The following is a 250,625-nucleotide window of genomic DNA, read 5'->3' as shown; positions in this document are numbered from 1 at the left end:
ACTGTAACCACAAAGTGTGATTATCTCATATGGTAAACCTCATAAGATTAGAAGCAACAGAGCTTATCAGTCAAGAGTTGGGTGGGTTAGAGTCAGGAAATCTGGGTTTGAACCCTTGAACTTCATGTACTAGTCGTGTGTCCTTGGGCAAATTAATCTCTGTCTTTGTGCTTTCATTCCTTTGTCTATAAAAAGAAAATAAAAAAAATTACTTACCTTCAGAGGTTGGGGATGAAATCATATAATACATATAAAGTGCTTGGCTCTTGGGAAGAGTTTACTCAAAGAGTTCAATAAAAGTTCATTATGCTCAGCTTTAGATATAGAAACATAATTTGGGGAAGGGAGTGGGAAACCTATAGAACCTACAAAGACAACCAGGTATCTTTTACTTTGTAATCGTGGCAAATTAAAAAAATTACGAAGAAATTTTAGAAGTCAATGTTAAGGCTTTGAGAGAATAGTATTAAAAATATATTTCTTCATTTAGTAAAAACAAGTGAAATACCTGTAATATCCTCTGAATGTATGGATTCTGCTTATTTTAAGCTTTTCTGAAGTAGTTAGGTAATATTTCATTGTTGGGGTTATTTTATGATTTTCAGTAAACACATCTGTAAAGTGTAGAACACTTTATGAGCAAGGAATGACCTAATATACTCCCAAACTCCAAGATGTTATGTAACGATTTATGAAATTAATATTGCATGCATATTAGGCCTTATTGATTTATATCCTCAGTATCTTCCTGAAGAACGCTGTGAATTACCAAACTCATTTATTGCAGTGGTTGTCACGTTCATTTTAGCCACTGTTGGCCCAGAAGACTCCTATTACTTGTGGGTTTTCCTCCATTCATCCCCTCTCTTCAATTAAAAAGTCATTTTTTGGGGGGTTACACTTGGCCACAGTTACACCCCTTAATGGAGTACTTTCCTCTGTAGCTGATAGTTTGTGAACATATTTGGGACATATTTCATATATGCTGGTGGTAAAAAGGGAGAATAAAAGGAATGGAGAAAGGCATTAACTGAAATCAAGCTGTAAAGAAATAGGACCCCAAGATATCAGCAATTAAATTCCCTGACACTGTGGGACAGCTTGATGTTTCTGGACTCATGAATATATTTCTAAGTGGTGATCCAGTTGCAATCAATGTATTATTATAGAATTGCAGTTCCCATGTCCTCTGACAAAGGACCTCCAAAAAGAATATTTCCTACCATTCTCCTTTCTATAGATTCATAGTTTCACTAGATTTTCTGTCTATGTCATGGTGAAGTGGTGGAGGAAGAGGGCAGGAGGGGAGGTTTCCTTGAAGAGGAATCAGCAGAGTCTAGTGAAACTAGAGCATTAAGAGCAAAAGCAAAACAAAAAAAAACAGGATCAAAATACAACTCTACTCTTGTCAGTCCAGTGGAAGAATTTTGCCATTGTATATTGGGCCAGACCATGGGAAGCCACACTTGACTAAGGAGTGGGGGTAGCATGTCACTCAGAGGTCACAGAATTGGAGCTAAGAGCAGTAACCGGATGAGACCATTCATTGTCTTCCTCAGGGAAGGGGTATATTTTGGTTGAATAGAAGAGTTGTGTTATGTTTTACATTCTCCTCCAGAAAGGATCCTTTAGACTCATTTATTTGTAGACACAATTGAATGCTACCTCATTATGCTACTGCTTCTTGAGATACAGTGTTTGCATTTTAACAGAGTTGTTTTTATGGCAAAGGGTAAAGATTTAAAAGTGTAATTTCAGGCTTTAGGGACCTGGGAGTTTGGAGAGGGGCTGTATTAATTAGAGTGAAGACTAAATCACTGCAATAGAAAGATCTATAAATGCAAAGACTAAAATAGGTAGTCATTTATTTCCCTTTAATGTAAAAGTCCAGCATGGGTAGGACCTGCTCTGAGAAGCCATCCAGATATCCAGGCTGTTAGGGGCTTTTCCATATTCCAAGGGGCATATTATATTATTATTTTCTCCAAGTTTGAAGCTGAGTTTCACATCCACATTCAACCATCAGGAAGGAATAAGGCAGATTTCCTCCTTAAGCAAGTGATTAGGCTAAAGTCTTACACTTTGCTTCTGCTCACCTTCCATTGGTGAGAACTTTGGCCACCTAGAGTCCAAAGGGGATGGTCTCTGGTTGATTAGCCATGTGCCTATGCTGGGTAATTAGCTGACTCAGCTATGGAGGGCTCTCCTTTGCCTTGAATTATTTCCTGAGACCTGCCTTATATATTCCACCACCACTTGACTCCATATTCAGAAGTTATATTTTTTATTCTTTGAAAAAAATGAAGATATCTCAGTTGCTATGATAGTCATAGACATAATAGCTGAAAACTTCCCTAACCTGGGAAAAGAAATAGACATCCAAGTCCAGGAGGTGCAGAGAGTCCCATACAGGATTAACCCAAAGAGGAATACCACACAACACATTGTAATTAAAATGACAATAATTAGAGAAGGAGAAAGAGCAGAGAGAACCAGGAGATGATGGAAGAGGTTACTGTAGTAGGTTGAAAGTGAGGAAGAAATCCTTGGTCACCAACCTAAAGGACTTTGAAGAACATGTAAATATCACAGAATATCTGACCTTTTACAAAACCCTCAACATTTGTATAAGGTCCACTATACTTGTCGCTATGTCTGTTTCTTTGGGAGGGTGGGGGGTGGAGAAGGGTGAAGAGTTATGAATTGGTTTAGTTTGCTTTGTTTTGTAGAATTCTAGGTAGGTATATTAGTTTCCTATTGCTGCTTTAACAAATTACCACAAATTAATGCCTTGAAACAATACCAATTTAATATCTTATAGTTTTGGGGCTCAGATGTCCAAACTGGCTTTCACTGGGCTGAAACCAAGGTGTTGGTAGGACTATGCTCATTCTGGGAGCACTAGGGGAGAATCCATTTCCTTGCTTTTTTCAGCTTCTAGGGTTGCATTTCTTGAATTCCTTGGCTCATGTTCCTCATCTCCCTCTTCAAAGCCAGCATCATTGTATCTTCAAAAATCTTTCCTCTCTAAATTCCACCTTCCTCTTATAAAGACCCTTCTGATTACATGGGGCCAGCCCAGATAATCCAGTTTCCTCTCCCTGTCTCAAGATTCTTTATTTAATCATATCTGTAAATTTCCTTTTCCATGTAAGGTAACATACTCATAGATTCTGGGGATTAGGAATTGGATATCTTTGGGGATACCTGAAAGATATTGTGGATATCTTTCAGACTACCACAGTAGGCATCCTGCTGTGGTAGGCTGAATAATAGTTCTAGCTTAGAAGGTGGAAAAGAAAATTTGCCCTGATTTTGAAAAGTTAGGTCTGGGACATCTGAGTGATAAGAAATAATATGGGTTAAGGAGTAAATTAAAATCATCCATTTTAAAATTATTTCTAATATTGAATATTAAGTAACACTCATAAATATCTGAAAAATTTTATTGAAGCATGAGAGCAATATGTCCTGTTAGCATTTTATTCATTTGGCAAGTATTCACTGAGCATATATTAGGTGCCAGGACTGTGAGTGCCAGAGTACTTAACCAAGTATAAGATACAAAGTTTGGTTTCAGGACACTTCAATTTTGTGGGACAGAGAGAGAAGGACATTAGTACTGGGTTGGCCAAAAAGTTCATTTGGTTAGCGAACATGTTGCTCAATAAAGATGTTTGTGAAAATCAAAAATGTTCCTTTTATTTGTACTTAAAACCAAATGAGTTTTTTGACCAACCCAATAATTTTACTACAGTGCGATAAATGCAATGATAGGTAAAACATAGGGACAACAGCCAACTACTTGATCAAAGAGGACTGGAGGGGACGGAGTCAAGATGGCAGAGTAGGAGGTTGCAGAGTTCACATCTCCTCACAATTAGGGCACCTACTAGGCGCTGGTGGGGGACCTTGGACACCTAAGGGGATGGGAGGAATCCCTGCATGACCAGGTAGGACATTGGAGGAAAGGGGGGGTGAAAAAAGTGGAGGTGGGACAGGACCGGCACCCCTGAGGGGAGTCTGGGGGAAAGGGAGAGGTTCCCATGTTCAGAAGGGTCCACTCACGGTGAGGGGATCAGCAGGGACAGAGAGGGATCTTCAGGGGATTGGGGGATTGGAGGGAAACGCGGCCAACAACTTCCCTGCCTGCTTGAGCCCCAGCAAGCCTGCTGGGGTCTCAGGCCTGAGCCCCCCCACTGCCAGGGCCTCTTCCGGCTGTGTGGGTCCCCAGCTCTGAACCCAGCCTCAGCCAAGGCCTCCTCTGGCTGTGCGGGTTCTGGCATCCTGAGTGCTGCCCCTGACAGGGCCTCCTGTGGCCACGTGTGTCCAGGTGGGCTGAGCACCGCCCCCCTCCAAGGCCTTCTCCAGCTGTGCCAACCCCACACGCAGGCATGCCTGTGGAGGCCTGTGCCCCAGCTGGACTGTGCAGGCACATGTGCTCTGGACCAGCTCTAGGAACAGATGCTGGAGAGAGGATACATGCAGAGGTGGGGCTGAAACAGTGGGTCCAGAGACCTACCTGGAGGTCTTGGAGGCCTACTGGGGAGGTGGGGGTAAGCTGTAGCTCATCGTGGAGGCAACAACACTGATAGAGGAGGCACCAGGGAATTATTTATTTATTTATTCTTTTAATTTGTTTTTTATCTTTTATTTTTATTCTTAATTTTAAAAAATTAAAAAAAATTTATTTCCTTTATATATATTTTTTCTGTTGTGGTTCTGTTTTGTTGTTCCATTTTTATTGTTATTTTTTCTAATATATTTTTTATTTTCCTAATTTAATTTTATTTTTTATCCTTTGTTATCATTCCTCTCCTTTTTGTTTGTTGCCTTTTTTTTTTTTTCCACACTGTGCAGCTTGCGGGGTGTTGGTTCCAAGGCCAGGGGTTGGGCCTGAGCTCCTGTGGTGAGCGTGCTGAGTCCAAACCACTGGACTAACAGGGAACTTCAAGTCCCAGGGAATATTAATTGGTGTGAGGTCACCCAGAGGTCCTCATCTCAGCACCAAGACCCAGCTCCACCCAACTGCCTGCAAACATCAGTGCTGGATGCCTCAGGCCAAACAACCAGCAAGACAGGAACACAGCCCCACTCATCAAAAAAAAAAACAAAACTGAAATGAGATGACAAAAAAATATGTTACAGATGAAGGAGCAAGGTACCTACAAGACCAAATAAATGAAGAGGCAATAGGCAACCTACCTGAAAAAGAATTCAGAATAATGATAGTAAAGATGATCCAAGATCTTGGAAATAGAATGGAGGCATGAGAAAATACAAGAGATGTTTAAAAAAGATCTAGAAGAACTAAAGGACAAACAAACAGAGATGAACAACACCATAACTGAAATGAAAAATACACTAGAAGGAATCAATAACAGAATAACTGCGACAGAAGAGCAAGTAAGTGAGCTGGATGATAGAATGGTGGAAATAACTGCTGAGGAGCAGAATAAAGAAAAAAGAATGAAAAGAAATTAGGAGGAGAGTTTCAGAGACATTTGGGACAACATTAAACACACCAACATTTGAATTATAAGGGTCCCAGAAGAAGAAGAGAAAGAAAAAATGGTCTGAGAAAATATTTGAAGAGATTATAGTTGAAAACTTCCCTAACATGGGAAAGAAATAGCCACCCAAGTATAGGAAGCACAGAGAGTCCCATACAGGATAAACCCAAAGAGAAACATGCTGAGACACATATTAATCAAACTAACAAAAATTAAATTCAAAGAAAAAATATTAAAAGTAGCAAGGGAAAAGCAAAAAATAACATACAAGGGAATCCCCATAAGGTTATCAGCTGATTTTTCAGCAGAAACTCTGCAGGCGAGAAGGGAGTGGCAAGATATAGTTAAAGTAATGAAAGGGAGGGACTTCCCTGGTGGTCCAGTGGTTAAAACTTCACCTTCGAATGCAAGGGATGTGGGTTCCATCCCTAGTTGGGGAGCTAAGATCCTGCATGCCTCGTGGCCAAAAGCCAAAACATAAACAGCAGAAGCAATATTGTAACAAATTCAATAAAGACTTTAAAAATGGTCCACATAAAAAAAAAACCCCTAAAATTAAAAAAAAAAAACATAAAAAAGTAAAGTAATGAAAGGGAAAAACCTACAACCAAGATTACTCTACCGAGCAAAGATCTCATTCAAATTCAACACAGAAATCAAAAGTTTTACAGACAAGCAAAAGCTAAGAGAATTCAGCACCACCAAACCAGCTTTACAACAAATGCTAAAGGAACTTTTCTAGGTGGGAAACACAAGAGAAGAAAAAGACCTACAAAAACAACCCAAAATAATAAAGAAAATGGTAATAGGAACATACATATTGATAATTACCTTAAATGTAAATGGATTAAATGCTCTAACCAAAAGACACAGACTGGCTGAATGGATACAAAAAACAAGACCCGTATATATGCTGTCTACAAGAGACCCACTTCAGACCTAGAGACACATACAGACTGAAAGTGAGAGGATGGAAGAAGATATTCCATGCAAATGGAAATCAAAAGAAAGCTGGAGTAGCAATACTCATATCAGATAAAATAGACTTTAAAATAAAGACTATTACAAGAGACAAGGAAGGACACTACATAATGGTCAAGGGATCAATCCAAGAAAACATAACAATTATAAATATTTATGCACCCAACATAGGAGCACCTCAATACATAAGGCAAATGCTAACAGCCATGAAAGGGGAAATTGACAGTAAAACAATAATAGTGGGGAACTATAACACTCCACTTACACCACTGGACAGATCATCCAGGCAGAAAATTAATAAGGAAACACAAGCTTTAATGACACAATAGACCAGATAGACTTAATTGATATTTATAGGACATTCCGTCCAAAAGCAGCAGAATACACTTTCTTTTCAAGCGCTCATGAACATTCTCCAGGATAGATCACATCTTGGGTCACAAATCAAGCCTCAGTAAATTTAAGACAATTCAAATTGCATCAAGTATGTTTTCCGACCACAGTGCTATGAGATTAGAAATCAATTACAGGAAAAAAAAAACCGTAAAAAACACAAACACATGGAGGCTAAATGATACGCTACTAAATAACCAAGAACACTGAAGAAATCAAAGAGGAAATAAAAACATACATAGAAACAAATGACAATGAAACGTGATGACCCAAAACCTATGGGATGCAGCAAAAGCAGTACTAAGATGGAAGTTTATAGCAATTCAATCCTACCTCAAGAAATAAGAAAATCTCAAATAACCTAACCTTACACCTAGAGCAACTAGAGAAAGAAGAACAAACAAAACCCAAAGTTAGTAGAAGGAAAGAAATCATAAACTTCAGAGCAGAAATAAATGAAATAGAAATGAAGAAAACAATAGCAAAAATCAATGAAACTAAAAGCTGGTTCTTTGAGAAGAAAAATAAAATTGATAAACCTTTGCCAGACTCATCAAGAAAAAAAGGGAGAGGATTCAAATCATAAAATAAGAAATGAAAAAGGAGAAATTACAACTGACACCACAGAAATACAGAAGATCATAAGAGACTACTATAAGCAACTACATGCCAATAAAATGGACATCCTGGAAGAAATGGACAAATTCTTAGAAAGGTACAACCGTCCAAGATTGAGCCAGGAAGAAATAGAAAATATGAACAGACCAATCACAGGTAATGAAACTGAAACTGCAATTAAAAATCTTCCAACAAATAAAAAGTCCAGGACCAGATGGCTTCACAGGCAAATTCTACCAAACATTTAGAGAAGAGCTAACATCCATCCTTCTCAAACTCTTCCAAAAAATTGCAGAGGAAGGAACACTCCCAAGCTCATTCTCTGAGGGCACCATTACCCTGATACTAAAAAGCAGACAAAGATATCACCGAAAAGGAAAATTACAGACCAATATCACTGATGAACATAGACGCAAAAATTCTCAGCAAAATACTAGCAAAAAGAATCCAGGACTTCCCTGGTGGCACAGTGGTTAAGAATTTGCCTGCCAATGAAGGGGACATGGGTTTGATCCCTGGTCCAGGAAGAGCCCACATGCAGCGGAGCAACTAAGCCGCTGCACCGCAACTACTGAGCCTGTGCTCTAGAGCCCACGAACCACAACTACTGAGCTCATGTGCCACAACTACTGAAGCCCATGTGCCTAGAGCCCATGCTCCACAACAAGAAAAGCCACCACAATGAGAAGCCCGCGCACCACAACAAAGAAAAGTAGCCCCCACTCACCTCAACTAGAGAAACCCCGTGCACAGCAATGAAGACCCAATGCAGCCAAAAATAAATAAATAAATAAATAAAAATAAATAAATAAATAAATAAATTTATTTAAAATAAGAATCAAACAACACACAAAAAGGATCATACACCATGATCAAGTGGGTTTTATCATACACCATGATCAAGTGGGTTTTATGATCAAGGATCATACACCACGATCAAGTGGGTTTATCAAGGATTCTTCAATATATGTAAATCAATCAATGTGACATACCATATTAACAAATTAAAGAATAAAAACCATATGATCATCTCAATAGATGCAGAAAAATCTTTTGACAAAATTCAGCACCCATTTATGATAAAACTCTTCAGAAAGTGAACATAGAAGGAACGTACCTCAACATAATTAAGGCCATATATGACAAACCCACAGCAAACATAATTCTCAATGGTGAAAAACTGAAAACATTTCATCTAAGATCAGGAACAAGACAAGGATGTCCACTCTCACCACTATTATTCAACATAGTTTTGGAATTCCTAGCCATGGTAATCAGAGAAGAAAAAGAGATAAAAGGAATCTACACTGGAAAAGAAGTAAAACTGTCACTGTTTGCAGATGACATGATACTATATATAGAATCCTAAAGATGCCACCATCAATGATGCTAATCAATGAACTTGGTAAAGTTGCAGGACACAAAATTAATGCACAGAAATCTCTTGCATTCCTATACACTAACAATGAAAGATCAGAAAGGGAAATTAAATCCCATTTACCACAGCAAGAAAAAGAGTAAAATACCTAGGAATAAACCTACCTAAGGAGGTAAAATATCTGTACTCAGAAAACTATAAGACACTGATGAAAGAAATCAAAGATGACACAAACAGATAGAGATTTTTCTTGGATTGGAAGAATCAGTATTGTGAAAATGACTACACTATCCAAAGCAATTTACAGATTCAATGCAATCCCTTTCAAATTACCAGTTGTATTTTTCACAGCATTAGAGTAAAAAAATTTACAATTTCTTTGGAAACACAAAAGACCCTTATAGCCAAAGCAATCATGAGAAAGCAAAACGGAGCTGGAGGAATCAGGCTCCCTGATTTCAGACTATACTAAAAAGCTGCAGTAATCAAGACAGTATGGTACTGGCACAAAAACAGAAACATAGATCAATGGTACAGGATAGAAACTCCAGAGATAAAACCACGCACCTATGGTTACCTAACCTATGACAAAGGAGACAAGAATATACAATGGAGAAAAGACAGTCTCTTCAATAAGTGGTGCTGGGAAAACTGGACAGCTACATGTAAAAGAATGAAATTAGAACACTCGCTAACACCATATACAAAAACAAACTCAAAATGGATTAAAGACCTAAATGTAAGACCAGATACTATAAAACTCTTAGAGGAAAACATAGGCAGAAAACTTTTTAACATAAATCACAGCAAGATCTTTTTTTGACCCACCTCCTAGAGTAATGAGAATAAAAACAAAGATAACCAAATGGGACCTTATTCAATGTAAAAGCTTTTGCAAGCAAAGAGAACCACAAATGAGACAAAAAGACAACACTCATAATAGGAGAAAATATTTGCAAAAGAATCAACTGACAAGGGATTAATCTCCAAAATCTAAAAACAGCTCATGCAGCTCAATATCAAAAAAACAAACAACCCAATCAAAAAATGGGCAGAAGACCTAAATAGACGTTTCTCCAAAGAAGACATACAGATGGTTAAATAGCACATGAAAAGATTCTCAACATCACTAATTTTAGAGAAATGCAGATCAAAACTACAGTGAGGTATCACCTCACACCTGTCAGAATGGCCATCATCAAGATATCTACAAACAATAAATGTTGAAGAGGGTGTGGAGAAAAGGGAACCCTCTTGTACTGTTGGCGGGAATGTAAATTGACATAGCCACTATGGAGAACAGTATGGAGGTTCCTTAAAAAACTAAAACTAGAACTACTGTATGACCCAGCAATCCCACTACTGGGCCTTACCTTGAGAAAACCATAATTCAAAAAGACACATGTACCCCAATGTTCACTGCAGCACTATTTACGATAGCCAGAACATGGAAGCAACCTAAATGTCCATTGACAGATGAAAGGATAAAGAAGATGTGGTACATATTTAAAATGGAATATTACTCAGCCATAAAAAGGAACGAAATTGGGTCATTTGTTGAGACGTGTATGCACCTAGAGACTGTTATACAGAGTGAAGTAAGTCAGAAAGAGAAAAACAAATACCATATGCTAACACATATATATGGAATCTAAAAAAAAAAAAATGGTTCTGAAGAACCTAGGGGCAGGACAGTAATAAAGTCTCAGATGTAGAGACTGGACTTGAGGACACAGGGAGGGGGAAGGGTAAGCTGGGACGAAGTGAGAGAATGGCATTGACATATACACTACCAAATGTAAAATAGATAGCTAGTGGGAAGCAGCCCCGTAACACAGGGAGATCAGCTCGGTGCTTTGTGAACACCTAGAGTGGTGGGATAGGGAGGGTTGGGAGGGAGGCTCAAGAGGGAGTGGGTATGGAGATATATGTATACATATAGCTGATTCACTTCGTTATACAGTAGAAACTAACACAACATTGTAAAGCAGTTATACTCCAATAAATGTTTTTAAAAAAGGAGAAAAACAAATATTGTCTATTAATGCATATATGTGGAATCTAGAAAAATGGTACAGGTGAACCTATTTGCAAGGCAGCAATAGAGACACAGATGTAGAGAACAAACACGTGGACACAGTGTGGGGGAAGGAGGGGAGGGATGAATTGGGAGATTGGGATTGACATATATACACTATCGTGTAAAACAGTGAGCTAGTGGGAACCTGCTCTATAGAGCAGGGAGCTCAGCTCGGTGCTCTGTGATGACCTAGATGGGTGGGATGGGGGATGGTGGGAGGGAGGTCCAAGAGCGAGGGGATATACATATACATAAAGGTGATTCACTTCGTTGTACAGCAGAAACTAACACAGCATTGTTAAGCAACTCTACCCCAATTAAAAAAAAAAAAAAGAGGACTGGAAATGTATCTCAGATATATCAGTAAGGGTTCAATTAGAGAGGTACAACCAGAGGTTTGACTGTAAGCAATTGTGGGAGCGGGTTAAGAAGCCTCTGCAAAGTTGTCATCTTCACATCTTGTGCTGGAGCTTGAAGTCTGCAGAGCAGGCAATTGGGAAAGGAGTGTGGGTGTGAAGTGGAGAGCAGGGACAAGGTAGAACCCACAAGCGTGTGACTGTATCAGTCTCTTATTGCCTCCAACACTGATGATGTTGATGATGCAGATGTCCTACAGGAGAAGCTGGTGTCCTTTGTCAACATTACTAAACCCACCTGGCCCAGAAGTCAGAGAAGCTGAAGAAGGACCCAAGGGAAGGTAGAATGGCTGCTGCCCCAACTCCCAGCAAGGCGAGCTGGCAGAGAAATGAAAACATGTGTGAACTGCAATTTGACACGTTCCAAAGCCACAACATCTGAGTCAACAGAGGAAATGGGGCTTTCATCTACCAGCAAGGACTTCCCTGTCGCTGAAGTGGTTTATGCTAGGGTGGGATGCAGGGGTGGGAGGAAGGTATGGTGAGATGAGTGAAAGATGAGCCTGGAGCCTTAAGTCAAGCAAGATCACTGCAGTTCACCACTTATATATCAACTTTCTTATAAACCAGGACAAAGTGTTAAACTGGATCCTGACGGCCATGGGAACCACTAACTATATTGACTCTCCAATTTTCATTTCAAAAAGTTTAAAACCATTGGCACAGCACAATCTTCCCCTCAGGTCTCAGCTCTCCCTATTCTTTCCTTAACCACCTGTACCCACAACAAACTCTCCAGCTTCCCCCAACACTCTTCTTGCCTCAGTGTCTCTACCTGGAATAGTTTGCCTGCTCTAAATCCTCTTCCCCTGCAAACTCCATTTCTTCCTTTGTAAATACTGCCCTAGGCAGCATTCATCAGAGCAGGGTGTAAATAACCACACTGTGTGTCACTGGACTGTGGCCTTCCTGAGGATGGGAACCTTGTTTACATCATCCAAATAGCCTCACTATCTAGCATAGTGTCTGGCACTTAGAAGATGTTCAGTAGGTATGCATTGATTACATCAAGCTCCAAGAGCTTCTCATCAAACACTTTGCTTATATGTTTTTTCAATTTTGTTAGTTGCTTTGATGAAGTAAGTCTTCTAATCACTGTCAGACAGAGAGAGGCAACACATTTCTATATTTGAGTAGAGAATCAAGAAGAGACAGTAAAGTCTTCTAGTGTCCTTCTGAAAAGCATCTACAAACGGACTCAAGTTACCAAGAGGGAAAGGAAAATCATTCCTCTTCTGAGGTGTGCTCCAAGGCACTTGTGAACCTCGCATTCTTTACCGATCCATCTTCATTCTTTACCAATACGTCTTCATAATTATTGTCTATAATGGCTTCCTTATCATTCTTGGTTTCTTTAATCCCCATAGGACTGCCTGTCAGGTCCTTGGGAAGGTTATAATTATAAAGAGGCTTCAATTTTTTGATGTAGATTAAGTTAAACAGTCTTCGGAAGCTTTGTTTAATATTTGAGGAGGTCAATCTATGAGCTATTTCCATAAAAATTTTGTTTGTTATTTCTGCAAACTCCCTGATCACAGGATCTTCATCCCGAAGCACTCGGTCAATAGCTGTAACAGCAGAAAGGCCATTAATTCAAGGCATCACTCTCATAGTCTGAGAAGCTCTAATCCTAAATAGCCTCACCACCTTTCACAAAAGCCCCCCTCCCCCAATTTTTGTTACTTTGACAAATAGCATCCAGGAAGTTTTTTATCCTCTATCCTCACCAGACCTCATTAAAAGAAAAAAGGAAATACTCACTAAGTGTTTACTGAGTGCCTATTATGTTCTGAGCATTCTGGTGGACAGCATAAACATATATTCATGAAGAGGTTCAATATTGCTCATAATAATGAAAAAAGTGGAATCAGTCTAAATGTTCATCAATATGAAAGTGCTTAAAAATTAGAGATATCATAAAGTGAAATAGCACATACATATTAATATGATGATGTAGACCCATATTTCTTGGCATGAAAAGATGTTTCTGACACATGAGTAAGTGAAAAAGTTATAAAACAGTTATGATAGTTTTAAAAATAAATATGTGATAGTTTATATTCTTTAAAAATGTCTGCAATAAGATATATACCAAAATGCTAATATCATTATATTCATATGCTGAGCTTGTGGGAAGTTATTATTTTCTTTCTTAATAAAAAGAAATAGAGAAGGAAAAAAGGACAGATTTAGAAAAGAGAGAAAAAGGAGAAGGAACAGAAGGAGGAGGAAGAGCGAAAGAAGAAAAATATTCTGAGTGACATGGAGGGAGTGCTTAGTATTTAGCCGGCAGTCAATAAATATGAATGAATAAAAAAGGAAGGAAGATAATGATGTGTCAATGTAGATTCATCAACTGTGACAAAGGTACCACTCTGCTGGGGGATGTTGGTAATTGGGGGAGGCTCTGCATGTGTGGGGTCAGGAGGTATACAGGAAACCTCTGTGTCTTCCACTCAATATTTCTATTAATCTAAAATTGCTCTAAAATATAAAGTCTATTACCAAAAAAAGGAAGGAAGGCAGCCACCTTATTTTCTGCCTCCCCTGTTTGTAATTGTGATCCTGAAGGGGAAATAGGCAGAGGCTAAGAGAGAGATGCTGAAGATCCAAACATTTTGAAAGAATAAACATTACCCTTATTTAATTTCTTCTGGTGCAAGTGTACATTGCTCTCCACTAAAATGTAAGTCCTCTGAGGGAAGGGACTTTGCTTTGTCTGCTGCTGTATATCCTGCAGATAGAATAGTGCTGTCATGTAGTAGATGCTGGGAAAATATTTGTTGAATGGATTAATGAGTGAATGAATTCTTAACTCTCTGTAGTTCCTAAGGACTCTAGGATAATAGTTAGGTCTCAAATAATGAGAGGGACAGATGGAGAGATTGAAACAGAGAGAGAAAGTATAAAAAATAAAGAAGATGTCCCTTAACCCAGTCCTTCCACTGATTTCCCCTTAACCGCCTAGCTACCTCTACCACCCTCTTCCCATCCCTTGCATCACTATAGAGCTCAGATATAAATTGAATCACAAATAGTGAAGTTATTTAGGCCTATACATAAAGATTTCATTATAACTTCAAACTTACCCTCAAGCATGACTTCAATTTCATCTCTGAGCAGTAAATGGCCACCCAATTTTGCCAAGTACCCTATGCACAAAGTAAAGTTAAAGTTACCCGAAAATACATTATGAAAATACATTATCTGATATTATCTGGCTACCTTCATTGCTTTCTTCAAAGCAAAGCATCTCTAGATTATCCTTGAATCATCTTTTAGTGCTTTCAAAGAATTATTAATAAAATTCTTTATTGAGATATACATGTGTATATAAATGTGCAGAAATCATAATTGTACAGCTCAATAAATGACCACAGAGTGAATACATCTCGCTACCACCTAGGTCATTAAATAGAATATTCCTATTATCCTAGGAGCCTCCCTCATGCCCTTCGCAGCCTCCTCCTTCACCTTTCAGAATACATTCTTTTGCTCAAGGTTATATTGTGTGATTCATCCATGTTTTTAAACATAGCAATAGTTCATTCATTTCCATTGCTACATGACAAAGGTTGGCAAAGTTCTCTTGAAACACAGCCATGCTTATTGACTCATTTGCTTATGGATTATCTACAGCTGCTTTCACCCTCCAACAGCAGGGTTGCATAGTTGCGACAGAGACCATATGGTACTCAAAGACTGAAATGTTTACTATCTGGTTCTTTACAGAAAGAGTTTGCCGAATGCTTTTATATGATATTCCATCTTATTAATGCAGCACTTTTTAGCCATCCTGCTTATGATGGACAATGTGTTGTTTCCAATTTTGGGCTATTATGAATAATGATGTTATTGTGGGCATTCTTGTACATGAATTTTTGCGTAGATTTGTGTGCATTGCTGTTTGGTATATAGCTAGGAGTGGACTTATTGGCTAATGGATATGCTTATGTTCACCTTTAATCATTACTGCAGAACAGTTTCCAAGGTGGTTGTACCAATTTTCATTCTTACATTTCCATTGCTGTACATCCTCTCTAACACTTGAAATTGTTAGTCTTTTACCTTTCACTCAGTCTCATGGGTTTGGTGGTATTAGTTTTGTATATTTATTGGCCACTTGGATATTTCTTTACTGAAATGTTTGTTCAAGTAAGTCACTTGTTTTTATATCGAGGTGTTTTTTTAATTATTTATTCTTAGGCATTTAAAATTCTGGATACTAATCTCTTAGAATATTACACCCATTACAAATATCTTCTACCCCAGGGCTAAACTTTTCCATTTGTATTGTTTTTGTTTTTTTTTTTGATGAACAGAAGTCCCTAATTTTAATGTAGTCCAATTTATGGTTAGTGAATTTTGGAGTCCTGATAGAGACTCTTTGCTGTCTGAAGGTCATAAAGATATTCTCCCATATTTACTTCTGGAAACTTTATTGTTTTACCTTTTCACATTTTTGGATTGCAAGCCCAACTGTAATTATATGGCATAAAATAGGGGTTGAGATTACTTACCTATGAAATTAATCGAGCACCGTTAAGAGAAAAAAAAAAGTCCTTTCCCTAATGCTTTGCAGGGTCATTTAAATCGTAAATTGTGCAGGGGTCAGTGTCTTGACTCCATTCTATCATTGTGCCACTTCCATACTACCTTAATGTAAAATGGGTCTTAGATATCCAGTAGTATAAGTTCTTCAACTTTGTGATTCTTCTTCAGATTATCTTGGCTATTCTCAAATCTTTAAATTTTCATGTAAAAATTAGAATCAACTTCTCAAATTTCACACACACACACACACACACACACACACACACACACACACACCCAAAACCTCTGGTGAAATTTTGTTTGGGGTTGTATTGAATATACTGAACAGTCTGGGGAGAGTTGACATTGTTACAATACTTAATTCTTTAATCCATAAACATGATCTATCACTCTATTTAAGTCTTCTTAAAAACTTCTCAACATTTTCTAGTTTGTTTGTGTATCAGTCTTGTACATCTTTCCTTAGTTTTATTTTGAGGTATTTGATGAATTTTGGTACAAGGCATTAGGCATCAAAAAATTAATTTTCTAGTTGTTTATTGATAGTGTGTAGAAACCCAATTGATCTTTGTATATTGATATTGTATATAGAAAACTTGCTAAATTTATTTAATTCCAATAGTTTTTCTGAATTCTTTCCAGTGTTCTAAATACTCAATTATTTATCTGCAAATTTTGGAAGTTCTATTTTCTTTTTTCCAGACTTATACATTTTATTTCTTGTTATTACCTTATTTTAGTTTTGGAAAATTTTTGGTCATTATCTCTTCAAATACTTATTTTGTCTCATTCTTTCCCCACTATCCTTATGGAATGCGTATGTTAGACCTTTTAACCATATCTCATATTATTATGCTCTTTTCATATTTTCCATTTTTAACTCTTTGAGTTTTGATCTTGAGGCTGAATATTTTATTCTGACATTTCTAATTCTCTTTATCTGTTTTCAGTTCTTTCTAGTCTGCTGCTAATTTTACCCATTGAGTTCTGCATTCCGTCTCATTATTTAATCTTTTGAACATACTAACCATATTTATTTTAAAGTTCCTATCTGATAAATTTCAATAATTGCATATACTAGATTCTGTTTCTATTTTTTTCTCCTTGTAATTAAAAAAATCTAAATGTCTGGTTATTTTTTATTAAATCTCAGGTATTGTGTATACAATTTTGTGTAGATACTTTTAGGCTCTGGGCAATTTATCTTCTCCCAGAGAGGATTTATTTTTGCTTTTTTGGCAGGCAGTTAGGCTAGAGATATATCCCCTTAATCCAACCAGCGAGTTAGATATTCAAAGGTTCAATAATTTTAAGGGCTGGCCTATTTTTAGTTTACTCTTACTCTTAGGGTAGAGACATCAGGGATCCCAGCTGAAAACTTGGGAGTATTTACCAGGGTTCCTCCTCATTGTCAGTCCACTCCAAGTTTTATTCCTCCAGCTCAGTGAGACAGCTAAAATTTCTGCAGAGTTTATCAGCCTCCCAAATACCCTTTTTGCATTTAGAATTGATCTATAAATTTATAAAAGAAAATCTATAAAGGAAAATAATCCCCAAATATCAGGCCTACTTCTTTTGGTTTTTCTACTTTCTCTTCACTGCCTTTATAAAAGCTCTTACATGTTTTCAGATAGATTTAAGAAATATTTTTATTGCTGTTCTTATTATCCTCATTTTCCATGTGATAAAATAAAAGTTCATAGAGATTAAGTAACTTGGTGAAGGTCACACAGCTAGTGGGTGTTCATTCTGAGATTTCAATGGAAATGTATCTACTCTCACCAGTATTTCACACTGCCTCTGCTTCAGTCAAAATAGTGACCACAGAAATCACAATAATACATTATTTTCATAATACAATTTACAGATAGTAAAGCTCAAGATATTCTTATTGACAGGTGGAACATGGGCTTAAAAATTTAAGAATAATGTTTAAAAACAAAGCCCTGTGTTGTGGAGGTATCCTTAATTGGCATACTTTTGCTTAAGTTTGTAAATCAATGCAATTCCTTTCCGAATTAGATGGTGGGTACAAATAATGAATGAAAATTTCTTACGCTAGAGAGTACTAATTTCCGCTATTGTCAAATTACTTCTTTATCTTTAGTTCTCTTACTAAAACTACCAATTTTTAGCTGGACATATGGCCGTCCAGCAGATGACTAGACTTTTAAGACTTCTTTGCAGCTAGGTATGGCAACATCTGTGTTCTGAGCTAATGATCATTTAGCAGAAGTTACTGCTGCTCTTTAAAGAGATGCCTGTGACCTCTTGATATTTTCCCCTTTCCAATTGACTGGTATGTAGAAGTGGTTGCAGGCGATGGAGGAAACATCTTGGACCTGATGTAGGAAACTGTGATGAGAATACTAGAGCAACAAAAGAGCTGACACTAGTCTACGTATACTTGGATTGTTAAATGAGAGGGAAATAAGCTACTATTTTGTTTAAGCCGTAATTATATTTGGGTCTTTCTTATACTGTAGGAACTTCAGAAATACAACATTACCACCAAAGGAGCAAAATAGGTGGCAAAATTAGGCAAAAACAACTGAAAATTAAATGACTCTACTGAAATGGTGTTTTTGAAAGTTACAAATGAAATTTCAAATAGAATTGGATGTTTTGAAAGTTTTGAAACACGGCAGACTAACCACAATGCCAACAAGGTGCACGTGGGTGTGATTTTAGCTAAATGGAAGAATGCAGTTAGTAGTGGTGGGGAGCGTGGGAACAGGAACTGCAAGCTCCATCCACAAGCAGTCAGCTCTGCTCAGTTGCTACTAGGCAGAAACGCAGGTTCAGTGTAGCCTTATCTCCTCCCCCTATCAAATAATTGGAAGTACAGATACTTATGCAAAAACTCTTAAATTTTAAATTTGGCAATTGCGACACACTGCTAGCTGTCAATCTAATATCATTGTCCCCTTCTTGCCCAATAAAAAAAGTGCCAAACATCTCTTGCAAATGATGGTGGCATTGTGACAGTTCTGGTCATTGGGAGGTGTAAGATGAATCACCAGTTGGGATTTTGAAGAAAGCTTTGTAAAATTAGGTTGACCCAGCGACACCTTTTGCCCTTTACGTTTTTTTTTTTTCTCCTTGGGATAACACTGCGAAAACGCTGAAGGTAATCAGAAAACACAAATAAGGATACAAGCCACATGCTAAGGATGATGGTATTATAAAGTCAATAATGCAATGAATATCTACAGGCACACATCACTTCTCATATGTGACTATATCAGAGGATAAATTCTCTTGAGAGGAGATTATTAAGTCAAAAGAATATGCATTTCACATTTGGATGGAAATTACCAAACTGTTCTGAGATTGTAGTAATTTACACTCTGACCAGTAATGTAAGTGATTGCCTACTTCCTGCAACCTGGACAAAACTATGTAGTATAATCATTTTTGTTCTTTGTCAGTTTGATGGATGGAAGCACTTTATCAATTCAATTTGCATCACTTTTTGGATGAGGCTGTGAAAATTTTATGTATATGAGCCAAATAATTTTCTTCATGTACTTTGTCCATTTTCCTAGTGGGTTGTTTGGCTTTTCTTACAGATTTGTAAGGATTCTTTAGACAGTAAGAACTCAGGCACCCTTTATATGTGATAAGTGCCATAAATATTTTATTACAGTTTGGCTTTTGACTTTGTTTACGATGGTTTTACCTTGCAGAAATATTTATTTTTATATAGTTTGTCAATCTTTTATGATTTTTACTTTTACTTAGAATGATCTTACCTACCCCATGATTATAAAGCAAATTCTTCTACACTATTTTATCTAATCTTATTTATTATTATGGTTTTATTTTTAGCATTTGAGCCTTTGACCATCTGGAATTTATTTAGTGTAAAGAGTGGGATAGGAATAAAATAATTTTAAAAATTCCAGATGGCTCACCATGTGTCCCCAAACCATTTAAGGAATATTCCATATTTTCATCACTATTAGCTAAAGCCAGTGATTCACTGTAAAATATTGCATGTTTTGGCAGTTATTTCTAGATGGTATTTTGTTCCATTTGTCTATCTATTCATTCCATGTGATTTTAATTACTGTAGCTATATTAATATCTGATAAGGCTAGTCCTCTCTCATTCTTTTTTGGTTAGAACTTCCTGGATATTCTTGCATGGTAACTTTTCTATATTAATTTTAAAATTAGGATGTCAATTTTAAAAAAAAAGCCCTATTGATATTTTAATGGACATCTTATTCCATGTATAGATTAATTTAGGAAAGAAATGGCACATTTACAATTTTGATTCTTTCCTAAAATATGGTTTATACCTTTCAATTTATTTAAGTTTTTTTTATGTCTTTCAGTAATGTTTGCAAGTTTTCTTCATAGAAATATTGCATACATTTTTTTTAACATCTTTATTGGAGTATAATTGCTTTACAATGGTGTGTTAGTTTCTGCTTTATAACAAAGTGAATCAGTTATACATATACATATGGTCCCATATCTCTTCCCTCTTGCATCTCCCTCCCTCCCACCCTCCCTATCCCACCCCTCTAGGTGGTCACAAAGCACAGAGCTGATCTCCCTGTGCTATGCAGTTGCTTCCCACTAGCTATCTATTTTACGTTTGGTAGCGTATATATGTCCATGCCACTCTCTCACTTTGTCACATCTTATCCTTCCCCCTCCCCATATCCTCAAGTCCATTCTCTAGTAGGTCTGTGTCTTTATTCCCATCTTGCCACTAGGTTCTTCATGACCTTTTTTTTTTTCCCTTAGATTCCATATTTATGTGTTAGCATACTGTATTTGTTTTTCTCTTTCTGACTTACTTCATTCTGTATGACAGACTCTAACTCCATCCACCTCACTACAAATAACTCCATTTCGTTTCTTTTTATGGCTGAGTAATATTCCATTGTATATATGTGCCACATCTTCTTTATCCATTCATCTGTTGATTGACACTTAGGTTGCTTCCATGTCCTGGCTATTGTACATAGAGCCGCAATGAACATTTTGGTACATGACTCTTTTTGAATTATGGTTTTCTCAGGGTATATGCGCAGTAGTGGGATTGCTGGGTCGTATGGTAGTTCTATTTTTAGTTTTTTAAGGAACCTCCATACTGTTCTCCATAGTGGCTGTATCAATTTACATTCCCACCAGCAGTGCAAGAGTGTTCCCTTTTCTCCACACCCTCTCCAGCATTTATTGTTTCTAGATTTTTTGATGATGGCCATTCTGACCGGTGTGAGATGATATCTCATTGCATACATTTTAAAGTTTCTTTTTAGATCTTTCTTCCTTCCTTCCATCTATTCAATACATGACTTCATACACCTAGAATTGATTTTTGTGTAGGGTGTCAGGTAGGAATTTGTGTGTGTGTGTGTGTGTGTGTGTGTGTATTCCCATTGTCCTAGCACCTTTTATTAGACAGCCCATCATTTCTGATCTGATATATACTGCCAGTTCTGATCTTTATATTAGGTGTTTGTATATGTGTGGATCTGTTTCTAGGCTTTCTATTACAGTTTCACAGGTCTTGTCTTTCCTTGAGTGAGTAACGGATTGTCTAAAATGTGTTAGTTATATCTTCTTATGTTGGCCTTTTGCTCTTCCACATACATTTAGAATCAACTTTTCAAAATCTATGAAATTATCTGTTGGTATTTTTTATTAGAACTGCATTGAACTTATTGATCAGTATTTCTCAGTAGGGGCTCTGGGGATTCTAGATGGGATAATTTGTGACTAACACTGTTATAATTATTACTGAATATTAAGATACTCCTGTAATATTAAATGCATTAATGGACATTAAATGCTATACCAACCTGGAAGCAAGCTGGCAAGGGAGCTTGGGAGATGTAGACCATAGAGGTCAGTTTTTTTTTTTTTTTTTTTAAACAGGCAGTAAGTCTTTTTTTTTTTTTAATTTATTTATTTATGGCTGTGTTGGATCTTTGTTTCTGTGTGAGGGCTTTCTCTAGTTGTGGCAAGTGGGTGCCACTCTTCATCGTGGTGCATGGGCCTCTCACTATCGCGGCCTCTCTTGTTGCGGAGCACAGGCTCCAGACGCGCAGGCTCAGTAGTTGGGGCTCACGGGCCCAGTTGCTCCACGGCATGTGGGATCTTCCCAGACCAGGGCTCGAACCCGTGTCCCCTGCATTGGCAGGCAGATTCTCAACCACTGCACCACCAGGGAAGCCCTAGAGGTCAGTTTTTGAGGCATAGAGAAATGTAAAACATAGTGAAGAATGGATTGGGAGCTGGAAGTCCTACAGTTAAGTAGATACTGTATGTCCTTATGTGATAGTTTATCCATTCCTTCTTTAGTTGGCTGAATTCCATCCATCAATGATTTCTTCAAGAAGGATTCATGGTAATGAACTTATGCTGAGTTTTTGTGTTTTAGAAATGTTTTCTTATTATTTTTATAGTTGGATATAATTTTGATGAGTATAAAATTCTTCAGTCATAATTTTTTTCTACTTAGGATTTGTAGGCTCTATTCTACTATATTTTAGAGTTGAATACTGAAATGAAGAAATCTAATGCCAGATTTATTTATTTTGTAATGTATAGGTGACTTTTTCTTGCTTAACTGTTCAAAGAATTGAAATGTCTTAATGTTTCATTCTGTATAAAATATTTCTTGAAAAATTTTTACCATCAGTATATTTAATCAAATTTTGTTTAGTTCTTAAATTCTATCTTTGAATGCTTTTTTTTTATGTCTAATTGTTCATTTTTCTTCAGGGATATTATCTATGCATATTTACATTTCTTTCATCTATATCTTCTATATCTATCATTGCTCCCTAATTTTTCAAACTGTTTCTTGTTGGTTTATATTTTATTTTGCTAACATTTCTCAACTCTTTACTCCTTGTTCCTTACTGGATTATCAATAATATATATTTCCTCTTCCATTGGCTGCAATGTAGTTTTTTGCAATGGTTATATATTTTTTCTTATACTTTCCATCATGCTTTGAAAGCTTCTTTTTCTTTTTTTTCTTTTTGAAATTCTCTATTTTGCCATTTATTTTCTTGAACATATTAATCAGTTTTTAAAACATATATCTCACATCTATGTCAGATAACTTTAGTATCTGTATCTCCTGATGTTCTCTTTCCATTGTATATTTTTTAAAAAAAATTTTATTGGAGTATAGTTGATTTACAATGTTGTGTTAGTTTCAGGTATACAGCAAATCTCCTCCTAGAGTAATGAAAATAAAACAAAAATAAGCAAATGGGGTCTAATTAAACTTAAAAGCTTTTGCAGAACAAAGGAAACCATAAACAAAACAAAAAGACAACCCTCAGAATGTGAGAAAATATTTGCAAAGGAAAAAACCAACAAGGGATTAATCTCCAAAAAATACAAACAGCTCATGAAGCTCAATATAAAAAAAACAAACAACCCAATCAAAAAATGGGCAGAAGATCTAAATAGACATTTCACCAAAGAAGACATACAGATGACCAAAAAGCACAAAGCACATGAAAAGATGCTCAACATCACTAATTATTAGAGAAATGCAAAGCTTACTCTTCATGTGCTCCCATTATCCCATTATATATTCCCTGTGTGCTTATATCTTTAGATCTTTACTTTAAAAAGTTTTGGATTCATGAATATATTTACCATGATTTTCAAGTACTCTGTAGAAACATTTGCTAAAATTTGATTTTCTTCTTTCTTTCCTCTCTTGTCCTCCTGGAAATACCTCTTCAGAAAGATAATGCCTTTTTCCTTTTTTAATTACTTACTTTTGCATCTTGCAATATTATATACAGAGGAGTGTTTGTGGAAAGTTCCAGTGTAGAATTCAGAGTAGCATGAATTCTTTATAGTTTGAAATAAAGTTCTTATAATATAGGGTTCTCTGTGTGTGTGTGTGTGTGTGTGTGTGTGTGTGTTCCTCTACTCCACTCTGATCAACACAGATCATGAACTGTAGTGCTGATCATAATATAATTTGTCTTCTACCCTGACTAATGACAGACTTTTCTGTACAAGTATAATGTGACTAAGTATTTCCTCATTCCTTGGGGCCCCAGCTACTCGAGGATGCCAAATGGGGTCAAGGGAAGATCCCACTACCAAGTTGGGAATTCACTTCCTATCATTCCAAATAAAGGATTATTAGTTTTGATCTTCATGGCGAGAATCTAGGGGGGAAAAAACTGATTGGTCAGGTTTGTCCAAGGTCAAAAATTTTTGTTGTCTTCTTTTAGAATCTTCCTGCACTCCCACAACTTTACATTTTCTTCTTCAAACTTTATTGGATTTGGTAGCTCTTCCTCATCTGTTGTAGTCTGTGGTTATAGATGTTCATGTTTTGTTGAAGATGACACTTAAAAAATACATTATTCTTATTCTTTGGGGGGTGATTTTTAAGCAGTGAAGGAAAACTGTAGTGGTTTGCCACCATCTTAAATTTTGAAATTCATCCTGTTGAATGTACTTCGTATGATAATTTAATCACACAGCTATACCCACTGTGTATTATAAAATAGAACTCTACACTCATCATACATTTTAACTTCTGTTCATCATAGATATCACCATGAAAGGTACTGTCCATCATAAAGAAAGAAAATTTATAATTTTTTCAAGGAAAATTTCTAGCTGCTTACCCCATTCTTTACCTTTTAAGACAAATTAGGAAATTAGAATTGAATTTTACTTACCTATTAAAATAACTGATCCTCTTCTCAGATATGTTCTGGAACTCCTCAGGAATCCTAAGGTATCAGATATCAAATCTGTAATATATTTCTGATGAGAAATAAGCTGAGAATAAAAAAGGAAAAAAAACATTCTCTCACTTCTTGAAAAAGCACATTTGCTCTCTCCAGAGAGGCTTTCAGGGAAAAGAACTTGGTTGCTTATACCAAATCAGGGTCAGTTTAAAACTTGGGGGTTTCTGTGTATGAACGTTATTCTTTTGCTTGCAGGTATTATTCAGCTTATTACATGATATCCAAACTTTGGGTTTCCAACTTTTGCTTAACATCCTTCCATCCCCATTTGTCTATCGTTGCAGTTTATGCTGGTTTTCAGAGAACCAGCTCATTCGGCCATGGAAAAGAAATTCCAGCTTTTCTTTTGGTGATCTGAAATGTTGTTCCTACCTTTACACTGCTCAAAGTATGTAGGTTGGAGGAAGAAACGATAGATGAAAAATGTTGAGGAAAAGAGAGTGGAAAATTTTAATTTTCTCTTGTCTCAAGTTCTAGCTATAATTGTTCATTTATCTTTTCTTTATATTCCTTGCTCATCATGCTTTTCATCACTTTGGCTATCCTTTAAAGTTCCTTCTATAACTCTTGTGGTAGTAAACCCTGAGGGGTCACTTACAAGATTGTTACAGATGTTGAGCACTACCAGCTCAAAACTGTAATGTTCATCCTTGAGCAAATATGATGTTGACCATTTTAATTCTGAGGCACAGATTTCTAATGTATGTTTACATGCCTGTGAAGTAGAAAAAGGTCAGTAAAAATCTATTCTTCTGATGTTACATAAAGCACTGCGATTCTCAGCAAAACTAAGAAAAACAAAATCACAAGACTTACTTTAACTACTCTTGCCTCTGTATCTTCCAGAAACAGAATCAGAGGTACCAAGCCTCCAAAAACCACATCATTCAGCATCCATGTGTACTGACTCATGTCCCTGAGTAACTCACCAAAGTGTCGAATGGCCATACTCCGAATGCCTCCATTAATCTGAAATATGCACACAGAAAAGACCTCATTTGAGGATATTTATATATATGCACACACACTGTATACTATATATACTATGTATACATATATACACTATTTAGTATGTATATATTTATATGTATATATACTATATATGATGTGTGTATATATGTATATATATATAATTATTATAATTTTTTTAAGAAAAGATTCACTTTGGGTCTAAGAAGTCAGCTTGCCTTTTGATTTTAAAATAAGACTTGCTTACCAAAATTCAGATTACATTAACGAAAATCCCCTGTGAAAAGTGAGTTTCTTAAATTTAGGAAGATAGTATTTAAAAAATCCTAAAAATATAACATGTAAAAATCTGTATAACTTGGAGATGATTTCTATAATAATACTTAGGGTAATGTGACCATGATGTCTTCAAATGCTGGAGGCCTTTGCAGAATTGCCAGTGAATACCAATGCAAGTTCTTTGCATAATGGCATAGTACTAGGTTTCCAAGGGCTTACTTATGCCAAATAGGAAGGTGATTGGATTATAAAGATTCTAGAAGAGAAAAATTGCAAGTCAGAGGAAGAGGTTAATTTTTAAAAATATAATATCACCTTCAGTTTTTTAAAAAAGTTTATGATTCCATTTTGAAAATAATTCTTTACATGGACATGCCAGCTACTTATTAGCTGTGTAACTTGACCAAATATTCATTTCAGTTTTCCTCAGTTTCCTTATACATAAACTGGATAATAGCAATAGAGTTTGTTAGAGGATTATATGAAATTGCCCATGTAAATCCCTTAAAATAGTGCCTGGTATATAGTAAATACTCAATACATTTTAGCCACTATTATTATTACTATTATTATCATTATGTCCTTATGAAAATCTTTTCTGACACTGTTTCCTCTTTCTATAATTTAATAATATTGGGCCTTTCTTCAATGAAATCAGCAGAACTAAGAAGTTACAAATTTTGGCAAGATAATTTACTATGAAATAATTCTCTGGTTCACAAACACTCATCAAAGGAATCTCTAAAAACAAATAGATTTCCCATAGCATACCAAAATGTTCTTGTTTATTAAAATACTATATTACTGTCATCCAACTTTTCTGGAACACGTTTACCATAAAAAATGAGAATATTCAAAATGCACAACTTTCTGATGAAATACTTTCTAATTAAAGTTTTCTATGAAAATATCATATTCATTTGGGACATTACACATGTCAACTCTAATACCCATAATATGCCTGCTATTCACTCTATTTTACAGATGATGCACTAAGAGACTGAACCACCTGCTCAAGATTTCACAGCTAGTCAGTGGCAACACAGGGATTTGAACCTAGGAAGTCCAGATTCAGGGTTAACAAACACAGCCACTAAACTATAATTCCTCTTTCATCTAAGAACAGAGGCTACATTTTGATTCTCTTTTCCTATGGGCAGACTTTTCCAGGTTCTCATAATGTAGTTTAAAAACAAACAAACAAACATAGAGCTTACTTGATTAATATTATTATCTCTGGGGAAAAAAAAAAGGTAGCTCTGCACAAAATGACTGCCTTTTGTTGACTTATTCTGGGATGTAATAGCATTGCCTTACCTGGGGCTTCAGTTTAATGATAAAACCTAATGATCTCACATATCTAACTGCGTAACTCACATGATCCATCAGAGGACAGTAGCTGCAAGCAATTCTGGTACACAGGGAGGAGTAGGTCACCTTGTCCAGTTTGCCTAAAAGTCTTCGAAGGGTCATCAAGGCCCGAATTACAACAGTCTTGTCTTGGGAAAGGAAGGCATCCAAGATGGATATTAATAAGCTGCAGACATTTTCTATCTACATATAAAAGGAAGAAAACGGTGGGATTTAAGAACTAGAAGGAAACTTGAGGTAGCATTTGGCACACACACCTCTGAGTTTGGGCAGCATGCAGTGATGTGCTGGAGCTAGCTTACAAGAGTCAATTGCCAAATTGTCAAAAATTTTGCAAGCTGATCGTTAAAACAAGTCACTATTAAAAATTAAATTTTATAAATTTAGAAATAAATAAAAACAATGGTAATAAATACTCAAGACTCATCACTTCCTGTTCTTTTGCTACATTTTGCTTTTTTATGCCTTTGAGGTTATTTACATGTATTGTATCTGTATGGTGGGGATATTAAATAATGATGCACTACTGCACATCTTCTCCCAAATCCATGTCTACAGATGTCCCTTTGATAGACTGAAATCATCCATAGTGGGAGTATTTACACCAGAGAAATTGGTCTTATTTTCACAGAGCTGCTTGTTTAAACATTTACCAACACACCATTGGCAGTATAACCTCTAAACTAGGTGACAATGACCTGTTTGGACATGAGAGCCACTGAGCTGCTGAGCTAGGTCATGGGCATCAGTTGCAGATCAGAGACAAGCAGAATATCAGGCAATCAAAACATGAAAAGGAGACACCAGAGGAGTGAAAGACAGGCTGGAAAGAAAGGAAATAAAAGAAATAAATACTGTTTGCCAAAATAACAGGCAGAGGACACTTATGTCTGGCTGGAGTCTTTACCAATAGATAGTACATGAAACCTCAATCCAGATCCCTCTCCACTGTTTCTCTCCCACTTTCCTAAACAACTTTGTCACATTGTTAATCGCATTGGTAAGAGGACTAGACAAGGCAATAAATAACTTTCTGTTCGCAATACATACTATTGACTTGTATGATTTATCTAAAGCAAATAAACTATGGCTCATTTCATTCTAAATGCAAAATGAGTGCCCACTGACAGGCTTTAAGCTTTCAGAGACTATGCTTAATGGATATACTAGGATTTATTATTAAATTTATTATTAAATCAGTAATAATTTATGGAATATCTACAGTCTCAGCACTGTGCAAGCTACTTTGAAATTTACAAAAGAATTACAACACATAGGCGTATGCGTTGACACACTCTTCCTGGAAGGCAAGAAGTATTCACATGACTTAGTGGGAAATGATATAGGACAGTAGTTCTCAAGTTTAACCTGCATTAGAATTACCTGGAGGACTTTTGAAAACATAGATTGGTGGGCACGACCCCCAGGATTTCTGATTCCATAGACCTGTGATAGGGCCTGACAGTGTGCATTTTTAACAAATTTCCAAGAGACTCTGATGCTGTTGGTTCAAGAGTCATAGGTAGAGAGCCATAAATATAAAATATTATATAAGCAAGTGCTTATAGTTGGTGTGGCCCTGAAAGGGATGAGGCTGCTAGAGACCAGAATATCCAGTGAAATTTGACTTGAGCTGATCATTGGAAAATAAGAAAAATGTGAATGGGTGAAGGAGGAAAGTGGTATAAAGGAAGAAAAAGCTTGAGCGAGTGCTCTGAGACAGGAATTAATGTGTATGCATGTGTGTATGTTGGAGGGGAAAATAACGTATGTGTGGTTTAGGGTGTAACAAGAGTGTTCATGTAGGGCAATGCTGATAAATTCTGAGTGTAATGAGTGATTTTCTGGGAAAAATATAAATAAGGTGATAAAGCCAATAAATTGACTTCACACATCCTTTCCATTCAACCCAGTTTCCTCATTGATAAAACACTCAGCTTTGATATTGTGTTAGTGATGTGTAAACTACAAAATAATCAATGTTTTGTCAGTAAGGATACTGAGTTGTACCAAATCTCAGATTATGACGTCGATGGTGCTGGCAGACACAAGTCACACACACACACACACCTCATTGATAACTGGTGCCGTGCTGGCAATTTTCTGAAGGCTCAGTTTGCTCACTGCAGGATCAGCGTCATTGACCCAGTTTCTGAAGAGAACCAAAAATTCTTCTGGGAATGGGTCCTTGAAGAAATTATTGAGAAGCTAAAAGAAAACAATTAAGTTCATAGGCAGAGTAATGGCCAGGCATTGTTTTTGCTTCAGTCATAAAAATCGAGACATTTTCAGTAAAACAAACACAAATCACACTAAAACTCTAAATACTTACACATATTTTTACATATATTTCTGTGTCCATAGAGGGAAGGAGGAGTAGCAGATGGAATAGGAAATACATGCTTTGTTTTATATATATGATGAAAGAAATTTTCACACGTGGAATAACAGAGTTTACGTTAACTTTTTATACTTTTATGTTGCCTCGTCTTTCTCTTACCTGGAAAACCTTGGTGCCTAATAGCATTAATACGTTTACTTATCCGTTTTCTACCATATAATGCATACAATAGTCTTAAAATTATGATATCAACACATATAACATCAATAAACCTCCTGAGGAAAAATAAATATTTCTTTACAGATTTTTTTTGTCCTTGCAATTTATCTCACTAAGGATATACAAAACACAGTGTTCATATGTTACTTGATCTTTCACAAATCTGTGGGGTGTGTATGTGTGTGTGTGTGTGTGTGTGTGTGTGTGTGTGTGTGTGAAAGAGAGAGAGAAAAAGAGAGAGAGAGAGAAGCATACAATTCACTGAGAAAGAGACCAAGATCATAATAGTTAAATAGGTAAAGGAAAGATCAGGTTGTTCATAATATGGAACTTTAATTTATAAATAATAATATTTTTAAAATGTTCAAACTCTCTAAAATTTTAAACAATAAGTACAAATCAAATCACCCCACAGGACATCACATCTGCTTCTCACATTGGAAAGCTTGTTTATGGTGGCGAGATTGCCATGGGGTAAGCATACCCATGAGCTGTGTGGGGAGCTCTGATTGGCACTGCTTTCCAGATAGTGGTTTGACATTAAAAATCCTTAGCCTTGAGAATGTTTATTCCCTTTGGTTATTATTTCAGATTCTCGGAATCTATTACAAGAACATAATCTAAAATACCAAAAGAAAGAAGATTTAGGCACAAAGATGTAAACTTGATTGCAATTTCTATCAGTAGAACTTGATTGCTATTTATATCAGTAGAAAACTAGAAATAACAAATATATATAAATAAATGGCATAGGCATTGATATTACTATCTTAGGTATCACTGGCTGATAAGACCAAAATAAGATAAAATACATAGATTGTGTGTTCAGAACAACAAAAGGCCAAGGGACCTCACAGTTGAACTGGAAAGTTGATGATTGCCCAGAAATTCTAAACAGAGAAAGTGGTGGGAGAGTGTGGTCATTGCTGAATTCCTGGAAGGACAAGCATGCCAATCTCCAGTAGCAGGAATCATTACATTCATGATGAGAGAGGCAACTAGGTTTCCATCAGGTATATTAATGATGCTTCCATACATCTTTCGTAGTTTGTAAATTTCTTTTAAATGTAGCATTTTATGGGAGGGATTTTGTATCTCATGTTTAGACCTATTTGGTGTTTGTACATACTTAAAGGGTAGTACAATAAAAATAATGAGTCACATAATAAAATAATGAGAGGTTCAAATGGATTAAGCAAGTTTGAAAAATACTGGTGATTTGCTACTGCAATGTTAAGTTAAACTAATTCATGTATCCTTGTGAAAGCTTTAGAAGTATATAGTATAGTGTATAGGTATGCCTTTTATAGTTTATTAACTATTTTGACATGAAGTTTGAAATCATGTCAAACTTTTGGAAATATTTGGCATCGTACCTTAGATCAATACTTCCTTATTATATATTACTTTTATGGAAAATTAGATTTGACTCAGATAATTTCAATTTACAGAACTTTTTACATGCCTTTTGTAAGCAAAAGTACTGCCTCAATTTGCTTGACTCTAGTATGGCATTCCAATATTTGATGTAATATTCATATAAAAAGGAATATAGTTCTATATCTTCATGTTACCCAGTTATTTAGCCCATTCCTTTTTTCCCCTAGACAGTCTGAAGTATCGTTTGGACACTAGATGTTACCTACCACCTTTAGTAAACTTAATTATCCCTATATACTTTAAGAAGCTTGTAGAGAAATATGAACTAGGACTACAAAAATAATTAGTCTGTGCAAATCCACACCCCCTAGGAAACTACAACGGCCAACTCCTGAAACAGTCTAAAGGGACAACCCTCTCATAACTCAAATCTATCTTCGCCTTACACCCCTCAGCTTCAGATATCTGTTATTGTCTTAACTTTTGGTAAGAATCAATATTCGGAGAGGGAGACAAAATGTTAGAGAGTGGATTTAAGTTTGGATAAGGAAAGGGAATGAGGACTTGATTGTTCACAGTCTTGTAATAAAACTCACTTCAGTGAGGAATATTATTGTGATGACGTTGTCTTCTGACCTTCTAGGACCTTCCACTGAGAGCTTGTAGAGATAATGCAAGGTGTCTGGAAACTGTGGAAAGTTATAGTCACTGAGAGTTCTGTAAAGAAGAATAAAGCACAGAATTAGCAAAGAAGATGAAAACACTTTCTGCATCAGCAAATGCTAATGGTAGAAAAGAGGGAAACATTATCCTCATATTTTGTATCACCAGATAAAAAGAAAGATATTCTTGAATATTCCTTAATCCAAGGTAAACCGCAGGCTCATTATGAATTCTACGCAGACTCTGCGGAATTATATATGCCAGGATCACTGATAACATCTCTTTCCTTAACATCACTCCTCTTTCTTATCTCTCCTATCCTGTGCCACAGTACAGACTGCTCTATATTACCGCAAGTTCCCATCCATGCCTGACCAAACGGAGAAAACATAAATAGTGCAAAATAAAGAGAGAGATTTGGAAGTTGGAGTGGATATTTACTGTGTTCCCACAGTGGCTTAGTTGAAGAAAGATGAAACAGGTGGGAAAGAGACGGAGAACACTTCTCAATGCCCCTGTTCTTACTTGGCAACAAGGTAGACTCCATGATGGTGAAACAGTGCTTGGGAAAACTGGCTCCAGCAATTCTTTCTCTTTAGAGCAATATCCACTTGTTGCAGTCCAGAACAATTCAGCAGAACTCTCAGTGCATCTCGAGCATAGCTAAGGTCCCAAAGAAGAGGAGAGTCATCACCTGCAAGTGGCCTTCACATAACTAGATACAAGTGACTATTTGCCTTTTCATTCTATGTTGGGCAGGATGCCAGTTTTGGGAAAGGGGGGTGTTTCAAAGGAAAAGACCATTAAATGCTCTTCGTCTCCCCTGATTAACAGGACATGGGATGTGGGGTTAAACTGAAATTGTAGCATGTAAAATCTAGGATTAATCATAGAGCAGCTTATTTGTTTATTAGTTTATTAAAAGCTTATTAGCAAAAGATGTTAAGTGATGTGAAGACATGCTAAAGGTACCTGTTGATTGTCTTCTTTGGATGCTGTAAATAAATAGAATACATTCTTATCTACTTGGGATGATTTGGTGTATGTCTTCTTGAAAGACAGAGAGTGGATTAAATGTCTTAATGGGACTGAATGTGTGTTAAGAGTCCTGCCTGGCTTAGAAGTCCACACCAGATAAGGGCAAATAGCAGAAAGTTGGGTCCTGATTTCCCTGGAGAGCAGGAAAGCTTACGGTAATCTCTTGGGCAAGAGAGAAGAGCCGAACCTTACCTTATGTGGACAGAATGACTGCATGCTGTCATAAGCCCACACATAACATCAACAACCACAAAGTAACTTTACAGTTCACAAAGCACATTTGTGCACATTATTTTTGCCTTACACATAATTTACCCTGAGAGATCACTATCGGAGTAAACGGCAGAGCTAGTACATGTCCGGTTTTGGACCTGTTTCTCCTCCCTACTCTCTCTCTGCATGGTGGCTTCCCTTTGTGGCAGGAATAACACTCTGTGGGAGTGTTTTTTTATACACTGCATACACATTCAGGGAAGGTCCCAGCTTACTTCTAGGTACTTAGGATAGTTACTTTTCCAAAGGCATCCTACCCTGCAGAGGAGAGAAAACGGTAATAAGTGAATATACTGCACAAGGGATTATATAGTTCCACATGAACCCAAGGGAGTAGAAATATTTGACAGCTGGAAGCTCATTTCTTATACCACTAGTATCTCACAAAGGCCTGTCCTCTGTCATCAGTCTCAGGTTGCTGGTGTAAAAGAGTTGAAGCATGAGGGCCATCAAGAGCTGGGGGAAAAACTGGGCCACCGCTTTCTTGTAAGAACCAATAGGCAGCAATGTGCACAGGGCCTGGGATGCCTATAAGGGAAGGAAAAAGGAGTCAAGAATGTAACCATCTCCCTTTAAACCCAGTCAGCAGTGGTGAGGTGGGTGGAAAGGCAGGGACTCTGCAAATCCTCCCCCAAATTCCTTGAAGGAAGCCTGAAGCATGCATGTGTATTCATTCATTCAATAACAGTTACTCAGTCCATTTTGAAGCAGGAAATGTGCCAAGCATTCTCTGGCTATGGGCTCCCAAATCACTATCAACAGTGCCTGGTTGCCAAACCAGCAGGAAGCAAGCTGATTCCCAAGGAAGGCATACCTCCCAAGGATCCATGCCTATGTGGTCATGAAGAATAGTCTTACCAATAACCCAGGTCCTCCCAGTGCATCAACAATCCAGGGCAGTGAAATGTTTAAGGAGGGGCATGCCAGGTCACTAACAAATTGTTTGGTCTACTCACCACTACAATACCCACTATATCAGAGAAACACATCTCACTACTTCACATTTGTGCAGAATTATCCATTTTTTCTCCTATTATATCTCTGTAAGACTTGAATTTACTCCCAGGAGTGGTGATTTGGGTGCTTGGGAGATATATAATGATGGACACAAATGAGATTAGGCCTTCACATGCCTTTCAAGAGTCTGTGTGTTCTGGCTGGGGGCTACCTCTCTGATACCATCTCCTACACCTTCACCCTTGCTCAGTACTCTCCAGATGTTTTGGCCTCCTTGCTTCACTGATATGCCAGGTAAGCTCCCGTCACCACATGGCTTTTGCCCTTCTCTCTGTCTAAAACTCTCATGCCCAGATATCTGCAAGGGTCACTCCCTTACCTCATTCAGGTCTCTGATTCGATGTCACTACAGCAGAGAGACCTGACCGGACCAATTTACCTAAACCTTCCCTGCCACTTTCTTTTCCCCACCCCAGTTTATATCTCTTCTAAGCTTTATATCATCTGACACGTAACACATTTTTTTGGTTCATTGTCTGGATCTCTTACAAGAATGCAAGCTTCATGATCGAGGTGTGGCAGGTAGTAGGCGCTCAATAAATACGTGTTGAGTGAATGAATGAATGAATGAATGAGAGCCAGATCGTGTCAAGGAAGTATGACTGAGACTGTGAGCAGATAGGGATTTTCACGGCTAAGAAAACACCACCAGGAAAAAGAAACACGCATTGTATTATTTACCGCCACGGGCATCATATTAGTAGTGTCAAGAGAGAAATGTCTTCTTTCCGTTATTCTTTCTTCCATTGCCCCAGGCTTTCCTTTCAGTATCAGCAAGATTGTCTTCAGCACATGTAGAGCCACACTTGACTCAGAACCAGCCGCCTGCCACATCAGCATCAAAGTGCTGCAAACACAGCCCCCATCCCCGATAGTGAAAATCATACGTTTTTCATTTCCTACTCAACACTGTGACACAAATCAGGAAAAGAGTCTTGGTTTTACATCTTTACAGTGCAAAGAAACTGCAGACAAGTCCAAAACTAACTGATATTCCCATTTCCAAATGATCCCATTAAGTTTCTTGTCCTTGAAGACAGAGGAAGAATTTCAATATGGTCTTGTGGAAAATACAGACTGTAAGTCTGCAAGTTCATTTCCTACTGCTATGTAAATATCTGTCCAGCTCAATGTCAGGAACTGATCAGCTTTCTGTACTCCATACTCTTCCCTCCCACCTTGTGTCCTTGTTTGTCTAGGGATAATAGAGTATTTAAAAACTGGTACGGAAATACAAATTAATATATAAATAAATATATCAATTTTAAAAACTAGGGAAAAAGCTAACTAAATTAAAAAAAAACTACATAACTTAAAAATTAGAAAATTAAATTTAAAAACTTAGCCATTTTCCCAAATGTCACACATATAGTCAGTGACACAGATGTAGCTAGAACCCTGGCTTCTCAATCTCCAATTCCCGAGCTCCTTTCTCTACATACCTGTCATACTTCAAGATTATTCTTACTATTGCTCATCTTAAAAACTGCTATAATGTCAAGCCATGCTGGGTTCTGAACTCTGTCGTTCTTTCTCTTTGCATTTAGGTTCCTAATATGGGGGCCTGGTCCCTCAGAACATGGACACACCTATCTCTCAATTGCCTTTATCTGCAGGGCTTATTCATAGTACCATGCTTAGAACCACATGGATATCAAATCTCTCAAGCCCTGTCTCATTCTCTTCCCTTTTGATCACACCTTCTTTCTGTTTCTCTGTTTAAACTTACCTACAAATCCCAGTTTTTCTACCTCAGTCCTCACCTACTATTGCACAAGACCTGCTAGTGACTATTTTAATTAAGTTCACCTAATTCTAATTATGTTTGCTTTCTGTACCTCCTCAGTACACACTGTTTGTAATGGATTCATTGGCAGCTTTTATCTTATATCCATGTGGGTATATTCACTCTCCTCAACAAAATGCTTGAAGGCTGGTAATACTTTACACACAGTGGGTACTCAGTTCCTGAATGAGAAAACACTGAGTCTTATGAATATTTTTAGTTTCCAGGACTTTTCTAAATAGTAAAATACTTTGTGAGTTTAAGCTTCCTAAAAAATACAATCTTTAAGTTGGAAATAGAAAGTCGGTCATATAATTGGTTTAGCATTTTGTTGATTTCATTGTCCTCTTACAGACATTAACTAATTTAATCCATATAACAGCTTTATAGATGAAAAGAACTTTCCTCATTTCACAGATGAGGAAATTGAGGATCAAGGAGTTTATGAAACTTACATGATGTCACACAGGATATAAGGGTGAAGGCTGGGATGCAATTCATTTTCATTTGTTTCCAAACCTGAATCCTTTCCATAATGTAATTTCCTGCCTTTTATACTGTTAATAGTAGAGAAGAAATCCCTTCCCTTCCAATGTACAAACTATAGAAATGGAGTGATGTGATTTAATAAGCTCCTCTAACGTGGCTGTTAGATTCATAGTGTCACGTAGACTCACCTTAGCATACTTTCTTCTTAAATATTTCTCATGACCCTGGATCATGAATTTCAGATAAACAGTTAAGGGACAGGGACAGGTAAAATTCCCAATTATACCTGGGAATTTTAAATGTTTTATTATTTTATTGGTGGTTGGAAATATCTTATGTCTGTCCTTCATAAATGAGAACAAAACACTATGAATTTTACCACATGTGGGGAAAAAACCATTATCACTTTGAGAAGAGGTTTTTCAATGTGGGATATGCAGCAGAACACAATTTAAATCCTCAGATAAATAATAGCAACAATTATCATTTCTTGATGGTCTACTGTGTGCCACATATTTTATGAAGATATGAATACTATAGGTGATCTTATTTAAGCCTTACAATCATCCTATGTGGTACAAAAATAGATATTCTCTTTCAGAAAAAAAGCAACCAGATCTGACTTGTTCAGGTCTCTCTGACTCTGGAGACTGAACAAACCCTGTGGAAGGGGTGAGAGGGGGCTTACTTGTCTGCTGGGACTGGGTAGTCCATAAGTTGAAAGATGACCTTCTTTGGTGAAGTACGTGTCAACAAGGTAATGACCCGCAACATAGCTTGCTTCAAAATGGGAGAAGCATTTCCACACAGTTGCTTATAAATAACATCCACAATTTTAGACACCTGGAAAAGCAATTTCACAGGTCAACAAGAGTCTCTCGTTGCACAGCCACCTCTAACCGAGGCATTTCTTAGACAAAAGAATTCAGTCCTTCTCAGAATGACCAAGGCAGCAATTAACACACAAATAAGCACTAGAGGAAAGCATATTTATGTGCATTACTACACAATGAAAATGTTTATTTGGATGAGAAATAAACATATGCATTTATTTTTTTCTTCCGATTTTATTGAGATATAATTGTCATAAAGCACTGTATAAGTTTAAAGTGTATAGCATAACGATTTGACTTACATACATCGTGAAATTATTACCACAATAAGTTTAGTGAACATCTATCACCTCATATAGATACAAAAGAAAAGAAAAAGAGAAAATATTTCCTTATGAAGAGAACTCTTAGGATTTACTCTTTCAATAACTTTCATATATAACATAAAGCAGTGTTAATTACATTTATCATGCTGTGCATTATATCCCTAGTACTTATTTATCTTCTAACTGGAAATTACCCCTCCCACCAGCCTCTGGTAACCACAAATCTGATCTCCTTTTCGATGAGTTTGTTTATTTATTTTTGAAGTATAATTAACCTATAACACTATGTTAATTCCTGGTGCACAACATAGTGATTCTGTATTTCTATATGTTACAAAATGTTCACCACGATAAGTGTTGTTACCATCATTAATCTTGATTATATATGTTTCCCACACTGTACATTTCATCCCCATTACTCACCAGAGTCTATGTCTCCAGGTGAGTCCAAGTTGCCTCCTGCCCCTCTAGGAGGCTCTCCAAGACTAGTAAGTGGGTCTGACCCAGACTCCTTTCAAATTACTGCTTCTGCCCTGGGTCTTGTGGAGCATGTGAGGTTTACTATGTCCCCTTTAAGAGCGAACTCTTTGTTTCTTACAGCCCTCTGGCTCTCCTGAAAGCAAACCCCAAAGGCCTTCAAAGCCAGATGTTCTGGGGGCTTATCTTTCTGGTGCAGGATCCCCAGGCTGGGTAGCCCAATGTGGGGTTTAGACCCCTCGCTCCTTGGGCAGAACCTCTGAAATTGTGATTATCCTCCTGTTTGTGGGTCACCTCCTTGGGGGTGTGGATATTGACTATACAGTGTCTCTGCTCTTCCTACTCATCTCACTGTGCTTCCTTCTTTACAGCTTTAGTTGTAGATTTTTTCTGCTAGTTTTCTGGTCTTTCTCATCAATAGTTGCTCTGTAAATAGTTGTAATTTTACAACTCCTACCTGTTGGAGTAGGTGAGCTCAGGGCCCTCCTATTCTGCCATCTTGGCTGCCTCCCAATCTATGCATTTATGGATAGTGGGAGAATACCCATTTTTTTTTAAAAGGTTTATTTTGGATGGGTAGACTTTATTATATAAAACATATAAGCTCAATTCAGAAAGCATATGTACAATATAATTTGAGTCCTTTAAAAAAAAGTCAAAATAATGGAACAGAATCACAACAGAACAATATACTTCTGAAAACATTTTGACAATTAAAGGAGATATGAATCTATATTTCGAAGGAATGAACTATGTGTTGAGGGACTGGACTAGAATGGTAAACACTAAATCATAATCTTTCAAATTTTCTTTATAGGCTCCAAGTTTTATTTTTCCCCTTTTCATTCACTTTTTCCTTGTTTTCTGGCTTTATTCTTTTTTTAAAAAAATTATTATTGAAATATAGTTGATTTACAATGTTGTGTTAGTTTCAGGTATACAGCACAGTAATTCAGTAATTCTTTTTCCGGTTCCTTTTTCTTATAGGTTATTACAAAATATTGAGTATAGTTCCCTGTGCTATACAGTAGATCCCTGTTGATTATCTATTTTATATACAGTAGTGTGTATATATTTATCCCAACCTCCTAATTTATCCTTCCCCCCAACTTCCCCTTTGGTAACCATAAGTTTTGCTTTCTATATCTATGAGTCACTTTCAACTTTGTAAATAAGTTCATTTGTATCTTTTTTTTTTTTTTAGATTCCACATATAAGCTATATCATATGATGTTTGTCTTACTTGTCTGGCTTACTTCACTTAGTATGATAATCTCTAGGTCCATCCATGTTGCTGCAAATGGCATCATTTCATTCTTTTTTATGGCTGAGTAATATTCCTTTGTATATATATACCACACCTCTTTATCCATTCATCTGTCGATGGAAATTTAGGTTGCTTCCATGTCTTAGCTATTGTAAATAGTGCTGCAATGAATATTGGGGTGAATGTTACTTTTTGAATTATAGTTTTATCTAGATATATGCCCAGAAGTGGGATTTCTGGATCATCTGGTAACTCTATTTTTAGTTTTTTATGGAAACTCCATACCATTTTCCACAGTGGCTGCACCAATTTAAATTCCCACTGACAGTGTAGGAGGGTTCCTTTTTCTCCATACCCTCTCCATCATTTATTATTTGTAGACTTTTTTTTGAAATAAAGTTATTTATTTATGTATTTATTTTTGGCTGTGTTGGGTCTTTGTTGCTGCGTGCAAGCTCTCTCTACTTGCAGTGAGCCGGGGCTACTCTTTGTTGCAGTGTGTGGGCTTCTCATTGTGGTGGCTTCTCTTGTTGTGGAACATGGACTCTAGGCTTGTGGGCTTCAGTAGTTGCTGCTCGTGGGCTCAGTAGTTGTGGCTCGCGGGCTCAATAGTTGTGGCTCGTGGGCTCTAGAGCACAGGCTCAGTAGTTGTGGTGCATGGGCTTAGTTGCTCCATGGCATGTGGGATCTTCCTGGACCAGGGCTTGAACCCATGTCCCCTGCATTGGCAAGAGGATTCTTAACCACTGAATGACCAGGGAAGTCCCTATTTGTAGACTTTTTGATGATGGCCATTCTGATTGGTGTGAGGTGATACTTTATTGTAGTTTTCATTTGCATTTCTCTAATAATTAGTGATATTAAGCATCTTTTCATCTGCCTGTTGGCCATCTGTATATCTTCTTTGGAGAAATGCCTATTTAGATCTTCTGCCCATTTTTTGATTCGGTTATTTGTTTTTTTTTGATATTGAGCTGCATGAGCTGTTTGTATATTTTGGAAATGAATCTCTTTTTGGTTGCATCATTTGCAAATATTTTCTCCCATGCTGTAGGCTGTATTTTGTTCTGCTTATGGTTTCCTTTGGTGTTCAAAAGCTTTTATGTTTAATTAGGTCTCATTTGTTTATTTTTGTTTTTATTTCCATTACTCTAGGAGACTGATCTGAAAAGATATTGCTGAGATTTATGTCAAAGAGTGTTCTGCCTATGTTTTACTCTAGGAGTTTTATAGTATCTGGTCTTACTTTTCGGTCTTTAATCCATTTCCAGTTTGTTTTTTTATATGGTGTTAGAGAATGTTCTATTTCACTCTTTTACATGTAGCTGTCCAGTTTTCTCAGCACCACTTGTTAAAGAGATAGTCTTTTCTCCATTGTATATTCTTGTCTCCTTTGTCATAGATTAATTGACCATAGGTGGGTTTATTTCTGGGCTTTCTATCCTGTTACATTGATCTATATGTCTGTTTTTGTGCCAGGACCATACTGTTTTGACTACTGTAGCTTTGTAGTATAAAATGAGTTCTGAAGTGTTCCTTCCTCTGCAATTTTTTTGGAACAGTTTCAGCAGTATGGATGTTTTCTCTATATGTTCGGTAGAATTTACCTGTGAAGCCATCTGGTCTGGGACTTTTGTTTGTTAGGAGTTTTTTTGTTTTAATTTTTGAATTTTAATTAATTTATTTTTTTATACAGCAGGTTCATATTAGTCATCAATTTTATGCACATCAGTGTATACATGTCAATCCCAATCGCTCAATTCATCACACCACCACCCCGACCCCCTGCCGCTTTCCCCCCTTGGTGTCCATACGTTTGTTCTCTACATCTGTGTCTCAATTTCTGCCCTGCAAACTTGTTCATCTGTACCATTTTTCTAGGTTCCACATATATGCTTTAATATATGATATTTGTTTTTCTCTTTCTGACTTCCTTCACTCTGTATGACAATCTCTAGATGCATCCACGTCTCTACAAATGACCCAATTTCGTTCCTTTTTATGGCTGAGCAATATTCCATTGTATATATGTACCACATCTTCTTTATCCATTTGTCTGTCGATGGGCATTTAGGTTGCTTCCATGACCTGGCTATTGTAAATAGTGTTGCAATGAACATTGGGGTGCATGTGTCTTTTTGAATTATGGTTTTCTCTGGGTATAAGCCCAGTAGTGGGACTGCAGGATCATATGGTAATTCTATTGTTAGTTTTTTAAGGAGCCTCCATACTGTTCTCCACAGTGGCTGTATCAATTTACATTCCCACCAACAGTGTAAGAGGGTTCCCTTTTCTTCACACCCTCTCCAGCATTTGTTGTTTGTAGATTTTCTGATGATGCCGATTCCAACTGGTGTGAGGTGATACCTCATTGTAGTTTTGATTTGCATTTCTCTAATAATTAGTGATGTTGAGCAGCTTTTCATGTGCTTCTTGGCCATCTGTATGTCTTCTTTGGAGAAATGTCTATTGAGGTCTCCTGGCCATTTTTAGATTGGGTGGGTGATTTTTTTTTTAATATTGAGCTCCATGAGCTGTTTATATATTCTGGAGATTAATCCTTTGTCCATTGATTCGTTTGCAAATATTTTCTCCCATTGTGAAGGTTGTCTTTTCATCTTGTTTATGGTTTCCTTTGCTGTGCAAAAGCTTTGAAGTTTCATTAGCTCCCATTTGTTTATTTTTGTTTTTATTTCCATTACACTAGCAGGTGGATCAAAAACGATCTTGCTGTGATTTATGTCACAGAGTGTTCTTCCTATGTTTTCCTCTAAGAGTTTTATAGTGTCCGGTCTTACATTTAGGTCTCGAATCCATTTTGAGTTTGTTTTTGTGTATGGTGTTAGGGAGTGTTCTAATTTCATTCTTTTACATATAGCTGTCCAGTTTTCCCAGCACCACTTACTGAACAGACTGGCTTTTCTCCATTGTATATCCTTCCCTACTTTGTCATAGATTAGTTGATCATAGGTGTGTGGGTTTATCTCTGGGCTTTCTACCTTGTTCCATTGATCTATGTTTCTGTTTTTGTGCCAGTACCATATTGTCTTGTTTACTGTAGCTTTGTAGTATAGTCTGAAGTCAGGGAGTCTGATTCTCCAGCTCCATTTTTTTCCCTCAAGACTGCTTTGGCTATTCGGGGTCTTTTGTGTCTCCATACAAATTTTAAGATTTTTTGTTCTAGTTCCGTAAAAAATGCCATTGGTAATTTGATAGGGATTGCATTGAATCTGTAGATTGCTTTGAGTAGTATAGTCATTTTCAGAATATTGATTCTTCCAATCCAAGAATGTGGTATATCTCTCCATCTGTTGGTATCATCTTTAATTTCTTTCATCGGTGTCTTATAGTTTTCTGCATACAGGTCTTTTGTCTCCCTAGGTAGGTTTATTCCTAGGTATTTTATTCTTTTTGTTGCAATGGTAAATGGGCGTGTTTCCTTAATTTCTCTTTCAGATTTTTCATCATTAGTGTATGGGAATGCAAGAGATTTCTGTGCATTAATTTTTTATCTTGCAACTTTGCCAAATTCATTGATTAGCTCTAATAGTTTTCTGGTGGCAGTTTTAGGATTCTGTATGTATAGTATCATGTCATCTGCAAACAGTGACACTTTTACTTCTTCTTTTCCAATTTGTATTCCTTTTATTTCTTTTTCTTCTCTGATTGCCATGGCTGGGACTTCCAAAACTATGTTGAATAATAGTGGTGACAGTGGACATCTGTGTCTTGTTACTGATCTTAGAGGAAATGCTTTCAGTTTTTCACCATTGAGAATTATGTTTGCTGTGGGTTTGTCATATGTGGTCTTTATTATGTTGAGGTAGCTTCCCTCTATGCCCACTTTCTGGAGAGTTTTTATCATAAATGGGTATTGAATTTTGTCAAAAGCTTTTTCTGCATCTATTGAGATGATCATATGGTTTTTATTCTTCAATTTGTTAATATGGTGTATCATATTGATTGATTTGTGTATATTGAAGAATCCTTGCATCCCTGGGATAAATCCCAGTTGATCATGTTGTATGATCCTTTTAATGTGTTGTTGGATTCTGTTTCCTAGTAGTTTGTTGAGGATTTTTGCATCTATATTCATCAGTGATATTGGTCTGTAATTTTCTTTTTTTGTAGTATTTTTGTCTGGTTTTGATATCAGGGTGATGTTAGTCTCATAGAATGAGTTTGGGTGTGTTCTTTCCTCCGCAGTTTTTTGGAAGAGTTTGAGAAGGATGGGTGTTAGGTCTTCTCTAAATGTATGATAGAATTCACCTGTGAAGCCATCTGGTCCTGGACTTTTATTTGTTGGAAGATTTTTAATCATGGTTTCAATTTCATGACTTGTGATTGGTCTGTTCATATTTTCTATTTCTTCCTGGTTCAGTCTTTGCAGATTGTACCTTTCTAAGAGTTTGTCCCATTCTTCTAGATTGTCCATTTTATTGGCATACAGTTGCTTTTAGTAATGTCTTATGGTCCTTTGTATTTCTGTGATGTCTGTTTGTACCTTCTCGTTCATTTCTAATTTTATTGATTTAGACCCTCTACCGTTTCTTCTTGATGAGTCTGGCTAAAGGTTTATCATTTTTAAAAATGTTTTCAAAGAATGAGCTTTTATTTTCATTAATCTTTTCTGCTGCTTCCTTTGTCTGTATTTCATTTATTTTTGCTCTGAACTTTATAATTTCTTTCCATCTACTAATTTTAGGTTTGGTTTGTTTTTATTTCTCTAGTTGCTTTAGGTGTAAGGTTAGGTTGTTCATTTGAGATTTTTCTTGTTTTCTGAAGTAAGCTTGTATTGCTATAAACTTCCCTGTTAGAACTCCTTTTGCTGCATCCCATAGATTTTGGATCGTTGTTTTTATTTTTATCTGTCTCTAGGTATTTTTTGATTTCCTCTTTGATTCTTCAGTGATCCATTGGTTGTTTAGTAGCATAGTTTTTAGCCTCCACGTGTTTGTGTTTTTTACAGTATTTTCTTATAGTTGATTTCTAATCTCATAGAATTGTGGGTGGAAAAAATGCTTGATATGATTTCAGTTTTCTTAAATTTACTGAGGCTTGCTTTGTGACCCAGCATGTGATCTATCCTGGAGAATATTCCATGTAAACTTGAAAAGAATGTGTATCCTACTTCTTTCAGATGGAATGCTCTTTAAATGTCAATTAAGTCCATCTGGTCTAATGAGTCATTTAACACTATTATTGTGTTACTGTTAATTTCTCCTTTTATGTCTGATAATGTTTGCCTTGTATATTGAGGTGCTCCTATGTTGGGGGCATAAAAATTTACAATTGTTATTTCTTCTTCTTGGATTGATCCCTTGATCATTCTGTAGTGTCCTTCCTTGTCTCTGGTAACAGTCTTTATATTAAAGTCTATTTTGTCTGATATGAGTATTGCTACTCCAGCTCTCTTTTGATTTCCATTTGCATGGAATATCTTTTTCCATCCCCTCACTTTCAGTCTTTATGTGTCTCTAGATCTGAAGTGAGTATCTTGTAGGCAATGTATATATGAGTCTTATTTTGTATCCATTCAGCCAATCTGCATCATTTGGTTTGAGCATTTAACCCATCTACATTTAAGGTAATTATTGATATGTATGTTCTTATCGCCATTTTGTTAATTGTTTTGGATTTGTTTTCTGTAGGTCTTTTTTCTTTCCCTTTCCTCTTTTGTTCTCTTCTCTTGTGATTTGATGACTATCCTTAGTGTTGTGTTTGGATTCCTTTTTCTTTTTTGTGTGTATATCCATTATAGATTTTTGGTTTGCAGTTACCATAGGGTTTTGGTATAGTAGTCTCTCTCTATATATATATACACACACATGATTGTTTTACGTTCCTGATATCTTAATTTCAAATGCATTTTAAATATCTTGCATTTGTACTCTCCTCCTCTCATAATTACTGATTTTGAGATCATATTTGTGTGTGGATAATTTCCTACATTTACGGTAAGTTTTCCTTTACTGGTGAGCTACCACTATCATAATTTTCTTGTTTCTAGTTGTGGCCTTTTCTTTTCCATGTAGAGCTATTCCTTTAGCATTTATTGTAAAGCTTGTTTGGTGGTGCCGAATTCTTTTAGCTTTTGCTTGTCTGTAAAGCTTTTGATTTCTCTATTGAATCTGAACGAGAGCCTTGCTGGGTAGGGTATTCTTGGCTGTAGGTTTTTCCATTTCATCACTTTAAATATATCATGCCACCCGCTTCTGACCTGCAGAGTTTCTGATGACAAATCAGCTGATTCCCTTGTATGTTATTTTTTGCTTTTCTCTTGTTGCTTTTAATGTTTTCTCTGTCTTTAATTTTTGTCCATTTGATTACTATGTGTCTAGGTGTGTTCTTTCTTGAGTTAATCATTTATGGGATTCTCTGTGCTTCCTGAAATTGGGTGATTGTTTCCTTTCCCATGTAAGGGAGGTTTTCAGCTATTATCTCTTCAAATATTTTCTCAGGCCATTTCTCTCCCTCTTCTATTTCTGGGACCTCTATAATGTGAATGTTGGTGCCTATGACCTTGTCCCAGAGGTCTCTTAAACTGTCTCCATTTACTTTCATTCTATTTTCTTTATTCTGTTCTGCAGCAGTGATTTCCACCACTCTGTCTTCCAGCTCACTGATTCATTCTTCTGCCTCATTTATTCTGCTATTAATTCCTTCTAGTGTATTTTTCATTTCAGTTATTGTATTCTTATTTTCTAACTCTCTGATGAAAACTTCTTGTAATTTCTTGCTCTGTGCATCCATTCTTTTCCCGAGTTCTTGGATCATCTTTATATTCATTACTCTGAACTCTTTCTTGGGTAGATTGCCTATCTCCACTTCACTTAGTTGTTCTTCTGTGGTTTTATCTTGTTCATTTTGTCTGGAATATATTCCTTTGCCATCTCTTTTTTAAAAAAAATTCTATTTGTATTTTATTTATGTAGTAGGTTAGTTATGTTTCTCAACCTTGAAGAAGTGGCCCTCAGTAGGGGATGTCCTTTGTGTCACAGCAATACACTTTCCTCTTATCACCGAATGGCCAGAGACTAGCTAGTCCCAGGGTAGGTTCTGACCTGTGTTTGCACACTCAGTTCTGCAGCCTGTGGGATCATAATTTTCTTCCTTCTGGTGCCTGCCCCCTGGTGGGTGAGGCTGGTTTAGAGGCTTGTGCAGGTTTCCTGGTGAGAGGGGCCAGTGCCTGCCTTCTGGTTGGTGGACCTGGGTCTTGGTCCTCTTGTGGGCAGGGCCATGTCAAGGGATGTGTCTATTCGTGGCTATGGGCTCAGGAAGTCTTTGGACAGCATGTTTGCTGATGGGTGTGGCTGTATTCCCACCTTGTTTGTTGTCTGGCCTGAGGAATCCCAGCACTGGAGCCTACAGGCTGTTGGGTGAGGCCAGGTCTCAGTGCCAAGGACCCAAGCAAGATATATTCCTCCAGCCAGAGTTCACATAGATGAACACTCCCTGATATGTCCACCACTAGCTTTTATGACCCCAGAGAGAGCCACAGCTGCTCCCTGCCTTCCCAGGAGACCCTCCAAGACCAGCAGGTAAGTCTGGCCCAGGCTTCTATGAAATCATTGCTTTTGCCCTGGGTCCCAGTGTGCATAAGAACTTGTGTGTGCCCTCCAAGACTGGAGTCTCTGTTTCCCCCAGTCCTGTGGAGCTCCTGCAATCAAGCTCCACTGACCTTCAAAGCCAAATACTCAGGGGGCTCCACCTCCTGATTCTGGGGAGCCTGCCATGGTGCTCAGAGCTCTCACTCCTGTGGGAGAACCTCTGTGACATGATTATTCTCCAGTTTGTGGGTCACCCACCTGGGTGGTATGGGATTTGGTTATATCACTAGTGTGCCCCTTATACCATCTCATTGTGGTTTCTTCTTTGTGTCTTTGGATGTAGAATATCTTGTTTTAAATAGATCTTTGTTGGAGTATAATTGCTTCACAATACTGTGCTAGTTTCTGTTGCACAAAAAAGTGAATCAGCCACATGCATATCCATGTTCCCATATCCCCTCCCTCTTGAGCCTCCCTCCCTTCCTCCCTATCCCACCCCTCTAGGTCATCACAAAGCACCAAGCCGATTTCCCTGTGCTATGTGGCTGCTTCCCACCAGCCAACTATTTTACATTTGGTAGTGTATGTATGTCCATGCCACTCTCTCACTTCGCCCCGGCTTCGCCCTCCCACCCCATGTCCTCAAGTCCATTTTCTATGTCTACCTCTTTATTCCTTCCTTGCAATATCTTTTTTGGTAGGCTCCCGTCTTTTTTGTCAATTGTTGTTCAGCAGTTGTGATTTTGGTGTACTTGTGAGAGGAGGTGAACTCGGGTCTTTCTACTCCACCATCTTGTCTCCAATCCCTCTTCATTTTTGAATAAAGAGAGTTTTAACTAGACCTGGAATTTTTCTCAAACCAATGGTTGTATATTCAACATCAAATTTAATCTACCCAGATCACCTCATTTCTTATTTTGAAAGTACTTCTCAGAGACCATAAGCTGAAAAGTTGTTTGATGTAAATTTACATTCCATTGCAATTGCCTCGTATACAACTGAATTATCTGTGCCCAACCCTCTACTCTAAACAAACAAAATGAAGTGTTTATTGTAAAACATTCATCCCACCACATATGCTACAAGGTAAACATGAAATGGGAGACATAAACCAGTGATCTTCTCCAGAGTTCTCTTAACTATTGGGTTTAGAGCTTTTTCTTCTCATCCTCCTCCTACTACTTTAAATGCAGCATGCCCCTAAAACAAGCCAGCTATGTTACTGTATGCTCAATTGTAGAAATGATGATTTCCTTCAATCCTCAAGGAAAGACGTGCTGTGTTAGATTTATTTAGAAGTAGTAAGCCCACAAACTATACTTGCAATTTAGGAGATTTTCAGGATACTTTTAATGCAATTTTTCATTATAACTGACTTTAGAATCCAACCCTGTTTAAGCCAAGAATCCAGTGTATTCAGTAGTTCAATTGTTTGTGGGAGCTGGGGTGGGGAAATAAGTTGCTGAACCCCATTTTTGTTCAGTTTATTTCTCCATGTTTAATGATTTCATTGTAGCACAGGCTAGTTTTACACATCTAGTTTTCTAATTGGCTTCTCGTCTTCTCCAGGACCTGATATGGTTTTACCTAGCTTCCTTTTCTCACTGCATGAGAGGAGAACTTTTATTTTGTTAAAGAAATGACTGTTGCCCTCCAGCTTTCCCCTTGGTCTGCGTGCCTTTTGGAATGCTCCTGTCTGTAGAAGCATGAGAGTTTGTAAGAAGCATTATTTCCCCTTTCCTGCTCTCTGAGTTTGAGTGCAAGCACTCAGTTTATCTACAATCACATAACACTGCTATGTCAGGAGAGGGAACTGGGAGTTCAGCCCTTATGTCTCCATCAGGGCTGGTTTCATGGGCATGTGACCTATGCTTTTGCACAAGGTCCCACATTCAGAAGGTCCTTCACTTTGTTTAAACCTCTGCTGTTGTCATATTGAAATTTTTAATAAGTTTTCCTTGAGTTTGTGTTTTGTAGGTGAAGTCCCATGGGACAATGGAGCCTGTGTGTGTGTGTGTGTGGCAGTATGAGAGTCAGCTATGGTTCCTGCAGCCTCATTCAGAGGCAGCATTCACAATTCCCTAAGAACACAGAATTCCAGTGAACCCATGATGTGCAGGGGTTCAGTGGGAAATCAAAGCAGGTATAAGATAAACATTTATTGATGCCTCAACCACTTAGGCTGAAAATGATGACATAGAAGGAAAGAGAAAGATGTGGCAATCCATAAATTCTTTTCCATTCAATCTTTCCTTATTCATGAACAAAATGAAGATAGAGAGTGTTAATAGAATGTGTGAATGACAAGGAATGAAATAAAGACAATTAAGGTAGTTTTGTGTAGTGTTTACCACTCTTCTGGTAAGAATAAAATACATATGCATGCACGAAATATGAAATATGAATTGTAGTATTTTGTTAAGTTGTGTGCTCTTATATTTGCAGCTATGATTGGCATTGCACAATAGAAAGATGGATGGCAAAATGCATGGTAATGTTATAAAATTTTAGGGTTTTTTTTTTTTAACTTAGAAAATAACAACTCCATGACAAATTGAGAGAGAGAGATAGGGAAAATCTTCATATGTTTCTACATCTAATGGTAGTTATTTTCTATGTTTTGAATAAGAAGCCCCACATTTCAGTTTGCACTGGGCCCCACAAATTATGTGGCCAGCCCTACAGCAAGCTGAGGGTTCTTAAAACTTTCCTTAATGGTTACACAGGGGATTTCAATTACAGTTGTACTATTTTATTGTTGTTAATGCATTTTTTAAAAATTTGAAGCAAGTATAGAAAAATGTTACAATTTGGTATGATTGGTGAGTGAATGTTCATTACATTATTTTGAAACTTTTCTGTATGCTTGAAATATTTCACACAAAAGCCTCATTTTATGAAGTGACATAATGAATAATGGCAAGAAATATATGTGAAAAGAAGTAGGCATATAACAAAGGCAGTAAGAGCCCATTAGAGAATGCATTCTGCACTCCCCTGCTCATTGTCAAGTATCTTACCATGGTGACCTTATGGGCATAATATTCCAGAGTCAGTTTCAGTATGGTTGCTGCCTTGGATGCAGTTGTTTGATCAGGTGCAGAGAGTCTCATCAGGAGACTCCACACAAAGTCAGTCAGCAAGCGTGGCAATAAGGTTTGTCCTACACTCTGAAACCAAAAAGGAGAGTCATGATCTCAGGCCTTACTTATATCAAGAGAAGCAAGACAGCTGAACCCAGACATCCTGAGGGAAGCTTCAGGGCCAGGCAGGGCCGTATGATTTTTGTAGGCCCTAGGCACCTTTGCTGCTGTGGGCCTTTTCCTCCATTAAAAAATATTAAAAATTATATTTTACAATTGTGTTGCTATTAAGATGACTGTAATTCAAGTTGAATTATATATATTTTTTCATCTGATTTTTAAAGCAATTAAAACATTTTCATCTGAATAAGTCAGCTCTGGGGGCAAGCCAGGGAGAAGTGGAAAATCATGGCATTGCAATTCAGAGGAACTATAAAATATTGATTTTATCCCATTTCAGCTATTCAAATACTAGAAATTATTGTGAACTTCAGCTTTGGAAATGAATTTGCTCAGATCAGAAACAAGCATGATTTGTAGAAGATGAAGGAAAGGATGGGGTAAGAAAGGCAGGGTCATTCAAAGGTGTGGGCTTTTTCTCAGAGAAGTATCAAGAAGTGGGAAGAGAAAAAAAGGCCCATATGTCCACGATTGAGGTACAACAACTACAATTCAAACAATCTCTTTTTAAAGTTAGAGGAATATCCATGGGCTATAAAATGTGAAAAAAAATCACAATATTATGGATCTCTCAATTATGAATGAACCACATTTCCTCCTTTTGTACGTGTGTATGTGTGTGTATATATATATATATATATATATATATATATTCAAAATTTCCTTTATGTGTGTGTGTGTGTGCCATTCTCTAAAATACAGAAAGTACTCAATATTGCCAATAAAAGCTTTTCTCCATCCCCATTAAAGGAATAGAACATAGCTCTTTCTGGTCAATAGGGAAGGACTGAGTTCTGAGTGAAAACTGATGACCACCAGGCTCCCTCCTACTGGACAGAGGGGTGAGGGATAGTATTTTTGGAAAGCTATGAAAGATGGATAAAGGAGGGTCACTAAGGCTTGGTGAGGTGAACTGAATATTATAAATAGTTTGCTCTACTTTGAGAAAGCCAGATTTAATTATATAAGATGTTGAATTTAAAAAAATCATTTGAAGAGGAAATATTCTCTTTTGCATATTTGTTTATTCAACAAAATAGTTTGGTGTCTATTAAAAAGTTGTAGAAGGAGCAATTCCTAGTGAAACTTAGAGATAGTGTTAGAAGTTTCCAGTATGTCAAGGTTGAACAAAGAAGAACAAACCTGACTCCATATTGGATCTATTCCTTTAGCTCTAGCCTTTGTGCTCCATTGCCTGTGCTTAGTCATGCTAGCTTTGCACCTTTGTCTCAAACAGTAAGAGAATGTGGCCTATAGCCCAGAATATACATACTAACCCTTTCTCAATATTCTGTCTCTCAGGCTTGACCTTTAAACGTATAACACGTTTCCATTCATATAGAGATAAAAAGGTGCAGAATAGAAAATAATAGTTGTCTTGTTGGAGGTTTACAGGAACATTGTGACCAGACCTACCTGGACAGCTGCAAGAACAAAGGATTTCAGCACCAATTAGTTTGCAACAACCAGTCACACCTCCCCTCCCCTTTTAATGTAAAAGAAGCCTGAATTCTAACTCGGGTAAGATGGTTCTTTGGGACACTAGTCCACCATCTTCTTGGTCTGCTGGCTTTTTGAATAAAGTCACTATTCCTTGCCCCAACACCTTGTCTTTTGACTTGTTGGTCTATTGTGCAGCGAGCAGTATGAGTTTGGACTCAGTAACAAAGGTGTAGATATGACAGTAGAGTACATCAAATGATAAGGGCTCCCTTTATAAAATATGATCTAGCTCTATTGGCTAAAAACCTTGATGCTTATCCTCCTATTTGCATCCTTTGGACTTTGTCTTTGGATATGGTCCTCTTGGTTTCCTTACTACAACCTTAGATTCTCTCACTCACTTGTCCCAATCTACCTCTGAAAGTACCTACCTCAGGATTTTCCAGCTACTGCTCTTGCACACAATGCTAGTACTAGACCTGCTTTGATCTCACAATTGAGAACTGAATAACAGGTCATGAACACAGGACCCAGGGCACCCTCCCCCAAACCCAAGGATTTCTAAATCTGATGGACATTAAACTCAGATAAGAGAGGACGCTAAACTGGAAGTGGAGATAGTAAGACCCAAGAACCACTTGGAAGAGACCCTGAGGAAGCTGCCAGTTTTAGGCTAACTAGCCTAATTGTGGGGCTCAGGATTTCAATTCTAGGGCTCTGGAGTGAAGCATGGAAGGATGTAAAAGGATTTTCTAGTAAACCTCTACAGATGCCTGGTTTCTTCACTTAAATAGACAACTTCGTAGTCAACCAGGTTTGTGACTTTTGAGGGGAGGTGAATTATGAATAATGCTTGATTTTGGAAAGATGCATCATCATGAAGATGCATATTTAGGACATCTATGTGGTAGTTTTGATTGTATTATTTGAGGTATATTGCTTTCATATCTCCTCAGCCTCCCACAATTCTATCTACCTCAGTCGTGGGAGGGCAAGGCACTGCTTTATGCATGTACCTTTAGGAGGAACCATAAGACCCTCCCAACTCAAGAGATAAGCTAGCCTGAAGAGCCTCCCCAGCAGACTTTGCTGAACTGTTGACTCAATGTATGTAGCTAGACAGCCATCTGTTGGACAGCACAACTTAGGCACCAGTGACCTCTCAAGCATATGAATAAGCCCATATACTTTGAAGAAGGTGAGGGAATGTATACAGTTATAGAGCCTCATGATTTTCCCCAAGGGTTGGGTCAATGTAAAAATTATTTACTTGGTACTGAGGTTTATCACTTGAACTTTTAAAAAAATTTAAATTTAAGAGGTTTCTAAAATGTAAATCACATTATTTTGATGTTTGCTGAATAAATTATAATAGCATTGAAAAGGCTGTTAATTGTTGACTTCATTAATTTTGCTAGAAAATCAGAAGTTTCCTATCTTTAGTAACTTATTAGCCAAACAATAAGAAGCATAACAACTAGGAAACACCTATCTCATTTGCATTCTGTAAGGATTAGGTAAAATAATATAAATTGCTATATTCTGGAATAATAGGCATAATTCTTATTAATAGAGATGAAAATCAGGAAGCCAAATGCTCTACTCTATCATTTACTCTTTGCTTTACTGAATTTAAATAAAACAGAAAAAAATCTATTAAAAATATAAATTTTGTTGAAATAAGTTGCCACTAAAAGTAATAATACACATGAAACAAAAGCCATAGGATAAAGTGGTGGCTAAGTTACCTGAGCAATTTTACTTTTGTCTCTTTGCAAGATCTTGGGTAGAAATTCTATATCAGAGGGAGAAGGCAGGAGGCAATGACTTCCAGGCTTATCATACTTTGTACTTTTATTTTTTGCAATATCCGCTGTATTAAGGAAAAGAGTTTAGGGTTTTTATTTGATCACTGGTTCCTCTATAACATTGCTATTTCTAATTTCCTCTTCCTGCCCAATTCTGGAAGTCTAAAGTTTCTGAATGTTTAACTCTCTGCTAACAGTTTAGTCACATAAAATATTATGACTACATTGACCCAGAGTTTAAAACGTGTTTAAGAGAGGCCTGTGAAATATGAATAAAGGACATAGATAATTTTAATAAGTTGACCAAATATCAAGTACATTTAGGCCATCAAATGCATTGTTCAGTGCAATGGAAGAGCTACTGCTAAGTTGACATGTCTATTGGTAAAAGAGCAGACTTGGAGGCATTTTGCAAAGAGCTGGGGGAGTGGTACAGCAAGAAAGAGAAAAGCCCTCAACATAAGCTTCAGGTGCAGATGTCTTTTGTTCTAGAGAAGGTAGGTTTTAAATGACTTTGCTTGTTTGCTAACAGCTTTATAGAGATATAACCAATATGCAACATATTTAAAGTGTCTAATTTGGTAAGTTATTATATATGTATGTGCCTGTAAACATCACTGTAATAAAAAAAGATTTATTCCCTCCAAAAGTTTCCTCATGTCCTTTTGTAATTGATCAAACCTGCTCCCAGATCCTACTCCCTGATTCAAAGGCAGGCACTGATCTGCATTCTGTCAAGTTTGTATTTTCCAGTTTTATATATGTGGAACCATTTAGTATATACTCTTTTGTTGTTTGGAATCTTTCATTCAGCAAAATTATTTGCAATCCATCCATGTTTTTTCTTGTATCAATAGTCTTAGTGATGGATACTATTCCATTGTACATATATACCATCATCTGCTTATTCATTCACCTTTTGGTGGACATTTGGGTTGTTTCCAGTTTTTGGCTATTACAAATAAAGGTGCTATTACAAATAAAGGTGCTATCAACATTCACGTACAAGTCTTTGAATGGATATTTGCTTTCATTTCTCTTAGGTAAACACTAAGCTGTGGAATGACTGGATCGTATGGTAGATGTGTGTTTGACTTTTTAGGATACTGCCAAATTATTTTCCAAAGCTGTTGCATCACTTCACATTCCCTCTAGCAATGTATGAGAGTTCCAGTTGCTTCACACCTTTAATAACGCATTGTATGGTCAGTCTTTTCAATTTTAGACATTTTAACTGGAGTGCAGTGGTGTCTCATTGCAGTTTTAATTTACCTTTCTTTTATGACTGTATATTGATCATCCTTTGATGTGCATCCTTGCCATCTGTGCTTCTTTAGTGAAATGACTGTTCAAATCTACTATTATTATTTTAATTTGGTTGCTTGCTTTTTCTTTTTCTTTTTTTTTTTACTGAGTTTTGAGTGTTCCTTTAAAATTCTGAATATAATTCTTCTATCAGATATGTAATTTGCAAATATTTTCTCACCGTCTGTGGCTTATCTCTTAAGTGTCTTTCAAAGAGCAGAGGTACTTAATTTATCTTTTTTTTTTTTCATTTATGGGTCACGCTTTTGGGGTTATGTTTAAGAAATCTTTGCCTAATCCAAGGTACAAAGATTCTTTCTAGTTTCATAGTTTTAGGTTTTACATGTAGTCCTATGATCCATTTTGAATTAGCTTTTATGCATTTATGAGATATATATCAAAGTTCTTTTTTTGCATATAAATCACCAATTTTTCCAACAATGTCTATTGAAGTTTATCCCTTCTCCACTGAATTGCCTTTGAACCTTTGTCAAAAATCATTTGACCATACATGTGTGAATCTATTTCTGGACTCTTTATTCTATTCTATCCAAAGCAATGTTGAACAGAAGTAATGACAGTGCACATCCTTGTCTTTTTCCTGGTCTTTTGGGGAAATCATTCAGTATTTCACCATTAAGTATGATGTTAGGTGTAGATTTTTCATAGATGTATTTTAGCAGGTAGAGGAAGTTTCCTTTTATTCCTAATTTTCTGAGAGTTTTTATTAGGAATGGATGTTGAATTTTGTCAAGTACTTTTTCTGTATCTATTGAAATAATCATATGGTTATTTTTTTCATCTGTTGATGTGGTATGTTACATTGGTTGATTTTCAAAAAGTTAAATTGACATTGCACTTCTGGATAAATTCCACATGGCCATGGTATATTATTCTTTTTATTTAGTGTACTATTTGACTTGCTAAGCTTGATTAATTTTTTTCATCAGTGTTCTTGAGGGACATTGGTCTGTAGTTTTTTGTTTTTATTTTTCTTGTAATGTCTTTGTGTGATTTTGGTGTCAGAATAATGCCAGCCTCATAGAATGAGTTGGCAAGTATTCCCTCATCCTCCCATTTCTGGAAGAATTTGTATAATTTCTTTCTTAAATGTTTGATAGATCGTTTCAGTCTGGAGTTTTCCCTGTGGATCTGGACTTTTCTTTGCAGAAGATTTTAAACTACAAACTCAACTTCTTTGCTAGATATAGAATATTCAGATTATCGATTTCTTCTTGAGTGAACTTTGGTAATTTGTGTCTTTCAATAAATTTTGTCTGTTTAAGTTGTCAAATTTATTGGCCTAAAGTTTTTCATAATGTCACTTTTTATTCTGTTAATACCCATAGAATCTTTAGTGACATTATTTCTCTCATTCCTTATATTGGTAATTTGTGTCTCTTATTTCTCCCCTGATCTTCTCAGAGAATTTGCTTTTGGCTTCATTGCTTTCCCTTAATGTTTTTCTGCTTTCTAGTTTTATTGGTTTTTATTCTGGTCTTTATTATTTCCTCTCATCTTCTTACTTCTGCTTTTATTTGCTCTTCTTTCTCTACTTTCTTAAGGCAGAAGCTAAGGTCATTGATTTAAGAACTTTTCTCTATTCTAATGTAGGCATATGGTGCTAAGAATTTCCCCTCTGGGATCTTGTTTAGCTGTATTCCATAAATTTTGAAATTTTATATTTTCATTTTCATTTAGTTCAAAATGCTTTAAATTTCCCTTCTTATTTCTTTTTTTTGACACATTTATTATTTAGAAACAGGTTATCTAGTTTCCAAATATTTTGAATTTTCAGATATCTTTCTTTCTTTTAAAATTTAAAAATTTATCTCCAGAGTTTCCATTTCTTAAAAAGTTGATAAAAGTTTAACTTGAATAAATCTTTCCCCCACTTCTATTTATTTATTTATTTTTAACTTGTTTAAAATCTAAAAAAATTTTATTTTACACTGGCGTATAGTTGATTAACAATGTTTTGTTAGTTTCATGTGTACAGCAAAGTGATTCAATTATACATATACATGTATCTATTCTTTTTCAAGTTCTTTTCCCATTTAGTTTATTACAGAATATTGAGCAGAGTTCCCTGTGCTATGCAGTAGGTCCTTGTTGACTATTTTAAATATAGCAATGTGTATATGTCAATCCCAAACTCCCAATCTATCCTTCCTCCCCACCCTTCCCCACTGGTAACCATAAGTTCATTCTCTAAGTCTGTGAATCTGTTTCTGTTTTGTAAATAAGTTCATTTGTGTATCATTTTTTTCTTAGATTCTGCATACAAGTGATATCATATGATATTTGTCTTTCTCTGTCTTACTTCACTTAGTATGACAATTTCTATGTCCATCCATGTTGCTGCAAATGGCATTATTTCATTCTTTTTAATGGATGAGTAATATTCCATTGTATATATGTACCACATCTTCTTTATCCATTCATCTGTTGATGGACATTTAGGTTGCTTCCATGTCTTGGCTATTATAAACAGCACTGCAATGAACATTGGGTTGCATGTATCCTTTCAAATCCTGGTTTTCTCCAGATACGTGCCCAGGAGTGGGATTGCTCTATCATATGGTAGCTCTGTTTTTAGTTTTTTAAGGAACCTCCATATTGTTCTCCACAGTGGCTGTACCAATCTACATTCCCAGCAACAGTGTAGGAGGGTTCCCTATTCTTCACACTCTCTCCAGTGTTTATTGTTTGTAGATTTTTTGATGATGGCCATTCTGACTGGTGTGAGGTGACATCTCATTGTAGTTTTGATTTCCATTTCTCTAATAATTAGCAATGTTGAGTATCTTTTCATATGCCTGTTGGCCATCTGTATGGTCTTTTGCCTATTTTTTGATTGGGTTGTTTGTTTTCTTTGATATTGAGCTGCATGAGCTGTTTATAAATTTTGAGATTAATCCCTTGTCATTCGTATTGTTTGCAAATATTTTATCCCATTCTGTAGGTTGTCTTTTTGTTTTGTTTATGGCTTCCTTTGCTGTACAAAAGCTTTTAAGTTTAATTAGGTCCCATTTGTTTATTTTTGTTTTTATTTCTATTACTCTAGGAGGCAGATTGTAAAAGATATTGCTGCGATTTATGTCAACGGGTGTTCTGCCTATGTTTTCCTCTAAGAGTTTTATAGTACCTGGTCTTACATTTAGGTCTTTAATCCATTTTGAGTTTATTTTTCTGTATGGTGTTAATTCTGTGTTTGATTTCTAATTTAACTCTGTTTTGGTCATATTTTGTATGACTTAACTACCTGTTGATTTCTTGAGGATTGTCTTATGGTCTATAATATGGTTTATTTTGGTAAATTTTCTGTTTTTTTCTTGAACAGAATGTTTAGTTTTCCATTTTTGGTAGAGTGTTCTATAAATGTCAATTAGGTCTAGCTGGTTCAGGTCTGTATCCTTATTGATTTTTTGTGTAATAGGTTATTGAAAAAGTGGTATTGAATTCTCTGATTGTAATTGTAGATTTATTTCTCATAGTAGTCCTATCAGCTTTTGTTTAATGTATTTTGATTATTTTAATATGTTTCATTTTCAAGTACATAAGTGTTTTGGATTATGTCTTCTTAATTAATTGACCCCTTTATCATTATGAAATTACCCTGTTTTTCCCTGGAAACATTCTTTGCTCTGAAATGTGTGTATTTTTTGATATTGATATAGTCATTTCAGTTTTCTTTTGACTAGTGTTAGCATGTTATATCATTTTCCAACTTTTAACTTGTATTCTATTTGTGTCTTTACATCTAGGGTAGATTTCTCATAGGCAACACATAGTTGAGTCTTGCTCTTTGTCCAGTGTGATAATCTTTGCCTTTTCATTGGAGATATTTAGAGCATTTATATTTATTATGAGTGGATTTAAGTCTTCATTTTACTTTTTGTTTTCCATATTTCCATCTGTTTTTCTTTCTATTTTTCTTCTTTTTTGGTCTTTTTTTGATTAAGTATTTTTTATGATTCTATTGTATCTCCATTTTGGCTTATTATATGTAACTCTTTGTTATATTAGCTAAGTAGTTCCTTTAGGATTTATATTATACATCTTTAACTTATCACAGTTTACTATGAAGTGATATTTTATGAATTTATGGATAAGAACCTCATATTTCACCCTCTTTCAAGCCTCTGTGATATTGTTGTCACATATTTAGCTTTTACATTGTTTTTGTTTGTTTGTTTGTTTGCATGCTTTAAATAGTTGATTCTCATTTAAAGAGATTTAAAATGTAGGGAAGAAAATTTTAATATTTACCTTCATAGTTGCAATCCAGTGCTCCTTATTCCTTTATGTAGACCTAGATTTTCATCTGACATCATTTTTTTCTTGAATAATTTCATTAAATATTTTTCATACTTCAGATATGCTAGTGATAAATTCTACCAGCTCTTGTGTATCTAAAAAGTCTTTATTTCACTTTTGCTTTTGAAAGAGCACCACTTTTGCTGGTTAAAGAATTCTAGATTGACAGCTTTTTCTTTCAGTACATTATGAGATTACTTCATTGCCTATGGCTTGCATTGTCTCATGAGAAATTTGCTATAATCCTTACCTTACCTTTACTCTGAATGAAATGTTGCCCCCTCCCAGCCCCAGCTCCTTTTAAGATTACACTGTTGAACATGAAAAGATTCTCAGCATCACTAATTATTAGAGAAATGCAAGTCAAAACAACAATAAGATATCACCTCATACCTGTCAGAATGGCTATCATGAAAATGTCTACAAATAACAAATGTTGGAGAGAGTATGGAGAAAAGGAAACCTTTGTACAGGGTTGGTGGGAGTGTAAATTGGTGCATCCACTATGGAAAACACTATGGAGGTTCCTCAAAAAACTAAAAATAGAACTACCATATGATCCAGCAATTCCACTCCTGAGTATATATCCAGTAAAGTAAAATGAAGAAAAAATGAAAACACTAATTTGAAAAAGTACATGCATTCCTATGTTTATAGCAGCACTATTTACAATAGCCAAGATATGGAAGCAACCCAAGTGCCCATAAACAGATGAATGTATAAAGAAGATGTGATATATCGTCTATCTATCTATCATCTATCTATCTATATAGATATATAAAACTCGTCCATAAAAAAGAATGAAATTCTGCCGTTTGCAGCAACATGGATGGACCTAGAGAATATTATGCTTAATGAAATAGGTCAGACAGACAGAGAAAGACAAAAACCATATGATATCACTTATATGTGGAATCTAAAAAATAAAAAATGCAAATGAATGTATATGCAAAATGGAAACAAACTCACAGATATAGAAAACAAACTAGTGGTTGCCAAAGTGGAGAAGGAAGAGGGGATGGACAAATTAGGCATATGCGATTAAGAGATACAAACTACTATGTATAAAAGAGATAAGCAACAAGGAAATATTAATAGCACAAGGAATTATAGCCATTATCTTATAATAACTTTTAATGGAGTAAAATCTGTATAAATACTGAATCATTATACTGTACACCTATTATAAATGTATATTGTGTATATTGTAAATCAACTATACCTCAATAAAAAAGATTATACCGTTAATCCCTGCCAGAGTGTTTTTCAGCTCAGATATTGTAGTTTTCATCTCCTGAGATTCAATTTGGGTCTTTTAGAGACTTTTCTTTGTCTCTCATTAGCATATTCATCTTTTTCTCTAACTCCTTAAATAAATGGAATATGTTATAATAATTGTTTTAATGACTCTCCTAATTCTATCATCTGTGTTATTTCTGGGTCAGTTTTTATTCATTTTACTTTTTATTGTGGGTTGTATTTTGTTTCTTTGCATACCTGGTAATTTTTTGTTGCATGTCAGACATTGTTAATTTTAACTTGTCCAAACTGTTCATTTTAACTTGTTAAGTGATGGAATTTTTGTATTCCTAGAAGTAAGCTTGAGTTTTTTCTGATAAACAAAGTATTTGGAGATCAGTTGATAACTTTAGGTCTTGTTTTTAACTTTTGTTAAGTGGCACTAAAATAATTCAGGGATAATTTTTTCCTCTTGATGAGACAAAATCTCTTTGTACTCTGCTTCATTACTTATGAATTATGAAGTTTTAAATTCTAGCTTATAGGCATGGGCACCATTTCCAGTCTTTCGGGATTCGGTGGATCCTTTAACCATTTTGGGTGTTACCCCCACCATCCCACCCACAAGCCTCAGGTAGTTTCCTCACATGTGTGCTCTGATCCTTACATAGCCAGATAGTTAAAGGGCTCTCTGCACATCTCTGGAGCTCTCTTTGTGCACTCCTTTCTGGCGCTTTGCTCTGTGAACTCTAGATATCTTGATCTATCTGGATTCCCAATTCTGTCTCTTCAACTTGGTGAGACTCTTGGGTTACTCCTTTCTGGGCTGCAGCCTAGAAACTTACTCTAAGTTGTAAACTCAGTCAATTGTAGACTCTGCTTTATTTGTTCATTTGTTCCCATCTCATTAGGAATCATTGTCCTTTGTTATCTGATGTCCAATGGCTTGAGAACAATTAGTATATATAATCTTTAAATAGTTCTTTATTATGGGACAGTAAATCTATTCTCTGTTAAAGTATTTGGAAATAGTTTGATACCATAAGGTCTTGCTCTTATGCTTTGTTAGGCAGACCAGAGCAGCATTTATTTAGGTCTTGGGCTAATTTTTCCCCACCATTGAAGCAAGAATCTGAGTATTCTATTTGATACTCCATTACAGAGAAAAAGTATGCCTCTTTTTAAAAAGTCCCATTGGTAATTTTTCTTCCTCTCTTTCTTCCCTGCCTCCATCCAGCATTCCTGTCCCCACCATTAACACCCAACACTAATCCAAGTATAGTATGTTATAGACATTGAAGGACCAACTATAACATTTTAAAAATAATTCTAAAAAAGATTTTAAAATACATTTTAAAAAGTGAAGCTATAGATCTTGGGGCAGGATTTTGAAATCTACAGACATAGAGCCCCCTTGGGACCCACAAGTATAATAATTAGGAACAGATTATTAGTAACCCTTAGAAAAGATGAATCTTTCTTACCATTCTGACACTTTGCAATGCAGAGGAGGTGATACATTCCCAAGGATGCTTGTTGTGTGATTGCGGGATCAGCATGGGAACACAAAAGAGACAGTTCTGCTGCCAGGACACCCAAACATGGAACATCAACACTTGTCTAGTGAAAAAACAAAGTAGAAAAATGTATTTGCTATGCATGGTCAACATTAAATGTTTGTGTCTGATATATATATCAGACTACGGTTAGAGTTGAGCTTCAGAGTTCACAAAATCTGTATTAAAATCCTCACTCTGTTACTGAGCCTCAATTTTCTCATCTATGAAATGCATATAACAAATGTTACCTTGTAACAGTTATTGTGGGAACTAAGGGGGTAACATTTATGACAAAAAAGAACGTTCCTAGCAAAGTGCTTGGCAATAATAGAGACTCAACTAATGTTAGTTTCTAGTCTATATTTTAGGTAGCTATTTGTAGTATCAAATTCTTAGGATACTGGAGTGGGGGAGTCAATATCCAAAAGCTTTCATGCTTCCTTCTTCATGTATGAAACACTTTAGATGACTCTGTAAGTCACTGGAGAACACTTCAGATGACTCTGTAAGTCACTGAAGAAAACTTTTCTTCCTAGAATTGCTCTGATTCTTCCCAGGGAAATTAATTTTTTAAAAAACTCAAAACATTTGCTTCTGCTATCAAACCTACTGCCAAAACATTTATATATTCCCCCCCTACACGCACACAACTTCCTTGACACATAGGTTTCTCAAATATTTAGGTTTTTACCTTGACTGATTTGTTTAGCCAGATCAAATGCAAACAGAGAGAGTAGACACATAAAAGAAGAAAGGAGAGATGGAAGAGATATTTTGCTTTTGTGAAGGTATGAGAATTATTACCAATTTTCTTTAAACAAAAAGGACTCTCTCTTCCCACATGTAGGTTTGCTAAACTAGTAGGCCTGCAGAATCTTCTTATCTCTAAGACAAATTATTACTTTTCCTGGATAGATGCTTTGGTGGTCAAAGTTAGAGTTCAAGTCAACCTTCCAGGGAGATCCCAAGACCTGTTTCTCCTTCTTTGTGTTACTCTTATATACCCTTATCCTTGCCTCTCTTTTTGCTTGACCCACTCATGTCTGTCTGTCTGTCTGCCTGTCTCAGTCTTACACACACAAACACACACACACACACACACACACACAGAATCATTCCTGAAGAAGAATGTGAGGTGACCTAGGTCATGGGCCAAGGATATGACCGAATTAGGATGTGGGAGTGATGGTCTTAGTAGAAGAAAGGAAGATAATCTGCTTCTGTGGATGTCTTCCTTGGATTCTTTCTGCCTATAATTCTTTGTAAGGGTACCTGCGGCTCCCCCTATTTTAGGAGTCCTATGACTTAGAAGAATCTAGACGCAGACAGTAGGGGTTGCTATTTATTCTAGACCATAGGAAGAAGTGTTTTATTTTCCCCTGCCTATTCTCTGCTTTTAGTTTGCATTCCAAATTTCTTTTTCTATCAAATGGCAAGATTTTAAGAACCACCTTTGCATTATGGGTTTAAAAAAAAGGGGAAGGTGTTCTGTTTCTCTGTTGGGCACGATGGAGGAGTATGAGTATGTGTCTGGTATTTTTGCCACAAGCTTCTCTGCCATAGACATCTTTGCCACGAGCATTTTTGCTGCAAACCCTTTTAATACATGACTAATTTTCTGTAAGGCAATTTTGCTGTGAAAGATAAAATAACTAGTAGACTGTTTGGTTTGACACTTTGGTTTCAACTGGTTGAAATGAGTTAGACTTTCTTTCAGTAAGCCATTTTATTGATGGCTTTATTGAGCTGAGAGGTGACAATGATTTGCCCCAAGAGTTGGTTTCTTATTTTGAAGCACACTACATTGGAGGAGAAGGAAGCTAAGGGTCTCAGAGATGCAGAGTTGAACCTACATTTCCCATAGAACTTTGGAACATCTATGAACAGACATGTGGCAAGATGCCAAGAACAAAAAACAGTGCAGAGGTTTTTATAACGCAATACAAAGCTCAGTTACAAATACGCATCCTGGTATTTGGAATGAAGGATGAAATGAAGGAAGAAATTTTAGCAAAAAAAGAAAAACTATCATGCTGAATGAGGAGATGAATCAAAAAGCAAAAAACATATTATGAATGAAAGACTTCAAAGACAAGTGCTTAAGTACAACCCACAAAATAAAATCAGTTATTTGGCAGAATTGCCACGAATTTACACACAATTTAAGTGTATTTAAATTGTATGTAAATATTTAAATTGTATTTCTCAAGAAAGCCTTTTTAATTTTGTTATTAATTTTTCATGTTTCATTATGACCTTTATAATGTCCCCCTTTTATTTTTCGTTATTTTATCTTTTATGAAAAAATTGCCTTACGGCCAATTAGTTATGCTACAAAGATGTCTATGGCAAAGACCCTTATAACGAAAGTACCTAGAACCAGGGGAGTACTTCTCACAGCTTAGCTCACTGAACCTGGGGACCGTTTACAGAGGATTGGCCTTAAAGTTTTATTGTGTTATAGTTTTTGCCTTGAGCGTTCTCTCTGATTATCCCTTCTTATGAACTTGTGGATGTGTAACTCTTAGCAGGTGTCTTTGTAGAGGAAGCTGCTAATAATGCCAGATAGGGTCTGTCTAGATGTGTGTCTCTAACAGAGTAGGTGTGGCCATGTCTGGATTGCATAGCATGTTTGAGGAAGAGGGGAGACCTGACCTAGGACAGGCCAAGAGAGGAATAAAGCTGTGTGAACCATGGGGCACACTGATTATGCCCTGCACAGTCCCTTCAGAAGTGTGCCAACCACAGTCACACCCCCTCAAACACAAGACTTTGGGAACATTTAATACAGTATAGTCCTGCTTTTTTAGAAAATCTATCTAAAGTGCTGAAAGAAGGAGAGCTAAGACCTGGATAAAAGTAGCTTCTCTGTATTTGCTCCTAAGTCTAAGTGCTCCTGCTTAGTTTTCTGGCCCTTTCTTACTGGATTCCTTCTTCTGTGTACATCTGGCCTCTCCAGTTCCTTATCTTAACAATTATGACAGTTTTAGGTACTAAATTCCAGAGGCAACCACTTCTAAGTTTTTTAGCTGCTTCTTTTGGAAGTCAACTGTACATCTCTAAACAATGGACTTCTACTTCAGTTCTAATATCACTTTGGGACATTGCCTATCTATTCCTGCTGTGATGAATCAGTGCATAGGCCATACTCATTTTTAGTTCTATTTCCTTTTGGCATAAAAATATGTCCTCTCTACTCCTTTTGAGACTAAATTCTCATCTGTACTCAGAATTATCTATTTTTGATAATCATTTTTGTTCTCTTTATTTACCTGGGACTATCTCTTATATTTGGAGGGTTTTCTCAAATGTCTGGCAAATTCTTGGTTGTCTAGTCATATTTAAGAATGTGATGCCACTGGTGGGATTTTGTATGTGAGCAAGGCTTATCAACTGGTGGGCTTGGCTTTAGAGTAGTTGGGTGGGAAGGCTGGGGTCATGCTGAAGTGTATCTAAACAACAGAATCAAGATGATTGTCTCAGGGAATTTACAATTGTTTTGAGAAAAATGTCCTTAAATTTTACCTACCAATGGACTCATGTCCCTGTGGAATATAGAGTGTGTGTGTAAATGAGGACGGGAGGCACTATAGATCCTTCTGTATGAACTTCCTATGAGTCTTTTCAGTGCATGTGTATGTCTTCAGCTTTCCTTTGCCGCCCACTCTTCATCATTACTTGGGCTTCCATAGCTCCAGACTCTTCAGGGTTCCATAGGGAAACTCCATCCCTTTTCAGCTGTCCTCCACTCTAATGTTCACATGCCCCTGCCTTTCAGATTCCCCTGCCAGACTTTATCAGTTACCATCTTCTGTCTATTCTGTCATGCAGAAGTTTGCTGACATCACTAGCCCACTGAGAACCCGTTACTAATTCTCTTTGTTGCAATGGCAACATTTAACAAATTTTATTACTATCATTTTGTGGAGGAGGAGGAGATAGACATGTGGACAATCTGTTAGCTTTGACTGAAAATCTTCCACCTGTCTTTTAAATGCTGATGTGCCAAAGGAACAAACCTAGGAAAAATCTGTTAATGAGATAATATGACATGTTTAGCTCACACTTCTTCACCCGTTTGGAAATTAACAGTTTAATTGAAAGGACAAATGTTCTTTGAGTGTAGCAGTTTCTTCACCCTGATGGGCACACAGGTCATGTAAGAGGAATACCATTTTAAATTCTGGTAGAATACAAATGAAAGTATTGTTCAATAGGATAAGGGCCTCTGAGAGTCTGGAAGACGTAGGCTAGGGTAATTTATGAAGAAAATAGTTTTTATCCAGTGAATGGCCAGAACCTGAGAACAGAATAGGTAGCTACGTTTAGTTAGAGAATGGCAGAACAAATCTTCATTTATTATTTACAGTGTGTCAGATATAGAGATACACAGACCTTGCCTGTGGGTAGTTTAGCTTTTAATTTATTAATAATATTTTTGATTGTTTTATGTATTTGTTCCCCCATCTCCATTAATTTCACTGACTTAATTAACTTCAGAAGATAATTGTCTTATCTTTAGAAGATAATTATCTTAATTATCTTACTTTAAAGAGAAAGTTAACTTAGTAAAGGTTTATGCTTCCATGACTGTGATAAGCTGGTTGAGGCTAGCTTAGTTCCCACCTTCTGGAAAATGCTGGTGTGCTTCCACCTGGTGGCATTGAGCAAACATTGCAGAACAGAGGAATACGTTACCACTTGGCTTCTCAAAGGTCTCAGTTATAGCTTAGGAACCCTCAACAATTTATGAGAGCCTTCTGCTGCACATATGAATTTACACATTTATTGTTTCACAGTTGGAGGGTGGGCGATGTGCTGGGGAGAATGAACTTTACAACTGTAATTGAAAGAGAGTAAAGGTGATAGCAGAAGATGAAACCCCCAAGTGTCATACCTGCTACCTGAATGGAACTCACTAGAAGATATATATATATTTATACACACATATAGTATATATCTAGTATATAAATATACACTAGATATATAAATAGAAAGTATATATGTGTACTGAAGTGCAATGAGAAGCATGTGAGTAGTCTCCATCAAATACTTGCTGAATATATAAAGCATGTTAGGAACTATACAGAAAACAGACTGGAGTGTTGAACTACACTTAATCTCAAGCCTCACTTGCAAAATTTTGTGTCCATTTGAATGGACATTCCAAACCGTCTCAGAAATAGAGGGAGACTGACTTCCCAGGCCAAAGAATCACAATATTTAAAACAAGCCACTCGGTCTCTCTTTTGGACACTGAGATGGGGAATTAGCACGATGCAAAGAACATCATGGACTGTATTTTCCCATGTAAGTAAATTGTATTATGTTCCAAAGCTTATTTTATTTATTTATTTTTTGGCTTTTTCTCACTTTCTTTTTTAAAATTTTTATTGGAGTATAGTTGCTTTACAATGTTGTGTTAGTTTATACTGTACAGCAAAGTGAATCAGCTATATGTATACATTTATCCCCTCTTTTTTGGATTTCCTTCTCATTTAGGTCACCACAGAGCATTGAGTAGAGTTCCCAGTGCTATGTGGTAGGTTCTCATTAGTTATGTATTTTATACATAGTATCAATAGTGTATATATGTCAATCCCAATCTCCCAATTCATCCCACCCCCCTTTCCCCTTTGGAATCCATACATTTGTTCTCTACATCTGTGTCTCTATTTCTGCTTTGTAAATAAGATTTTTTTTTCAGATTCCACATATATGCGTTAATATATGATATTTGTTTTTCTCTTTCTGACTTACTTCACTCTGTATGACAGTCTCTAGGTCCATCCATGTCTCTACAAATGACACAAATTCAATCCTTTTTATGGCTGAGTAACATTCCATTGTATATATGTACCACATCTTTATCCATTCCTCCGTTGATGGACATTTAGGTTGCTTCCATGACCTGGCTATTGTAAATAGAGCTGCAATGAACACTGGGGTGCATGTGTCTTTTTGAATTATGGTTTTCTCTGGGTAAATGCCCAGTATTGGGATTGCTGGATCATACGGTAGTTCTATTTTTAGTTTTTTAAGGAATCTCCACACTGTTCTCCATAGTGGCTGTATCAATTTACATTCCCACCAGAAATGCATGAGGGTTCTCTTTTCTCCACACTCTCTCCAGCATTTATTGTTTCTAGATTTTTTTGATCATGGCCATTGTAACCTGTGTGAGGTGATACCTCACTGTAGTTTTGATCTGCATTTTTCTAATGATTAGTGATGTTGAGCATTTTCTCATGTGTTTGTTGCCCATCTGTATGTCTTCTTTGGAGAAATGTCTATTTAGATCTTCCGCCCATTTTTTGATTGGGTTTTTGTTTTTTTTTTAATATTGAGCTGCATGAGCTGTTTGTATATTTTGGAGATTAATCCTTTGTCAGTTGCTTCGTTGGCAAATATTTTCTCCCATTCTGTGGGTTGTTTTCTAATCTTGTTTATGTCTTCCTTTGCTGTGCAAAAGCTTTTAGGTTTAATTAGGTCCCATTTGTTTATTTTGGTTTTTATTCTCATTACTCTAGGAGGTGGGTCAAAAAAGATCTTGCTGCGATTTATGTCATAGAGTGTTCTGCCTATGTTTTCCTCTAAGAGTTTTATAGTGTCTGGCCTTACATTTAGGTCTTTAATCAATTTTGAGTTTATTTTTGTGTGTGGTGTTAGGGAGTGTTCTAATTTCATTCTTTTACATGTGGCTGTCCAGTATTCCCAGAACCACTTATTGAAGAGACTGTCTTTTCTCCATTGTATACTCTGGCCTCCTTTGTCATAGATTAGGTGACCATAAGTGCATGGGTTTATCTCCCAAAGTTTATTTTAAATAAAATAATAAAAATTCAGCTATGTTATAAGGCTGATCTAGGCTTTCCGTCTCAATATGTCTAGAGACTGTACAAGTATTAGAAATGGATACATGAAGATAGTGTCACAAATGCATGTTTCTGACCCCCTTCATACTGAACTCCTGAACTGATTTAAGCAATCAAATATGCAATTAGTAGAGTATGTTTAAAAATCACAGTGAAGGGTGAGTTATGGAACAGAGACTGAAAACACAGTATCCATAAGAGAGAAAAATGTTCAGAGATAGTCTGAGGCTTCTTAGAAGGCAGGCAATAGTGTTATTCAAAATATAGAAAACCTCAGTAAATATTGGCAATTATGAGATACCTATTTGTTCTCCATCTGAAAGGCAACAGTTAAAAAGCCTGATAATATCCAGGTGTTTGTGAAGGTTGAGGAAATGGGCAGTCTAATATTCACAGGAAAGCAGAATGAAGGACAATTGTGCATTACTAATCTTTAACCTCTTCATACTTTTTGGCCTATTATTTTTCTTAGCATTTCTAAGTACATACTCACATACATGCAAAAGGATGACCATTTTTGTATTGTTTGAAGTAGAAAAACCCACAATATACCTCAATGTTCATCAACTGAAGAATAGTTAAGTAGATCATAATACATCAACACTATAAGATATAAACTGTAGTTAAAATAATGAAGCAAATCTATGAAAGTATCTGTTGGGCATACTGTTCAGTGAAAAAATCAAATTGCAGAACCATATGTAAATATGATGTAACTTTAGTAAAGAAAAACTAAGTAACAAAGCTATGTATATCCGTGTGCATGTGTATTTTTATGTGTATGTAGCTGTTTGGCAGGACACACATCACACAGACATGGCTAGGGATGAGATTGGGGTGGAGAGGATAGTAAAGAAGGACTTCTGCTATGTCTTTAGCATGTTTTACAATGAAAATACTCAAGAATTACTTGTTATACATTTAAAATAAATGGTGGTTTAAAAATATTCTAGGAAAAAGAAATAAGAAGGAAAGTAAGGATGGAAGAATTTATAAGTTTACAAATAACATTGATTGTGGTCCAAAGAGGAGAATCCAGAGAGTCAGCAAAAGCCTGGTTTTGACACACTCATACTGTTTGTGGAAAGCATGAGGCATCTTAATCAACTGAGAAACTCTGCTCTAATTGACATAAAGTCATGTAGGATATTAACTCCTTTCCCAGTATCCCAACCTACTCGTATGATAATACGAAGCAGGCATCTAACACTCTCTAGAACCAAGACTTGGAAAGCAGCACTGCGGAAATGCAGTCTTCAGAAGCACGTGGCATGATTACTCTGTGACTTACATATCCCTTGACTTTCCTGGATGCAAAGCTTAGCACTCTGCTGATGATCACCATGGCTCTCTCCTGCATATACAAATTATCTTCACTCATCCACACAGCCATTTCCTGTTGAAAACACAAGAACTATCCTAGAACCATGGTGTTTCCATTTCCACAGGTCCCTTTCTTCTGATCACCACCTTCACCAAGTCAAGTTTCCCCATGTCCTCCCAATGGTTTCACACATATCCTCTATTTATTTTAAAAATATGACAATAAGCTGGTGTACTACTGTCTAGTATAATACTTCATCTGCCATATAGCTATACCTGGGTTTTATTTTATTTAATTCTATCCAACAAGTATTTACTAATATCCACTATAACAGTCACTTTGCCAGGCATCACGAAAGGTTTAACATGAGGCTATGAGGCTGATTATCATCAGCTGCTTCTCCTTCTCTTTTTCTTTCACAATACATATTCTCTCTCTTTTTAAAACCATAGGATCTGATTTGCAGTTTTAAAAAAGAATCAAATGTTATTTGATCCTGAAATGTCATTTTATCCCAGAATTGCCTCTGTAAATTTACCATCCAGATATTTTCTGACTCATGGTTTAGAGTATATTCCTGGAGCCAGCTCGATGAGAAAGTTCTTGCTAATTTTGATTCATTGCTAAATATGGTCTGTCTTGCTGTAGCTTCTACCTATTTGTTCTAAATCCTCAGATACTTAAGGAAGGAAGAAGACTACATATGCCTTACATGTTACACCATTAGTAGACTTCTTAAGACAGATTGTTGGAGTCCTTAGTATTTATGCCAATGGTTGGCCAAATCTCATCCCCTTCTCTTGCTCCCACTGTGTAAAACTGTTCTGAAGTTTGTTTCCTAGGGCAGAAGAGTCTCTAAATCTCAGGGGGCTCAGCCTATTCCTTTTCCAGGAGTGAGGGTCAACTCTTTTTGAGGATCAGGGGAGTTTCTAGATGTGGTAGGTATAAGAACAATGTGGTTAAGTAACAGGCTCCCAAGTTAGAGTAGGTCCTCTACTCATTAGATGCACACATATTATTTCTCCTCTCTCTGCTTCCATTTCCTTATCTGCAAATGAGAGAAATAATTTTAACTTTCTCATAGGGTTATTTTAAGGATTAAATTAAAAAACCCATGTATTAAGTATTCAGCTTAGTGCCTGACATAGAGTAAATCCTCAATAAGCAGCCTAGGGTGGTAGAAAGAGCACACATGGGGAGAGGGTTGTAATAATGGGGTAATAACCACTTTACAGGATTGTGAGGTTAAAATGTTTTAAATGCATGGAAAATATTTCACTTAAATTAGGCAGAAGTTACCTCAGTATATTTTATTATCCCCCCCATTTCTCCTAATCTTCATATATACTAGTTCTGCTTCTTTCCTTGAATGTATTTTATGATTTGCAAATCCCATGATTCTCATGGTACAGGAAGTAAATCTAGTTTCTCAGTATTTTCAGACAGCTGCCTCCTGATGCTATCATGTTAAAAATGCAAAATTAAAGGTCATAAAATGTCCAGATCAGTCTCTGTCTCTGCCTGGCACATTAAAAACACAGTCAAATCTTGGATGTGAAAAGTAGGGTTATGGATGGTTATTAGAACTTCCTTTGATACTAGGGTGTCCGTGAAGATAGGATGCTCATGGGATTCCCTAGCCCAGGGTTGTTAGGGAAGAACATGCATATAGATATTATCAAAATATGGCTCATTGTTAGGTGGACCTGAAGGTGGTTTAGGCCAATCATCTTATGCTCTGCTACCCCATATTGTGTTTACTCTTACATTGCTACATAACCCTTGGCTTCTTAAGTGTCTGTTGCCATTCTCCCAAAATTGGATTCTTAAAATTGTGTCTCTGTAATTCAAATAAAAGGAAGTGATTTTATTTGGGAGATAATGACACATTCTGAAAGGTAAAGAAAATTTTTCAGCTGCCAAATACTTGAAGGAGATTAAGTATGGCAAATGGTAAATAATAAGTAAAATATAGTATACCCTTTAGATTTATGACAAGAAAACGAGACTACTTATTTTCCCTTTACCTTTAAGATTTGCAGTTTATAGAGGTCTTTAGACACTAAGATCAGAAGAGTGTCCTCAAATATGTTGAAAATAGTTCGGTATAAATTCTGAAAAACAAGAAATTTGCACAACCAGCCAGCCAGCCTTAGATAAAATTTTACCAATGCCTATAGTTTTGCCTCCTGGGGTCCTGAGTTCTCCCCATAAACTGAAGGTAAGAAAGGAGAGAGGTAGCTCTGGAGATGAGACCTCATTCAATACAATATGCCATGAATTGCTTTAATACCTTCCAGGGCAAGTGAACTGTGTAGCTATGCTGAGAAATAAAAACCACAGATGTTGCTGATCTTACTACAGGATTCTTCCTACCTCCACTTTTCTTAGCTCCTATTTCCTTCTTTGCAGCACTTGCCAGTAAACTTGCTGTTTTTGTCAAACAAATTAACCAAAATCTCTTCACCCGTTTGTTCCTATAGATCCTATACAATCCTTTAAATCCCACGGGTTATAGAATTCACAAGGAGTCCAGGGATAGAGAATAGTGCTAGAATATGCTGTTTATCTATTATATCTAAAAAGAATGAAGGAGAAAACAAAGATTACAACTTTTGGACAGACTTTCTGTGGGATTGCTGTGGTGCATGACGATGTCTCATTATGACTAAAGGAAGCAAGTCTTACCTCCAGATCCTCTTGGTCATCCTCATTCTTCCCAATTTCTTTCACTTTGTCAAGACTTGGTATAGCAAATGCCATTTTAAAGGACAATTCTACTATCTTCAGTTGAGTTTCATATTGCAATAAGGGATCCACGAAGCTGACAAGAAAAAGGTATAATTATTAAATTGAGGAAAGAACAGATACTACCTAACTTTAGTGGTTTTTTCTTAGTTTAAGAGACAGTGTACTAGAAAATGAGGCCCAACTTTCAGCTTTATATAACATGGGTTTTAAATATTAGTGTAAAAATAACAATGGTGCTTTAAATATAAAGGAATCATATTTTTTGGTAAAAATCATTTATACTCTATTATTTAGAGTTCATAATATCTTTCTGCATAGACATAATAATGTAAAGTGTGGTTACCTACCCAGCCAAGCCCATAAAGCCATGCTGAGATTTAGGTAGTTGGAATATACTACTGCCACATTTTCTATAGTCCATGATACTATGTTTCTTACATTTAATGTTTCTGATATTGGGATACATCTTTCAATTTATGGCAAAAGAAACCTTCCCATCAGCAGCTAAAAAGATAAGTTGTGACACAGCTATTGTTCCTTCAATAAGTGTGACCTGGATAACAATGCCTCCTGATTTTTTTGTGTTAAAAATATTTTTTTTTAAAAAGATGGTAATACAGTTGGTAAGGTTGGAAATCTTGTGCTGAACTCAGAATGTTTTTCCTCTACTGGAGATGAAGACCTAAATATCTGATATCCATCGTTTGAAATGACATTTCTTGGATTATATTAGATAATTTTCAAATCTTGGGAAGATTGATTTGACTTATTTATGGGCTCCAATGTATTTTCAGACTCTGAACAGCTACCTATCAAAAGCTTCCAGTAGTATTTTCAGTTGTAGGTTTCTAGAGATATATGATTTTGTTTAGAAAAATGCAAAATTAATATTTTGATAAAATAGAAAATAGTGTCTTTTAATGTACTTTGAAATCATATTGCCAGTCCTAAAAATGCTAAAATAGTCCATGTCATGAACAAGGATTAGGAAAGTAGTGTGATACACTGATGCCATTCATAACTGCTGATGGACTAAAGAATCATCACATTTTAAGTGTGAAGAAGGCTGAGAGTCAGATATTGGTGATACTAAAGAAGAAAGTCCAATGTAAATATATAGGTCAACATCGGCAATTATCAGCAAGTATACATTGTTTTTTGGGCTACATGTAATTGGTTTTCAAAAGAACAAGTATTAAATTACTAATGTGTTTTACAAAAAATGACATCTTAGAAATAAGAATGGCAGTGTAAAGCCTTTCTTATATTCCAAGATATATAACCAGGTGGAATAGAGAGAAACTTGAGAAGAAAGAATAAGCATCCCTCACAAATTACTGTATGCTTTTGTTAAATTTTTGAATGAAATGTTTTTTCAGATATTAGAGTGAAGTAGAAGTAGAGGTAAGCCAAATGTACTAAAATATTTCTTGAAAATGTTTTATTTCTTCCTATTATGAAGCAATAAGTATTATATAAGATCAGTAAGCAAAATTTTTACAAGTCTAATTTCAAGAATCACAATTGAATAAAGGAAAGTAGATGCCTCCTAATGAAAGCATGGGAAAATTATATTAAACATGATCAGAAATAAATCAGAGGGCTATATTAATATGATACAAGTCTAATTCAAATGAAAGAGTATTAAGAGAGATATATGCAATTATTATAAAATAATAAAAGACATAGTTATTAATACAAAAGCTCTCAAACCACATAGAAACAAAATTGAAAAATTATTAAACAGAATTATTAAAATATATAATAATCTTATGAAAAATTATTAAATTATTAAAGATATAAGGAGAAATAGACACACAGATATAGGAGATGATTAAGCATTCAATTATTAGTATATGGTAGATAAAAGTAAAAATTCTGCAAAAGGAGAGACCTTTAATATAATTAATAAGGAGGTATAAATTGTATTAATTGAGATAACAAGGATTATCTTTTCAGATAATCATGGAATGCTGAAAATATTTACCATATACTTAGCCATAGAAAGTTTCAAAATATAAAAGGATATATATTTCATTCTCTAATCACAATGAGAAGTCTATTTTAAAAAATAGAAAATTCAAAGTACTTAAATACTGTCAAGATTTTTTTCTTATTTAAAATGAGAGAAAAATAATAAACTAAACATATAATTTAAGATTTTAAAAGGAGTAAAATTACAACCAAAGACATGAAGGACATAAGCAAAATAATTGCATTATGAAAGGAAAAGGAGAAATAATAAGTATAATGGCAAGTTAAAGAAAAGATTTAAAAGATAAGAAGAAATCATAAGAGACTACTACAAGCAACTATATGCCAATAAAATGGGCAACCTAGAAGAAATGGACAAATTCTTAGAAAGGTACAACCTTCCAAGACTGAACCAGGAAGAAATAGAAAATATGAATAGACCAAGCACAAGTCCAGGACCAGATGGGTTCACAGGCAAATTCTATCAAATATTTAGAGAAGAGTTAACACCTATCCTTCTGAAACTCTTCCAAAAAATTACAGAGGAATGAACACTCCCAAGCTCATTCTATGACACCATCATCACCCTGACACCAAAACCAGATAAAGATATCACAAAAATGAAAATGACAGGCCAATATCACTGATGAACCTAGATAGATGCAAAAATCCTCAACAAAATACTAGCATACCGAATCCAACAACACATTAAAAGGATCACACACCATGATCAAGTAAGTGGGATTTATCCCAGGGATGCAAGGATTCTTCAATATCTGCAAATCAATCAGTGTGAGACATGACATCAATAAATTGAAGAATAAAAATGATATAATATCTCAATAGATACAGAAAAAGTTTTTGACAAAATTCAACACCCATTTATGATAAAAATTCTCCAGAAAGTGAGCATAGAAGGAACCTACCTCAACATAATAAAGGCCATATATGACAAACACACAGCAAACATCATTCTCAATGGTGAAACACTGAAAGCATTTCTTCTAAGATCAGGAACAAGACAAGGATGTCCACTGTCACCACTATTATTCAACATAGTTTTGGAAGTCCTAGCCATGGCAATCAGAGAAGAAAAAGAAATAAAAGGAATCCAAATTGGAAAGGAAGAAGTAAAACTGTCACTGTTTGCAGATGACATGATACTATACATAGAAAACCCTAAAGATGTTACCAGAAAACTATTAGAGCTCATCAATGAATCTGGTAAAGTTGCAGGATAAAAAAATTAATGCACAGAAATCTCTTGCATTCCTATGCACTAACAATGAAAGATCAGAAAGAGAAATCAAGGAAATAATCCCATTTACCATCACATCAAAAAGAATAAAATACCTAGGAATAAACCTACCTAAGGAGGTAAAAGACCTGTACTCAGAAAACTATAAGATACTGATGAAAGAAATGAAAGATGACACAAACAGATGGAGAGATATAACATGTTCTCAGATTGGAAGAATCAATATTGTGAAAATTGCTATACTACCCAAAGCAATCTACAGATTCAATGCAATCCTTATCAAATTACCAATGGCATTTTTCACAGAATTAGAACAAAACGTTTTACAATTTGTATGGAAACATAAAGACCACAAAAGCCAAAGCAATCCTGAGAAAGAAGAACGGAGCTGGAGGAATCAGGCTCCATGACTTCAGACTATACTACAAAGCTACAGTCATCAAAGCAGTATGATACTGGCACAAAACAGAAATATAGATCAATGGAACAGGATAGAAAGTCCAGAGATAAAACCATGCACCCATGGTCACCTAATCTATGACAAAGGGAGCAAGAATATACAATGGAGAAAAGACAGTCTCTTCAGCAAGTCGTCCTGGGAAAACTGGACAGCTCCATGTAAAAGAATGAAATTAGAGCACTTCCTAACACCACACACAAAAATAAACTCAAAATGGATTAAAGACCTACATGTAAGGCTGGATACTATAAAACTCTTAGAGGAAAACATAGAAAACTCTTTGACATAAATCATAGCAAGATCTTTTTCAATATATCTCCTAGAGTAATGAAAATAAAAACAAACCTAATTAAACTTAGCTTTTCTGCAGCAAAGGAAACCATAAATAAAATGAAAAGACAACTCTCATAAAGGGAGAAAATATTTGCGAATGAAGCAACTGACATGGGATTAATCTCCAAAATATGCAAACATCTCATGCAGCTCAATATCAGAAAAACAAACAACACAATCAAAAAAATAGACAGAAGATCTAAATAGACATCTCTCCAAAGAAGACATACAGATGGCTAAAAAGCACATGAAAAGCTGCTCAACATCACTAATTATTAGAGAAATGCAAATCAAAACTCCAATAAAGTATCACCTCACACCAATCAGAATGGCCATCATCAAAAAATCTAGAAACAATATATGCTGGAGAGGGTGTGGAGAAAAGGGAACCCTCCTACACTGTTGGTAGGAATGTAAACTGTTACAGCAACTATGGAAAACAGTATGGACGTTCCTTAAAAAACTAAAAATAGAGCTACCATATGATCCAGCAATCCCACTCCTGGGCATATATCTGGAGAAAAACATGGTTCAAAAGGATATATGCACCCCAATGTTCATTGCAGTACTATTTACAATAGCCAGGACATGGAAGCAACCTAAATGTCCATTAACAGATAAATGGATAAAGAAGGTGTGGTATGTATATATGGTGGAATATTACTCAGCCATAAAAAAGAATGAAATAATGCCATTTGCAGTGACATCAATGGACCTAGAGATTGTCATACTGAGTGAAGTAAGTCAGACAAAGAGAGACAAATATCATGTGATATTGTTTATATGTGGAATCTAAAAACAGTGTACAAATGAACTTATCTACAAAGCAGAAATAGAGTTACAGATGTAGAGAACAAACTTATGGTTACCGGGGGGGAGGGGGGAAGGGATAAATTGGAAGATTGGGATTGACAGATACACACTACTATATATAAAATAGATAACTAATAAGGACCTACTGTATAGCACAGGGAACTCTACTCAATAATCTCTAATGGCCTATATGGGAAAAGACTCTAAAAAAGAGTAGATATATGTATAACTGATTCACTTTGCTGTACACCTGAAACTAACACAACATTGTAAATCAACTATACTCCAATAACAACAACAAAAAAAAAGACAAGCAAAAGAGTAAGCAAAAACTAAATAATAATTAATACAGACTAAATTAGTCAAAAAAAGAAATAAGCTATTATATGACTTTAATAGTAACAAATAAAATTTATTTATATTATTAAATTATACAAGTATATATGAAGATATAACACATGTAAATCTTTATGTACCAAATTATACTTGGTCGAAATATGAAAAGCAAAATCTATAACAAATTTTAAAGAATAAAGGAAAAACTATTATGTGGGAGATTTTTAACACATTTAAGTAGACCAAAAAATTAAATTAAAATATGGAGAAGAGGATTCTAATCCAGGGTCTGCCTTTCCATGAACCCTGTAAAATAATATAATACAGTATGCCAAATTTTGTTTATATGGATCTATGTATACATGTATGAGTATCTTCTAGGTGACTAGGCTTTGACAAAACACTTATTAATAAGTGCAGTTCTTCTGGAAAACAAGTTGACACAATCAAAAGCTCTAAGAAGGTTCATCTCATCTGCATTACTTTGAGTTCAGGGGAAGCAGATGCCAAAACAGGATTAGAAGTCCAAGAGAAGGAAGGAAGGAGGAATAGGGTAGGAAGAGTCTTGGACTGCAGCAAGTTCCAAGGAGGGTTCAGCTTGGCTGATGGCGATCCCTCAAGCTGAAGTCACCCATTGGAGTTATTTGTCCTACCATTCTGGGTCATTGGTGAGATCAGCCTACAGGAAGTGACACCTCACAGACCGTGCTGGTAAATCTATACAGGCAGCAGCTGGAGCTGTTGACCAATGAAGATTTCCCCACAGCAGGGCATTTTCATCGTTGCCTGTCACCTAAATCAGGAACCTCACTTTCAGAATGGTATTTCAAGGCAGTAGTTCAGAGCAGATACAATCTTTTATGTACCAGGATGAATATCATAATGTTGGTAAAATATAATATAATTTAGAAAATGTCAAAATTTGGGAATATTCCATTGCCATTAAAATGAAAATATGATTTTACAGAGAAATTAAAAATTAAGACAAAGCAAAAATGAAAAGTAGTATAGAAAATTGAATGTGCAACCTGCTTATGATTCTGCAATAGTTAGATGATCTGCCTATTCATGTAATACAGAAAGATTTTAAAAGAACATGAGAAAGAAAGAAGTAATAGTTGCTGAATTAGGGTGGTGGAATTTGGAGTAACTTTTTATTTTTCATATTTTTGATATGTATCTATTACATTTTTAAAAAGACATTCAATCAGTGATATGAGAACATTAAAGCTTATTATACCTGGAGTTCATGGCCAGGATCATGGCTTGATTACTTAACAGGCCTGAGTATGCATCCCATAGGCTGGCAGCTGTTTGTGCCTATAAGGACCAGGAGAGAGAAAAGAATCAATGATGACAGACCTGTGGGGCTCATAACATCATGTGTAATTCTGTCTTTTACAGAAACCAAAGGGACCAAATTGGACTTGAAATATAAGCCCAAGGGTTTACAGAAGTGTTGAGACCAGACAAACTGTTATTTAAACCTATGCATGATACTAAATGCTGGCCTCTGTAAGAGGCCAACCACCGCGCTTATATAATTAGCATTTCCAGACAAAAGTTTATTAGGAGTGCTCTTTACCAGGTGCCCTCCTATACACCACTCTAACCATTAAGTGCAATCTACTCAGTGTGGAGTCTATCTATAAACATACCAGCAAGGTGATTTAAATCAGGCCTTACTGAAAAATGTCCAAACTCACGCTGCTATAGAATGGGAACCATGTACAGGTCAATGTATAGCTGTCTAATATAACTATTTAAATTTATAAATGATAATAAATGGGATTCCATTAAGAACTTCTACTTCTTTATTCAAGAAGTTGGAGAACTGGAGAAGACCTAATAGAATAGCACCTCTTTTCTTCTGCACATCCCACTGTTGTTCATGCAAGCCTCTGTTGCAATGTCACTTTCTTGTATCAGGCCCATTAATGCTGTTTATAGAAATTCTCAGCCTCTATTTCTGAAATAGCTCAAAGTTCTCTTTTAGGTACTGCTGTATAATAATGGTATTTCAAAGGGAATTTATTCCCTCTAGTGCATGGCAAATGACTGACCCTGAATACTTCGCACATTATAAAAAAGCCTTTCTCTGTTTGCTAAGTGTTGCTTTGCTGACTCCAGCATTGAGTGCCCTGTGGGATCTATGTTCTGCCTCTGTGGAGTGTAAGAGCAATCTTGATGGATAGAGCTATATGCCTGTCTATTAAGATCGTGTTGTGGACTGCGTGTTTGAATTTTGAGAAATTTCAATGTTGAAACCCTAACCTCCAATGTGATGATATTAGGAGGTGGGGCCTTTGGGAGGTGATTAGGTTTAGATGAGGTCATGAGGGATAACCCCTATGATGGGATTAGAGCCTTTATAAGAAGAGACATAAGAGAGCTTGCTTTCAATTTCTCTCTCCACCATGTGAGGATGCAAGGAAAGGATGGCTGTCTGAAACCCAGGAAGAAGAATCTCACCAGATACTGAATCTACCATTCTTTGATCTTGGACTTCCCAGCATCCAGAACTGTGAGAAATAAATTTCTGTTGTTTAAGCCACCCATTCTCTGGTACCATGGTAAACCAGCCCAAACAGATGAGAGAGTCAGAGAAACTTCCTGATTGGGGATCTGAATTAAAAAATGGCATCTCCCCACTAGGGATAAGCATCCTGCCATGACCTTCCTGGGGGTCACCACACTGATCATTGTCTAACACCTCTTCTCTGGGCTGTGCTCAGACTGAGTGGTTCAGAGGACTTATTCTCCTTTCTCTAAAATATTTATATTCATATCTAGCATTGATTCCTAACAATACCAAACATGATTTTACTTAATCTTGAAAGAATAATTCTTTGCTATGTATTTATTAACATACTGCACATTATTATTACTTAGAGAGCATGGAATCTTCTATATGGCAGACAACTCTCACTGTAACAGGGAAGAATAATGGTGATTGGTCTATTTTGGAAAGACATTTTTGTCCTTGTCACCACTTTCATTTAATTTGGCCAGAAATCTACTAGTTGTGTTTTTCTGGGCAGTGACTAACTGAACATTTTTTTTGATATAAGCAATGATCCTTTGGCAGTATTGTTTCAATGGGAACTTTTCTTGTAGAATATGTTCTAACTGGGCTTGAGTCCTTAGAAATTAATTTGTAACACTTTAAATTTAAAGCACTGATTCTCAACATTGGCAGTACATTAAGGGGTTAAAAAATATTGATTTTGATTCCTGGGCCACACCTCCAGAGATTTGGATTTAATAGATCTGTATTCAAGACCAGGCATCAACATTAAAAAAAAAAAAAAAGACTTCCAGAAAATGTTGATGTACAGCCAGAATTGAGAAGCCGTTTTTAAGCCTGTAGCTTGCTTGTACAGTAATAATCGTCATTAGGTTGATCTCTAATAACATGGACCTCTGCTTCCCCTCTGTTAGCTAGGATCTCTCTTTTTCATGGAGCCAAACTTGTTACCACAACTCCATCACCAGTTTATTGTTCTGCCCATATTACTTTAGCATCACATCTTTTGTTGATTCACTGATTTACAGCAATATCCCTTCCTTGTTATAAGCATGCTTTCACCTGTGCCATATATACTGCTAATGTTTATCTAATTCCAAAAGCCAGTGCACACATTGATAAGCAGTAAGGATTGTCTAACATGTACAAACTGATTCTCCAGTGGTGTCGGTATAGGGAGTTATAGGATTTAGCCAGGAATTTCACCTGCTTTACCCAATTAGGCTTTTTGTTATTGTTTCAAATATATAACATGCTCACCAGTGTTCCCAGAAATTCTTCAGTGCCCCCTCTGGGGAGGTATGATTATCATTCTGGCTTTAACTTCTATTATATGGATAAGTTCTCTTTTATATCATTTTCAATGACTCCTTAATCACTCTGACTCTTCATTGGAAACCCGCAGTAACTGATAAAACGGTCACAATCCTGGGACTTCCCTGGTGGTGCAGTGGTTAAGTATCTGCCTACCAATGCAGGGGACACAGGCTCGAGCCCTGGTCCAGGAAGATCCCACATGCCTCAGAGCAACTAAGCCGTGCGTCACAACTACTGAGCCTGCGCTCTAGAGCGCACGAGCCACAACTACTGAGCCCACATGCCACAACTACTGAAGCCCACGCACCTAGAGCCCGTGCTCCACAATGAGAAGCCACTGCAATGAGAAGCCTGCGCACCGCAACAAAGAGTAGCCCCTGCTCGCCGCAACTAGAGAAAGCCCGTGTGCAACCATGAAGACCCAATGCGGCCAAAAATAAATAAATTAATCAATTCAAAAAAAAATGCTCACAATCCTGGAAATCTGTACTTTGGAATATATTTCATAACACTGGATTCTAGGGCCAGTCTGGTGGGCCTTAAGCTTCCATATTTATTATTTTGGCTTTGTTCTCTAAACTATCCATCTGCTTTTTATATATATCTTATATCATTGACATTTTTTGTTCAATATCGCTTGTCATTCTTGGCCAGAAGAATTGGAGTTGTGCCAACTTGACTAGTTTCTTAAATCTCAGATGTTTCAAATCACATACAGATAATGTGTGTTTTCTTATGCCACCTTAGCCAGGGAGAAAATGGTATTATCATAATAATCATTATTCTGAGGGAATTTGAATTCCCCTCTGGTAATTCCCAAACTATCCTGGGAATGTTCAAAGGGAGCCATGGACTTGGTCTTCTAGAATACTATGTGAGTCTGAACTTGTCCCTTAATCTTAGCTCACTAGAATGTCTCCTTTCTCTGATAATAGCAAAATGTCAAAAGTTCAGAGAGATGGGGCATCTGAATTGAGGGCATGAATATCCAATGCCCTTACCTCTTAGGCTTTCTGTCTTGTGCTGGTGCCTTACTGAAGGTAGTGATTGCTGTTGCTGATGCTCTTGTGTCCCTACCAACCCTGCCAAGGCCAGATACTGAGATAGGTGAAGGCTACACCCAGAATAAATTCACCCCCTACTCCCAAATCTAGTTAAATTATTTTCTACTACTGCAAAAAGCACCAGGACCAGTGTAACTACACTGTGCACTCTCAATATTGTAGTTCTTAACAGTTTTTACTTGTTCTTATTCATTCCTTGCTTGACTTAAAGTCTAGGGAAGATTGGTGGGACAAATTCCTGAAAGAAAGTTACTGTGCTGTTATATTATATAGAATTGCCCTACTCCTTTTTTTTTTAAATTAATCATTCTCTTTAAACTAGTTTTGTGCCTCCACTGTCTTCCCTTAGAAAGTCCTTTTCCAGGGAGATGTGGGGCCCTCATCTCTGCACACTACTGGAAGGCCTACTTCACCAAATCTCCAGACATTTTAGGGTCTTAGCATCAACATATCTTGGCTCATGAGGGTACCCCAAATACACACTTCCCTCATCAAAAAGCCTTTGCCATCCTTACAAATCTCCCCTCTCAACCAAGAATATTGTTATGGAAAGATGAAGTACTAAATATAATATCTCTGCAAGATTGAATCCCCAGGATGCAGACATTTTCAGTTGATCATCAGATAGTTGTTTAGTGTCTACTATGTACTAGGTGCTGTGTTAAGCAGTGGGGTTAGAACAGGGGCAAGACAGATAGTTTCTGCCAGTAATCTCATGGGAAAGCAAACTTGAAACACAGGAAATCGCTAAGTGTTCAACAAAAGAGGATTTATAGGGATGATTAAGGGAAGCTAAACTAGCAAAGGGTATCAAGGAAAATTTGTTTTCTGAAGAAGTTTTAAGCTCAAACTTAGAGATTATGGGGGTCAGGAGAGCAGAGGAAGAGTTTTTCAAACAGAGAAACCCTATGGGTTAAGGACTTGACTTGAGAAAGGGTTTGTTGCATTACAGACACGGTTCTCAACCCTCACTGAGCCTTAAAATCATTTGGATCCCTTCTAAAAATACAAATGCCTAGACTTCACCCTACACAAGTGAATCAAAATATCTGAAGGTGTGGCCCTAGCAACAGTATGTTTTTTTAAAATCTCCACACATAATCCTAATATGAAGCCAGGATTGAGTACCACTGTATCAGAGGACAGGACAGGAAACCACATGGATGGTACAAAGAAAGTAAGGAGAGTGGAAAATCATGGGGCCAGAAAGGTTGAATCACAGCTGGTCCTTTTGTGAGTAATAAAGATTACTACTCATCTCTAAGGACCATGGGAGGCATTTAATAGAAGGAGGGACAAGATCACAGGGCTGCTCTGTAGAGATTTGATTAAATATGATAAAGTTGTTGCCAAGAGAATGTTACCGAGGCGAGAGATTGTAACAGACTAGGATTAGAATACTGGCAGTGGAAAAAGAGAGATAAGTAGTGACTGGTAGCAATATCAAATGCTGCTTAAAGGTCACACAAGAAAAAGAAAATTATTCTTTGGATTTGAGACATGAAAGCCACTAGAGACCTAGATGGGAGTAGCTCAGTAGAGGGTTTCGGTAGATGCCCAGACTGGCAGGTCATTATGCTGACTAATCAGCTCAGGTCTCACATTTGGATGTGAGGTCCTCAGTTATTTGCAGACACAAATGAACAAAGAGAAAGACTCTACTAGCCAAAGCTTACTTTTCCTTTTTACATGACCAAAGTCAACAAGTGAGACTCTCAAAAAAAGTGAGATTGTATAATTGAGGCAAAACCATTTGTTTCCATTTCAGAACCATGTGTGCTGGGTACAATACTTGTCATTTTACTGATTCTGGTGTGACATATTAATACTCATTGAAACCTGATATTCTATGCCTAGAGACCTTATACCTTTCTCTTTATCATTTTTCTCTGCTGGATTTCTGCCCCTTGTGCTTTCTTTGATTTCTCTACCTCAAACAGAGAAGCGAGTGCTTCTGATGAACTGCATTATTATTGATGGCCACTAGAGTATACTCTCTTGAGATAACTCAAAATTTATAGCATGACAGTAAAAGCAGAGAACCTCTACAAACACAGAGACCCGAATATCTCTAACTTCCTTAATGGGGAAGATTTCTACTTTTTTTCATTGGGAACAGCAAAGAGAGGAACTTTTTAAAGCTTAGGTATACATGGACATCATAACCAGTTAGTATGTCCAATATCACTGCCTAGTAATATCAACCTAGTAGTGTGTTGTTGTTTTTTTTAATTTTATTTTTAAATTGAAGTATAGTTGATTTACAGTGTCGTGCCAATCTCTGCTGTACAGAAAAATGACTCAGCTATAAACATATAGACATTCATTTTTTATATTCTTTTCCATTTATGGTTTATCACAGGGTATTGAATATAGTTCCCTGTGCTATATAGTAGGACCTTGTTGTTTATCCATCCTAATAGTTTACATCTGCTAATCCCAGGCTCCCAGTACTTCCCTTCTCCACCCTCTCTCCCCTTTGGCAACCTTGTGGAACCTAGAGTGTTGTTTTAAGTCCAAGTCTCAATGTGGCTTCATTCAAAAACTTGTTGGTGACTGCCTACTTTGGAGCCTTATATTCATAAATATCCATTTCAATATCTGATAGAATTCTGCCGATAAAGTTTACTGGTTTCTTTCCCTCTCATCTTTTTAATGTAATTGTATAAACCCTCAGAACTAGTAATACATGGTATTATTAGTATGTAAATATAATTTTAAAAACCCTGAGCAGAATAGGTGATGAAAACCATCATGTTCACATCAACTTCAGTGGTCCAAGAGGATGAGGATTCCTAGTTACTCTCTTACTTTTCCAAGCCTACTTAAAACTCCTTTCTCTAATATATCCCTAGTTTAGACCTGAATTAGACCTCTGAGTTAGGTCATAATGGATTATTGTAATAACAAACATTCTTCACAACTCTTCTATGATATCCACTGAAGCACAAAATTTTTATTCCAAATAATAAGATTTAGCCAGCTGGTGATGCAGACATTGTTTCCTAATCCCCACATTTTAGAAAGGCCTATAGAACAGGCACTTATTTTGGAACAATTTCAAGTCAGCTTTACCCTGTCCATCTAGTACTTTAATTTGCCATCTGTTATGCCTTTTATTATCCACTTTGACAATATTAATGTTATCTATGAACACTAATAATTCTGGATAGGTCATATTAACAAACTGCTTCTCTATTCAGTATTGAAAGGTTCCCCTTTAAATGAATAGATCTCTAATGTGCAGAAAAAGTCTTTGTTTTTATCCTCATTAGTCAATGTTATCTGGTTGTTGGAAGTGATAACACTGACTTAGCAAGTCTAACCCGTGGAGAACCACAAACATTTCAGTAGGTAGTCTAGTGACCCTTGAAAGCAAGATAGAGAGTATTAGCTCAGTGATTACGTTAATATGCACACATTAAAAAAAACTTTCACATTTCTTTTTACTATTACTATTGGGTAGACATTTAACAATAGCAGTTAGAATGAACCACAAAAGTATATTTTAATTATATGAATACCTAAGGTATTAATCTCTCCTCAAACCGTCCTCCTAGAGCATTATTTAAACTGTCTTGTCAGTGAACATTCTGATGTGCCAGATCACTAATACACACACCTCAATCCATCCACAAGGAGAAACTCTTTGGTTCTGTCCTGAGTTGATTCTTTAGTACGTTTTCATGTGTCTCAGATCAAAGCCATGAGATCTTGGGATTTCTTAAAATGTCACAATACAATGTCTAACTAATAGTAGTCTCAGAAGGAAAGAATGAAGAAAACATAAGGAAGAAAATTTTCCAATAAATAATGCAAGATCTTCTCAAAGATAAATGGCTGGAATCTTTAGACTGAAACATGAGTAAGTGTTTAACATATTTGAATAAAAAATACACCTAAAACTATTGTTATGAAATTTCAGTCTAGCCAAGATGAAGAAAAATCTTAAAGGCTTCCAGAAAGAGAAAACAGGTGACAAAAGCTAGAGAATCAGATCATGATCAGATTTTTCATTGGTTATACTGGATACCAGAAAAAATGTAAGTTATGCCTCAGATTTTATTTTTTAGAGAAAATGATTTGCAACCTAGGGAAATGGCTGGAATCATAATTGATGATAGCTGTTCTTATGGTGGTATTTTTAAAAACCCATCTATATTGCATCATTTTAAAAAATGGAAACATAGCACTTTTGTAAAACTAAAAAAGCATTTAAAATTGATCATATATCGGGGCTTCCCCGGTGGCGCAGTGGTTGAGAATCTGCCTGCCAATGCAGGGGACATGGGTTCGAGCCCTGGTCTGGGAAGATCCCACATGCTGCGGAGCAACTAGGCCCGTGAGCCACAACTACTGAGCCTGCGCGTCTGGAGCCTGTGCTCCGCAGCAAGAGAGGCTGCGATAATGAGAGGCCCGTGCACCGCGATGAAGAGTGGCCCCTGCTTGCCGCAACTAGAGAAAGCCCTCGCACAGAAATGAAGACCCAACACAGCCATAAATAAATACATAAATAAAAATTAAAAAAAAAAAATTGATCATATATCCACTTCACAAACAAAAAATCTCTAAGTTCCCAGAGACAGACATTGTACAGGTCACATTCTGCTGCAATAATGGTATGAGATTATATGTTAAAAATAAAAGAATGGAATAATGGATATCTATATGCAAAAAGATGAATTGATATTCCTACCTCACACCTACACAAAAATAACTCAAAATAGATAATAGATCTAAATCTAAGAGCTAAAACTATAAATCCTTTAGAAGAAAACATAGGAGAAAATCTTTGTCACTTTTGGTTTAGGCAAAATTTCCTTAGATAAAGACCCCAAAGCACAGTCAACAAAAGAAAAAAAAAGATAAATTGGACTTGATCAATGCTAAAACTTTTTGCTCTTCAAAAGACACAATTAAGGAAAGGAAAAAAAAATCACTGTACTGGGAGAAAATATTTGCAAATCATATATTCTACACTCAATAACTGTAAATCTATAAAATACCCCTAGATAAATGATTAAGAAATATTTAAGGTATACATGAAGAAAAAACTTTACTGAAAATTCAAGTAAGTGAGAGAAAAAAATATGTTCCTGATGACAAGACAATAATTTAAATAAATTCTCCATAAACTAATCTATAAATTTAGTATAATTCTAATCAAATGCCAAAAGAAATTCTGGGAGAAATTTCACAAGCACAGTCCGAAATTCTTCTGAAAGTGTAAATGAGTAAAATTAGCCAATACATTTTTTTCTTTTCATTTTGAATTTTATTTTATTTTATTTTTACACAGCAGGTTCTTATTAGTTATCTATTTTATACATATTAGTGTATATATGTCAATCCCAATCTCCCAATTCATACGTTTGTTCTCTACATCTGTGTCTCTATTTCTGCCTTGCAAACCAGTTCATCTGTACCATTTTTCTAGATTCCACATATGCGTCAATATACAATATTTGTTTTTCTTTTTCTGATTTCACTCTGTATGACAGTCTCTAGGTCCATCCACATCTCTACAAATGACCCAATTTCGTTCCTTTTTATGGCTGAGTAATATTCCATTGTATATATGCACCACATCTTCTTTATCCATTCATCTGTTGATGGACATTTAGGTTGCTTCTATGACCTTAGCCAATACATTTTTGAAAAAGAGGAATAACTGTATAGATTCGCCAAATTAGATGCAGAAAGAGTTTGTGTTATATAGCCGAGCTATCTATAATAGTTTAAAAGTGTGACAGTTTCTTTATTGCTGTGATTTGGTAAGATAACATTGACTATTCTGGCTGAAACCAAAAGATTCTGCTGAAGCTGCTGCTGCCAGCTGTCAAAGGCATTGATAATGTTGCTATTGCTTGCTGATGGAGTCCCATGACTGCTGATACCCATTATCAAGTTAACTGGCTTATTTCACTTAGCATAATACCCTCCAGGTCTATCAATGTTGTTGCAAATGGCAAGATTTCATTCTTTTTTAGGACTGAGTAATATTCCATTGTATATATGTACCACATATTCTTTATCCATTTATTTGTCAGTGGACAGTTAGGTTGCTTACATATCTTGACTACTGTAAATAATGCTGCAATGAACATGGGAGACATATATATTTTCAAATTAGTGTTTTTGTTTTCTTCAAATAAATACAAAGGATTTGAGTTGCTGGGTCGTACTAATATAATATTGTAATTCAACTATATTTCAATTTAAAAAGATAGAGAAAACTAGGGTTGCACAAAAGATGCTCTCACTTCATAGCAAAAACCACAGGTGACCTCATTCACTCTCACCATTTTAGCCACTTATTGTTTCTCTCTCTTTTACAGCAGCCCCATCTTTCTGGGACTCAGAAGCTGGGACTGTGCTATTGCGAGATTCTTCCCCCTCTTCTACCAGCCCATTGTCCTTGAATCACACTATGCACCTTGATAATATCTTCACACAAGATATGTTCTTCCCTTGCAGGCTCTTCCATCCTGGTAGTTCTGTCTCATCTGGAGTGGTCCAGACATGCCCGAATTCTAATAAGAATTCAATTTAGGCTCAAATTGTGACCTCTACATGAAACAAGTTTGCTTTTTGTCCCATGAACCATTTGACCGTCTCCTTTCTATAGACAACTATTTCCAGCCTAAGTCTATGTCATTATCTTGACTATAATTTGGTTTTTGGACTTGATCTTGTCCATAGCTAAGTGAAATATAGACCCTGATTCTGAAAAACAAATTAAGAACTGAAATTGTAGTGCAGGTTTTACCTTCTTAGGACCATATTCTTACTTTACAGGCTTAGCAACTGTCTTACTGATTCCTGCTATGACTCCAGAGATAAATTGGTGAGTCTAATAAACTTGTTTCTGTAATATAAATGGCATAAATTAGCTCTTTATGTTTTCTAGATTTACTGTTCACTTCATATTGTCAGTAAAACTCTTCATCACTCTATTGGCAATGACTGTGTTTAGACTATTCTATTTCTCTAACAGTGTATACATTCCACTAGGTCAAAACAAAGTATATTTATTTTGCATTGATGGCAAATCTCCATTTTGCAATCCCTACTAGCAATGAAACAAAATAAAACAAAAAAGACTTTCAAATTCACACAGTAAGATATTTTGCTCTCTATTAATTTACTTTATTAATTAAGATCCCTCTTCCCCAGAGAAATAAAAAGGGATTGGGGGTGGCTTAGAGGCAAAGAAAAAAATCCAATGATATAAAATTAAAATAAAGATAAAAATTAAGATAAAATTGATGATTTGAGGATGAGGGACATTCACAGACATACATAGTAAACAGCACCTTTACAAGAGCAAGAGATGGATTTCAAATTTAGATACAAATGCATAGACTGATCCAGTGATGAAACTTAGATTATCTATAGAAACATCTTTTTGAATAAACTTTTAAAGCATTATACCCATTTTGTTTAAACATTTAAAACAATAATGTACAGCTGTGGAACAAAAAACCACATTCACAGAAAGATAGACAAGATGAAAAGGCAGAGGGCTATGTACCAAATGAAGGAACAAGATAAAACCCCAGAAAAACAACTAAATGAAGTGGAGATAGGCAACCTTCCAGAAAAAGAATTCAGAATAATGATAGTGAAGATGATCCAGGACCTTAGAAAAAGAATGGAGGCAAAGATTGAGAAGATGCAAGAAATATTTAACAAAGACCTAGAAGAATTAATGAACAGACAAACAAGATGAACAATACATTAACTGAAATGAAAACTACACTAGAAGGAATCAATAGCAGAATAACTGAGGCAGAAGAACGGATAAGTGACCTGGAAGACAGAATGGTGGAATTCATTGCTGCAGAACAGAATAAAGGAAAAAGAATGAAAAGAAATGACGACAACCTAAGAGACCTCTGGGACAACATTAAACGCAACAACATTCGCATTATAGGGTTCCCAGAAGCAGAAGAGAGAGAGAAAAGGACCTGAGAAAATATTTGACAGATTATAGTCGAAAAATTCCCTAACATGGAAAGGAAATAGCCACCCAAGTCCAGGAAGTGCAGCGAGTCCATTACAGGATAAACCAAAGGAGAAACACGCCGAGACACATAGTAATCAAATTGGCAAAAATTAAAGACAAAGAAAAATTATTGAAAGCAGCAAGAGAAAAATGACAAATAACATACAAGGGAACTCCCATAAGGTTAACAGCTGATTTCTCAGCAGAAACTCTACAAGCCAGAAGGGAGTGGCATGATATACTTAAAGTGATGAAAGGGAAGAAACTACAACCAAGATTACTCTACCCGGCGAGGATCTCATTCAGATTCGATGGAGAAATCAAAAGCTTTACAGTCAAGCAAAATCTAAGAGAATTCAGCACCACCAAACCAGCTCTACAACAAATGCTAAAGGAACTTCTCTAAGTGGGAAACACAAGGGAAGAAAAGAACCTACAAAAACAAACCCAAAACAATTAAGAAAATGGTCAAAGGAACATACATATCGATAATTACCTGAACCGTGAATGGATTAAAAGCTCCAACCAAAAGACACAGGCTTGCTGAATGGATACAAAAACAAGACCCATATATATGCTATCTTCAAGACACCCACTTCAGACCTAGGGACACATACAGACTGAAAGTGAGGGGATGGAAAAAGATATTCCATGCAAATGGAAATCAAAAGAAAGCTGGAGTAGCTATACTCATATCAGATAAAATAGACTTGAAAATAAAGAATGTTGCAAGAGACAAGGAAGGACACTACATAATGATCAAGGGATCAATCCAAGAAGAAGATATAACAATTATAAATATATATGCACCCAACATAGGAGCACCTCAATACATAAGGCAACTGCTAACAGCTGTAAAAGAGGACATCGACAGTAACAAAATAATAGTGGGGGACTTTAACACCTCACTTACACCAAAGGACAGATCATCCAAAATGAAAATAAGTAAGGAAACACAAGCTTTAAATGATACATTAAACAAGATGGACTTAATTGATATTTATAGGACATTCCAACCAAAAACAACAGAATACATTCTTTTCAAGTGCTCATGGAACATTGTCCAGGATAGATCACATCTTGGGTCACAAATCAAGCCTCAGTAAATTTAAGAAAATTGAAATCATATCAAGCATCTTTTCTGACCACAATGCTATGAGATTAGAAATGAATTACAGGGAAAAAAATGTAAAAAAAGAAAAAACACGTGGAGGCTAAACACTATGTTACTAAATAACCAAGAGATCACTGAAGAAATCAAGAGGAAATAAAAAAAATACCTAAAGACAAATGAAAATGAAAAAACGATGATCCAAAATCTATGGGATGCAGCAAAAGCAGTTCTAAGAGGGAAGTTTATAGCTATACAAGCCTACCTCAAGAAACAAGAAAAATCTCAAATAAATAATCTAACCTTACACCTAAAGGAACTAGAGAGAGAAGAACAAACAAAACCCAAAGTTAGCAGAAGGAAAGAAATCATAAAGATCAGAGCAGAAATAAATGAAATAGAAACAAAGACAATGTTAGCAAAGATCAATAAAACTAAAAGCTGGTTCTTTGAGAAGATAAACAAAATTGATAAACCATTAGCCAGACTCATCAACCAAAAGAGGGAGAGGACTCAAATCAATAAAATTAGAATGAAAAAGGAGAAGTTACAACAGACACCACAGAAATACAAAGCATCCTAAAAGACTACTACAAGCAACTCTATGCCAATAAAATGGACAACCTGGAAGAAATGGACAAATTCTTAGAAAAGTATAAGCTTCCAAGACTGAACCAGGAAGAAATAGAAAATATTAACAGATCAATCACAAATAATGAAATTAAAACTGTGATTAAAAATCTTCCAACAAACAAAAGTCCAGGACCAGGTGGCGTCATAGGTGAATTCTATCAAACATTTAGAGAGGAGCTAACACACATCCTTCTCAAACTCTTCCAAAAATTTGCAAAGGAAAGAACACTCCCAAACTCATTCTATGAGGCCACTATCACCCTGATACCAAAACCAGACAAAGATACTACAAAAAAAAAAGAAAATTACAGACCAATATCACTTATGAATATAGATGCAAAAATCCTCCACAAAATACTAGCAAACAGAATCCAACAGCACATTAAAAGGATCATACACCATGATCAAGTGGGATTTATCCCAGGGATGCAAGGATTCTTCAATATATGCAAATCAATCAATGTGATAAACCATATTAACAAATTGAGGAATAAATACCATATGATCATCTCAATAGATGCAGAAAAATCTTTTGGCAAAATTCAACACCCATTAGGATAAAAACTCTCCAGAAAGTGGGCATAGAGGGAACCTACCTCAACATAAAAAAGGCCATATATGACAAACCCACAGCAAACATCATTCTCAATGGTGAAACCTGAAAGCATTTCCTCTAAGATGAGGAACAAAACAAGGATGTCCACTCTCACCACTATTATTCAACATAGTTTTGGAAGTCTTAGTCTTGGCAATCAGAGAAGAAAAAGAAATAAAAGGAATACAAATTGGAAAGGAAGAAGTAGAAGTGTCACTGTTTGCAGATGACATGATACTATACATAGAGAATCCTAAAGCTGCCACCAGAAAACTACTAGAGCTAATCAATGAGTTTGATAAAGTTGCAGGATACAAAATTAATGCACAGAAATCTCTTGCATCCCTATACGCTAATGCTGAAAAATCTGCAAGAGAAATTAAGAAAACACTCCCATTTACCATTGCAACAAAAAGAATAAAATACCTAGGGATAAACCTACCTAGGGAGACAAAAGACCTGTATGCAGAAAACTATAAGACACTGATGAAAGAAATTAAAGGTGATACCAACAGATGGAGATATACCATGTTCTTGGATTGGAAGAATCAATATTGTGAAAATGAGTATACTACCCAAAGCAATCTACAGATTCAATGCAATCCCTATCAAATTACCAATGGCACATTTTACAGAACTAGAACAAAAAATCTTAAAATTTGTGTGGAGACACAAAAGACCCCGAATAGCCAAAGCAGTCTTGAGGGAAAAAAACGGAGCTGGAGGAATCAGACTCCCTGTCTTCAGACTGTACTACAAAGCTACAGTAATCAAGACAATATGGTACTGGCACAAAAACAGAAACATAGATCAATGGAACAAGATAGAAAGCCCAGAGATAAACCCACGTACCCATGGTCAATTAATCTATGACAAAGGAGGCAAGAATATACAATGGAGAAAAGACAGCCTCATCAATAAGTGGTGCTGGGAAAACTGGACAGCTACATGTAAAAGAATGAAATAAGAACACTCCCTAACACCATACACAAAAATAAACTCAAAATGGGTTAGAGACCTAAATGTAAGACTGGACACTATAAAACTCTTAGAGGAAAACATAGGAAGAACACTCTGACATAAAGCACAGCAAGATCTTTTTTGATCCACCTCCTAGAGTAATGGAAATAAAAACAAAAATAAACAAATGGGACCTAATGAAACCTAAAAGCTTTTGCACAGCAAAGGAAACCATAAACAAGATGAAAAGACAACCCTCAGAATGGGAGAAAATATTTGCAAATGAATCAATGGACAAAGGATTAATCTCCAAAATATATAAACAGCTCATGGAGCTCAATATTAAAAGAACAAACAACCCACTCCAAAAATGGGCAGAAGACCTAAATAGATATTTCTCCAAAGAAGACATACAGACGGCCACGAAGCACATGAAAAGCTGCTCAACATCACTAATTATTAGAGAAATGCAAATCCAAACTACAATGAGGTATCACCTCACACCAGTTAGAATGGGCTTCATCAGAAAATCTGCAAACAACAAATGCTGGAGAGGGTGTGGAGAAAAGGGAACCCTCTTGCACTGTTGGTGGGAATGTAAACTGATACAGCCACTATGGAGAACAGTATGGAGGTTCCTTAAAAAACTAAAATTAGAATTACCATATGGTCCAGCAATCCCACTACTGGGCATATACCCAGGGAAAACCACAATTCAAAAAGACACATGCACCCCAATATTCATTGCAGCACTATTTACAATAGCCTGGTCATGGAAGCAACCTAAATGCCCATCGACAGATAAATGGATAAAGACGATGTGGTACATATATACAATAGAATTTTACTCAGCCATAAAAAGGAACGAAATTGGGTCTTTTGTTGAGACGTGGATGGATCTAGAGACTGTCATACAGAGTGAAGTAAGTCAGAAAGAGAAAAACAAATATCGTATATTAACGCATATATGTGGAACCTAGAAAAATGGCACAGATGAACTGGTTTGCAGGGCAGAAATTGAGACACAGATGTAGAGAACAAACGTATGGATATCAAGGGGGAAAAACTCTGGTGGGGGGTTGGGGTGGTTGTGTGATGAATTGGGCGATTGGGATTGACATGTATACACTGATGTGTATAAAATTGATGACTAATAAAAACCTGCTATATAAGAAAAGAAAAATAAAATAATAATAATGCACACACATGTACAGTACTGCACAAAAGAGTAAATAGCAGACAAAGATTCCAAGTCTTTCTTCTATCTATCCAGAGGTAGAATACGCAGATATGGGAGCGCTAATAACATTGTTTTGGCTGAGAAGACTAGGAAATTGTTCTATTTTTTCCTGTAACTCTTCCACTGTACTCTATTCCCTTTCTTCTCACTGATCCCCTACCCTCGATTCCCTCCTAGATCGTTTTCTCCCTTATTGACTTCTAAGTCTGATTTCCATGAATTTTCCATCTCTTTTGTTTATTAAAACAGCTTCACCATTATTAGTAATACTGAATCCTGTTTATTTAAAATCTTCAGCCTCATAATTTATTCACAGGTCTTCCTTGATCCCAAGGGCCGGCAAGATTCTTGGTTTTAGGGTTGACACATTACAGCTTGATGCTTAGACCAGTGACTCTGGAACCAGATTCCATGAATTTGCACCCTGGCTCTGCCACTTGTAAATTATGTGTCAACAGGCAGGTCACCTCTTGCCTCAGTTTCCTCATTTGTCAAGCAGGGATAGTAGTAGCACTTACTCTGTAGGACTGTTGTGAGGATTAAATGTTTTTCATGTAAAGCACTCAGAGCATGACTTACACGTTATAAATGCTACATAAGTGTTAGCTATTTTTATTATTATTGGAGTGGGTAATGTGGTTTCCTTCTCTCATAGCTCCCCTTGTCTCCCCTGTCTTTATTTCTCTGAGGTTGTGGCTGGGACCTGGGAAAAATATTTTTCTTTTCTCATCTGCCCATGACATGACTTGCTGTCCTCTTTCTAGCGGTGATTACTTCTGACCCATTTTGGTGGGAAGGATTTCCACAGTGAGGAAGGAGGAAGGATAATAGGCTGTTGTGACAGAGCAGTCAGGAGATGAGGGTGGATGGGGAAATAGTGGGATGGGTCAAAGCTTCCATCCTTTTGAATTAGTGATGGAGGTCACTGCAGGGGCACAGAAGGGTGAGCATGAATATGACTCTGCCGGGAAGAAAAAGCTAAGAACAGTTTTCAATCAAACTGCCCTTTTCCCCCTTCCACCTACTCACCTATGTTAAAATATATTTTAAACATTAATTATGACAGGCTTGTAATGGAGACAGTGAACAAATTTGTTTGTTTTTTCCCCCCAAGAGATTTCAGTTACATTACTTCCTCATAGAATATCACTTACCATGCGATGCCATTTGACACTGGACTGCAGAATCTGGAGATTACTTGCTAGTCAGGGAGAAGAGGGAGAGTAGTTAAAAGGAAATGAACTCTTACCACCTGTTGGAACATATCCCCAAATCTAAAGTTTTATATGACCTTAATGGCAAAGCCCAACGAAGATAGTACGTGCGTGCGCGCGCGCACACACACACACACACACACACACACACACAAACTTCAGATAAATTCATTACAAATATTACTAAACAATACTTAACTAAAAGATTAACAAACAGAATACCCCGCCACATTAAAAGAATAATGAACCCTAACCAAGAGGTATTTATTCCAAACTTACAAGGATGGTTAGATAAAGGGGGACCCATAATATAATTCTCAACATTAATTGCTAAAAAAGTTACGTGATAATTTACAGTGAGGAAAAAAATTCTGATAACATTTTAAATCTATTCTTGATAGCAATTCTTAATAAAACAGATATGTAGTCATTTTCTTAATGTGACAGGTAAACACAAAAGCCAGAGCCAGATGTCATAAGGAAATAATTAGAAGCATTCTCATTAAAGTAAAGAACAAGACAACGATGACCATTATGCCACTATCATTTGCCATTTCTGGACATTCCCGCTAGTATTATTAGAAAATAGAAAGAAATAAGTGTATTAAAATTGGAAAGAAAAAGACTATATTATTTTTAAATTATTTATTTCATGGGAAAGAATATGAGTGCCTTTTAAATTTGTCTATGATATCAGAATGATTTAATTAGAATTGGAATTATCAATGACTGAAATGTTTGGTAAAATTCCCTTAGAAAACCTTTAGAACCTGATATGTCTTTGTTTGATGGTGTAGCCCTTTGATAATTATTTTTATTTCTTTCATTTTAATTGTTCTGTTTCAATTTTCTAGGTCTTCTGTAATTTTTTTTTTAATAATGTCTTTATTTTGGGATAATTTTAGATTTACAGAAAAGTTGCAAAGATAGTTTAGAGTTCTCATATACCTCTCACCTTGTTTCCATAGTGTTATCATCTTACATAACCATGGACCATTTGTCAAAACTGAAAAAGTTATATTGGTACAATTTTAACAACTAAACTGTAGACTCTATTTTTCCACTAATGTCCTTTTCCTGTTCCAGGATCCAAACCAGGACCCCACATTGCATTTGGTCATCATTTCTCCTTTGTTTCCTCTGTTCTGTAATTATTTTGTAATCTTGCCTTGTTCATGAATTTGACTATTTTGAAAAGGGTACCTGGTTAGATATTTTGGCATGCCCCTCAGGTTGCATTTATCTGATGTTTTTCTCAAGATTTGATTGGAAATATAGGTTTTGGGAAAAATATCACAGAAGTGAAGTGTCCTTCTCATCATGAGAAAGTATCAGATTTTGAATTTTATTCAATAGTTCTACTATTTTTCTCCTATCAGATTCAGGGATGCAGCTTCATCTTTGTGTACGCCTTCTTTCCTTCTGCCTTTCTTGGATTTATTTTGAGGTCCTTTTTCTAAATTCTTGTTGTGGATACTTGATGCAGTTATTTCTATCCTTTCTGGTTTATAATTCTAAGTATTCAAAGCTATGGATTTTTCTCTGTGCACTCTTTCAACTGTATGCTATAGGTTCTATTATGTAGTGCTATCAACATTCTGTAATTTGTGTATTAATTTTCTCTTTAACCTAAGAATTAATAGAATACCTTATATGACACATGGTAAGGATTTTTGTTTGTTTCATAAGTTTACTATTGACTGCTAATTTTTTTTTTTTTTTTTTTTTGCATTGTGATTAGAGACTATTTCTGCTATTTCTACATTTTGGAATTTATTCAGAAATTTCTAGCCTAACATATGGTTATCTTTTGTGAGTATACCTTTATGTGGGCATTAGAAAAAAAGATATATTCTTTGTATTCAGGGCTAGAGATTGATATATGGGTTTCTCTCGCTCTCCCACACACATATACACACAGTTACCTTTGTCTGAAGTATATCCTAAATTCTTACTTGCTTTAATACTCCTTGATGACATGCTGACAAAGGTGAATTAAAGACTTCTACTACTAATGCTGCAAAAGAGTATTTTGTATTAGTACATAAACCAATAACTTTGCTATAGCTTTTTTTTTTGCTTTATGAATTTTAATGCTACTATATTATATGGTAAGTAGATCATATTAATTTTCGATCACTGTGTAACAAGTTACCACAAATGTAATGGCTTAAAAAAAACACCCATTTATTATTATTTGACAGTTTCTGTGGGTCAAGAAGGTCAGGCTCTCCTTAGGGTCTCACATGGCTGAAATCAAGGTGTCAGTATGAACTGCCATCTCACTTGAGGCTCAGGATCTTCTTCCAAGGTCATTTAAGTTGTTGGCAGAATTCAATTCCTTGAGACTGAGAGACTGAGGATCCTGCTCTTTTGCTGGCTGAGTCTGAGGGCATCTGAGGTCAGCTTGTAGAAACTGTCTGAGTTCCTTGCTCTGTGGCCCCTTCACAGGCCTTCTCACACTACCAATATGACTTCTGTCTCCAACATCTAGACCCAGACTCAAAGGGATCATGTGATTACATCAGGCCCATTCATAATATTCCTTTTGATTAACTCGCAGCCAACTCTCTAGGAACCTAATTACATCTATAAAATCCCTTTTGCCATATTGTGTAATATAATCATATCCCATCATATCAGAGCTCCAGCCTTTATCCTTCCTTAATTTTTCAGCTTCAAGAGGAGGGATTTATACAAGGCATGTATACCAAGAGACAGGAATATTGGAGGACATCTTAAAATTCTTCTTACCACATGAATTTTTATAATTATTTTATCTTTATTATGATTTATAGACTTTCTCATTATGTGATGCTTTTAAAAAATCACATTTAATGTTTTAAGTCTTAATTCAAGCTTAAAAGTCAAAGTTGTCTGAATTAAGATCCTGACTCCTAATTTGTTGTTATTGTTGTTGTTTACATTTTCTTGGTATACTTTTTCCCATCTTTTTATTCACAACCTTTTTTTTTTTAACATCTTTATTGGAGTCTAATTGCTTTACAATGGAGTATTTTGTTTTATAAATATCTCTAGTAGGTAGCATATTGCTGGGTTTTATTTGTAACTTAACCAGACTCCTTTCTCATTATAGATGAGTTCAATCCATTTTGATTTATTTATGGAACAGATTTTGGTATTAATTTTGTTCTATATTTTATGCTTTTTCTGTAGCTGTGGCTACTTTTAAGTCCTTTATTACTTGGTATTTTTTCCTTGACTTTCTTTGTGTGTGGGTGTGAAGTGGTGTGTTTTGTGTGTTTCTTTTATATGAAAGGTTTATATTCCTGTTGTGATTATGATTAAGATGACTCTAACTTTTTGTAATATATTTATTCCTCAAAACTGTAGACCAAACTTTAGACCAAATCTGATTCCCAATTGTGAGCAAAGATGAAATTTGTTCATCTCTGTTTCCTCCCCTTCCTTATCCCCTATAGATTTTAATTGATTAAATTACTTAGTGAAACCTTTATGCCTTTTTGTTTATATTACTTGATGACTTATTAATCCCCAAGTTTTAATAATAAAGAATCAATGTCCTTACATTCCTCCTTATTTCCTAATTTTCCTGGGTTATTAGTTATATAATTTTCATACTTACAAAGTTTATAATATTTATATTCAGTTCTGTAACAATAATCCCCACTTTCTTTTAAATAGATTCAGTGCACACTGCCATGGCTTCTCTAGTCATCTCCTGTTGAGCTGAAGTTCATTTCCTATTAGTCTCTTGAAGGGAAACACATTCCTTGAGTTCTTTCATGTTACAAAACATTTCTCACACTCACTCTGAGTTAAAGTTAGCCTGAGTATAACATTCTTGGACCACAATGTTTTCCTCAAGGATTTTATGTGTTCTGTTCCACTGTCATCCAGTATTGCTGTGGAAAATGCTATGGTGAGCTGGATTTTTTCTTCTCCTAGAAAGGTTAGTTGAATATTTTTCCTTTTCCTGGATTTCCAAAGCATTCTTTATCTTTGGAAATCAGTAGCTTTACTAGGATACTGCTCCTCTGATTGTATAGAGTTAATTTTTCTAGGGACATAGTCTGCTTTTCGACCTATATCTTCATGAAAATTTATATTAAAAATTTTATTTAAATATTTTCTTCTTTTATTTTGGTTCTCTTCTTTGGTGACACCAATTATGCTTATATTGGTCTCTTTTTTAATGTCTTTCTAGCTTATCTCAGTCTTGTCCTTCATGCTCCTTACCATATTTTCAGCAATGCTTATTTTCTTTGCACCGTTTCCAACATGACCTTTGTTTTTGTGAGAATATTCTTTCCCCTCCACTTCTGTCCTAAATGGCACTGTTTTTCCCTAAATTCTTATATCTCTATTTCAAGATTACGTTTTACAGATAAAATTGCTTCATTAAATTGTAAAGTCTTTTTTATCTGCTCTGTGATATTTTCCTAGAATTATTTAACTGTCATTATTTTTATATTACATTTCTGCTTTTTTCTTGTAAAATCTTTCTTTTTTTTTTTACATCCTCTATTGATTCCATTTTGATGATTACTCAGTATTGAATGAGATGAGCTACTCTCAGATCAAATGTTTGCTGGACTTTCAGATAGAGAAATTCTCCTCTTGACCCAGAACTGTGTGTGTAAATTTGCTCTTTCAGATTTATTCTACCCTTGCTATTTGATCTTGGCAGCTTCAGAATTTACCTCCTCTATCATGACTTACCTGCAACAGTAGATTCTTGGTTGAAAACCAGAACGAAAGAAAAGTGTTCAGTTTGCATATTCCATTTCCGTTTTTTCTATCTAAGCTGCTCACCTTGCTTTCCTCATGCCTCCATCCCCACCAAAAAGCATCATTCATCTTCCCAGGGAATATCTCTGGATCCAAATATCTGAACAAAAGCTTCATTCCAGAGATGTCATATTTACTCACGATTTAGCTATTTCACCACTGGAGTGTTTTCATTGTTATTTTCAAAGATTCCATATTTACTAAATGTTTATTTATCTTTAGCAAAAGTTTCCTCTTTAAAATTCTCACAGGATTCAATACATATGTGAAGAAATTTTAGAACAGATCTAGAATTTTCTCAAGTTTTGCTATTCTGTGTTTTTATGTGTGCATGGTTTATTTTAATAAAAAATTGATGTGTAAACTATTTAGTCTCATGAGCTTTTCACCGCCTGATGAATTTTTCTATTTCCTGACTCCTTGAAATCCAGCTTCACTGAGAAAAATAAAAGTTTTCTGGAGGGGGGTTCAATTTTTGAGCTTGAGTGCTTGAGGTGAGACCAAAATTTGATGGTGTAGACTGCCATAGGTTAAGATAAGTGCTCCAGATGCCTTCGAGGCAGGAGAGATGTGGTCAGATGGCGGAAAAGAAGATAGACATGGAGTCAGGAGATTAATTAACAAAGATGAACTCTTCCAATTGGCAAATTTGGAAAGAACTTTAGAGGAGGACCCATAGTGAAGTAAATTCTAATATACCCATAATTCTTTCTTTTAACAGAACAAAAACTAAGAAAAGTAGTCAAAGTTAGAAAGAAGACAGACTTTTGACTGACTGAAGGATTAATAGAATAAAAATCACTTACTCGTGTGTGACTTCTCTGTAATTGATAGGAGGCAGGGTAGTGAAGAGAAACTCAAGTGTCTTACCTCTTAACCAAAGGTAACATATTCTAACAACGAAAGGAATCCTTTGAGATGTTGTCATTCGTCATGACAACCATATATTTCAAAGATTCCATTCTGGAATGGATGTACTTGCCTAGAAAGTACTGATATGCTCAAGTGGCTGCTAATACTCACTGTCACTCCTGGGGAGGGAAGCTTCTGGTTCCTATGTTATCAGCACTGAAAGGTAGCTCTGCAAACCAACAGCTTGCTAGAAGTTGGGTGAAGGATATGAATAGAAAATTCACAGAAGAGGAAAACTGAATGGTCAATAACTATTACAAGATGCTTAATCGTCCTCAAAGTCATGGAAATACAAACCAATAAATACCATTTCACAACAAATAAGTAAAAGAATAACTACAAATAAGTAAAAAATTTTAAATTGATTATCTAAATATTGGCAAAGATAAAATAAACTGGAATTTTCTGACACCACTGGAGGAAGTACAAGTGATATAGCTACTTTGTAGAGCAATTTGTCACATTTTAGTAAAATTGAAAAATTGCAACCCAGAATTTCCACCTATAGGTCCATAGACTTAGAAACATTTATAGAATTTGTGTACTGGGAGGCACGGGAAATGCGTTCATTGCAGCATTTTTTTGTAACAAATTTAAGATATAACTTGTATTCCATATAATTCACCCTTTTAATGTGTACAACTCCATAGTTTTAAATATAATTACAGACTTGTACAACCATCAACACAATCTATGTACCTATATTTATAAGAGATGTTGGTCTGTAGTTTTCTTGAGATGTCTTTGTCTGGTTTTGGTATCAGGGTAATGCTGGCCTCGTAGAATAAGTTGGATAATGTTCAGTCCTCTTCTATTTTTTAGAAGAGTTTATAAAGATTGTTGTCAATTTGTCATTAAACACTTGGTAGAATTTACCACTAAAGTCATTTGGTTCTGACATATTCTTTGTAGGAAGGTTTTTAACTACTAATTTAATCTCTTATTATAGTTCTATTCAATTTTTTTCTACGTCTTGAGCAAGTTTTGATAGTTTGTGTCTCTCTAGAAATCTCTCCACTTCATATGTTATGTAATTTGTTGGCATACAATTATTCAGAGCATTCCCTTATGATCTTTTCAATTTCCGTAAGGTTTTTCTTAATTTTTGAAGCATTGTTTTGCCAGATATAGAAATCTTGGTTGACAATTTTTTTCCTCCCAGCCCTTTGCATATGTCACCCTGCTACATTCTGCCATCCATGTTTCTGATGACAAACCAGCTGTTAATCTTATGACAATATCTTATACATGATGAGCTGCTTTTCACTTGTTGCTTTTAAGATTTTCTCTTTGTTTTTGGCTTTAGACATGCTACTTGACATTCTTTGAGCTTTGTGTGTGAAGGTTAATAGGATTTTTGGATAAAATTTGGGAAGTTTTTGGCCATTATTTCTACAAATATTATTTCTGCTCCTTTCTCTCCTCTCCATTTATTACTCATATTAGGCATATTTTGGTATACTTGATGATGTACCACAAGTCACTGAGGCTTTGTTTATTTTTCCTCTTTCTTTTAAATTTCTGCTCTTTAGACTGGATAACATCGATTGACCTATTGGCAAGTTTGGTGATTTTGCCATCTGCTATTCAAATCTGCTGTTGAGCCCCTCTAAGTAGATTTTCCATTTCAGTTATACTTTTCACTCCAGAATTTCTATTTGGCTGTGTTGTATAATTTCTATTTCCGTTTTGATATTCTCTATTTGGTAAGAGACATTGTTTTTATACTTTCTTTAAAAACATGGTTTACTTTAGTTCTTTCACTGCATTTATAACAGTTTGTTAAAAGTCTTTGTCTAGTAGGTACAATATCTGGTTTCCTTAGTGACCGTTTCTATTGGTTTTTCTTCCTGTATATGGGCCATAATTTCCTTTTTCTTTGCATGTGTCATAATTTTTATTAAAATCTGGATATTTAAAAATATTTAATATAGCAGCTCTAGAAATCATATTGCTCTCCCCTCAGAGTTTGTTGTTATGCTTAGTTATTGTTATTGATGGTGGTTTTATTTTGTGAGTGTAGTGACTTTCCTGGACTAATACTATAAAGTCTGTGTTTTTTCTTTTTTGTCATATATGACCACTGAATTCTCTGTTCAGTTAGCTAATGATTGGATAGAGGCTTTTTTAAAGTGTTTTGAACCAGTAAGTCTCCCAACCTTTGCCAAGGAGCTCCATGTGTTTGTACGTGTGTGTGTGTATATTGTTGTTGTTACTGAATGCTTTCCATACTTCCAGCAGTTTGCAACACTGCCTTAGTCTTTGCTTCCTGATTGCAGAGACTTAATGTTGCCCAGAGGTAAGAGATTAGAACCTTCTCATGTCTCTCCTTGGTGTGTGCAGAGCTCTGAACATGATTTCCAGAAATAGATCAGAGCTTTCAAAGCGTCCTATGGGCACCTCATTTCCCTATTTTTCCTTTTTTGGTCAGCCTCTTATTTGCTCCAACTGTTGTTGCCACCTCTGGGAGCTACAGTGTTAAACAACTGCCACTGATTGGTTTTGGCAAATGCTCTGAGAATAGGACTGTTTGCACTGAAGGACCTCTGAGTCAGGTAGAATAATGACAGGCCCTATGAATGGTACTTTTTCAAGGAGATAACAAAAAGTCAAATAATGATGGTTCCCTGGAGGATTTGTGGGATCTATGAACATATTCTGCCCTCTCTAGCAGTGGCTAGGCTGCTGATTTTCACAGCTACTATGATTTTGGGGTTTTTGGTTTTCACCCATTTTTAAAAATAAACACTTCTTAGATGATTGCAAACATTCAGTTAATTCCCCAAGTTCCAAAAAAAGTTGATTTTGCCTGTGTTCTCATTGCTTTTATGGAGGAATAGATTTTCAGAGGTTCTTACTCCACCATTATAAAAGTACTTGCACTACCTTACTTTTAGTAGGAAAAAAACTGGAAAAAATGTTATAGTAAGAGAATGGACAAGTAAATTGTGATCTCTTTATATAATGGAACTCAGCAGTTAAAATAATGGACTAAGATTATATATCTATACATGGATAGCTATAAAAAACAAATTGTAGAATGATACCTACAGAACAATAATATTTACATAATTACAGCATATAAAAGACACCAACTAATATTTTTGATATGTGCATATATTGAAAGCAAATTATTTTTGCAAAACATGAGCTGAAAGGATAAACACCTTATGCATGATAGTGAAGGGGATTTGGAATGAGATAATAAAATAAGAGTAACATTTCCCATAATATTTTTATTTATTTTATTAAAGAAAATATGGACACATGAGTGTATACTATATTATTTTTGTGTTTTTCTCTATTTAAAACTTAGGAAGAAAGAAGAAAGTCATAATGGGTTGGATTCTTCTGTTCCCTGGGAACTCACTTGACTCTGCTCAATTTTTTATAATCTATGGGTGGATAGAAAACAAAAGACAAGAGTAAGATAAATAACTGCTGAATCACAATTGGGTCTGTTATAAAATGATTTTGAAATGGCTTTCAAATCTGGAATGTCATATTCTGCTTTTTATTTTGCTTTTAAAAAATTACAAGTTCAAACCAGACAGAAAAATGTGAGTCATTGGCTTCTTCCTCCCTAAAAATCTCCATACTATGTCTCTGCTCCAGTCAGGGAAATGAAACAATTGACATTATCTGTCTTCTTTCCTCCACACTCTTGGTTAGTAGCACCTCCATAGATTCCAGCAGAGAGAAGGAGAGTTGCTTTACAATTTATAACAACTTGAAAGAACATAGCACCTCTCTTCCAGAAATTTCTGACATCCCACTGATGATATGGGAGCACAAATATCATTCTATTTTACAGGCAGGAATGGGAGAATCTGATCTACTATGATACAAAGTAATTTTTCTTACAGACTATTTGACAAGGGTAAAAATGAGAAACAAACCCAAGCCTAGCCCCTCTTGGCCTGTTACGCAGCCAGAGAAAGCATCAAAGCAAGTGTTCTCATTACCACATGGAACCACTAGGTGTCACTAAATATAAAACTTGTATTCATTAGAGATTACAACTAGGAAAGCTGAAAAGGCAAGTGAAATTCATCATGTTAATGGAGAAAACTGAAAATTCCACCTTCAGTTGACACAATGGAAAGTGGCTTCTCTCTAGCCCAGTAACCCCAGGAAATGGTTTCAGACCCTGTCATATCTGTGTGTGGACCCATTTGGACTGGCAAAAGCAGTTAGCAGAAAAGTAACTAAATGATCTCATAAAACTCAAGAAATATGTTATAGAATGACTCTGTTAATAAAATGGGGTTAAAATTCCAAGCCTCAAGTGCTGGAGTCCTCCTGGGACTTGTGTCTAAAGTTTCAACAGCTGCCCCCAGGTGGCAGTGAGTCAGATAAATTGAATTCTCTTTAGACAGGGAAAATTGAGATATGATTTTTTTCAAATTAATTTCTACTTTTCTCAATGATTTCCCACCTTTTATGTCTTTATTCTGAAAAACATAATTGGCAAATAGTATGAATTCAATACATGTTTGAGGGATGAATAGTATGAAACAAGGGAAGGAAACTAACATTTATTTAGTTGCTTTTTATACCTTGTTCTCTACTGCTTTCTTGCATTCCTTTTTTTTAACATATTCTTCACCAAAAATCCTGTGAGGTAATTATTGTCATCATGGCTGTGTACAAGCAATACTCATGAGATATAATGACAAATAATCTTTACTTTTATTTCTCATTTTTCCTTTAAACTTTATTCAGTAGGAAAGCTCTTTCCCTGCTCCTGGATAAAATCTTCAAGCACACATATAACATTTCTGATCTCCTGTTGCTACTCAAATGTCCTATGATCACTTTAAGTAATAGAACTATCACAATTTAGTAATAAAAACTGTCCAATTTTATGTAATAACGCTACTTATTTCACTCAAAATCACAACTTCTCCTCCCCAAGCTAGAGCTGGTGGTGGTCTGGCAGTTTCCAGAAGGGGCTAAATTATGTTTCTTTTTCATACTCAACTCCTCCCCAACGCCCTAACATACTTTAGAGAGTGTGGGAAAGAAGAAGAGATGAAGAGGGAAGTAAATTATCTTTCTTTGAATGGTGCTTTTGAGATATTCAGATGTCCCCACTAGAAACATTTGATTGCACTTCCAAAGATGCAAGCTAAGCATTTTCTTCTGGCTGGCCATTGTCTCTCAGTTTTTCATATACTTTTATTTTCTTTATTGTACATTAAAATTTTTCTTTCATATACTTTTCTTTATTAAATACTGAGGCATTCCCTCCTTCTTCTATAATAATAGAATTCCCAAGTTTAAGCTGAGTCCATGGCGACTTGGAATAGGACTGCTTTTCCCAGCCTCCCTTATCACAGTTCATTTACGAATTCTTGAAGCATCCCTAAATGGAGACGCTTGCTTTGTTTTTCCTTTCTTCTTTCCTATCGGCTGCAGAAAGGACATGGTCACTGCAGACTAGACGATGAGGTGGAAGCCCTGTGCTAAGGGCCTTGACAATCATGAAGCTGACTTGGCAGCTTTGTATATTGATATATAGGCTTTTTTCATAAAGATAATTAAACTTCTAGTCTCCTGCTTTCAGTTTTTATCACTTGCAGACAAACAAAATCCCAACTGATAGAAATACACAAGCAAATAAGATTTAATTTTAGGAAAACTTTGTTAATGAATAAAGTCGAGATTAGAAAAATAGCCTTTACTCATGCATCCTGACTTTTATCACCTTACGTACATGACACTGTGTGAGGTTCTGGAAGAAGAGTGTACAAAGGTGAAATAAGGGAGGTTCTGCCCACAAGAGGTCACGCTCATCCCCTTCTTGTCCTTCCTGTACCAGACATTGGATCAACACCCTGAGGCTGATTTCTTCTCCAGCATTTCATAGCTGCTGCTTCTCTGTTCTCTGAGGCAGCAAGCCTTTTTTTAATTCTAATTAAATTCCAAGAATATCTTTGACATCTGGGGAAATAAATAGATAAATAGATAAATAATATTACCATAGTTTTTTCATGCTTAACTTCCTATAATTCTATTTCTCTTAGATAAATTGTATATTGTAATGTGTTGTAAAAAGTTATGATAGGAAATTAGGATTTTTTCCCTAAACTGGTGAATTACCTGCCAGAGTCTGAGAGTATTTCCCTCTGTGACTTCCAGCGTAAGGACATGCTCCATGAACAAAAGCCTCTCTAGTCACTGCCTCCTTTTGCAAATTCATATTGCACTTTTGCATATTAAATAGCAGAGTACCCCTGAGATACTCTCAGAAATGTATTTAACTTTCTTTAACCTAGCATCTTCCAATCTCATTTGATTATGGGACGCTTTTATCCTATAGCATCTATTAACACGTATTAGCATAGCACCCTCTGCATCCTAGGCTGTTACAGTGAACTCCTTGCGCTTTCTGAGGCAATGATCCAGGGGTCTGATCACTGATTGAATCAAAACAGTCTTTCCTAATTTGCAGATAAAAGTTAGGCTCATGGAGAGCATTGCCTTAGTTTGAAATAATTTTCTCATAAATTTTGCTTAAATCTGTGGTATCAATTATAGATTTTCTGCTTGACAAAGTAAGTGAACAAGTAACAAGCATTATTACTGGAAAAAATTTTAAAGCTCCAATTATACTTAGATTTAGGCATAGTTTTCCAAAGTAACAGTTTCCATGGTTGTGATTTTATGTTACACATATACGGTATCATAGATTTGTCAGAAAATTATTTGTAGATCTTATGATAAAATACATTTTGACACTATCTTGTAGTGAATCTCAAATGTACAGCTGAAGAACTAGAGAAGCTTCACTTTTTGGATTGAATGATGGAAGCTTGAAAGAACAGGAAGGCAGTTGGGGGGAGGGATCTGAGAGAGGAGAAGAAGAGTGGAGAGGAGACATTGTTTTCTTATTAATGAAAACATTAAGAAGTCCACCTTCCCATGTTTATAAACTGTCCTAAAGAAACATCCCTGTTTTCCCCTCCATGTTCCTCCCTTTTTTCTCTTTTCATTGTGTTTCAAAATGGAAAGGACGTGGTTAAGATGAGCAGGAACCATTCAGATTCTTTTATTACCTAGCATTTAATTATAGGAATGGTTAATGTATGCAGCTAAAAATAATGCCTAATGGAAAACCATACCTACTGGAAAAATCAACTGGAAAGCAGGATGCTGACCCCATCCCCAGCATGTGCATTATAGTTTAGTTCCATTGTATTTGATTTTTTATTTAGTTATTTTAAACTTTTAATTAATAAGAACATTTCTTTAAAACTACAGCTAAAAAATTATGCCATGTTTTTATAAAAAAAAGAACCCAAAACTTTCTACCTTCACATTAAAGAAAATTGTCCAAACAATAGGCCTTAATTTTTTAAGTTCTCTTTCTGGAAAAGTGGAAATTTGATGGGGTGGTGGTTGTGGGGGAAGGGACTAGTTATATCACATTTTCATGTAGATATGGTAATTCTTAGGACATATCATTGAATTTAGAACGAAATTCTTATAATGGGAAAAGGAGGAAATTCCATAAACAATTATAGCACACAATCAATTGCATTCTCTTTTATAGTAAAATTTGAGAATTGTTGCAAAGAGACTCAAGATTCTCCCATAGAAGTTTTTGAATATGAAAAGTCTGTAATACTCTTGGTACTCTACCCTCAAGTTTTTATTTTTAAAAGACTTATGTAATAGGTAGGGCACAGCACATTGTATAATAATTTTTCTGGCCTTCCATACCACCAAATTTCAAAAGTAGATACAAAATACAGAAATTCATCTACATTCAATAAGAGCAAATAAACAAAAAGTATGATCTAGTCAAGCACCTAGAGCTCTTTTTTTTTCAAAGCATTAAGATGAAAACATTAAACCATATGGTGATGGGATTATGGAGTATAAAAATTTAGAGACTGAAGATAACATTACTACCCTCATGGTCATCTTCTAATATGGGAAGATAGACAATAAACAAGTAAAATCAAAATGTAGGATGTCATTTGGTTATAAATGATGCAAAAAAAGAAAAAAAACAAGGTAGAGGAGGGGGGCAGAGATTTTGGGCATAAGAGGAGTGGGTGTAATTTGCAGTTTTAAATAATGTGGATAGCAAACACTTCAGTGAGAAAGTGATATTTAGGCAAAGAGCTAAAAGGAGAGTGGGAGCCGTGCATCTACCTGGGGGACAGGCATTCCAGTAGGGGAAACAGCAAGTGTATAGGCTCTGGGACCAGAGCATGACTGGACTTCTCAAAGAGACCACTGTCAACTGAAAAAAAAAAAAGCACAGTGTGAGAGTTGTGAGTTAAGTTTTATTTGGGGCAAAATGAGGACTATAGCCCAGGACATAGCATTTCAGACAGCTCTGAGAAACTGCTCCGAAGAGGTAGGGGGAAGGTCAATATATATGTGACTTTGGTGAAGGGGGAGTACACGCAATCAAGCACATATTTTTTGCAGAATGTTGCTGCTAGTCTCGTGTAGGTTACTGCTAGTCACAAGGAGCAGACATCACCATGAAGGATTTTAGTGTTTTTCTAGATACGAGGAGATGCAAGAATTGGGCTCATAAAATCTTCTCCTGAAAATATCTAGCTATCCGAAGACCTATTCTGCCAGTTTTTCCGAGAGCACAGAGTGCCTCATTCCTGATCTCCACCTTGAACTCCTTTCGGGGGGTGTTGAAGGTCAGCAGCTTCAGAGGCTCATAATTTGATCCTTTTAGAGGTAGATGGCAAGTGCCAGTTTGTAGTTGGCACCACTGTAGTTGGACATAAGTGAGGAAGGGGTCAAGCATTAGGACAGGAGGTGAGAGGGGGACCTATAGACTAGTATAGGCACCTCACTGTTACTATGTGTGAGAAGGGAAGCCATTAGAAGACTTGGGTAGAAGAAGGACGTGATCTGACCTATCATCCTGATGGTCTTTTGAGAATAGTCTGAAGTTGGCCTAATGCAAAGAAGTACATAGAACCGTCAAGTGGTGGTTGTAATAATTCAAGCAAGAGATGATGTTACTGAATGAGGGTGAACACAGTACAGGTAGGAACAGTGGTCAGATTCTGACTTTATTTTCAAAGTAGGGCATCTGTATTAGGTGATGGATTGGATGTGGGGGTGTGAGAGAAAGAGAGAAATCATGAACAAATAGAAGGATGGACATCCCATTCTGTAAGAAGGGAAGTCTGGGGAGGGGGCACAGAGCAAGGACGGTATAGAAGATACGGAGTGTAGTTTTTATACATTAATTATGCAGATGTTCTAGTAGGGATGTAGACAATTGGATATGAGAGATTAGCTTATGATACAGGATGCAACACAAGACCCCAGAGAAGGTATGAAGTAGTCAATACAGAGTGCAGGCAAAACTAGTTATTCAGGGGAAAATTAGTTTGGAGTTTAAACTCACACAGCACAGCAAAAGAAATTTAAGTTGGATTAGAGAGGTCAATGTTTAAAAAAATAACAGCAGAAAAAATGAGCAAATTTCTGACCTCTGAATGGAAGAAGATCTGAGTATAAAAATAATAGAAAAAATCAAAAGGGAAAATATTGGTAGCTTTATGCACCTACAAATTTGAAATACCACCAAAAACATAAAATGTGAATAACAATCTAAGGGAAAATATACCATAGATATGACAAAGGTGGATCAGTAGTCTTATATAAAGAGGCTTTACAAAACAGTGATAAAAAGGCTAAAATTCAATATAAAAAAGTGAAAGGTCATGAAGATACAATTTATGGACAAAGGAAAGGACAATAAATATATTTTAAGTGTTCAAACTGACCAATAATCAAAATGATGAAAATTAAAACAAAGCACTCCTCCCTTCTTCTTTTTTTTTTTTTTTTGCTTACCGAAATGTATGTTCCCAGCAGCCCTGCAGGAGAGCACTGTATGGGGCTATACTCAGACCCTGTCATCCAGTGCTGCTGGGAACACACATTTGGACCTTTCTGCCGCATAATTCGGAAACATAAATCCTTGGAGAGTTCATACCCTGTGACACAACAATCACAATTCAAGAGATTGAAAAGAGAGATTCAATCCAAATTTTGTTTACAAAGATATTCATCACAGTATTATTTATACTGTGAAACATAAGAATAATGCAACTATCAACAGAAGAAAAATGACTGACTCAACTAAGAGGCATACCTAAAATTAAAGCATATTATGCAGCTATTACAATTACGTTTTGCAGAATTTTTAAAGATGGGAAAACTCTAACAGTATAATTTTTACTAAATAAAATAAGAATAAAAAAACATCATGAATCTAATTACATAAACATTAAAGAAAAATGATATGAGATAAAAAATAGCTGCCCATATACAAAAAATTGATAGATGTTATTACATATAACTTGGAACATATAGGAATGGAAGACCAAGGAAACAGAAATTATCCACAGCCCAGAGATGTTAAGTGAGGCCGTCCTAGACCCTCAAGCCCCAGGTGAGCCGGCCAAGGCCTGGAGGACCTCTTAGGCAAACCATAGGATATTGAGAAATTTTAAGCTACTAAATTTTGTGTAATATGTTACATCACAAAGCTAGTTGATACACTTAGTCACTCAAGCCCAGGGAGCAGCCGTTCTTCTCTCTATTATTAGAGTATCTGGGTAAAGAAGGATCCCACTTTTAGTAAGAGGAACGGTACAAGTGAACCAGCAGGAAAAGGGCTCGTCTTGTGCTCCCCTTACCTCATTGCCCACACTGTTACCTCTACAAAAGCAGGCTTTGTCACGGGTGGAAACCTCTCCCTGTTAACTGTGAGTGGTATTGTAATCCCGTAGGGCCCTGCGAGAAGCCTGTGAGCAAAGGCTCATCAGACCTTCAGTACTTCATGAGTGCTGCCTGCCCCCCACTGCTTCATCAGCTATTCTTGTAAGACTCTAGGTGTCCCTTTAGTTTTTGTAACTACGGTCCAGGAAGAAAGCCTGGACCGTAGTTAATTGAATTAATAAAGTCATACTTCAGGGTGCAGAAAAAGCTTCTGAGTATCCTATTTTTTGTCAGGTGCCTGAAAATGAAAGGCAGGGAATTCAAATGACATTGGAGTGCTGGAAAAACAGGTTGTCATTTTTGGCAGTCCAGTCCAGTTCTTCCTTAAGGAACTGGAAATTTTTCCCTCCCTTCATTTTTTCAGCTCATATGTATTTCCAGGGAAATCCAATCCTTATATTTCTGATTCATTTACACATAATTCATCACAATGTTTTTCAAGAACTATTTCCAGTGGGCCTTTAGAATATGATTCCATTTACCAGGAGAATGAGTTCCTATTCCTGCGTATCCCAGATAGCACACACACAAAGAGGAAGTGACACTCCCTAGGAAAATTACTGGAATGCACCTTCATGAGGGAAACAGGACTCTACTGGATAATTTGCTTTAATGCCTCTGATGCTCAATAGAACTAAACAAAGGAAACCAGAATGTCCTGGTGGCCCTAAGCAACTAGGAATTAGTTTGGTGGGGAGAGTGGCTAGAACCATCCTGGAAGTGATGATGGACTCTAGGCCCAGGAGGATGTATAGATCACATCATCTTACTGAGGGGGCTGTCAGTAGCAACTACAATAACTCGCTGGGAGCAACCCTGTAGCAGGGTCTGAAGTATGACGTCCTGGACAGCATTAAGTAATCTATTTAATGACGATGAATAAACTCAATCTGATGAATATTTCTAGAGAAAAGCTCAATAATCTCAGAGGAGTGTTGTCCTACCTTTTTTCTTAAATCAACTCAGTTACCTGTATCCTATTCCAATGTCCTCTTTAGAGAGGTTAATTCACTAACTATCCTCTCTCTTTTGTATTCTTTCTCCATTGTTGCCTTCCAATCATCATACAAACACGCACAATTCTCCATTTAAAGCCCCTTCCTTAGCCCTCTGTCTCTCTACCACTTACCTTGTCTCCTTCAACTGAGATTCTAGAAAACTTAACTCACATTCACACTATCCATACTTTGATTCTCAATTGTCTGTTGAAGGGAAGTAAAATACATGACACCCAAATATACCACTTTTGGCATATGGATTATTTTGAGCTGAAGGCAATCAAGACCCAGCAGACTCATACAAACAAACAAAACAAAACAAAAAAACATTTTACCTATCCCTTAAATACCTAAAAAAATTTAGATAGGGAGCCTGGCTCAGGGAGAGAGAGAGCTACTGCAAGAGATAACTTTTATCTGAATGACATATCTGTATGGCAGAGCAAACATCTGATTATCAACTATCTGCTCTTCTTATAGTCCTGTGAATTACCCTCCTCCCCTTAGAAGTCCCAGACCTCTATCCCTTCCTTAGTTCAGGATGGCATATAAACCTCAACTACCTGATTTGCCCTTGGGTCTAATATTCTTAAGGGGATCCCATACATATGTAATTAAATTTGTTTTTCTGTTAATCTGTCTTATATCAATTTAATTAATAGGCCAGCCAAAAGAACCTAGATGGGTAGAGGAAAATTTTTCCTCCCCTATACTGCTCAACCCCTAAATATCTATCTTTAACCTTTACCACTCATTTAATTTTTTTTTTTTTCTTAGACTGGGCAAAGATCTTCATAATTAATATATCTAATGGAGTGGACACCTTGCACTGCACATCACTCTTGATGTCTCTATTGCTTTGAACACTATAGAAGTGTCTCCCTACATCGATGTGTATCACACAAAGAAACTCAGCTGACCTTTTGTGTCCAGAGTTTTATTGGGGTTCCATTATATAGGCATGATTGATTGAATCATTGGGCATGTGATTCAACTGGATCTCCAGCCCCACTTCCTTTCCTGCAGCCCTCTGGTAACATAGTTAGTTTTTCTCTCATGGCCGGAAACTATCTAGGGGCTAGCATGAGTCACTTTGTTAGCATAAATTCAGTGTAGTCCCAGGGGGCCACCATGGGTAACAAAGACACTCCTACCACTCAGGAAATTCTAAGGATTTAGAGGTTCCCTCCCAGGAACCAGGGACAAAGATCAGCTTTTTCTTATTTTTTTAAATTGAAGTATAGTTGGTTTACAATGTTGTGTCTGTCAGTTTCTGGTGTACAGTAAAGCAATTCAGTTATACATATTTTCTTTTTCAGATTCTTTTCCATTTTAGTTTATTGCAAGATATTGAATATAGTTCCCTGTGCTATACAGTAGGACCTTGTTGTTTATCTATTTTATATACAGTAGTTTGTACTTACTAATTTAACTCCTAATTTATCCCTCCCTGCCTTTCCCCTTTGGTAACTATAAGTTTGTTTCCTATGTCTGTGAGTCTGTTTCTGTTTTGTAAATAAGTTCATTTGTATCAGTTTTTAGGTTCCACATATAAGTGATATCATAAGATATTTGGCTTTGTCTGACTTATTTCACTTAGTATGATAATCTCTAGGTCCATCCATGTTGCTGCAAATGGCATTATTTCATTCATTTATATGGATGAGTAGTATTCCATTATATATATATATAGATATATACACACACATACACATATATACCACACCTTTATCCAGTCCTCTGTCAATGAACATTTAGGTTGCTTCCATGTCTTGGCTATTGTAAATAGTGCTGCTATGAACATAGAGGTGCATGTATCTTTTTGAATTAGAGGTTTCTCTGGATCTATGCCCAGGAGTGGGATGGCTGGATCATATGATAACTCTATTTTCAGTTTTTTAAGGAACTTCCATACTGTTTTCCACAGTGACTGCACCAATTTACATTCCCAGCAACAGAGTAGGAGAATTTCCTTTTCTCTATATCCTCTCCAGGATTTATCATTTGTAGACTTTTTAATGATGGCTATTTGAGGCCAATGAGGTGATACCTCATTTTAGTTTTTATTTGCATTTTTCTAATAATTAGAGATGGTGAGCATCTTATCATGTGCCTGTTGGTCATCTGTATGTCTTCTTTAGATAAATGTCTGTTTAGGTCTTCTGTCATTTTTTGACTGGGTTGTATTTTTTTTTTTTTTTTTTTTTTTTTTGATTTTGAGTTGTGTGAGCTGTCTGTATATTTTGGAAATTAAGCCCTTGTTGGTCACATTATTTGCAATATTTTCTCCCACTCCGTAGGCTGTCTTTTCATTTTATGATTTCCTTTGCTGTGCAAAATCTTATGAGTTCGATTAGGTCTCATTTGTTTATTTTTGCTTTTATTTCTTTGCCTTGGGAGACTGACCTAAGAAAATATTTCTAAGATTTATGTCTGTGAATATTTTGCCTATGTTCTCTTCTAGGAGTTTTATGGTGTCATGTCTTATATTTAAGTCTTTAAGCCATTCTGAGTTTATTTTTGTGCGTTATGTGAGGGAATGTTCTAACTTCATTGATTTACATGAGGCTGTACAGCTTTCCCAACACCTTTTGCTGAAGAGAATGTCTTTTCTCCACTGTATAGTCTTGCCTCCTTTGCTGAAGACTGACCATAAGTGTATGGGTTTATTTCTGGGCTCGCTCTTCTGATCCATTGATTCATATGTCTGTTTTTGTGCCAATACCATGGTATTTTGATCACTGTAGCTTTGTAGTATTGTCTGAAGTCTGGGAGGGTTACGTCTCCAGCTTTGTTCTTTTTCCTCAGGATTGCTTTGACAATTCTGGGTCTTTTATGATTCCATATTAATGTTAGGATTATTTGTTCTAGTTCTGTGAAAAATGTCATGGGTAATTTAATAGGGATCACATTAAATCTGTAGATCACTTTGAGTAGTATGGCAATTTTAACAATATTAGTTCTTCCAATCCCAGAGCATGGGATATCTTTCCATTTCTTTGAATCATCTTCAATTTCCTTTATCATTGTTTGATAGTTCTCAGCGTATAAGTCTTTCACCTCCTTGGTTATGTTTATTCCTAAGTACTTTTTTTTTTTGGATGCAATTTTAAAAGTGATTTTTTTTTTTTTACTTTCCCTTTTTGATACTAAATTTTTTCTTATGTAACACTCAGCAAAACTCTTGAGGTTTTATAGGGAAGGAGTAATTCACAGAAGGGTGCTCTAGGGTTTCAATGCACATTGAGTGTACCTGCTTAAAAAAAAATCTGATGAGTGGAAGTCAGAATTATGAACACAACAATAATGGAGAGTTATGGAATAATCATGTGACAGATGGTGTAATACATAGGCATTAAAATTGTGCTCAAAAATTTTTAAAGACATAAAAAAAAACACTTAGATAATATTAACTTTTCCATATGGAGAAAGAGCAAGCAAGAAGAACAAAAATACAAGAAAGTACCTTAGCAATGACCATAGTTGGGGAAAAGTGGAAAATAGTGAAGGAGTGAAGCTGTAGAGAATACCCTCTCCAGTCAACTTCAAGTTTTGTTCACCTGGCTGGACCTGGGGGGGGCAGGAGGTTCTGAAGTGCACACTGGCTGTGAGATTAAAATGGAAAAACTTTGTGTCTTCTATATATCAATGTGAGATAGAAAATAAAGCCATTCCCTAGCTTAGTTGAAGGCAATGACGAGGAAAAAAAATACAAAACTCTTTCATGCTTGTATTCCTACTGAGTTCATAATATTTAATTTAGTTAGTTTAACGAGAGAGAGAGAGAAAGAGAGAGAGAATTTTAACAGTGATTACCACTTTTTTATTATTCCTATTTTCTTATGTCAACTTTTATTTGTCTATTTCCTTTTTTTTTTTTTTTTTTTTTACAGTGAATGTGTATTTTTCTCTTAAAAAGACCCAAAATGTACAAAATAGTAATGTGGCATTAGGAGAAATTTTCTATTGTCTTTCCCCCCTTTGTTTCTTTCCTTTTTTCTACTAGAAAAAAAAATGTAAAACACATTCTACATACAAGGCAAAGGCTTTACTTTTGTACCTAGAAAAGACAACCCGTAAAAGTTTTAAAAAATAAGAAGTGATTACCTGCTTGACAAAAGTTCACCTAAGAAATCTTTTCAAAACCAAGTTTTCTTGATAAATATTTAATGTGTCTATGTGCAAAAATGTACTTTCCAGTTGATCCACACACCTATCTTATCAAACTAGGTACATTTGCACTAAAATTGGCTTTATATCTTACATTACTTTGCGGGTAAATTTTCCCCAAATGCTGAGGTTAGTTGCTATCTAATACTGATAAGTCGAAGCCACAGATTTACATTTCTTTGAAACATTAAAGTTCAATTGTAGAAAACAGAATTCTCATTCTTGTATACTCTACAAGAACTTTCCTAAATTTGCCCAGTGAAGTATTGTCTAATCAAGATTATTCCCATGGTAGTAAGGAAGTAATAACAGGGAGAATCCAAATGTATTTTTCACATTTCAAATGCAAAATGCTTTTATCATTTAATTTAGTTTCTTATTTTATATTAGATTTTTATTCATTCGATTCCTTCATTAACTGCAGTGATAAGGTTTATAGCCTGCCCCTAAGATACTCTCCTTTAAGTATCTTCCATTCAAGGTTACTTTGAACATAAACCAAATAGGAATTAAGCTCTCCTTTTCAGAGCCTAAGCTTTTTCTTCCTTGCCACTCTCCCGTAATCTTTATTTCAAATCATACTCTATCAGAATTAATATACTATAGGGCAGGAGTTTTCAAAGCATCATCAGCAATCGGCAGAGTCTTGGAGGTCCCTGAGATCCTATCAGGAGTCCATGAGGTCAAAAGTATTTTCATAATAATGCACTTATGGTACAAAAGCATTGATGGGTAAAACTGCCAGTCCTTTAGCATGAATCAGTGCAGTGGCACCAAACTGTATTAGTAGTCACAGTAAATAAAGCAAACAAAACAGGCAAAACTAGTACAAGTCTTTTAAATATTCTGTGTAATGAAATGGGAAGGACGCATAAAACACTTCTGTACAGAATAAAATGCAATGACTTCTTATTTTTGAGGAAAAGCACTTGTGCGATTATTTGAGTTGTGAGTTGAACTCAATGTTTTATTCATGAAACACATTTTTCTTTTAATTTGAAAGAAGGAATGACACACTATGGTTATTCAGACTTGGGTATTTGGCAGACATTTTCTCAAAAACGAGTGAAGTGAGTATGTCACTTTGGGGAAAACAAGTATCTGGTGCCAATGATAAAATTAAAGTTTTAAAGAGAAAATTCGAATCTTGGAAAATTTTATCCACCACCATGAGTTTGACAGCTTCCCGATATTTAAAGACTTTTCTGATGAAGTTGGTGCTTGGTGGTGATATTAATAAATGTGACCTTGTGCCAGCATTTGGAAGACCTGCATAACTAAGTAAACCAGTATATTCCAAATTACCAATCTATGATGTTACAAAGTTGGACATGAGTGAAAAATCTCCTCAAAGTGCAAGACAGACCAATGGATTTTAATGTAATAGAGTGTGAAAAGTTTGATAGGATTTCAAGTTCCACACTGTAACTAACCTTTAATAAATCACTGCTTATCAAATTTTAGTATAGTAGCAAAGAATAACCACAAATATCTGAAAAGGCATAAGGAAAGACATGATGTTAAGGGGACCACAAGTAGTTCAATAATTACTAGAACAGTGGTCCTTTTGTAGGCATATTTGCTATTGAAAAATTTGTCTTTAAGACACTAAAGTACTTTGTTGAAATTACTGCTTAGTTTGCAAAATGCTTCCCTCTCTGCAAATGGTAGGTAAGAGTAGTAACTGCTTCATGGTTTTCTTCCCCATCAACAATTTACATGATGAGGGGACATAAAAAACATTGACTGACTTTTGTAAAGGCCCATTTTGATTAACAGCACATTTAAAAGGCAAAATTTTGAATACCAACTTTAATTTTTAATTTCCTTGTGAACATTTCTTCAATTCAGCCACTGAAATTTCTCAAGAATAATTGACCTATTAGGACATAAGTTTAATATGTCTTTGAAATACACTTTAGCTCTCAAGTCCCTCACAGATGAAAGCTTTGTTCTTGGCAGTGCAAGAAATATACACCCTTCTTGAAAACTGTTTTTGGGAAAGAATATGCTTACTTTGGATGTTCCCTGTGAACTGTTAGGACACTCTCAAATAAAATAAATGTTTCCTTTATTTCAAGGCAAATAAATGATATTTTCAGATGTCTCTGAATAGACCTCAAAAATGATCCACACCACTGTCATTTTTGAGTTTTTGGAGGGGTCTCATCAGCCATGAAGAAAACCGGAGACCTGAAGTAGGGCCTTTGGGCACTACTGCCTAAGGTTTGACCTATAAAATCCTTTGGAAACTTGATCCTGTAAAACAAAGGATTGAATGGCAGGGAATGATTTGGTTTCCTAAAAACCCAGAAATGATGGTCCGGTTGTCTGTTCTAGATCTATTCAGCCCTACCACACTTATTCCTTTCTCTGTTTCCCAATATTTAGGAAAATCCCCAAATAAGGTACTTTACAGCTCTAGTCATAATTGATTTCATGGATGAATGGACTTTCCCACACATGCCATGCTGGGATATAAGAAACACATAACTTGTCTTACTGGAATCTTGAGATCTGGATTCTAGGGACTGTTTAATTGCCAGCTGTGTGATTTTTAACAAATTACTTGACCTCTCTGGGCCCCAGTTATCACCTCAGTAAAAGAAAAGGATAAAGTAGATTCCAGTAACAAAATCCTGTAATTTTATGGAAACTCTCCTGTCATTGGTTCTTGGGCTTCACAGAAGAGAGTTGGTAAATATCTCCACATGCATCCACTTTCCCCACACTTGCAGACCGAAGTCTAAGTTATCTTTTGCTGTGCCCACATTTGGTCTCAAAAATCATACTCATTTCAAGACTTCAGGAAGCTACTGTGAAATGATTAGTGTTGGAACGTTTTCCAGCTGAGCTTCAAAATTAATTCCTTGTTATTAGGATGACTTCTCATTAAATAGCTAACATGTATTAGCATATATAGGTACGTGTCACTGTTTTAAGTGCTTTATGTGTATTAATTCACTGACTCTCAGCAACTTTGTTAGACAAGTACCATTATTACCCCATTGAACAAATGAGGAAACTGAGGCACAAGAAAATATAGTACTTGCTCTGGTCACTCAGCTAATAAGTAGGAGAGCTGGAATTCAATCTCAGGCAGTTGATTAGAGAGGTGCATTCTTAACCACAACCTTAGACTGTTTCCGTTATTCTTTTCTGCCTGTTTTCTCCCTCTTTTTATACTGTTTATTATGGAAATATTAAAACATACATGAAAGTAGTGAGAACATTATAATAAATCTACATATACCTATTACCCAGCCTCAGTAATTATCAAACATGACCAAATATGGTTTATCTATATATGGTTTACATTTTTCAACTAGATTATTTTGAATCTATGGATCATATCCTTTATTTGTAAATACTTCAGTATGTATCTCTAAAAGGTTTCTACCATACCATTGTCATGCCTAAAAGAACTAACAGTAATTCTTTAATATGATCAAATTCTTAGTATTCAAACTTTCCTAATTGTCTCACAATTTAAAAAATTTGTTTTACATTTTTTTCAAATCAGAACCCCAAAGTGTTTGTACATTGCATTTTGTTGATATGTCTTTTAAATCTCTTACAGTAAATCACAGGTTTCTCTTCCCTCTTTTTTTCTCCCTTGCCATATATTTGTGGAGGGAAATGAGCTGTTTATTTGGTAGAATTTCCTATAGTCTGGATTTGCTTATTGCATTCTGTGGTGTCACTAGCATGTTCCTCTGTCCCCTGTAGTTCCTACAAACTGGAAATTTGATCTAGAAGCTTGATGAGGTGCAGATTTGATTTTTGGCAAGAATACAGTCATATCCGCGGAGGAACTAAGCCAGTGTGCCACAACTACTGAGCCTGCGCTCTAGAGCCTGCAAGCCACAACTACTGAAGCCCGCACACCTAGAGCCCATGCTCTGCAACAAGAGAAGCTACCACAATGAGAAGTCCATGCACCGCAACAAAGAGTAGCCTCCACTCGCTGCAACTAGAGAAAGCCTTGTGCAGCAATGAAGACCCAACACAGCCAAAAATAAATAAATAAATTTAAAAAGAAAAGGTTTAAGATTTTCTCTCTTAACTGTCTTATAGATTTATTTTCCCTTCAGTATATTTTTATAGTTATTATTAAGGTAATATGTATGCTTTATTGCTATGGTATATATATTTTTTTCTAAATTACATTTTCTGGTTTTTCTAGTATTCAAAATTATACAATTAATTATGCTTTAAAACTTTTATCCTGAAATAATTATAGACTCCAGAACTTGTAAAAATAGTGCAGAAAGGTCCCATGTACCCATCACTTAATGTCCCTCAGTGGTAACATCTTAGATTACTACAGTACATACATGATCAAAACCAGGAAATTGACATTGATGAAATACAATTAATTATCCTACAGACTTTATTCCAATTTTACCAGTTTTTGCACAAATTCCTTTTTTGATATGTCTTTGTATATAGCTTTATGTATTTTTATCATGTTTAGATTCATATAACCAACATCCTAATCAAGATATAGAACTGTTAATGTCACCACAAAGGAAGTCCCTGGAGATACCATTTTAAAGTCACACCTCCCTCCTTCCTTAACCACTGATCTGTTCTCTATTTCTTTAACTTTGTCTTTTCAAGAATGATGTATAAACTGAAATATACATTATGTAACTTTTTGAGATTGTTTTTCTTCTCACTCACCATAATGCCCTGAGATCCAAGTTGTTACATGTATCAGTAGTTTGTTCTTTTTAAATTTTATTTTATTTTTTAGCTGAACAGTATACCATTGTAGGGACATACTACAGTTTATTTAACCATTTACTTGTTGAAGGACATCTGGGCTGTTTCCAAATTTGGGCTATTACAGTTAAAGCTGCTATGAGCAATGAAAAAAAAAAAAAGAACTGAGGAAAACAAAGCAAATCAGAGGAAAGCAAAACAACACATGCGAGAGAGAACTAAGGAATGCACCCTGCTTTTAACTACTATGTTTTATTCCATTTAGGATGGAATCAACTGACCTATGAGTCAAGCTGACTCCACTGATCACGAAGTAAACACATGTACTATCACAATTTGTAAATAATATCATTGAAATAATGTACTCATTATAATGTATGATTTTCAATACTAGGAGTTTTATTTAAAATTTTGATAACTGAATTTTAAATTGATATAAAATTTATGATTGTGTGAACTGAATGTTCAACAAAGAGCCTGCAGAAACTTTGCTTTAGATTGTACCACTGTGATGAAAAATAAAATCCATGAAGACTAGCCTAAGGATAAGGATGCTGAGTGAAGGAAAGGGACAGGAAGAAAGAGGTAGAAGGGGAAGAATACAAGTTTCTCCTTGAGGTCTAGAGTAGAACTACTTAACCTGGTTTTCCTTGAGGCTCACAGGGTAGAAGACCTCTGAAGCAGGAAGTAAATTCCATGAAGGTAGGAACTACACAGTTTTCATCACCAATGGCTTTCCCAGTGCTTTAAGCACAAGTAAAAATGACTGAAGGAACAATGAGTGTTGTAAGTGTTTGACTGCTCTGGAATGAGACCCCGTGGCCTTATGAGAAATGAGGAAAGAAAAGTCATGAGCTTCCCTACAGAGACTGAGATGTAGAGGTTAAAAATGTGTGCTATCCAATAAAGCCAAGTATATTTGCATGGGAAAATAGTGTATTAATTCACCTTCTAGAGCCAAGGCAACATTTTACAGAGAACTTCAATGCCTTTCAGGTCTTTGGGCACTGTAACTACATCAATCAGTACACATGTACCTTTGAGGATAACTTGTCCAATATGGTAGCCCTTAGCCACAGGTGGCTACTTAAATTTAAATTGATAAAACTAAATAAAATTTAAAATCTAGTTTCTTAGTCATTCTAGCCACAGTTCAGGTGCTGAGTAGCCACATGTGGCTAGTGGCTACCAAATTGGACAGCTCAGCTCTAGAATATTTTTATCATTACAGAAAGTTCTATTGGACAATGCTTTTATGAGGAATGAACAGAAAATAACTGTTATATTGAAAGAGTAGATCTTGATAAAGTGCAAAATAAACAAAGAAGTCAACTATCACCATCAATACTGACACCAATATTAACAACAGTCTTTATCCTTTACCCACACTACTAGGGAAAATTGTCCTTCTGGGGTTTGCTGTTCCCCACTTCTTGGATGAAACCTAGAGCAGGTCCCATGACTTCTCTGGTTACTCTCAAATGTGATTTTTACTCACGAAACTTATTTCAGTAATTATTTTGTCTAATTTCATTTAATAATCAAAACTCCAAGTTTTATTATCAAGAGTTCCCTTAATGTAGTCAGCATTTCCTCTGGCTGGCCAAGTACATTTCTGGTTTGCAGCCCCTGTCAGATTGGCTTCTTTGAAGATGATTCTAGGCTGATGCCTGGGAAAAAAATTATTGCTGTATTTCCAGGACACATAACAATGCCTGGCATGGGTACTAAATGCATACTTGTGGTTATATATATATATATATATATATATATATATATATATATATACATATATATATATATATATATATATATATATATACACAATATTTTCTCCCAATTTGTGGCTTGTCTTTAGATTATCTTAATAGAATCTTCCAAAAGTTTTAATTTTGATAAAGTTGATTTCACATTTTTTCTTTTATGGTTAGTGTTTACTAGGTCATAGCTAGAAAATTATTGCCTGCACCAACATCATGGAAGTGTTTTCCTTTGTTTTCTTCTTGAAACTATATATACTTGATTTTTATATTTGGGTCTGTGGTCCATTTCAAAATAATCATTTGTGTATCATGTAAGGCGCAGGTTGAGTGAGGCTCACTTATTTTCATATAGGTAGCTAGTTGACCCAGCACCATTTGTTGAAAAGACTTTCTTTCCCTCATTGAATTGCTTTGGATTCTTAGTTAAAAAATCAGGTGACTGTAAAAGTATGGGTTTATTTCTGTATTGATATCATAACACTATCGAGTCTTTCATTCTATGAACATAGCACATTTCTCCATTTATTTAACTCTAATTTCAGCAGTATTTATAGTTTTGCATGCATAGGTCTCACATATATACCACTATATTTGTCCTTAAATATATTATATTCTTCAAAGCTATTGTAAATATTGTTTTCTTAATTTTATTTTCCACATTTTGTTGTTAGTATTTAGACTTAAAGTTAAATTTTTGTATATTGACCTTATAGTCTGTGACCTTGCTGAATTTACATATTAGTTATAATACATTGAGGAGTTATGATTTTTCTATGCACATGATTATATCATCTGGGAATAAAGACTGTTTTATAGCTTCCTTTCCAACATGCCTATCTTTATTTTTCTTGCCTTATTTAATTGGCTGAGATTCTCCAGTAAAATGTTAAATAGAAGTGTCAAAGTGGGTATCTTTTTTATCAGCTCCAGAAATCTATCTTGAAACTTTAGTTAGCCAAATCATAAGCTGTGCATGCTTAGGGCAAGATTCTACAGTGCTGGGCAAAGTACAGTCATTCTTCTGGGGGGAGAACGACTATCAAGAATCTGTGAGCTAAAAAACCATCTCAGCTCACACAGGAGTGGAAAATGTTCAAGGTTTGACAGAAAGAATAGAAAGACCTTATAGAACAGCTTGAGAATCCAATAAAGGCTGCGCCTAATTATTGATAGTTGGTGAACGGCTCTCTCAACTATAATGAAGAGTTGGAACTGTCCCAGTTCAGTCATCCACCAAGCTATCTTTTGATGTTTTATTTTCCTTTCAAGGTAACATGCAATGATTACTTTAAACAGATGTCACATCTTGGGGGTTAAGAGGTCCTCACTGAGATTCTCTAACATCCCACTCCCTTATACGTACCTATCCCCACTCTCAGTACATTAACTGAGAGAAATGCTTAAAGGCCTTTCTTAATATGAAGGCTGTAACCCCATGTTATGATTACTGAATAATATAGATGTAGCTCAGAGAAATATGAGTAGAAAATTTGGAAACCAGAATCAGAAATAAATATCTAATACATAATAAGAATCATTAGATTTGGGAGACATGTCCCAGAGAAAGTAGTGAAAACATTACCATAATTTAAGGTTAATTTAGTTCATAGAAGTCCTAGAATACACACCATAGGAAGTAATCCTTTGGCCAGAGCAATAGAGAGGATGACTTAATGCTTTTTCTCAGTTTTGCATTACCACAGTTTAAAAAATAATAAAGTAAGGAAAAAAACACCAAAGGCAAAACTTGAGTTTTTGCCTTGCCAAGAATAGCAGGAAGATACTTATGCTGTCACTCAAAGCATAAAAATACAGCAAACTGTAATTCAAATCTATCATCTGCCCTTGATGCCAACTTTTTACCAGCCATATAGAGTCTGTCTGCCTTCTTTATCTCTTTGAACTCTTTGGAAAGTAATTTATTTTGAGAATTTTGGACTGATGCTGGGCCTCAGTTATGTGCCTTCCTCTCCCAATGAGTTTGGGAATTGCATTGGCACACATAAAAAGAGTTCTAGGTTGGGTTAGCCTTTTTGGCTCTATCCAGTTAAGGGAACCTATGGGTATAAAGAATCAAGGATAAAGAATCAAGGACAAAGAAGCACAGAGGTGAACAAGTCGAGGCATCATTGTCTTTTTAGTTCACAATATACATGGTCTTTCTTTGCCATTTTATGTCTCACTGCACAGTAGTGCATTATAAACTTGTGGAGAGATCAACGTATAGTCTCATAGTCTGGTGACTTTTTTTAGAACTAATCTTTAACCAAGTGTCTCTTATTTTGACTTGCAAAGTCATCAAACTTGAATGGATCATAGGAAGTCAACAGACTAAAATTAATAGGACACAGAAACTGGTCCAAATAAGTTGTCAAAACAAAGAGAGATCTAAAGCAGGTAATAGGATCAGGGCCACAAAGCCAAAAGATCAAAGGTTCAGAAGATGAGAAATGGAAAAAGCTAGTCAAGTGAGTAAAGGGGAATTGGGAAGGTGGCTAGAACAAACACTGGCAACAGAGAGCTATTATCTGGGGCTGGATTTTTACTTTCTCATGCTAATATTGAAGTGGACCAAGATTAGAGCAAGCAGTTGTATTCAATTAAATTTAACTGAGCTGATCTGACCTGGACTGAATTGGTATAAACTAATTGAACTAGATTTAAATAAATTATATTGGATTGTACAATTTCCCTTTATGGAAACAGATAATTTTATACATAGACACATACATACAACTGTAAAATTCAGATAACACAATGCTTTGTTTAAGTTGTTTTTACTCAGGCCTTGGAATGGACATGAAAAAATTTTAAGTCTATCCTCTTTACCTGTAGGACCACATATAAACTATATTAATAATGTAACAATTTATCTTCATTAAACACACATACACACAACATATGTATCATGTATAGTTTTGGCCTTTTCAAAATATTTTTGTTCATTTTTAGGTATTATGAGAGAAAACCTGTACCCCTGCTTCTCCTTTCCATCTTAACCTGGTATAATGCTATATAGTGCTTCATGGTTTAAAAAAGTGCTAATGTCATGAAGCATATCCTCTGATAACTTTTTCAGTGAGAGACTGTGTGTGGTAAACTGTGTTTACCCCCTCCACTCTTAAATAATAGTTAAGCTGAGTGAAAAATTCTAGGTTTACTGACTTTCCTTTAGCACTTTAAATATATTATGCCATTGTCTTCTGATATCTATTGTCCTGATTAAAACTCTGCTTTTAACCTCATTCTCATTTCTTTATATATAATCCTCAATTTCACTACATGTCTCAGTTTGAATGATAGTCATTATATGTTAGCCCTGGTTTTTTAATAGGCAGTGGCTTCATCAATCCATGGACGCTTAATACCAGGAATGACCTTAAAAGTCATTTTTGGAGGAGAGAGATTATTCTTCTCTTCTGCTTCTTTTCCATCCCTCACTTCTGCCTTGGTCCATTCAGAAGAGGAAGTTCACCCACACTTTGACCTAATCTTTCCTTGCACTTGGATGGCTGAGACAAGTTGACTGTTACTACCCGTGAGGTTAGTTATTTACGTAAATTTGGAATATGCTACCCAGATCCAGCCATGCTAGATGGGAGTAGGGAAAGGAAGGCCCAATATAGTCTCAAAGCCCAAGATGCTCTAGAATGACTTGATCAAGGAGCTCCACTCCTGAAATGCTGGCATATTATTTCCCATTTGGCTATTTAGCCTTGCTGAAATATCTCCTTCAACAGAGAACCCTGAGGTAGGAGTAGGGTGAGATTTGGATACCAAAACGTCACACTGAAATCCTTAACAGCATTAAATTCATCTCCTTAATTTGATAGAACACATGATAAAACTAAAGCCCAGAGAGGTGAAGTGACTTTGCCCAAGTAGAAAGTTAATTAGTGAAGCAGCAGAAAATAGAACTTTAATTTCCAGCTCAGGAATATTTCCAGGATCCAATGGTAAGTTTTTAACTTCTCTATTTTCTCAATCTCCTTCCTTAACAGAACAAAATTTACTTTTTTTAAAAAAACACAACGTGATTCTATTTTAGTACACAACCAAAATACAAAACACCATAGTAAATTGATGGCAATAAAATATGGAATTTCATTTGCATTGCATGGCAAATGGTTAACATCCTTAGTCATTAATGAGTTCTTAGTAACTAGTAACAAAGACATTGGTATACCAAGGGAAATGAAAAAAACAGAAGAAAATTAAATAGCACAAGTGACTAGTAAGGATTAAGCATATATGAAGATGACTGAGCTTAACAGTAACAGAAGAAAAGCAATTTCTTTGTAATATCATATTACCAAAGATTAAATATTTAACATTTGTACAGTTTTAGGAAACATACCCACATAAACACTGGGGGACAAGATTGATGAGGTCCTGTCTATATAGTAGGGGAAAATCTAGTGTGGACTCAAAACTATAAATTTTTGATATCCTTAGTCCTAGCAGTTCCAATACATTGGAATTATTTCAAAAAATTAGTTGGATAAATTTATAATTTATATATAAACCATGTTTACTGCATAGAAAATTTGTAGCTAATATATAGAGCCCCCCAAATGACTTGCATATTAATTTGGTGATAATGATTATGATGACTGAATAGGAAAACTGATGCCATTGCTTCTGCCACCATCTTCAGTAAAACCAAAAGACAGTCTTCGTAATGTTTGGAGATTCCTCATTGATGTGTTGCAGTGGACACTCCCTGCAGATCAGTAAAACAGGCGGGGAAGGCTCAAGTTTAAAGTGACCTAAAGGGTAATATTGGAGAGAATCGTAACCAGGCATGTTGACTGTTTTCATTGTTGCCATTGTACTAAATCTCAGCAGCTTGAACGATGGAGGCATGATTACATAGGGAAGCTCAGGATGGTGCAATTCCAATGCTTCATTTCAATGTTCCCATAAGTATTAAGTGCATATATTTAAAATTTCCACTTATCACAGGAAAATTTAAAATTGATTCATAAAAATTAATCTTTTTCAAGACTTCAAAGGACATGGAAATTTGTGAAGTATAAGATTTTACTTCTTAAATGCCTTTTTTCCTTCTCTAATTCTGCCACCTCCATCTATGTTATCCACTATTAATGAAATCTTGAGAACAAAATTTTCTGTACCACATTCTCTACTAATGATCCTTTAGACAAACTGCATTAATATGGAAAGAGCAGAGGTTTTGGAGTCAGGAAGAGCTGGTTTGAATTCTGCTTCTATCATTTACTAGCTCTGGAACCTAATGTTAATCTCTTTGAGTCTCAATTTTCTCATCTGTAAAATAGAGATAAGAATATTCATCTCAAAGGGGTTCTTATAAAGTTACTATGGAACTTCTAGCATTGTGCCTGGCACACAGTAGAAACTAAATAAATATTAATTTTGTTATTGTTATTATTAGTTTTTTCATTTTAACACATTGACTTTTACCCTATTCTGATATTCTTTTTTTTAATTTATTTTTTTTAAATGAAGTATAGTTGATTTACAATGTCATGTTAGTTTCAGGTGTACAGCACAGTGATTCAGATATAGATAGATTCTTTTTCAGATTCTTTTCCTTTATATGTTATTACGAAATATTGAGTAAGTTCCTTGTGCTATACAGTAGGTCCTTACTGGTTATCTGTTTTATACATAGTAGTGTGTATATGTTAACTCCATCCTCCTAATTTATCCCTCCCCCACCTTCCCCTTTGGTAGCCATAAGTTTGTTTTCTATGCCTGTGGATCTATTTCTGTTTTGTAAATAAGTTCATTTGTATCTTTTTTTTCATATTCCACATATAAGCAATATCATATGATATTTGTCTTTGGCTTACTTCACTTAGTATGATAATCTCTATGTCTATCCATGTTGTGGCAAATGGCATTATTTCACTCTTTTTTATGGCTGAGTGATAGTCCATTGTGTGTGTGTGTGTATATATATATATATATATATATATATATATATGCATATATACATATACCACACCTCTTTATCCATTCATCTGTTGATGGACATTTAGGTTGCTTCCATGTCTTGGCTATTGTAAATAGTGCTGCAGGGAACACTGGGGTGCATCTCTGGATATATGCCCAGGAGTGGGGTTGCTGGTAACTCCATCATATGGTAGTTCTATTTTTAGTTTTTTCAGGAACCACCATACTGTTTTCCATAGTGGCTGCACCAATTTGCATTCCCACCAACAATGTAGGAGGGTTCCCTTTCCTCCACACCCTCTCCAGCATTTTTTATTTGTAGACTTTTTGACGATAGCCATTCTGACTGGAGTGAGGTGATACCTCATTGTAGTTTTGATTTATATTTCTCTAGTAATTAGCGATGTTGAGCATTTTTTTCATGTGTCTGTTGCCCATCTGTATGTCTTCTTTGGATAAATGTCTATTTAGGTCTTCTGCCCATTTTTTGATTGGGTTGTTTGATATTGAGTTTTATGAATTGTTTGTATATTTTGGAAATTAAGCCCTTGTCAGTTGCATCATTTGCAAATATTTTCTCCCAATCTGTGGGTTGTCTTTTTGTTTTGTTTGTGGTTTCCTTTGCTGTGCAAAAGCTTTTAAGTTTAATTAGATCCCATTTGTTTATTTTTGTTTTTATTTCCATTACTCTAGGAGATGAATCCAAAAAGATGTTGCTGAAATTTATGTCAAAGTGTGTTTTGCCTATGCTTTCCTCTAGGAGTTTTATAGTATCTGGTCTGATATTTAGGTCTTTAATTCATTTCAAGTTTATTTTTGTATATGGTGTTAGAGAGTATTCTAATTTCATACTTTTACATGTGACTGTCCAGTTTTCCCAACACCACTTATTGAAGAGACCGTCTTTTCTCCATTGTATACTCTTGTCTCCTTTAATCATAGATTAAACAACAATAAGTGCATGGGTCTATTTCTGGGCTTTCTATCCTGTTCCACTGATCTATGTGTCTCTTTTTGTGCCAGTACCATAGTGTTTTGATTACTTTAGCTTTGTAGTATAGTCTGAAGTCAGGGAGCCTGATTCCTCCAGCTCTATTTTTCTTTCTCAAGATTGCTTTGGCTATTCAGGGCCTTTTGTGTTTCCATACAAATTGTAAAATTTTTTGTTCCAATTCTGTGAAAAATGCCATTGGTAATTTGGTAGAGATTGCATTGAATCTGTAGATTGCCTTGGGTAGTATAGTCATTTTAATAATATTGATTCTTCCAATCTAAGAAAATGGCATATCTTTCCATCTTTTTGTATCATCTTCAGTTTCTTTTATCAGGGAATAAACCTGCCTAAGGAGGTAAAAGACCTGTACTCTGACATTCTTATTTTCTTTGAGGGAGCTCTTATCTTCATCCTATATTTATGTATGTGTGTGTTTAATGAACTTAAATGGGACGTTTCTGAATAAAGATACATCTCACTTGCTGCTAGGGTAACATTTAGTACACTGTGCATGAAGACTGAGAAGTGGTGATTGATATTATTAAGTGATAAATGAACAGTTGACGAATAGATCATAGCAACTCTAATGTAGAGGTAGTGCTAGTAGTTTGTTCATAACTTGTTAGTCTGCTACAGACCCAGCATGAGTCATAGCTCCTGAATGTCAGGCTCAAGAACATGGAGGCCAGCTTCCTCCTTGACCACACAGTATCAGAAGCCACTCATTAGCGTGAGTATGTGAAGATGCTCAGCCACTGCATAATTAGGGTGTCTCTGTTCTCTTTCCCAACTTTCCATCACGTCCCTCCACATTTCCCATTGTTGCATCATCCTGTACTGTCTCTCACTGGACAGCCCCACAGGAATTCTGATGGCTTTCTGAAAAGTTGGGGATGGGATTAAATTATGAAGGCTTAAGGGATTTTGTTACACTTCCATTTAAATCATCAGAGGAAGAGAGCGTGGGATAGATGGGTGGTATTTTTTAATTCAAGCCTGCCAAGTTCATCCAACCTGACAGGATAACATTTCAATTCCAAACAGAAGAAAATATATTACTTACCCTCATGATTCTTGGGAAACAAGGAAAATATCTGCTTCTTGGATGGAGCCCATAAGATCCAAAAGCTACAGATGCTCAGGAAGCCAAAGTTGAAGGATGTTGTTGTTATTAGGAGGTCCAGTCAATGTACAACTCCAGAAACTTCAAGGGAGAAATGGGAATGGAAATTGTTGTTTCCCAAATGATAACATGGTTTCAGATTTTTAAAATATGTGACCATGAAATCCCTAAGCTTTGGTGTGTTAGAAGGAGGCCTTCCTGGACACTTTGAGATTTGCATGAGAGAAAATAGAGAGCGCATATGAATATCGACTTTCAACTAAGATGGACCTGAATTCTTAATCTCAGATTAGTATTTACTAACTGATCAATCTCACTAAGTTACTGTCCATACATAAGCTTCAGCTCTGCATCTAAACATTGGAAATAGTTTATATGTATTTCACAGGGTGTTTATTTGTTTGTTTTGAAGATCATAGGAGCTCATGTGTATAAAACATTCATCACAGTGAATGGAACTTATTAAAGGCTCAGTAAATGGTAGCTTTTTTAGGTGTTGGCCAAGACACATATGCTTGCTGAGCTAAATTAACCAAATATTTAATAAACACCAGCTCTGACCGAGACCCTTTGCATCAGATACCTTCTAGGCACAGAGATGATCTTGTTGTTCTATCTTTAAGATGCTCATGGTCAATATGTCTTGTCTTTGACCCTTTTGTTTTCATCTCCAAGATATCATAAGAGCAGAGATTTTATATGTCTTATATTAACATATTGTTATGGTCTAGAAGAGGGAATAAATTTAACAAATATTCACTGAGGATCTATTTGTCCCAGGTACTGTTTGTTCTAGGTATTTGGGATATATTAGTGGACAAATCAAAGTTCTCTGATGGACAAATGAAGCTACTTAATAATAACATCCAAAATCATTCCATGAACCATTTTTTTGACCTGTGGATTGAAAATTTCCCTGAAGAACAGAGCAATTTAGAAATAACTCTTCCCTAGGTAGTGTGATGCCACTTATAAGCCACCACCACAGATGCTGCATTTTGCAAGGTCACCAAGCTTTCTTACAGCTTATATGAGAATGACATGTGAGTGTGTGGTCTAAGAGAATGTCTGGCTCCTTTGGGAAGATGGGCTTCATACTGACGCAACTTAGGAGTCCTGGTCTCACACCTATCAAATCACTTCATTGGTCCCCACCCTAGAAGACAACATGGAGGCAAACATGGAATCCTGGAGGTTAAGCGAACTTTCTCTGACCAGTAGGTGTGTATCTGCTGCTTTTCTAGATCTGCTCCCCTTGGGGATTGTGTGCCTCCTTCATCAAGAAATCTGCCAGCATTCACAATTGGAAAATAAACAGGCCAGCAGGTTCTGATTAACCCAAATTGGAACTATTCAAACAGTCACAAAAAGGGATCTTTTCCCCTGAAGGAATTTACATGTGAAGAGAGACTAAGATGGGAAATAAACATTTCTATAATGATTAAAGTTAATTGGCTTGAAAGGATGCCTCTGAAAGAAATGCTTTCTGGTTTTAGTTCCAATCTATTTCGGGACAAGCCTGTTTTTCATAAGATTGGTAACTGCAAACAGATACTGCCCTTTCATTGGAAACAGATGGTACAGGACATAATTAAAGAAGTATGCACTGGCATCTCAAATAACTGCTTTCAATTACAGCATTTCAAGAGTATTAAGGGGAAATATTTTAAACAAGACCACTGCAAAAATAGATTTTGTCATTAACTTTGAAATAATATTTGACTTAAGGCTGAAATTTCCATGTGCCAGGTCTGGATCTCACGGCTGATGCTGATTGGTGCAAAAGAAATTGAATCATTATGGTCCTATCATTCAGGGGAAAAATAAAAAAGACTTCTCATTTTTTTAATGCAGAGAAAAACTGTTTTTTCCCCTTCTGGTAAGACTTGTATTTTATTTTGCACTTGAATCTCAGTTCTGTATTACAACTTTGAGGAGCTTTCATAGTGAAACCATCTCAATGTTAACTCCAAGCTTGTCTGTCCCTAATGTGGTTGTCCGTCTGTGTGTAGGCAGTGGGTACATGCCTGCCCCCCACCATGAAGCATGTGTATATGCCCTGTGGCCCATGTTGTCATGTATATACTGAACACATTCATGCTGAGATCTATACATAAAACCCCCAAATTAGATAATATGCAAACTCGTCAGATTGCCTGGGCTGGTACATTCGTAATCTGGGGTTTGCTTATTGTAGTTTTTCTCATTAGGCAATTTTAGTGGAGATTACAACAATTATAATAAGTTATATATCTTTGGCAAGTTACAAAATGCTTCACTTGTCCTTTTTTTAATATATTGGAACGGTGTTTATTTCTCTCAATACTTTCTTATTTATTGAGCATCTAACACATGACAGGTACTGTACTAGGAGATAAAACGATGAACAGATACAATTGTTTACTTGCCCTCCTAGAGCTTATGATCAAATGGTGGATAGAAAGACAAGGGAACAATTGCAATATAGGATGGTAAATGGTATGATGAAGGGTAGTCAGGGTGGCATAGAAACACTGAATAGGGGTACTTCACCCAAGAAGAGGCTTCTACCCTATTACCTTAAACTTGGGTTTAGAAACAGAAGAGTAAAGCAACTGTACAATACATCACCTTAGTGACTCAAACACATATACTTTTGGATGTACTAATAGTTCCTAATGATGAGAGCAGCAATCTGGCAGATATGATACAATTTATTGATCACCGATTGGTATTAATTAATCAACAAGCACGGCATAAATTTACTTTTTATTATATGTACACACACGTGCACACACATGGGGAGAGAGACACAGAGAACACTCATGAACCATACCACTGACCACCACCCCCCGAAAGTTGCATGGGCTCTAAGCTCTGTCTAGTTGTGGTGATGGGTTAGGTGTGAGCTATCCCTACTGTCACTCACTTGCATTTACCCTAATGGTCTGTGTTCTTGAGAAGGCTGGACAAAGGCTTGTGGTGAATAACAAGTACAAGAGCAAAATACTAATCAGTCCACACATCTATTTCCTCATCACATGGGTAGTGAGTAGAATGTTACAATTGCATTTTTAGACTATTAAAAAATTTATTTTGAGTAATTAAGCCCTTAAGAAGCTTGGTAATTTCCTTCAAAAATATATTCAGTATTCAAATTCTCCATGAAGTCATTCAGATTAACCCCACCCAGTAATTTACTTTTCCTCATTTTGACTACTCTCTGTAGTTTGTGGGTGTGTGTGTGCACGTGTGTGCACACACCCTATATCCTTTATTATTTATGGGAAGTAAACAGGCAATACCACAAATATTAATACTATTTGTTCAATAAAGCGCTATATAGATTGGTTCCCAAAGAATTATGAAGAAAATACAGCACAAAAAGTGATCATACTTTGATAAACAATAAGGGGAGAAAGTTTCCAATTTGAGGCAGGAAATGAAGAGAAGAGAGAATTCTGGACTCTGGCCAAGGGAGAAGTGGAAGGGATTTAGAACCTTGAATAATAATGTAAAGAGTGAAGGAAGAAAAATCACATTTTAATAAAGAAAGTTCAAATTCTTCATGTAAAGCACCTTTTTTTAGGGTTGTGGGTGATTCAGGTTTGTAGACTAAATGACCCTAATCCTTCCATTTTCCCTGCATCTATATACGCTTGCCACAAGCTCATTGTGGGTGGAGCGTATTTCCCTGCTTCTTAGACTTTGGGCTTGGCCACATGACTTGCTTTGACCATATGGGTAGGAGTGATAGGGGCCAGTTCCACACCTAGGTTTTCAGAGGTCTCACATGCTTCTTCTTGCTTCCTTTTGCTTCTGCTCCTTCTATGAGAGAAGCATGGCTTGGCAAGCTCTCTACTCCAGGATGATGAGAGACATATGGAGCAGAGCCACCCCAGCTTGCCCACAGACCTGCAGTAAGAAGCAGGTGCACACAGCTGAGCCCAGTCTCACTCCCAGCTCAGCCAACCCACAGACCCATGAAAAAAAAAAAGATTCTTCCTTTAAGCCACTGAGTCTTGGGGTCATTTCTTATTCAGAAACATTGTGTCAAAGCTAATTAATGTATTGCAAAAGAAATGGTGGTGTCTAGAGGGAGGAAGAGAGTGGAGCTGGAAATGGCCATCCTTTTCTGGCTGTCTTTCCCTGGTTCTCCATAATCTATGAAGAGACAGCTATCAGGCAATGGCTGGTCTGCCCAGTGGTTGACTGCCTTCCTTGACTAGGTGAAGTTCATGTCTTGCTTGCTTAGCCAAAAACTCTGCTCTTTAAAATTCAGAGCAAGTTCACCCAGTTTGAGGGGTGGGAGGCTATTATTTCTGGTCCATATATCTTCACTAGTTTGCTGAAAGGTATTAAGCCTAGGAGGACATGGTTTTTCTACATGTCTTTTCCACAGGTAGAGAGTAGTCTTACCCTTACTTTGCTCCAACTTTCTCTTGATTGAACTCCCAAAACACTTAACAGCTTCTAAATGTAGCAGTGGGTGACTCCTGCTCTTTTCCTATTTAAATTCCCTCTTCCAGTTCAATTCAAGGGCCACCACACTGAAGCCCTCAAGCAGAATGGGTTTATGGAAGAAATGTAGAAAGATCTAATTTGTTGCTGAGAACTTCATAAGGCAACATACATAAGAACTAGTGTGGCCTTACCCAAATGAGCTCCTTACCTCTATTGAGTTTTATCATAAACATTAATTTTTTTAAAATAATTCTCACCCGTTATTTTGATATTTTCTTCTTTCTGAAAATACTAAACTATTCCCAAGAGATTACCTGGGGCTAAGGAGGGCAAATCTCTGTCTCAGTCACACCAAAGGCTTGTAGAAAGTTTACTCAAAAGTTTTCATGTGGCAAGCTATCTAGGTCCTACTGATGAGACAAGTCATACAAGTTGAAAAAAAAAAAGAAAAGGAAAAAAACCTTTTTTTAAAGACTATGAGAAAAGCATCACTTTGTGCTATTTAGAGAAGCTTGGGAGATTTGTTTTTCCTTTGGTAAATGCCACAAAGGAGACGTTTCTCATGAAAACTTAACTGATAGACAGACAGTAGCATGGTGAGGGATGGCCTCTGGGAATAGTTATGGGAGAGAGCTTGGAGCCAGGACCAGCAATTATGAGACACCAAGAAAAAAGGCAGAGGTTGTGTGGACATAAAATATTCCAAAAGCAGTCATGGAAGTGGAATGAGAGGAACAAAGAGAGTAAATGCTTTAAATAAAAGTAGTTCTCACCATACAAAACCCAACAGCATTCACATCTGGTAGAGCAGAATTATACTTAACTAGGACATATCCTTGAAAATATATTAAAAACTGGATATATGCATAAAACTATACTGGACAGAGAGAACTGGAATTTGAATCATGGACTTACATTTACAATTTGAGTAATCTTGAGCAATTTTTCTACAGCTTTGAATTTATTATTTGCAAAATGGAAGTCATGAAACAACATGTGTGGAATTGCCTAGCATATATAGTAAACGTTTAAAATGTATTTGTTGAATCTAAATAATGCAACCAATTCTACACTAGAAGCAAGAGTTCGTATTATGGCCAACTGAACTTGAAACATAATGCTCAGACCTCAGATTTCTCAAGATCAGTCATTTGACAGCATCAGGAGGAGATGATAGAGTTCTATTACAGAGCTGAAAACACATGATATGAATTCACTGAGTCCCTAAGTGAACTTAGCACTTTGGTAGGCACTCAGTGCAGAGGGGAATGAGAGTTAGGTGGCAGGAGAAGAGAATAAAAAAGAAGACCTACTGGATGCTGCTTCTCTCAGTCAAGTTTAGACTTCAGATATGTGTGGCTGAGAACACAAGCTTTGGGGTCAGACTTGCTCTCAAATCTTGACTTTGCTTGTATGACCTGGGTCTAGTCGTTCAAAGCCTCAAATTCCCCATCTATAGAATGGGAACAAAAATACTTACATTGCAATGTTATTTAAGGATTACAGATGGTTTATGAAAAATGCCTAGCAGTTAGTAGACATATGATACAGGGCAGCTATTGTTACTTAAAAGGCCATAGCTCTTTCAGAGCAGAAACTGGACCTCATGAATCTTTGTATTCTTCATTGTGTTTAGCACAATGCCTGTCATATATTAGGTATAATAAATCTTCATTGAATGGATGAATAACCAAAACATCTTGTTTAATGTTCTTGCCTTTTGCCCTAATTGCCATCAGATGGAGCTTTTGCCTGGTTTGAGGGGGTTTTTTTGCCCTTACAAGACCAACATCACCACCTTTGACTTCAGAGCATATCTCCAAGACAGAAGAACTACAATAGACATAAATTGGCTGTCTGGGGTGCTTGTCTATTAACGGCACATTCAGATTCCACCTAAACACTGGTCATACCTCTGGTTTTGGACTCAGTCCTGCATTCATTTCCCAGCGCCATTATGTCTGACAAGTCACTTTGGGAAAGTTAGTTACCTCTTTGAACTTAATTTCCTCATTCATAAATAATGACCTTAAGGGTTGATGCGAAGATTAAATGAGACAGCATATATATAATGCCAGACATATAATAGGCAGCACAAGATTTGAAACTGAATATATGACAACAAAGCTCAAGTTCCTTATATTACATTTGATTTCCAAAGGATTTTAGGTTTCTTAAAGAAAGGAGTCATATCTTGTTCAGAATCACTTTGCATATACCTTGGTGCCTAGCATAATGCAGGGCAAAGAGTAGTATGTAATCAAGACTTGTGGAGCTGAATTGCTTCCAACTGTTAACCATACTCTAAGTGAATCAAGAACATTTCTTTAGGAAAATGTGCCTTTGGACACAAGGAACCATAATTGATTCACAAAAACAAGGGATACCGAAGAAACTTTCTTTCCCTTCTTAAAATTATTAGACTGGTTGTTTGGAGAAAAAAATAGACATCACACCCTTTCATTTTAATAAGTCTTTAGGCAGTTAAACACTTAAGATGCTTTTACATGCAAGTAACAGAAAACACAAATCAAACTGGCTTCAAAAGTAAGCACATTTATTGGCTTACATGCTTGGAAGTGTATGTCAGAATTGGTTGATCTAGCAGTTCAACAACGTGATCAAGGATCCAGGTTCCTTTTGTCTCTCTATTTTGATAACAGTGTCAGCTTCATTATGGATGTAAGTTGTTCAGTAGTAGAAAATAGGCTACATGTTTCCTTATTCATTTCTGGAAAGAGAAAATGAAAGAGAGCATGCCACTCATGAGCTTTGAACTTAATTTTTCTCTTCATAACGTTCCCACTTCTTAAACAGTAATTGTCATCGATGAAATGCTATGCACTGATAGGCTTAGCTTAGGAATCCTGGCAAGGGATATGGTATTAAGACTGGAGTTAAGGTCAATTCTTTATGCACCATCCAGGTGGTGGGAAGGTGCTAGAGTCAACTGTCTGAATCATGAAAATTCAAACCTTCTTTTCAGGGCCATGGTCTCTACGAAGGGAGCACTTTCCATTCTCCATGCCAGCTGTGATGACCAGTTCTTGCTGATTGTCATCTGCTATGGGCTTGGCATTCTCTGCCTGCTTATGGGTCAGATGCCCAAAAAATAAGAAGCATAACTGAAGGAAGCTCATGAGCCAATATAGTGCCAGAGGTGGGGGGGGAATTTCTTAACAGCTGGAATAATCTTTAGCTCAAACAATCTTTAAGAGAGAGAATAAACAAAAGCAGAACTCAATATGGCAGACATTCATTGTTTACCTAGCACTGGGGACTGGGCAGGCCCTCTGGTGGTTAGGAGAATAATAAATACATGGAGACAAGGTTCTGGCCTACAATAAACTTTAGAGTTTAGAGTGGAATATTTGCAACACATACACATGTGCACACACACATACACACACAGTACTTGAGAAATGTTCAGAACAACATCCAAGACAGTAAAGGGGGTGACTGGACAATATGACATCCAGAAATGCGTTACACACAGTCTACCCTCCCACTCCCCTCCTAGGCTGTCCTAACCTCTCAATTCACTTCAACACTGATACTCTCTCCACCCTATTAGAATTGACTTTCTTAAACTCTTTGACTCTCCTAAGTATTCCATGTAACCTTAGCCTGCTGTCTGTTGAAGTCATCTTTTTAACACAATTTTATTGGTATAAAAATTATGCATCACTCTTAATCCTACCACTCAGATATAACCACCATTAGCATAGTGGTGTGTATTCTCTCATTTTTTTCTATATGTATTCTTTTCTTTCACAAATTTACAGGGTTTTCACTTGCTATTCCTAGAACACCACTTATTTATATATGTAAAGATCTGGAAGGATATATGAAAAATTGGTAACTGTGGTCTTCTCTGGAAAAGGAAGGGTGTTGGCACTTTTTTTTATTCTATGCACTTCTATGTTATTATTTTAAACAACAAAGATTTATTTAGGTAAATTAGTAAAATTTCTAAAAGAGAGAAGTAAAATCTCTACTTGCTATGCAATTACCAATAAAAAGTACCTGTTCTTTCACTTTGATTTATCGCAGTAGTCCTCATCCTTGGGGGCATGGCAAGAAATGAAAGTATTCAGTCTTGATCCTAAGCTTCTTTTTTTTCTAGAGAAGAATAAGAAAAGAAAAATGAGAAAGAGGAGCCTTGATTTTCTACTACAGCCCCAGAGTGCTTAATAATCAAAAGAGCAAGTATCAGGGGATAAAGAACACTCCAAGTCGGGAAGGGGATTTTCTCAACAGCTTCTCGGATGAAGGAGTTTTTGTGTAGAGAAAACAGAACTAGCTGGAAGTGAGGATGCATGAGTTTTAGTTCCAGTTCTGTGAACACACAGATCTGTGAAACTGCAGGAGTCATGGTGTCCCTCTTGGCTTCAGTTTCTTACCTTATAAAAGAACAAATTTTAGAATATTTTAAAATTGAAAATTATTGAGGATGCTAAATTTTTTAACCTTGCAAAGCAAGGACAATAAAAAGGAAAAAGGAAACCAACAAACTGCAAACCAAAAACTGTCATCAAACTCCATCATCATTTCACAAATGAAAAGACACATTAGCACCAAAAATGTAAGGACACAATCTCACATCTTAAAAATTAGCTTTATGTTAAAAACTCTCAAAATTTGCCCTTATTTGTCTCTTTCCTCCATGGGCAAGTACACATTCACCATGGACTGCATTTGGGAACCTCAGCAGTAAGCTCTCTCACATTCCCTTCTGGTGCTATCATGCTGGCATGCTGTGATCCTGAGCCTGACCCCAGATAGCATACTGGATGTTGAATGGCAAATTCAAGGACTCAGAGGGAAAGTAGAAGCCACACTGCAGAGCGGAGATATTCAACACTGGGAAACTAATTATTATTGAACAACTGCTACATGCCAGGAACTCCTCTGTGTGACAGAATTCCATAGAGAACAAAACAAACACAAGAGCTGCCTCCAGGGAACTTACGTTGTTAAGAGAACCAGATTATTAACAAAGACACAGCAAATACATAGTGTATCACATGGCCTTAAATACTATAGAAAAAAATAAAGCATGGTAAGTCTGATAGGTAGAGTCACTCAAGCGTGAAAAGCCATCAGAGAAGGTCTCCCAGAGCAGACACTAGAAGGAAAGGCAGGAAGTATGCCATGTAGATGTCTAAGGGAAGAACACCTTTCGTACAGGTAATAGTAACTACGGATGCCCTTAGGCAAGAGTGTGCTTGATAGTGTTGAGGAAAAGCTATGCACAGGGTAAGAGGAAAGAAAAGGAAATCACAAGTAGTTGAGGACAAGAACATACAGGACCTTACAAGCTCCAGCAAGGACTGACTTTTCTCTGAGTGCATGGTGAGCTAGCAAAGGGCGTCGCGTAGAGGAGCGACATAGTTGACTCATGTTTTCATAAAATTGCTCTGCTGTTGTATAAAGAGACTCTGTGGACAAAAGTAGAAGCAGGGGATCCAGTTGATGCTATAATTTCAGTCTGGGCAGTGAACAAGAATATTTTATAACAGAAAAGAGAGATACCCCCGTGGTGGTGTTGTGGCTGTTGTTTTTGTTGTTGCTGCTGCTATTTTAAGGGTGAGGGAAATAGGGAAACAATATGGTACTCAGTGGGAGAAAGGCTAAGATTTGGAAATACATATCTAAACCAGTATATGTCTATATATTCTCTCTATATATAAATCTCTGTGTAGATATATAGATATATATAAAGATTGTGTGTATATATAGAGTTATCTATCTATCTATCTATGTATCTATCTATCTTCTGTCTACAGGTTACTAAATAAATTCTTGTCCTTTAGTTCCCTCCAAACTAATGCTTTCTAATTTTAGGCTCTTTAAGACTTTTTCTTTTTACTTTTATTAGCTAATTATTATATATATTCCATGGGAAGCCTGTGTATTAGTCCAGAAGGACTAGGTTATGGGTTAGTGACAGACAAACCTCAAAATTTTAACAATGTAACACCATAGAAGTGTATATCCAATGTGGATTATCAGGCGACCGATCCTCTTGTTTATCCAGAGACCAGACTGAGAGAAGCTTCATCTCAACATTTGGATCTATAATTGCTGAGGTAGGAAACGATTCATGAAAAATGTTGTACTGGATTTTAAAGCTTCTGCCCAGAAATAACACACACCGTTTTCCCTCATATGTCACTGGTGTAAGTTACATGGCCATGCCTCACTTCATTCAGGCAGGAAAATGCAGTTGTACCATGTTCCTGAAAGACTGGGAAGTGGAAAAAAAATTGAACCGTCCTAATGACTCCCATAATCTGGCTTGCTATTTCTGATTGGATCTCAGAGTTTCCTTGCTTTCACCATTCCATTTGCATAGGTCTTCCCTGTTTATCTTAATTGGAATATTTATGACCTATAAACTCCCAAATCACTTATGCCACTCATACGACATTGCACATTGCCTTATATTGTCATCATTTTTGTACAGACACACAAGTGGCATGTGCTGTTCTCAGTGCCATCTATCTTTTCCTTTACCCCACTAGGTTGGTCTTCGCAGGCAGGAAATCAATCCAAATAGGTCCTAGCGTAATTATCTTGCCTGAAGATAAAAAAATACAGATGCCTGTTTCCTTTAGACCCCTTCTGTTCTTTGATAATATGCCTCTTATTTCCCACCTGCCATGCCCACTTTTCAATAAATGTGGCAATGGCAGCAGATTTTCTCTGCTGCTGAAGCCAAACCAAAAGTTAACTTCATGTGCTTGCTAACAATGGAAAAGCAATAGCATTGAGTGTTTCATTGTTAGATTAATGCATTAGTGAGTGACAAGGTGCTATCTTGAGCAGTAGTGATAGGTTTCCAACTCTGAGAACGTTCTAAAACTGTCCCAAACAAAGAAATTGTTTTGAGTTTCCAGGTCAGGGAATAAGATCCACATGTCATCTCACTATCAGAGTATCAAACTCTGATTTTTCTTTCTTGACATTTCAGAGATTATGACTATGTAGAAATGACAAGGACAGGACAGTGTATAGCTGCTGAAGCCCCACAAATGGAACCATCTTTGTTAACTTTTTAAAGCAATTATCTGGTTTATTAAAAATAATGTCTCCTCTTAATTAAGTGACAGATATTAGAGATTGCTATTTTTTTCTTTCAGCAGTCCCATAAAAGGAGAGTGAAGGAACGTGAAGGAGCAATAGAGCAAATGCCAAGATAGAGAATAATCAGATCAGGTTTTAAAATAGAAACCCATCTATTAGCTACGAGTGGAAACAACCTTTCATTTGCTTTACTAAACAGGAGGCTTATTGAAAGTTGGGATTGGTTTTTAGTTTTCTTTCTTTCTCATACTGCAGTCCAACATGGTGCATTGCCTAGAGGAGGCAAAAATAAACACTTGTCTAGTGAACAACAAAAAATTGTATCTGTCTTGCTTCTTCTATCCAACAGGTGGCATTGTTGATTTATAAATGGCCTTAGGACCAGCACAGCGGCTAAGCAACCACCAACGTCGGTTTTGTCATTGCTGTTTTTGTTTTTGTTTTTTTTAAATTACACCTGTTGTTAAAGAATAGGACAGATGTGAGGAGCACAAATATCCCTCTTTTCAGAACCACTTTGTTTTTGAGAAGCCATATATGGCTGATGAGTCATTTTAATTATAGAGCATTAGTAAATGATAAGAAATATCTAACGTTCCCCCTTTTGATTCCTCTGGATGAACCGAGGAGGAATTCCTTTGTCTTCTCTTCATTCCTGTTAGTGCCAATTTAACCATGACTCATACCAGTTGAATTTACACATTAATTCACTAAATCACTTATGTATTGAAACAGTGGCATTTCCAGACTTTGAGTTTTGTGCTTATTATACAAGGCTAGAAAAGGACAGAGCTACAAAAGAAAAATGAGACCCTATCTTTATTGTCTAAGATATTTGAAATCTAATTAGGAAGATAATATATATATATAAATCCAACTAGTAATAATTCAGGCAAGATGCTCTTATGTTGGGTACTAATAGTCAAAAATAAAAACAAACATTTAGTGAGAATTTACTGTGTGCTAGATGCTGTTCTAAGCATTTATTTGATCCTCATAACAATCCCTATGGAGTAGGTACTATTACTATCCTCATTTTGTCAGTGAGGAGACTGAGACCTGGGGGATTTAAGTGGCCAGGTCATGGCAGGTAGTGTGACCCCACTTATAACAGCAGCTGATACTGAGTACTCACCATACGTCAAGTAAGTGTTTATGCCCTTTGCATGCATTATGTTAGTTAATTTTCATTCTAACAATTTCAACTAAGTATTAACCACTATCTTTATGTTACTTTTATTTCCTGTAGGAGTTTACTAGCCTTTCTTAACAAAATACAAGTACATTTACCTCTCTATTCCTTGAAGTAAACACAGAGATTTGTGCAAATATGGATTTATTAATTTAACTTCAGACCTGACTAGGCTCCAGAATGCAAGTAATTTACTAAACATCATGAGAGTGTGCATTTTTTTCTCATAAGGTACATCAGTTCCATTTCATCCAGCATTTTAGTGGAAATTAAAAATATATATTTGTAATCTTTGTTGCCTTCTCTTCAGATTAAAAAATCTGTTTCAGCTGTGGGAAGAGGGGCCAAATGACTGATTAGGACTACTGAAATTTCATGCATTTTGATTCACTAATATACCACAAAGCCTTTAAAATAGGGAAATTACATATATACATATGCTAATCTTTTTCTATCTTCAAGAAACAAACAAAACCCCATAAATTCCAACAATCTATAGCCTTTCCTTCGATCCAAAAAAAAAATAGGAATGAGGAGTGGGGGGTTGAGGGGAAACAGCAAAAAATAAGGGAGATACATTTCTAATCACAATATAGGTTAGCAAGGACCTTTAAATATAATGATCTTATTTAGAAATTTACCAAATCATTGTTTTTCTTTTTAAAATAACAGCTTTGGGACTTCCCTGGTGGTCCATGGTTAAGACTCCGTGCTTCCATTGCAGGGGGCCCAGGTTCAATCCCTGGTCAGGGAACTAGGACCCCTCATGCTGTGCAGCATGGCCAAAAGAATAAAAAATAAAAATGAAATAAAAGAACAGCTTTATTGAGATATAATTCACATATCATAAAATTCCCCCATTTTAAATTGTGCAATTTTAATAGCTCATTTTCTGAACTTACAAGAGTTTTTCTCAATGTTGAGTAATGGTAAATTCTGGTAATACTTCCCACAGATACTTATTAACTCAATACAGCTGAATTTCAGGATTCCTAATTAGGCATCTGGCCACTTTACATGCAGGCCAAAAATATTTTATTTTGAAAGAGAGGTGAATAAGTGTTACATGTATACGTTTTACATTTCTACTAAAATACTGGTAGAAATATTACTGATATCCCTTTTTGCAAATTAGACCTATAATGAATTGCCAGAATTCTGTAGTTTGTCTGAAATTAAATTAATACATAAATGTTTGTCCAAACCTCAAATCAGAGTTCAAAGAATGAAACTTTTTTTGGTGTGATTCCCAGGCTTATTTTCAAAGGGTTGAGAGACAATGTTTTTATATTTATTCTTTAAAAAAAGGAAAGAGAAAAAACTTGCGTATAATTTTAGACTCACATGAGGGAAAATCCGTGACTCCCTAGATTGCATCATGTTATATAAAACCTATTCCCAGCTAAATACAGCACTTAAATAAATTGCAGAGTTAAAACAGTAGCGTTAACTAAAGAAATTTTTTTAAAACGTCAGAGCAATTTCCTCACCATGTTGGATAAAGATATTTTATGTACATTAAATATATGGGAAGGGGGAAAAAAAGATTTATTTTTGCATGTTTGTTAAGCATCTCCATAAGTTTAATTGCTCTATTTTCCAATCAGAGGGTACTAGTTTTCAGGGTATAAAACATATAAAATATTGCCTTGATGGTTTTCTCTGTTCTCTGGAAGAACCCTAAAACCAAATCGAATTTTATTTCCTACTGCTGGGAATACCCTCCAGAAGAGTTTCCAGATACATCCTATGACAAATTGTATATTCATGAGGCAATATGTAATGAGAAAGAGGAGATTTTGAGTGTGCATTTCAACAATGTCCTTCTGAAAAGTTAGAAAGAAGGCTTATGCCCCAAGTGGCAAATTATGGGGGATATAGGCATTCTTACACTCTGTTGGTTGGAAGGAGATATTCCACAAACTTCCTGGAAGTCACTTGTGTAATTTGTGTTAAAAGAAACTTTAACCAAGTGCAAACTCTTATACCTCAGAGTTTATCTTAAAGAAACAAATGGACATTTGTACAGGGATATATGTAGAAGGATAGTCAACACAATGTCGTTTATAGTAACTAAAAATTCAAAATAACCCAGTGTCTGTCAATAGAGGATTGATTAAATAAGTTATATCCATCCATACAACATAATACTATAAAACAACTAAAGGGGAAGATATTTGTTAACATGGAGAATGTTCATGGCATGGTTTTGAGTGATGAAAGAAGGTTACAAATGTTGATACCTTTGCAGAAAGAAATATGAACTTATACATGTGTACATATATGAATAGAAATAACCAAAAGGGTTACATACTAAAGTGCTAACCATAGTTTTGTTTAGATAGAATTATAGATTATTTTCTTCTTAGTTGTTTATTGTGCTTTCAGAATATACATTAGTATATTTATGTATATATGTGTGTTTATATATCTTCAGAAAAATAAAAGAAAGCTATTTTTATTTTACAAATACACAGCAAACAAAACAAAACACAACACAAAAAAATGAGTTCTTGGAAATAATAAGCAAGCCCTGGTAACCTAACTCTTCAACCAATAGCTTTAACTCTTAATTTAACACACAGTTTTGAGTAAATATTATGTACAAGGCACTATATTCCTAATTCCTTCTTTAGTTCTTCAACATTCTGCCTCCCTTCCCAACCTATTCTTCCCTTTCCTCTCATCTCCTTTCTATATCTACCTTTCCTAACCTGTTCTCCTCTGATTTCTTCCCCTTGGCTTGTTTCAAATCCCCTAATTCTACCTCTTTTCATATAAGAACATATGCAGTTTTCTTCTGTACACCACCAACAGCTGAAGGATCAGTCTACCCTCATGGTTTTCATTTCCTTCTACTCTCCCTTTAATTCCATTCACTCCTCACCCTTATTCAACTGGGGTTTTGTCTTTACCTCTCAAAGGAAATTGATCTGGCAAAATCGGTAGTAAACTTCTAACTGAGAAATCCAATGGTCTCATGTGAAAACTTATTTTTGTATTTTCTTCTGGTCTTTCTGCATATGTTTCACATAGCTATACCTATAGTATAGAAATATTTTTTTGTATTTTATTTCCCTTTTAACATAATACTATTATTTTCATTACTTCTACTCCCTACCCATTATAATCACCTTCAACATTTGCATGGCATTGAATGATTTTAGTTATGGTCAAGAACCTGGGCTTTGGAGTTACCAAAAAAACAAAAGTGGATAAAATGTGGTATAAAGTCTTATCTTTGCTACTCATTGGCCTGTGATAGAAGTTACTTCAAATATAACTTATAGTGTAATGGGGATAGTATAGAATCTATGCCATAAGGCTATTATTAAGATAAAATGAGTAATGTAAATTAATCCTTACAACAGTGGCAAGCACATAGTAAACAATCAATAGATGCTAGCTACTTTTACTGCATTCTACTTAAATGCATCTTACTTAACTTATATACTCTCCTTTCCTAGACATTTAAGTCGTACCTATATTTTATTGCTATAAAAAAGTTGCAGTCAGTATTTGGTGCAAATAAAACTTTTTTCTGTCTTTTTGATTATTTGGTTTAATTTTTAAATATAATTCCTTAAGAATAAAGTCCCAAGGAGCTTCAAGATGGCGGAAGAGTAAGACACGGAGATCACCTTCCTCTCCACAAATACATCAGAAATACATCTACATGTGGAACAACTCCCACAGAACACCTACTGAACGCTAGCAGAAGACATCCGACTTCCCAAAAGGCAAGAAGCTCCCCACGTACCTGGGTAGAGCAAAAGAAAAAAGAAAAAACAGAGACAAAAGAATAGGGATGGGACCTGCACCAGTGGGAGGGAGCTGTGAAGGAAGAATAGCTTCCACACACTAGGAGCCCCTTCGCGGGTGGAGACTTCGGGTGGTGGGGGGAAGCTTTAGAGCCACGGAGGAAAGCATAGCCACACGGGCACAGAGGGCAAAGCAGAGAGATTCCCTCACAGAGGATCAGTGCCGAGCAGCACTCACCAGCCCGAGAGGCTTGTCTGCTCACCTGCCGGGGCGGGCGGGGCTGGGAGCTGAGGCTCGGCTTCGGTCGGATCGCAGGGAGAGGACTGTGGTTGGCAGCATGAACACAGCCTAAAGGGGCTAGTGCGCCACAGCTAGCCAGGAGGGAGTCCGGGAAAAAGTCTGCAGCTGCCGAAGAGACAAGAGACTTTTTCTTGCCTCTTTGTTTCCTGGTGCGCAAGGAGAGGGGATTAAGAGTGCTGCTTAAAAGAGCTCCAGAGACGGGCGTGAGCCGCGGTTATCAGCACGGACCACAGAGATGGGCATGAGACGCTAAGGCTGCTGCTGCCGCCACCAAGAAGCCTGTGTGCGAGCACAGGTCACTATCCACACCGCCCCTCCCGGGAGCCTGTGCAGCCCGCAACTGCCAGGGTCCCGTGATCCAGGGACAACTTCCCCGGGAGAACGCACGGCACGCCTCAGGCTGCTGCAACGTCACGCTGGCCTCTGCCACCGCAGGATCATCCCGCATCTGTACCCCTCCCTCCCCCCCGGCCTGAGTGAGCCAGAACCCCAGAATCAGCTGCTCCTTTAACCCCGTCCTGTGTGAGCGAAGAACAGACACCCTCAGGCGACCTACACGCAGAGGCGGGGCCAAATCCAAAGCAGAACCCTAGGAGCTGTGCGAACAAGAAGAGAAAGGGAAATTTCTCCCAGCAGACTCAGGGGCAGCGGATTAAATCTCCACAATCAATTTGATGCACCCTGCATCTTTGGAGTACCTGAATAGAAAACGAATCATCCGAAATTGAGGAGGTGGACTTTGGGAGCAACGATATATATATATTTTTTCCCTTTTTCTCTTTGTGTGAGTGTGTATGTGTATGCTTCTCTGTGTGATTTTGTCTGTATAGCTTTGCTTTTACCATTTGTCCTAGGGTTCTGTCTCTCCTTTTTTGTTGTTTTTTTTTTTTACTTTAAAAAATTTTTTTCTTAATAATTATTTTTTATTTTAATAACTTTATTTTATTTTATTTTATCTTCTTCTTTCTTTCTTTCTTTCTTTTCTTCCTTATATTCTGAGCCGTTTGGATGACAGGCTCTTGGTGCTCCAGCCAGGCATCAGGGCTGTGCCTCTGAGGTGGGAGAGCCAAGTTCAGGACACTGGTCCACAAGAGACCTCCCAGCTCCATGTAATACCAAATGGCAAAAATCTCCCAGAGATCTCCATCTCCAACGCCAAGACCCAGGTCCACTCAACGACCAGCAAGCTACACTACTGGACACTCTATGCCAAACAACTAGTAAGACAGGAACACAACCCCATCCATTAGCAAAGAGGCTGCCTAAAATCAAAATAAGGCCACAGACACCCCAAAACACACCAACAGACATGGACCTGCCCACCAGAAAGAAAAGATCCAGCCTCATCCACCAGAACACAGGCACTAGGCCCCTCCACCAGGAAGCCTACACAACCCACTGAACCAACCTTAGCCACTAGGGACAGACACCAAAAACAACGGGAACTATGAACATGGAGCCTGCTAAAAGGAGACCCCAAACACAGTAAGTTAAGCAAAATGAGAAGACAGAGAAACGTACAGCAGATTAAAGAGCAAGGTAAAAACCCACCAGACCTAACAAATGAAGAGGAAATAGGCAGTCTACCTGAAAAGAATTCAGAATAATGATAGTAAAGATTTTCCAAAATCTTGGAAATAGAATGGAGAAAATACAAGAAATGTTTAACAAAGACCTAGAAGAACTAAAGAGCAAACAAACAGTGATGAACAACACGATAAATGAAATTAAAAATTCCCTAGAAGGGATGAATAGCAGAATAACTGAGGAAGAAGAACGGATAAGTGACCTGGAAGATAAAAGAGTGGAAATAACTACTGCAGAGAAGAAAAAAGAAAAAAGAAAGAAAAGAATTGAGGACAGTCTCAGAGACCTCTTGGACAACATTGAATGCACCAACATTCTAATTATAGGGGTCCCAGAAGAAGAAGAGAAAAAGAAAGGGACTGACAAAATATTTGAAGAGATTATAGTTGAAAACTTCCCTAACATGGGAAAGGAAACAGTTAATCAAGTCCAGGCAGCACAGAGAGTCCCATACAGGAAAATCCAAGGAGAAACACACCAAGACACATATTAATCAAACTATCAAAAATTAAATACAAAGAAAAAATATTAAAAGCAGCAAGGGAAAAGCAACAAATAACACATGAGGGAATCCCCATAAGGTTAACAGCTGATCTTTCAGCAGAAACTCTGCAAGGCAGCAGGGAGTGGCAGGACATATTTAAAGTGATGAAGGAGAAAAACTTACACTCAAGATTACTCTACCCAGCAAGGATCTCATTCAGATTTGACAGAGAACTTAAAAACTTTAGAGACAAGCAAAAGCTAAGAGAATTCAGCACCACCAAACCAGCTTTACAACAAATGCTAAAGGAACTTCTCTAGGCAGGAAACACAAGAGAAGGAAAAGACCTACAATAACAAACCCAAAACAATTAAGAAAATGATACTAGGAATGTACATATCGAAAAATTACCTTAAATGTAAATGGATTAAATGCTCCAACCAAAAGACATAGGTTGGCTGAATGGATACAAAAACAAGACCTGTATATATGTTGTCTACAAGAGACCCACTTCAGACCTAGGGACACACACAGACTGAAAGTGAGGGGATGGAAAAAGATATTCCATGCAAATGGAAATCAAAAGAAAGCTGGAGTAGAAATTGTCATATCAGACAAAATAGACTTTAAGACAAAGACTATTACAAGAGATAAAGAAGGACACTACATAATGATCAAGGGATCAATCGAACAAGAAGATATAACAATTGTAAATATTTATGCACCCAACATAGGAGCACCTCAATACATAAGGCAAATACTAACAGCCATAAAAGGGGAAATCGACAGTAACACAATCATAGTAGGGGACTTTAACACCCCACTTTCACCAAAGGACAGATCATCCAAAATGAAAATAAGTAAGGAAACACAAGCTTTAAATGACACATTAAACAAGATGGACTTAATTGATATTTAGAGGACATTCCAACCAAAAACAACAGAATACATTCTTCTCAAGTGCTCATGGAACATTGTCCAGGATAGATCATATCTTGGGTCACAAATCAAGCCTTGGTAAATTTAAAAAAACCGAAATCATATCAAGTGTCTTTTCCGACCACAATGCTATGAGACTAGATATCAATTACAAGAAAAAAATCTGTAAAAAATACAAACACATGGAAGCTAAACAACACACTACTTAATAACCAAGAGATCACTGAAGAAATCAAAGAGGAAATCAAAAAGTTCCTAGAAACAAATGACAATGAAAACATGATGACCCAAAACCTATGGGATGCAGCAAAAGCAATTCTAAGAGGGAAGTTTATAGCAATACAATCCTACCTTAAGAAACAAGAAACATCTCAAATAAACAATCTAACCTTACACCTAAAGCAAATAGAGAAAGAAGAACAAAAAAACCCCAAAGTTACCAGAAGGAAAGAAATCATAAAGATCAGATGAGAAATAAATGAAAAAGAAATGAAGGAAATGATAGCAAAGATCAATAAAACTAAAAGCTGGTTCTTTGAGAAGATAAACAAAATTAATAAACCATTAGCCAGACTCATCTAGAAAAAAAGGGAGAAGACTCAAATCAATAGAATTAGAAATGAAAAAGAAGAGGTAACAACTGACACTGGAGAAATACGAAGGATCATGAGCGATTACTACAAGCAACTATATGCCAATAAAATGGACAACCTGGAAGAAATGGACAAATTCTTAGAAATGCACAAACTTCCAAGACTGAATCAGGAAGAAATAAAAAATATGAACAGACCAATCACAAACACTGAAATTGAAATTGTGGCTTAAAATCTTCCAACAAACAAAAGCCCAGGACAAGATGGCTCCACAGGCAAATTCTATCAAACATTTAGAGAAGAGCTAACACCTATCCTTCTCAAACTCCGCCAAAATATAGCAGAGGGAGGAACACTCCCAAACTCATTCTACGAGGCCACCATCACCCTGATACCAAAACCAGACAAAGATGTCACAAAGAAAGAATACTACAGGCCAATATCACTGATGAACATAGATGCAAAAATCCTCAACAAAAGACTAGCAAACAGATTCCAACAGCACATTAAAACGATCATACACCATGATCAAGTGGGGTTTATCCCAGGAATGTAAGGATTCTTCAACATACAAAAATCAATCAATGTGATACACTATATTAACAAATTGAAGGAGAAAAACCATATGATCATCTCAATAGATGCAGAGAAAGCTTTTGACAAAATTCAACACCCATTTATGATAAAAACCCTCCAGAAAGTAGGCATAGAGGGAACTTTCCTCAAAATAATAAAGGCCATATATGAAAAACCCACAGCCAACATCATCCTCAGTGGTGAAAAACTAAAACCATTTCCACTAAGATCAGGAGCAAGACAAGGTTGCCCACTCTCACCACTATTATTCAACATAGTTTTGGAAGTTTTATCCACAGCAATCAAAGAAGAAAAAGAAATAAAAGGAATCCAAATCAGAAAAGAAGAAGTAAAGCTGTCACTGTTTGCAGATGACATGATACTATACATAGAGAATCCTAAAGTTGCTATCAGAAAACTACTAGAGCTAATCAATGAATTTGGTAAAGTAGCAGGATACAAAATTAATGCACAGAAATCTCTTGCATTCCTATACACTAAGGATGAAAAATCTGAAAGTGAAATTAAGAAAATACTCCCATTTACCATTGCAACAAAAAGAATAAAATATCTAGGAATAAACCTAGCTAAGGAGAAAAAAGACCTGTATGCAGAAAATTATAAGACACTGATGAAAGAAATTAAAGATGATACAAATAGATGGAGAGATATACCATGATCTTAGATTGGAAGAATCAACATTGTGAAAATGACTCTACTACCCAAAGCAATCTACAGATTCAATGCAATCCCTATCAAATTACCTATGGCCTTTTTCACAGAACAGGAACAAAAAATTTCACAATTTGTTTGGAAACACAAAAGACCCCGAATAGCCAAAGCAATCTTGAGAAAGAAAAACGGAGCTGGAGGAATCAGGCTCCCTGACTTCAGACTATACTACAAAGCTACAGTAGTCAAGACAGTATGGTACTGGCACAAAAACAGAAATATTGATCAATGGAACAGGATAGAAAGGCCAGAGATAAACCCACACACATATGGTCACCTTATCTTTGATAAAGGAGGCAAGAATATACAGTGGAGAAAAGACAGCCTCTTCAATAAGTGGTGCTGGGAAAACTGGACAGCTAAATGTAAAAGAATGAAATTAGAACACTCCCTAACACCACACACAAAAATAAACGCACAATGGATTAAAGACCTAAATGTAAGGCCAGACACTATAAAACTCTTAGAGGAAAACATAGGCAGAACACTCTCTGACATAAATCACAGCAAGATCCTTTATGACCCACCTCCTAGAGAAATGGAAATAAAAACAAAAATAAACCAATGGGACCTAATGAAACTTAAAAGCTTTTGCACAACAAAGGAAACCATAAACAAGATGAAAGGACAACCCTCAGAATGGGAAAAAATATTTGCAAATGAAGCAACTGACAAAGGATTAATCTCCAAAATTTACAAGCAGCTCATGCAGCTCAATATCAAAAAAACAAGCAACTCAATCCAAAAATGGGCAGAAGACCTAAACAGACATTTCTCCAAAGAAGATATACAGATTGCCAACAAACACATGTAAGAATGCTCAACATCATTAATCATTAGAGAACTGCAAATCAAAACTGCAATGAGATATCATCTCTCACTGGTCAGAATGGCCATCATCAAAAAATCTACAAACAATAAGTGCTGGAAAGTGTGTGGAGAAAAGGGAACCCTCTTGCACTGTTGGTGGGAATGTAAATTGATACAGCCACTATGGAGAACAGTATGGAGGTTCCTTAAAAAACTACAAATAGAACTACCATACGACCCAGCAATCCCACTACTGGGCATATACCCTGAGAAAACCATAATTCAAAAAGAGTCATGTACCAAAATGCTCATTGCAGCTCTATTTACAATAGCCAGGACATGGAAGTAACCTAAGTGTCAATCAACAGATGAATGGATAAAGAAGATGTGGCACATATATACAATGGAATATTACTCAGCCATATAAAGAAATGAAATTGAGTTATTTGTAGTCAGGTGGATGGACCTAGAGTCTGTCATACAGAGTGAAATAAGTCAGAAAGAGAAAAACAAATACCATATGCTAACACATATATATGGAATCTAAGAAAAAAAAAAAAAAGTGGTCATGAAGAACCTAGGGGCAAGATGGGAATAAAGATGCAGAGCTACTAGAGAAATGACTTGAGGATACGGGGAGGGGGAAGGAGAAGCTGAGACGAAGTGAGAGAGTGGCATGGACATACATACACTACCAAACGTAAAATAGATAGCTAGTGGGAAGCAGCCGCATAGCACAGGGAGATCAGCTCGGTGCTTTGTGACCACCCAGAGGGCTGGGATAGGGAGGGTGGGAGGGAGGGAGATGCAAGAGGGAAGAGATATGTATATGTATAAAGGGTTCACTTTGTTATAATGCAGAAACTAACACACCATTGTAAATCAATTATACTCCAGTAAAGATGTTAAAAAAAAAAAAAAAAAAGAATAAAGTCCCAGAACTGGAATGAGAGGGTTAAAGAGGCACGGACATTTCATATCTCTGAACCACTTTTCTTCAAATGACAGTTATCTGCATTGCCACCTGCAGTTTGTGCATGTGCAAGTTCTCCCAACACAACCAGTACTGGAGAGCATCATCTCGTTCAATGACTGATAACTTAATAGATGTAAAATTGCACCCCATTGTTTTTTCAGTAAGAATCTTCTTTTTTATTGTGACCAGTCTACTAAATGCTTCTCCAGTTACTAAATTTTGTCTTGCATAAATCAACTCTTCCTTAATGTTCAAAACTAAACTATTGATTTTACCCACAAAACTGCTCTGCCTCCCAATATCTCCATCGAACAGTGGCCTTTCAATGCACCCAGTTTCTCAGGGCAAAAGCTTGGAGGCATCCTTGATTCACCTCCCCCATACTTTACACCCAATCCGTCAATAAGTCTGTGCCTTTTTCTTCAATAGAATCGGGAATACGATTCGATCAAAGATAGCCCATACTACAAAGGGTCTTAAGTGAATTTTGGGGTTGATGTAACTCCTCTATATCTTAATTATGGTCTGATCACTTGACTGTATATATTTGTCAAAGCTTATTGAACTGTCCACTTATAATGGATGAATTCTCTATAGGTAACTTATACTCCTGCAAAAGTGATTTAACATTTTACTCTTGCAAGGAAATTTTGCATTCAATTTACACTGTTTTGCCTTTTGTGCTTTATTTATTTATTTGTAAAATTTATTTATTTTTTATTTATTTTATTTTTGTCTGTGTTGGGTCTTCATTGCAAGTGGGCTTCTCATTGTGGTGGCTTCACTTGTTACGGAACACAGGCTCAGTAGTTGCAGCACACAGGCTTAGCTGCTCCATGGCATGTGGGATCTTCCTGGGCCAGGGCTCAAACCCATGTACCCTGCATTGGCAGGTGGATTCCTAACCACTGAGCCACTAAGGAAGCCCGCCTTTTGTGCTTTAAAAGAAATTCAGTTTCCAGTGCATTTTAGTACCATATTGTTTTGATTACTGTAGCTTTGTAGTATAGTCTGAAGTCAGGGAATGTGATACCTCCAGTCCTGCTCTTCTTTCCCAAGATTCCTTTGGCTATTTAGAGTCTTTTGTATTGATTAGATTTGTCCCTAGGTGTTTCATTCTTTCTGATGCAATTGTAAATTTGATTTTCATAATTGCTCTTTCTGGAAGCTTGTTATAAGTATATGAATGCAATAGATTTCTGTATATTAATTTTGTATCCTGCAAAGTTACTGAATTCATTTATTATTTTTAATAGTTTTTTAGTGGCATCTGTAAGATTTTCTATGTAGAGTATTATGTCATCTGCAAATAGTAGCAGTTTTACTTCTTCCTTTTCAATTTGGATTCCTTTTATTTCTTTTCTCTGATTGCTGTGGCTAAGACTTTCAACACTATGTTGAATAAAAGTGGTGAGAGTGGGCATCCTTGTTTTGTTCCTGATCTTAGAGGAAATGCTTGTAGCTTTTCACCATTGAGAATGATATTAACAATGGGCTTGTCATATATGGCCTTTATTATGATGAGGTATGTTCTCTCTATACCCACTTTGTTGAGAGTTTTTATCATAAATGGATGTTGAATTTTGTCAGAAGCTTTTTCTGCATCTATTGAGATGATCATATGATTTTTACTCTTCAATTTGTTAATGTAGTGAGCCACATTGATTTGCAGATATTGAACCATTCTTGTATCCCTGGGATAAATCCCACTTGATCATGGTATATGATCTTTTTAATGTATTGTTGGATTTAATATTTTGTTGAGGATTTTTGCATTTATGTTCATCAGTGATATTGGCCTATAATTTTCTTTTTTTGAAGTGTCTTAGGTTTTGGTATCAAAGTGATATTTATCTCATAGAATAAGTTTGGAGATATTTCTTCCTTTGCAATAATTTGGTATGGTTCGAGAAAAATAGATGTTAACTCTTCTCTAAATGTTTGGTAGAATTCACATGTGAAACCATCTGGTGCTGGACTTTTGTTTGTTGGGAATTTTCTAAATTACTGATTCAAATTTATTACTGATAACTGGTCTATTTATATTTTCTATTTCTTCCTGGTTCAGTCTTGGGAGATTTTACATTTTTAGGAATTTTTTCCATTTATTCTAGTTTGCCCATTTTATTGGCATATAGTTGTTTGTAGTAATAGCTTGTGATCCTTTGTATCTCTGTGGTGTTGGTTGTAATTTCTCCCTTTAATTTTTAATTTTATATATTTGGATCCTCTCTCTTTTTTCTTGTTGAGTCTGGCTAAAGGTTTATCAATTTTATTTGTCTTTTCAAGAACCAGCTCTTAGTTTCATTGATTTTTTTTATTGTTTTTGTTTTTTAGTCTGTATTTCATTTATTTCTGCTCTGATCTTTATGATTTCTTTCCTTCTACTAAGTTTGGATTTTGTTTCTTCTTTTTCTAGTACTTCAGGTGTGAGCTTGGGTTGTTTGAGCTTTTTCTTGTTTCCTGAGGTAGGCATGTTTCTCTGTAAACTTCTCTCTTAGAACAGTTTTTGGTGCATCCCATAGATTTTAGATTGTGTTTTCTCATTTTCATTTGTCTCTGGGTATTTTTAAATTTCCTCTTTGATTTCAATGACCCATTGATTGTTTAGTAGCATATTGGTTAGTCTTCACATGTTTGTTTTTTTGGAGTTTTTTTTTCTTGGACTTGATTTTTAGTTTCATAATGTTGTGATTGGAAAAGATGTTTGATATGATTTCAATCTTCTTCATTTTACTGAGAAGCCTAGCATTTGTGGCCTAGCATGTGATCTATCCTGAAGAAAGTTCCATGTGCACTTGAAAAGAATGTGTTTTCTGCTGCTTTTGGATGGAATGTTCTCTCTATATATCTGTTAAATCCCATATGGTCTAATGTGTCATTTAAAGTTAGTGTTTCCTTATCGATTTGCTGTCTGGATGATATCTCCTTTGATGTAAGTGGGGTGTTAAAGTCCCCTAATATTATTGAGTTACTGTCAATTTTTCCCTTTATGTCTGTTAATATTTGCTTTATGTATTTAGATGCTCTTATGTGGGCGCATATATATTTACAATTGTTATAGCTTCTTGTTGAATTAATCCTTTTATCATTACATAATGTCCTTCTTTGTCTCTTGTTACAGTCTTTGTTTTAACATCTATTTTTTCTGGTATAAGTATTGTTACCCCAGCTTTCTTTTGATTTCTATTTGTATGGAATACCATTTTTTACCCCCTCCCCTTTCAGTCTGTGTGTGTCATTAGATCTGAAGTAAGTCTCTTATAGGCCGCATATATATTGGTCTTGTTTTTGTATCCATTCAACCACTCTGTGTGTTTTGATTGCAGCATTTAGTCCATCTACATTTAAAGTCATTATTGATAGGTATGTACTTATTGCCATTTTGTTAATTGTTTTTGTAGTTCTTTTTTGTTCCTTTGTTCTTCTTTTGCTCTTTTCCCTTCTGATTTGATGAATATCTTTAGTGCTATGTTTAGATTCCTTTCTCTTTTTGTTTGTATACCTATTACAGATTTTTGGTTTGTAGTTACCATGATATATAGATAGATAGATAGATAGATAGATAGATAGATAGATAGATAGATATAGCGAGATATGATGATGTTGCTGATCTTTTAAGTTTGAATGCATTTTAACAACCCTACATTTTTACTCTACTCCCCCCACTATGTTTACTGTTTTTGACATCATATATTACATCTTTTTGTTTTGTGTATACCCTAATGACTTATTGTGGATATAGTGACTTTACTACTGCTGTCTTTTAACCTTCCTACTAGCTTTATACATGTTTGATTTACTACCTTTACTGTATAAGATTTACTGCATACCTTTACTGATAATATTTTTTCCTTTAATACTTTTTATATTTCTAGTTGTGATATAATATTTCTTATAAAGCTGGTTTGGTGATTCTGATCTCTTAGCTTTTGTTTGCCAGTAAAACTTTTGCTCTCTCCATCAAATCTCAATGAAAGCCTTGTCAGGTAGAATATTCTTGGTTGTAATTTCATCCCTTTCTTCATTTTAAATATATCATGTCACTCCCTTCTGCAAAGTTTCTGCTGAAAGGTCATCTAATAACCTCATGGGTGTTTCCTTGAATGTAACTTGCTGCTTTTCCCTTGCTGCTTTTAACATTTTCTGTTCATCTTTAAATTTTGCCATTTTAATTACAATGTGTCTTGGTGTGGTCCTCTTTGGGTTTATCTTGTCTGGGACTCTGTGCTTCCTGGACCTGGATGTCTGTTTTCTTTCACAGGTTAGAGAAGTTTTCAACTATTATGTCTTCAAATATGTTCTCTGCCCAGCCCCCCTTCTTCTGGGATCCCTATAATGTGAATATAGTACACATGATATTGTCTCTTAAACTATCCTCAATTCTTTTTATTCTTTTATCTATTTTCTGTTCAGCTTAGGTGATTTTTACTACTCTGTCTACCAGCCTGCTGATCCATTCCTCTGTATCATCTAATCTACTGTTGATACCTTCTAGCGTATTTTTCATTTCAGGTATTGTATTCTTCACCTCTGTTTGGTTCTTCTTTTTATTTTCTAACTCTTTGTTTTAAAAATTCTATTTTCTCACTCTGTTCAACCATTCTTCTCCCAAGTTCTTTGAGCATTTTTATGATCATTATCTTGAACTCTTTATCAGGTAGATTGCTTATCCCCACTTCACTTAGCTCTTGGGTTTCATCTTGTTTCTCTGTTTCGAACATATTCTTCTATCACCTCATTTTGCCTAATTCACTGTTTTTAATTCTATGTATTTTGTGGGTTGGCTATGTTTTCTGATCAAAGGAGAAGTGACCTTTTGAAGGAGATGTCCTATGCACCCCAGCAGTGCACCCCCCTCTGGTCACCAGAGCTATATGCTCTAGGGGTGCCCCTATGTGGGCTGCATGAACCCTCCTTTTGTAGTGGGTGACTTCAGTGGAAGGTCTGGTATGTGTGGCTGGACCCTGGTCCTGTTGGTTGCCAAGCCCTGCCTTTTGCAGAAGCTGCTGACCTGCTGGTGGATGAGGCCGGGGCCCAGGCAGTCACGGAGCTAGGGCCAGCTGAGCAAAGCCAGGTCCTTGGGTCTCTGGCTAAAGAGCGCTTGGTGTCCCAGAGCCTGTATTGGCCTGCTGGTGGGAGGGGCTGGTTCCTGACATGGCTGGCTGCAGGTTCTGGGGTATCCTGAAGCTGGTGTAGGCCCACTGATTGGTGGGGCTGGATCCCAGCATGGCTGGCTGAATGGCCCAAGGTGCCCAAGAGCTGGTGTTGGCCTGCTGTTGGGCAGGATTGGGGTCTAGGGTTGGTGCCAGACAGCTGGTTGGTGGGCTGTGTCCTGGAAGTAGTGCCGGCCCACTGGTGGGCAGACCTGGGTCCCAGGATCTCTGGCTGCAGGACCCTGGGGGTCCCGTAGTTGGTGTTGACCCACTGGTGGGCAGGGCCAAGGCCTAGGAGGTCCTGGGACTGGTGCCTGCCCACTGATGAGTGAGGCTGGTCCTGTGGCCAATGCTGTCCCACTGGTATGAAGAGCTGGGTGCTGGCATCTCTGGCTGTGGGACCCTGGGTGTCCCAGAATTGGTGTCTGTCTGCTGGTAGTCAGGTCTCTGTCTGGTCCCTCTGGGGGATGGAGCTATGTCCCGGGGTGGCTGGGAGCTCAGGGGGTCCTAAGGCAGCCAGCCTGCTGGTAGGTGGGGCTGTGTCCTTGCCTGACTAGCTACTTGGCCTGAGGTGTCCCAGTACTGGTGCACACAAGCTAGTGGGCAGGGCCAGGTCCCAGTGCTAATAAGCTAGAGGAAAGATACCAAAATGGCTCTTGCCAGCACCACTGTCTTTGTGGTAGAACAAGCTGCCAAAAGTGGCTGCCACCAGCATCTCTGTCCCCAGGTGAGCTCCAGTTGCCTCCTACCTCTCTAGGAGGTTCTCCAAGACCAGCAGTTGGGTCTGACCCAGACTCCTTTCAGATTACTGCTTCTGCCCTGGGCCCTGGAGCATGTGAGATTTTGTGCGCACCCTTTAAGAGTGGAGTCTCTATTTCTTTTTTTTTTTTTTTTTTGGCCGCACTGTGCGGCATGTGGGATCTTAGTTCCCCAGCCCGGGATTAAACCTCCATCCCCTGCATTGGAAGTGCAGAGTCTTAACCACTTGACTGCCAGGGGAGTCTGAGGAGTCTCTATTTCTTACAGCCCTCTGGCTCTACCCAAAGTTAGCCCTACTGGCCTTCAAAGCTAAATATTCTGGGGGCTCATCTTCTCCTATGACCACCTTCTGAGATATTATTCAGTCTGTTTCACAGATGAGGAACCTAAACTCAAAGAACTGGGAATCTAATAACCAACAGCCCCTGTGCCAAAGAGTTCACAATTGAGTACAGAAGAAAGACATCAGAATGGTAATTTCACCTCTCTACAGTTTTATCAGGTGGTTCCCACTGTGCCTTTGTTCACTACAGTTAAAATCTGATTGCTACATTGTAATCATGATGGTCTCATGTGGGGGAGGACAGGAAAAGGTGGAGGTTTTTCTTGCTATCTGTAATGTTTCTTCTTATTCATTTTGGCATATTTCACAGGTCCCGTATGTACTCTTTACACTAACTGCCCTTGTATCCTAGAGCTATCTACATCAGAGACTTTTATTCTTGGTTTTATTATCCAGTCTTTACTATACACACACTGCAACTTATCACAATTTAGCAACCCTAGAAAACATATTTGTTGTGAGAGCCAGGAATTAATGCAGATAGAGTGATGAATGACACAATAGTCCTTTCAAAAGAGAACTGGGGTGGGGAGTAATTTGTATTCCTGGTGGGGGGGGCAAGTATCAGGCTTAATATCTGGTTGCTTGAGGTTGATTTCTTTCTCCCACATTGGGATTCAATTTTCAGGAATCCTATTCAGCCCTTCTCTTTCCTTGATGCTGAAATGGATACAGTTGTGTTTCCACAGGACCTGGTCAGCAGAGATTTGGATTGGCTAATTGTGTTCATTCCAGCAGACCGCCAGCATGGGCACAATTTGAATCTGCATGTAATTCTACTCTGTAGGGTTGTTGTCACAAATGATACATATAAGGAATTAAAAATCTGTCCCATGACTTTCTAGTCATTCAAAACAAGCCTGCTTTTCCAGCACCACTATTCCTGCCCTGGCACCCATCTCCCCTCCTTTATTTGTGGTTAGCCAGCAGTGAAAGGGGCAGGGGAACAGGCTTAATGGTGGCAATTTTGGTCACTGTGTTAATGACCTACTCACTTACTAGCTGCCTGAGCTTGGACACATTGCCTGATTTTGCAAAATCTCCATATCTCTTAGGTAAAATACGTATAATAATAGTGCCCAAATTGTAGGTTTTTGTGATTGATTAAATACAGTGCTAAACACAGCACATGTCATATAGTCAATGCTTAATAAATACTAGCAAATATTATTATTATTCTATCATGATATCACCATCCAATAGACAGCTGAGACTGAAGGCAAGATGTGGAGCAGAAAAAGCCTAGTAGTAGATCTGAAGCAGAGCAAGCCAAGAACAACACCATGACAAGACTGTTGTTCCTCCACATTTCTTGCCAATCCTGATGCTGAAATGCATACAAATCTTGGTTTATGAATAAAACTTCACTTATCCATAATTCACAATCAAGGTGTAGGCATGAAAAAAATAGAGGATCTTTTCATCTGCCTTTCTATGTACGGACAGACAAAAAGCAGGGTACAGAGAGACAGCTAGAAGGGTTGAGTGGATCCTTCACTTGTGCACCAAGAATATACAGACATTGCTACCAGCAGTTCAAAGGACTAGCAGTTCTCCTTTCCTCCAACCTGGGACACTGACCTATCGCTGCCTACCACGTGCTCAGGAAAGATTAGAAGTAAGTTTGATTTTCAAAAGGGAGCAGTATAAACTTGGGGGAAAATATAGTTTTCATATAACAGGTAATTGTGTTAGAAGAAAGTATATCAGGTAAATTGTACAGCCTATTTGCAGAGAAGTATGTCATTACCTGGTAGCAATAAATATAGGTGCCATGTGGTACAAGTATCATTTGTCACCCTCAACCTAAGGCTCAGGGACCTGATGTCCATGGTAGGCTTGATCATAGGTGAGCTTCTTCTCTGTCAGGGAGACAACATGTTTGGGTCCTTACATATTCCTTTCCATTTCTTACCAGGAGTCCAATTATGAGCTAATACAGCCCTTGGATCTATATCAGGATAATAAAGAATTACTGTCTGTAATGATACCTTTGTATCACAGCAGCAGCCGTGTCACAGTATGTTTGTACTTCTCCCTCCCCAGACCTGCTCTCTCCTCTTTCACAGGAAAGAGAGACAATATGAGGCAGGGTCACAATAACACATCAGTGAAGCTTAGCCAGAATAAATGGAAAGAGAACTTTGCAGCAGGTATTATAGAACACTCAGGCTCCTTGATTAACTGTGTGTTTGAAAGTAAGTGGGAGGGTAAAGATGGGAAGAGGAAGAAAATTCACTGCCTATTTGCCACTCATCACTATTTCCCCAAAGAGCCCTAAACCTACACTTTACCTAGCCTTCTAGGACTGAGCACCGATCCATTGATTAGTGCATTCAACAACTATTGATTAATTATGCTCTACATGCAAAACACTGGGAATTCAGCAAGAACAAAACAGAAAAAAATCTCTGCCTGAGAAAAGTAGTAGATAGGATTAGAGAGTTAATGTGAGTGTGGGATGTGGAGTGAGGTAGGCAGGAAGACTGGACATATAGGCTACGATAAGGACTTTGAATTTTACTTTGAATGGTATGGGAAAACATGGAAGGTTCTAAACAGAGGGGATGTGGAGTGAGGTAGGCAGGAAGACTGGACATATAGGCCAGGATAAGGACTTTGGATTTTACTTTGAATGGTATGGGAAAACATGGAAGGTTCTAAACAGAGGAACGACATCATTTGACTTACATTTTAATAGGATCACTCTGGCTACCATGGTGATTTTAGCCTAAGGAGTCACAAGGGCAGAAGCAGGAGAGGGGTCATGAAGTTACTGCAGTCATCCACATAGGGCGTGACGATAGTTTCTGCCAGGGATGGAAGTTAGGGGGTAATAATTTGGGTGTCATCATTATATAAATGGCATCTGAAGCCTTTAGAAATAATGAGATCACTTGGGGGGTGACTTCAGCCAACAAATGAAGACTGGGGCACTCCACTGTCTAGAGGACAGAGAGATGAGGAAGAAACAGCAAAAGAAACTGAGGAGGAATAGCTATAAGGATCAAAGCTATTCTAAAAGCCCAATTTAACAATTTATGTCAAATATTTCTGCTTAATCAAATAGGATGAGAACTGAGATATAATCTTTGGTTTTAGCATCTTGTAGGTCATTTGAGACCTCGATAAGGCAGTTTTCGTGGAGTGGTGGGAGGAGAAAGAGAAGATTTTTAAGATCATTGTTTGGGAGACTAGGAGGAGGAATGGAAAAGGGAAATAAAATATGGTTGTTGGACAGCATTAAGGACCCACTTGAGCTGGTGGCAATGACTTTAACAAAGACAGGTCAGTGTGGCTTGTGTCTTTCTCCAGCCACACTTAGCTGCATGGGTGCTGGTGAAGAGGGGCCAGAGTGTTAGGTAGAACCAAGGTTGTGGTTTGCCAAGCAAGTATGATGAAGTACGAGAGGGGCAGGGGATTTGAGAGTGTGTGAAAGGGACTCATTATAGTGATAGATCATGGAATTTAAGCTACACAAGGAAAGTGGAGGGGAGTGAGAATAGTGAGAAGTTCATAGCATCAGTAAGCTAAAGGAACAGTGACATTGGAGGATGGTTGACTTGGATACTAAAGGAAAAGAGTAGGAATTTAGGTTAAAGCATGGGATGTTTGAGATTGAGATTACAGAGGATTGCATTTGTTGGTAATGAAGAGTTCTGGAGTATGGAATGATTGGCTGGCATGGATAAAATGGGTCAGCATTTGTGCTAAAAAATAAGACTTTATTAAAATTTTCATTAACCCACAAAATTGTCATTGGCCCTCTTAATACTTAAAATTGTCTTGTTACCATATGTTCCTATTCCCGTTGACTGATATAGGCTAGCCTAATAGCACAATTATCAGACCTTTTTGAAATCCATCTTCAAACTATTGATAGAGCACATAGGAAAGGTTTTGGGTACTTTGCCTGGCAACTACTTTAATATGGCTTTATTCAAACCATGTGATACACAAAATAAGCACTCAATGAATAGTAGTTATGGTTATTGTTGCTGTTCTTATTACTTTTATTCATTGACATACACAGCCCTCCCTGGACTAACATGAAACCATCATAATCAGAATTTCAGTTCTTCTCTCCTTGTGACTTTTCATAATTTTACATTCCAGAAACCAGTTAGATAAAAATCCCAGTGGTCCTTTACTTAAGCAATTAATTCAGGCTTAAAAAGTATGTGGAATATCAGAATGTAAGTGAAAAGATAATACAGTTTAAGTAATTGGCTCCTGGGTCAATCTGCTCAAAGTAAACGAAGTCAGACAATTTGGGCAATTTCTGCCTTTAACTGCAACTGAGACAAAAATAGGTAACTACAAGTTAGTGAGCCCAGGATTCTTAGGCGGCAGAGGAAGATGCCCAGGCAGAGAGAGTAGGCCTGTCCTCCATGGCAGCTCCTGGACTCATCTGCAGAAATCAAACGCAGAAGAGAACTTTCCAGTCGTGTCCCCTGCCCATCTCCCTATGTACCCTGGCCACTGTCCTGAGAAGGTCTGACAAGGATCAGGAAGGGATTACTGACTTTTGCAGCTGCAAGGAAATTGGTCCATGCAAGAGAAGGGTGCCTACCAATATAGCGAGTCAAATTGGTAGAGCCATTAATAGTTTCATATGTTGGGATTTGGTCCAAAGGAGAACAGTGTAGTTGGTATCAGGTAAAATATAGATGAGGGCCTGGGAATAGTAAGGAGGCACATCTGGAAACCTGAGGTGGGTGGGGCTCAGCCTTTCTTTTCTGTTGTTCACTGTGTTTGGGGTTAGAATGCTCTGCCAGGAAAAGTCAAGTCTGGGAGGACGACAGACTGTTGATGTTGGGGGGAAGGACAGGGAAACAGGAAACTCTCTAAGCATCCATCATCTCATGCAATCATCACAACCATCTCGTGAAGCTGATATTAATATTATCTCTATTTTACAGCTGAAGAAACTGAAAAGTAACTTGCTCAAGATTACCCAGCTAGTTCAGTGGCAGAACAGAGCTTTGAACTCATGTATGCCTGACTCCAGAGTCTGTAACTTTCACAACACTGCTTTGAGTCCCCTCCATGACAAACTCCTAAGAGCTTACAATGGGTGGGGGCAGTGTGTTAGGCTATGTGTCTATCTAATATAATCTCAATTCCCTGAGAAGGAAGAAGAGGCTTAAAAAGTGACATGCCTAAGCTCACACAACTGGTACATACTGAGGTCAGCACTAGAACGCCCTATTTTTCTTGAGCCCTAACCTTCCTAGAATGATAGTCAAACAGGAAGAAAGGAGAACAGTTAGCCCCCTTGCCCTGGGCCTACATGATGACAATCAATATTTGCACAACTCTTTATAATTACATCATTTCCACATACAATTATTTCATTTAAGCCTCTTACAGCTCATGCAGGCATTCAGTCATATTATTTCCATTTTTCACATGAAAAAGAGGTTCAGAAAGGCTACCTGACTCTCCCTATAATACTTAACTAGTTAGCCATGAAGGAGAGCCACATTTTTGATCATTTAACTGTAGATCAAATTCAACATTTTTTGAGCACTTCCTACATGTCAAGCACTGTGATAAGGACTGTGAATGTAGAGGTTAATGAGGCCCAGATTTGGTTCTCAAGGAGCTCATAGCCTAATAGGGGATGCAGCCAAATACACCAGAAAATTACAGTGGGAGGTACCAAGCCCTTATTACTCTTAGTTAACACAACCACAGCATTCTGATAGGGAATTTGGAAATGAAGTCTCCCTTAACAGAACGATTAAGGTATAGGCCGTAGGACTCCTTATTATATCCCAGGCTTTGTCAACAGCAATGTTTTTTTTTTGTATGTGTGAAAAGTAAAGTATAACCAAGTTCCCACTGAAGCAAAGAGGGAGTTGATTGCTGGATAGAAGGACAATTTTTTTCAGAGTTTTAATATCTTCCTATCATTACCTCAAATATCTTGACACTTTTATGATCAAGGCATCATGCTTCTCTACTGCCCAAGTTTCTCTCAGAAACTATTAGGCCTAGAGAAGGAAGCTTGTATCCTTGATAAAAAAAGAAAGTAAAAAAAGAAAGACTTTAGAACTGTGAAAGAATGGTAAAGAGGGGAAGGACACATCTTTGCATGGGTTACAATTTTTTAAAAGTCTCTGATGAGAAAAAAAAAACAAAGTAACATTTTCATAAAAATCTTTTTTGGAAGGCAGCCAGACAGGCCGGGTCAACTGTAGACTTGGAGGCCAGCCTCCATGACTATTTTGGGATTTCCAAGAGGGAAAGCTGCAGGGATGAAGCACAGCTGAATAAGAGGAAGCCAAGAGTTTCATCAGCAAAGACTTCATCTTGACTTGTTTTGCAGGGGAAACAAAGGTGGGGAGGCCCTTTGCTCTCCCCCAGGGATGTGCTGAATATTCAAAAATATTAATTTTGGAACAACAGTGTCTACAATTTTGAAAACAAGCTAACTAAGCCAGAGCTATTGTTGATTAGATTGGCAGAAAATCCCTCTGAACCCCCTGAGGATGCCCATTCCAAGTCCCCACAGCCCTTCAACAGAAAATCAAAATGACATAATATACAGACCAGGAAATACTCAGCCAAATGGATTGCAACCTCTAGGCACCCCCAAATATCTAACACAAACCATAATTTAGCATTTGGAGGTAGCCCAGACATTTTAGTAACTACAAAGGAAGTAAAAGCTTTACTTGACTATCCACAAACCATTTGCTACAAGTTTAGGTATCATGTTTTCATTCTTGCAGATGGTCCTTCCAGAATACAGAGCCAACTCCACACTACAATGTCCTCAGCACTTACATGAACTTTGATGCCTTGTTTCCCCACCCCCAAAATGCCAGGTTTAATCCTACTGCCCAGCACCCCACTCTGACTCACCAGTGCTAGGCCAAGCTTTCTTTGTATCCTCCCAATTTAAAGCTTGCCTGCCCGACTCCCTTGATCCCTTCTGCTTAATAGCTGCTCATTTGAATGTATAAATGTGTAGATAGCAAGAGTGGCTTAATGTGTTTTTTTTTCTCCTAGAAGTAGTCATATTTTTAACTCTAGAATTAATGCATTAACTCAAAGGAATGACTACTTATTAGTGTAACTTTGAGGAAACGGCAGATTATAGAGGGTGTCTGAATGCAGAAGGTATCTTCCTCATTCCCTTATATTAGAACACAGAGATAGTTACTTGATCTCTTTCTGGATAAATTCAATTCTACTTCCATAAGTACATTTAAGAAAATATTTTGGGGTCTTCCCTGGTGGCGCAGTGGTTAAGAGTCTGCTTGCTAATGCGGGGGACATGGGTTTGAGCCCTGGTCCGGGGGGATCCCGCGTGCCGTCGAGCAATTAAGCCCGTGCACCACAGCTGCTGAGCCTGAGCTCTGGAGCCCGCGAGCCACAACTACTGAGCCCATGTGCCACGGCTACTGAGGCCTGCACGCCTGGAGCCCGTGCTCTGCAACGGGAGAGGCCACCGCAATGAGAGGCCTGCACGCTATGGCGGGGAGTGGCCACGGCTCACCACAGCTGGAGGGGGCCTGCGTGCAGTGGCAAGGACACAATGCAGCCAAAAATAAAATAAATAAAAATTAAAGAATTTCCTTCCTTTTAAAAAAAAGAAAATATTTTGGTCACCTATGATAGGATTTATAAACTTGTGGAATCCTATTACACGGGAAGAAAAAAAAAAAATTTGTTAGAGTTTCAAAATATTTCCTCCAGTCCTGAATGGTAGGACTCAATATTGTAAAAAAATGTCAAATTTCCACATATTGACTTTTAACTTCAAAGGATAGTGGGATAGATAAATATATGATAAAGCAAAAGAGAAAATTTCATTGGTAGAATTAAAGTGATGGGGATGAATGTATTCACTGAGACTGTTAGGATAGCTTTCTAAAAAAGTATGAACAACTTTAATGTTACAATTTACAAATAGTGAAATTCACAGATTGTAAATGCACAGTTCAATGAGTTTGTATAAATGTGTGCACCTGTGTAACCAACACCCCAAACAAGATGCAGAACATTTCCAGCACCTCAGAGAGTTCCCTCATGCTCCTTACCAGCTGCTTCCTCTCCACCTCACCTCAGGCAACCGCTATGCTAATTTCTTTTGACAAAAATTAGACTTGTCTTTTCCAGAGTTTCTTCTGAGTTTTTTTTGCTCATCATGTTTTAAAGATTCACTGATGTTGTTGAAGCAGTTTGTTCCTTTTTATTGTTGAGTAGTGTTTCATTATAAAGATAAACCATAAATCTGTTTATTAATTCTCTTGTTAATGGGCATCAGATAGCATTATAAGTTAAAAAAATTACAGTTCAATGTATCCTCATACTATTTGTATGAGAAAGGAAATTGTACACATTCAACCCAGGTCTTTTGAAGTCAATGACTGTGCACAAATAAGAGATGTGTAGTGGGGGTTTTAGGTATCTGTTTCAAGTCAGTTGAAAGATACTTGCAGGAAAGTGAAACTTCAGGTCACTTGGAGATTGGACCAGTTTAGGACACAGAAATAGCAATTAAAAATTGTCTTTATCCGTAATTTATTTCTCTTAAAAAGATATAAGTGATCTATAAGAAAAGACTCGGTGTTCTATGGCCAATTTCTAATTTCCTTTTTGAACAGTGTATGAGAATTTCTTATAAGAAAAAGTTTATTTTGTCTTCTCTACACATGTTCACTACAATTTAATTAATTGGCAATTAATTCTATTTTTAATTCTCATGGAATTATGTTCATATAAGAAATGAAAGGCATCCAGTCAAAAATCACAAAACAGTATCACGGAATTTGAGGTCTGGAAGGGACTCTTACAGTCATCTAGCTCAAATTCCTTATTTTGCACGTAAAGAAAGTGAGGTCCAGAGATTACATGATTTGCCTGGTTGTACCAGATCTGGGTCCAAAACTTTGGCCTCCTGAGGCCCAGTCCATTTTCTATTGTACTCCACTACCTTGCCCTTCTGTGGGCTGAGGCCTGGTGGCGGTATATAACTTTGGTCCTGTGGACCATGAACTCTCTTCTAGTGTACAGGGGATTCATCAAGACCAAAGAGGGAATGTGTTCCCTTGACGCTCTGACTGTGCAGCCCACTTATCTTCCAGCCACTAGTCTATGAAGCCCCAAGTCTCCCTGTACTTGTTTTATGTGCGTGTCTCAAAGCTGGGTTATTCCAACGTCTAACCTCAAACTTAAATAGCATAGCATAAGGTGTTAAGCTCATTTTTGAAATTTTCCATTTTTATTTTTATTTTATTCTTTTAAAATAAACCCCCATTTTATTTATTTATTTCTGGCTGCTTTGTGGGGCATGTGGGATCTTAGTTCCCTGGCCAGGGATCGAACCCATGGACCCTGCAGTGGAAGCATGGAGTCTTAAGCACTGGACCGCCAGGGAAGTCCCCATTTTTATTTTTGAAAATTTTTATGTTTTTATATCAGCTGCAATTATTCAGAATGTTTACACAGAGTAATAAACCTATAATTTAGCAAAGGCAACAAAAAAAGAGACCTTTAGTAAATACTCAGCTCAAAGTAATAAATTCAAACTTAAAGACATTGTCAGAAATAACTTTCCAAATGAAAACAGGAGTGAGAGAACTGGTGAAAGGCAAAGGCAGGTCTTTACACTAGACAACCATTAAGCAGGATGGTAAATGATAGTGTTCACATGAAGCTTTGGTACAGTCTCTAATTATTAGGTGAAGCAAGTTTACTGCTAATGGAAAAATCCTGGGTGCAAGGTTGTGTTAGCATAATGAGGCACAGAGCTGTCTCCAGCTCTGTACTTTGCAATATTCTTGGGTAAGAGCTTAGCTACACCTCTTTGATGGTAGAAGAGGCAGGTGTGATGCAAACTCACAGCCAGCTATCCATTAGATTCTTAAGTAGAGTAGTGATCCTCAAACTTGTTCAGGGAAATACCTAGAAACCATGATGCTCTGTGTAAAGAAAGCACCAGGGTACATTGATCTATCTCATTCCATCAAACATATATGAACATTTTTGCTATCAGAAGAAATGACTCTGTTATATATAAGCAATGTGAAGTCATAGCCACAACACACTATCCACCGAAAAACAAGGTATCATGCTAAGCACATTTGGTTGTTTATAGGTACTTTCTGTTTTTCCAAGAGAGCAAAAGCTTAAGGCAAATTAAAAAGGAAAACATTCTATTCACTCTTTCTTTTTTTTTTCAGTGAACTGTGAGAACAGAGCCACTATTTTAGGAGCTGAACACTTCTCAATACTCTGTTGGGATTCGGTTTGGGAACCACTATTTTAGAAGAAAATCTTCTCCCCAAAGGGCCCTGAATTCTTTTTTTTTAGGTGTAGTTTTTTATTTTTATTTTTATTTTATACTGGAGTATAGTTGATTTAAATATTGTGTTAGTTTCAGGTGTATAGCAAAGTGATTCAGTTATAAATATACATATATCAATTCTTTTTCAGATTATTTTCCCATATAGGTTATTACAGAGTATTGAGTAGAATTTCCTGTGCTATACACTAGGTCCTTGTTGATTATCTCTTTTATATATAGTAGTGTGTATATGTTAATCCCAATCTCCTAATTTATGCTTCCCTCCCATCTTTCCCCTTTGGTAACCATAAATTTGTTTTCTAAGTGTGAGTCTCTTTCTGCTTTGTAAATAAGTTCATTTGTATTACTTTTTTAGATACCACACATAAGTGATATCACATGATATTTGCCTTTCTCTGGCTGACTTACCTCACTTAGTATGATAATCTCCAGGTCCATCCATGTTGCTGCAAATGGCATTATTTCATTCTTTTTAATGGCTGAGTAATATTACATTGCATATATGTACCACATGTTCTTTATCCATTCCTCTGTCTATGACATTTAGGTTGTTTCCATGTCTTGGCTATTGTAAATAGTGCTGCAATGAACATTGGGGTTCATGTATCTTTTCGAATTATGGTTTTTTACATATAGTATCATGTCATATGCAAAGAGTGACAGTTTTGCTTCTTCTTTTCCAATTTGGTTTCCTTTTATTTCTTTTTCTTCTCTGCCATGGCTAATACTTCCAAAAGTAAGTTGAATAAAGGTGACGATAGTGGACATCCTTGTCTTGTTCCTGATCTTAGGGGAAATGTTCTCAACTTTTCACCATTGAGTATGAGGTTAGCTGTGGGTTTGTCATATATAGCCTTTATTATGTTGAGGTAGGTTCCCTTTATGCCCACTTTCTGGAGAGTTTTTATTATAAATGGGTGTTGAATTTTGTCAAAAGCTTTTCTGCATCTACTGAGATGATCATATGGTTTTTATTCTTCTATTTGTTAATGTGGTGTATCACACTGACTGATTTGCAGATATTGGAAAATCGTTGCATACCTGGGATAAATCCCACTTGATCATGTATATGATTCTTTTAATGTGTGGTTGGATTTGGTTTGCTAGTATTTTGTTGAGGACTTTTGCATTTAAGTTTATCAGTGTTATTGGCCTGTAATTGTCTTTTTTTGTGTGTGTGGTATCTTTGTCTGGTTTTGGTATCAGGGTAATGATGGCATCATAGAATGAGCTTGGGAGTATTCCTTCCTCTGCAACTTTTTGGAATAGTTTCAGAAGGATAGATGTTAGCTCTTCTATAAATGTTTGATAGAATTCACCTGTGAAGCCACCTGGTCCTCGACTTCTATTTGTTGGAAGATTTTTAATCACAGTTTCAATTTCAGTACTTGTGATTGGTCTGTTCATATTTTCTATTTCTTCCTGGTTCAGTCTTGGGAGATTGTACCTTTCTAAGGAGTTGTCCATTTCTTCTAGATTGTCCATTTTATTGGCATATGGTGGCTTTTAGTAGTCTCATGATCATTTGTATTTCTGTGGTATCTGTTTTAATTTCTCCTTTTTCATTTCTAATTTTATTGATTTGAGCCCTCTCACTTTTTTTTCTTGATGTGCCTGGCTAAAATTGTTTATGTTTTCAAAGAAACAGCTTTTAGTTTAATTGATCTTTTCTATTGTTTTCTTCACCTCTATTTCATTTATTTCTGCTCTGATCTTTATGAGTTCTTTCCTTCTGCTAACTTTAGGTTTTGTTTGTTCTTCTTTCTCTAGTTGCCCTGTGTGTAAGGCTTGGTTGTTTACTTGAGATTGTTCTTGTTTCCTGAGGTATGATTATATTGCTAAAAACTTCCCTCTTAGAATGGCTTTTTCTGTGTCGCATAGGTTTTGGATCATCATGTTTTTGTTTTCATTTGTCTCTAGGTATTTTCTGATTTCCTCTTTGATTTCTTCAGTGATCCGTTGGTTGTTTAGTAGCATATTGTTTAGCCTCCACGTGTTTGTGTTTTTTACAGTTTTTTTCTTATAGTTGATTTCTAATCTCATAGTGTCGTGGTTGGAAAAGACGCTTGATATGATTTCAATGTTGGTAAATTTACCAAGGCTCATTTTATGGTCCAGCATGTGATCTATCCTGGAGGATGTTTCATGAACACTTGAAAAGAATGTGTATTCTGCTGTTTGCAGATGGAATGCTCTATAAATATCAGTTAAGTCCATCTATCTAATGTGTTATTTAAGACCTGTGTTTCCTTATTGACTTTCTGTCTGGATGATCTGTCCATTGATGAAAATGGGGTGTTAAAGTCCCCCACTGTTATTGTGTGACTGTAGATCTCTCATTTTATGTCTGATAATATTTGCCTTATATATTGAGATGCTCCTATATTGGGTGCATATATATTTACAATTGTTACATCTTCTTGAATTGATCCCTTGATAATTATGTCATGTCCTTCTTTTTCTCACTTTTTTTTTTCTTAAAGGGGGAAGGGTCTTTTTTTTTTAAATAAATTTATTTATTTTTGGCTGCTACTCTTCATTGTAGTGTGCAGGCTTCTCATTGCGGTGGCTTCTGTTGCAGAGCACGAGCTCTAGGTGTGCAGGCTTCAGTAGTTGCAGCACGTGGGCTCAGTAGTTGTGGCTCGCAGGCTGTAGAGCACAGGCTCAGTAGTTGTGGCGCATGGGCTTAGTTGCTCTGCAGCATGTGGGATCTTCCCAGACCAGGGCTCGAACCAGTGTCTCCTGCATTGGCAGGCAGATTCTTAACCACTGCTCCACCAGGGAAGTCCCCTTCTTTTTCTCTTGTAACAGTCTTTATTTTAAAGTCTATTTTCTCTGATATGAGTATTGATACTCCAGCTTTCTTTTGATTTCCATTTCCATGGAATTCCTCTTTCTATCCCTTCTGTTTCATCTGTATGTGTCCCTAGATCTGAAGTGGGTCTCTTGTAGACAGCATATATATGGGTCCTGTTTTTATCTATTCAGCCAGTCTATGTCTTTTGGTTGGAGCATTTAATCATTTACGTTTAAGGTATTTACCAATATGTATGTTCTTATCGCCATTTCATTAATTGTTTTGGTTTGTTTTTGTAGGTCTTTTTTCTTAACTTCCTCTTTTATTTTCTTCTCCTGTGACTTGATGACTGTCTTTAATGGTGTGTTTGGATTCCTTTTTCTTTTTTGTGTGTATATCTATTGTAGATTTTTGGTTTGCAGTTACCATGAGGTTTTTAATATAGCAGTCTATGTACATACAAGATTGTTTTAAGTTGCTCATCTCTTAATTTCAAATTCATTTCCAATAGCCTGCATTTGTGCTCTCCTCATAATTGCTGGTATTGATATTATATTTGTGTGTGGATGATTTCCTACATTTACTCTATGTTTGCCTTTACTGGTGAGCTTTCCCATTTGTCATTTTCTTGTTTCTAGTTGTGGCCTTTTCTTTTCTGCTTAGAGAAGTTCCTTGAGCACTTTTTGTAAAGCTGGTTTGGTGGTGATGAATTCCCTTAGCTTTTGTTTGTCTGTAAAACTTTTTATTTCTCCATTGAAGCTGAACAAGAGCCTTGCTGGGTAGAATATTCTTGGTTGTAGGTTTTTCCCTTTCATCACTTTAAATATATCAAGCCACTCCCTTCTGACCTGCAGAGTTTCTGCTGAAAAATCAGCTGATAACATTTTGGAGATTCCCTCATATGTTATTTGTTGCTTTTCCCTTGTTGTGTCTTTAATTTTTGTCAGTTTGGTTAATATGTGTCTCAGCGTGTTCCTCCTTGGATTTATCCTGTATGGAACTCTGTGTTTCTTGGACTTGGGTAACTGTTTCCTTTCCCATGTTAAGAACATTTTCAGCTATTATCTCTTCAAGTATTTTCTCAGGCCCTTTCTCTCTCTCTTCTCCTTCTGGGACCCCTATAATGTGAATGTTCATGCATTTAATGTTGTCTCAGAGGTTTCTCTCTCTTTTTTTTTTAATTGGAGTATAATTGCTTTACAATGGTGTGTTAGTTTCTGCTTTATAACAAAGTGAATCAGTTATACATATACATATGTTCCCATATCTCTTCCTTCAGAGGTTTCTTAAACTGTCATTTATTTTTATTCCTTTTTCTTTATTCTTTTCTGCAGCTGTGATTTCCACCATTCTGTCTTCCAGCTCACGTATCCATTCTTCTGCCTCATTTATTCTGCTGTTCCTTCTAGTGTATTTTCCATTTCAGTTATTGTATTATTCAACTCTCTTTGTTGGTTCTTTATATATTCTAACTCTTTGTGAAACATTTCTTGTACCTTCTTGGTCTGTGCTTCCATTCTTTTTCCGAGATCTTGGGTCATCTTTACTATCATTACTCTGAATTCCTTTTTGGATAGATTGCTTATCTCCATTTCACTTAGTTGTTCTTCTGGGGGTTTATCTTGTTCCTTCATCTGGAACATATTCCCCTGCCATCTCATTTTTCTAACTTTCTGTGTTTGCTGTCTTCATTCCTCAGGCTGCAGGATTGTAATTCCTCCTACTTCTGGTGTCTGCACTCTGGTGGGTGAGGCTGGACTAAGAGGCTTGTGCAGGCTTCCTGGTGGGAGAGACTGGTGCCTGCCCACTGGTAGGCGGAGCTGGGTCTTGACCTTCTGGTGGACAGGGCCATGTCAGTGGGTGTGTTTAGAGGTGGCTGTGGGCTCAGGAAGACTAGGTGCCTGTCAGCCGATCAGTGGAGCTGTGTTCCCATCTTGTTGGTTGTTTGGCCTGAGATGTCCCAGCACTGGGGCGTACATGCTGTTGGGTGGGGCCAGATCTTGATGTCAAGATGGCAGCTTCCAGGAGAGCTCACGTCAATGAGTACTCCCTGGTACATCCACCACCAGTGTCCTTGTCCCCACAGTGAGCCACAGCCACATCCCCACATCCCCAGGAGACACTCTAAGACCAGCAGGTAGGTCTGGCCCAGGCTTCTATGAAGTCACTGCTTTTTGCCTGGGTCCTGGTGTACACAAGACCTTGTGTGTGCCCTCCAAGAGTGGAGTTTCTGTTTTCCCCAATCCTGTGGAGTTTCTGTGATCAAGCCCTGCTGGTCTTCAAAGCCAAATGCTCTGGGGGCTCCTCTTCCTGATGCCAGACCCCCAGACTGGGGAGCCTGACGTCGGGCTCAGAACTCTCACTCCTGTGGGAGAACCTCTGCAATATAATTTTTTTCCAGTTTGTGGTTCAGCCATCCGGCAGGTATAGGATTTGATTGTATTGCAAATGCGTCCCTCCTACCACCTCGTTGTGGCTTTTTCTTTGTCTTTGGATGTAGATTTGGTAGGTTCCAGTCTTTTTTGTCAATGGTTGTTCAGCAGTTACTTGTGATTTTGGTGTTTTCCTGAGAGGAGGTGAGCTCGATTCCTTCTACTCTGTGGATTTGGCATTGACAGAGGCTGTGATTGATGAGATGTGGGAAAATAAAGACAGATGATGATACTATTGACATTTGGGGCCAGATAATCCTTTGTTGTTGGGGGCTGTCCTATGCACCATAAGATATTTAACAGCATCTCTTACTTCTACCCACTAGATACCATTAGCGCCACAGTCACAGTCATAACAATCAAAACTGACTCCAGACATGATCATTTGTCCCTTTGGGGGCAAAATAACTCCTGGTTGAGAACCACTGATATTAGAAGAATTTCAACACATATAAATAAGGCATTCACATGGTATTCCCCTGGCCTTAAGGCTTGTTTCAGGAATGAGCATAATACATAAAATTCACATTAAGAAATAACGAAAAATGTTTCCTGGGAGTTTCTAGGAAATCATTCTGTGCTCCAAAAGAGAGACTCAAGAAGAGATGGCTTTTCCTCTTCTGAATATCATTGTGTGTTGATGTGAAGTCCAGATCTACTGTAGCCATTTTGCACCCTGCTAATTAATGTGGGAGTATAGACCTGGAGCCACTGATCATTGTTCTATTCCTGGTTTCCCAGTTACATGAGTCTCAAATCTCCCTTGTGATTTAACCCAGTTTGCATTGGATTTTCTGTTACTTGAAGCTAGAGACTTCTAACCTACACAGCAACTTTGGCAGGATCAGTTCCAGAGGAGTTTTTAGGGGCAGAAGTCAGACTGGGGTGGTGTGAGGATTGAATGAGGTATGAAGCATAGAAGACAGTGAGAGAGCCTCTTTCAAAAAGCTTAGCAGAGAAAGAAGGACATAGATAAGGCAGTAGATAGGGGGTAGAGTTTGACAGTAGTATAATTGTTTAGTCAAATATGTGGAGGACTTGAGCTTGTTTACATGCTAATGGGAAGGGGCCAGTAAAAAGAAGAGGCTGCAAATAGAGCCAGGAGAGAAACTTTTTCATAGAGTGAAGTATCTCAGGAAAGAGAAGGGGAAAAATGATGAGATTCTGGAATAGGTGGAGGAGGAAGAAGAGTTCTCCAATCCTGACATCAGGGATGGAAAAGGAGATGCAGGTAAATTTGTAGTGTGGAGGCAAGATGTCAGGAATGTTCTTTTTTGATCATCTCAATTTTCCTGTGAAGTATCGGGGAGTGAGGAGAAGAAGATGTGGATAAAATTCTAAGGAGCTATCCAGCTATAAGGCGCTATTTTGCATTTACGTAAGTTGGGGCTGGGATCATATCTCTTTGGCAAAATGAGTCCTTTTCACTCTCCACCTTTTAGAAGATGCCCTAGAGACAGACTTAAGAAAGAGAGATATCTGAGAGTGGCAGCAAGCCTGTGATTCATGTAATGGAAATTGCAAAGGTCAAAAAAGGCTCCCCAAATTCTGGGCTTCTTCTCCTTGGTGACCTATGTTGTCCATTCTAGACCCTTTTTCTGAGATGGAGTTCAGAGTTTGGAGAGTCATTATGGCTATTTGTCGCTGAACAATTGTGATAAACAGCTGGGTAGAGTCCATCTTAACATGGCTTTTCTCTCAAACCTCTTGTCTGAACTTTAATAATCGAATGTTTGGAAATCGTTAGGTAGCTGCCTTGACTTGTTTAACTCTATGGCCTGAGACATTTCATCAAGCTGACACAGTATTTATGTCTTAATAACACAATAACATTTAGTGAGCACCGTGGTTTCGGAAGGATTTATGCCTGATCTGCAATTGGAGGATGATTTATGTGCAAGTGAGGGGTAGAGTTATGAGAGACACCCTGTATCCTGCTGCTGGATTGCTTTCCATGGGGGTGGAGAGAAGATGGCAATGTTCACTCCCTGACGTTTTTCCTTGACAGTTTTTTCATTAGAATAAAATGAGAAGTCTGAAATAGTTCCCTTTTCTCTGCAAAATGTTTCCAATCACTCTGGTTCCCATTAAACTCTGGATCAGTTTTGGATAAGACAAGGGTGAAAGCAATCATAGGAACTCAACACCAGACAAGGTTCTTCAGTTTTCCCATCACTGATTTGACATTGCTGAAGGGAACGTGCAATAGGCATGCTGTGTGCATCTAGGTGCAGAAAGTCTCAGTGTGAGGGTCACTAGATACTTTTCTCAAGTCTGTGCTGATACACGCAACAAATCAGCTAGTGGGTCCCCAGGATGCCAGGGAGGTCACAGTCAACACTGGGAGGTGGCTCCCTAGAGACATCAATGCGGAGGAGTCCCCAGTGGTTCAGAGCATGGGCTTTGGAGTCAGCATGCCTGAAAATGCATCCTGGCTGCACTGTTATCTAGCTGTGCAACGTTGGGCCCATTATTTAATCTTTGTGCCTCAATTGCCTCACTTAAAAATTGGGGCGATAATACCTAACTCAGGGAGTTGTTCTGAGAAAATTTCACTCTAAGAATTTCCAAAATCCCAGTAGTAGAATAATCAAAAGGGGAAAAAAGAAGTAGAAGCAGAGGTGAACAAGCTTATTTTTAGCCTCAGAAAACCTTGGAAGAGCAAAAAGAGAATTGGACTTAGAGTTCGAAGTCCTGGTTTAACTTCTAGCTCTTCTTTGCTCGCTATGGAAATGATAAACATGCATTCCATGTGGCTGTTGTGAGAAATACAGAAGAAATCATTTATGAAAGCACCTAATACTTGGCAGATGCTAAATATATGTGCATTTTCTTCCTTCTTTCCAAGCAAGCAGAAAAAAATTAGAGTTTAAATCTTGATTATCACAGTGTCACGTCACAAGGGTGGTGTCAGTTTTGCAGAGTATGTCTATTCTTGCATAAATTTGTGAAGCAGGCATAGATTTCCTTTGGCTTCCTCCCACGTTGCCTCTTAGCCTCCTTTCTCCATCCAGCCACATCTACTTCCAGCCTCCACACAGACTTGCCTTTTTGAATTGTTGTCACAGGTAAAAAGCAACACTTGTTTAAGTTGTTAACTCATAATGGCTGAAAAGGTTATGAAAACCAAAAGTACTGGAATTCTAAAACCCCAAGGAGGAAAGGAAAGTCTTAAAGGACACTATAATGGTAATGATACATTTTAGAAAGACTTTTTATATGCAGACCCTTTCTAGCCTTTCCATCTTTTCCACAATATCAACTAGCCAGATAGCCCGAGCTCTAAATTTTCTAGATCCTCCGTTTCTGCTAAAGCCAGTTGTCACCAACCTGCTCCGCCCTCATGTGGCCCCACTGGCCCTAGTCCCTTTACTAACAGATTCCGTCCTTCACTACATTTGTCACTAAGCTGTTCTGGGAGCTCGTGCACCAGGCTGGAAGGGTGATAAGTCCATGTTGTCATAGCTCTTTTTTATGCTTCTCCTTCTGTCACACACTCATTACTATGAAATAAATGCCCAAAGTAGCCCAAATTTCTCATAATGCAAAGCTTCCATAGTGCTTTCTATTTCTAATTTAAGAAAAATCTGCACATGTTATCAAATTTAAATTTCATTCAGGTATTTGTTTCTTAAGCAATAAGGAAAGAAGAAAACACACGCGGTTTCCAAAAATGCCTCAGAGTTGCCCAGTCACGTTTTTTCTCAAAATATTTCATTTCCTTTGGATCTGAGGGAAAGTAAATAAAATGATAATTCATTTACTTCAAGCAAACTTTTTGAAGGTTAGAAACATGGATTAGTACGTAGACCTAGAATGGCAATATTTCTTTCATTCAGTTCTGTAAGTAGTTACCACACACCAGCAACATTGCTAGGGGTTGTCCAGGACACAGCTTAGACCTGGCTTCTGCTCTCTGCGAGAGCATACCCTCTGCATATGGAGTATATGAATATTACCAGGCTGATTCAAATTACTTGTTTAGGTTGTCCATCTCCCACCGCTAGACAGCGATTTACTCCAAGGCAGGAAAGTGGCTTAGTTAACTTTCTTTCTTTCTTTCTTTCTTTTTTTAACATCTTTATTGGAGTATAATTGTTTTACAATGATGTGTTAGTTTCTGCTTTATAAAAAAGTGAATCAGTTATACATATACATATGTTCCCATATCTCTTCCCTCTTGCGTCTCCCTCCCACCCTCCCTATCCCACCTCTTTAGGTGGTCACAACCACCCAGCTGATCTCCCTGTGCTATGCGGCTGCTTCCCACTAGCTATCTATTTTACATTTGGTAGTGTATATATGTCCATGCCACTCTCTCACTTTGTACCAGCTTACCCTCCTCCCTCCCCATATCCTCAAGTCCATTCTCTAGTAAGTCTGTGTCTTTATTCCCGTCTTACCCCTAGGTTCTTCATGACCTTTTTTTTTTTTCTTAGATTCCATATATATGTGTTAGCATACGGTATTTGTTAGTTAACTTTCTGATTCAGATGTCTCCTGTCCTCGGTTGAAACTTCGAGTTCATCTTGATGCAAATTTTCATACTACTTTATATTCCCCAGAGGAAAGGAATCCCCAGCACCAACAGTGTTATTGAACAATAGAGACTTTCCTGAAGTTTTTGCAGGAGAGGTTGATATGGGGGTTTAAATCTTAAAACCCACAAGCAAACTTCTTAAAGTTATTCATGAGACAGGAGTTTTCTCCAAATTCCTTTCATCTCCCCAGACAGTGAATGCAGTTCTCAGGGCTGAGCAGTTGTGCTAGTTCAGCAGTGGGGTAAGCAAAGCCTGAAATCCAGTCCTGAAATCCTCTCCAAGCTGAGGGCTGTAGCCACCAAAAGGAATGAGCTCCTTTCTGTTTGCACATAGGTACTGTCCACTTTGCAAACCATGCCTGGCAGCTACATCTCACCTGAACAGGAACCTTTTCCTACTTCCCACAAAAGTTCTAATGATTTAGAGGCCTTGGTACTTCTTTGCCCTCTCAGTACATGTGTGCTGAACCTCATTTAGAATAAAAGTTTTACAAGTAAGAACAAGTATAAAACATTATCAGACGATACCAAAAGAATATTAGAGACAAGAGATGCAAAGTAGTCTTATAGTAGAAAGTGGTATGTTTTTGAGTGCTCCTATATTATGCCAGTAAGAAATTATGTGTGCTGGCAAAATTTGCTGCAGCATCAACAGAATTCTTACTCAACTCGGGTTTATCATGTGAACAACATTTTTTCAAAGCAAAGTCTGCAAGAATATTTTATACATCTCTTTTTAACTCAAAATTTAATTCAGAGCAATAGGAAAATGAGGAAAGTTTGTTCTCCATGAGTGAAAGTTAGAATTATAAAATGTCTTTAAAGAAATAATTTTTTTTCTCCCGATTACTCAATAACTTCTAATTAGGACAACAAAATATTGCCAAGTGGAGGGACTTCAGCAAACTACTTTAGTAAATACATAAAAGTTTGTAATCAAAATACAGATTTATGTATTGTGAATAAGTCTTTCCAAAATTTGGAAATTTCCTCTCTCATAAGTAAGTTAAGCATATCTCTTTGCATTTTTATTGAGTTACATTTGTTTAGTAAACTACTTGTAAACTCTTTAAAAGTCAATTTTATCTTTATTTCTGTGAAAATAAAGATAATAAACCCAAATAATAATAATCAGGGTTCATTCTACTTTTTTTTCCCCAGTGCAACTGTATATGTAGGATTACTATCCCTCCCACTACACCCTCCTTCCCAAGCCTCTCCACCCCCCAGCATCCACAGACACGTAGACACTATTTTCCCTTCTAAGAAGTCCCCAGGGAAGGGAATATAGAAGTGCCACTATTGGATGTGGTCGGGGCTCATAAATAAAAGAGTTAAATTTCAGTTACCTGGAAATACCTACCTCAGGCCAAGGCTGCAATCATTCTCTCACTTATAAATTCTGAGTTTAAATTAAACCAAATCCAAGTCTTTCTTGGTTCCAGCTCTTCTCTTTTGGCGAAGCTTGCATTCTTGGTTCAAAGAAAAGAAAGCCTTGCTTTTTTTTAAAGGGGCTCATGGCTTCTTGGACATTGGATGGCTTTTACAAAGTACCATTTTGTTGAGTGCAAAAGAATAAGAAACAGCTGGGTTACATTTCCTCTGAAATGCACATTTAGTTAAAAATTAGACACAAAAAACTAAAAAGCACTAGGAAAAAACACTTTTTGGTTTTGCCAAGACCCAAACTATTTAAGAAAAAGAGAGAATAAGAGTGGAGAGAAAAGAATAGTCTAAAATGTTTTGCCAAACCAGGTTTCCCTTCTGTGGTCCTAAAGTTTGTTAAGCCCAAAATAAAACAGTGCAAGACACAGAATTAGTTTGAACTGGTTCTGGAAACAGTTATGGGTCTGTTAAGCATGAAGGGATTCAATCAATACTTCTTCTCTCTGTTCTCCTCTATCCCAAGAATAGTTTCAGTCATTTTTTTCTTACTAGTTTCTGAATTTTGCCAAACTCTCCCTGATAGATAGAAGGTTTCTAAACAGAGGGATTGAATTTAAGTAGAAAACTACATTTTAGTTGCTTAAGTTCCTGGAAACATGTCTGTACTACAAATAGTAAATAAATAATAAAAGTGATTCCAGGGAATGAAAGGCTGCTAGCTCTCTGCCAACTGGCTTTCATCACACAACAGAAAAACAAAAAGTCAGTCTTGCCCTAGGATTATAGGTAAAATGGGTCCACATGTAGTCATGTTGTCTTCAATTCATTTTAACAAGCATTATTCAGCACCTAGCAAGTTTTAATCATAGAACTAGGTGCTCTAAGGGGATTTTTAAAATGAGCAATCAGCTCAGAAGTGGATAGAAGAAAGAGAAAAAGTAAAAGACAAAGTATAGACTAGAACCCAGAAACAAACAGCTCCCATTTCCTAACACAGAACTTGTTCTATTCAATTCCAGAGTTCTCAAGATGCAAACCTTCATAAAGTTATCTCTCTTCTAAAGTAGTTTACAATTTAGGGTACAGAAATGTATATCAAAAAACTTTCATAAAAGATATTATCTGACTCTTCCATTATTTCAGAAATACTTTAAGTGTTTCAGAATGGCTGAATTGGGAGTGATTAATTGTGCTTATTTGAAAGTCTCCCTTTAGAATTTCCAGAACTAAGTTAACTGACAAGAAAAGTATTTTTATGGTTTAATACATTTATTAGGCAGAAATTTAACTCCCTCATGCCAGTGTTGGCAAAATTAAGAAAAGTCAATCTTCTGTACTTGCAATTTTTCATCTTTTCAGATTTCCTTCCATCCCTCAACGCAAGCATAAACCCAAGTTTCTTATTACACTTCAACGCTGCCTGTAATTTTCCAATGAAAAGAATTTATGTCGGTTAACACTAAAGTAACCCTATTTTATATTTTCCTGAAAGTCTTCGTATTTTTAAGAAGACATTTGAGAGAGGATTTTAATAACCCATAAAGACTACTTTCCATCAGGATTTCTAAGTAAACAAGTAAGATAGGAGCTATAAGGAGAAGGGCCCAGGGCTGGCAGTAGACAGATGATGGTATGCCATTGTCAGGGACTAAAAGGGGTGGTTTATCATGACTAAAATAGGGGAGGGAAAAATTATTTTGATCTTCAGTGAAGTTTCAGACATATGGTTGGCACCAAGGACCCAACACGATAATGCAGCATCCTGTAGGACCCAACAGCTGGGAATCCTGGCAACATGTGACACTCAGATCCTGTAATACAGACCAACTTGCAGACAGTTGTCAGGGGCTGGGTACTTGGGTACCCAGGCACTAGCCCCTGGTCTGGGTTCAGGGGAAGAACTCCTTTGTCTGGAGAAGGAAAAGGCAGGATCTGAAGAAAGGACCTGGGAAACTAGTTCCTCAGTAGGAGGCTCAGAACAGAAGCTCCAGCATGAACTGGGACAGCTGGTAGGTTTCTGAGAGGGTATAATGGCTGGGAGGGTGTGTTTAAAGTGCTAATACAGACTCAGACTCAAAAACAAGAACCTCAGTCTCCCAAAGCTCCATCATCAGTATGAAGTCACTGTTGGAAGGAGTTGGGAGTCCTGAACTAAGGTAGGAACTCTTTCGGTCAACACTGGAGTTGATTAAGTCAGCTCAAGAATGTAGCCGGCCCATGGGAGGAGGAAAAGGGGAAGGCAAAAGCAGGGAAGAGGGGTCAGGAGATGGCAGACATGGATTTCTTTATGTGGAAGAAATATACCAAGTACGAAGAAGGCAGACTTTCTTTGGTGTTCAAAGGATGCACCTATTTCTCCTTCTGCTTAGACATTTATCTCAGGAATATGCTGCTTTTTGTGGCGTAGGAGGAGGGTTACTGCACGGCTTGTGGGATCCTAGTTCCTCAACCAGGGATTGAACCCCGGCCCCTTGCAGTGGAAGCAAGGAGTCTTAACCACTGGACCACCAGGGAATTCCCTGGAATATGCTGCTTTTGAAGTCTGATATAGTACTGCCTTTTCTCCTTTCAGCAAATATCTCTGCTCTCCAACTCTCAAAAGGGCAATAGAGAACCCAAGATTTGACTTTAAATGTTTGACAGAGTGGGATTTACATGTTTCCAAATGAGGGTATTGAAAATACTTAAAATAGAAGGAGACTTCCACAAATTCCAGTAAGATAATTTCATTTTTTTCAAAAGCTAATGAAACTTGATGATAGAGTCAGAGGAAATAAGAAATTTCTGGGTCAGCTTAGGATGGTAAAAACTTTGAGATCAGGAACCATGTCTCTCATTCTATTAGTATCCTCTTAAAACCCCAGAAGCTCTGGAGATGGATTCTTGAAGAGTGGGTCAGTCCAGGTGATCCCACATATGAAGAAATTGCTAACTAGTGAGCAACAGGTGACTGTTCACATGACCTTACTGTGTCTTGCCCAGCTCTGGCTTGTCTTAATAAAAACTCCATTCTACTCTGCCCCCCTCTCTCAGGTTCCTGATCTGCCCATACAGCTCTCACTTCTGTTTTTCCTTCCTAACTTGCCCTCCTAGTAGTGACCTGCCTCCCAGCCTCTGCCACAGCCAGTAGCATTCCAGCCACCCCGCTAATTGCATCCCAGAGTTTTCTAAATCCAATCTCTCTCTCTCTGTTCTTGATTAAACCTAAATAACTTCAACGGTACCTAATAGAACTTGACACTTAAAAAGTTGGCTGAAAACACTTAATGAATTTACTTCAACTCTTCTCTTCACTCATGGTGAATAAAAATGGGATTTACCAAGGTATCCTATATGTGATATATTGAAAAGACTTCTGAACTACACCTGGGATCAGAAGACCCAGAGCCATGGAAGGCAAACACGAGGTATTCTGCCTGTGTCATGGGGGCAAGGCAGGCTACAAGTGGGATAATAAAGCCTCCCATGCCTTATTTTATGGGTTGTTGTAAGGACCAGAATAAACTAGGGAGGACAAAAAAAAAAAAAAAAAAAAAAAAAACCAAACACACTTTTACAAACTTTGGCACAAACTTAAATATTATCTGAAAAAATGCATTTCTGTGGAATGGCCCTATCCAGTTCCCTGTGGGGCTGGATAAGTGAGATATCTCTATATTTGATTCTGTTTAAAAAGAACACAAACAATTTGGGACTTTTAAGAAAACACTCTGTGTTTCTCTAGCAATGTTGAGACTGGCCACAAGCCACTCCTGCTGCAGACCGGAATACTAAAAACCCTCTGATGGCAAAAGTTCTGTTTTAGAACAGAAACCTAAGTCAGTTCCCTGCATGATGGTTTATCATTGTTATTGCTGCTGCTGGTTAACATAAAAGTTTCTCCAAAGGAACTTCCTGGGAACACCTCTGCCTCTCTTCCCCTCTGGCTCTTCAGCCTCTCCTTCCCGCCACGTGTACCCCATCAACAGGGATGTGTCACTCTAAGTGTCCAATAAAGAAAGCAGCATGTGCCCTGAAAGAACAGGTTTGCCAACATGAAACAGTAAAACGCAGACGAGGAAAGCCTCCTCTTCAGGTGTAAACTAAATGTTTGCCTATTTTTCAAAGAACCAGAAGGAGCCATGGTTCTTCCAGGACTGATTTCTTCCAAACACTGTGCTTTGATAGGCTGGTTCTTGTCTCCTGTGGACACTGCTTCTAGTCTCGGGACCCCGTGCCACCCCCTAACATACCCACAAGTAAAAGGTTGTCAAAATGAAATGATTCCAGTCTTAGTTTTACCCATGGCTCCAAGAAAATAGACTCCAACTCCTCCCATACCCCAGTGTAAGATTATCCAAACAGGGTTTGCAAGAAGATGCCTAATTACAGGCTTCAATACCTTCGGCTGGTACCCACTTGTTTGCATAAAACATTTGAAGTTAAAGTGCCTGAGGAGTGTAAAATCAGAAAGGATTTTTGAAAGTGCTATTAGTGTACTGTGTATTCCGTCCTCACCACGTCTCCAACGGTAATTCTAGGGAAACGGGCATTTTGGAGAGTTTGATAATGTGTTTATGTGTTCTCTGGTGCTCAGCACATAGAGTGGCATCTGGCTCACACCTGAGAAATCTGAAAGACGAGACTGCAGCTGACTAGGTGGTCTGCCAGCAGAGCAGAAATGGGGCATTGGGGACAACTTGCATTTCCAGTGTGTAACAGTAGGAGATGCATAGTTTCGTTTTCATGGGGGAGGGAGGGAGAGAGAGGGATACCATTGCATAGCAGTACTAGTCAAGTAAAAGTTTTTCCCCCTTTTAGAGTACTTGAAGGAGGGAGGAATGAACATGGATTATCGATCCTGCTGCAGGTGCTGAGAGAAGATGAAATCAGGGTGGGAATCAGGCTGAACACACAACCTGATGTAATGATTCCCCCGCTCCCCCACCAATATGCACCACCACACACACACACCATATGATCTAATCCAGCCTCTGGGAACTCCCTACTTCTCGTCCAACATCTAGGCATCTTTGTCTGGTGAACATCCCTTAGGAAAATTTTCTAAATCTTGTTTAGTTTAAAGATTGGATGGAGGTTAAAATTTTTTTAAAAAATGCCTCTGGGAGAAGTAACATTTAAACTCCTGTCTTTCGTTTGCATTTCCATGTTAATAAGTTTCAATCTTTGCTTTAGAGATGATTTCATTAAAGAGAGTTTGAGAATTAAAGAGCATTGAGACAAGAAACTTTGCTAAGAGAGGAAAAGGGAGTTTGGAGGGTGGAGTGTAAAATTATTAATTTTTCCTGTTCCTCATTTTTGTTTTGGATCCACACTAAGCTGAACATCTAAAACTTAGCACAGCAAAAAGCTTTCCTGACAGGAAACACTTGAGTTGTTGCTGCGAGTGTTTTTGGATGGTGTGGCAGGCTGCCATGCCTTTGGCATAGTCTACCACTAACTGAAACTTGTGTGTGTATAGTGTTGATGTGTGCCTGATGAGTAAAAGATTAAACCACTATGCCCTACCCCTGAGGGTTGCCCTTCTTAAGATGTAGAATGGATGTAGCTCACTCCCAAGGTTGCAGTTCTCAGCAGATCAGCAATAGATTTTGATAGGCAAGCCAATCGAACCAGACAGCCTGACTTTTTCTTACCCAACAGAAACTTGAATTTCTAAAATGTATTCACATCTCATCATTTAGGGATTTATGCCTGCAAGTCCACTATCATTAAAGAGTTATATGTGAACATTCCCCTTTCCATGGTAGGGATTACAAACCCCTAATGATAGTAAATTATTCTCTCCTGCACTGTATACTACGATTACACCGCGGAATTTTCTAGGCTGTTTTGTAAGACACTACAGCACTGATGAAGTGTTATTTATACTGCATACTGACTTTCTGTTTTGCTTTTCTTGAAGTTTCTCCTTGTTCCATCTTTTTTGATTTATCCTACATTTAGCAGACCTAAGTCTGAAAGCCATTTTTCTGTCACTCTTCAAACTTTAAATGAACAAGAGTTTTTATGAAGTGTAATTTTCAATAACAAGGAAATATTAGAAGCCCCTCCTAGAGTTCTTGTACCATTCCTGCCTGTGTTTTTTCTGATTTTCTTTTTTTTTTCTTGGTTCCCTACCAGTGCTGTCTATGGTTGTCATAGCTTCTGATATATGGTAATAAGGATCCAGTGGAGGGTCAGAAAAATCCCCTCTTCCTTACTTATCCAATACCAAGAAATACAACATAGGCAACGGCACAGCAGGCCATGAATATAAGTAATGAACTAGTGACTTAGCTTAATTTGGGGTTTTGAGAGATTTGAAGGTGCCAAGAGGCATTAGTCTAGTTTTCCAGGAAAAGATGGCAGTTCTCCTTTGATATTAGTCTCCTTTATACTTGAATCTAAAGTGAATAACTTCTAATCAATCTCCCCTAAGAGCAAAAGAACATGTACTTTCTAATCAATCAGTTTGGATTAAAATGATCATTCCTCCATTTGGGGCAGTGCGATTTGAAGGTCTTTATAGATCTTCTAGAAAATGGGTACAATAAAAGTACCATAGAAAGAACGTATGGTGAAGTATGCAAAAGGGGCTAACATAATTTATACAATAAATGCTCAGTAAGTGTTACCTCCCTTTCCCTCCCCCTCCTTGCCTTTGCTTTCCTTTCCTCCTCTCTCCTCCATTTCCATCACTCATATTAGAACTAAATTAGTTTCTAGAACAAGAATTTTTTTGTAGTATCTGTGGCAGAGAAATTTTCTTGCCTTCCCAACTGCCGTCACCACCACCCATTTCCTTATGCACCCCCTTCTTTTGCTTGCTAAGGGAAACTGACCCCTATAACAGCCTCAGGCAGTGAATCATGATTGATCTAAGCCAATGATAGTAATTCCATGATCTTGGAAGGCGACTGGATTTAGGCATAGACACGTGACTTAATACTAGTCCATAGTATATGTGGAGAAACTTACTGGAGACATTGGGAGGGGGGAAGATTTTCTCACTAATAAAAAAGAGATTTATGGAGGACATCCCCCCTCCTCTTTTTAAACAAATGTGGTCATATCTTCATGGGATGCCTAAACTCGTACATACTGTTCATGCTCTTAGACATGAACTAGCACCAACACATACGGCAGAGTAGAAAGATAGAAACCTCAGTCCTTGATGACATCAATGTACTGCTGAACAGCCCGCCCTCCAGATCCCCTGCTATGTTGAACAACATATGCCTTAGGATTTAAGGGGTCAGTGTCTTTTATCTGCAGCAGAAATCAGCTAAACTGCCGAAGTGTTCCACAGACCTAAGTTAAAGTCCCAGCTTTCTTTGTGTGTGAACTTGGGCACATTATCTAAACCCACTAGCCTCCACGTCCTCTTCTGTATAATGGAGACTAATTTTATTCACCCCATAGACTGATGTGTGGATTTAACGAATGCACATAGAATAATGCTTGATGTGAAGTCCTCAGTAAATGATAGTTAAAATGATTTTAACAATTCCCCCAATGCACATAGAGAAAAATCCTGATCATATCTCTTGTTGCAGACACAGCTTATGGTGGAGGATCCGGATAAAAACAACACTGATCTGGGATTGACATGTACACACTGCTATATTTAAAATAAAATGCATTTTCATGAATAAACAAACAAACAATAAAACCCCAGCACTGAACTCTAATGTTAAATTATGCTACTTTGAGCAGTTAGATAGTCTCTTCCTTGTCCGTTCTCTGTGTGTCTGTTCCTGAAGCTATGGGCTCAGAGAGAGGTTGGACGCCCCACCTTACACACTCACACATCAAAGAAAATATGAAAGGAGTTAGTGTTCATGTGACCCAGTTAGGAATCTGTGATCTTGCTGGAAAATGTGAGGCCCAAACAGCCTTTTAGTTTTGTGGAGGAGGAGGGAGGGGAACTGGAACTCTTAATATCCTTTTAGAATAACGCTTTCTGGCACAGTACCCCAAAGTCTCTTCCTTTGGCCCCCTCTAAGCTCTTCCTGTAATTAGCCTGGTTGTTTCTATTTTGATCTCTAAGTCAGGATCTCCCATATTATTAGATATTGATTCTCTGTTTTTTTTTTCTTATTCACAAACATTATATAAAACTAGTCTTGGGGCTTCCCTGGTGTCGCAGTGGTTGAGAATCTGCCTGCTAATGCAGGGGACACGGGTTCGAGCCCTGGTCTGGGAAGATCCCACATGCCGCGGAGCAACTAGGCCCGTGAGCCACAACTACTGAGCCTGCGCGTCTGGAGCCTGTGCTCCGCAACAAGAGAGGCCGCGATAGTGAGAGGCCCGCGCACCGCGATGAAGAGTGGCCCCTGCTTGCCACAACTAGAGAAAGCCCTCGTACAGAAACGAAGACCCAACACAGCCAAAAATAAATTTAAAAAAAAAAAAACAAAAAACAACAACAACTAGTCTTGTTTTCTTAATCCTCATTAGGATCTTTTCCTAGACTTAATATTTGTGTTTATGTTTCCTTGTTTTCCTCGTTTTGCCTTATGCTTGAACTTTTCCTTGATTCTTTCATGGCACCTAGAATCCCAGCCCCCTTCTCCTCTTTGTGCTTGTTCTGTATCATCTCATTTCCCAGAAGTCTACAAAGAAATACCCAACACTTGAAACCTGAATCTTTCCTTTCTGCACTTATGCAGGTAGGTTGGCTTGGAATCCAGGTGCAGCCAAGCAGAACAGATAAAATGGTGATGCTCACCATTTCCTAGATTTAAAGTGTATTTATTGTTTTGGATAAAACCACAGCATTGTCAAGAAGAAGCAGGGACTGTTTAGATTCTGCTTTGGTGTCCCAGACTGAGGGCCATGGTAGCATACTAAACAGGCTGTGTTTCTGGACACTCAACTTCCCTTCTCAGACCTTGCCCTCCAGCCATCCCATTAATCTGAGAGCTACCAGGTAACCTTCCAATCATTTCCTTTTGGCTTATATAAGTCAATCTCCATTTCTGTTGTTTGTAACCCAAAACCCCAGAGTGACACATTTTCCTTCTCTTATTTCATTATGTTATGGAAATGGCAGGGTCTTTATGGTGAGAGGCACATGGGATTAATTCTCCCATTTACTTGCTGTCAACCTTAAGTTAACATCTCTGAGCCTCAGCCTTCACATCTGAAACAAGAGAAAAATAATATTGGGACTTCCCTGGTGGCACAGTGGTTAAGAATCCACCTGCCAATGCAGGGGGCAAGTGTTCATTAAAAAAAAAATTAACTCGAAAAAAAAAAAAAGAGAAAAATAATATCAAACTCAAGGAATTATTGAAGGAGTTAAATAAAATTTTATGTGGAATACTCTTAGCATTTTTTGATAAAAACTTGGTTTTGCCTTGAAGGAACTTACAATTTAGCTTGGAAACTATGGCATGCACATATATTAGTAATAGGTAACATTTATTTCGGGTGCTTAACAATAGTGATGCACTGTTCTAAAGAAATGAACTGTTGCATTTATGAGCTCGCTTAACCTTTGCAACAATAACCCTGTAAAGTAGGTATTATTACTCATATTTTATAGATGATGAAACTGAAGTCTCTAAAGAGGATAATAAGTAGTGAAATATCACATAGTCAGAATTCAAACCCAGAGCAAACCTAGGGACTCTTATCCCAGAGCCTGTGATCCTAAGTGGATCACCCATATGAAAAGTTATTCTGCTTTCTGGTAGCATAGAAGTGCCAAAAATAGATGCAGGCAACACATTCTGCTGCATTCACAGGACAGAAGATCCTGTGTTTCAGAGAAGCAAGGGAAGGCTTTGCAGGAGAATGAAGTCATGTTTCTGAGATGTCAGGTTACAATGGTACCAGAATCCCAGGACTATTGGACCTAATGTTGTCACGTTTTTCTTCTGTCAATCCATTCCCATCATTCTTGGCCTATATAACTCTTATTTATTCTGAAAACTCAGACAAGAGTCATTCCCTCCAGGAAACCATCTCTGACTTCCAGTGACTTGGTCAGGCACCTCTTCTATGTGCATCCATAACTTACATTTCCTTACACATAAGTCCTGCAAATATTGACTCATTTGTCTGCTTACAGTCACTAGACTGTAGACCCCATGAACGCAGTGGCCATGTCTGTTTTATTCATCACTTTACTGACAACATCTAACATTGTACCTGGCACATGGTAAGTTGTCAATCAGTGTGTATTGAATGAATGTGGAATGAGCATCTCCAGCAGAGAAAACCACACAGACACAAGTCTGGCTGAAGATAGAATGTTTGGAGTAAAAATATTTTACAACTTCACCAATGTCAAAATATTCTGGCCCCTTTCAGCACTTGATTGCAAAAATATAGATGATCAAAATAATTAAATTACAAGAGAGGCCAAAGCAAACGTGCTGGAGGTTGTGTAAAAGAGATATGAAAATGAAATTTTATGAGTGTGTTCAATCTAACAAAAAAATTAAAAAACTATCACCCCACCTCACTATGACCACAACCAGTCATTCTGAATGGATAGTGATAATTGTATTCTTAATGTAGGTGAGTGTGTGTGTGCACATGTATGCATGTTGGTTATGGTATGTATATTCTTCAATGAAATTTTGTAATTAATCATTTTGTAGACAATCAGAATTAGGTATTTTGTCCTAAGCTATCCTCCTAAAAGTCTCACACTCATAGAGTTAATGTTGACTCTTTTTTCGACATAACGTTTTGATTACTCTGGCTCCAGCAAGTCTGAGGTTTATCCTCTAACTCCATGCTTTTTGAAGAAAAAGACTTTTGGTTATGACAGATCAATATATGCACCTGAGACATTTTTTGAATAATATGTGTTAGAATATGTGCCAAGAAGAAGGATACAGAAAGAGTTATAGGAGTCAAGACATGACAGGGCAGAGTGAGCCAGAATTATTAAGGAAGTCCATGGGGGCAGAGGAATAGGGATGATGAGTGTCTTTAGGGAGCAGTTTCAGTGAGACAGAGAACAGTATGCTGAATATTATGGAGTAGGTAGAAGTGGATGTGGATCACTTTTTTCTGAGTGTATGTGCATTTTTATTTTGCTAGATATTGCCATATTTCAATACAGCAGTGTATAAGGGGACATGTTTTCCCATATTCTCCCCAACCGAGTATTATCAAATTTTTTATAATTTTCTTTTTTTTAGGCAATAATTTTTTTATTGAAGTATAGTTGATTTACAATGTTGTGCCAATCTCTGCTGTACAGCGAAGTGACTCAGTTATATACATATAGACATGATTTTTTTATATTCTTTTCCATTATGGTTTATCACAGGATATAGAATATAGGTCCCTTTGCAACACAGTAGGACCTTGTTATTTATCCATCCTAAATGTAATAGTTTGCATCTACCAACCCCAAACTCCCAGTCCATCCCTCTCCATTCTCCCCTCCCCCTCAGCAACCACAAGTCTGTTCTCTATGTCTATGAGTCAGTTTCTCCTTTGTGGATAGGTACATTTGTGTCATATTTTAGATTGGTGTAGACCACTTTTGAAAAGGATGGTAATGTGGCAACAGAATGCAAGAACAAGGGCAGCATTTGGTGGCACAGAGAGCCTGGGAAGGTGCTGCCCCTAATGATTTTTTTTATTATTAACATATGGTAAAATCGACTTTTTAGGTACAGTTCTATGAACTTTAACACATGTAGAGATTCATGTAACCACCACCACAGTCAGGATACAGAACTGTTCCCTCATCCTAAATAACTCCTGATGATGCCCCTCTGTAGCTACTCCCACTTCCCATCCCTAGCTCCTGGCATCCACTGATCTGTTTGTCACTGTAAGTTTGTCTTTTCAAGAATATCATATTCATAGAATCATACAGTATATAACATTTTAAGACTGACTTCTTTCAGTCAGCATAATATCTTTGAGACATCCAATTAGTATATCAATAGTTCACTCCTTTTCATTGCTGAGTAGTATGCAATTGTGCGGATGGATCTCAGTTTGTTTATCCATTCAACTGTTAAAGGACAGTTGGACTATTTCCAGTTTGGAGTGATTATGAATAGAGCTGCTATAAACAATCATGCTCAGTTTTTTTGTGTGAATATATGTTTTCATTTCACTAAAGTAAATACCTAAGAGTGGAATTGTTGGGTCATATGTTAAGTGTATATTTAACTTTATAACAACTGCTAAACTGTTTTCCAGAGTGGCTATACCATTTTGCATTACCAACAGCAATGAATGAGAGTTTCAGTTGTTCTGTATCTTTGCCAGCTATCTAGTGTTATCTCATCATAGTTTTAATTTGCATTAACCCAATGGCTAAAGATGTGAGTCTTTTTTTCATGTGTTTATTTGATATCAATGTGTCCTCTTTGATGAACTATCTGTTCAAATCATTTGCCATTTCTGAACAAGGTTGTTTGTGTTTTGACTCTTGGGTTTTGAGACTTCTTTATATATTCTGGATACAAGTACTTTGTCAAATATGTGATTTGCAAATATTTTCTTCCAGACTTTAGTTTGTCTTTTCATTCTCTTAACATTCTTTCACAAACAAAAGTTTTGAACTTTGATGAAGTCCATTAATCTTTTTTTATCTCATAGGAATGATCAGTGGTTTTATTTTTATTTATTTATTTAATTCATTTTATTTTTGGCTGCATTGTGTCTTCATTGCTGCGCGGGCTTTCTCTAGTTGTGGCGAATGGAGGCTACTCTTCGTTGCGGTGCATGGGCTTCTCAATGCGGCAGTTTCTCTTGTTGTGGACCACAGGTTCTAGGCATGTGAGATTCAGTAGTTGTGGCACTCGGGCTGAGTAGTTGTGGCATGTAGGCTCAGTAGTTGTGGCTCAGGGGCTTAGTTGCTCGATGGCATTTGGGATCTTCCCAGACCAGGGATTGAACCCATGTCCCCTGCATTGGCAGGCAAATCTTTTTCTTTTTCTTTTTTTTTTTTTTGTATTCCACATAAAACTACTTATATATATATTTTTATACAGCAGGTTCTTATCAGTCATCAATTTTATACACATCAGTGTATACATGTCACTCCCAATCGCCCAATTCATCACACCACCACCACGACCCCCCAGTGGCTTTCCCCCTTTGGTGTCCATATGTTTGTTCTCTACATCTGTGTCTCAATTTCTGCCCTGCAAACCAGTTCATTTCTACCATTTTTCTAGGTTCCACATATATGTATTAATATACGATATTTGTTTTTCTCTTTCTGACTTACTTTACTCTGTATGACAGTCTCTAGATCCATCCACATCTCAACAAATGATCCAATTTCGTTCCTTTTTATGGCTGAGTAATATTCCATTGTATATATGTACCACATCTTCTTTATCCATTCATCTGTCAATGGGCATTTAGGTTGCTTCCATGACCTGACTATCGTAAATAGTGCTACAATGAATATTGGGGTGCATGTGTCTTTTTGAATTATGGTGTTCTCTGGGTATATGCCCAGTAGTGGGATTGTTGGATCATATGGTAATTCTATTTTTAGTTTTTTTAGGAACCTCCATACTGTTCTCCATAGTGGCTGTATCAATTCACATTCCCACTGACAGTGAAACAGTGTTCCCTTTTCTCCACAACCTCTCCAGCATTTGTTGTTTGTAGATTTTCTGATGATGCCCATTCTAACTGGTGTAAGGTGATACCTCATTGTAGTTTTGATTTGCATTTCTCTAATAATTAGTGATGTTGAGCAGCTTTTCATGTGCTTCTTGGCCATCTGTACGTCTTCTTTGGAGAAATGTCTATTTAGGTCTTCTGTCAATTTTTTGATTGCGTTGTTTGTTTTTTTAATATTGAGCTGCATGAGCTGTTTATATATTTTGGAGATTAATCATTTGTTTGTTGATTCATTTGCAAATATTTTCTCCCATTCTGAGGGTTATCCTTTCATCTTGTTTATGGTTTCCTTTGCTGTGCAAAAGCTTTTAAGTTTCATTAGGTCCCATTTGTTTATTTTTGTTTTTATTTCCATTTCTCTAGGAGGTGGATCAAAAAAGATCTTGCTGTGATTATGTCAAAGAGTGTTCTTCCTATGTTTTCCTCTAAGAGTTTTATAGTGTTGAGCCTCACATTTAGGTCTCTAATCCATTTGGAGTTTATTTTTGTGTATGGTGTTAGGGAGTGTTCTAATTTAATTCATTTATATGTAGCTGTCCAGTTTTCCCAGCACCACTTATTGAAGAAACTGCCTTTCCTACATTGTATATCCTTGCCTCCTTTGTCATAGATTAGTTGATCATAGGTGTGTGGGTTTATCTCTGGGCTTTCTATCTTGTTCCATTGATCTATGTTTCTGTTTTTGTGCCAGTAACATATTTTCCTGATTACTGTAGCTTTATACTATAGTCTGAAGTCAGGGAGTCTGATTCCTCCAGCTCCATTTTTTTCCCTCAAGACGGCTTTGGCTATTCGGGGTCTTTCGTGCCTCCACACAAATTTTAAGATTTTTTGTTCTAGTTCTGTAAAATATGCCATTGGTAATTTGATAGGGATTGCATAAAATCGGTAGGTTGCCTTGGGTAGTATAGTCATTTTCACAATATTGATTCTTCCAATCCAAGAACATGGTATATCTCTCCATCTGTTGGTATCATCTTTAATTTCTTTCATCAGTGTCTTATAGTTTTCTGCATACAGGTCTTTTGTCTCCCTAGGTAGGTTTATTCCTAGGTATTTTATTCTTTTTGTTGCCGTGGTAAATGGGAGTGTTTCCTTAATTTCTCTTTCAGATTTTTCATCATTAGTGTATAAGAATGCAAGAGATTTCTGTGCATTAATTTTGTATCCTGCAACTTCACTAAATTCATTGATTAGCTCTAGTAGTTTTCTGGTGGCATCTTTAGGATTCTCTATGTATAGTATCATGTCATCTGCAAACAGTGACACTTTTACTTCTTCTTTTCCAATTTGTATTCCTTTTATTTCTTTTTCTTCTCTGATTGCCGTGGCTAGGACTTCCAAAACTATGTTGAATAACAGTGGTGAGAGTGGACATCCTTGTTTTGTTCCTCATCTTAGAGGAAATGCTTTTAGGTTTCACCATTGAGAATGATGTTTGCTGTGGGTTTGTCATATATGGCCTTTATTATGTTGAGGTAGGTTCTCTCTATGCCCACTTTCTGGAGAGTTTTTATCATAAGTCGGTGTTGAATTTTGTCAAAAGCTTTTTCTGCAGCTATTGAGATGATCATATGGTTTTTATTCTTCAATTTGTTAATATGGTTTATCCCATTGATTGATTTGCATATATTGAAGAATCCTTGCATCCCTGGGATAAATCCCACTTGATTAGGGTGTATGATCCTTTTAATGTGTTGTTGGATTCTGTTTGCTAGTATTTTGTGGAGGATTTTTGCATCTATATTCATCAGTGATATTGGTCTATACTTTTCTTTTTTTGTAGTATCTTTGTCTGGTTTTGCTTTCAGGATGATGGTGGCCTCATAGAATGAGTTTGGGAGTGTTCCTGCTTCTGTAATTTTTGGTAAGAGTTTGAGAAGGATGGGTGTTAGCTCTTCTCTAAATGTTTGATAGAATTCAACTGTGAAGCCAACTGGTCCTGGACTTTTGTTTGTTGAGAGATTTTTAATCACAGTTTCAATTTCATTACTTATGATTGCTCTGTTCATAGTTTCTATCTCTTCCTGGTTCCGTCTTGGAATGTTATACCTTTCTAAGAATTTGTCCATTTCTTCCAGGTTGTCCATTTTATTGGCATAGAGTTGCTTGTAGTAGTCTCTTAGGATGCTTTGTATTTCTGCAGTGTCTGTTGTAACTTCTCCTTTTTCATTTCTAATTTTATTGATTTGAGTCCTCTCCCTCTTTTTCTTGATTAGTCTGGCTAATGGTTTATCAATTTTATCTTCTCAAAGAACCAGCTTTTAGTTTTATTGATCTTTGCTATTGTTTTCTTTGTTTCTGTTTCATTTATTTCTGCTCTGATCTTTATGACTTCTTTCCTTCTGCTAACTTTGGGTTTTGTTTGTTCTTCTTTCTCTAGTTCCTTTAGGTGTAAGGTTAGATTGTTTATTTGAGATTTTTCTTGTTTCTTGGGGTAGTCTTCTATAGCTATAAACTTCCCTCTTACAACTGCTTTTGCTGCATCTCATAGGTTTTGGGTCGTCGTGTTTTCTTGTCATTTGTCTCTAGGTTTTTTTAATTTCCTCTGTGATTTCTTCAGTGATCTCTTGGTTATTTAGTAATGTATTGTTTAGCCCCCATGTGTTTGTGTTTTTTACGTTTTTTTCCTGTAATTCATTTCTTTTTTTTTTTTTTTAATTTATTTATTTTTATATTTATGGCTGTGTTGGGTCTTCGTTTCCGTGCGAGGGCCTTCTCCAGTCGTGGCAAGTGGGGGCCACTCCTCATCGCGGTACGCGGGCCTCTCACCGTCGCGGCCTCTCTCGTCGCGGAGCACAGGCTCCAGACGCGCAGGCTCAGCAGTTGTGGCTCACGGGCCCAGTAGCTCCGCGGCACGCGGGATCTTCCCAGACCAGGGCTCGAACCCATGTCCCCTGCATTGGCAGGCAGACTCTCAACCACTGCGCCACCAGGGAAGCCCCCTGTAATTCATTTCTAATCTCATAGCCTGGTGTCAGAAAAAATGCTTGATATGATTTCAATTTTCTTAAATTTACTGAGGCTTGATTTGTGAACCGAGATGTGATCTATCCTGGAGAATGTTCCATGCGCACTTGAGAAGAAAGTGTAATCTGCTGTTTTGGGATGGAATGTCCTATAAATATCAATTAAATCTATCTAGTCTATAGTGTCATTTAAAGCTTTTGTTTCTTTACTTATTTTCATTTTGGAGGATCTGTCCTTTGGTGTAAGTGAGGTGTTAAAGTCCCCCACTATTTTTGTGTTACTGTCGACTTCCTCTTTTAAAGTTGTTAACACTTGCCTTATGTATTGAGGTGCTCCTATGTTGGGTGCATATATATTTATAATTGTTATATCTTCTTCTTGGATTGATCTCTTGATCATTTTGTAGTGTCCTTCCTTGTGTCTTGTAACATTCTTTATTTTAAAGTCTATTTTATCTGATATGAGTATTGCTACTCCAGCTTTCCTTTGATTTCCTTTTGCATGGAATATCTTTTTCCATCCCCTCACTTTCAATCTGTATGTGTCCCTAGGTCTGAAGTGGGTCTCTTGTAGACAGCATATATATGGGTCTTGTTTTTGTATCCATTCTGCAAGCCTGTGTCTTTTGGTTGGAGCATTTAATCCATTCACGTTTAAGGTAATTATCGATATGTATGTTCCTATGACCATTTTCTTAATTGTTTTGGGTTTGTTTTTGTAGGTCCTTTTCTTCTCTTGTGTTCCCACTTAGAGAAGTTCCTTTAGCATTTGTTGTAGAGCTGGTTTGGTGGTGCTGAATTCTCTTAGGTTTTGCTTGTCTGTAAAACTTTTGATTTCTCACTCGAATCTGAATGATATCCTTGCCAGGTAGAGTAATCTTGGTTGTAGGTTCTTCCCTTTCATGACTTTAAGTATATCATGCCACTCCCTTCTGGCTTGTAGAGTTTCTGCTGAGAAATCAGCTGTTAACCTTATGGCAGTCCCTTGTCTGTTATTTGTCATTTTTCCCTGGCTGCTTTCAATAACTTTTGTTTGTCTTTAATTTTTGCCATTTTGAATACTATGTGTCTCAGCCTGTTCCTCTTGTGTTTATCCTGTATGGGACTCTCTGCGCTTCCTGGACTTAGGTGGCTATTTCCTTTCCCATGTTAGGGAAGTTTTTGACTATAATCTCTTCAAATACTTTCTCAGGTCCTTCCTCTCTCTCTTCTCCTTCTGGGACCCCTATATTGTGAATGTTGTTTCATGTAATGTTGTACCAGTGGTCTCTTAGGCTGTCTTCCTTTCTTTTCATTCTTTTTTCTTTATTCTGTTCCACAGCAGTGAATTCCACCATTCTGTCTTCCAGATCACTTATCTGTTCTTCTGCCTCAGTTATTCTGCTATTGATTCCTTCTAGTGTATTTTTCATTTCAGTTATTGTATTGTTCATCTCTGTTTGTTTGTTCTTTAATTCTTCTAGGTCTTTGTTAAACATTTCTTGCATCTTCTCAATCTTTGCCTCCATTCTTTTTCCGAGGTCGTTGATCATCTTCCCTATCATTATTCTGAATGCTTTTTCAGGAAAAATAAGTGCCTATCTCCACTTTCAGTGCCTATCTCCACTTCATTTAGTTGTTTTTCTGGGGTTTTCTCTTGTTCCTTCATCTCGTACAGAGCCCTCTGCCTTTTCATCTTGTCTATCCTTCTGTGAATGTGGTTTTTGTTCTGCAGGCTGCAGATTGTAGTTCTTCTTGCTTCTGCTGTCTGTCCTCTGGTGGATGACCATTAATCATTTTTTAAATGGATCATCCATTTGGTGTAATGTCTAAGAATTCTTTGCCTATTCCCAGGTCATGAAGATTTTCTTCTACGTTTTCTTTTGAAAGTTTTAAATCTTTACCTTTTTCATTTAGATCTATGAACCAATTTCAGTTCATTTTTGTATGAGATATGAGGCTGAAGTTGAAGTTTATTTTTTTTTTTGCCTATGGATGTCCAATTGTACCATTTATTGAAAAGACTGTTCTTTCCTCCACTCAATTGTCATTGCACTTATGTCAAAAATCCTAAGAATCAGGAATGCCAGTGTCTGAGGGAAGGAGAAGATGGATATCTCAGCTCAAGCAGAGAGATGGCATATTCACACATCCTCCACTTTTTTGCTTTATTTGGGTCCTCATGAGATTGTATGATTCCCACCTACATTGGGGCAGGCCATCTGCTCTATTCTGTTCACCAATTCAAATGCTAATCTCTTCTGGAAACACTCTCACAGATCCACCCAGAAATACTTTCACCAGTGATCTGGCATCCCTTAGCCCAGCCAAGCTGACACATAAGTTGCATTTTCTTCTGTGTCCGCCAGTGCTTCCTATGCTTTTGACAAAATTTTATAAAAGTTCCAAGTTTCCAAACTTTTGAGATGGTCTGTTGCAAAGTAAGAAAGATATTTTTCCTATGTTTCCCTCTGTGAGAGGAATCCCATAGCAATTTTTCTTGTTCTACATAGTTCTATAAATAATTTAATAAACAGTTCTTTCCGTTTTTATGCTCTACTTAGCTTTTGGTCTAAAGTTCAATGGAGCCTATGTTGGGAGACAATTTTTACTGATGGACACCAAACTCTATTTAGAATTCTTCTTCCTTTACAGTATTAAGATTTTATTATTTGATAAACTTTATTACTCCTGGATCCTTCTTCCCTGAGGATGAATTTTATTCCTGAAGGCTCCTCATTTTCCTGTAAAAGGATGTATGTTGAGGTCATCCCACCATTTCCCCAGGCATGCCAGAAAATTCTAAAGTACCCATGAGAGTAGGTTTCTGGAAGGTAAATCCCTCCATCAGTTTGCCAATTATTTTGAAATTCCAGTTAAACTCAAGCTTAGATATTCCCGTCCTCAATATAATTTCATGTAACATAATACCTGAAACATCTCTGGGGAAAAATATTAATAATGTTAACTTTACAGGCAAGAAGGCTAAGGCTCAAGCTCATTAAGTAACTTGCCCAAGAGATTCCTAGGTTTAGGATTTAAATGCAAGTCTTGTGACTCCAAATACTATTACTCTTTCCATCAAACCATAAACAAAGGCTTAGCAATCATCCCCAGTTATCAGCTGCCAAACTGCCTACCAATGCCAGTGTACTCCATCAATTATTCAAGCTCCCCTTGCATGGTGATATATAGTAAAGGCACAGCAGATTCTGAATACAAGTTGGCTTGACCACAATATCAATGAATTTTTACATAGCAAAGAAATTAAGGCCAGAGACATTGTAGCCACAAAGAACCCTATTTGAGTTCTACTTCATCCACTGAGTTACATTTCTTTCTCTGTAGAAAATAGGGGTAATAAGAACTACCTCATAGAATTGTTAAGACTAAGTCAGCATGTAAAGTTTTTAATCCTGTCCCTAGAATGTAACACTTCCTCAATAAATGCCAATTGTTATTGATTTATTAATTAATTATTATTATATGTTGACTATATTATGTAATATAGTAAATATATATTTGAGCATATTAAATAAATTGTAGTCAATATATCTTATTCTTTATCAGTACCAACAAATTATCATGGGTAATATTTCCACAGTTGAAGCAGTCTCCAATATTTACAATTAGATCAGTTTGAAAACAGCACTCGGGATAGCATCAAACTGGACTGCAGAGTAGGGTTCAGGAAATGAGACATAAAGAAGAAAGTTTCCTCAAAGCAATGAATTAAAACCTCGTTAGGATTTATGCTATTCAGAGGGTATTGAAAATAGTAGAGGATTAAATTTCAGCCATCTTTACTCCAAAGAAATATATAAAGCGAAAGTTAATTTGAGCTACATTTTCATTTCAAGGTATTATTTTAAAAATTTCATTATTAGCATCCTCACTCCGTTGCTGGGAAGTAAAATAAAACCATTATCCTTGTCCCTTGTATCAGTTGCTGATTCTATTTTGGTAAATGCTATAAGTGAAGGTTTATCCCAAGCACATTTTCTTTTTCTTTTCTATGTTTTGGAAAGAAAACAGATTAGGGAACAAAATACTCCTTGTCCCAATAGTCATATTTAGAGACACTAATCATTAGAAGAAGATAATGTTGAAAAATCAACCTAAAAAGAATTTATTAAGTACACTTATGTTGAATGGTAATGTGAATTTAGATAAATATATAAATAACACAGAGCATTGATTGTCTACTTAAGACAGAACTGAGAGATAGCCTCAGCCACCAGAGGGCAGACAGCAGAAGCAAGAAGAACTATAATCCTGCAGCCTGTGGAATGAAAACCACATTCACAGAAAGACAAAATGAAAGGGCAAAGGAGACCTTCAAGATGTCAGAGGAGTAAGATATGGAGATCACCTTCCTCCCCACAAATACATCAGAAATACATCTACATGTGGAACAACTCCTACAGAACACCTACTGAATGCTAGCAGAAGACCTCAGACATCCCAAGAGGCAAGAAACTCCCCACATACCTGGGTAGGGCAAAAGGAAAAACAGAAACAAAAGAATAGGGACAGGCCTGCACCTCGGGGAGGGAGCTGTGAAGGAGGAAAAGTTTCCACACACTAGGAAGCCCCTTCACTGGTGGAGAGGGTGGGTGGCGGAGGGGAAGCTTCGGAGCCACGGAGGAGAGTGCAGCAACAAGGGTGTGGAGGGCAAAGTGGAGAGATTACTGCACAGAGGATCAGTGCCAACCAGCACTCACCAGCCTGAGAGGCTTGTCTGCTCACCCACCAGGGCAGGTGGGGGTTGAGAGCTGAGGCTTCAGCTTTGGCATTCAGATCCCAGGGAGAGGACTGGGGTTGGCTGCGTGAACACAGCCTGAAGGGGGCTAGTGCACCACAGCTAGCCAGGAGGGAGTCTGGGGAAAAGTCTGGAACTGCCTAAGAGGCAAGAGACCATTGTTTCGGGGTGCATGAGGAGATGGAATTCAGAACACCACCTAAACAAGCTTTAGAGACGGGCGCGAGCCACGGCTATCAGCAGGGACACCAGAGACGGGCATGAAACGTTAAGGCTGCTGCTGCAGCCACCAAGAAACCTGTGTGAAAACACAGGTTACTATCCACACCTCCCCTCCCGGGAGCCTGTGCAGCCAGCCACTGCCAGAGTCCCATGATCCAGGGACAACTTCCCCAGAAGAACACACAGCACACCTCAGGGTGTTGCAACATCACACTGGCCTCTGCCGCCGCAGGTTTGCCCCACATTCTGTGCCCCTCCTTCCCCATGACCTGAGTGATCCAGAGCCCCCTAATCAGCTGCTCCTTTAACCCTGTCCTCTCTGGGTGGGGAACAGATGTCCTCAGGGAACCTACATGCAGAGGCAGGGCCAATTCCAAAGTTGAACCCCAGGAGCTGTGCAAAAAAAGAAAAGAAAGGGAAATTTCTCCCAGCAGCTTCAGGAGCAGCAAATTAAATCTCCAAAATCAAATTAATGTACGCTGCATCTGTGGAACACCTGAATAGACAACGAATTATCCCAAAATTGAAGCAGTGGACTTCCCAAGCAAATATAGACTTGGGGTTTGCTTTCTGCACTTAATTTGTTTCTGGTTTTATGTTTATCTTAGTTTAGTCTTTAGAGTTCATTATCATTGGTAGATTTGTTTATTGATTTGGTTGCTCTGTTTTTTCATATATATATAGATATATATTTTTTTCTTTTGCTCTTTTTGTGAGTGTGTACGTGTATGCTTCTTTGTGTGACATTGTCTGTATAGCTTTGCTTTCACCATTGGTCCTAGGGTTGTGTCAGTCTTTTATTATTTTTTTTTTTGGTAGCGTTTTAAGCACTTGTTATCATTGGTGGATTAGTTCTTTGGTTTGGTTGCTCTATTCCTTCTTTCTTTCGTTTATTCTTTTATTCTTTCTTTCTTTTTTATTTTACTACTTTTTAATTTTTAATAATTTTTTAATTTTTTATTTTAATAACTTTTTTATTTTGTTTTATTTTATTTTATGTTATTTTCTTTTTCCTTTCGTTCTTTCTTTTTTTCTCCCCTTTCTTCTGAATGTGTGGCTGAGAGGGTCTTGGTGCTCCGGCCAGGTGTCAAGCCTGTGCCTCTGAGGTGGGAGAGCCGAGTACAGGACATTGGTCCATTAGAGACCTCCCGGCTCCATGTAATATAAAACAACAAAAGGTCTCTCAGAGATCTCCATCACAATGCTAAGACACAGCTCCTCTCAAGGACCAGCAAGCTACAGTGCTGGACACCATATGCCAAACAACATGCAAGACAGGAATACAACCCCACCCATTAGCACAGAGGTTGCCTAAAATCATAATAAGGACACAGACACCCCAAAACACACCACCAGATGTGGCCCTGCCCATCAGAAAGACAAGATCCAGCCTAATCCACCAGAACACAGGTGCCAGTCCCCTCCACGAGGAAGGCTACACAACACACTGAACCAACCTTAGCTACTGGGAGCAGACACCAAAAACAATGGGAACTATGAACCAGCAGCGTGCAAAAAGGAGACCCAAAACACAGTAAGTTAAGCAAAATGAGAAGACAGAGAAACACACAGCAGATGAAGGAGCAAGGTAAAAACCCACCAGACAAAACAAATGAAGAGAAAATAGGCAGTCTACCTGAAAAAGAATTCAGAGTAATGATAGTAAAGACGACCCAAAATCTTGGAGATACAATGGAGAAAATACAAGAAACGTTTAACAAGGACCTAGAAGAACTAAAGAGCAAACAATGATGAACAACATAATAAATGAAATTAAAAATTCTCTAGAAGGAATTAATAGCTGAATAACTGAGGCAGAAGAACAGAGAAGTGACTGGGAAGATAAAATAGTGGAAATAACTACTGCAGAGCAGAATAAAGAAAAAAGAATGAAAAGAACTGAGGACGGTCTCAGAGACCTCTGGGACAACATTAAACGCACCAACATTCGAATTATAATGGTCCCAGAAGAAGAAGAGGGAAAAAAAAGGGACTGAGAAAATATTTGAAGAGATAATAGTTGAAAATTTCCCTAATATGGGAAAGGAAATAATCAAGCCCAGGAAGCGTAGAGAGTCCCATACAGGATAAATCCAAGGAGAAACACGCTAAGACACATATTAATCATACTATGAAAAATTAAATACAAAGAAAAGATATTAAAAGCAGCAAGGGAAAAACAACAAATAACATACAAGGGAATTCCCATAAGGTTCACAGCTGATCTTTCAGCAGAAACTCTGCAAGTTAGAAGGGACTGGCAGGACATATACAAAAGCAAAGTGATGAAAGGGAGAACCCTACAACCAAGATTACTCTACCCAGCAACGATCTCATTCAGATTTGACAGAGAAATTAAAACCTTCACAGACAAACAAAAGCTGAGAATTCAGCACCACAAAACCAGCTTTACAACAGATGCTAAAGGAACTTCTCTAGGCAGGAAACACAAGAAAAGGAAAAGACCTACAAAAACAAACCCAAAACAATTAAGAACTGATAATAGGAACATACATATTGATAATTACCTTAAATGTACATGGATTAAACGCTCCAACCAAAAGACATAGACTGGCTGAATGGACACAGAAACAAGACCCGTATGTATGCTGACTACAAGAGATACACTTCAGACCTAGGGACACATACAGATTGAAAGTGAGGGGATGGAAAAAGATATTCCATGCAAATGGAAATCAAAAGAAAGCTGGAGCAGCAATTCTCATATCAGACAAAATAGACTTTAACATAAAGACTATTACAAGGGACAAAGAAGGACGCTACATAATGGTCAAGGGATCAATCCAAGAAGAAGATATAACAATTGTAAATATTTATACAGCCAATATAGGAGCAACTCAGTACATAAGGCAAATGCTAACAGCCATAAAAGGGGACATCGACAGTAACACAATCATAGTAAGGAATTTTGACACCCACTTTCACCCATGGACAGTTCATCCAAAATGAAAATAAATAAGGAAATAAAGCATTAAATGATACATTAAACAAGATGACTTAATTGATAGCTACATTCCATCAAAAAAACAACAGAATGCACTTTCTTCTCCAGTGCTCATGGAACATTTTCCAGGATACATCATATCTTGGGTCACAAATCAAGCCTTGGTAAATTTAAGAAAATTGAAATCATATCAAGTATCTTTTCCAAACACAACGCTAAGAGACTAGATATCAATTACAGCAAAGAATCTGTAAAAAATACAAACACATGTAGGCTAAACAATATGCCACTAAATAACCAAGAGATCACTGAAGAAATCAAAGAGGGAATCAAAAAATACCTAGAAACAACTGACAATGAAAACATGATGATCCAAAATCTATGAGATGCAGCAAAAGCAGTTCAAAGAGGGAAGTTTATAGCAATGCAATCCTACCTCAATAAACAAGAAACATCTCAAATAAAAAACCTAACTTTACACCTAAAGCAATTAGAGAAAGAAGAACAAAAAACACTCCACAGTTAGTGGAAGGAAAGAAATCATAAACATCAGAACAGAAATAAATGAAAAAGAAATGAAGGAAACAATAACAAAGATCAATAAAACTAAAAACTGGTTCTTTGAAAAGATAAACAAAATTGATAAATTATTAGCTGCACTCATCAAGAAATAAAGGGAGAAGATTCAAGAAGAAGAAGAAGAATTAGAAATGAAAAGGAGAAGTAACAACTGACACTGGAGAAATACAAAGGATCATGAGCGATTGCTACAAGCAACTGTATGTCAATAAAAAGGGCAACCTAGAAGAAATGGACAAATTCTTAGAAAAACACAACCTTCGGAGAATGAACCAGGAAGAAATAGAAAATATAAACAGACCAATCGCAAGCACTGTAATTGAGACTGTGATTAAAAATCTTCCAAAAAAAAAAAGCCCAGGACCAGATGGCTTCACAGGCAAAGTCTATTAAACATTTAGAGAAGAGCTAACACCTGTCCTCAAACTCTTCCAAAACATGACAGAGGGAGGAACACTCCCAAACTCATTCTATGAGGCCACCATCACCCTGATATTAAAACCAGACAAAGATGTCACAAAGAAAGAAAACTACAGGCCAGTATCACTGGTGAACATATGTGCAAATATCCTCAACAAAATAATAGCACACAGAATCCAACAACACATTAAAAGGATCATACACCATGATCAAGTGGGGTTTATCCCAGGAATGCAAGGATTCTTCAATATACGAAAATCAATCAATGTAATAAACCATATTAACAAATTGAAGGAGAAAAAACATATGATCATCTCAGTAGATGCAGAAAAAGCTTTCAAAAAATTTAAAACCTATTTATGATAAAAACCCTCCAGAAAATAGGCAGAGAGGGAACTTATCTCAACATAATAAAGGCCATATATGACAAAGCCAAAGCCAACATAATTTTCAGTGGTGAAAAACTGAAAACATTTCCTCTAAGATTAGGAACAAGACAAAGTTACCCACTCTCACCACTATTATTCAACATAGTTTTGGAAGTTTTAGCCACAGCCATCAGAGAAGAAAAAGAAATGAAAGGAATCCAAATTGGAAAAGAAGAAGTAAAACTGTCACTGTTTCAGATGACATGATACTATAGATAGAGAATCCTAAAGATGCTACCAGAAAACTACTAGAGCTAATCAATGAATTTGGTAAAGTAGAAGGATACAAAATTAATGCACAGAAATCTCTTACATTCCTTTACACTAATGATAAAAATCTGAACGAGAAATTAAGGAAACACTCCCATTTACCAATGCAACAAAAAGAATAAAATACCTAGGAATAAACCTACCTAGGGAGACAAAAGACCTGTATGCAGAAAACTATAAGCCACTGATGAAAGAAATTAAAGATGATACAAACAGCTGGAGAAATATACCATGTTCTTGGATTGGCAGAATCAACATTGTGAAAATGACTATACTACCCATACCTATCTAAAGATGCAATGCAAACCCTATCAAACTACCAATGGCATTTTTCACAGAACTAGAACAAAAAATTCCATAATTTTGGGACTTCCCTGGTGCACAGTGGTTAAGAGCCCACCTGCCAATGCAGGGGACACGGGTTCAAACCCTGATCTGGGAAGATCCAACATGTGGCAGAGCAACTAAGCCCATGCACCACAACTACTGAATCTGTGCTCTAGAGCCCACAAGCCACAACTACTGAGCTCACATGCCACAATTACTGAAGCCCACATGCCTAGAGCCCATGCTGTGCAACAAGAGAAGCCACCGCAATGATAAGCCCACACTGAAACAAAGAGTAGCCCCCACTCACCACAACCTGAGAAATCCCATGCACAGCAACAAAGAGAAAACACAGGCAAAAATAAATAAATTAATTAATCAAAAAAATTTTTTCACAATTTTTATGGAAACACAAAAGACCCAGAATAGCCAAAGCAAAGCTGAGAAAGAAAAATGGAGCTGGAGGAACCAGGCTCCCTGACTTCAGACTATACTACAAAGCTACAGTAATCAAGACAATATGGTATTGGCACAAAAATAGAAATATAGATCAATGGAACATGATAGAAACCCCAGAGATAAACCCACACACATATGGTCACCTTATTTTTGATAAAGGAGGTAAGAATATACAATGGAGAAAAGACAGCCTCTTCAATAAATGATACCGGGAAAACTGGACAGCTACATGTAAAAGAATGAAATTGGAACACTCCCTAACACCATATGCAAAAATAAACTCAAAATGGATTAAACATCTAAATGTAAGGCCAGACCCTATAAAATTCTTAGAAAAAAACATAGGCAGAACACTCTATGACATAAGTCACAGCAAGATCCTTTTTGACTCACCTCCTAGAGAAATGGAAATAATAACAAAAATAAACAAATGGGACTAAATGAAACTTAAAAGCTTCTGCAAGCAAAGGAAGCCATAAACTAGACGGAAAGATTACCCTCAGAATGGGAGAAACTATTTGCAAATGAAGGAACTGACAAAGTGTTCATCTCCACAGTTTACAAGCAGCTCATGCAGCTCAATATCAAAAACATAAACAAACCCATCCAAAAATAGGCAGAAACCTAAATAGACATTTCTCCAAAGAAGATATACAGATAGCCAACAAACACATGAAAGAATGCTCAACATCACTAATCATTAGAAAAATGCAAATCAAAACTACAATGAGGTATCACCTCACACTGGTCAGAATGGCCATCATCAAAAAATCTGCAAACAATAAATGCTGGAGTGGGTGTGGAGAAAAGGGAACCCTCTTACACTGTTGGTGGGAATGTAAATTGATACAGCCCCTCTGGTGAACAGTATGGAGTCCCTTAAAGAACTAAAAATAAAACCACAATACGACACAGCAATCCCACTACTGGGCATGTTCCCTGAGAAAACCATAATACAAAAAGAGTCATGTACCACAATGTTCACTGCAGCTCCATTTACAATAGCCAGGACATAGAAGAAACCTATGTGTCCATTAACAGATGAATTGAAAAAGAAAATGGGGCACATATATAAATGGAATATTACTCAGCCATAAAAAGAAACAAAATTGAGTTATTTTTAATGAGGTGGATGGACCTAGAGTCTGTCATACAGAGTGAAGTAAGTCAGAAAGAGAAAAACAAAAACAAGATGCTAACACATATATATGGAATCTAAAAAAAAGAAAAACAAAAAAAACCTGTTCTGAAGAACCTAGGGGCAGGACAGGAATAAAGATGCAGATGTAGAGAATGAACTTGAGGTCATGGGGAGGGGGAAGGGTAAGCTCGGATGAAGTGAGAGAGTGGCATGGACATATATACACTACCTAAAGTAAAATAGATAGCTAGTGGGAAGCAGCCGCATAGCACAGGGAGATTAGCTCAGTGCTTCATTACCACCTAGAGGGGTGGGATAGGAAGGATTGGAGGGAAATGCAAAAGGCAGGAGATATGGGGATATATGTATGTGTATAGCTGATTCACTTTGTTATAAAGCAGAAAATAACACACCATTGTAAACAATTATACTCCAACAAAGATGTTAAAAAGAAAAGAAAAGAAAAGGCAAGTCAGAGGACTATGTACCAGATGAAGGAACAAGATAAAACCCCAGAAAAACAACTAAATGAAATGGAGATAATCAACTTTCCAGAAAAAGAACTCAGAATAATGATAGTGAAGATGAAGCAGGACCTTGGAAAAGAATGGAGGCAAAGATGCAAGAAATGTTTAACAAAGTCCTAGAAGAAATAAAGACAATCACCTAGAAGAATTAAGGAACAAACAAAGACAGATGAACAATACAACAACTGAAATGAAAAATACACTAGAAGGAATCAATAGCAGAATAACGGAGGGAAGAACGGATAAGTGACCTGGAAGATAGAATGGTGGAATTCACTGCTGCAGAACAAAATAAAGAAAAAAGAATGAAAAGCAATGAAGACAGCTTAAGAGACCTCTGGGAAGACATTAAGCCCACCAACATTTGCATTATACGGGTCCGAGAAGGAGAAGAGAGAGAGAAAACACCTGAGAAAATATTTCAAGAGATTATAGTCAAAAACTTCCCTAACATGGGAAAGGAAATAGCCACCCAAATCCAGGAAGCACAGAGAGTCCCAGGCAGGATAAATCCAAGGAGAAACACGATAAGACATAGTAATCAAATTCACGAAAATTAAAGACAAAGAAAAACTAGAAGCAGCAAGGGAAAAACAACCAATAATATACAAGGAAACTCCCATAAGGTTAACAGCTGATTTCTCAGCAGTAATTCTACAAGCAAGAAGGGAGTGATAAAAGTGAAGAACCTACAACCAAGATTACTCTACCCAGCAAGGATCTCATTCAGATTTGATGGAGAAATCAAAAGCTTTACAGACAAGCAAAAGCTAAGAGAATTCAGCACCACCATACCAGCTCTACAACAAATGGTAAAGGAAATTCTCTAATTGGGAAACACTAGAGAAGAAAAGGACCTACAAAATCAAACCCAAAACAATTTAAAAAATGGTAATAGGAACATACATATGGATAATTACCTTAAAGGTGACTGGATTAAGTGCTCCAACCAAAAGACACAGGCTCGTTGAATGGATACAAAAACAAGACCCATATATATGTTGTCTACAAGAGACCCACTTCAGACCTAGGGACACATACAGACTGAAAGTGAGGGAATGGAAAAAGTTATTCCATGCAAATGGAAATCTAAAGAAAGCTGGAGTAACAATACTCATATCAGCAAAAATAGACTTTAAAATAAAGAATGTTACAAGAGACAAGGAAAGACACTATATAATGATCAAGGGATCAATCCAAGAAGAAGATATAACAATTATAAATATATATGCACCCAACATAGGAGCACCTCAATACATAAGGCAAGTGTTAACAGCTATAAAATAGGAAATCAACAGTAACACAATAATAGTGGAGGACATTAACACCTCACTTACTCCAATGGACAGATCATCCCAACAGAAAATTAATAAGGAAACAGTAGCTTTTAATGACACAATTGACCTCATAGAATTAATTGATGTTTATAGGACATTCCATCCAAAAACAGCACATTACACTTTCTTCTCAAGTGCACACACAGAACATTCTCCAGGATGGCTCACATCTTGCGTCACAAATCAACCCTTAGTAAATATAAGAAAATTGAAATCATATCAAGCATCTTTTCTGACCACAATGCTATGAGACTAGAAATCAATTACAGGAAAAAATATGTAAAAAACAAAAGCATATGGGTGTTAAACAACACGTTACTAAATAACCAAGATATCACTGAAGAAATAAAAGAGGAAATCAAAAAATACCTAGAGACAAATGACAACAAAAACATGATGATCCAAAACCTATGGGATGCAGGAAAAGCAGTTCTAAGAGAGAAGTTTCTAGCAATACAATCCTACCTCAAGAAACAAGAAAAATCTCAAATAAATAATCTAACCTTACACCTAAAGGAACTAGAGAAAGATGAACAAAAAAAACCCCCAAATTTAGTAGAAGGAAAGAAATTATAAAGATCAGAGCAGAAATAAATGAAATAGAAACAAAGAAAACAATAGCAAAGATCAATACAACTAAAAGCTGGTTCTTTGAGAAGATAAACAAAATTGATAAACCTTTAGCCAGACTCATCAAGAAAAAGAGGGTGAGCACTCAAATCAATAGAATTAGAAATGAAAAAGAAGAAGTTACAATGGACACCGCAGGAATACCAAACATCCTAAGAGACTACTACAAACAACTCTATGCCAATAAAATGGACAACCTGGAAGAAATGAACAAATTCTTAGAAAGGTATAACCTTCCAAGACTGAAACAGGAAGAAATAAAAAATATGAACAGAAAAATCACAATGAAATTGAAACTGTGATTTAAAATCTTTCAACAAACAAAAGTTCAGGACCAGAGGGCTTCACAGGTGAATTCTATCAAATATTTAGAGAAGAGCTGACACCCGTCCTTCTCAAACTCTTCCAAAAAACTGCAGAGGAAGGAACGCTCCTAAACTCATTCTATGAGGCCACCATCACCCTGATACCAAAACCAGACAAAGCTACTACAGAAAAAGGAAATTACATACCAATATCACTGATGAATGTGATGCAAAAATCCTCAACAAAATACTAACAAACAGAATCCAACAGCACATTAAAAGGATCATACATAATGATCAAGTGGGAGGTATACCAGGCATGCAAGGATTTTTCAATGTATGCAAATCAATCAGTGTGATACACCATATTAACAAATTAAAGAATAAAAACCATATGATCATCTCAATAGATGCAGAAAAAGCTTTCAACAAAATTCAACATCCATTTATGATAAAAACTCTCCAGAAAATTGGCATAGAGTGAACCTACCTCAACATAATAAAGGCCATATATTACAAACCCACAGCAAACATCATTTTAAATGGTGAAAAACTGAAAGCATTTTCTCTAAGATCAGGAACAAGACAAGGATGTCCACTCTCACCACTTTTATTCAACATAGATTTGGAAGTCCTAGCCACAGCAATCAGAGAAGAAAAAAGAAATAAAAAGAATACAAATTGGAAAAGAAGAAGCAAATTGTCACTGTTTGCAGATGACATGTTACTATACATAGAAAATCCTAAAGATGTCACCAGAAATTTACTAGACCTAATCAATAAATTTGTCAAGGTTATAGGATACAAAATTAATGCACAGAAATCTCTTACATTTCTATACACTAACAACAAAAGATTAGAAAGACAAATTAAGGAAACAATCCCACTTACCATCCCAAGAAAAAGAATAAAATACCTAGGAATGAACCAACCTAAGGAGGTAAAAACCTGTACTCAGAAAACTGTAAGACACTGATGAAAGAAAGCAAATATGACACAAATAGGGGGCAGAGTCAAGATGGCGGTGTGGGAAGACACCAAGTTAGCATCTCCCCACAGCTAGGGCACCTGCCGGCTGCTGGGGTGGGACCCTGACGTCCAAGGAGAAGGGAGGAACCCCCAAGTGTACCGGTAGGATGTGGGGGAACAGAGGGAGGAGAAGTGGAGGCCAGAAAAGATCGGTGTCCCTCAAGCTGGGGAGATCAGGAGAGGAAAGCAGGAGGGACCCTCCAGGAGGAGTGGGAGAGAATTAGAGGGCATTTTCCCTGCCTGCTAAGGCCCAGGGAGCCTGCTGAACTCCCAGGCCAGTCCCCTGCCCTCCAAGGGCCCCCCTCTCTCCCCACCACATTGGTCCTGGGGGCATAAGAGGCAGACTGGGAAGATCAGTAGAGGCAGGTGGGAGGGGCCCTCCAGGACCAGAGGAGCAGGAGAGGAGAGGAGGGTATTTGCCCTGGCCACTAGAGCCCAGGAAGCCTGCTGGGTTCCCAGATGAGGTTCCCCACTCTCTGAGACCAGGAGTTGGAGGCATGCCTGATCCCCTTCTGTTCCTTGAGTCTAAGCAGCCCCCAGGGCCTTTTCCAGCACTGTGGGTCCTAGGCATAGGCCCAGCCCACCTCCCAAACCTCACCTTTGCTTAGGCCCTGCCCTCCACAGCCAAGACCTTTCCCACGCTTTTTTTCTTTTAGTTTTTTTTTTTTTCTGCTTTTCCCTCCTCCTCTTTTTTACTATTGTGGTACTCTTGTACCTTCTGGTTGTTGATTCATCTATATTTTTATTTTTATATTCTTTCTAACATATCTGTTAGTTTCCTAGTCTAATTTTATTTTTGACTTTCTTATTGTTCTCTCTTTTTTGTTTGTTTTGTGCCACCCCATGTAGCTTGCAGGATCTTGGTTCACAAGCTGGGGATTGGGCTGAAGTTCCTGCAGTAGGAGCTCCATGTCACAACCACTTGACTAACAGAGAAGCTCAGACCCCAGGGAATATTCATCAGAGTGAGGTCTCACAGAGGTCCTCATCTCAGCACCAAAACCCAGCTCTACCCAATAGCCTACAAATTCCAGTGTTGGAAGCCTCAGGCCAAACAACCAGTAAGACATGAACACAATCCCACTCATTAAAAAAAAAAATTAAAAAAAGAGACAGCAAAAAAAAAATGTCACAGATGAAGGAGCAAGGTAAAAATCTACAAGACCAAATAAATGAAGAGGAAATAGGAAATCTACCTAAAAAAATAATTCAGGGTAATGATAGTAAAGATGATCCAGAGTTTCGGAAATAGAATGGAGGCACAAGAAAATACAAGAAATGTTTTAAAAAGATCTAGAAGAACTAAAGAACAAACAAACACAGGTGAACAACACCATAACTGAAGTGAAAAATACACTAGAAGGAATCAATGACAGAATAACTGAGGCAGAAAAACGAATAAATGAGCTGGAAGACAAAGTGGTGGAAATAACTGCCAAGGAGCAGAATAAAGAAAAAAGACTGAAAAGAATTGAAGACAATCTCAGAGACCTCTGGGACAACACTAAATGCACCAATATTCTAATTATTGGGGTCCCAGAAGAAGAAGAGAAAAATAAAGGGACTGAAAAAATATTAGAAGAGATTATAGTTGAAAACTTCCCTAACATGGGGAAGGAAATAGTCACCCACGTCCAGCAAGCCCAAAGAGTCCCATACAGGATAAACCTAGGAAACACGCACCAAGACACACATTAATCAAACTAACAAAAATTAAATTCAAAGAAAAAATATTAAAAGCAACAAGGGAAAAACAAAAAATAACATACAAAGGAATCCCCATAAGGTTATCAGCTGATTTTTCAACAGAAACTCTGCAAGCCAGGAGGGAGTGGCATGATATACTTAAAGTGATGAAAGAGAAAAACCTACGACCAAGATTACTCTACCCAGCAAGGATCTTATTCAGATTCGATGGAGAAATTAAAAGCTTTTCAGACAAACAAAAGCTAAGAGAATTCAGCACCACCAAAGCAGCTTTACAAAAAATACTAAAGAAACTTCACTAGGCAGGAAACACAAGAGAAGAAAAAGATCCACAAAAACAAACCCAAAACAATTAAGAAAATGGTAATAGGAACATACATATTGATAATAACCTTGAATGTAAATGGATTAAATGTCCCAACCAAAAGACACAGACTGGCTGAATAGATACAAAAACAAGACCCATATATATGCAGTCTACAAGAGACCCACTTCAGACCGAGGGACACATATAGACTGAAAGGGAGGGGATGGATAAAAGATATTCCATGCAAATGCAAATCAAAAGAAAGCTGGAGTAGCAATACTCATATCAGGAAAAAAAATAGACTTTAAAATAAAGACTGTTACAAGAGATAAGGAGGGACACTACATAATGATCAAAGAATCAATCCAAGAAGAAGATATAACAATTATAAATGTTTATGCACCCAACATAGGAGCACCTCAATAAATCAGACAAATGCTAACAACCATGAAAGGAGGAATCAACAGTAACACAGTAATTTTAGGGGTCTTTAACATGCCACTTACACCAATTGACAGATCATCCAAACAGAAAATAAATAAGAAAACACAAGCTTAAATTATACAATAGACCATATATATCTAATTGATATTTATAGAACATTCCATCCAAAAGTTGCAGAATAAACTTTCTTCTCAAGTGCACATGGAACATTCTTCAGAATAGATCACATCTTGGGTCACAAAATCAAGCCTCAGAAAATTTAAGAAAATTGAAATTGTATCAAGCATCTTTTCTGACAACAATGCTATGAGATTGGAAATCAATTACAGGAAAGAAACTGTAAAAAACATAAATACATGAAAGCTAAACAGCGCTACTAAATAATTAAGAGGTCACTGAAGAAATCAAAGAAGAAATAAAAAAACACATAGAAACAAATGATAAAGAAACACAACAACCCAAAAGCAATGGGACACAGCAAAAGCAGTTCTAAGAGGGAAGTTTATAGCAATTCAATCTCACCTCAAGAAAAATCTCAAATGAACAATCTAACACTACACTTAAAACAACTAGAGAAAGAAAAACAAAGAAAACCCAAAATCAGTAGAAGGAAAGAAATCGTGAAAATCAGAGCAGAAATAAATGAAATAGAAATGAAGAAAACAATAACAATGATCAATAAAACCAAAAGCTGGTTCTTTGAGAAGATAAAGAAAATTGATAAACACTTAGCCAGACTCATCAAGAAAAAAAGGGAGAGGACGCAAATCAATAAAATTAGAAATGAAAAAGGAGAAATCAAAACTGACACTGCAGAAATACAAAGGATCATAAGAGACTACTACAAACAACTATACGCCAATAAAATGGACAACCATGAAGAAATAGACAAATTCTTGGAAAGGTAAAAATTTTCAAGACTGAACCAGGAAGAATTAGAAAATATAAACAGACATATCAAAAGTTATGAAATTAAAACCATAATTAAAAATTTCCCAACAAACAAAAGTCCAGGACCAGATGGCTTCACAGCTGAAACCTATCAAACATTTAGAGAATAGCTAACACTGAACTTTCTCAATCTCTTCCAAAAAATTGCAGAGGGAGAAACACTCCCAAATTTATTCTACAAAGCCACAAGCACATTGATACCAAAACCAGAAAAAGATACGACAAAAAAAAGAAAATTATAGACCAATATCACTGATGAATACAGATGCAAAAATCCTCAACAAAATGCTAGCAAACAGAATCCAACAACACATCAAAAGGATCATACACCATGATCAAGCGGGATTTATCCCAGGGATGCAAGGATTCTTCAACATATGCAAATCAAGGAATGTGATACACCACATTAACAAATTAAAGAATAAAAATCATATGATCATCTCAATAGATGCAGAAAAACCTTTTGACAAAATTCAACACCAATTTATGATAAAAACTCTCCAGAAAATGGGCATAGAGGGAACCTACCTCAACATAATACAGGTCATATATGACAAACCCACAGCAATCATCATACTTATGGTGAAAAACTGAAAGCATTTCCACTAGGATCAGGAACAAGACAAGGATGTCCACTCTTGCCACTCTTATTCAACATAGTTTTGGAACTCCTAGCCACGGCAATCAGGGAAGAAAAAGAAATAAAAGGAATACAAAGTGGAAAAGAAGTAAAACTGTCACTGTTTGCAAATGACATGATACTATACATAGAAAATCCTAAAAATGCTACCAGAAAACTACTAGAACAAATCAATGAATTTGGTAAGGTTGCAGGAAACAAAATTAATGAACAGAAATCTCTTGCATTCCTATACACAACAATGAAAAATCAGAAACAGAAATTAAGGAAACAATCCCATTTACCACTGCAACAGAAAGAACAAAATATCTAAGAATAAACCTGTCTAAGAGGGTGAAAGATGTGTACTCAGAAAACTATAAAACACTGATAAAAGAAATCAAAGATGACATAAACAGATGGAGAAATATACCATGTTCTTGGATTGGAAGAATCAATATTGTGAAAATAACTATACTACCCAGAGCAATCTACAGATTCAATGCAATCCCTATCAAACAACCAATGGCATTCTTCACAGAATTAGAACAAAAAGTTCACAATTCGTATGGAAACACAAAAGACCCTGAATAGCCAAAACAATCTTGAGAAAGAAAAACGGAGTTGGAGGAATCAGGCTCCCTGACTTCAGACTATACCACAAAGCTAGAGCAATCAAGACAATATGGTACTGGCACAAAAAAAGAAATATAGATAAATGGAACAGGATAGAAAACCCAGAGATAAACTGATGCACCATGGTCAACTAATCTAAGAAAAAGGAGGTAAAGATATACAATGGAGAAAAGTCAGTCCCTTCAATAAGTGGTGCTGGGAAAACTGGACTGTTACATGGAAAAGAATAAAATTAGAACACTCCCTAACACCATACTCAAAAATAAACTCAAAATGGATTAAAGACCTAAATGTAAGACCAAACACTAAAACTCTTAGAGGAAATCATAGGAAAAACACTCTTTGACATAAACCACAGCAAGATCTTTATTGATCCACCTCCTAGAGTAACGGAAATAAAAACAAAAATAAACAAATAGGACTTAATGAAGCTTAAAAGCTTTTGCACAGCAAAGGAAACCATAAACAAGACAAAAAGACAACCCTCAGAATGGGAGAAAATATTTGCAAATGAAACAAAGACAAATGATTAATCTCCAAAATATACAAACAACACATGGAACTCAATATAAAAAAAACAAACAATCCAATCCAAAAATGAGCAGAAGACCTAAATAGACATTTCACCAAGGAAGACATACAGATGGCCAAGAGGCACATGAAAGATGCTCAACATCACTAATTATTAGAGAAATGCAAATCAACACTACAGTGAGGTATCACCTCACACTGGTCAGAATGGCTATTATCAAAATATCTAGAGGGGACTTCTCTGGTGGCACAGTGGTTAAGAATCTGCCTGCCAATGCAGGGGACATGGGTTCAAGCCCTGGCCCGGGAAGATCCTACATGCCACAGAACCACTAAGCCTGTGCACCACAAATACTGACCCTACACTCTAGAGCCATGAGCCACAACTACTGAGCCCACATGCCACAACTACTGAAGCCCGTGTGCCTTGAGCCCATACTCTGCAACAAGAGAAGCCACCACAATGAGAAGCCCACACACCACAACAAAGAGTAGCCCCCGCTTGCCACAACTAGAGAAAGCCTGTGCACAACAACGAAGATCCAATGCAGCCAAAAAAAAAAAAAAATCTAGAAACAATAAATGCTGGAATGGGTATGGTGAAAAGGGAACCCTCCTGCACTGTTGGTGGGAATGTAAATTAATACAACCACTATGGAAAACAGTATGGAGGTTCCTTAAGAAACAAAAATAGAACTAGCATATGACCAAGCAATCCCATTTCTGGGCATATACCCTGAGAAAACCATAGTTCAAAAAGAGACATGTACCACAATGTTCATTGCAGCACTATTTACAATAGCCAGGACATGGAACAATCCTAAATGTCCATTGACAGATGAATGGATAAAGAAGATGTGGTACATATATACAATGGAATATTATTCAGCCATAAAAAGAAATGAAATTGAGTTATTTGTAGTGAGGTGGATGGACCTAGAGTCTGTCATACAGAGTGAAGTAAGTCAGAAAGAGAAAAACAAATACCATATTCTAAAGCATATATAAGGAATCTAAAACAATAAAAAAAAATAAAAAGGTACTGATGAACCTAGTTGCAGGGCAGGAATGAAGATGTAGGCATAGAGAATGAACTTGAGGACACGGGATGGGAGAGGGAAGCTGGGACAAAATGAGAGTAGCATCGACATATATACACTACTGAATGTAAAACAGTTAGCTAGTGGGAAGAAGCCACACAGCACAGGGAGATAAGCTCAGTGCTTTGCAATGACCTAGAAGGGTGGGATAGGGAGGATGGGAAGGAGGCTCAAGAGGGAGGGGATATGGGGACATGTGCATGCATATGGCTGATTCACTTTGCTGTACAACAGAAAGTAACATAGTATTGTGAAGCAATTATAATCCAATAAAAATCTATTAAAAAAAAGATGACACAAACAGATGGAGAGATATACAATGTTCTTGGATTGGAAGAATTAATATTGTGAAAATGACTCTACTATCCAAAGTGATCTACAGATTCAATGCAATCCCTATCAAACTACCAATGGCATTTTTTACAGAACTGGAACAAAAAGTCTTAAAATTTATATGGAGACACAAAAGACTCCGAATAGCCAAAGCAATCTTCAGGGAAATAAATGGAGCTGGAGGAATCAGACTCCCTGATTTCAGAGCTACAGTAATCAAAACAATATGGTACTGGCACAAAAACAGAAATATAGATCAATGGAACAGGATAGAAAACCCAGAGATAAACCCACACACCTATGGTCAACTAATGTAAGAGAAAGGAGGCAAGGATATGCAATGGAGAAAAGACAGTCTCTTCAATAAGTGGTGCTGGGAAAACTGGACAGCTAGATGTAAAAGAATGAAATTAGAACACTCCCTAACACCATACACAAAAATAAACTCAAAATGGATTAAAGACCTAAGTGTAAGACTGGACACTATAAAACTCTTAGAGGAAAACTTAGGAAGAACACTTTTGACATAAATCACAGCAAGATCTTTTTTGACCCACCTCCTAGAGTAATGGAAATGAAAACAAAAATTAAAAAATGGGACCTAATGAAACTTAAAAGCTTTTGCACAGCAAAGGAAACTATAAACAAGACGAAAAGACAATCCACAGAATGGGAGAAAATATTTGCAAATGAATCAATGGACAAAGGATTAATCTCCAAAATATATAAACTGCTCATGCAGCTCAATATTAAAAAACAAGCAACCCAATCAAAAATGGGCAGAAGACCTAAATAGACATTTCTCCAAAGAATACATACAGGTGGCCAAGAGGCACATTAAAAGCTGCTCAACATCACTAATTGTTAGGGAAATGCAAATCAAAACTACAATGAGGTATCACCTCACACTGGTTAGAATGGGCATCATCAGAAAATCCACAAACAACAAATGCTGGAGAGGGTGTGGAGAAAAGGGAACACTCTTGCAGTGTTGGGGGTAATGTAAATTGATACAGCCACTATGGAGAACAGTATGGAGGTTCCTTAAAAAACTAAAAATAGAGTTACCACATGACCCAGCAATCCCACTCCTGGGCATATACCCAGAGGAAACCATAATTCAAAAAGATACATGCACCCCCAATTTCATTGCAGCACTATTTACAGTAAACAGGTCATGGAAGCTACCTAAATGCCCATCGACAGACAAATGGATAAAGAAAATGTGGTACATACATGCAATGGAATATTACTCAGCCATAAAAAAAGAACAAAATTGGGTCATTTCTAGAGACGTGGATGGACCTAGAGACTGTCATACAGAGTGAAGTATGTCAGAAAGAGAAGAACAAATATCGTATATTAACGCATATATGTGGATTGTAGAAAAGTGGTACAGATGAACCGGTTGCAAGGCAGAAATAGAGACACAGAAGTATAGAACAAACATATGGACACCAAGGGGGGAAATCAGGGGGGGCAGTGTTGTAATGATTTGGGAGATTGAGATTGACATATATACAGTAATATGTATAAAATAGATAACTAATAAGACCCTGCTGTATATTAAAAAAAAAAGAACTGAAACACATAAAGCAATAATAAGAAAAGCAGTTTCGTAATTAAACACTGACGGTGATACATAGAAATAACACAGAATGATGGCCTCAGATCTCCATGAAGCTGACTTGAAGAGACAGAAATATTCCCTGACAAAGTATAACAAAATACATGCACAATGTTATGTTTCTAAAGGGAGAAGGCATAAATCCAAAGGGATAGTCTGTTGGATCATAGCAGTCTGAGAGGGAACAATTAGTTACATTGCTGTGGACCAGGCAATGATGCCAAATGGAAAACAGATACGTTTCCAATGATGGCATTGTATCATATTCATTTCTGTGTCCCCAGTGCAAAGTACTATGCTTGGCTTTGTATAGCCGTTTCTTCCAGATACTTTACAAGGGTCTATGGATATAGTACCAAACATGAGAGATAAATCCCAAACTCTAACGAAGCTTATATGAGTAAAGAATATACAAGATAGTGATGAAAGCTATGAGAGGCCATGCTTTAAAGGAAAACTGAGGAGAGGAGGATGATCAGGGTGCTTTCCCTGAGCAGGTGACAAGACATTTTGGCTGAGACCTGAATGACAGAAGAAGCCAGTCAGCCAACTAAGGATCTGGACAAGCACAATAGGCAGAGGAAATGACTAATACAAAAGCCCTATTGGGGAACGAGTTTGGTGTGGTGGTGGAACAGAAAGAAAATGTGGATTTAATGTAGAAAACAAGGAGTAATATAAAATGGAGTTGGAAATGGAGCAGGGACTATATCATCAAGGTCCTTATGAGTTGAAATAAATTATTATGTGTAATAGGTATTGGACAATGCCCTGATATTAATATTTTTAAAAGATTACTTTGGCTGATGTGTGGAGAATGAATTATAGATGGACAAAAGGGAAGGTAATTGCAGTGGTCAAAGGGAAAGATGATGGTAACTTGGACAAGGATACAGTTTGTTCGATAAATGACTAATTAATATGTATTGGTATCCAGATACAAAAAGGAGAGAAAGAGTCAAAGATAATGACAGACACTGGGTGACAGACACTTGAAAGATTCTGTGAGGGCTAGAGTCATGAAGGTTGGAAGAGTGAGTACCATCAGGGAAGAAGGCATATCCTGTTTGGGATATATTAAGACAGAAGTGGTGATGAAATATATATTTCCAGGAATCTGTGGATAATATGAGACTGAAACTAATAAAAGCTAAGAATAAAATGGAGAAATGCAATCAAAACTACCATGAGGTATCACCTCACACCAGTCAGAATGGCCACCACCAAAAGTCTACAAACAATAAATGTTGGAGAGAGTGTGGAGAAAAGGAAACCCTGCTACACTGTTGGTGGGAATGTAAATTGGTACATCCACTATGGAGAACAGTACGGAGGTTCCTTAAGAAACTGAAAATAGAGCTACCATATGACCCAGCAATCCCACTCCTGGGCATATATCTGGAGAAAAACATGGTTCAAAAGGTTACGTGCACCCCAATATTCATTGCAGCACTGTTTACAGTAGCCAAGACATGGAAGCAACCTAAATGTCCATCAACAGATGAATGGATAAGGAAGATGTGGTACATATATGCAATCATTTGAATATTACTCAGCCATTAAAAAAAATGAAATAATGCCATTTACAGCAACATGGATGGACCTGGAGATTATCATACTAAGTGAAGTAAGTCAGACAGAGAAAGACAAATATATGATATCACGTATATGTGGAATCTAAAAAAAATGATGCAAATGAACTTATTTACAAAACAGAAACAGACTCACAGACTTAGAGAACGAACTTATGGTTACCGGAGGGGGGTGGGATAGATTGGAAGTTTGGGATTCACATGTACATACTGCTATATTTAAAATAGATAACCAACAAGGACCAAGTGTATAGCAGAGGGACCACTGCTTAATACTCTGTAATAACCTAAATGGGAAAAGAACTTGAAAAAGAATAGATACATATACATGTATAACTGAATCACTTTGCTGTACACCTGAAACTAACACAACATTGTTAATCAACTATACTCCAATATAAAATAAAATTTTTTTAAAAAGCTAAAGTAAAAGGGAAATGGTTGTTTATAAGTTATTGTAATAAATATGATGGTAAAATCAGAAGAGTGAAAAAGTATAAAGGGACGAGGAAAAAGTGAGATCTTAAGAATAATTTTACACAATTTAATAAAGAATCTTATTTTTCACTTAAAGCTACAGTTTCATTTCTCTAGTAGATGAGGGCTGCAGCTGTGTAAGTCAGGGATGCCAAGCTGATCATGAAAAGTAACCTGTCATTTGTTGCCTTGTCACTCCCTTGTCCTAGCCTAAGAGGCAATAGGGTCACATCATTCCCCAGTTTACATCAAAGATGTCATGTATCCAATCCCCTTCCAAGAGACGTTTAGTTCTTTAATGTCTAGGTTTGTATTCTACACATCTTTACATGCTCTGAATTTTCTTTTCCAGAGCCTTGCATATATTAGCAAACAAGAAACATTTGTTGACTTAAATGGACACAATCTATTTAAAACGTGTTTATTTCTCTTTACATTACGAGTGTATCTCTTTCTCCATACCACAGTACAAGAAGACTACATATCTCCTATTTCCCTACTTCCCCAATTTCCCTACTTCCCCAAAGCACTTCCCACTCTTTGTATGGATAGTTCTCACTCTGGGTATTATTGCAAACCTAGGCTATTTTTGACCCGATTTTCATGGCTGGCTAAAGGGAACCTTATGAGGAAACATATGAGATTGTTATGGGGATTCTGAATAGTTGGGCCTGGACAATCCAGAAAAAGAATTAAAGGTTTGGCCTCCTAAAGAAAATCCTAAGAGAAGGTAAGAAAAATATCATGCTAAACCAAGCAATACTGGCAACCTAAGATTCTTACACAAAAGGAGTCAAGAAAAAGTCAAAGCTACAAATATAACAGTGAATGCAAAATCTGAGTGACTCTAAAGACTAGGGTTTACACTTGTGGCTTGGGTTTGTAACTACCACTAGGGACAAATATATCCAAGAAATATGCATAAACCTGTCCACTGCTACTTAGGAGTTCCATCTGATAAGCATATCTAAAAATAAGGCACTAACAAGAGACATCCAATATCCCCATGAAATTTAGAGATGCAGGGGCCAAATGGAAGTGGCCAGCAAAATGTCACCCCAAAGCACAAGAATTCAAAAGCCTTAGGCTCCAAGAAAGCTATTATTATCTTATGGATTCCTTCTACATTCACACACATTTATTCCTATCTTATGCCTCCCTTGGGAACCTTCCCATGATGAAGCAGAGACGAACCTACTTCTTCCTCTTTACAGATGTGACCTCAGTTAGAGAGAAAGTTGTACAGTTACCTTACTTCCACCTAAACCCAATAGCACCCAGGAATTCAAGTGAATATCAGCCCAACAGTAAATTTGGGCTTCATAGTCACATGCCCGCCATTAGATCATGTGTTAGACACTACACTCCTATCCTATTATAAAATGTGTTTCACTTAGCTGGTGTTTGTCTTAACCTTCCCCATTTCCTCACTCTAGGAGCAGTTTATCTCCCAAATAAAACAAATAATACTGTCAGAAAGTTTATCCTAATAATTAGCTTGAATTTATGACTCTAAAAGCACTAAATCTTTCCCCTCCTAGTCACTGGGAACTCTGAAACATTCGTGCATCATTACCCACATCCCTCCTGAATTATGGTTTAACCAGGCAGAGTTGAATCTCTCATTTCCTCAACCTTAGTCCCAATCCTTCAAAGTACTCCTGTTTTTCTATACATTCTCCATCAGTCACCAGCATCTCTGTGGCACTGAGGACCTCAGTGTTTAAACCTCTCAGATGTAGTGCTTTATTGGAAGGCCCTTATTTCTTTCCTAAAACTCAGCAGTGCCCTTATTGATATATTATATGTTGACTTAATTTTCTGTCTAATGTCATCCTTGTATGGGTCCCATAACTCAAATTTCTTGCTGGATAAAGGGAAATCTGTTATACTGTAATGCCTGGGAGAATGAACTTCTTCTTATATGCTCATTTACCTCTTTTTCAACTCTGCTTTGTTCATTTATTCAGTGAGTTCACATCTATTTGCGTCTGTAGCTTTGAAATGTTCCTAACACACTTCCCTGAGAAATGTAATTAATGTACTTTGTTCATTTCTTTAATCCAACTTCAGGCTGTGTCAATTGTCTTCAAGACTAAGCCATGCTACAAAAATGCTGAAGGGAGCCATGGGATAAGAGGCTGAACTCTAACAGCATCTGATATAGAGCTCTAAAGCCTCATGATTAAAACTGGGAAAAGAGATCCAAAATCGATAGAGCAAGCAGTATTGGAGAGTGAGACATGAGATGCTCTGTGGCTTTGTCTGGGCCACTCTGGACGTCTGTGGGAGGCAAGGCAATCTGAACACTTCCCTGAGGCGCTGCAACATGGAGCTGAGAGAGAGAGAGACCCTTTGCCCTCAACAGTGGAGTTATGAATAAGCCCTGTGGCTGACAGGGTCTTGGTGCTCTGACCAGGTGTCAGGCCTGAGCCTCTGAGGTGGGAGAGCCAAGTTCAGGATATTGGTCCACAAGAGACCTCCTGGTCCCACATAACATCAAATGGTGAAAGCTCTCCCAGATATCTCCATCTCAATACAAAGACCCAGCTCCACTCGAAGACCAGCAAGCAACAGTGCTAGAAACCATATGCCAAACAACTAGCAAGACAGGAACACAACCTATCTATTAGCAGAGAGGATGCCTAAAATCATAATAACGTCACAGACACCCCAAAACACACCACTGGATGTGGTCCTGCCCACTAGAAAGACAAGATCCAGCTCCACTCACCAGAACACAAGCACCAGTCCCCTCCATCAGGAAGCCTACACAACCCACTGAATGAACCATACCCACTGGGAGCAGACACCAAAAACAATGGGAACTACGAACCTTCAGGCTGTGAAATGGAGACCCCAAACAAAGTAAGATAAGCAAAATGAGAAGACAGAGAAACACACAGCAGATGAAGGAGCAAGGTAAAAACCCACTAGACAATACAAATGAAGAGGAAATAGGCAGTTTCCCTGAAAAAGAATTCAGAGTAATGATAGTAAAGATGATCCAAAATCTTGGAAATAGAATGGAGAAAATACAAGAAACGTTTAACAAGGACCTAGAAGAACTAAAGAGCAAACAAACAATGATGAACAACACAATAAATGAAATTAAAAATACTCTAGATGGAATCAATAGCAGAATAACTGAGGCAGAAGAACACATAAGTGACCTAGAAGATAAAATAGTGGAAATAACTACTGCAGAGCAAAATAAAGAAAAAAGAATGAAAAGAATTCAGGACAGTCTCAGAGACCTCTGGGACAACATTAAATGCACCAACATTCGAATTATAGAGGTCCCAGAAGAAGAAGAGAAAGGGAGTGAGAAAATATTTGAAGAGATTATAGTTGAAAACTTCCCTAATATGGGAAAGGAAATAGTCAATCAAGTCCAGGAAGAGCAGAGAGTCCCATACAGGATAAATCCAAGGAGAAACACGCCAAGACACATATTAATCAAACTATTAAAAATTAAATGCAAAGAAAAAAAATTGAAAGCAGCAGGGGATAAGCAACAATTAATATATAAGGAAATCCCCATAATGTTAAAGCTGATCTTTCAGCAGAAACTTTGCAAGCCAGAAGGGAGTGGCAGGACATATTTAAAGTGATGAGAGTGAAACATCTATGACCAAGATTACTCTACCCAGCAAGGATATCATTCAGATTCGATGGAGAAATTAAAACCTTTACAGTTAAGCAAAAGATAAGAGAACTCAGCAGCACAAAACCAGCTCTACAACAAATGCAAAAGGAACTTTTCTAGGCAGGAAACAGAGAAGGAAAAGACCTACAATAACAAATCCAAAACAATTAAGAACATGGTAATAGGAACATACATATCGATAATTACCTTAAATGTAAATGGATTAAATGCTCCAACCAAAAGGCATAGACTGGCTGAATAGCTTCAAAACCAAGACCCGTACATTTGCTGTCTACAAAAGACCCACTTCAGACCTAGGGACACATAGAGACTGAAAGTGAGGGGATGGAAAAAGGTATTCCATGCAAATGGAAATCAAAAGAAAGCTGGAGCAGCAATTCTCATATCACACAAAATAGACTTTAACATAAAGTGTATTACAAGAGACAAAGAAGGACACTATTTAATGATCAAGGGATCAATCTAAGAAGAAGATATAACAATTGTAATTACTTACGCACCCAAAATAGGAACACCTCACTACATAAGGCAAATGCTAACAGCTATAAAAGGGGAAATCGACAGTAACACAATAATAGTAGGGGACTTTAACACCCCACTTTCACCAATGGACAGATCATCCAAAATGAAAATAAATAAGGAAATACAAGCTTTAAATGATATATTGAAAAAGATGGCTTAATTGATATTTATAGGAAATTCAATCCAAAACCAGCAGATTACACTTTCTTCTCAAGTGCTCATGGAACGTTTTCCAGGATAGATCATATCTTGGGTCACAAATCAAGCCTTAGTAAATTTAAGAAAATTAAAATTGTATCAAGTATCTTTTCCGACCACAATGCCAGGAGACTAGATGTCAATTACAGGAAAAAAACCCACAAAAAACACATTGAGGTTAAACAATACACTATTAAATAACCAAGAGATCACAGAAAAAATCGAAGAGGAATTTTAAGAAAACCTAGAAACCAATGACAATGAAAACATGACAACCCAAAAACTATGGGATGCAGCAAAAGCAGTTCTGAGAGGGAAGTCTATAGCAATAAAATCCTATCTCCAGAAACAAGAAACATCTCACATAAACAACCTAACCTTACACCTAAAGCAATCAGAGAAAGAACATAAAATCCCCAAAGTTAGCAGAAGGAAAGAAATCAAAAAGATCAGATCAGAAATAAATGAAAAAGAAATGAAGGAAACAATAGCAAAGATCAATAAAACTACAAGCTGGTTCTTTGAGAAGATAAACAAAATTGATATACCATTAACCAGACTCATCAAGAAAAAAAGGGAGAAGACTCAAATCAACAGAATTAGAAATGAAAAAAGAGAAGTAACAACTGACACTGCAGAAATACAAAGGATTATGAGAGATACTACAAGCAGCTATATGACAATAAAATGGACAACCTGGAAGAAATGGACAAATTCTTAGAAAAGCACAAACTTCCGAGACTGAACCAGGAAGAAATAGAAAATATAAACAGATCAATCACAAGCACAGAAATTGAAACTCTGATTAAAAATCTTCCAACAAACAAAAGCCCAGGACCAGATGGCTTCACTGGCGAATTCTATCAAACATTTAGAGAAGAGCTAACGCATATCCTTCTCAAACTCCGCCAAAATATAGCAGAGGGAGGAACAATCCCAAACTCATTCTACGAGGACACTATCACCCTTATACCAAAACCAGACAAAGATGTCAAAAAGAAAGAATATTACAGGCCAATATCACTGATGGACATAGATGCAGAAAACCTCAATAAAATACTAGCAAACAGAATCCAACAGCAGATTAAAAGGATCATACACCATGATCAAATGGGGTTTATCCCAGGAATGCAAGGATTCTTCAATATATGCAAATAAATCAATGTGATACACCATATTAACAAACTGAAGGACAAAAACCATATGATCATCTAAAAAAGATGTAGAAAAAGCTTTTGACAAAATTCAACACCGATTTATGATAAAAATCCTCCAGAAAGTAGGCATAGAGCAAACTTACCTCAACATAATAAAGGCCATATATGACAAACCCACAGCCAACATCATTCTCAATGGTAAAAAACTAAAACCATTTTCACTAAGATCAGGAACAAGACAAGGTTGCCCGCTCTGACCACTATTATTCCACATAGTTTTGGAAGTTTTAGCCACAGCAATCAGAGAAGAAAAAGAAATAAAGGGAATCCAAATCAGAAAAGGAGTACAAATGTCACTGTTTACAGATGACATGATACTATAGATAGAAAATCCTAAAGATGCTACCAGAAAACTACTAGAGCTGATCAATTAATTTGGTAAAGTAGCAGGATACAAAATTAATGCACAGAAATCTCTTGCATTTCTATACACTAATGATGAAAAATCTGAATGAGAAATTAAGGAAAGACTCTCATTTACCATTTCAACATAAAGAATAAAATACCTAGGAATAAAACTACCTAAGGAGACAAAAGACCTGTACGCAGAAAACTATAAGACACTGATGAAAGAAATTAAAGATGATACAAACAGATGGAGAGGTATACAATGTTCTTGGATTAGAAGAATCAACATTGTGAAAATGACTGTACTACCCAAAGCATTCTACAGATTGAATGCAGTCCCTATCAAACTACCACTGGCATTTTCCACAGAACTAGAACAAAAAATTTCACAATTTGTATGGAAACACAAAAGACCCTGAATTGCTAAAGCAATCTTGAGAAAGAAAAATGGAGCTGGAGGAATCAGGCTCCCTGGATTCAGGCTATACTACAAAGCTACAGTAATCAAGACAGTGTGGTACTGGAACAAAAGCAGAAATATAGATCAATGGAACAGAATAGAAAGCCCAGAGATAAACCCACACACATGTGGTCACCTTATCTTTGATAAAGGAGACAAGAATATACAATGGAGAAAAGACAGCCTCTTCAGTAAGTGGAGCTGGGAAAACTGGACAGCTACATGTAAAAGAATGAAATTAGAACAGTCCATAACACCATACACAAATATAAACTCAAAATGGATTAAAGACCTAAATGTGCGACCCAACACTATAAAACTCTTAGAGGAAAACATAGGAAGAACACTCCATGACATAAATCACAGCAAGATCCTTTTTGACCCACCTCCTAGAGAAAGGGAAATAAAAACAAAAATAAACAAATGGGACCTAATGAAACTTAAAAGCTTTGCACAGCAAAGGAAACGATAAACAAGACGAAAAGAGAACCCTCAGAATGGGAGAAAATATTTGCAAACAAAGCAACTGACAAAGGATTGATCTCCAAAATATACAAGCAGCTCATGTAGCTCAATATCAGAAAAACAAACAATCCAATCCAAAAAGGTGCAGAATACCAAAATAGACATTTCTCCAAAGAAGATATACAGATTGCCAACAAACACATGAAACGATGCTCAACATCACTAATCATTAGAGAAATGCAAATCAAAACTACGAGGTATCACCTCACACCACTCAGAATAGCCATCATCAAAAAATCTGCAAACAATAAGTGCTGGACAGGGTGTGGAGAAAGGGCACCTCTTGTACTGTTGGTGGGTAAGTAAATTGTTATAGCCACTATGCAGAACAGTATGGAGGTCTCAAAAAACTAAAAATAGAACTACCATACGACCCAGCAATCCCACTACTGGGCATATACCCTGTGAAAACCATAATTCAAAAAGAGTCATGTACCACAATGTTCATTGCATCTCTATTTACAATAACCAGGACATGGAAACAACCTAAGTGTCCCTCGACAGATGAATGGGTAATGAAGATATGGCACAAATATACAATGGAATATTACTCAGCCATAACAATAAAATGAAATTGAGTTATTTGTAGCAAGGTGGATGGACCTAGAGTCTGTCATACAGAGTGAAGGAAGTCAGAAAGAGAAAAACAAATACCATATGCTAACACATATATATGTAATCTAAAAAAAAAAAAAAGTTCTGAATAATATAGGGACAGGACGGGAATAGAGATGCAGACATAGAGAATGGACTTGAAGACACAGGGAGGGGTGAGGGTAAGCTGGGATGAATTGAGAGAGTGACATGGACATATATACACCCCCAAATGTAAAATAGATAGCTAGTAGGAAGCAGCCGCATAGCACAGGGAGATCAGCTTGGTGCTTTGTGTCCACCTAGAGTGGTGGGATAGGGAGGGTGCGAGGGAGACACAAGAGGGAGGAGATATGGGGATGTATGTATATGTATAGCTGATTCACTTTGTTATACAGCAGAAACTAACACACCATTGTAAAGCAATTATACTCCAATTAAGATGTTGTTAAAAAAAAAAAAAGACAGCCATACTGATAGGGACAGACACTTTACATTTCATCAATACACCAATATTCTCTGGATTCTACCAACTGTGACTTTTCCCACTTTACATGTATCCCTTTTTGCTCAGAACTCATTCAATTGATTGGCAACACTCCCCACTGTGACATTATCCCTTAGTTTTGTTTTGCTTGGCTGAAGCTCTCACATTATTTGACATTATATAGTCACTAATTTAAAAATTACAGTCAGAGATGACACACAAGGATATGAATTCTGTAGCAGCAACTATAGTCGTTAGCTTAGATCTCTGTTTCTCTTGGAATTCATCTAGTTCTAAATATTCTGACCAAAGACTGAAAAGCAAGGAAAAAATATTCTCTGTGGTCTTCTTTGCTTACCAATAGATAAATGTTCATTTAAAAAGTGCAAGTTGAATAATAGCTTCCAAGCCAACAGTGGAATACAATCTAAACAATCAAAGAAAATAAAAACCGAGTATGACTAGCTTGTTATTTGAGACTGTGAGAACCTAGATTGTGCCAAATGTAAGATTCTTACTAACCCTGCCCACATAACCTGACATCAGACTTATTCACTCAGAAAGAGTGTAGCCAATACCATGACTTTCTCTAAACATTTCCTCTAAGCATCCTTTAGTGGAAGTTTAAATTTCACATCTTCAAGCTAAAATGAAATTCCTTAAATCTTTCCTTGCATGACTTGTTTTGAAACACAATAAACTCTCTCCTGATTGACCAAAATAATTATGCCTGTGTGCTGTGTCCAAGATTTAAATTGGGAATAAATCTTGGCAGAATAAAATGTCTGGCACTGATCTTTGTTGGGTATAAAGAAGTGGGGGTGGGAATGTTCTCTTAGGAGATTTTACAGGGAATTTAATGTTTTGGACGCTGGCTATCTCACCACCTCCTAAATACCTCCACCATCACTAACTTAAAATCACTAAAATTTGTGCAGTGCCTGAGCCGTCCTGGCCCCAGCTAGCAGGGAAATTTCATTGCCTTAGCCTTTTTCTATTCCCAGATATTTCCCATATTTTCTTCAAAGTTTTGTTTTCTCATGGTTCTTTCTTTTTAAAAAAATAAAACAAAACAAAACTTTTCAATGTATCTGGATTTTGTTTTGCTGTCTGATGTAAGGTGAGAATCTAATTTGTTTTTTTTCTAAATAGCCAATTTCAACACCATTCTATCTCTAATTGAGTAGTATTTTTACTTTATAGGTACAGAAGTCAAAAAAATCAGTAGTTCCTAAGTGACCTACTTAACTTGTGTCAGTCAAAGCCTTTACTAATAAAATAATCTAAACAATTACCTATTGGCACAAGAATGGTTGAGGAAATAGTCGTTTAAGCCCCTTATAAAGTGTTACATTACTGTGAAATAGTTTTAAAAATAGGAAAGCTCTATTCCTCCTCCTCTCTCCATTAAATAAATATAATTCTCATCCCCTGCTCTTATATCTACAATCCTAAACTTTCCATCCTCTGCTTTCCATAGCCTAAAACTCTCCTCAGATCTCCATTTTCATGTCCCAAAGCTTTGTTTCCTGTTAAAATTCTCCAAGGAGGACATTTATTTCATGTTGTTCTAAGCCTTTTGTGAAGGAAAGAAAAGAGATGGTTTTAGAGTTGGACAAACCTGGTTTCAGACCTTGGCTTGATTACTTAGTCATTCATTGGTGGCTTTGAATAAATTACATGGCCACTCTGGATCTCATTTTCCATATCTGTCCATTGGGGATATCTGAGACATAAGAAGATTAGCACTAATGTAAATGCACTGCCCTATAACCAAAGGCCACAATTATTTTTTGTTGTGTGATTTTGCTTGACCCATAGACTACAGAATTAGATTGATAACAAAGTTAGAGAATAAACACATATTACTCAGAGATCCTGGACTTGGAGGTGGATGCAGTTTGGGGTTATTCATCTTTGGAAAGAAGATGAATGTATTTTCATTGTGGAATATTTACATTATGTTATGTTCAATAATGACAAAGCATTATTGAAAGTTTATGTATAGAAATAAAACTATTCAAATAGCCAAAGCATGGAGTACATGTAAATTTGTAGTTTTCTCCATGTAGCAACTACCCTCCATCCTTTTCCCAACAACACTTTTCCACAGTTTGATGGAACCATGGATAAAAATGCTCTGTACTCTAGCTGGAAGATAAGCAAAGAATCTAAATTAGGCTATCTGGAACTAAACTTTCCAAAATTTGAATCATGAGGACAATGACAAAGGATGAAAACTGAATATAATGTATCAAGGGTCCAGGATGCTAGAAGAAATATCCATCCTTTCCTGTTATGTGCATATTTGAAGCTACCCCAGTTTCTGCTCTTCTAAGCCTGATTCTGCAGCTTTCCCTTTGATTCATGGGCTCTCCATATTCTCCCAATGAGTTCAAATTAGCCAGAGTCAGGTTCTATGCCTTGTAACAAAGAACCTAAATAAATAGAATCCTTATTTGATAGAAGTGGTAACTGAAGCTTCAGAAGCTAATTAATTTGCTCAAGATTTTCACAACTGGTATGTGGCAATGTCAAGATATGAACCCAGACAGTTTAATTTTAAGGCTAGCCTCCTTCTGCTGCCGGCTCTTGCCACACATGCCATTTTTGAACTCCTGAAATCACTGGGATGTAAGAAGATCCCCTATCCTTCAAGAGTGTACTGGTGCCAGGTTTAGCAAAGCAACAAGAAGAAACAACCAAGCAAATGACACTACTTAGAAAATTCTCTCTTTGTGTCTGGTTACAGTACATATTTTTCATATCTAAATACTGTTCTCCATGCCCTTTGAGTCTGAGAAGTTTATGTTTGGTTTTTAGCCACAGTGGGTTCTTCCCTCCTGCTTTAAGGTCTATTTCTGAAGCCTGAAGTAAAAAATCATAACCCAGGCAAACTTATTGGTAGCTGCATCTGTTAACTCCACTTTCACATCTGTCAATGAAAAAAGACTACCTCCTTTGTGAGCCAATTTCTGTACATTCCATCTAAGCTAATTCCTTCTCTTTTACTAGTTAATCCATTCATTCAATAATTACAGAACACCTGCTCTATGCTAGCCCTCTTTGTTATTATCCAATTGCCATCTACTTTCTTAAGGATACTCCTCTTTTTTATACCTCCCTCTTTACTGAATGCTTTTCTGAAGTTCAAGTTTCTCCTATCTTTAAAACCAAAAAAAAAAAATTCCCTCAACCTAATGTTCTTCTACAGCTAGTGACTTTTCTTTCTTCCCCTTCACAAAAAATTTTCAACATTTCGGTTCTTACTCTATTTGAGATTGATTCTTGTGTATGGTTTGACGTAGGACTACAATTTCATTTTTCTCTTAAAACAACTTATATCTGTTCCAGCTCCATTTATTAAATTGTCTCTCCTTTCTCATGTAATTTGTCATGCCACTTCTATCATATATTAAAATTCCATATTTGTATACCCTAATCTGTGAACTGTCTAATTTGTTCAGTCAGTCAATTAGTCCATCCCTACACCATATTTTTTTAAATTGAAATATAGTTGATTTACAGTATCGTGTAATTTTCAGCTGTACAACACATCGATTCAGTTTTGCATATACTCTTTCTCAGATATTTTTCCCTTATAGGTTATTACATAATATGGAGTATAGTTCCCTGTGCTACACAGTAGGTCCTGTTGGATATCTATTTTATATATAGTCTTGCGTGTATGTTAATCCCAGCCTCTTAATTTATCTCTCCCCCTCCCCCTGTCCACTTTGGTAACTGTAAGTTTGTTTCTGTGTCTGTGAATCTCTTTCTGTTTTGGAAATAAGTTCATTTGTGCCTTTTTTTTTTTTTTTGAGATTCCACATATAAGCGACATCATATGATATTTTTCTATCGCTGTCTGGCTTACTTCACTTACTGTGATAATCTCCAGGTCCATCCATGTTGCTGCAAATGGCATGATTTCATTCTTTTTTATGGCAGAGTAATATTCTGTTGTACATATGTACCACATCTTCTTAATCCATTTCTCTGTTGATGGACATTTAGGTTGCTTCCATGTCTTGGCTATTGTATAAATAATGCTGCAATGAACATTGGGGTGCATGTATCTTTTTGAATTGCAGTTTTCTCTGGATATATACCCAGAGTGGGATTGCAGGATCATATGGTAGCAGTCTACATAGGATTTAGTGCAATCTCTATCAAATTACAGATGGCATTTTTCACAGAACTAGAACAAAAAGTTTCACAATTTGTATGGAAACACAAAAGATACTGAATAGCCAAAGCAATCTTGAGAAAGAAAAATGGAGCTGTAGGAATCAGACTCCCTGACTTCAGACTATCTTACAAAGCTACAGTCATCAAAACAGAATGGTACTGGCACAAAAACAGAAATATAGATCAATGGAATAGGATAGAAAGCCCAGAAATAAACCCATGCACTTATGGTCAATTAACCTATGACAAAGGAGACAAGAATATATAACAGAGAAAATATAGTATCTTTGATGAGTGACGCTGGGAAAACTGGACAGCCACATATAAAAGAATGAAATTAGAACATTCTCTAGCACCATATACAAAAATTAACTCAAAATGGATTAAAGACCTAAATATAAGACCAGATACTATAAAACTCCTACAGGAAAACATATACAGAAAACTCTTTGACATAAGTTGCAGCAATATTTTTTTGGACCTGTCTCCTAAGACAAAGGAAACAAAAGCAAAAATAAACAAATGGGACCTTATTAAACTTAAAAGCTTTTGCACAACAAAGGAAACCATAAACTAACTGAAAAGACAACCTACAGGATGGGAGAAAATATTTGCAATTATGAGACAACAAGGGTTAATTTCCAAAATATATAAACAGCTCATACAGCTCACTATCAAGAAAAAAAAAGACCCAATCAAAAAACGGGCAGAAGATCTAAATAGACATTTCTCCAAAGAAGATATACAAATGCCAACAGACACATGAAAATATGCTCAACATCACTAATTATCAGAGAAATGCAAGTCAAAACTACAATGAGGTATCACAGAATGACCATCATCAAAAAGTCTACAAGTAAAACATGCTGGAGAGGGTGTGGAGAAAAAGGAACCCTCCTATACTACTGGTGGGAAAGTAAATTGGTGCAGCCATTATGGAGAACAGTATGAAGTTTCCTTAAAAAACTACACCATATCTTTTTAACTTTAAAATAGCTTTCTAATCTTTTTATTCAGAACCACAAGAATTTTCTCCCCTTCTAGAAACAAATTGACTATTCTTTACCCTTTGCTGCTCTACATAAATTTTAGAATCAATCTGCCAAAACAAAATCCTGTTGAGTTTAATTTTTTCTTTGAGAATATAGAGCTTATTTACCTAGATTTATAATTCTTATACACTTACATTATTTCAACAAGAACATTCTGATGAAATTTTTGTCACTATTCATCACTAATTCCTTAGGAAAATTTTCTAGACAATAAACTGTTCAGTAGAATATGTTCTCTGCTTCACAATATTTTATGTTATAAAAAATTTTAATGTATAGAACAAGTTGAAAGAATGATAAAATACATTTCATGTATCAAAAATCTAGATGGAACAACTGTGAACATTTTGTCATTTCAGAGTAAGATGCAGAGATTGTGACACTCTTAAACAATGATATTCCCATGTCTCTTAAAAATAAAGAAAATGTCCTACATAATTATAATATTATTAATGCCCAGGATAAAATTAACCATAACTCCCTAATGTAACATAAAATCACCCATGCTTAAATATTCACCAATTGTCCACAAAATACCTCAATTAACTATTTTTTAATGAACAAAAATCCAATTGAAATCTACCCATAATATTTGGTTGTATATCTTTTTAGTCTCTCTTAATTGAGAACAGTCCCAATACCTTTTTTCTTTTTAATAACATTGAATTTTGAAGAGACTGGGCCAGTTGTCTTGTAAAACTTCTACAATCTGAATTTGCTTCACTGATTACTTCCATCTGGATGTCAATTATCTTGCTTCTTTTATCTCCTATATTTCTATAAACTGGAAGTTTGGTTTAAAGGAATAATTAGCTTCAAGTTAAACATGTTCAATAAGAATGCTTTATAGGGAATGCTGTGTACTTCATATTATATTACATCAAGTGACACATAAAATCAAATTGCTTTACTATTGGTGATGCCAAGTTTGAGCACTTGATTAAGATGGTAGAAGTCAAATCTTTCCATGGTAAAGTTGTATATTTTTATCCTTATGATTAGAAAGTTAAATGTAGGGAGATAGTTTGGCTCCATGTGAATATATCTTTTTTTTCAGCTTTATTGAGGTATAATTGCCAAATAAAATTGTAAGATATTTAAAGTGTATGATGTGATGATTTGATATAATCACATTGTGAAAGGATTCCCAGCATCAAGTCACTTATATCTACCACCTCACATATTTTCTTTCCTTCTTTCTTTCTTTCTTTTTTTAGTGAAAACACAAGTCTATACTCTCTTAGCAAATTTGAATTAAACCCACAGTATTATCACTATAGTCACCAAGTTATACATTAGCTCCTCAGACCTTATTCATCTTATAACTGAAAATTTGTATTCTTTCCCAGCTTCTTCCTATTTCCCCCACCTCCTAGTCCCTAGCAACAACCATTCTACTCTCTTTTCTTTTCTTTTTTTAATTAATTTTTATTGGAGTATAGTTGCTTTACAATGTTGTGTTAGTTTCTGCTGTACAGCAAAGTTAATCAGCTATACGTACACATATATCCCCTCTTTCTTGGATTTCCTTCCCATTTAGGTCACCACAGAGCATTGAGTAGAGTTCCCTGTGCAATACGGTATGTTCTCATTAGTTATCTATTTTATACATAGTGTCTATTGTGTGTATATGTCAATCACAATCTCCCAATTCATCCCACCCACACCTTTCCCCCTTGGTATCCATACATTTGTTTTCTATGTCTGTGTCTCTATTTCTGCTTTGCAAATTAGATCATCTATACCATTTTTCTAGATTCCTCATATATGTGTTAATATATGATATTTGTTTTGCACTTTCTGACTTACTTCACTCTGTATGACAGTCTCTAGGTCCATCCACGTCTCCACAAATGAACCAATTTCATTCCCTTTTATAGCCGAGTAATATTCCATTGTATATATGTACCACATCTTCTTTATCCATTCCTCTGTTGATGGATATTTAGGTTGCTTCCATGTCTTGGCTATTGTAAATAGTGCTGCAATGAACACTGGGGTGCATGTATCTTTTTGAATTATTGTTTTCTCTGGGTATAGTCCCAGGATTGGGATTGCCAGGTCATATGATAGTTCTGCTTTTAGTTTTTTAAGGAACCTCCATAATATTCTCCATAATGGCTGCACCAATTTACATTCCCACCAACAATGTAGGAGAGTTCCCTTTTCTCCACAACCTCTACAGCATTTATTGTTTGTAGACTTGATGATGGCCTTTCTGACTGGTGTTAGGTGATATCTCATTGTAATTTTGATTTGTGTTTCTCTAATAATTAGTGATGTTGGACATCTTTTCATGTGCCTCGTGGCCATCTGTATGTCTTCTTTGGAGAAATGTCTATTTAAGTCTTCTGCCCATTTTTTGATTGGGTTGTTTGTTTTGATGATATTAAGCCTCATGAGCTGTTTGTAAATTTTGGAGACTAATCCCTTGTCAGTCACATCATTTGTAAATATTTTCTCCCAATCTGTGGGTTGTCTTTTCCTTTTGTTTATGGTTTCCTTTGCTGTGCAAAAGCTTTTGAGTTTAATTAGGTCCCATTTGTTTATTTTTGTTTTTATTCTGGGAGACAGATCGAAAAAGTTATTGCTGTGATTTATGTCAGAGTGTTCTGCCTGTTTTCCTCTAGAAGTTTTATAGTGTCCAGTCTCACATTTAGGTCTTTAATCCATTTTGAGCTTATTTTTGTGTATGGTGTTAAAGAATGATCTGATTTCATTTTTTTACATGTAGCTGTCCAATTTTCCCAGCATCATTTGTTGAAAAGACTGTCTTTCCACCATTGTGTAGTCTTGCCTCCTTTGTTGTAGATTAATTGGCCATAGGTGTGTGGGTTTATTTCTTGGTTTTCAATCCTGTTCCATTGATCTATATTTCTAGTTTTGTGCCTATATCATACTGCTTTGATGACTATAGCTTTGTAGTATAGTCTGAAGTCAGGGAACTTGTTTCCTCCAGCTCCTTTTCTCTTTCTCAAGATTGCTTTGGCTATTCGGGGTCTTTTACATCTCCACACAATTTTTAAGACTTTTTGTCTAGCTCTGTGAAAAATGCCATTGATAATTTGATAGGGATTGCATTGAATCTGTAGATTGCCTTGGGTAGTATAGTCATTTTGACAATATTGATTCTTCTAATCCAAACCATGGTATATCTTTCCATCTGTTAGAGTCTTCTTCGATTTCTTTCATTGATGTCTTATAGTTTTCAGAGTACAGGTCTTTTGTCTCCTTAGGTAGGTTTATTCCTAGGTATTTTATTCTTTTTGATGCAATGGTAAATGGGATTGTTTCTTTTTTTTTTTTTTTGAATTGTACACTTTATTTTTATTTTTAAAAATTTCTTAACATCTTTATTGGAGTATAACTGCTTTACAATGTTGTGTTAGTTTCTGCTTTATAACAATCAGCTATATGTACACATATATCCTCATATCCCCTCCCTCCTGAGCCTCCTTCCCACCCTCCCTATCCCACTCCTCTAGTTCATCACAAAGCATCAAGCTGATCTCCCTGTACTATGCAGCTGCTTCCCACTAGCCATCCATTTTACATTTGGTAGTGTTTATATGTCCATGCCACTCTCTCACTTCGTCCCAGCTTCCCCTTCCCCCTCCCCATGTCCTCAAGTCCATTCTCTATATCTGCGTCTTTATTCCTGTCTTGCCCTTATGTTTGTACACTTTATTTTTTTATTTTTTATTTTTTTTACTAATTCAATTTTTATTCCAACATATCCACAATATTATTGTCTCAACATATAATCAATGCAGTTAGTAAAAATACATTCTAATTAATTTTTTTCTAACTGAAACTTGTTGAAACTTGATTTTTTTTTACACTTATAGCACATTCAATTCAGATGGACACATTTCCAGTACTCCATAGCCCCATATGGTAATGGTATTGCATGGGCTGGTACAGCTCCAATCTTTCAAAGACAAACTTATTTGAACCCTCTCCAAAGCCTACAGCAATCTCTTCCTCCACCAAATTCCTGTAACAATACTTTAGTACCATTGCCCTGGGTTATTCGTTTCTTTTATTTACAAATCTTATTTCTTCAAATTGACTGTGAAATCCATAAGGTCAGGATTTGTCTTGAATAGTTCCAAGCTTTTCCTCAGTGAGTTTAGCAATGTGTTCTACATGATAAATAATTATGTATTTATTCACTTAACAATTATTTGCTGTTATTTGGAAGAGGCATTTGCATGATATTTTTTTTAACATCTTTATTGAAGTTTAATTGCCTTACAATAGTGTGTTAGCTTCTGCTTTATAACAAAGTGAATCAGTTATACATATACAATATGTTCCCATTTCTCTCCCCTCTTGCATCTCCCTCCCTCCCACCCTCCCCATCCCACCCCTCTAGGTGGTCACAAAGCACCGAGCTGATCTCCCTGTGCTGTGCGGCTGCTTCCCACTAGTTATCTATTTTACATTTGGTAGTGTATATATGTCCATGACACTCTCTTACCCTGTCACATCTCACCCCACCCCCTCCCCATATCCTCAAGTCCATTCTCTAGTAGGTCTGTGTCTTTATTCCCGTCTTGCCACTAGGTTCTTCATGGCCTTTTTTTTTTTTTTCCCTTAGATTCCGTATATATGTGTTAGCATACTGTATTTGTTTTTCTCTTTCTGACTTACTTCACTCTGTATGACAGACTCTAACTCCATCCACCTCATTACAAATACCTCCATTTCATTTCTTTTTATGGCTGAGTAATATTCCATTGTATATATGTGCCACATCTTCTTCATCCATTCATCTGTCGATGGACATTTAGGTTGCTTCCATGTCCTGGCTATTGTAAATAGAGCTGCAATGAACATTTTGGTACATGACTCTTTTTGACCTATGGTTTTCTCAGGGTATATGCCCAGTAGTGGGATTGCTGGGTCATATGGTAGTTCTATTTGTAGTTTTTTAAGGAACCTCCATACTGTTCTCCATAGTGGCTGTATCAATTTACATTCCCACCAACAGTGCAAGAGTGTTCCCTTTCCTCCACACCCTCTCCAGCATTTATTGTTTCTAGATTTTTTGATGATGGCCATTCTGACCGGTGTGAGATGATATCTCATTGTAGTTTTGATTTGCATTTCTCTAATGATTAATGATGTTGAGCATTCTTTCATGTGTCTGTAGGCCATCTGTATATCTTCTTTGGAGAAATGTCTATTTAGATCTTCTGCCCATTTTTGGATTGGGTTGTTCGTTTTTTTGTTATTGAGCTGCATGAGCTGCTTGTAAATCTTGGAGATTAATCCTTTGTCAGTTGCTTCATTTGCAAATATTTTCTCCCATTCTGAGGGTTGTCTTTTGGTCTTGTTTATGGTTTCCTTTGCTGTGCAAAAGCTTTTCAGTTTCATTAGGTCCCATTTGTTTATTTGTGTTCTTATTTCCATTTCTCTGGGAGCTGGGTCAAAAAGAATCTTGCTGTGATGTATGTCATAGAGTGTTCTGCCTATGTTTTCCTCTAAGAGTTTGATAGTGTCTGCCCTTACACTTAGGTCTTTAATCCATTTTGAGTTTATTTTTGAGCATGGTGTCAGGGAGTGTTCTAATTTCATACTTTTACATGTTCCTGTCCAATTTTCCCAGCACCACTTATTGAAGAGGCTGTCTTTTCTCCACTGTATATGCTTGCCTCCTTTATCAAAGATAAGTTGACCATATGTGTGTGGGTTTATCTCTGGGCTTTCTATCCTGTTCCATTGATCTATATTTCTGTTTTTGTGCCAGTACCAAACTGTCTTGATTACTGAAGCTTTGTAATATAGTCTGAAGTCAGGGAGCCTGATTCCCCCAGCTCCATTTTTCGTTCTCAAGATGGCTTTGGCTATTCGGGGTCTTTTGTGTTTCCATACAAATTGTGAAATTTTTTGTTCTAGTTCTGTGAAAAATGCCAGTGGTAGTTTGATAGGGATTGCATTGAATCTGTAGATTGCTTTGGGAAGTAGAGTCATTTTCACAATGTTGATTCTTCCAATCCAGGAACATGGTATATCTCTCCATCTATTTGTGTCTTTAATTTCTTTCATCAGTGTCTTATAATTTTCTGCATACAGGTCTTTTGTCTCCTTAGGTAGGTTTATTCCTAGATATTTTATTCTTTTTGTTGCAATGGTAAATGGGAGTGTTTTCTTAATTTCACTTTCAGATTTTTCGTCATTAGTGTATAGAAATGCAAGAGATTTCTGTGCATTAATTTTGTATCCTGCTACTTTACCAAATTCATTGATTAGCTCTAGGAGTTTTCTGGTAGCATCTTTAGGATTCTCTATGTATAGTATCATGTCATCTGCAAATAGTGACAGCTTTACTTCTTCTTTTCCGATTTGGATTCCTTTTATTTCTTTGTCTTCTCTGATTGCTGTGGCTAGGACTTCCAGAACTATGTTGAATAATAGTGGTGAGAGTGGGCAACCTTGTCTTGTTCCTGATCTTAGTGGAAATGGTTTCAGTTTTTCACCATTGAGGACAATGTTGGCTGTGGGTTTGTCATATATGGCCTTTATTATGTTGAGGAAAGTTCCCTCTATGCCTACTTTCTGCAGGGCTTTTATCATAAATGGGTGTTGAATTTTGTCAAAAGCTTTCTCTGCATCTATTGAGATGATCATATGGTTTTTCTCCTTCAATTTGTTAATATGGTGTATCACATTGACTGATTTGCGTATATTGAAGAATCCTTGCATTCCTGGGATAAACCCCACTTGATCATGGTGTATGATCCTTTTAATGTGCTGTTGGATTCTGTTTGCTAGTATTTTGTTGAGGATTTTTGCATCTATGTTCATCAGTGATATTGGCCTGTAGTTTTCTTTCTTTGTGACATCTTTGTCTGGTTTTGGTATCAGGGTGATGGTGGCCTCGTAGAATGAGTTTGGGAGTGTTCCTCCCTCTGCAATATTTTGGAAGAGTTTGAGAAGGATAGGTGTTAGCTCTTCTCTAAATATTTGATAGAATTCACCTGTGAAGCCATCTGGTCCTGGGCTTTTGTTTGTTGGAAGGTTTTTAATCACAGTTTCAATTTCAGTGCTTGTGATTGGTCTGTTCATATTTTCTATTTCTTCCTGGTTCAGTCTCGGCAGTTTGTGCATTTCTAAGAATCTGTCCATTTCTTCCAGGTTGTCCATTTTATTGGCATAGAGTTGCTTGTAGTAATCTCTCATGATCTTTTGTATTTCTGCAGTGTCAGTGGTTACTTCTCCTTTTTCATTTCTAATTCTATTGATCTGGGTCTTCTCCCTTTTTTTCTTGATGAGTCTGGCTAATGGTTTATCAATTTTGTTTATCTTCTCAAAGAACCAGCTTTTAGTTTCATTGATTTTTGCTATTGTTTCCTTCATTTCTTTTTCATTTATTTCTGACCTGATCTTTATAATTTCTTTCCTTCTGCTGGCTTTGGGGTTTTTTTGTTCTTCTTTCTCTAATTGCTTTAGGTGCAAGGTTAGGTTGTTTATTCGAGATGTTTCCTGTTTCTTGAGGTAGGCTTGTATTGCTATAAACTTCCCTCTTAGCACTGCTTTTGCTGCATCCCATAGGTTTTGGGTCGTCGTGTCTCCGTTGTCATTTGTTTCTAGGTATTTGATTTGATTTCTTCAGTAATTTGATTTCTTCAGTAATCACTTCGTTATTAAGTAATGTATTGTGTAGCCTCCATGTGTTTGTATTTTTTACAGATCTTTTCCTGTAATTGATATCTAGTCTCATAGCGTTGTGGTCGGAAAAGATACTTGATACGATTTCAATTTTCTTAAATTTACCAAGGCTTGATTTGTGACCCAAGATATGATCTATCCTCGAGAATGTTCCATGAGCACTTGAGAAAAATGTGTATTCTGTTGTTTTTGGGTGGAATGTCCTATAAATATCAATTAAGTCCATATTGTTTAATGTATCATTTAAAGCTTGTGTTTCCTTATTTATTTTCATTTTGGATGATCTGTCCATTGGTGAAAGTGGGGTGTTAAAGTCCCCTACTATGATTGTGTTACTGTCGATTTCCCCTTTTATGGCTGTTAGTATTTGCCTTATGTATTGAGGTGCTCCTATGTTGGGTGCATAAATATTTACAATTGTTATACCTTCCTCTTGGATCGATCCCTTGATCATTATATAGTGTCCTTCTTTGTCTCTTGTAATAGTCTTTATTTTAAAGTCTATTTTGTCTGATATGAGAATTGCTACTCCAGCTTTCTTTTGATTTCCATTTGCATGGAATATCTTTTTCCATCCCCTCACTTTCAATCTGTATGTGTCTCTAGGTCTGAAGTGGGTCTCTTGTAGACAGCATATATATGGGTCTTAGTTTTGTATCCATTCAGCCAGCCTGTGTCTTTTGGTGGGAGCATTTAATCCATTTACATTCAAGGTAATTATCGATATGTATGTTCCTATTCCCATTTTCTTAAATGTATTGGGTTTGTTATTGTAGGTGTTTTCCTTCTCTTGTGTTTCTTGCCTAGAGAAGTTCCTTTAGCATTTGTTGTAAAGCTGGTTTGGTGGTGCTGAACTCTCTCAGCTTTTGCTTGTCTGTAAAGGTTTTAATTTCTCCATCAAATCTGAATGAGATCCTTGCTGGGTAGAGTAATCTTGGTTGTAGGTTTTTCTCCTTCATCACTTTAAGTATATCCTGCCACTCCCTTCTGGCTTGCAGAGTTTCTGCTGATAGATCAGATGTTAACCTTATGGGGATTCCCTTGTGTGTTATTTGTTTTTTTTCCCTTGCTGCCTTTAATATGTTTTCCTTATATTTAATTTTTGACAGTTTGATTAATATGTGTCTTGGCGTGTTCCTCCTTGGGTTTATCCTGTATGGGACTCTCTGTGCTTCCAGGACTTGATTAACTATTTCCTTTCCCATATTAGGGAAGTTTTCAACTATAATCTCTTCAAAAATTTTCTCAGTCCCTTTCCTTTTCTCTTCTTCTTCTGGTACCCCTATAATTCGAATGTTGGAGCGTTTAATGTTGTCCCAGAGGTCCCTGAGACTGTCGTCAGTTCTTTTCATTCTTTTTTCTTTATCCTGCTCTGTAGTAGTTATTTCCACCATTTTATCTTCCAGGTCACTTATCCTTTCTTCTGCCTCAGTTATTCTACTATTGATCCCATCTAGAGTATTTTTAATTTCATTTATTGTGTTTTTCATCATTGCTTGGTTCCTCTTTAGTTCTTCTACATCCTTGTTAAATGTTTCTTGCATTTTGTCTATTCTATTTCCAAGATTTTGGATCATCCTTACTATCATTATTCTGAATTCTTTTTCAGGTAGACTACCTATTTCCTCTTCATTTGTTAAGTCCAGTGTGTTTTGAGCCTGCTCCTTCATCTGCTGTGTGTTTTTCTGTCGTCTCATTTTGCCTATCTTACTGTGTTTGGGGTCTCCTTTTCACAGGCTGCAGGTTCGTAGTTCCCGTTGTTTTTGGTATCTGTCCCCAGTGGCTAAGGTTGGTTCAGTGGGTTGTGTAGGCTTCCTGGTGGAGGGAACTAGTGCCTGAGTTCTGGTGGATGAGGTTGGATCTTGTCTTTCTGGTGGGCACGTCCACGTCTGGTGGTGTATTTTGGTGTGTCTGTGGCCTTATTATGATTTTAGGCAGCCTCTCTGCTAATGGATGGGGTTGTGTTCCTGTCTAGCTAGTTGTTTGGCATAGGGTGTCCAGCACTGTAGCTTGCTGGTCGTTGGGTGAAGCTGGGTCTTGATGTTGAGATGGAGATCTCTGGGAGATTTTTGCCGTTTGGTATTACGTGGAGCTGGGAGGTCTCTTGTGGACCAGTGTTCTGAAGTTGGCTCTCCCACCTCAGAGGCACGGCCCTGATGCCTGGCTGGAGCACCAAGAGCCTTTCGTCCACACAGCTCAGAGTAAAAGCGAGAAAAAATAGAAAGAAAGAAAGAAAGAGGCTATAATATAGTGAAGTAAAATAAAGCTATTGTAAAGCAAAGCTATACAGACAAAATCTCACCCAGAAGCATATACATATACACTCACAAAAAAAAAGGAAAAGGGGAAAAATTAATATCTCCTGCTCCCAGAGTCCACCTCCTGAGTTTGGGATGATTCGTTGTCTGTTCAGGTATTCAGCAGATGCAGGCACAGCAAGTTGTTTGTGGAGTTTTAATCCGCTGCTTCTGAGGCTGCTGGGAGAGATTTCCCCTTCTCTTCCCTGTTCGCACAGCTCCTGGGGTTCAGCTTTGGATTTGGACCCGCCTCTGCGTGTAGGTCGCCTGAGGGCGTCTGTTCCCCGCCCAGACAGGACGGGGTTAAAGGAGCAGCTGCTTCGGGGGCTCTGGCTCACCCAGGCCGCGGGGAGGGAGCGGTACGGAGGAGGCGGGGCGAGCCTGCGGCGGCCGAGGCCGGCGTGACGTTGCACCAGCTCGAGGCGCGCAGTGCGTTCTCCCGGGGATGTTGTCCCCGGATCCCGGGACCCTGGCAGTGGCGGGCTGCACAGGCTACCGGGAGGGGCGGTGTGGAGAGTGACCTGTGCTCACACACAGGCTTTTTGGAGGCGGCAGCAGCAGCCCCAGCGTCTCACGCCCGTCTCTGGGGTCCGCGCTGATCGCCGCGGCTCTCGCCCTTCTCTGGAGTTCGTTTAGGCGGCGCTCTGAATCCCCTCTCCTTGCGCGCAGTGAAACTAAGAGGCAAGAAAAAGTCTCTTGCCTCTTCGGCAGCTGCAGACCTTTTCCCGGTCTCCCTCCCGGCTAGCTGTGGTGCGCCAACCCCTTCAGGCTGTGTTCACGCTGCCAGCCCCAGTCCTCTCCCTGCGATCCGACCGAACCCGAGCCTCAGCTCCCAGCCCCGCCCGCCCCGGCGGGGAAGCAGACAAGCCTCTCGGGCTGGTGAGCGCTGCTCGGCGCCGAGCCTCTGTGCGGGAGTCTCTCCGTTTTTCCCTCTGCGCCCCTGTTGCTGTGGGATCCGCGCTGATAGCCGCGGCTTGCGCCCTTCTCTGGAGTTCGTTTAGACG

General features: G+C 37.0%; 1 protein-coding gene across 1 annotated transcript; it reads right to left on the bottom strand.

Moving 5' to 3' along the window:
* Window positions 1–12,603: 12,603 nt before the first annotated feature.
* Window positions 12,604–142,717, bottom strand: MROH9 (maestro heat like repeat family member 9). Its single transcript, XM_057557563.1, has 21 exons — window positions 142,664–142,717; window positions 140,301–140,411; window positions 79,274–79,353; window positions 72,797–72,932; window positions 72,136–72,222; window positions 70,076–70,180; window positions 61,835–61,970; window positions 53,427–53,551; window positions 49,993–50,142; window positions 37,208–37,362; window positions 34,926–35,091; window positions 33,613–33,755; window positions 32,442–32,579; window positions 31,850–31,970; window positions 29,384–29,521; window positions 27,320–27,496; window positions 25,511–25,663; window positions 25,293–25,409; window positions 24,623–24,725; window positions 14,469–14,531; window positions 12,604–12,947 (listed from the first exon to the last, which is right to left on the bottom strand). Exons 1-21 carry the CDS (start codon window positions 142,715–142,717, stop codon window positions 12,604–12,606), a joined length of 2,802 nt encoding a protein of 933 aa, XP_057413546.1.
* Window positions 142,718–250,625: the final 107,908 nt, after the last annotated feature.

This window comes from Balaenoptera acutorostrata, chromosome 1, assembly GCF_949987535.1.
Source record: "Balaenoptera acutorostrata chromosome 1, mBalAcu1.1, whole genome shotgun sequence".
Lineage (NCBI taxonomy): Eukaryota > Metazoa > Chordata > Mammalia > Artiodactyla > Balaenopteridae > Balaenoptera > Balaenoptera acutorostrata.
This window is presented reverse-complemented; position numbering and strand designations above follow the sequence as displayed.

Bases quoted from the DNA above. Each gene is read 5' to 3' on its own strand.
- MROH9 (XM_057557563.1), bottom strand. From the start codon at position 142,717: ATGTCGCTCCTCTACGCGACGCCCTTTGCTAGCTCACCATGCACTCAG. The intron at 50,143-53,426 runs GTAACTTAGCCA...TTTTGGTTTCAG, and splicing joins ACAAAAGTAAAATTGCTCAG to AGTGTAGGACAAACCTTATT. The intron at 37,363-49,992 runs GTAAGATACTTG...TTGCTTTTCCAG, and splicing joins ATGCCCATAAGGTCACCATG to GTGTCTAAAATTGTGGATGT.